The sequence below is a fragment of the Natator depressus genome, chromosome 15 (genome assembly GCF_965152275.1).
Source record: "Natator depressus isolate rNatDep1 chromosome 15, rNatDep2.hap1, whole genome shotgun sequence".
Classification (NCBI taxonomy): Eukaryota; Metazoa; Chordata; order Testudines; family Cheloniidae; genus Natator; species Natator depressus.
Window position 1 is genome coordinate 15,020,795 of NC_134248.1, and position 285,220 is coordinate 15,306,014.

The 285,220-nt window shown below is 41.8% G+C and overlaps 4 protein-coding genes and 1 long non-coding RNA gene across 11 annotated transcripts; 4 read left to right on the forward strand and 1 right to left on the reverse strand.

Moving 5' to 3' along the window:
- Positions 1–3,792: 3,792 nt before the first annotated feature.
- SDF2L1 (stromal cell derived factor 2 like 1) lies at positions 3,793–9,263 on the forward strand. The gene is made up of 3 exons (XM_074972357.1): positions 3,793–4,042; positions 5,592–5,788; positions 7,141–9,263. Exons 1-3 carry the CDS (start codon positions 3,883–3,885, stop codon positions 7,417–7,419), a joined length of 636 nt encoding a protein of 211 aa, XP_074828458.1. The 5' UTR covers positions 3,793–3,882; the 3' UTR covers positions 7,420–9,263.
- An 11,453-nt stretch (positions 9,264–20,716) lies between these two features.
- TOP3B (DNA topoisomerase III beta) lies at positions 20,717–134,531 on the forward strand. Of its 6 annotated transcripts, XM_074972549.1 has the most exons (20): positions 107,139–107,248; positions 108,340–108,466; positions 108,645–108,808; positions 109,643–109,774; positions 110,842–110,948; positions 120,608–120,682; positions 121,625–121,821; positions 122,307–122,463; positions 123,621–123,734; positions 125,173–125,263; positions 125,616–125,770; positions 126,035–126,140; positions 126,679–126,825; positions 127,559–127,732; positions 128,617–128,745; positions 129,227–129,376; positions 130,536–130,636; positions 131,234–131,435; positions 134,022–134,170; positions 134,339–134,531. In XM_074972549.1, the coding sequence occupies exons 3-20, from the start codon at positions 108,739–108,741 to the stop codon at positions 134,501–134,503; spliced, it is 2,421 nt and encodes an 806-aa protein (XP_074828650.1). In that variant the 5' UTR covers positions 107,139–107,248; positions 108,340–108,466; positions 108,645–108,738; the 3' UTR covers positions 134,504–134,531. The 6 variants fall into 6 exon arrangements, with proteins under 6 accessions (XP_074828648.1, XP_074828650.1, XP_074828646.1 ...); XM_074972545.1 differs by having other exon boundaries at positions 134,022–134,531; XM_074972547.1 differs by lacking the exons at positions 107,139–107,248; positions 108,340–108,466 and adding an exon at positions 20,717–21,055 and having other exon boundaries at positions 134,022–134,531.
- An 11,899-nt stretch (positions 134,532–146,430) lies between these two features.
- Positions 146,431–183,836, forward strand: PPM1F (protein phosphatase, Mg2+/Mn2+ dependent 1F). Its single transcript, XM_074972773.1, has 7 exons — positions 146,431–146,657; positions 167,313–167,443; positions 173,205–173,404; positions 174,372–174,560; positions 176,311–176,454; positions 178,062–178,155; positions 179,450–183,836. The coding sequence occupies exons 1-7, from the start codon at positions 146,482–146,484 to the stop codon at positions 179,845–179,847; spliced, it is 1,332 nt and encodes a 443-aa protein (XP_074828874.1). The 5' UTR covers positions 146,431–146,481; the 3' UTR covers positions 179,848–183,836.
- A 6,181-nt stretch (positions 183,837–190,017) lies between these two features.
- LOC141999456 (uncharacterized) lies at positions 190,018–191,567 on the reverse strand. The gene is made up of 3 exons (XR_012642016.1): positions 191,306–191,567; positions 190,506–190,712; positions 190,018–190,129 (listed from the first exon to the last, which is right to left on the reverse strand). It is a non-coding gene; the product is annotated as an uncharacterized LOC141999456 (long non-coding RNA).
- A 26,191-nt stretch (positions 191,568–217,758) lies between these two features.
- On the forward strand, positions 217,759–266,143 carry MAPK1 (mitogen-activated protein kinase 1). Of its 2 annotated transcripts, XM_074973234.1 has the most exons (9): positions 217,759–218,055; positions 244,531–244,713; positions 246,504–246,693; positions 250,915–251,031; positions 253,163–253,277; positions 254,244–254,375; positions 259,135–259,244; positions 260,744–260,871; positions 263,432–263,594. In XM_074973234.1, the coding sequence occupies exons 1-8, from the start codon at positions 217,913–217,915 to the stop codon at positions 260,858–260,860; spliced, it is 1,107 nt and encodes a 368-aa protein (XP_074829335.1). In that variant the 5' UTR covers positions 217,759–217,912; the 3' UTR covers positions 260,861–260,871; positions 263,432–263,594. The 2 variants fall into 2 exon arrangements, with proteins under 2 accessions (XP_074829335.1, XP_074829336.1); XM_074973235.1 differs by lacking the exon at positions 260,744–260,871 and having other exon boundaries at positions 217,772–218,055; positions 263,432–266,143.
- Positions 266,144–285,220: the final 19,077 nt, after the last annotated feature.

The window sequence follows — 285,220 nt, forward strand, 5'->3', positions numbered from 1 at the left end:
TGAATGTCTTGCCTCAGATTAGCAGCAATCTGAGGACTAGAACCCAAGAGTCCTATCACATTCTTCATACCCAAGCACTTGTATATGAAGTGTCACGAGTCCAGCTAAATCGGTAAAATTTGGTGTGTAGATCAAACCTGAGAGCTGCCTGCCATGTTAGCCTCATTGTTAATTAGTGCTTTTGTCATGCACACTAAACAGAAAGCTCAAAGCTTTGTTTCACAACGACCATTCAAATAGAAAGGGAAATCCTCTCATAAAATACAGTGCTTTGTGCCAGAATACTCCTCTCAAGATACACCCCTGTATCTCATGGGTCCCAGTCCTGCACTTCTAATCCATGACTGATTTCTACTGCAAAGTCAATTACGGCCTGATTTTCATGGGTGCTCAGTAGCCACAAGTACAGTGGAAAGGAAGTAGTGAGTGCTCAGTATCTCTAAAAATCAAGACTACAACCTTAAGTGTCGTTAAGTGACTAAGGGCCTAAGGCATTCTAGCTGTTTGCTAAATTCTGGTCTGGTCTGTTATACTGGTTCAGTTTCACTGAGTTTTTTGTTTCATGTGCATAAAGAGAAATTATAATGTTCCCCTCCAAGAAGCATATATCTCAATCCCAGCCCCATCATATCATTTCAGGGGACAGTTTACCTGCATCTCACAGCAGCCTACTAAAAACAACAACCGCTCCTAAAGCAATAATGTGGCTGTTAATTGCCATAGTTGTTTGGCACTAATGGGGTTCTTTGTTGGCAACCGTTCTAACCCAATTATGTTTCTAAAGTACAACTGAAAAGCATTGTAGGGAGCACCATGTAAACTGTACTAAATGCACTGGGAGTTAGTGACCTCCCAGAAAGACAAACAGGTGCCAGCTAAAGCCCCATATGATTGATTTTCCATGGCTAAAACAGCAACCACAGACATCTGTTTTGCCCTGTTTAAAAAACAGTAACAAAAGTGAGCTGTTGTCTTAGAAGAAGAGGAAAGCCTCTTAGGAGAAACAGAAATAAGGTATTCAAGTGTCAAACAATGCACCATATTCATTTGCATTCTTCTGGATCAGACACAAACACCAAGCAATAGAAAATGATTTTCTGATGAACAGAAATGGACATGGTGTGGGGAGTGGGGGTAAAGTTGTGGTTGAGGGAGATTTAGGACTGAAGCTTAATTTAATACAGGCAATTTGAACACACATGAACCAAAAGTCAGAGACACTTCTCTACATATGTAATAGGTTAATATCAACAAGTCAAATAACAAACCTTTGAGTGAGCAAATGAATGAGTTACATCATGTGGGGAGCAAAGGGCTTGACAGATTCAGCACTGGTGGAAAATTGAGTCAGCTGAGTATCTCATAAAGAAAAGGAGGACTTGTGACACCTTAGAGACTAACCAATTTATTTGAGCATAAGCTTTCCTGAGCTACAGCTCACTTCATCGGATGCATTCAGTGGAAAATACAGTGAGGAGATTTATATACACACAGAACATGAAAAAATGGGTGTTATCATACACACTGTAAGGAGAGTGATCACATTCATAAACCAGTTGGAGAACACTTCAGTCTCTCTGGTCACTTGATCTCTGACCTAAAAGTCGCAATATTACAACAAAAAGACTTCAAAAACAGACTCCAATGAGAGACTGCTGAATTGGAATTAATTTGCAAACTGGATACAATTAACTTAGGCTTGAATAGAGACTGGGAGTGGATGAGTCATTACACAAAGTAAAACTGTTTCCCCATGTTTATTCCTCCCCACCACCCCCCCACTGTTCCTCAGACGTTCTTGTTAACTGCTGGAAATGGCCCACCTTGATTATCACCACAAAAGGTTTTCTTTCCCCGCGGGAGCCCCCCCCCCACTCTCCTGCTGGTAATAGCTCATCTTAAGTGACCACTCTCCTTACAGTGTGTATGATAACACCCATTTTTTTCATGTTCTATGTGTATATAAATCTCCTCACTGTATTTTCCACTGAATGCATCTAATGAAGTGAGCTGTAGCTCACGAAAGCTTATGCTCAAATAAATTAGTTAGTCTCTAAGGTGCCACAAGTACTCCTTTTCTTTTTGCGAATACAGACTAACACGGCTGCTACTCTGAAACCTGAGTATCTCATGATGCTCTCACTAGCCCAAAGCGGTGATGTGCTGCCCAAACTATCCAGGTCAGGATAACTCCGAGCAGAGCTCCACTTCTGTGCTGTTTCACTCATCCAATTCCATTCCTACTTACCTCCTTGTGGCTTGGAGGGTTGGAGGCTTTTTGCTCAGTCCCAAGAAAATTATGTTGCCTTCATAGGAGCATTAAATTAGTAGCTTGGCATCCTCACACCATGCAACAATGAACATGGTATGTTGTACAGGCCCTGTATCCACTGTCAGATGAATACCTAAGAAAGCCCATATAATAGTTCCCTCAGTGTCACCTCTTGACCCAGGTGCTCCTGTAGATAAAGTGATGAGAAACTCATTCTTCTTCTTTCCAGAACCATGTAAGGAAAGAAAATTTGCTTCAGTCTGCAAAACTGCACTAGGAGTGAAAAAGGATCCATTCATTGTCTCAGTCACTTTCTATACACACTACCTTTCTGTTATAGTTTTTATAATTTAATAATTGCTTTATGTTACAATAACTTCATAGTAGCACTTGGGACAAAAATGTGACCTTTCTGCTCTGAAAGCACAGGCACACAATCACTTGAGCTGAATGAAAGTCATTATTAGCAGTTAGCAATATGTTGGCTATGCCACATGGTTGAGAAGCTGATTTTATCCAGTACAGGGGCAGTGGTACACACGCATACCAACCAATCCATTACAATATTTTGGCTTTTCTTTTCAGCCCTTTGTTAAATGTGGCATAGTGAACGACAAGAGCTATGTGTCAGAGAGGCTCACTGAACTTCTTGGAACCGTTATTTCCAGGATGCCATGTTATTTAATAACCCAGTTTCATTGCCAGGGCATTTGAGGGTCCCGTTTTCGCCTTATCATTTAGAGCTGGTCAAAAACTTTCCATTGACATTTTTGTAACTGAAACTTGGGGTTTCAACTAAACAAATATTTTAGCAGAACGTGCCTGCTCTCCTCAAAAAAATCTCTTTAGTTTTGTGTTGGGTTTTTTGTCTGAAAACTGAAAATTGTCCAGTTTGGGGGGAGAGGTTGTTTTATTTTTTGAAAGGTAGGGATTTTCAGTGGATAAAAAAAAGTCAGATCAACTCTACTCATGGTGTTGCATCACAGTATGCTGATGTTCCCATGAACGGGGAGTGATGCTGATGCGGTGTCACCGCCTCGCCTTGAGGCATGCTGATGCTTTGCGTGATGGGTGGGTGGGTGCCAGGGGAAGGTGGCAAGGCACAGGGGTAACACACTGATGTTTTGGGGTGTGTTGGCTGCATGGCACCGCAAGGGATGACAATTGGGCCTCTTGTTGCTGCCAATCCCTATAGCAGAGACTGTCCATGAGGTAACCCCACGTATCTAAGGTCCACCCCACCTGCGAGCTCCCACCTGCCCCCAGGCAGCCAGGCCCCACTGACTAATTCCCTTCGACTCCAACTTTTAGTTCCCCTCTGGGTCCGTAGCCTGCGAGGTGCCACGCCGCCTCTTCTGATTGGTCGTCTCGGCATCGTCCGTAGCCCAATAGGCTCCTCCTTCGTGGACGCTTTGCGCGGTCCGCAGGTGGCGGCCCAATGCGGAGGCGACGTTGGAAGAGAGGCGGGCGGGGATTGGCAGGCTGCAGTGCTGGCGTCGTATGATTGGCCAGGATGCGGAAGCGGGGTGCCGGTCGGTTGCGGAAGCGGGTTGGCTGGCTGGCTGGCTGTGTGGAGCCGCCGGGCGTCGGGGCCGCCGGGCTGACGAGAGATGCGGCGCCGCTGCCTCCTGCTGCTCCTGGCGCTGCTGTGCGAGCCGGGCCGCGGCAGCGAGCCCGGGCCGGGCGCTGTTACCTGCGGGTCGGTGCTGAAGCTGCTCAACACCCGCCACAACGTGCGGCTGCACTCGCATGAGGTCAAGTACGGATCGGGTGAGGAGCGGGGCCGGAGAGCGGGGGCGGCCTGAGGGGGAGGCGGGGGAGGGGTCCGGCGCGCCGGGCTGCGGAAGGGGGCGGAGGGTGGGTAGCGCGGGAGAACGCGGAGGCGGGGACTGCAGGAGGGCGATGGGGATGTCGGCGAGGTGTCCGGGGTGGGCTAAGGGCCAGAGCCCGGCCCTGGGACGGGGCGCGACCCAGCGGCCCGGAATCGGCTGCCCGGGGTGAGAGGGGAGCCCTGGCGGGGCCCTGCCCGCGGGGCTGACGCGCTGGCCCAGGCGCGCCCCGCAGCTGCTGAGGGGCGCGGGTGGAGCCCCGTGGGGAGGAGCTGGCCGAGGCGGCGGTGAGCGGGCGGGGGCGCGGGGCAGGAGATGTGGGGGAGGGAGGCTGGCGCCTGAAGAAGTCTGCTGCTAGGCCAGTGCTGCTCAGTGGGCTCGCATGAGAGCGAAGGAAGAGGGTGGAAGGAAGGGCCGCTTCCATGGTTAAATGCCTCTGGCACAAAGCCCGGGGGGGGGGGGGGGGAGAAAATGCAAAAGTCTCCTGTTAGTATCTCACGGGTTTCGGTTTTCACATGGAGAGGCACATCACCAGCTAATTCTCACATGCAGCACACTTACCACGGAGCGTTACTCTTTCCTTAGTAGCAGTAAGCAAATATCCAGGACTGAGCCACACAGAACAGTTAGGGGGCATCCACAAGGGGGTCTGGAGCCATAGGCAACAGAGACTTTAATTTAAAAATGCTTAATTTAATGAGCCGTGTTCTGTTTCTACATCTTCAGAACCTGATCTCCTAAGGCAGGGAGGGGTTCTCAACCTTTTTCTTTCTGAGGCCCCCTCAACATGCCATTTAAAAACTCCACGGCCCACCTGTGCCACTGGCTTTCTGCATATAAAAGCCAGGGTTGGGGTTAGGGGATATAAAGCAGAGCAATTGCCTGCGGCCTCATGCCATGCCCCCCTCCCACCCCCCCAAACAAAACAAAAAACAATATTGCTCCGGCTTTGGCTTCAGCCCCAGGTGGTGGGGCTTAGGGCCCAGGCTTCAACCCCATGCGGTGGGGCTTTGGCTTTCTACCCTGGTCCCCAGCAAGTCTAATGCTGGCCATGCTTGGCAGCCCCCCTGAAACCTCCTTGGGGGCCCAGACCCCTGATTGAGAACCACTGTTCTAAGGTGCAGAGTACCTGCAACTCCCATTGAAGTCAATAGGGGAGCTGTTAGGGCACAACACCTATGAAAATCCTGGCATCCCCTGGTAATATTTGTGTATTAGTGTCTCTTCTGCTTCTCAACAGTTCAGTATATATTTTTTTTTCTGGGTTTGCATCACAGGTGAGGATGTTGATCTAGAAGCTGTACTAGTGACAGGAGTGGTGTAAAAATAGGGTGAGGAGGGAAATTAGTCTTGTAACCCTCCTTTGCTGTTCCTCTCCAATTATTAGTCTGAATAGATTGATGCTCTTTAGTAGTAAAGTATTTTTGATTCCCTGAACTGGTGAAAGGTGGGTTAGGTCAACCACCATTTTTTAAATTATTTTCAAACAGGAAGTGGACAGCAATCGGTGACTGGAGTTGAAGCTTCAGATGATGCTAACAGTTACTGGCGGATTCGAGGGAAAAATGACGACACCTGCCAACGAGGAACACCAGTGAAGTGTGGGCAAGCAATACGACTTACCCATGTTAACACAGGAAAAAACTTACACACCCATCACTTCCCGTCACCGCTGTCCAATAATCAGGTAAGATGGTGGTGCCCTCAAAGCTTGTGCTTTATAAATTTCTCTTGTATATGGAAAAAGTGTCTAAAATGGTCTTCACCCTAATTTGGAGCAGTCATGGTCCAGGAGTTTGGATGCTAGCCAGGGACTCATGAGACCTACTCTGTCTCAGACTTTTTGCATGAGCTTGGGCAAGTCACTTGGCGGTATATCTACACATAGTTGGAAGGGTGCATCCCAGTGCAGGTAGACAGACACACACTTGTTCAGCTCAAGCTAGCAAATTTAAAAATAGCAATGTGGCTGCAGTGGCTTGGGCTACCTGCCTGAGTACGTATCCAGGGGTCAGGCAGAATTTTATTCAGGCAGCTAGCCCAAGCCACCACCTACGCCGCTCTTTAGCCATGCTACTAATTTTAGTGCACTAGCTTGAGTAGAGGTACCACGTGTCTGTCTAATCATGCTGGGAAGCACCCTCCCAACTGCTGTGTAGACATACCCTAAGTGTCTCTCTGTCCTCATTTTGCTCTCTGCCCACCCCATCAAAAGAACCCTTTGCTTCCACAGTCACACTTACACACTTCATCTTTGTATTTCTCTGAAGATCAACGTTTCCCCTTCTTAGTCCTCCCGGCTCCCTCCCTCATCATTTAGCCAAGTACTTCTGCAAAATTTGAAAATACTTTTTAAAGTAAATTTCTTATGTAGGTGTTGTGGGTTTCCATAAGTACTCACTGGAGTGTTCCTTCCTGAGAGGAAGCATCGTATGGTGGATAGGACATTAGATTGGGATACATGAGACCTGGGTTCTATTTCTGACTTGGTCGCAGACCTATTGTGCGACCTTGGCAAGTTACATGGTCTCCCACCATTTGTCTTGTCTGCTTAGCTTCTAAGCTCTTTGAGAAGGGTCTGTCTTTTTACTATGTGTTTGTACAGTGCCTCACACAATGGGGTCTCTAGGCACTACTGCGATATAAGTAGTAATAAAATAAATGACTGAGAGGAAATGTTTCAAAAGAATGACTTACCAGTAAATACCTGATTGATACCATACTATCTTGCTGAGAGGAAGGAAGGTGAGCCCTGTATCTGAGGAGTATTTTGTTCTTTAGTTTTCAAGGGTTTTTTTCCTCAAAAGGATTGTCCTCCCGTTTCCCTTGTTTTATTTTTGTTCATAATGCCTTTATTTTTGGCACTTCCCCTCTGGACTATAGAGGGGGCAAATTATCCCATCTGGGTTAGATCCATTGCCACAAAAGCAATACAACATCACTTTTTGTTTCCCACCTACCCTTGCCTTTACAATTCCCCCTACTGGCTGAGTGATTGGTGTCTTAAGTATCATTGGTGTTCCCTTATTTCTAATTCAGGAAGTAAGTGCCTTTGGTGATGATGGTGAAGGAGATGACTTGGATATATGGACCGTACAGTGCAGTGGGACACACTGGGAGCGGGAGGATGCAGTGCGTTTCAAGCACATAGGAACTGACGTATTCCTTTCAATAACGGGAGAACAATATGGCCACCCAATCAGAGGCCAACGGGAAGTTCATGGCATGACTTCTCCTAATCATCACAACTACTGGATGGCAATGGAAGGAGTTTTCATTAAACCCAGCATGGACCCTGCAAAACACGATGAGCTATGAATGGTTAAAGGACTTTAATGTATCTGTTAATCCAGGAGTAGGAGCTGCCAATCCTGGGTCTCTTGTAAATACTGTCTTATCTGTGTAACTGACTCTCTATACAACAGAAGGGCATTAGGATATTCTAGGAATGCAACACTTCTGTGGGGAACTGCAATTTCGTGGATCACATATTGAAACTTGTTTGGCAAAGTACTGTTTGAATTTTCTAATTCAATTGGTGGAAAAGGCTTGTGTTTCTATTAGTTTTCACTGTAATTCCCTTTGCTTATTACTTTCTTCCCTTCTACCCAGTCCAAAAGGAAGTGACAGATTTGAACTAAAGCATCTTTCTGATCAATCCCAGATATAATGCAAATTTATATTTTATGTTCCTTTTGCAGTTATAATTAAAATTTTGGAAACTCGTCTCTGCTGTTTAGTGAAAGAACATTACTAAATGACAAGATGGAATAGATGTAGAATGGGGAAAATATTTCTCAACCATGGCATCATGTAGAGGTAATGGAATCAACAATCCAATCTTCCAGAAAAAATTTGCAGTTCACTTGAAAATTGCTTCTAATGTTTGTAATGGGTTTCAATGTGTGCTGTATCTGCATTTAAAGACATCCCACTGGAAAATGTAAATATTGTGTATGTTGGGGTAAGGAGACAGTTAGTTATTTTTCACTCTGGATGTGTGGTGTTTTGTTCGGGTTTTTTTTTGTTTTTAAGAATTTGCATTTTTGGTAGTGGTACTGCTACTACTTAAGTGGGTAAGATTGTTCTGAGAACTGTTACAGAAAGTTACTATTTATAGAATTCTGTTCATTAAACAAATTTCTTTATATAGTCTGAAGGAGCAATTGCATTTGAACTTTAATTTTTTCATTTTATTTAGTTTTTGTACTCACACATCACTTTGAAAGATCACTAGAAGAAACCAGATGAATTAAGAATAGGGCTATGTGTTCATGATTGTTCAGATTCAGAAAAAAGAGCAAACCTCAGCTAATGTATTTTTGAGAAAGAGACACTAGGGAAATGTGGTCTAGATAAAATTACTATAAGGTGGGTGCACAACTGGTTGAATGACTGTACACAGAGTAGTTATCAATGATTTGCTATTAGACTGGGCGATGTATCTATTGGGATCCTGCAGGAGTCAGTCCTGGGTCTGGTACTACTGAATATTTTCACTGATAACTTGGATAATGGAGTGGTAAGTATACTTAGAAAATTTGTGGATGACACCAACCTGGAAGGGGTTGCAAGCACTTTGGAGGACAGGATTAGAATTCAAAACAACTTTGACAAAGAATTAGTCTGAAATCAAAAAGATGAAATTCAGTAAAGATAAAGTGCTAAATACTTCACAGCTACAAAATGGGGAATAACTGGCTAGGTGGTAGATCTGGAGGTTATAGTGGATCACAAATTGAAGATGAGTCAACAATGTGAAGTTACAAAAATGGCTCATATCATTCTCTGATTTATTAACAGGAGTGTTGTATGTAAGAGACAGGAGCTAATTCTCCTGCTCTACTGGGCACTGGTGAGGCTTCAGCTGAAGTACTGTGTCCAATTCGGGTGTCATACTTGAGGAAAGATTTGGACAAACTGGAGAGAGTCCAGAGGAGAGCAACAAAAATGATAAAAAGCTTTGAAAACTTGACCTACGAGGAAAGGTTTAAAAAACTGGGCACGTTTAGTCTTGAGAAAAGAAGACTGTGGGGGGCCTGATTACAGTCTTCAGGTATGTTGACTTATAAAGAGGACTGTGATCAACTGTTCTCCATGTCACTGAAGGTAGGACAAGTAGTAATGGGCTTAGTCTTCAGCAAGGGAGACTTAGGTTAGATATTAAGAAAAACTTCCTAATGGTAAGGGTAGTTAAGCTCTGAATAGGCTTCCAAGGAATGTGGAATCCCCATCACAGGAGGTTTTGTAAGAACAGGCTGGACCTGTCAGGGATGGCCTAGGTTTACTTGGCCCTGCCTCTTCAGGGGCTTGGACTCAATGACTTCTCACGGTCCCTTCAAGCTCTCATGTCTATGATTCTGAGTATTGGTCAGGAACTCTGTGACCTTGAAAAAGTCATTTAATTTCTCTGTGCCTCTTTCTCCCCACCTGTAAAAAGGGAATAACACTCACCTGTCATAGTGGGGTCTGAGGAAGGTTAAGTAATGTGTGTAAAGTATTTTTAAGATGCAAATTGCTATAGAAGTTACTTGCTCTATTTGCTTTATACAAAAATTGTCCTCATTTTGCTCAGCACAGCAGGTTGGGCAAAAGGTAACAAAATTAGGAGCACTTGTCTCCCTGAATAGACTGTTAGTTCAGTGACTCCAATTGTAATTAAACAATCAATTACTGAAGCAAGAAATTGGTTTGGGCTATTGCGTTTACTCCCTTTACTGCTACTGTCACAACTGTTACAAATGTGAAGCATGCAGGGGCTATACCACTACTTGGCTCAAACACAGCCCATTGCAATTAAATGTGGTGGCAAGTGCTTAATATCATGTGATCATTTATGCAGTTAAGCCTCACAGAGAGGTTTCAGTTTTTCCTTCAAGAGTTAGAGTTGTTTGCAATGAGCTAGTTTGCCAGTGCAAGAATTCTTCTGTTGCCAAGTCTTTTTGCAGCACTTACTTGTTTTTCCTACTTACAAAAAGAGGTGAGTGAGACTGTTCTCTGTTTCTGTAGAAATTTGCTGAACATTGCAATTCAGAAGTTGCAAGTACTTTAGTTGGAGACTGGGTGCACAGACTTTTTCACTGACTTTTTATTTGAGATGTAATCAGTTAACTAGTAGTCAAACATTTTAGCAAATGTACAAGAACTAGGGGCCAGCTGCCACTAAAGTTAATGAGTCTTTCCACTGAGTTCAGTAGGAATTGGACCAGGCTGAAGGATCAGTGTTTGTATTGTCCATTATACTACAGCTGAACTCATTTTACTAATACTTAATTTTAAAATGAAGATCAATAAATGGTAGACACAAATGTATAATTACGCAAATATTTCTTCTAAATGCTGCAATACGAGCTGCTTCTTTCCTTCCTTGTTCTATGAAAGACCATTCCCCTGAAGCCAGCATTATAAATAACTTCAAGAGGGGTGGCAGCATGTGCTAGATAGTTGGCATTGCACCTTCTTATCTGTACTATTGCCAGGAGCCAAGGACCTTCATGTACAAAGCTAGAGGCTTTGGTGAAGGGGGTGGGAGGTTAGACATTTGCACTCATTGTCCTGTGGAAGATTTTGAGTTTGCTGAAAAAGAGGGGCAGCGCATTGTGCCTGTGGACATGAGCAGGCTCGTTCGCCAGTGGATTGACCGACCAACTGTTCGTAACCCTGCAGTCTCTCTTTCGCAGGTAGGGCCTGGACATTTAGCACTCCTATTACCATAACGGAGTAGGAGCTTGCTGGACTTGGCCCTTTTTTCTTGCCCTTATGACTACTGGTACAATGAGTCAAGCTAGACTGGAAGCAGAGATGAAAGAGAGAAAACTGAGAGTAGGGCTATAAGTACTCAAGTACTTTTGTTTCTGTGTATGTAGGCATAAAAGCCTACCCAAGTACCCAGGGAGATCTACCCTACCACTCATTCCCTACAACATTTGAGTCTTTAGCACAGAGAGTCAATGTATGAAGTGCTTATCCCTCAGCAAGTTGATCTTTAATTTTGCAGTACAGCTTGACTTCCACAACAAGCGTATCCTTCCCTGTTCTTGAGATGGCTGTTTCTAGAGCCAAGAAGAACAGGAGATGCTTATTTTGGTTAGGAAGGACACAAGTCATTTTTGTCTTTCACATTAACAAAGATTTGAATTAGTTTTAAAACACTTCAGGCCCCAATCCAGCAAATTTGTGGTCAGTTTAATGAGGCTATTCAGAAGTGTAAAACTACTGACATGGGCAAGTGTCTGCAGGATTAGAGCCATATACAATAATGTTAGTTTGCTTTGGATGTTCAGAGAATCATTAACAATAGTGAGAAAACACCTGCTAGGTATACTAACCAGGAGACTGACTAGACAATCTATTTTTCTATGTTTATGGTTTCCATGTTTAAAACACCTTAAATACACAAATCATTTCCTTGATAGTGAAACTGGCATATCATGCAATTATTTATTTCCAGTTTGTGGGTTTAACAAAAATCTTTGTGACATTTTTGATAAACAATTGTTTTGTGTGTACGGCAGTCATTCTGCATTTGGATGAGACTCAAAAATCCATACTGCTAAGTACTATTTCTTATATGTAAGAGAAATTGATTTCCAGGTAAAAACCTAGTAAAGTAAAGGGTCTTTAGCCTCCTTTATATTCCATTATTTGTTTTTGAAGATAATACAAATTTAAACTGATTTCATATCTATTAAATCACAGATTTCTGCTGTTGTATTCTAAAGCCCTTCTCCATCATTCTTGTAGTATGCACACTTCTTTCTCTGATGTGATATTGACATTTTCTCAATGCTCCGTGTAGCAAGTTTAACGCTAATGAAGACATCCTCCACCCCTCGCCCCCCAAATGTCTTGACAAATTAAGAAATAAGACATCTGGAAACTTGAGATTAATTTATTTTCTGATTCTAAATGAATTGACGATGTAATTTAAATGCTTCAATAATCTTTTATCCAAACAGGAATATTTGTGTCACGATGGATTTATCCTTCATTTCTTCTCATACCTGCAGTCATACTGCTGAAGGCCTTGTAGATCAGTGGCTCTTAATCTTTCCAGATTACTGTACCCCTTTCAGAAGTCTGATTTCTCTTGAGTACCCCCCAAGTTTCACCTCACTTAAACTACTTGCTTACAAAATCAGACATAAAAATACAAAGGTGTCACAGCATTGAAAAAGTGCTTGCTTCCTCATTTTTACCATATAATTATAAAAGAAATCAACTGGAATATAAATATTGTACTTGCATTTCAGTGTATATTATATATAGAGAAGTATAAATAAGTCTCTGAAATTTTAATTTTGTACTGACTTTGCTAGTGCTTTTTATATAGCCATTGTAAAACTAGAAAAATAACTAGATGAGTTGATGTCCCCCTTGGAAGACCTCTGTGTACCACCAGGGGTACAGTCACTTTTGGTTGAGAACCACTGTTATAGATCGTCCTAGCTGTAAAATACAGCCAGGCTTGGATTGTCAAGGTCTAGCGTAGACCCAAATCAATTTAATAAATACCAGTTTCAAAAGCCTTGAATGCATATGGGAAATGAGGTGCTACGGTTGTAGAAACTGATGGCTTGTAACAGTGATGGCACATTTTCCTGTATGTGTGAAGCCCTCTGGAGATAGATGTTTACAGTATTATTCTTCAGTATCCCCAATGCCAAGTATTAAAAATCATGAGATTTTTAAAAAATAACTAAATTTGGGGCATTTTTTATTTATCTGTGGAGCCCTTAGCATTCACATTTTCCTCCACACCAGTGAAGGCTGGCAATTTATGGGGAGAATAGGCAGAGGGGGAGAGGGAGCTGAGATTCTCATGTACTTGCCTACTTCAGGAGCTGGGGCTTTATGAAACACGAGTGAAACTTGTGATGAAAATGGTAAGATTTGGGACACTATTTAGTTGGTCCCTGTTCTTTTCTTAGGGCACCAAACTGTTTTTTACAATATTTGTCACTGAAGGGAACTAATCTCTGCAGGTAAGCTTACATCATAAACTCAGCAACTGGGGCCTGTGACTTTAGTAGACTAACTTGTATAAATAACTGGGAAAGGTGGACAAAGAACCTTGAGAACAGCAGTGTTGAAATGGGTCGATTTCTCTTCCACAATGTCCAATTTTAATTCAAAATAGTGGACTGGAACAACTTTTGGAAAACAGAATTGGGGATAACTTTGTTAAATACTTAAGTGATATGAGGACTATTGGTTTATAAAATCTAATTACTGTAGTTTTAAATAACTACAGCCTGTACCATCAAAGTATCTGTTTTAATGCTGAATTAATTCCACACACTTGTAGTTCAGTCTGAAATGTATCCTGTATCAAATATTTGATGCCCTTGTTTTAATTTTTAGGGGTAAATGTGTATGGAAAATGCTATTTTCTTTCCCTTTCAACTTCACAGCTCTATTTAACTGATCAATATGTGTACATTTGCCACGTCAGGAGCTATAGAGGTCTCATCTGTAGTGACTGATATACTGAAAGGGGACCAATAAGGTCATGGTGGTTTCTTTAAAATGTCAGAAGAAACTATGAGTTCTTGCTTCTCTATTCTGAATGTCGGTGCAGAGGAATTATTCCTGAACCATCATGTTATTTCACCCATTACATTTGGGCATCTACTGAGTGAGCGAGCAAAGCACACTTTAAACTGTGCAATTTAAAAAAAGTTGACACAACCCTGTAATTGCGATGCTGACTTGACAGTACTTCTGACCCTGTTAGTCCTGTGGAAACCCCCTATTTGTCTTCTGCCTGCTCCTTTCCTTCAGCAATGGAATCAACAGCTGTAGCTACAGATGGACCAAGTTTGACAGCTGTCCTGCACAGAAGCCAAGCTGTAGAATATCTTTTCCAGCAGCAGCATCTTGTTGGGCGTCCGATTCCTTGGCTGGCACAGTTGCAGAGGGTTTTTCTGGTTGGGTTCCCTGCTGGCAGCTGGGAAATTAGCCACGAGCCTGTCAGGGGTTGAAGAATGCAGGGTTGCCTGATCATTTTTCCCTTCTGTATCTCACTTTCTATTTCTTACCTTTGAATTTATGTACTCTGTTCAAGCATAACTTCCTACTCTAATCTATCTCTGGGGCACTGTTCAAAAGTCTTTGTTCATAAAAAGTGATTCAATGTGCAAATTTTGCATCATAGTGCTCTTACGACCTGGAGCTATATAATAAGGTCCTCTCCTCAATTTTTACAATCTGTACTGTGGTAAAAATTTAGGATGAAATCATGCTGCTACAAGGAAATATCCACCTACCAGCCAGAAACTCATGAGGTTCTCTTTACGCAGCTTCTCTTGAATTTTCCCATAGAGAAGAAAGCAGAGATGGAGGGTGCCTGCCTGAGGAAGGAACAGACATGCCAATCTTGGGGCTGCTTTGGGGGCGCAGGGCAATTTGACCATCTCTAAAGTTGTATAGTATTTGCTGTGTGCATATCTCACAGGTACTCTTATGTAATTATGAAAGGCAGACTTTGGGTCTTAAAGTAACAGTTAAAAATCAATATAACAAATACATAGATCTGGGAAAATGAAAGTCTGATTAAACTAATACATAGCCCAAGCACGTTTTATTGCGCCTGTATCTGTAACAATCCTTTAGTGAGACCCTTCTAATTTATCGTTAATAACACCCTTTCCTCCTACAGGTAGGAGGAAATGCCTCCCCAGAGCTGCATCCACCATTTTGTAGCAACATACTAATTTAAATATATACTAAGCATAAAACTGTAAATGAACAAGAACAAATGGATATAAGAACGCCCATACTGGGTCAGACCAAAGGTCCATCTAGCCCAGTTATCCTGTCTTCCGACGGGCCAATACCAGGTGCCCCAGAGAGAATGAACAGAACAGGTAATCATCATGTAATCCATTCCCTGTTGCCCATTTCCTGCTTCTGGCAAACAGAGGCTAGGGACACCATCCCTGCCCATCCTGGCTAATAACCATTGATGGACCTATCCTCCATGAATTTACAGTAAAAGCTATTTTATCCGGTATGTTGGAGGAATGAGGGGGTGCCTGTAAGTGAAAAACGCCCGTTAACTAAGAGGGAGGAAGTTTGGGTGCGGGAGGGGCAGCAGGGAGGAGGTACAGAGTGCTGGATCAGGGGGCTGCTCACCTTGGATGGCTCCCGGCAAGCAGTGACCTGTGCCAGCTGCTCCTAGGCAGAGGCGCGGCTCTGTGCTCTGCCTCCACCTGCAGGTGCTGCCCCCACAGCTCCCATTGGCTGTGATTCCCAGCCAATGGGAGCTGTGGAGCTAGCGCTCGGGTGAACCCTAGTTCTTGTGTTATGAGAAGGAATAAATAACACTTCCTTATTTACTTTCTCCATACCAGTTATGATTTTATAGACCTCCATCGTATCGCCCGTTAGTCATCTCTTTTCCAACCTGAAAAGTCCCAGTCTTATTAATCTCTCCTCCTACAGAAGCCGTTCCATACCCCTCATCATTTTTGTTGCCCTTTTCTGAACCTTTTCCAATTCCAATATATCTTTTTTTAAGAGGGGGTGACCACATCCCAGTATTCAAGATGTGGGTGTACCATGGATTTATAGAGAGGCAAGATGATCTTTTCTGTCTTATTATCTATCCCTTTCTTAATGATTCCCAACATCCTGTTCACTTTTTTGACTGCTGCTGCACATTGAACTATCCACAATGACTCCAAGATTTCTTTCCTGAGTGGCAACAGCTAATTTAGACCCTACATTTTATATGTATAGCTGCGATTATGTTTTCCAAGGTGCAGTACTTTGCATTTATCAACGTTGAATTTCATCTGCCATTTTTGTTGCCCAGTCACCCAGTTTTGAGAGATCCTTTTGTAGCTCTTCACAGTCATCTTTGGACTTGACTATCTTGAGTAGTTTTGTATCATCTGAAAATTTTGCCACCTCACTGTTTACCCCTTTTTCCAGATCATTTATGAATATGTTGAATAGGACTGACTGGTCCCAGTACAGACCCTTGGGCCACACTACTATTTACCCCTCTCCATTTATTCCTACCCTTTGTATTTTATCTTTTAAGCAGTTACCAATCCATAAGAGAACCTTCCCTCTTATCCCGTGACAGCTTATAAACTGGCCATCAACAAATTTAGGCTTGAAATTAGATGAAGGTTTATAATAATCAAAGGAGTGAAGTTCTAAAGCAGCCTTCCACAGGGAGCATTGGAGGCAAAAAGCTAACTGGCTTCAAGACTGAGCTTGGTAAGATCTATGACTGCATGCTGCAAATATCTCCCATGGCTGATGATGGGACACTAGACTTACAGGTATGGGGCTAGGCTCTGGCCCCTGGAAGGGGCGGGGCCTTGGGCAGAAGGGATGGGGCTGGGGAAGGTTAGAGCCAGCCCCTGCCCACCCTGTACCAGCAAGTGCCTCCTTCCCCCTCCCCAGGGTAACAGCGGCAGCCGGGGACTCTGGCAGCGTTTTAAAGGGCCCAGGCGGTAGCAGCAGCTGTAGCCCTGGGCCCTTTAAATAGTCCCCAGAGCCCCGCCACCGCTTCCCCAGGGCTCCACAGCAGGGCTCTGGGGACGGGCTCCGGCTGCCACTACCGCCCCGGGCCCTTTAAATTGTCCCCAGAGCCTGCAGGAGCCCTGGGGAAGCGGCAGCGGGGCTCCGGGGACTATTTAAAGGGCCCAGGGCTCGGCCACTGCTACCGCCCCAGGCCCTTTAAATCGCTGTCCCAGTCCCGACGCCACTACCCCAGGGCTCCGGCAGCAGGGCTCTGGCAGCAATTTAAAGGGCCGGGGGCTGCAGCCGCTGCTGGGAGCCGCAGGCCCTTTAAATTGCGCCTGGGGAAGCCGATCCACCCGGTACGGCGCACTGGCTCTTGCCGATATGCCGTACCGGGGTGTACCGGCTTACTTTCACCTCTGGCTCTGAGTTAGGACAGACAATTCTTTCCCAGGTGTCTGGCTGATGGGTCTTGCCCACATGCTCAGAGTCTAACTGACTGACTGACCCCAAATATGGCAGGAATTGGCAGAGACCCTGGGGAGTTTTTCACCTTCCTCTGTAGCATGGGCCACCTCTGCAGGTTTAAACCAGTGCCAGTGGTGGATTCTTTGTAACTTCAAGTCTTTTTAAATCATTATTTGAGGACTTCAGTAATGTAGCCAGAGGTTAGGAGTCTTATTACAGGAGTGGGTGGCTGAGGTTCTGTGGCTTGCACTATGCAAGAGGTATGAGGAGATGATCATGATGATCCCTTCTGACCTTAGTCTATGAGTCTAACTGGCATGAGGAAATAATAGAGAAGGCAATGGCAAAGCAGAAGATGGAAAGGAAAATACTAATTAGACCTGCACTCTCCAGAGCTTTTTCTCCCCGAGAGCCTCCCATCTAAATGCTACTCAGGAAAACTTCCAGAATTTTGCTTGGAAAGTAGCATTTTGCATCTTCATACCAGGCTTGCTTACTGTTTATTCAAACTCCTGTTTTCGGAAGATTTCAGATCCTTCTAAACCTTTGGAAAAATTCATTCACATAAGACCTTGGCATGGCAGAATGCTATGGAAGTGTGGAGTGCCATCTGGCAGTTTGAGGCTAATGAAACACTCCCAATTTATCAGAAGCATATGCCAGTTTAAAGTTTGCTCAATGGCTGACATACAGTTTTGCTGTATTTAAATTAACATACAAGTGTCAGTTTTGTATGCCTTGGAGCAGAGTGTTAGCAGTGGAGGAGGGTCCTCAAGTCTGGAATCCTACCTAACACAGCCCAAGTTTGACCTTCAGGACACATGTAAGGCCAATACGTTTACCTAGCCTTCTCTTTCTGAAAGGGTTGATTGATTGATAAGTGTGCATTTGTCCAAAGGGGAGTTATGGTTTCTTTAAACTGCCTAGAGATTAATAAGTGCATCTTATAGATATTAAAATATTGTTGGAAGCTTAGGGATAAGGAATAATTGTCAACACAATACACTTCAGGCTCACCTTGAAATGGGTGCGCTGATCCCATTCATTCTGTGCCCATATTCTGTCCAGTAGCAAACATCTCCCTGCCCTCCCTCCAGTTCATTTCAGCTGGGCACGGGCTCACCCCCACCTCTCATCTTACACCCTGCCATGGTAAATGGAGATGAACAGGGATCCCCCTAGATTTGGTTCCTGGAATTGTGTGTTCCAGGACTGGCCGCAGAAGCTCTGTAGCGGAGCGCTCATCCTTTTGGAACTTCCTTTCTTGGGCAGCTCCCCCAGATCACAGCCTAAAATATGTTTGTTCGGTTTAGCGTCTGCTCCAATTTTGTTTGATTTGCTTCAATTCCTGGTAAATATGATGGATTAGACAGCGTTGGCAGCTGGTTTCTCTGCTGCTCATGGTGGGGGCCGTGCACTGTACCACTCTGTACCTCTTAACAATGGTTTTATCGCCAACGCTTGGACGCCCAGGCAGCTACTCTATTTACTTTGTAATAAGATGCATACCCCAAACCCCTGCCCTGCCCATCGCCGGTGGCTCCTCTCACAGTCGATCCTGCTGCCTTGGAGAGTGGGGGAGCCAGGACTGGACTGTAACACGCCTGTCCTAATACGTTCCCCTTGGTTTTTGCAAGGAGATGGAGGGGACCGAGCTTCAGACTAAGCCTGATCTACAACCCAACGGGTGCAACTGTCTATTTTATTTGCTTTAACCCGTGGCGGCAGATTTTTAGCAGGGGAAATACGCAGCACCCCAGAGTGCCGGAGTCAGGGACGTTGAGCAGTTTCTATCACGGCCACTAGCTAGCGCTGCTCTTCTTTCTGTCTTTCTTTCTGTTTGGAGCTGTTATTGTCACGCCTCTGAGCAATGAAAAGCTCGCTTGCTGTGTGCAGAACTTCATGGGAATGTTGCAGATTTGGCAACCCAGCAGCGTAGCCTGGATTGCCTACAAATGTATGCTCTTCGGGGGGAAACAAATAACCTCCACTTCCCTTGCCTTACACCTGCCAAGGCGATCAACTACTGTAATACCTCTAGCACGGCCGTGTCTTGCTTGTTAGGTGGGCTCTGCCAAGCCATCTACTACTCAGCTATTTAAAAGGAAAGTTTAAAACATGAGTGCAGCCTGTAAAGCGGTGCATTAGGCGTTTCTGTTTACTGTCTTTCCACAGGAGCCGTAAAACTCAATCAAAACTGGAGTCTATTTGCTTAAAGTAGACGTATTTGAAGCAATTACCCCTATATTAAAATGCAAACTGGTTTCTAATTTTATGGCCGGGGGGGGGGGATACACAAAGGGGTTACCAGAAATATGCTGGAAGGCCCATGCTCAATGAGAGAAGAAAGCGCCCTGATAATCTGGCAAATCGTTTGCATTGGGGATCCCACCGAAAACAAGAGCTGAAATCATCATCATGTCTCTAGCCAACGCCGGATACAGGACATCGATCCCCGGTAATACTCACATACATGCTCCTTTCCCCTAGCTGCAATTAGCCCGGCTGCCCAAGATCTTCCAGCCCCTGCAACAGAGCTCTCCGGCCATCCCCTAGGGCGGCCCCGCGCCATCCATCATGCACGTTCGCCTCCCCCTGCAACCTGGGTGCGAGACCGTCCATCTGTTACCCGGAAACCATCCGGCCCCTGCGCGAAATCCAGCTGCTGGTTCTGTTCCCGCGGCGCGGCGGCTCCCCGGGGCAGCCTTCATCTCCCGCCCCGCGCCTCGCAGACCCGCACGGTGGGGCGCGAAGGCGGCTGTGTTTCCTTCTCCTTGCGCCCCTTAGCGCAGGCGGAGCTCCCGGGGACGCTGTCCTCCAGCTGGGGAGCGTTGCTCCCTTCTTTGCAAACTCTCCAGGCCGCGGGGTGGCCTTCCTGGCTCTCTCAAGCCAGCCCTTTGGCCCGCTCTGCCCTTGATTTGGTGGGGAGGGGTTTGGGTTGCATAGGTCCCTTCTGCAATCGCCTCGGCATCAGGCGGCAGCAGCATGCAAATCTCCTCTGCTGGGGGCTCCTCCTCAGGCCGGTAGCGGCAGGATTGCTCCCACTCTCTGCCCTCGTCCACTGGAAGCTGCTGTAATCCTGGCCCCTACCCTGCCCAGCTCGGCTGCAGCCCCACTCCTCGGTCCGCTCCTCCCCGATCCTCTCTTCAGGCGCACGCCGGGCTGCTGCCAAATGACGTCTCTTTATTCAGCCTCCGCCTGCGGTCACGTCAAAACACCGGCATGGGGGTGGGGAGCAGCAGGGCCCCGATCCTCGTGTGTGGGCCCAGCCGCGAGACTCGCCTGCGATGGGCTTCTGTCCCTCCTTGCACCACGCGCAGTGGGTGTGAGCCGTTTCTGCCTCGGCAGCGATTACAGGCTCCAGCTGCTCTTCAGACATCAAAAGACACCCTCCCCCGCCTCTTCTCATAAGCCCCCAACACTGATCTGTAGGGAGACCGAGGGGTCTGCACTGTGCAGAGAAGACTCATCTCCGGGAGGCAGCCGCTGGAGGGTTTGGGGGCCGAGCAGCTCCAGCTTTGGGCAGGCTGGTTATCTATCCCGAGGAAACCCATCCTGGCTCTGAGTTCCTGGGAGACCCTGTACTGATCTTCCCTCTCTGCACCCAGCTGAGCCTCCCGCTGGTTTCCCGAAGGCTTTGGGAAGGCTGGCCACAGGGCTCACTGGGACTGGGAGATAGTGGAAAAGGAAATACAGGCCATGTCTACACAACAAAATTATGTGGACTGAAACCGTGGTGGCTGTAGTTATTAAATCGCCAGTGGCGCATGTCCTCACCAGGAGCACTTGTATCGATGATCTTGTCCTTGCAGGCACTGTGGGACATCTCCTGAAAGCCAGTAACAATGGATATTAGCCATGCAGTCTGTACACTGACTCTGCATCAACCTGATTATATTGACCCTGACTCTACACCGCTGGGGGAGGTGGTGTTCCCATATCGGCGTAGAGAGGCACTTATGTTCGAGAGAGACAAATTTAAGTGAAGACACTTCCTCGATGCAAGGTAGCTTACGTTGATATAAGGCTATTTATTATAGGTGGTAGTCAAGAGGTGTAAGTATTCTATATGGCATACATTGTGATCAGGGGCTTATCTGCAGGAGTCCTGTGGCCCACAAGTGATGGAGCATGTGTGAGTTACGCCTGGTGTTCCAAGCAACTATCGATGAAAACTTTGTACCACTCCGCTGTAGCTTGTAACACATAAATTAATTTATTATAAGGGCACAATATAAGACACTAATACCTGGTAGGTAACCGGCTTAAATAAAGCTTAATGTTTGAAGCTGAAATGCAAGAAACCTACAGGCTTATGCCTGAAAGATACCTCGCTTAGCCACTATTAGGCCTTGGGACTTAGATTAAGGTAGCTATACTATATACATAAGCTAGCACAAGTAAATTAATAAATCTGTTGAGTTTATATTTGTTTGTATGCTCATGTTTTGAAAAATAACTGCTGAGTTTGGAAGAAAATGTCTGAGAGATCAATAGACACCACAAGATGAGTGTTGGTAGCTGGGGTGAAATATTAGAGACTTGTAAGCTAACCACATGTTACTATGGTGATAAGATGGTGATGTCAATGTTAATAGATTTAAAAAAAATCTATCCAAGTGGCCTATCCGATGAAGAGTCCCTGATAATATCAGGGTGAGCCTCCTAATAATGGACATGAAGGGTTCAACCCTCATGCATTTTAATGAGCTTTGGTGGGCATATGTGTAACTTATTATAAATAGGGCTTGGCAGATGGCTGGAGGTCACCGCTTCCTGGAGGTCATCCTTTCCTGACCCTCAACAGGAGCCGGCCACCTGCACTCTTCTTCAGGATTCCATATGGAGATGTGAGTTCGAAAGAATTGGATATACTGGTGCTAGATGCTTTTTTTTTTTTCCCCTAACCATTGCAATTTATGTGACAGTTAGAGGAAAACACCAGTTAATGTGTGATAAGACTTTTCATAAAGATTGTTTCTTGCATACTCCAGGTCTCCAGCAATGATGCTAGAACACATGGTGGTGTTAGCCTTCATGCTTTAAATACTGGAGTAGCTATGGAGATCGGACTTTTCTCTGATACTAGAATTTAAGAGGGATAATCAATATTATTCAATACCATAACCAACAAAAGCCACACTACCTTGTATGTATTGTTCTTGTGATATATTTACATAGCCATAGGATAAAGCCACTTTGACCGCCTCGCCTGCTCACTAATCCATCCACTCTGGGGCTACTGATAACTCGGAGCAGTTTCAAACAACCATCATTTATTTGCACACTGTTTCCTCCCCTCCTTCAAATGTGGATTTTGTTCCCCAAACTTACGTACTCCCTCCTCAACCAGTGACCGCTTTAAAGCTATCCCACTGCCTACCATGCTGACCAGTATTGTCTCATTGTTTCCTTGGACTCCCTGATCTATTTGTCTGCATCCATCTGTTGTCTTTTATCTTATTCTTAAATTGCAAACTCCATGTGGTAGGGACAGTCGTCTTGCACTGTGTTTATACAATGGTTATACAAAGGGCCTCATTGAGTTTCTAGGCACTATGGTATTACAAATAAATAATAATAAAATATGATGTCTCATGACCATGCAAAAGGCTGGAAAGGGTGATGTGTTATCATTAATGTTATGGTAGCACCTAGAGCCCTAAGCCCCACTGTGCAGCAGCTAGCACGAACTTACAGCTAAAAGTTGGTCCCTGCACCAAAGAGCTTACAATCTATGTAAAAGATGAGATGTCATAGATTGTTACAGTGAACAGATTCAGGGACTGCAAGATAACAGACATTTGTACCATCAAGGAATGTACACCTGTCCCAGATCCACCCAATAGAGCTCACTCACTTCTGGTCCCAGAATGTCCTGATTTCAGAGTAGCAGCCGTGTTAGTCTGTATCCTAAAAAAGAACAGGAGTACTTGTGGCACCTTAGAGACTACCAAATTTATTTGAGCATAAGCTTTCGTGAGCTACAGCTCACTTCATCGGATGCATGCAGTGGAAAATACAGTGGGGAGATTTTATATACACAGAGAACATGAAACAATCGGTGTTACTATACACACTGTAACGAGAGTGATCAGGTAAGGTGAACTACTACCAGCAGGAGAGAAAAAAAACCTTTTGTAGTGATAATCAAGGTGGGCCATTTCCAGTAGTTGACAAGAACATGTGAGGAACAGTCGGGGGGGGGGGGGGGAGAATAAACATGGGGAAATAGTTTTACTTTGTTTAATAATACATCCACTCCCAGTATTTATTCAAGCCTAATGTAATGGTGTCCAGTTTGCAAATTAATTCCAATTCAGCAGTCTCTCATTGGAGTCTGTTTTTGAAGTTTTTTTGTTGAAGAATAGCGAGTTTTAGGTCTGTAATCGAGTGACCAGAGAGATTGAAGTGTTCTCCGACTGGTTTTTGAATGGTTATAATTCTTGATGTCTGATTTGTGTCCATTTATTCTTTTACGTAGAGACTGTCCAGTTTGGCCAATGTACATGGGAGAGGGGCATTGCTGGCACATGATGGCATAGATCACATTGGTAGATGTGCAGGTAAACGAGTCTCTGATAGTATGGCTGATGTGATTAGGCCCTATGATGGTGTCCCCTGAATGTCCTGAGTTAGATTGTGTAGAAAAGCTGTTTTAAAAAAACTTTTCTGTTGTTTGTTACTCCTCTATAGCCCTGTACAGTTGGCCTCGTGCTAATTAGTGCACCAGAGATCACTTGGGGAAGTACACAAGAAATAGTCCCAATTCCATTTTTTTAAACCTCTAAAACATTTGTAAAATAGTTCTTCCTGTAACGTGTCCTATACAGACTATATGCAGGTGTGATGTGGCACAAAGGCTTTATCAATGCTTGTTTTGGGATGATCCATGTAACTTATATGTGGCTTCACTTATGCATAATGTGCAAATCCCCAACTCCTGCAAATACTGCACAATCACATATTCCTTAAGCATGAGGGAATATAGTGTGTGTGTGTGGGGGGGGGGGAAAACTGGGGGGCGTTAGTGCAATATTATGATTGCCCCGCTAAAATAAAAATCGGGAACTGCAGTATCTACAGCATGCTTAACTCAGTGAAGTTGCACATACATAGCAATGTATCTTCCTGTCTGTCTTGCTAACGTGGTAACTTTTTACTATATTGCTCTTTGCTATCACATGTGTGCCACCAGTGGAATGGGGATGGAAAGGAAGCTATTGTTCACCTGGAGACAGTTTTCTGTAAAGTTGTGTTACAGCCATTAAAGGAGATGTGCTGCTGCCTAGTATCTTAGCTTTCATTAAAAAAAAAAAAAACGTTCTAAACTACTGGATAATGCAGGGAAAGACAGCAAAGGTCCTAAAATCCCAGGAGAGAAAGAGAGACGTAATATTTTAATGCTCGCTATTTTCTCTAGCGCCTGACGCAAAAGCATTGATTTGTGGCAGAATTTTTAATGTTAACAACTTGCTGAAACAGTCTCCCTGTACAAAAGGTCCCAGCAGCAACTTGACAGCAGTCTCTGTGCCCACTGGCTCTTTACTCAGGGAGAAGGTGTATTATAATATCACCAGGGAACATGGCTTCAGTAGGCTTAAAAAAAGAAAAATCTTAGCAGGTCTTACTGCGCATGCTCAGAAGTGATGTCTCAATGGCTTATAACTTTATTACCTGTCAGTGAAGAACCCTTAGATTATGAATTCGCAACCTGGGGGTCATTGTCCCTACAAAAAGGAGTCTGGGTGGGAGGGTCACCATCGCCCCGCCCTTCCCATATTGCTAAATGAGAAGGGAATCCAGATAGATGGGAAGGCGGCTCTTCCTATGGAAAAGGTGGTAAGTAGAGTCCCTGTATGGAAAAGGTTGAGAACCACTGCCTTCGATGCCAAGCTTGAAATTTCAAAGTTCAACTCTTATAGTTATTTATCCAGACTTTTATTTACAGAGGGGAAAGGAAGTGATCTGATTTTAAATGGGAAAATAGTATTCCCTGCCCCCATCCCCCAGACACTCATAGCTATAAAAACATCTAAGGATTCTTGCTCATACTGTAGAAAAAAGTCACCATATGGGCAAAAATCAAACACTGAAAATATCAGACCAAAAGGTGAACCACAAAGTTATTGGTGTGAAAACAGGGGCTTCTGACGGAAATTACGTTGCAACCTTAACTATATTGGTCACTATATTGCAAGTTTGTGTTGTGAGAGAGAATATCAGGACTGCCCTTGGGTACAGAGTTTCTGAAAGCTGTGCTGATTGAAACTGGCCAGGAAAAACCTCAAATATACACTGACTTCTCTGGAAGAAGAGAGTTTACACCAGTGGGTCTCAAACTTTTTTACTGGCGACCCCTTTCACATCGCAAGCCTCTGAGTGCTACCCCCCCTAAGAAGTTAAGCACACTGTTTAATATATTAAACACCATCATAAATGCTGGAGGCAAGCGAGGTTTGGGGTGGAGGTTGACAGCTCGTGACCCCCCATGTAATGACCTCGTGACCCCCTGAGGGGGGGGGTTTGAGAACCCCTGGTTTACACTGAGCTGTGTACCCCCCCTTCAACTGTGTTGTGCGGGGGACGACAGGGAAAGAGGCTATTGGACTAAAGGGGAAATTGGCACGTGAGGGGTATGAGTGTGGTTGAGGGTGACAGTGCATTGTGGGGGCAACATGGCAAGAAATGTGCAGGTAAAGGATCCTTGAGTCATCCTCAGCTTGTCCCTTCATGTCACTTGTGCCCCTTCTTATTCTGCGTCATCCTTCCTTCCAACACCCCTTGTGCAAATGCAGGACTATCCTATGCTCTATGCTTAGTCTGTGCTTAGATTCACACTAAAATTGAATTGGGATGTAAAATCCTGTACGAGCAGAAAGCAGCTGGTGCTGAAGATGATCCCTTCATAGGATAGAAAGCTGCATGAAGCAACCCTACTAAGGATATTGTTGAGTGTGGTACTGTGTTAAAAGGTGTTTCTGAAGAAACAATTGAAAAAAGCTCTTGCCATCTTCATGCAATTATTCCTTTCACCTTAATTCACACACAGGTTGTTCACCCTAGAATTTTCAGTACAAGGAAAGTGCCTGGTAGTGTTACATCAGACTTTTCCTTAGTCTAACATAGGAAGAAACCAAAGGAAAATGACTCATTGTTTCACTGGTAAATAAACAATTTAATATGACGGGCGAGGGAACTTTATATATGCCTTGAATGATCTAACATCCTTTAGGAAGGATGGTCATGTGGTTAAGTCACTGGAAGTCCTATTGAGAGAGTTGGCTTTGATTCCCAGCTCTGCCACAGATTCTTTGATTTACTCAAGATCACAAAATCTCCCTGTACTTCATGTTTCCCTCCCATCTGGAAAATGGGAATAATAATCTTTCCTTTATCTGTTTTGGCTGTGTAGCCTGTTACCTCTTTGGGGCAGCAACTGACTATTATTGAGTGTGCAGCGTCTAGCACAATGGGACCCCCGTCTCAGTTAGAGCCTATTGTCAAACACTTTTTTTTACTAATTGCTCAGGGTCTAGCAATAGCTGGGAAAGACAGCGGTGGGATCGCACACAGGGCTCTGGGGAGTGGGGGTACTGCTTTTGTCTCTGAACTGCTTGCTTTAGTTTTTTGTTTCTTACCTATAGCTGCTTATGAGAGCCTTTGAGGAAGCAGCAAATCCTTGACCCTAACAGTCGTGTTTAAGTTTCAGGCTCTATATGACCGTGTCTGGGAAACAATCTATCAGGAATTAACAAAAATAAAAATAAAAAGTGGTACAAAGGGAAATATGTGTTCAAACACTCTCAGGCTGTTTACATTAGTGTTTATTTCCTACCTGGGCAGCTACCCAGGTGATAGTGAGGGTGGACGCTCTAGTGTAGATCAGCTGCTGGCTTTTTGACCTTCATATCATCTAAGAGTGCTTAGAGCAGGTAGATATTGTGATTACAATGTTTGCAGCCACCCATGCGCAGTCTATACTAGAACTCCCGCTGGTGGGAGGAAATTGAGGGGTGCCTAATGTAGACAAGGCCACAGATGGGAGTTCCTGTATGGGAAGAAGCCTTTCTCATGGCTGGAGGAAGACTGGACAGTCAAACGATGCATATAGAGCCAGGAGAGGGTCATGTCTGCTTATAGGCAACCTGTCGGTTTCCGAAATTCCTAGGCCTCGCCTACACTAGAGAAACTGGGTGTGCTAAATACCATGTTGTCCCCTTGCATGCATGTAACACACCTTGTTTCCACACAGTGGTCACCCACCGTAGCAGTGGCCATCGTGTGTTCCAGTAGCACTCTTGGCTGCAAGGAAGGCTAGGTTCCATGGATTCTGCCTAGCATAGTGCTGAGACTCTTCAGTCTTGTGACACTGGCCCCTTGGATCTTTTCTGTGCGCTGCTTGTCACTCTGGTCCTCATCTCAGATAGCTATTTGGACACCTGGTCACACACCAAAGTCTGCACTTAATACTGGAGCTATCCTGTTGGTTCAATTAGCAACAGTTACATTGTCTAGCGTAGACACAGCCTTAAACTCTCCAGGGCGAAGACTGTCATTTCCAGAGAGTGGTGTGTGTTCAGCCCCTAGCACACGTGACCACTGATCCCTGACTGGGGTGTCAAGACTTTAAGGATTTAGAATCACTAGTTTTGTTTTTTTTCTCCTGACTCTAAACAGAGGATAAACCTACACATCTCAACATACAGTGTGATAAAGTGATCAAGAAAATACACACATGGATAATGAGTTTATTCGCAAGGCGTCAATCCTGGCCCTCATGCAGGTGATATTTTCTCCCCTCCCCCCCCCCCCCCCCCCGCCACTTACTCTAATGGGACCAGGACTCTAGGCCAGGTATTTTATTCATTGTCCTATACCCCACTACCATCCCCTCTACTGGGAGAGGAATCAAAGCAATCAGATTTTTGTTCCACGTGAGAGACTCACAATAGCACACTGATGTGTTTGTGGAAACCCCAAATGGCAGTGAAAGAGTCTCTGAACCTGATGCCCTCTCACAGCTATTTGTCCAGCACCCAGTGCTTTACTAGCAAGAGTTCCCGGACAGAATATCAGAGAAACCGTAGATTCTGTAATGGATAATTTTCTGAGTTATTTCTAGATTGCCGAGCATCAATAGATTTCAATTTTGTTTCTGCAGATCAAGAAAAGTTTATGTATTTGAGGGTTTCAGGCTAATTTTAGACAGAAGTCTGGGAAACAGAGGGCATGAAAATAGCCTGAGCAATATTAACTGGACAAAATGTTGTCTCCTGGTGGGTACCCCTTCTATTTTATATTGCACACTTGGGCTCATCAAAATAGCATTTCCTTAGCCTAGAAATTGGCTTTATCCAAAAATACCCACCTTTTGTGACACTGTTCCACCTCTTCTAACCTCCTCTCCTGCCTGTGGGAGGTAAGCTGTATCAAACACTAACAAGGGATAATCTCAGTGGAATTGGCAAATTGGAGGGGTCCGATTTGAAACACCTTTATCTCCATAAGAAACAGAATTTCCACCCCACCGCCCCTCTCCCTCCTGAATCCCTAGCGCTCACTGGAGGGAGTGTGGGGGAGTTCCTCCCAGACTGACTCCCTTGGATTCACACTCCTTCCCCCTCATCAGTTTCCCACTGGGTAGAGCTGTAGAAACAACAGTATGGACACAAAAATACTGTCAGTCTAGTTATCAAGAGAGGGGGTCCCTTCAATCAAGGGCCACTACCCTGAAGACTCTCAGAAATCAGCGCTTGAGTTTTACTAACAACCGTCAGGATCAGTGGCTGCTCTGATTCCTCATCCCTCACATAGTGGCAAAGATGAGACTCAAACACTAATGGCGCTTCAAAATGATCCCTTGGGCTCAAAGCCACTTCCTGCCAAAGGATCCCTTGCAGATTCATGATCTCTGGGTCATGTTCTGCTCACAGTCAGGTCAGGTGACTTTAGATTGGTGATACAAAAGCTCAAGATCACGTTAGAGGAAGTTTCTTGCACTCTTTTCCTAATATGCACGTTTGTGTAAATACCATTGCCTAGACCTCACACAGGCCCCCTCCTCCCCCCCGAAAGTGCATCTCTTCATTAAAGCTTCCCCCAAGAAAGCACCATCTTCCTGCCAAAGGGAGCAGGGAAGTGATTTCCATCCCCTGGCTGGAGACCTGCAGCCACCCCAGCAGTCCCTACCCTAAATAATCCTGCTACTGCATGGCAGGGTCTCATCATGGCCATGGGGTACCTAACCATCTGTAAGGAGATGCGCTTTGCCATGTGCCAATCATCGACCTGCCTTGGTGGATTAGGTGCTCAGCTGATCCTGACTTTAAGGATGGTCTCATAACTTGATCTAGGCATGAGTGAGAAACTGTTTAGGTTTCCCCCCTTTCAGCCCAAAATGTGACTCTCCCACGTCTTTCTTAAACATTCCCATTCACTAATGGCACGCAGGGGTGGTTTGGTTGGCTTCTGACAACAGGAGAAAAACTTGACTAGAGAGCCTGAAATAATGGCGACACCAGCCCTGTCAGTTTGTTTATTCCTAACTCTAAATACAAAGTATATTTGGGGCTTTGAAGGTGAGATTCTCTAAGTAAAAAATCTGCAGGGAATGTTGTTTTAGTTCAGCCTTGTCTAGTTAACCACTCTTATGTATAACTACAAAACACTTGTTGCACATAAAGGTGGCTTCCAGTTTAGTTTCTAGACCCAGCTGCTGAGGGATCCATTTCTTTTGGATCTAGAAACATTATTTTTCTGCCACTCTTAGCCCCTTCGATCAGTAAAAGCTCCAAAGGACAATCTCTTTTGTTAGATTCTTTTTCCCCCTAAAAGTTTGGGAGATGATTTAAAGGAAACCCCAAATTTTAAAAACCCCTCTGAGTTTTATCCCTATTGCTTGTGTAGAGGAGGAGAGAGGAACTGATCACCAGTATTTTAAAGTTGTTCTTAGCTCAATGAAAGTAATAAATACTAAAGGAACAAGAAACTATCAGCTTTTCTGTACTGTGATCTGTGATGGGTGGGCTTTTCTTATGAAGCAGAACTCCCCATTGATTTTAACTCAGAGCTCAGCATACAGACTGTTGGCAATCAGCCGATGAACATAGGAGAGAGGCTGAGGATTGTCATTTGTTTCAAGGTAAATTCTATTATTTGATAGAAGTTTTTAATTCAATATTGGTTTATTACAGCCTTACAAAATGGGCATGAGAACGGTCACTAGCGGTGATGTAGGCCAATTTACATCTTCTTGATCTAGTTAGGTCAAATGAGTCTAAAGAGAAAAATCTGATACTTTACTCATCTATTAAAAAAAATACTCGCCCCTCACCCCAAGGTAAGAGGGCAAGTAGGATTCTACTCATCTGGTTTGTAGTTTGAGGGCAGCGTGCTTGGTGCTCTGCAGAGCATGGATGAAAATGATGCCCCAAGGAACTTAAATTCTAAATTAGACAAATCTCTTGACACAACAAATGCCCAGCCCGTTCTGCTAGGGTTCCAAAGGGCAAATCCTTGTTCTGGGCAGCCTTCCCTGGCAGCCCATCATAGAAAGGAGCCTTTATTTAAAGGTGTGCTAGCTTTGAGATTTTACCTCCAGCTGGTCACCCACACAGATACTAGAGATGGGCACGATACAAGGATCTGGCAGATAGCGACAAGCCCTGAATGTGGAAGCTTTCCACACAAGGGAGGACCAGGAGCTGTATTCTCAGAGCACTTTCTGAATCAGGCTCCTGATGACCTGGGGTGGGTGGATTGTGGAGGGAGGGGGCTCAAATCTCAGAGCAGGGCAGTTTTGCTAACACATGCTGCTCCCTTGGGGGACTCGAGTGGAAGGATTAATGGAAGGGAAGTGTGGTGTTTTAAGGAGGGATGTGACTGAAGACAGAATGGAGGAGACTGAGGGTCGGGTTTCCAAGTGAAAGGGGCATAGGTGGGAGGGGTGGGGGCAAGATGCAAAGGGAAGAGGATGGCTTTTGTTAATATGAACAATGCTTATATATTTCCTCCATCTTGTTTTCTAGTAAATCACCAAATGTAACATACAGCTGGGATGGGCTCCAGCCCTTCTCATGCACTCATCTGCTTCATTAGCACTTCTTTTGTCACAAATTGCTAGCCCATATCCTGCCTTGGTTCCACGCTGGGTAAAATCCATGGGAGTTCTGCATGTGGATCAATGGCAGGATATGGCCCTGAAAGGCAGCAGACTAACCTTCCTGCTGGGAAGTAACAGTAAAAATGGCAGCCTTCATTGAGACCCACCAACGCCATTCTCAGTAAGAGACAGTTGACAACAGTGACGGGTATTCCTAGAAGGACATTCTTATTGTGAATGTTTGTTAGTAAATGGCCTGTGAGCTACCTAGGGGTATTAGACCTAATCACTGGAGTTTTCCTTTAAAGCCGGGGCTGGATTTATGTTGATCATTTTAAAACAAATCTAGTAGAAATATTTAGCAGAAGAATGTGTAAAACCCAAACCCAAAATGGTATTATGTAACCAACACACAGGACTTAAGCGACCTTTGTGTAAACTAACTGGAAAGCCTGCTGTTTGCTTTCCATGCCTCTGTTGTGTGGTGGTCAGCTGAAGGCAGTCACCCTGTTTGCTATTCTGATTACTAGCCTAAAAGGAAAGACCCATAGGCCCAAGTCATCCCACAACTTAAAAAAAGAATTAAATATGGCTCACCAGGCTAAAGGAGCCTCCTCAAGTCATGGTAAGGTGTGGGAGCCCCATGGCAGGCTGCCAAATAGTGCAAATTCCCCAGTGAACAAACATTAAAAAAAAAAAAAAATCAAGGATCCAGCATCACAAAATGTACTTTGTTCATTTATTTTGGCAAGGGCAGCACCGCCGTCATTATTTATGACACTTTGTCGTGGACCGTCAATGCGGCGCAGTGCTGTGCTGCAAAGGGGCAGACGTTTCAGTGTGAACCCCTTGGGAAAGGGGTAGGAGTGGGAGAGGTTCCCCTACCAGGAGCAGAGCTCGCGGTCAGGGTGGAAATGGCAGGCAGCTGTATCTCCGTGATCCAGAACAGTTTGTAAGAACCAACTTTTGACTCCGTTATCAATATTGATTTGCAATGGCCCTTAATTCGGAATGGGCCAGGGTGCTTGGAGCACATGTTTTTTCCATGACTATTTGTTAAGCCTTGACCAGACAGCGATTCCCCTTCTCAGCAATTCACCGCAGTGGAAGTAATTGCTCCTCTTTCTTCTTGCATTTGTCCTTTCCTGTTTCATTCACCGATTGAAAAATGGCCAAAGAGCAACCCCCACCAATTCACGTCCCCTTTTCCCTGATTGACTCAGCAGCTCCTGGGACCGAGAGAGGAAAGGGGCCTCCAGGTCACAACCTCTGCAATCTTCAAAGCCCCTGCCGCTTCCAGCAGCTGTCACAGCTCTCACTGACCATATCCCCAGGTCAGCAAAAAAATAAACACTGGGGCCCAGCAGGTCCCCTTCTCATGCAAACTGGCCATTCCCCTCCCCCATTCTGTGCATAGCTGACACTTGGGAGACCCCTCGATTCCACCCAGTTATGCAGAGCAAAATGCCCCAGCAAATCAAAGCACAGGGGGCTTCCTGGGCAGGCCGAGTGGGAAAGAGAAAAGCAGCTTCCTGTGCTATCCATGCCCACCCACATGCTGCTGCAGCCATTTTGTATGTGTGCAAAGCCTGAAGGTGAAGCTAGGGAGGGAGCTGACTTCTCCCTGGGAGAGAGACTGCAGGGAAGGATCCATCTTTAAGATCTGCCTGTGTGTGTGAGAGAGGAGAGCATCCCAAAGAAATAGGAAATGAAGCATGGACTGTAAAAGCGTTTTCATTAGGATTAGATTGCATCCCTCCTGCACAGCCAGCCTGCCTTCTGCGCTAATCTTCCGCTGCAAAAAGTCATGATGAAGCAGAAATCGTGCCAGAGAGAAGTGCAGGTTCAATAGGCCAGCGTGGAAATGTCCTTTAGTAAAGGAAATATCCTTTTCAGTCCCTCCTCCCTGCCCCCCAGACAAATCCATTTCACCAAAGTCACCCATAATCAAAGGGCTATTTCCTGGACTGCCCAGCCCCGCTCACACATGCAGCGAATGCTGTTCTGATCTAGTTCATTTGTATAGCCTCCTGCAACACCCCCCTTTCTCCCCTACCCACAAACACCCCATTAGTCTATTCCCCACTTCACACCTCTTCCCCCACCCACTCTTCACTATCTCTGCCTGCCCCAGTCCCACCCCCAATGACAACCTGAACTGCAACAACCAGAGGAGCCTTACTTTTTATTATTATTATTATTATTATTATTATTTTTTAAATCCACATAGTGCTGCTGAATATTGGTAAGTTTCTAGCAACCTGAAATAAAACCAACCAGGCATAAAAGACAGAAAAATAAATGAGTGAAATTACTTTATTTTGTTGGACCAGTGCATTAACCTCTCCCTCTCCTCCCCCTGTCGGGTAGAGGCATTTAGGAATCTGGATTTCTCTCAGAAGCCTGCGCTTCATCTCCCATTGATACCAACTGTGCTGAGGTGTCTTCTGTTCTGTTCACTATCCAGGCATGTCTGATTTCAGTGCCTGAGTGGCTCTGCTCAACTCGCCTCTTCCCCGCCAGAGCGAATGAGCAGAAACTGGTTCATAGTCCCCAGATCTCCACTGCTTTATGGCTGAAAACAAAGTTCCACAATGAAAGGCCTCCTTTTTAAGGTGGTGGAGGAGGTGCGAGCGACCTAATTCTTAGCCGAGGGGCCTCCTGCCCCAGCTCCCCATCCCTGCAGGCTGTCACTGGAAGAAGGCTGGTCCCTGGCAGACCGACGCCCTTTCATTATTGCACTGCTAGCTACGAGTTTGACAGTAGTGCAACAGGGAAAGAGTGGCAGCCTGCCTGGTGGTTCCCAGTGCAGGCCGGGGCTCAGGCTTGGAACGAGGAGTGGGGGGGATTCCTTCGTTTTTTTTGGTAATGACACAAGATGCTTTCCATGTCCCCCCCCCCCCAAAAAAAAAAACAGAAGGAGGGGGGTAAAGCAAGGGCAGCAAATGGAATCAGATGTGAAATTAGAGTGGCCCCTTTATAATGGGGATCTCCCACCCACTGAAAAACTCCCCCCTCCCAAACCCAGCCTGGCTTCCCCAGAGCTGTGTCATTGGATCCGAGCTGTTGTTGCAACCTTGCGGAGAAGGCTCAGCCCTGAGCTGCCGTTGTAAGGAGGGGCGCAGCGCTCCCAAGGCGGCTTCAGCCCTGCTGCTGGAGGGAATTGATTAGAAACTTCCCTGGCTGAGGGCTGCTCTGCAGTTTTCTAATCCGGTCTGAAGTCCCCTCCCTCTATGCCCTTTTCCTGGGCCTCAAAGGTCCCACAAGAGAGCGAGGGGACCACCTGAAAATACTGGTACAGGCCACCCACTCAGTCATTTCAGGCTTCTGTCAACCCCTCCTCCTTCAGCTGATAATTTACAAAGAGGAATAAGAGATTTAACACCCCTCTCTCCCACCACTTTCCCACATATCTTACCCTACAGCTCGCAGAAAGAGCCTTTCTTAATCAGATAACGGTTCAGAGCTATTGCCTGCGTGTTCTGAGGGCCCAGCCTTCAAACAACAATTAGACGGAGGGGCTGGGGCCATCTACGAGAACCACCCCATCAGCTATTTACACGTAGCGTAAACTAAATCACAGCTCCATAAACTGCTGCCTGTGTGTCCAGGCGCTACTGGATCAAACTTAATTTGCTAATCCGCGAAGTTAGATTTGTTTTGAAGGTTATTGGGATTATAGCTTCAACTGCTATATAAACTCCTGCTTCACAGAACTGTGCCGGTTTTCAGCCTAAGTGCAGGAATACAAAAAGCGCATGTTGCTAAGTATATCCTCCCATTCCTTGATTGGTGTTTACAGCATGATGTAAAATCTGCACCCTTCAAACATCTCCGGTCCCAGACTATTTTAAAATGTTAGCAATGTTGGGTTACTCCAGTTTCACACAAGTACAACTGTTCATGCTTGTAATACCAGGCTGTTTCAGTACCCCGCCTAATAACATCAAAAATATACCAATTACTCACAACTTGAGTCATCGCATTAGCATCTATGCACAATTATTTGTCACAGGAGCATTTATGTTCACAATAGCTTCTCTGCACAATCAATTGCCTAGCTAACAATGTTCATAATTTACATAAACTTTTGCCTTAACTTGACCAGCACGCTGCTTTCCTCTTTCCTGTGAAGAATACCCTCCAAAGAAAAGACCCTATAAGCAATATTGCACTACTACCCTGATCACAAAAGCAGAGGCAATATTGATAGGGTCTCTTCCTTAAGGTTAGGAAGCTGGATTGTGCTTCCTGCAGCAGGTGACTGGATCTCCATTACAGGTCTGCAAATGTGGAAGGGGTAAAAAAGTTAGAAAATAAAGCATCCCTACAAAATAGAGCATTCCTGTAAATAATTATTCACCTCTGAAAGGGGAATAAAAAAGGTGAGTGAGTGTAAGAAACACTTATTGAGTGCATGAGTGTTTTGGAAAATAGAATCTCGTTGGTCCCCCTCCCTCCATGACAAATATTTAATTCCAGCATGGATGTTACCCAGATTTGTATACTTTTTCCTGGAGAGGGGGCATAATCTTCCTAAATCCAGATTTCGCTCCTCTATCTAAAACACCAGATCAATTAGCCTACAGTAGAGGCTGGGAAGGTCTACTGTTTATTTTATTACTAGCTAGTTGTATTTTGAACCTATAGTAACATGCTTCAGGTCCTTGTAGAATTTCCTTTCTAGGGCTTTACTGCGTACACAGGCCAAGGTTTTAAAATATCTCTCCGCGTCCTGCATTGGAAACAACAGCATTAAACACACAACAAAGATTAGAAAGCAAAACAAGGTCTGTATAGGTGGCTCTGTAGCTCAGTCCTTAGAATAACATACACAAATTACAACCTAATATTCAAGCTGATGTTTCCCTGAGAACATTTCAGCATGTTTTGTGCGTAACTGAATGGACAGGAAGGTTCTGTAGACAGCGGTGGCTGTTCAACACATTGGTGTTCTCAACACGTTGTTTTGTTCTCAACACATTGGTGACCACATGAATAAATCTCATCAAAGAGCCAGGACACCTCTCCATCTTCTCCAAATTCAGAGCTGCTCCGCTAAATCAACCTGCTTTTCTCTAGCTGAGCTATTAAATAAACCTGCCCCATTATACTTGTTATCTCGTAACACTTGAGAATCTAGGGCGAATAGGAAGGAAATCTTATTCCCAGGCCATCCCAAACCAATTCACAAATTTGACACTTTAAGCTTCTCTTTCCTCAGCCTGCTTTCCAGGGGATTAAATAAGAGTGGAATGGAGAGACAATCCCCTAATTCATGGATTCCTGGCTAATTTATGCATTCCGCATTGATCTGGTCTTGGCCATTAGAGATCACTGGCGTTTGGCACTCTGGTGGGAGACAACCCTCTATCCTCTTTGATGATGGCTCACTAGCCAAAAGAAACTAAAAACCAAGGACACTACCCAAAAGTGGGACCAGGACAGAGGCTGCATTAATTTTTTTTTTTTTAAATGGACTGATAAGAAAAAACACATCCAATTTGCCCCTCACTTCCCACCCACCTCCTTTTCAGGTGTTTGTTGGAGGCAGATAGGAATCTTTTTTTCTTCTTTATTTATTTGTATTAACCTTTCCTTGCAGTAATTAAAAGGCCATGTTCACAGAAGGTTGTTGTAAACTGATCAGAATGGTTTTTGCCAAAGTTGAGTATTTTCTTTATCCTGGCAAATTATTTTCTGTTAATCCTGCTTTTCAACAATCTCCAAGAGCCAGATCTTTAGTTAGACTGATGAAGTTTTAAAAGATACAGCTATGCACAACCTTACCTTTTCCATCTATTCTAGTCCAATAATTCCAGTCTCTCTTTCATTCACATTTACCAATTTTTTCTCCTCCTTCAGCCTGGATGTTATTTCAAACAGAACTAAAACAACCCACATCCTTTTAACCTCTCTAATGGCCCAAACAACTGTTCCCACTGGTGAGTTTAAAGCTTAAAGTTACAGTTAACGCACTTCAGGTGACATTACTATTGCCTCAGCAATCGGGGGAGGAGAGAGGGGGGAAACACTGTTCAACAATCTCTATACATCTTTGATCTGTGACATTATTATAAAACCTGCAGCTGGCAGGAGAGAGCGAGGGACACAACTCTGAATTTCAATCATAGCTTAAAAGTCTAGGAAAATGCACATTTATGTCACTTTGTGTTTATGCTGCTGGATATGTAGCCTAGATGTGTCTCATGAATTTCCTTATGTTCAACACGCCAAGTAAACTCAAGGGTCGCTGGGATGGTGTGTTTGTGTAGGACCCCACATACACACCCCGTTTTACAGGAGAAAAAAATAAATGTTGAATCAACATCCAATAATAATCACACCATTTGCAAACAATATGCAAACCCTGTGTTGATCCTCTCCCCTTTGCAGGAATGCTTCCCTGGAATGTATATAGGGGTTATTTTAAAATAAGCGTTTAAACACGAGATTATGAAATGCATTCTATTTATACACCACAAGGCTGAGCGTCTCTGGATATGTTTAGAAAACTCTTTTGCCTTTAATCACATTTATAGAAGCTAAATAGAAATGTCACCAGGACTAGTATGGAAATAACGCTTTAAATGCTGCTCAAGAAAGGAACTGGGTTGAGGTTTTAACCTGCATGGCAGTGCTGGAATCATTGCAATATTTTTAATCCAGCCACCCATTCCTGATATTAACAGGCAGAATAGACTAAACTGACCCTATTATGGAGCTCAGGGCTAAATAAAGTACAGAACTGGCTCCCAGAGCTCAGAGGCCTCCTGCTTACTTATTAGATCATACCTTGGATGTTCTGGTTTAGTTTAGGAAGCTATTTCACTGTCCCTCTCTCCCCGCTTCCCTTACTGGGTTTTCTGTCTTCCTCTCTCCTTTCTTTCTGGTTAAGGTGCCACTCTGGAGGCAGATTTTTGTTGTCAAACCAGTTGCTACTTCACAAACAATGGCCAGGTAACAAACCACCAGCCGCCTAGTGCTGTTTATAGCTATTTCAATAGCTGGGGGAGCTAGATGTTTCAAAAAGCCATCTTGCAATACATATATATGCATGCATGAAATTCTACAGTATGTTTTTTCTGAAAAGGAATTGACAGTATTACCAAAGGTCAAGCCAAATGCTGTGGAAACAGCTGGATGCCGAGACATGATTTAGAGTTTTCCATTTAAAAAAAAAAATCATTGTTTTAAAACAGGGAAGTGTTGCTTTTTTAATTTTCTTTTTTTTTCTTTTTTAAAACCAAATTCTTAGCATTCCATTTGTGACTCCTTAAGCTTATCGAGCAAGTCAGTACAAATCCTTCCAGATAAAAAGGTGATTCTTGCCTCCATGCAAGAGTCAACCTGTCTAGGTGTGCAGGAGATTCCAGAACGTAAGAGTTTGTAAATCCTCTCTGAAAACACTAGCTTCCACAGTGGATTTCAACTGAGCTTGGGGGAATTCTGTCACCCACAGCCATTTATCAGTACATTCCCCTTCTCTTGAAGTCAGAGGGGATTACACTCCAGAATGCCCTGCTATTTGATTCTTGCTTAAAATATTTAGTTTGTGGGTTTCAATAACCCTTTTCTCAGCAGTAACATTTCCTCAGCTGGCAGAAGCCAGATCTGCGTCAGTGAGCTCCATTAAAAGGAATGACAGAGCTCCTTAAACAGCCTAGACTTTGTAACCCCACAATATGGCTTTTCTGCATGGTGTTTACCAGCGCTCTGCTGTCTGGTTGGAAAAAAAAAAAAAAAAAAAGTGGCACCATGGTACTAAATGCAGGAGCAAAATAGGGCTAAGTCCTATCACCTTCAAAATGCTGAGCCAGTAAATCTAGCAAAGCAAACAAAATGCCTTAAAAGTGCCCTGCTGCCTGATGAAACACGTGGAACTGGCTTTGGGGTAGCCAGGCCATTGTAAAATTCCACTACCCTGCTCACAAATCAGAGGGTGCATGCATCCCCTCCCCCACCATGGAAGGGGTCCTCTTGCAGCCTTCACTCCTCAGCGATCTGAGCAGCTCGCAAAATGCATTTGCCTTGATGGAGGGGCTGGCTCCCCCTGCACTGCCCCCACACATGACAGGAACTGTTTTCGCAGAAGAAACTGGGCCCTCTCTCCCTGCACGACTAGGTCCCTCCCCCAAACCACCCAAGTAAAAGCCAAAGAATGAGCGACCTTAACATGAATCTAGTACTAAATGCAATGACTCAAAAAGTCCCCCTGGAAAAAAAAAAATCCCTCTGAAAACTTAAACCATCTGATTTCACTTTCCGTTCCAATTGGTTGTGTAGCCAGGGCGCAGGTCTGGCCTCCTCCAGCACACTAATACCCTATGTAAGCTGCCTTCACAGAGGAGGGGTTCTTTTAACAAGTTTATGCAACAACAGGATGGAAGCTCTCCCAAAGCCCTCCCCCCACCCCCCAGCCCGACCTGATTCCCTGCATTCCACAAAATACCCCCTCCCCCTCCACTGCCCAACTGGAGACAAGCCCTGGAGTCTCCACACACACACATGCAAATGGTTTCCCTTACACAAATAGGGACTCCTGAAGGGGCCTTTGCTTCCGAATCCCCCTTTTTCTTTCCTCCAGTTTCTTTTCCCTCCTCCTCCCCTTTTACTGTTAAAATTCCTCAACCAGGCAGGGTTTAAAAAAACAACAACTAAACCCTGGAAGGGAGGGTGTGGAATGCATAATCTCTATCTCTAGACCAAAATCGGCAGGGAAACCCCTCCTTCCCAAAAAAGGCCCCCCAACCCCCTTTTGGGTTCTGCCTTGCAGCAAACGCGCCATGCATAGAATTAACTGTCTCACCTACAGCATGACTAGGTTTCCACTGCCTCGTTGAGGAAACAGGGCTGGAGTATAGCGTATCACTGAAAATTATTGCCCTGGGTATCTTTAAAAAAAACAACCACCAAATCCCCGCAGCAGCCTCAAGTAAGTTTCACACCCAAACCCAGATGCCCCCAGGAGGCACCTTCAGACACGTTTGCTATATTTTAGAACTTGTTCAATTCATAAACTTTAAACTCATTAAACAGGCAGGCTGGACAACAAGCAAGGCTGCCATGAGTGCGAGGCCATCTTACATCCTTGCACCCCAGCCCCCCAAGGACTTCCTCGAGGCTCGTTTTAATTTACTGCTGAGCTCCTCCCTGGGTCTGTGCCTCTACCCAGCATCGAGGGGCAATGGGATGACTTCCATTTCCCCCCCATGAAAGGGATCTCTTTTTATTATTACACCCAGGTCAATGAGCCGTTGTTACTCTTGTGCTCCCAGGTCTGTGATCTGGAGTATGGTCATGCCAACAAACAGAGCCTTTGCGGATTTCAGTCTCCCCAGGCTTTTGATGAATCAAGTATCGGGGGGGCGGGAGGGGGGGACGACCCGAAACTAACCAGGCCCTCCTGTTTCTTCACACACACAAATGGCAAACGTGCCACAATGCACAGAGATGCATTTAAAAAAAAAAATCCTAGGAGAAAGGGAGCCAAGGCGGCTCACGTTACCTCCTCTTCAGTATGATACCGCATCAGCTGCTTGATTTTCTTTTCAGTCACCATCACTTTGCCTTCTGGTTCAAACTGGAAGGCTTAGGCCCTCTTTCCCCTCCTTCCCCTCCTCTGGCTGTGGACGGGAAAGAGGCTTTCCTAACCCCCTCACACTAAATATCGGAACTGCAAGGTTTATTATTATTTTATTATTATTTATTATTAAAGAATTGGAGTGTGTTATTGTGGACCCTGCTTCCCCTGCTCCCTCTGAAATGGGATTCAACCCATAGGAAGTGGTACTCCATTTTCTGCCTCCCATGCCTCACTCACTAACACGCCCTGGGCTGGGTTTAGATACGCATTCCAATCCCAAATGCTCTTTTCCATAGATTTGGGTTCCAATATCACAGCTTTCCTTCTACTTCTTCTGTTCCCCTTCTCCCTGCCCCCAGGTAACAGCCCTGGGCCCCAGCAAAAACGTCCCCTCTCCTGCCCCTCCCCCCCTCCCCCAGCACTGCTTTCTCAGCAGCTGCAAGTGAAAATTCCACATCTGCCTCCAAAAATTCAAGTGACAGTCGACAACATACTGTTATTTAAAGATCAATTCTTAACACAATTTACTGTTACCAAGTCTGCCTCACCAATGCGTCTCCCCGATTCATTCCACTTTTGCTATTCAGGAATCCAGGCAGGATCATGCCTTTCGAACCCCTATTGTTATTTACATGCCTGGTTTTTTGTTTAATTTTTTAAAGGGAAATGGCTATGCCATTATTACTTGAATCTAAATAATAATTCCTCTAAAATCAAAGAAGTACAATGCAACCTGAAAAATACAGCAAGGAAGAAGCAAGAAATTAAATAGTCTGCAAATACATACAAAAGCCACTGAATTCCAGATACAACAATAACATTCTTAGCTTCTTATAACTCTGGTTTAAAACCAGAAGCAAAGAGAAGATCAAAACCCGAGGGGGATTTTTAGTAAAGGTGTTTGTTCTAAAGGAGGACAAGAGGGCTTTTAAATTTGAATAGGCCATCTTTTTATTGTACAACTTGGACACACAAACACACACGAGTGGCAGGAGAGGAAATCCATTTTGTACACTGAAGCAGTCACAAATGGGAATAAAACCAAGGAATTTCCATACAGACCAAGAAAAAAACTAAACTATATATATATATATATATATATATATATATATATATATATATATATATATATATATATATATATATATATATATATATATATATATATAGGTCAGGTTTTACACAATCTTGGCATCTTAAGGTCGCCTAAGCCTTAGGGAAAAAAAATTATAGTAGAGGGATAGTTGCATATTAAGACACATTAAATAACTACACGAAGTTCCACAAAGGGGACTGGGTGTGCAACAGTAACTGATCATAAGGATGTATTAAGACTGGAACCAAATGCTTTGACAATATTATTGCACTGCTTTATTTGTGCAGACAGTAGTGCAACATTGTCAGAGCCAGCGATTCCAGCAGCCACATTGTGCACAGCTGTCCCTGCATCCTTGTGTAAGGGACTGTTACATTAGATTGTTGACCACAATAAGGTTTTTATGTTAGCCCCAATAAAATTCTGCGTGGCTTAAAGTTTACTTGAGATCGTAATTAGACACGGTAAAAGAACAACAAAAAGTTAGTTAAAAACAAAAACAAACAGACCCCTGTTAAACATGGCTCCTTAATTCACTCATGTCTTTTGCTATATACCAGTATAACCATTCCCGGTACACTTTACAGATATTTATTTAAATAGGGGAAATAAAAGAATGAGCATAAAATTCAGTGTCCCCAGAAATATTTGTCTCCATAAAAGGCAAACTGCACAGTAAATTAATCTCATATACACAATTTAAAATAAATGTTCAATAGGTGCCATTTGTCCACAATTAATTTTAAAAGTTCTCCAGATTGTACTGTACTTTTCATGATGGTTGAACAATATAGACTATAAAACATGGGGTGTGTGTATATAATGGTATAAATACACATCTTTAATGTGTTATGGAAAACGTTACAGAATTCCTAAACATCAGTGTGATCAGACATATACAAAGTGTGTATTTGTGGGTGGGGGTGTTACAATCTCTCACACGTATATTTTCGTGTGTGCCACTATACAAAAAAAATCCCAATATAAACATCACAGAATCTCACATACAAAATAAGAGCATTAAATTCAGTCTTAGAAGGTTGGTGATCACCTTAAACATACAGGAAAAATTTAATACAAAGAAAAAAAAACCCTTAAAAATTGTTATAGAATTCCAACCTAGACACTACATAGGGTGAAAAATGAACAATGAGTCACTCACAATTCACAAGATACTGGTAAACAAAATAGGTAGTGTGATGCCTTGAAAGCTCACAGAAATGTTTGGAGTTTGTGTTGTAAACATGACATTTAAATCAGTATCTATCTTAAGAGATGTAAGAATTTACAGTCCACAATCTCTCCTTATTTAATAACAATTTCACATGCATAAAATCTTATTTCACACACGTGCATAAATATACTGGAGGAGGCATCTATTTTAAGGTTGTTTGCCCATTCTGAAGAGGGTGGGCTGTTAAAGGGGGTCATGTTTCTGCCAGCCAATGCCCTTTTAATATTGCACTGCTCATCATAATTGCCAGTAGTACAACAGAAAAAGGGCTCTGGACAACAGTATACTTCAGAGACTTTCCAATATAAATGATAAATCAGTAACTTCTCAAAGAGATTGCCTTCTGTGCATAATTTACTCTAAAACAGATATGTTACATTCAACAACAGGAATATCTTCAACAGCCACACTGATTCAACGTCATTCTTAATTAACTTCGTTAAATATCAAAATTTTACCTTGCATTGACTTCAGCAAAAGTTCCAGAATTTAACTCGGGGGTTTTTGTTTTGTTTTGTTTTTTTAATTTATAATAAAGGTACTGTATTACATTGTAGGAAGGGAAAGACCAGAGTTGTTTTTTTTCCCCTTACATTTCGGAGTCAACATATTACAAAAATATGTACAAGTTATATGAAGCTTTACATTAAAGACAAGATTTAGGAGAAATGAACAGCTTTAAGCATTTTTTAAATTACTAGCTGAAATGTTTGATACTTGTTAAATACACGTTTGATACTATTTCCAAGTATTACAATTAATTTATTTTTTAAATGCTAAATAAGGTTTTGCTGGTTTTAAACAAATGTTTTTACTAAATAAGCCTTATAATAACTGCCATCAAGAAGTGTGAGAACTTTGCAAAATCATCCACTTACATAATAAAACAAAAGTATTCAAACTTTTTCTTTTAAAAAACATATTGACATTAAGGAGAAACATAGCATTTAAACATTACAAATTAGACATTGTAAATAATTTTAGGTAACATTTAAAAAGCAACTTGTTGTTATTTAGGTTTAAATCTGTTTACCTTTTTGTTTCCTTAAACTACTTCAATTTAAAAAAAAACTGAAAAAGTAACTGCTAGTTAAATAAGGCAAAATTATAAAATAAAACTTTATAAAACTAAATACTTTAGTTTCAAACTTTAAACAATACCAAAAAATCTAACCAACTTTTCATACTGTAGTGAAGTAAGACTGTAGTGAAGTAAGCTGATTAAATTCATGGAGAGTTTCCTGAGTAAAAAGTGTTCTAAATTTGGTTGACTTTCTAAATCTACACGGCAGTTAGCAGAAATCCAACTGGATGTAAACTGCCAAAAGGCCATTTGAATCGGAATCTGTATTTTGTTGCTGAATTATTTTAATTTTGATTATTGCACAAAGTTTACTGGTTAGCCCGGCTCCCTGGACTAGTTTGGAGATGTTTAAAGGAAAAAAGGGAGGCAAGAAGAAAGAATGTGCTTGAACTTTAGGAAGGTTTTTAAATTCCACAGCCCTGGGTTTGTATTAGGGGACGAGGTTTCCTTACACAGCTCGAAGACCACACACTGGAGGGAAGCTGAGTGGAATTGGGGCAAAGTGCAAGAATGCCAAAGAAACACTTTGGGCTGCACACCCTGGTTTATTGCAAAAACTCTGGACTATTTAAGCAAAGCATTAGTTTTATGAGATTTAAATATTAAGCCAATATAAATACTGGCTGGAGATAGCATGTGACTTATTGCCTCGATTATTTTGTTTTTAAGGGGTGGAGGGAAGCGATGAATTTTCAACAGATGATGCTTCAGCAAAAATATTTTGTTTTCAAAGTTAAAAATCGGAATCGTTTCACTTTTCTCCAGGCTAGCCCAAAGCTTTACAGCACAATACAAGCTAGCACCACACAGAGAAAACCTCCCCTGAAACACAATACTCAGCGATTAACTGTGTCTGTGTGCAGAGAGGGGGAGGCGAGGGAACGGAGTCTACCCTGGCAAAAAGGATTTGATTCGTGGGACCACACTCAATTTCTCAGAAGTGTTTGCAGAGGTGAAATGTTGGGGGGGGGGGGGGCGGATTAGCTCACCACTCTCTAGTTATTTTTCAGACAAGCCTTCCCGAAAGCGTTTCTCACAAGACGTACCCAACCCTTACATTAAATAGATCGCTAGTCCCCGCCTCTCTTCCCCCTAAGTTTTAGTTGATAAAAGGAATCCAGTTTATGTTCTTCTCCTTCCAATCGGAAGTTTTATTTCTATTGCCTTGGCCTCTCTGTGGGCTGCTACTAAGTGTTTTAAACAGCTTCATAAACTTTAATCCTTTGTCTGTACTCCACCGTAACCCCCCCCCCCAAATAAACCATCAACAACAAGAAAGAACTTAACTTCTGAAATCTACACACACAAAGCAGGACCTCACCGAGAACATCTACTCCAAGCATTGCGCGCGCACGTACACACACACACACACACAAGTGTCCTGCCCATTTCCAATGGCCAGAGGGTGTGAAAATGCTCCTGCTCCGAGCGTTAGCACGCTCAGGATGCGAAGCCAGTCCCAGACCGGAGAAGGGATTAAGTCAGAAAACTGGTGGGGCCCAGAGGCCCGATTCCAGATCTCGAAGGAAAGAAGTGAGCATGGGAGGGGAGGAGAAAGAAGAAGGGAAAAGCAGGACTTTTCTTAAACCCCCCCACACCTCCTTCCTCTGCTCCTGCCCTCACCCTTCAGCCCGGATTCTCTTTACAACCATCCCGCCTAGGGAAGAACCGAATCCCTCGCGTTCAGCAGCTGGGAGTGGGAACCCCAGGCCTGCCCGGCTGCTCCCTAATGCATGGCCCACTTTTCTCTCCCGCTCCCATGGCAGGAGCTGAAGGAACATGTTCCTGGCCCTAGGAACGATATTCCGATCGCCCCCAATTTAACCTGATTTAAATCCCTTTGCACCCCCCCCGCACCTCCCCCTTTTAGCCCTGAGCTCCCGCCATTTCCGCCCAATCACCCGGATGCTACTCACTCACAGCCAGAGAGAGGGGGAGAGAGAGAGAGAACCCCAAATTCTATGAATGGTACCTGGCCAAGGGAGGGACAGATCCTCTCACCAAGAAGAAAAAAAGTTGTCAAAAGAAGAGCAAAAGAGGCAGCAAGAACTGTCCAGCTCTTCCCCCCCCCCCATCTCCTGGGGGCTTGGCTCCATGGTCCTGGGCAGAGCTGGCTGTATTTCAGCTTCAGTTTCTAATCAATAAAAATCTGGGAAAATCCTCCAGTACAAACCTCATGGCCTTCCAGCTCCAGCCTCCATCTTTGACTAGTTGACATTCAGCTCCTGCCTGACCAATTCCTCATTAGCATACCTCCCTCCCCATTGGCGCATCCCTGCGCTAGTCTTTGCCACCGCCTCTCCCATTGGCTCCCGGGGAGGATATTTAAAAATATTATCCCCTTTCCCATTGGCATTCGGGAGCTCACGTCACGGCATACTCTTTATTTTAACAATGAATGCACAAACACATTCTTCCATTCACAAATTTTTTTCGGTACTTTGCCCGCCTTTTCTCGAACTACATTTTCATTGATTTTTTTTTTCAACTGAGGGGGTCCTGGTTGTAAACAGATAAATCAAAGGTGAACAGAGGGGAAACCTGAACAAATAGTATTTTCCCTCTCTCTCTCTTTTGTTTGGTAGTGATGGTCTTGGGGAGACAAACTGATCCCCACTTGGCTCCTCTCTGAGAGGTGTGGTCAGTGTTTTCTGCTTTGCCCAAGACATTGTAACTAGTTTCCACATTTTTTGTTTTTAAATCTTGACCTCTTTCCTAGTAGCAGAAAACTAACCTGTACTTTTGATCAAACAAATCGCTAAACGATTATTATTATTTTATTAGTATTTATTGTATTATTATCACTTTTATTTTTAGCATTTTACTTATTTCTGGGGTTGGGGGAGAAACTTTGTATATGCCTCCGGTAAGACCCTTTCTCTCTCTCTCTCTCTCCCTGTATCAAACTAGTAAGTTACAAAGTCGATTGCCATGTTTTTTCACACTCTCACTGTATTGGATATACACTTAATATGGGACTGAACAAAACAAGGGATTTAATTGTTAGTGACTATTACACACACCAGGTCACTTCAGTACACTTTCATGACAACAAGAACTTTTGCTTTTGTAAACTATATATGATGCAACATATCTGAGAACAATTTATACCAAAGTTTGAGAGGGAGAAGGGAAGTCTTCTAATATTTTTCTTGCAAATCATGAAACACATGAATCATTTTAAAATGTATTAACAAAGAGGGTGAGATGTTTCTGACACAGTAAGTCTAACACAGAAATGTCTTGGTAATTTTAAAAGGTTACTGGAATATTATTAACTAACAAAAACCATGTTTGTTCAATTATTTTAGTCTTTTTAAAATAAATAGTGACCTTGTGCAAACAGTAATTCAACAATTCATTTCACTATATGTTTGTGCAATTAAAATATTTTGTTTCAGGCTGGAGGGAGACAATTTAACTGCAAAAGAATCTTTAGATATATCTTGAGGAACCAATGCATTTTTTTTTTTAAAAGTGGTCTTTAAAAGTTTATTCTTATTTGTTGAGACTTTATTAAATGATTGAGGGGTTCATTGTGTTTGCAAAAATTAGAGTTCTCCCTAGAATACTGAATAGTTTTATTCAAAAATCTTTTTTTTTTTCATTTGCTAACTGCCCTAACCCCAACCTCCACCCAAAATCTATCTTGTGTGTGTGAACTGGAAATCTATCAAAAACTGTGAATACTAACTAGGCTTTTCAAAACTAAACTTTAAGTGTATGTTTTCTTGAGCTGATTTTAAAAAAAAACTATGAAAAAAAGATATACCCACAAGTATTGACACTGTTATAAATGCTGGATTTTGATGAAACTGGGTGGGGACCATGCATGCTGGCACAATTTTTTCTAGTAGGGGTGCTGATGATGGAAACCATGGAAACTATGCATTTGGTGTTTGTTACTACTACTTCAAGCCAGGGGGTGCGGGAGCACCCCTAGCTCCAGCACCACTGGTGGGGACTTTTGAGCAGTGGATCTCTGGCAGTGTTTTTGGAGATGTGAGAGAGGGGCAGTGGGCTGTGAAATCACACATTCCTGTCCAATGGAGCTGAAATAATGGTATTGTTCTCTGGAAAAGAGGTTGCTTTTCTCTTCTCCATTCTCCCCCTGATCTGCAGGGACCTGATTGTGCAGTTAATCAGCAAAAAACCGTTTGATGTAAGGCAGGGCGTGAATTCAAAAGGGCCAGGGGGGATTCAAGAGGGATTCTTCTGTCTGTTAGAAAATGTTTTTCTGTCTTCAAAATGGTAGACATTTGAAAAGCTGCAATGGTTTCTCTTAGAGATCAGAGTTTGCACTAGGTACCAGCACTAATTATATCGCTTTTTTGTGGGGTTGGCACTTTACTGCTGGGAAAAAGTACATATCTTGCAGCAAAAGAAAGATGTGCTTCCTGGAGGAAAGGTGAGCCCCTATATACCGTCCAGATAATTGCTTTCTGAACACAGCTTAAACTTGGAACTCCCTAGAAGTTCTCCCTAGACTACACTGATAAATGTTTTCAATTGTACAAACCAGAGTGAAATAAAAATCATAATAAGCAGGTAAGAACAAGATTATTTTTCTAGATCTTTTTGTGACCTGTATCTCCATTATTACATTCCTCCCCAAACCCCGCCTCAAATCTATTAAACATAGACGCTTTCTGCCCCACATTCAGTCACCCACAAACCTTTCAACTTGTATTGCCTTGCAAGCTTTGTCTTGAATGCCAAGAATACTTGGTGTGTGTTGTTGTTTTTTTTTTTTCCTTTTAGCGTGGTGATTTCCCAAGCTTTTAAACAAAATGCTTTGTATCGATTTACTATATATATAGTGTACTTCATATACATAGTATAATGTCTTTCATATGTATTGTGTGTGTGTGTGTGTGTGTGTGTGTGTGTACACAGAGACACATACACATGTAAATCCACTGCCATACATTTAACTAATATATTAATATGGCTATACAGGAAATGACAGATCATGAAGAAAGGTAACTGCCTTGCAAGTTTACGTTAAAAATGTGTAACTTTACAGAAAATCTATAATGTGTTTATCAATTTAATTTTGACCAAATTGTAAATAAAGTTCATAAAAGTTTCCACAACCCCTTTCGCTTCCAGTCCTTGGTATTTAATTGCCTGCCAAAGCTATTACAACTGTGCTCTTCCCTGATCTGCTAAAAGGCCTGGGTTGAGGGGCTTTTGTTTGGTTTTGGGGTATTTTTTACACTCTAATGTTTTGTGCCTCCTCTTTGGACAGGGAGTCTGACTCAGGGAAGGTATTTTTTTGTTGTTTTTGTTTTTGTTTTAACAAGGAGGCTTTGAAAAGTTTAAAACTGGGGAAAAAATTTAAAATATATATTTTTGAACGTGGAGGGGAGGGGAGCAATGCTGATTTTTGCCTTCGGATCTTGGGGTGGTTTTTTTTCAGTGTAACTCTATCTGATATCACCGGGGGTGGAGTCTCTGGTGCGTTTGCTTAAACTATATCTGCCTCAGTTCAAGGCCTGGTGTGGTGAAAGGTTTTAAATCTGTGGCAGACAGGCATGACTATTTCCTAATGAGACCCCTGCTGCAACAAAGAGCTTTTTTAAATTTTAATCTACTTCTTAACACCATTATTTACCATTTTCTTACTAATATTCTCCCATCTGCAGTGTTAAAATAGCCCCACACTACCTGCACAGTCACACACTTCAGAGTTAGCATGAGTGTGAAAACACATATACAAAATCATATAAACTCTTCCTAATTAGACCTAGAACATACATGTGTTTTGTCAGTGTGTGTGTGTGTGTGTGTGTGTGTGAGAGAGAGAGAGAGACAGACACAGAGACAAAGAGAAAACTTGGAGGCAGCAATGATTTAACAAAGTTTCCAAAGTATTTACAGAGACTGTTATGAATTAACTTTACAATCCCTCCTGGTGGAAGATTAATATAAATTAGGAAGATTTAGATCTGATTTTGTGTTTTGCCTTTATTCCCAGCTCATGAGCTGCAAACACTCCTGTGAACGAAAATGTAAAATTAGATTCAAAAGGAATTGATAAAACTTAGTGGGGGACAGGAACAAATACATTCATAAAATGTTCACAGGGCAGCATTGAGTACTAATGTTTAAGCTCAAACAGATTTGAGGTTTGGTTTGCCTCAGCTTAAAAAAAAAAATTTGTCACTATTTCACATGGGCTTTGGAGAGTGAAACCAAAGCATTACTGGTATTCTCTAAACCCTTCACATTCCTCACTTTTAACACATTGACACAGGTTTTTCTGCACTAATGTGATCCTTCTTCAAGTCAACCCCTTATTTAAATATCAATTTGAATTATTCTCACTGTCAGTCTACCATTAAAATGTACAACTCTTCTATACCCCTATGTTTTTAACTAAGAAGTTTACAAAACGTGTTGTTTGAATGGTCAGCTGTGATGGGATAAAATAATTTAAAATCACACTGTGTCTGCATCATTGCAATACAAGATGCCTTTATTTTGATTTTTTTCAGTTCTAATATATATTTTGTTAAAAATGCAACTGGTTAAAGGGAGTTTTCAAACAGTAAAAAACAAAAGAACTATTCATGACCCCAAAAAAAAAAATGACTGAAATGTTACAGCAATTTAAAAGCTGTCAGAAACGATTTTTAAAAGTTTTAAATATGCCCCAGCTCACCCCCACACATATATGTTTATTTAGGTGGGGAAATTATTATAATATGGTAAAAAAGGAAAATTTTCTTAATAATATTCTCCCAGCTGTGGAATAAAAATAGAAAAACCAAGGAAATCTCTTGGTCTCTTTCCTCAAAATATAATAAAATAAAATAAAAACATTGTTAACTACAGACCATCTCAAATGTAAAAGATGGCCAAAAATCCCAGTCAGGTGTCCATAAATGTATCCAATCACTCGTTCAAAAATCTATTGCAGGTAACCAAATGCAATTCCCTTAAAGATCCAAATCTCTTCTGATCAGACCTCTATAAAGCAGGCTCTTGTGTTCGGGTTTGACAGTGTTTAGGGAAAGGAGGGGGCAGTGATGAATGAGAGAAACAGTTATTAAATGCAAGTTATGAATGAGGGAAGGGAGAGGAGGGAGGAATGAAGAATGTAGTAAAATGAGCAGAGGCAAAGCTAATACAAAAATCAGCCTAATTCCATATATTTTACATTCAAGTGACTTTTCCCCTTCCATGGAACTAATAGTTAAAAACATACATAGTACAATCGCTATTAAACATCCTCTCCACAGGAAAAGAGGTTACTGTGTTGGCTGGCTGGCTGGCTGGCTCACACCCCCCCCCCCCTTTTTTTTTTTTTTTTTTAGTAAATCAGAATGAGGAGGTTTTATAGTGAGTCTAATTCTCACTCCCTCCATTTCCTTCCTTTCTGCATTTTTTTTTTACCCTCCTCCCACCCTGCCCCTCCTTCTGCCTGCAGCCCTGGTATTGATTAACCACTTCACTGCTACAGATTTGTTGGCTCTTTCTGATTATCCTCGTTTAAAACCCAGCTTTAGGTTGTCTTCCTATGGCGGGGCAAAAACCGGAGAGCAGGCTGCACTTCGACCAACCATCAACGTGAGCCCGAGGGTTTGAAGGCTGGCTTTTCACTGCTGGCCAGCCCAGCTAGCCCTTTGGAAGTTAGTTTCACTTAATGGCATTTCATGAGACTGGCTGCAATGCACCGAGTGCACATCCGGAGTGTGTGTGTGTGTGTGTGTGGGGATGTGTAAAAATCGTAAACAAATAGCTATTTATTCCAAGAAATTCAGCCATTTGTGTGTTGGAGGGGAGGCGACTGTCCCTTGAAAGGGGAAAGGCCCTGAGCACTGAAATGGTTAACGGCCCCTGGATGCATTGATCAGTATTGATGGCTTTGGTAGGTTTAATGGATTTGTTGTTTGTGGGAGGTGGGGAGCCTTTGCCTTGCTTTGAATTCTAACCCCCTAGCTGGGAGTTTGCTCCTAATTGCATGCATAGCATTCCTTCGGAGTGGGTGGCATCACCTTTTACAGCTTCTCCCTTCCACAGGGAAGGCCTGTAAAAAAGCCCTTTCATGTGCCCGAAAATCAATGGCCAGAGCTCTGTACGGCTGTTATAAAAACCAAGCAAAATCTGTACTCCCCCCGCCCGCCACAAACAAACAAACACACACAATCTCTGGGCTGCTGTGTGTTGGTGTTTACCAAACACATGGTTAGTGCAACTTTGGACAGGGTTTGCAACAACACCTATCTTTACAGCTGCTGGGGTCATGTTGTCAATGGGATCAGGTTGGAAGCCAATGGTTGTATGTGTTTGATTTTGGTTGTGGTCAATAAAAATGTACCTGGTTTGGGCATCTCTTGTCAGAGAAGCTCTGGAATCATGAGGCCGTGCTTAAAAGGTTAAAAAGAAATTGCTGAGGGGGGGAGTTGCAGAATGCTGGGTGGAGTTACCCACACTTTCAAAAAAGCACAACAAAGTAAACAAATTCATTTCTCAGCTAGCTTCAAAGGTAAGCTAGCGAAGCTGCTGTGTAGGTTTGTGTCAAATAGCCAACTGTTTGCAAAGACGGGATAAACTTTTACCATGAAACTCTTAACAGGAGTTGTTGTTTTTTTAAATTCTTCTTCTAAATCTATTTATTTAAAAAAAGGGCTCAAATTGTATTCATCCAGTTTACCAGTGGACTTCATGTTAACTCTTTTCTCTCCTAGATCCTGATTTCTTTACTCTTGAGGGAAGTAGAAGTGATTGTTAAGCATTTAAAACCATGCAAAATAAATCAATGTGTTTCTGCCATCTACATTTCAATTCAATAACATCATTTTCATAGAGCTATTTCATGAGTATGGAATAACTCACCTGTAAGTAATTACAGCTGACTTGCTCTCTAGCAGAGACCAATACAAGTCCAGAAGGGGGATAAAGGTTAGCTCACAGAAATATTGCAGAAGTTTGGCATGGGGGCAAAAAAGTGAATTAGCTACATTCTCTCATTAAAATGCAAGCATTTCTCAGTGGTCACTTTGAGGAACAAATACTTTACAGCCATATGTTGAAGCTTCATCTCAATCTGAAATTTAAAAAAATCAAAGAAGTTCAGAAACTGTTTAATCAGCAACACTTCATGTCAATGTATCTAAAAACATCCCCAGGTTACTGCAATAATTGGTGGAGAAATCTAGTAGATTTCTCAAATTTCACATTGGCTTGAACAATAAAATAGTTTGATATTTACTGGTGTAATTGTACTTCTTGTCTAAATTCTGTGTTGTCAGTGAGTTACATTCGTTTGGAATTAGTTTAACAGTTTAACTGTATATCGAGATTAGGTTTATTATTTTTCTATTCTGAATGGGATAATTTAACTAGGTACTGAAAATAAAGAAGTTACTTTATATAATCATTTTTAAATGAATTTCTTTTATAGCTAACATTCACTATTTAAATTAAAAGAAAAAAATAGATTCTCTAATTTTGGTTGGTGTAATATTTAATTTTACATTGTTACTTTAATGTGTTCCAAAATGCTTACTTAAAGATTTTTATTTAAAACAGAAAAATCCTAACACTTCTGATTGATTGATTAATATTAATACAGAAGTTATTTTTAAGTTGCCCAGGCTACATAGTGGAAAGATTTCCAATATTTTGTGTTTAGAGAGTCTGCATTTTTTTTTTAAATAAACAACATTTTAAACACAAAGAACTTTTCTAAGGAAGTATATTTTAAGTAATTTTATTCTTTTGCTATTATAGATTTATAATTGTTTCACAAAGAAGATTTACAAATAAGCCCCCTACTTAAAATGACAAGGAGATATTTTTTCATACTGGTGTGAATTTGAACTTTAAACTGTTTCTGAAAAGGGTCATCTTGCCATGCCAAACAGTTAAAATGAACTTTCAGATGGCCAGGGAGAGAACACAATTGTGTTCTAAAAGATTCAAACACTTATTAGGAGTGTACAACAGCAACAAAATACACACTTCAAAGTGTTTCAGGATCTCATTCTTTGTTTTAGTATCAATGGGAAACATTCAGGTTATTTCATTAAATAAACACAATCCACAAAACTTGATCACAACAAAATGTGGGATTTAATTACTCCCTCCTTCCCCATGAACATTTTTCCTCTTGCAGTTTTTTAAAAATAATTGTTAAGACCTACAGCCCAGACAGTATGGAAAAGAAATGCTAGTTCAACCCTGGAATCCTGTGATCTTAACAAACAATTTCCTAAACTCAATTGTTTGTAAGTTTTAATATGCTTATCTCACTGACTTTTTTATACTCTGATCTGTTGGACATTCAAGAAAACTCACTGGAAAAAAATACCTCTTTATTCACATACCACAGTTGCAAAATAATATAATTCTGTTAGCCCTGACCAAAGGGGAAATATCAGCAGGGTATTGTGTGGTATGTACCTAAGGGACACACCTCACTTCTGAGTTAAGAATTTAATATCAAAATAAGTAAGTGTAAAGGTTTCCCCTTTCTTATTTTATCTATAAAATAACTTATGTGCCAAACACATAGTCTATCTTTATGTTTATTGTGTGTATACCTTTGCTATATAACGTCTGTGTCTAATACTATCAGAGTTTTGTTACTGTACTAAAAATTAAACCTCTTTCCCCTTTATCTATAACGCTGATTTTTTTAAAATCACTTGATGCAAATCAATTTTACATGCATAAAAATAGCTGATCTAACAAAACACACTATATAAACTTAAGGTTTGAACTGATTATTAAACAAATGGTTTAATACACAAGACTTGGGTACCCCCAGATTAATAATTCGTTGGGATAAAATGGGTGAGTGTGTTGCACTATATGCTTTTATTTCTACCATTTCATGGGTTGTAATTTCAAAAAAAAAAATTGCAAACAGCGGAAAGATGTGTTCACAATGTTACTTAAAATTACTTAACACAAATTTACTTAGCAGCAGCACAAAATTAAGTTCTAGGAATGAACTGAAAATTGGTTTCATTTGGTTTTATTTGTTAACCAATATGTCTTTGTTTTTAACCTGCAGCCTCAATAAATACTTTCTAGCTTAACTATAACCCCAGTATTGCTCATTTGTATCAATGATATTTTATTACAAGCAACATTTACTCAAAAGTTTGTTTCAGAATTAATTTCCCATCACCTTTAATACTTGTGTGGTTTATTCTTCTTAGAAATCTAAACAAATTGCTATCGATATTTTGTTTAATTAGTTAGTCTGAAGCTGGATGCTAATTGTTAAAGTCAACATTAGACCACCGGTGCAATTATATTTCAAATACTACTTTTTAGTCAATATCCAGTCTTCAGACTCCTCAGGTTAACAGAGGAGAGCATCTAAATTTCATTATAATCTACTATTCCTCACCATTTACAATGAACGATGCCAGACTACTTAAACAATCCGATGTTGGTTCAAGTGTAGAATAGAAGCAAATGTATTAACAAGCCCTGAGTAATAATTTTCTTATGTACAGAATTCCTTTGGTCAATTCCTCAGATACATAGTGCTTTTAACCACAGGGAAGTAGCATGTGCTAAAGGTCCAGAAGAGTTGAAATATTTCAAGCACTTTTAGACCTTTATCATGCTTGGGAAATATATGTATGTATTTCATGTGAATGAGAAATAAACAGCAATTACATGTTCGTATTACATGCACCTAAAAACAGCCATGTCCTGTTTGAAGGTACCAATCTGTAGTTAAAAATATTCATCTCAGACCTAGAGCTTCTTTATGTTAATTGAAACCTTTACCTGAAATACACACACACAAAACTAATTCTTCACCCAGAGCTCTAAACTATTAGGATTATGGCTTTAGCCAAACCCAAAGCAAATATACATACAGCTTACCATAAATGATCTCTTTGTAGGACAGTAATATTTTCTATAAGTGGAGATCGGATTAGATAGTAGTTTCAATCTGTTAAAATTGGTCCAATTACAATTCCCTTTCAAGATACTTTCAAAAAGATTATTTCTCAAAAATGTCATCTGTTTTACTAGATGAATTTAGTAACTACCATAACTAGTGTTGTGTTAGCTAACTGGAGAATAGCAAGAGTCTGGGTCTACTCCTAGTAATGGACTGAGTTTAGTCCATCATAAAATATCCAAATGTATCTTCCCAAGATGATCTTATAAGACCCTTTTTAAGCAAACACTATCTGGATAATTATAGAACAAATATTCTAATTTTGAAATAAAGGAAGATACTTTAAAGCCTTTTCAGAATATATTAACACACACTCCAAGAAATTGAGTGAACACTATCAGTTGACAAAGTTTTCTCTAGGAAGACAATAACGAATGTCAAGTGGAAATGAAGGCAATAAAGTGCAGTAGGTGACAGAACCACTAGAAGTTCCTTCTCAGAACTGATGGTAGGTGTTCAACAGATTTAGTTAATGAAGAAGTCCATTAAGCAGATAAGTATCTTCTGGTAAGTGATATGACCAACCAGACAGCTGTTTTTTGATAATACTAACTGGTAACTATATGTAGGGGGACAAAATCCTTAATTGTACACTGTCTTCCGAATATTTGAATGACTTAATCTTACTAATAAAAAGGACAACTTGCACTTCTTGTTAGAAGTCAATGGTTCAATCAATGTGCTTTTGACCTAAGCTTCAGAGGAAGAAATGATGAACAACAACAAAAATCTTAAATAAAATCAAACCAAATCAAGAATCCCAGACAGGAATTAAAAAAAAAATAATAATCAAGAATTGGAAGTGATGCTGGAAGCTTTGGAAGTTATTTTGCTATATCTGAGACTCTCTTACATATTTACATGTAAAGATTTAGGTGAAGGGATGGGACATTATATATATATATATATATATATATATATATATATATATATATATATATATACCATCTTGAAAGTCATTAAAACAAACTATTAGGATTTAATCTGAGTAGGCAGGTTAGAATCTGGTTTGAGTCAGGTACAACATAGTCTTTACCTACTGCTGTGAATTGGCTCTGAACACACCTTGTGTTAAAAGAAAAGGAGGACTTGTGGCACCTTAGAGACTACCCAATTTATTTGAGCACAAGCTTTCGTGAGCTACAGCTCACTTCATTGGATGCATCTTGTGTTAGTTTCACTACTCACTTTCCAATGTTACTGGTCTCTACTGAAATGCTGTTGTTTTTCACCCTAGTGAAACAGACTAGAAAATAGAATGTTAACTTTTCTCTGCTTGTTCACAGTCATTCATATTGGTCACAACCACACAGGGATATATGCTCCTTTAATGTTAGATTTAATTCAAATACAAGTGACAAGAGAGTAAAGTGTATCGGAAAACAAAACAAAACCCAAACCCCCAAATCCTCAGATTCAATGTGTGAATGGGAATGTGTTTTCACTAAGCTCATAATTATCTATCCTGCTCCAAATAGTGATCTGGACAACATGTCTCTCATATATAAATATAATATAAAAAATATAAAATGGCCAAGTCTAAATCACAGTAATAAGGAACATCATGCATTAAAACCACATTTTGAAACAACAGAGTCATATAAAGAGATTTTATGCCTTGGTCTCCTTTAAGTGAAATACATCAAAATTAAACAAATGCTCAAAACTTCAAAAGTGATTGTAAAAAAACAATGTGCATTTCAAACCCCACCACCTAAACAGCCATTATGTTTAAAGGAAATCTGTGATCTGCAACCAATTAGGAACAAAACGGTTGTAAAATGTTTAATTTGTGAGTAGCATTTTAAATTCAGTAACAGCTATAACAAAATGGGTAAGTAAATGACATTAATCACTCCTCATACTAAATTATCCCTATTTTGCTTCCAAGACAGGCATCAGACTGGGTGATGTTTCCTATTAGTTAAATACATCCATAGCCCTATGAAAGCCTAGGAGGTCATTTAACTAATGGGGATTCCAACATCTTTGTTGTTCTTTTATTTTGTGTAGTTTTTAAAGGTCATATAACTATTTGAAAGAGTCACCTCTTGGTTTTTCAGCAGAGGTAGTGAGCACTATTTTCCTGATAAGAGCTATTCCAGATAGGTAGGGCAATATTTCCCGCAGTGAAGACGAAATGTCAGGCTCATTTGAAATGATTTTAACAACTTCATGGCCTAAAGGAAAACTTTACACTCCAGGCTATAACAGCAAGATATATATTTTTTCTTTTTAAAGAAAATTAATTTTTGGGGGGGAGTGGGAGATATGTTGTGCTACCTGTGAAATAATAGAACACACATTGTTGCTTTCCATTGTACAGTTGTTTGTTTCAATGTATTGTAACTTATTTGGTTTGGACAAAACAATAATAAGTGTAACAAGTGGACTCAAGGGTAGAGTCCAAAAAGATGTCTATGGTCGTATTGTGATTCTTTGACCAGAGAGAGAGGGCCTGGTTCTCATTTGTACAATATCCCCTTTACCCCTCTCTGGGTGTGTAAAAGGACTATAATGTAAACAGGGATCAGACCCAGGACATTGTTTTGTGAAGGAAATGAAGCCATCTTTAAATCCCATTGCAATTCACAACCATCTCAGACTAGGTTCGGCTTCTGAAGATGAATTATTTCCTGCTTTTCTTTCCTGTAAATATCTTCCACCGCCAACCACCTTCTGCAGATAAAACTTCACCAATTAGTCATTTACAGACATGAACTCACAAGGCGAAAACCAGCCTTTGCAGCTCGAGTTCTCTTTGATGGTGGTGATGTTTACAAATGCTTTCTCTGCTGGGCTAGTAATGTGCACTTTGCCATTAACTTTCTGAAACTGTTCGACACACAAAATGTGCCTTTCGCTAGGGCAGAGGGTCAGAAAGATTGTTCCTTTTACTGCATGCAGGACTCTTATAAAATAAATAATGAGCGGGGGAGAATATACCTATTTCTTCAGCGTGCAGTAAGCTCTCTTGGAGTACAAAGTTATTTTATTGACTAAACAGGGCATTTGTATAAAAATCTGCCCTGTTGAGAATGCTATTGTCGTTCACGTGAAAGTAGTAGCTACAGGCAGATAGTAAGAGACAGGCCCTGCCCTGAAGAGCATGTGATCTAAATTTAAAACCTGTTTTCTCCACCAGCCTTCAGTACTTTGCCCCAATTTTCTCTACTGCCTATCCAAATGTGCACGTTCCCTCTTTCCTGAACAACAAGCCCTTGGTTCCTGATAACCCCATGAGAGAAAGAAAGGCAACTCTCTCTCTCTATTGCAATAATCAAATGTAATTTGATGGGAATATAGAATGCAAAAGGGGCAGATTCAGACTGCAGTCCAGAAGCAGATAAATGGATAATCTGAGTGGATGAAGTAAACTGGTCATTCTGAACTGCAGTGCCCAGCAGAGAGGGAGGAAAAGAATACTGGAGCCAACACAATCTGCATTTGTTCAGGAAAAAAGTACCAAGCTGGAAAAATTAGAGATCAGGCAGAGAAATACAATATTGTACAAAGAGCACGGACACTTCAGAAACAGAGTTGCTCATGTCCCTTCTTTTATTATTGCCAGTGTCCTTAACTAAACACCAAGATGGCCATTTGGAATCAGCCTGGCTTCACGTACAATTATATAAGGCAGAATAGAGCATAAGTTGTCTAGCTAGGCTCCTCCAGATCTCAAGACAAGACTTCAGCCTGGTTTGCCTCTTTCCTTTTCCTGAACTGTCACCAGTCTGCAATGGTTACTGCAGAGACCACTTTGAAGCTCAGGCCACGGGGTGTTTATCCCAACTCATCCATTTCTTACTTTATTGGCAACCAGGGTCCATACCGTGCATCAGCAGCACAGTGCAGGTTTCACTTGTCACGTGAGCCGTGTAGAATTTTAGAAACCAGAGATGAGAAAGACTTGCTGGTTTGCTGCTCCATTTCCTCGTCCGCAGAGAATCATCCTTTGCAGTGTATTTACTTACCAGAGCACCGCTGAGCTTTATATTAACTATCAAGGCTTGAGTTTCCATCCAAATATTCTAACAGCTAAGGTTGCAATTCAACAAGTGGAAGGTACTGGGAATAAATTCGATCAATTCTGCAACCTCACAGTGACAAAACTCTCTGTAAAGACTACTACGTACAGTGTAAGCCAAAAGGCATATAGGTAAATCGTGGGGCTAGGGCCAACATTAAAGAGGGTAAAAGGAGGAGATAAATGGGAAGAATGGTTGAAAACAGATTTAGCCAGACCAGTTTGAAAACCTTCAAGGAATTCAGTGGTGGGATAAGGGTCTGAATCACCCCTTAGGGAAGAAAAGGAAGGAATTCACAAGGCATTCTCCTGTCAGGGGGCATGGGGATGGTGGCCACGTGAAGGGGACCCTGGCTTGTCTCTTCCTATCTATGCAGAACTCATATGTCCATTGGAACCCAGGCCCCAGCCTCCTGGATAATGGGAGATCAGCATGGGTAAGCTTCTCTGAGCTGTCTTTTGTGGGAGCTAGTGTGGGAGCTGAGTCTGTGCTTACACACTGCCCTGCTTGGAGATGGGTAGGAACTGTGGCGTGGGAATTAATGCTGCTATGAGCACTATTAGCTCCCATGGATTTTCCACTGTAATGTTTGCTCATTTCCTAAGGTTGCTGCTGCCCAAAACAGCTGCCCTTTGGTTCTGCCCCTCACTCCCACCTTTCCTCACCCGCTGAGCTCGATTGTGTCATATCTTAATGTGGAGGAGCCTCTCCAGGCTCAGGGGCCGGGTGAGTGATACCACATGGGCTTCGCTGCTGCTTTTTGGCCAGGTTTGTGCGGTCCTTTCGCATGTTTCTGCCTTTCCACACCAGAAAAGGGCAGGGCGACACAGTTTACAGCCTGAGTCTGATGTGCATGCCTGTACGGGCACCAGCTCTGCACACCTGAGTCACACCAACAGTCCTGGTTAAACCCTGGGGACCTCTTGTGTGAGGAAGCGAGAGGATTTGCAGTTTGGGAATCCTTTTAAAAAATGCTTTCAAAGTATTTGACAGTGAGACCAAATAGAGTCTGAATGCTTAACGCGCTCCCCTATGCCATTGTCTCGGGAACCCACAATTCATGGCTTCCTGTTATACCTTCCCTCTTGTAACAGGAAAGACATCACTATAATATACACAGTATCTAGCCCCAGAGAGAACGGGTGGGGCTTTCAAAGGAGAACAGGCTACTAAGAGCAGCACAGTCCTGCAGTATCAGAGGCTAATGGGGCACGCATGAAGCTGTGGTTAAGTTCCCAGGGAAACGTGGCCTTAGAACTGTAACCATGGCCCACTGTGACACTGTAATTCCTCAGGGAAGAGGGAGGAATAGGCTCCAGGGGCACCTTTGGACTCGAATAGGGCACCATCAATCTTTTTAGTGATAGTTTTTCACGTCGCTTTTCCTGGCTTTCCATTGTTTCCACCACCCTCTTAGAAGTTAGAAAATAAAATCTTGGGTTGCAATCTAAGAGCCAGATTCTAGCCTCATTTACACTGGTGTTCATCCGTTCAGAGTAACTCCATTGGGCAGCCACTCTGGATTAGCGCTGACATGCGTTCCCCAACAGGAGAATTTGGTCCGAATTATAGATACTTGCTGCTGCTAGACAGCACCCAAGGGAGCCCACTAGCAAACTGATTTTTGAGCCCTCACCATACAAGCAACACAGGAATGGCCAGACCAGATCATCGGAGTGGCCAGTCTGCTCTGGTTGCTGTCTGAAACAGGATACCAATCTAATCCTAAAGACTAGAGATGGGGAGTTCATCTAATCCATCTCCAGCCCATGCTGTGTGTGGTGCCCCTTTATAGTAAGACACAGTGATTATTTTTATAAGTCTCTCAGCAGCAAAGCAGCAGATGAAAATGAAAGACATAGATTGTTTCACACTAGTTTACACTAGTTGTAAATTAGGTCAAATCTGGGACCTGAACAGATTGGCAGTAGCAGTTCACCACCAACTAAAACAAAACAAAAAGTGAAGCAATTCCCAGTTTATCATCTACTTACCAGTTTAGTACTCGTCTAGAAAGGATTTGCTTCAACAACATTTGTGAATTACTCCACACACCGTTTATTTTTCATGGTTTAGGAAGCCAAGGAGGACCAATGTTTTCCTGCATTTGAACAGGGAAGTAGCTGGTTAATTTCTAATTTGCCCATTTAATCACAGATTTATAGCTTGATCCCATTTGGACTCAATGGGAGTTTTGCTGATGACTTTAAATAGATATAGGCTTAAGCCATTAAATTGTGTTCGCTCCCTGGGACAAAATAAGAGGGCACATCTTTTCAAGAGATAGCCTCTAATCAAAGCCCAGATCTGAACTCTGGAGAACTTCCAGTTCCTCTCCAACCTCTGCAACTTCAGTCCACTTCAAGTCTCCGCTTTGGAGTAGGACAGGGATTTCAAATACTAAACATTGGCTTAGAAACCTAAGGGCCAACTTCTGCCTGTGGAGATAAGTGTATAGATCCCATTGACTTATATGAAAGCTCCATGTGCAGTCAGTGGAAGACTTTGGCCGGAAAGGCAGAAGCTGAAGTATCCCTTTCATTCTCCCAGCACAACCTGCATGTGATTGCACCAATGGTAGAGGGCTGGATTTCCCCTCAGAGAAGGACTTTCACAATGGAGCAAACTTGGAAACAAGCACATTTAGACCAGAAAGCTAGACCTGTCCTGTATTTTTCTATATTCCCGTTGCTGTTACTCCCATGCTTGTGTTTAATAAGGGACTAGCATCATGGCTCATCCTGGTAATTCTTTACACTTCAATAGCGCTTGACACTAGGTAAGACAGTCAATGTTGAAGCAACCCATTTCCCCTAGAGAACCTTCCTTAGTAACTGCCTCTTCCTACCCACCTCCCCACTACAGGGCTGCCTTCTTATAGGTGTTTTTTCCCAGCATGCCTTTCTGGACTGGGGAAGGTGTGGTCTTTTAAGTTTGGCAAAGCCAAGCTGCTGCAGCCTTACAGCGGCTATTTTGAAACTGGGTGCTGCTTGCTGGATTTACCTCCCTACCTGCTGGTGAGTACCTTTAGCTCATGTTCAGTTTCCCCTATTCCTGTTCCTGAGGAGATGGCCTTTCTCATAAGAAGCCCTCATCCAAGTTTCTGTGGGCACATAGCACTAATATAATAATACTTATTAGAATTAAAATAGCAGCTTTCAAAGCACTTTACAAAGGCAGGACTGTGTTATCCCCATTTTACAGATGGCAATCTTAAGGCACAGAGAGGTTAAGTTACCTGCGCTAGGTCGCCCAGAAAGTCAGTAACAGAGCCAGGAATAGAACACTTCAATGTCTACCCCCTTGGCCCTATTCCTTCTACTGACTGACTGTGCTGCAAACAGGCACAATCCTTCAAGTGTAGCAGCCTCATAGCACCCCTAATAGGAGCACTCGGTGATTTAATTCCCATTTTACAGATTGAGGAACTGATGCCCAACGAGACTGTTCGAGTTCACCCAGCATGTCTGTCGCAGAGTCAAGAACAGAACCCAGATTTTCTAACTGCCAGCCCTGTGCTTTTTTCATAAGAACATCCTTTTTCCTTCTTCTGCTTTGACCCTTCAGTGATTGATCCTGTATTTATTTATGTAATCACAGCCTCCTGCCATAGTAATTAGCATGTTGCCACAAATTCAGCTTTATGATGGCATTGTGCAACAGATAAAAGGAGAAACAGGGTTGTAGGAGAGCAACCGTATGCAAACACAAATTGCTTAACTAGCAAATAGCGTAAGGAAATGTAGCTGAAAGATAACAGAATTTTTGTTTTCCAATCCAATGTACTGGAGCCTCTTTTTTTGTCTGAAAGTTCTTCTCATCTCCTTCAGTTTCATGAGCAGAAAGGGACAATAACTGCTGCCTTTTTCCAAAGCATGAGCCAGACCCTGAAGTCCTACTTTACTATAAACTTTCATTGTTAACTGGGATTTTGTATGAATAAAGTCCCTAGGATTTTACAGTTGCTCAACACGGAATTCTAGGAATCACGTGGCAGCCCTTGTGCTATGTTATACCTCCAGTCTAGTGCATGAACATACTTACCTGAAGATTAAGTAGACCTTGCACTTACAAAAATGCGTACTCATCCTGAACGGAGACACAGACACAGGAACTCAAGCTATTTATTCGACTGTCCACCCTGGCAGGAGTTTTTCGGTTAAATATATAATTCCCCTTCTTTTTTCAAACAAGAGACCAGAGGGTGAAAGGGTTGAAGATTAAAATGTAAACAGCAAAATTTATTATAATTACAAGAGTGGTTCAAATTATTTCCTTAAACTGCAACATAATTTACCTCTAGTCAAGGTCTCTATTGGTGGTGAAAGAGGAAACTGCTTGACCTTGGAGTGACCTCTGACCCCAAGGGTCAGCACCCATGGAATGCACAGATGTCACGGTTCATAAGCAAGGACAGAAACTCTCAGGTTTCCCAGGCAGAGAGGCGCCAGATCTTGGATGGGGCCAACATGTGCACCTCCCTTTGAACCAGCCACTCATACCTGAAATAAAACTTAAAATAAGCACATTGGATCAGAGACAGTAAAAGCCCTGAATAGCTCTGGATGGGGGATCGTTCTAGGAGTGGACAGAAGTGGTGGACTATGAAAAGGAGAAATTGAAAATAAGTTCACTCAAAGTCCTAACATATGTGTTTCCCTGCCAGTTTTACTCAAGGAGTATTCTAAACAAATCAATGCAAAATCAAAATACATACAAAAGCGCAACTCTTTATTAGAATCAGTTGTTCAGAGAATATTTTACTGCAGCCAGCCCATGTCTTTTGTTGTTGTTGCAAAAACAAATGGCCACAATAGAAATTGTCATGTGAATATAAACAAATAATATGAGCAATGGAAAGACTGCGTTAAGTTAAGTTAACAAAAATTGAGCCAATGGAATGAATGATGCAGACTTCTCAAATTGTGATGGCGTTAATATTTGAACAAATCCTCACAGTAGCATATCATTTCTACTGCTCCAACATGGCTGTAATCTCTCCTGTGGCAGGTCGGATGCCATCTTTAATACTGCCTCTGTAAGAAAATAACTTGTACTGTCAACAGTTCTGTTTACATTTAGCAAAAAAAAGAACAATGTTCCAAAATCAGTGATGAAATAATTCAGAATATTGTTCTCACGAAAAGCAAATACATAAGGAAAGTAGGGCTTACGCTAAAACAAATTGCATAGGAAATGTTAATCCAAAGGGTAGAAAAATCAGACCAGTCGCAATATTCAAATAAGAAGCAGAATTTGGTGGGGGGACGGACGGACTCACCAGGTTAATTTTAACATTAAAATCATACATTATATATCAACATAAAATTTATATTAAAGGGAAATTGTGATTCTAATGGTTCCTTTCAACTATTTTCAGTCTACAAACCACAAGTTGTGCTAAGCATGATCAAAGTACTTCACAATTAGTTTGGTTTTAAATCACTATAATTGTCAGCATAGGTTGTAATCGGAGAAACATTGTTCTGAAGCAGCAGCAAACGGGCCCTGGTTGTAATCTTAGGGGAAATTAAAGAAAAATGCTGAACTGTGGTTGGTTAATAACAGTGTAGCATGGGGTCAGGGAAGCCAGGTTCATGTTAGGCATGTCAGCCATCAGGGAGAACATGACAAATCCATGAGATGGAGTCACCTCAGCCCCTTCCACTTTTTGAAAGAAAATCCTGCAGCCCATTTCAGCAATTTTCCCCCCACTCCCCCCAGATCATCTTTGTCTCCTCAGTGTGTCAGTTTCCCCATCTGTAAACTAGGGATAACAGTGGGTTTCACCTCAGAAGGTGTGTGGTAAGGCTTCATTCCTCAGTGTCATTAAGGTGCTGGGAGACACAGATATCAATGCTTAGTGTACTTCTGGAAGGTGCTCAGACATAGTCATGAGAGAAGAACCTGGTTAGAATAGAATGGAATAGAAGACGTGGATGGAAGATGATGCAGAAGTGCAGAGTATGCCTCTGATACATGTAAAAGGTTGTTAGTGGATTGTTCTTTGACTAACCTTGGCAGGGTATTATGGGGAAGTTGTGATGGGGCTTAGTAATATGTGTCTCAGAAGTTCCAGCTTCCAGTGACAACACCAACAATATAGCAGAACAGATTAGCTCAAATGTGGCAGTGTTTAATAATAAAGTGTCCTTCCTGCGTTAAAAAGAACTTTCCAGGACTACAGGAAATGAAGCTGGTCTTTGAAGGAACCATGATTTCTAGACACACAAAAGACAGAGGCTATCTGAGTCTGGACTCTGCTGTAGAGGAAAATGAAGGAAACCTCCCTAGGTGAAGCCATGTTCCTTTGCTCACTTGCACTGAAGGCTTAATTGACAATCCAAATGAAAAAGGACAATAATACTTTGCACATGTATCTCACCTTTCCTGGGCAGATCTCAAAGCACAACTCCTGGGAATGGGGCTAGGATGGGAAGAGGTGCAAAGTTTTCTACAGGAGCCTTTCAGAAGCTAACACCACTGTACCATGGTTGATCACAATAAGATTTCCACAAGACTTCCTGCACAAGGGGTGGGGAAAGGACAAGTGGTGTTTTGACAATATGAGAAGAGTCTCCAATCTTGACTTTTTTCTACAGGGATGCAGGAGATTAGGAGGCAATTTAGATGAGTCAGGAACCAGTTAAAAGATAAGTGAATTAAACTGACCAATCTGTTCCCTAGCACTACTGGCACTTTCCTTGGACTCAGCAAAAAAAGGAATTTAAAACATTTCTGAATGGTGGTCCCAAGGCTTCAAAAACTAGGGAAAAGGTTAGGAGCTGCAAAGAGGGAATATACTGGAAAAGAAGTGAAAAAAGGCAGAGCAGGCTATGCTCTGGTTTTGCAAAAATCTCATCAGTTATGTTTTGCAGAGCAAACCCCAAACTCGAGATGGGTTAATCCCAGAATCAGTGTATCTGAACCACTAGAGTTTAGGGGAGGAGCGGGGCGGGGGGGAGGTGGGGTTGGTTTGTTTGTTTGTTTATTAAAGAAGCTTTGGTTTTCTCCAGTCTCTGAAGAGGAATAGGAGATGTGATGGCTGGATGGTGGGCAACATGGAGTACAAGCACAGGAAAAAAAATCAGTGGGATATATTTTAGCCCTAAGGAGCAACACATAACCCAGCGGTTCATTTTTGGAAGGAAAATCATCTACCAAAGACGGGATGAACCCATCTGAGTTCACGGAATGTTGAGCAGAAAGGACCCCTGAGTCTGTTGCCTGAGATGGGGGCTAAATAACAAAGGAGAAGTAGGAACCTGCAAGAATGGTTATTTGTCTTGTGCTGTAGCAGAGGAATAGTGAGAACAGAAAGTCTTTCTGTGAGTCTCCGTTTGGAATGGAAAGGGCTGCTAGACAATTAGGGTAAGCTGGAAAATGAAAAAGCACTTTCACATCAAAAAAAACCCCCTGAAATATTGAAGTTGTTTAATTCTCAAACAGAACGATTTTGGTGGGGTTTATTCATTTTTTTCCACCAACATTTTTAGCAAAAACACTGTTGCAACGGTTATCAGCACGTGTTTGGCTTCCTGGGGGGGTGGGGGGGAGAACAAGCTTCTGGTAAATGAAAAATTCAGATAATGTGTTCAATAAAAATGTAGAGTAAAATGTTACACCTTCCCCTTCCCCCCCCCCCCCAAAAAAAAAAAAAAGAGATCGAGCAGAGAACACAATACTGTACAAAGAGCACGGACACCTCAGAAACAGAGTTGTTCATGTCCCTTCTTTTATTATTGCCAGGGTCCTAGGGGGTTATGCCACAGAAAAGGTTCTAAGTACAGTTTACAGAGGAGCTACATGAAGCTCAGTCTTCCAATATTCAAAAATGTGCAACACGCCTTGCTAGTGTGCATATAGGAGACATTGCGCGTGTGCAAGGTGTAATTGCTCTTGTGAATTTGGCTTCAAATGACTTGCCCCCCAGGCAGCTGGTACAAGTGCTGGAATATAACCCATGAGACCAGCGGGATGAGATTAACACATTAATAAAGGCGGGGAGAAGAGGATTCAGGCAAAAATACCAAAGAGAATAAAGCTTCCGTTATTCTTTCCTTTTGTTTGGTGACAGCTCTCTTTTCACGGACAGCTGAGGGAGATAGAAATATGGGGGTGGCGAAGAGAAGTGGGTGGGTCTTTGGTGTAAGTCTGGAGGGGAAGAAGCAGATGGAGGAGTCCTTTCTTTGTTGCTCTGTTTCAAGAGAGGAACATCCCAGTTCAGATGAGCAATCTGAGAGCAGTGAGCAAGGAGAGCAACATGGATGGGTTGCAATCCTGCCTTCACTCAACCGTGTGGGATCAGTTCGTCCATCAGCGAACTCTGGCCCTCCCTGATCCTAGTTATCCCTACCCTAACCCTCAAAACCATATTCCTGGCTTTTTTAGGGTTTGGTCCTACGTTTTGCTTGCTATTGGAATGGGCTAGAAGGGACGCAGGGGAAAAATTGTGGCACTGTTACAGCTGTGGGTAGAGATGGAGAGACACGGTGTAATTAGAGGCTTTTCATCCAGAGATTTAAAATGGTCGTGGATGCACCAGTTCTGATTCTGTTTTCTCAGAGGTGTAAATTCGGAGTAACTTAGCTGAAATCATTAGAGCTACACCAATTTTCCACAAGTGGACGTGAAAAGAGAATTGGGCCCGCAGTATGTCCATATATAAACAATGATATGGGTCTCATAGGGCTGAGAGCCTGTCATGTGATCAGCAAACCTTGGCAATGGGAGAATTGGGAGAAGGCATCTCATTAACTAACATCACTGCTAAGCATGACCTAGGCCTTGTGTTTAAAATCATGTCAGTTGGCTGTCATTAAGCCTAGAGCTACCATGGGGATGACCACAGCTTGTCCACACTGAGTGCTTACCATTATGTTAGCTACCATGCAATATGACAGCATCCGTTTTCCAAGAGGAGGAAATCTCCGGGCTCTGGGCAGGCAATGAAGCGCAGAATCCACAGGTTTCATGCAGAAATTCTCTGAAAACGTTGTCATGAATTGTGTCTCTCTCAGATGCCCCTGGGTTGCTCCAAGTGGATTTCAGCAGGCAGGGTTGGAATTGAAGAGGAGATGGTAGGAGTCAGCTGACTTTAGAGCAATTCATCTCCTCTCTGAAGTCTGCTTTAACCATCCCCACCTGTGATGACTTTTATCCACAGTTCATAAAGATACTCCTGAAGAGCCTTTGGAATGCACCAGACTGCACCAAATGGCAGGTACTTTCAAATCTCTTTCCCAGGGGATGGTGTCCCCTCCTTGACCCATCCAGGGAGTTTAATCCTCCCTCTGCCAAAATCACAGTTTGGATGCTGTCAGCAGGGGTCAGGGGAGAAGCTGGAGAAAGAGAGGGTGATGTTAGAGAGAAAGGATTGTCCAATGGTTAGAGCACTAGCCTGGGGCTTATAAGAAGAGGTTAATTTCCTGCCCCTCCATAGACTTCCTGTGTGACTTCGGGCATGTCACATTCTCTGGGCGCCTCAGTTCCACATCTGTACGGTGGAGATAATAGCACTGCCCTACCTCACAATGAAGGTTGGGAGGGTAAATACATGATTGTTAGGGGCTCAGAAACTATGGTAATGTGGTTCATATAAATACCTAAGATAGGCAGGTACTGTACGTTTGTCAGGCCAATATCTTAAGTCATGGTTTACCACGGGATGGCTTGAGTCAGGGTGACAGTCACCTTTGTATCCGTGGCAGTTCCAATATGAAAAACAAAACAAAAAAGTCCACTGCTGTGTATGGATTTATTTTGGAGCTGGGCATAAGTGGAATTGGGGTCTTGATGGATTTTTTGTATGAAGTTGAAGGAGAGATGCCAACTTGGTCAACATGCCATGTGGCTTATCGACAGCCACCCGCAAATACCCAAGCCAATGTCTTGTCAATAACCACGATGTCGCTAACTATTCTCAACACATTTGAACCAGCCGTTGCTACATCTCCGGTCGACTACAAGCGAAGACGAAAAGGAAAGATCTGAAAGGAGAGACATGGGAAAGGGTCTCAATTTAAGGCTTACCACAGACTGTATATGACATTCTTGTAACTAAACTGACAGTCTCCAGGTTTATAATAGCTAAACTCCTCAGTTTCCTTTATGTAAACATTTCACTCTAATGGAACATTATACTCAGGACTTTGCTTCTGCAGACATAGCCGTATATGAACTGCATAAAGATAGACCAATAGATAAATAGATATCTGGATTTAATAAACACTCACATTCTAACACTAATAGGCTGGTGAAGTCTCACAGAGAAAGACAGAGACTGCGGGGAAATGCAAAATACTGTCAAGAGTTTACAGATTGTAGGGGCCACAACTGGAATCACTCAGCATCAAAAGAATGAGGGGAGGGAGAAGACAGAGATGGAACAGTCTAATTCTACATTAATAATGCTTTCCAGTCTTGCTGTTATAGATGGTAAATGGGGCTAGTGAGCTCCTACATCGGTGATGTCTAGTCAAACAGCAGAATCCCCACTTACACTTCTGTAAAGTTTTATTTAGGATCCACAGAAGCAGATGACTTCAGGTAACATTTTCAAAAGCCTTAAACCATTTTCAAAAGTGACGTAGGCACTTGGGAGTCCAGACCACAGTGAAAGTCAGTGTGATTTAGGCTCCTGAGCAATCTAGGTGCTTTTGAAAATGTTACTGTTTGTCTTCTCTTAAAAGCATGAATGCTTGCACCAGAAGAGGGAGGCTTTCTTTTATATTTCCTTTAAAAAAAAAAAAAATTTCCCCACTAAAATACAGCTGCCTTACAAAACAAAAACAAACAAAAAAACCCATCCAACTTGCTAGCTATAGGTGGCCTGTGAACCAAAATTATGTAACAATGGCAGTGTCCTGTCAGAATGATGGCACATGACACCACTCATTCCCAAGCAGGTGGGATGAAAAACAAAAGCATTACAGGTCCAATGGGCCATTTACGGGAGAACAAACATTCAGGCTGAAATAATGCACATGACTTCAGAATTCAAGGAAGCCCTAAGCAAGCAGAAGAAGAAAAGATCCTTGAAAATAAGAGAGATGAGTCCAAACCAAAGCCCTGTGTCTGAACATAGGGGAAGTTTTTATCTTCAAATCCCATTTTTGCTGCATGGATCCATCTTTTAGATTAAACACACTTTTTAACCCACGTAAAACCAACCCAAATATGACCTCAACCCGACCCCTCTTTCCACTTTCCTTTAGAGTGGTTGGCATTTATTTTTCTTCCATTTATTTGGCTTTATACTGTGTCCTTGGTTAGTTGATTACCCTGACTGAACAAACTAAGGATGGGATTCTGGTTTCCACATCAGTAGTGGTTAACTGTGGCTGTGCACATTTAAATCCACATTTTCCCAAATGGCTTAATCTCTCGATTCACTCATCCTTCTACTATCACGTTGTTGAGATCTGCTCCATTTTGGGAAGCAGACCACCTCTAGCATCAAGCCAGATTGTGCAGGGATAATGCCGAGCTGCCAAGTCCCTTTTTAACTGGCTTTTTGTTCTAGGGTGGACTAGTGAACCCGTTTCTGTCCTCTGCAGAGGGCTGAAGTGCAGGGAGCCAAGCAGCCAGAAGAACAGTACACATGGCGCACCCCACACACAGGGACAGCGTACTCGCCCACCAGGGATCTTGGAAATCCTGCACGCATGAGTTGCGTTGCTGTCATTCTGTCAGGCCCGTTTACAAATCACAGCGCAGGGTTAATTCTGAAATCACTGCCCCCACCACCTATTCTTTGTCCTCTTATTTTTGCAGAAATGGATTTACAACGAAAGTATCCGAAAAGGAATAATTATCTATGTGAGCATCAGAAACACAATGCCCTCCGAATGGAGCTGGGGGCGGGGCAGGATCAGAAGAAAGGAATCCTTTCTATCTGATGTGATCAGAAAATACATATTTCAAGTCACAATTGTGAGGGGCTCTTTCCTACGTGCACCATGAGTTTGGCTTGTGTTTCTGATTGTGCTAAAAACCTACCTTTTGCAACCAACCCCCGCAAACAACCTGCCTTTTGATTGCATTTATTTTATATGATGTGATATTAACAGAGAAATTGACTATCAAAATCTCATCAAGATTCCATATAGAGTTTCAGCCTTTATTTATATTTCAAAAGGAGAGACAAAATCATTTATTGCCAGTGTGGCGCAGCCAGTTTTATGCTGTAGTGGACCTGAAGATAAAGCTTTTTCTATAGTCTCTGTCCATCCCTCAAGTGAATTGAATCCAGTCAAAGGTCACACTGGCCAGAGGCACTTTTATTGTCATGGTAACCATGACTTAATCAAACAATCCTGAGATTCCAGGTTTGTGGGAACAGGCAAAGATCTGAAGAGACTGGAATTAATCAATCAAAGGGGGCAGGGAAGAAAATCCTAAGATATATGACTTATCCTTCCAAATCTATTACTCTGTCCTTAAACACACAAGAATTATACCTTGGACAAAGCCTCTTTTCAGGCTGAATACCTCTGATTTTTGTTTTCTTGTTCTCTGCATCAAATTTCCTAACATACCTCTGTCCTACAGCAATCAAATCTCAGCCGAGATTTAACCAGCAAAAGAGAGAGCGGGAAATAGCAATTTAGGGAAGATGAAGCCTGTTTAACAATAAACTACTTAAAAACACCAAACAGACTTCCATTTGAAAATATATCCAAGCTCGTTGGTACCATCCCAGGGTAGAGCTACAGGCAGGAAATGAACCTGTGAAGACTGTTACCCTGCTATTTGGAGAGTTGTTTCTTCTTCCCATTTGCACCTCATGCTGGGTCTTGTTGGGACCCGAAAGCTATAACATTTGCTGTCATCTCGAACATTTTATCTATTCAGATATGGAGTCTGCTCTTGTGAATGACAGTCAGGAATGGCGCCAGGGTTTGACAACAACTTTGAGATGCCTATAAACACTGGTCCCAGCTAATCTGAAATGCAAGAAACTGTAGGTCCAAAGCTGTTCTTTTTAAGTGCATTTCATCTGCCTTTTATTTCCTTTCAGAAGCTGTTCATAGCTGTCACACCTCATGTATTTGCTTGTCTGGCTAGTGGATTGCATTTCATCTGGGTGGCAATGTTGGGCCTAGGGGAGTCCTACTCTCCCATGCCAAGTAACAAGGAGTCGTGCATTGTGTGGTACATTTCTTTAGGGACATGGCTGGCTGGAGGCTCTGCCCACATACAACTAAATCTGTGAACTACCACGAGCATTGGCTTCCAGTTAAATGAATCTGCTCTCTTGACCTTCCTGTGCCCAGAGACATTGGCATGTTAATTATAGTTGATAAAGAAGATGGTGAGCTGTAAAATGCAAAAATATCATACACAAGAGGAGGGAGATGGTAGGCAGCTTTGCTGATTGGTTAGTTACAGTAGTTTTTTACTGGTATAAGTGTGTGTGTATATCGTACATTACTCCAGTTTAATTCTTAGGAAAGAACCCAGCTAGAACCTTGGAATGACCGTATTGGAGGGCTCATTGAAGTTCTGTGCTACAGCGTGGGGATGAACACATTGTTCTGTAGTTTCATACTCCTGAGCTACACACCCTGTGATATACTGTCACAAAATCATTGACAAGACACTTTATTTCAGTAGTTACTCCGTAACAGAAGCTGGATGGCTTCATGGGATTAATGAGGTATAGAGCCATTCCCTTTTGTGCCCCTAGGTCAAATCTAGAGCAAGCACAGTGAGTCCTTATCTGGTGGCTATTCTGTTCTACGACAATTGCTATTAAACTTGTTAGTGTTAAGTGCATCCCGCACAGTAATGGTAATTACTTGCATACTCCAACTGTAAGGTATTAATGGCAATCGTATAAAAAGAACTAGAGGTCTTCACACAGTTCCTACTGGACAGGCATCCGTTCAACACAAGCCATCGTTACAACTGGCACCTTTGTCAGTGTTGTCAGTTCAGCACCTTTCACAAGCCCTTTAGAAACAAATGCAAAGAAGAGAACTGATAAAGACTAACGGTCTCCTTCTCCAGGGGTACTGAGCACCCACCTTTCCTGTCCATATTCATGGGATTAGCAGGCACTCAGCACCGCTGAGAAACAAGCCTCAAATCCTCTTTGCTTCTAATCTGTTGATCCCTGCAGCACAGGAATGAGGAAATTGGTGTTACAAGGTAGCCTGGGAGGGTTCTGCTGTAGGCAGACCTGTGCTGAAAGAAAACATCAGGTCCCAAAGGTGAGAGTCCCTTAGGCCTCCTACCCCTTTGCAAAAACACCCCCTGAATTAGCTTTAACACTTGAGTACCATGACTCCTGAATGCTGCCTTTTAAGGTTAAAGCATTTAAATGATAGGAAGAGCCAGGGGCAAAAAGAGGCCCATGTCAATTTGCTATGTTGAGGTCTATAGAAAGCCAGACTGGGGGGTCTTGGAGCTCTTTGTGTCTTCCTTTCCCTTGACATTCAGCATTTCAGAGGCTCTGAGGCCCCGGCTGTGCAATATTTTAGCATCTCTATTCTGGGTAATAAACTAGAAGTCTCCAAACAACTGAGGCAGTGGGGCATTTTCCATCCCAGAGACCATGAGCTACAGACCTTGCAGGAAAGAGGAAAATGGGTCAGAAAAGGCCACAAACATGTAGAGAAGAGAACTGTTTCTCTGCATGATGATTCCCCCTGCCCGCACAGAATGATGAATCCCTTTTCCATGAGCTTCTTGGGCCTGGGCCTGGGGTGCGATGGGCAAATTATGGGGGAGGGCCTGGATCTGGGAATCAGGAGCATGCCACCTGGATGACATGCTAGTTTCAGCGCCCTGAGGATTTCTGAGGGACAAGCCTTGCAAAGGTGCTGCCCCCTACTGTGGAGGAAGATTACAAATATGCGGTGGCAAGTGGTGATACCTCGCGTCTCAGATTTCCTTGACCTGTTTTAGTTTGGTTTTAGGCCCAGGGGACTGCACTGGTTTCACCGGTTGCTGATCTCCTTCTGGAGATGGATGAAGATCAAGTAGCCATGCTGAGTTTGTTAGAGCAAATGAGTTGCCTTTGATACTATTGACCACAAGGTGTTGACACAGCTGTGGACCCTGTCTGGGACAGCGAGAATTGTGCTTTAGCGGCTTTGTTCTTTTTTCTTTGAGAGGAACCCGGGGGCTTTGGGTGATTGCTCCTCTGTCCCTAGGACTCATTCACAGGGGATAACATGGAGTTATATTATCACCTCTCCTGTTCAGTTCATATGTGGGGCTGATGAGAGAGAGATTGTGATGGCCAGGAGCCGCAATGCCTGCAGAATGCTGATGACACTCAACTTTGTCTGTGTCATTATACCCAGACGGTGCCGGGGCTTGGGGCTTGGATGACAGCTATGCAGCTGAAACTCAACCCAGAAAAGACAGAGGTGATTCTGGTTGGTGAGGAAGAAGTAACCAGAAGAAACAGTGGAGATGCTACTGGCTCAGGGACAGTGCCCCCTTCCTATTCCTCAAGTTTGCAGCCTAAGGGATTTATTGAATCCCCGGCTGCCTCTGGATGTTCATATAGCAGCTGTGGCCAAGGATGCTTTTTTCCTACATTTGTTTGAACCTTCCTTTGTGGATGTGGGGACCTCAGCATAGTGATTCAGGGCTTTGTCACCTCCAGATAGGATCAGTGTAATATGCTCCACTTGGGGCTAGCCTGGAAGACCAAACTTCAGCCAGGCCCTGATTCAGGAAAGTCTCTTTATTCAGGAGAGCACTTGGGCACATGCTTAAAGTTCGGCATGTGCTCAGGGGCTGTCCTGAAGAGGGATGGACTTAAATACGTGCTTAAAAGTGCTTTCCTGAATCAGAGGTAGCAAAGCTACAGTGGCTGGTCTACACAGCAGTGGCTAGTGAACAGAACATGTTACATCTGTGCTCCGTAGACTGCACTGGTTGTCATTTCATTTCTGGGAGGTGCAAGGCAAAGTGGTGTTTTTGATGTATAAAGCCCTGTTTGGTTGGTTCCTGCTCATTTCCTCGCTCTTCGTGTTTTACCGCAGAAGCAGAGATTATATGGAATGCTCAATCTGAGGGTCCCTCCATTTGAGCATGTGAAGGCTGGGATCAGAGCATTCTTGGTAAAGGGTCCTTGACTCTGGAATTCGCTTCCTTCTTTGGTGTGACAGAGCCTGGGCTTGGTGACCTTCAGGGAACATTGCAAGGCTAACATATTTATCCAATGTCTTTCAGGGTGTGCATTGGGAGGGTAGGGGGGGAGGGGCTGTGTTGTTTTTGTGGGCAGGAATTCTGAGGTTTTTGTTTGTATGGTGGGGGACTTGTTTTGTCGGCACTGGTTAATAATGGTCTAGCTGCGGAATGATGTTTGTTAGATTTCATTGTTTAGTGTCATTGCATCAAAAGGCCTATTTTATAAGTGGCAAAAAGCAATTAAACAAACAACAGCATCATTTGCTCCCTCAGAGACTCCTCCACAATGTCTATGGTGCGGCCATTGGGGGTGGCATTGACTGGCTCCAGAGTGGGAGGAGGTGCCAAAAGACAATACAAAGAGGCAGGCCCTCCATACAGAAGCCTTGACATTTGCATTCTGGCTCCTTGGTGATTCTGGGGCTCTGTGTGGTTTGGGGGGGATGTTCCATAAAGGTGCAACTCCTCCCACTTTAAGGGGAACAAGAGCTCCAGATATCTGTGACTTCAGGGCTGAACCATTCTGACTTGTGTTTTCCATGTGGAATCCGATGTTTGAAAAGCCTGATGCTGGCTCTGGAATGAGCATAAAATCTACCTGGAGCTAGGTATTCATATGGCCAATCAATAAGAGAACCACTTCGGTATATGTTACATTCACAGCATACAAACAGAGAAATTGGATAAAAAACTAAAATACTCTTCTTGGAAGTATAGGTAACACAGATTTATTTCTTTAAGTCCAGAACCTTAATACACAAGAGCCAAAAACAGAGAGCAAGAAAGCAGGCTGCTCTCCAAAGCAGAGGCCCAACTTGCCCCACCTCACTCTAAACTGGCTCTTTGCAGATTAAGCAGCTCTTTGCTGCTAGATCCAGGTCGCATGCTTCTCTACAAGGCCCCCTAGCCTGCAAGCAGGAGCAGGAAACTCATTGACAATTTAAAGTGATAGCTTACAATGTTTATACAGTTTTCAATACACCATAGTATATTATACATCCTGGGGCATCTAAAGGATTAAAAACCAGTCAGTGCTTTTCCCTGTGAAACTTTTAAAAAGGGGCCACTCTGTTACTCATAGCCCACCTTCTCTTTGGATTTAGAAGCAGCTTAGTCCAGTGGTTAGCGCACTTGGCTTGAATTTAGGAGACCAAGGGTCTATCACTGACCTGCTGTGTGACCTGAGGCAATTCACTTCCCTCTCTCTGTCCCTGTTTCTTTTCTCTTTAGATTGTAAACTCTTTGGGAGCATGGACCGTCTCTTACTGTGTGTTTGTACAGCACCTGGCACAATGGGCCCCAGGCTTGGTTGAGGCCTCTAGGTGCTGCTGTCATACAATTAATCATGCTGGAGCACAATGACAGGTTAGCGTAGTCTGATGGAGATGGGAATATCCTGTGGAGCTCACCCTGCACTGTAATTCCAGGAGTACTAATTCAGTGTACTCTAGCCTGAGCCTTTCTGTGAGCTGCTGCCTTTTTAATGTGCTGTCTGGTATAATAGCAATACCATTAAGAGCAGAAATGTCCTGAGCAGGGAGCCAAGTGAGCCTTCAAAGAGGCTTCCATTGAGCTCTTTGGCTGGTTCACACAAGAAAGCACTCCCAGGTTTGCTGCAGCGATTAAAATTAATGGAGAACTGCAGTCATTTATCCTGCTTCATTATAAACAACAATATCTTCAGGTTGTCCCTCCGGTTCCACACTATGGAATGGGGCTGGAACTTTTGTGCACTAATGGAGACATAAACTAAGGTTCCATTCACTTTATATGAGAGAGAGAGAGGGGTTGAGGGCATGGAGGTTTAAAATCTTCACCCTAAGCCTTGCTCTCTGCCCACACAGGGTGACTTCTGTCATTGAATTTTCCTTTTCTCTTTACAGTAAATTGCCTTTAAAGTCTTTAAAAAAATGCAGTGAAAATGCAGGGAAGCCAAGAGACCAACAACAATCAACTTCCTGGTAAAGGTGGATCTCTAACTAAAGGCTAAACAAAATTTATGCTGGAAATTCTGAAGATGCTACACACTTACGGCTTCAGAAAAAGGGTTCCTTATTAGAACTGTCCCTTGATGACAGTCTTGTTTTTACCAAGGAGAGTTTTTGGGTGTTGAAAGGTTTAGCTTTTCAAAAAGTTTATAGGATCAGTAGAGTTGGCTTCCTTGTCACAATTATCCACGTGATCACACAGTCAGAACCCTGTTGATGTCACATGGTAGTGTTTCTGGTCCCTGATTGGATGACTGAAAATTTTTAAACAGGAGCACGATGAATGATGACTATCGAATAACACACTTTCCAGAACAAATTCCCAGATAAATCATCACTGGTGCCCAAATTCATATGGTAGGACTCATGAATGTTTTCGGGACTAACCCAGTGGTTGTTTAAATATTCACAAATGACTAAGAATGTGATTCCACCGGTAAAAGCAGATCAACCTTATTGCATTCACTCAAAAATATTCACCAGTCCCTTTCTTTACTACCTCAGACACACCTCAGAACGGCTGCATTGCCATGCTGAATTCTGTGAAAGAAAAAGCAAGCACTGAATCGAGTGTTTTGCATTGCACTTCTATTTTTAAACTTACCTGGCTGAAAATCAATAAGGCTTGTGTCTGTGAAGGGAGATGTCATCCAGAGAAGAGGACTAAAGGAAAAGGAAAGAAATTGTCAAAGCTGCCTAAGGGACTGGGCTGTTCAATTCCAACATAAACAATTAATATTTCCAAAATATTAAAATGCTTGATTTGAAAATATGAAAGTTAATGGTCAATGGATGTACAAATGGGTGTACAAATCTCCTAGGTGACTTTGAAAAGCCCACCTTCAGTGATCAGCAAGAGAAAAATAAAAACCAATCAAGCCAAACACCTTGGTCCTATTCTGCTACCCTTACACCATGTAGTAACTGACTCAAAAATTAATCTTAATGAGCATGTATGGCAGAATCTGACCCATATGGTTACATGTCTCTGACCTTGTGGTACTGAGGAGGACATGCTCATTTCCATGTACTATATCCCGGTAATCAGAATGCAGCTTTGAATTCCTTCCATTAAATAAACAATAGAGATGAGACCCAGGCACAAAATATAGATCTGGATCCAGGAACGCCTCAAAGTTCAAGGATGTCTAGAGGTTTGGTTCAGTACCGTCTCTCTCCAGCGCCTTAGCAATCAGTTATTTCACTTCTGTGAGAGTTTAATTCTGTACCATTAAGGTCCAGTGTGAGTTTTTTCCCCACTGGTTTCAACGGCAACAGGATCATACTCTGTCTGCACTCCTTTCTTCATCAATCTAATAATCTGATTCAACAATCCCAGAATCTGATGAACAGTACTGAGAACCATTTATTTTCCACACCAGCTTGTGCAAAATTTATCATTGCTTTTAATCATATTCTTCAAAGTCTCAGTGCATAGGGAAAATGTGCCATGAAGACGGGGAATGTTTTCTTTGAAAAAGTTAGTATCCAGAAGATGGGAGCACAGAATTTTTTGCACTGCAGCTTGAACTTTTCACAGAAGAATTAAATTGAGCCTTTTTAAGAATCTCTCTAGGTGATGGAAAGAGGAAGGTTGCAGCAGCTGACCTCCCTTAGCATTTGCATTTTGCATGCAAAGGTAGTATTAGAAAGCACCAGGTTTATTTCAACAAGAGGACAATGCCTGAGGACTGAATGCAAACCAGACCCTTGTCTACAAAAACACACCGTCTTGAATTTGCTTAGAGAATCAAAGTAATTCTACCTGCCTGTGTTTTTATTACAAAAAGCTCCCATTCCCATGAAACGAGAATTAAATTGCAGAATCAGAAGTGGAGAGCTCTATTCTGATCTCATTCACACTAATGCAAATCTGGAGTAACTCAGTTAAAGCTAATGAAATTACTCTGGTATAAAGTTTCAGAGTAGCAGCCATGTTAGTCTGTATCCGCAAAAAGAAAAGGAGGACTTGTGGCACCTTAGAGACTAACAAATTTATTTGAGCGTAAGCTTTCGTGAGCTACAGCTCACTTCATCGGATGCATCTTATATGAAAGTTAATGGTCAATGGATGTACAAATGGGTGTACAAATCTCCTAGGTTACTTTGAAAAGCCCACCTTCAGTGACCAGCAAGAGAAAAATAAAAACCAATCAAGCCAAACACCTTGGTCCTATTCTGCTACCCTTACACCGTGTAGTAACCGACTCAAAAATTAATCTTAATGAGCATGTATGGCAGAATCTGACCCATATGGTTACGTATGTCTCTGACCTTGTGGTACTGAGGAGGACATGCTCATTTCCATGTACTATATCCCAGTAATCAGAATGCAGCCTTGAATTCCTTCCATTAAATAAACAATAGAGATGAGACCCAGGCTCAAATAAACTTTAGTCTCTAAGGTGCCACAAGTACTCCTCTTCTTTTTTCCTGGTATAAAGTGTTAATTTACAGAGTAAATGAGTTCAGAATCAGACACCGCGGCATTAGGGAACCTCAAGACTGGAAGCCACATCAAGCTGCTTTTGAGGAAATCACACTTTTCAGATAAATATTGGTCAGCTGCAACCATTTTTCTCTCCATGATGTGTGTGCTCTCCCAATGGTTAGAGTAAAAATGCGGTGCAATGGATCAGGGAATATAGGTTTTCCCATAGTTGATTGCTTCAGCGTTAAAGCAGCATGATAATATTGGTGGTAGCCTTTAACATGAACTTTGTTCTATAACTTGCAGGCTTCAAAAACTAATGAGGAGCAAAACTGAAGGGAAAAAAAAATGTCTTCTGACAAGCTGGTGTTCAGCACCTTTTTAATGGATAACAGATTTCACCATCATCATGTATCACTTTGAATATATTATGACAAGCCATGCAGGCTAATAGAAAGAGTTGTCTACAAAGGCTAGTAATGGGTATATATTATTCAATGCATTTCTCCTAAATGTGCCGGAGGATTAATCAGTTACATGGGCATTCATATGATTTCCTACAAAGGGGCTACATGTATTATGGAGATATGTCCAGGATCCCCCACTGGTTACTGTGCTCTTCAGTACTTTGATATTCTTCTCTGTGTCTAGATAGCAAGCACTTTCTGATAGTTTACTACGTAACATGTAAAATACTCCATGAGCTTCTTTGACCTTACAAAGTGAAGTACCTAAATGCCAGATTTCCAAGTGCTCAGCACTTGCAATTTGGTCCCGATTTTCAAAAGAGCTCAGTTCCCATTTAGGCACCTAAATAACGAGCAGGTTGTCAAAAGTACTCTGCCCCCAACAATTCCCATTGTGACATTTTTGGCCAGACTTTCATCAGCTCTCAGCAGCCAATAGACACCAGCACACTGAAAGATTTTGGAAATCCAGCTACTTATTTTTGTGCCTGAATGGGAGCTGAGCTCTTTTGAAAGACTGGCCCTAAGTGGCATAGTGAGTCTGATGCACTTTCATTTCGACTATCCAGATCTAAATCATTTCAACCTACTTGCTCTTGGATGTCTGCCTTTTTCATTGGCATGGTTGGCTGTTTGAATTTGAGAGAGCCTGGAATGTCATCTGTAACACACCAAGTGGATCTCATGGTACATTGAGAGCAGGGTCATGAAAGAGTTGTAGATCTAAAACTGCCAAATGACAAGCCGTGAGCTATTAAAAGATGCATGCGCACACTCGCATGGAACAGTAAAACAAAGGTTTAGCCAACAGAACGAAATTAGATTGCTGAAACAATGACCACACGTGCCTCTTGGGTTGTTTCCCTAATCTTCTATTATTGAGCCTCCTTTTCCCATTAGGTTTATTCCTTCCGTATCTGTGAATATCAGATCGAGGACTGCATCCCCTCTGCTTGCTATATTTTTACCTTTTGAGTCCATCAATGGCATGCCACACGTTTTGAAGACATTTCTGAAGACTTGATGCTGACCTGCAAACTTCTCCCATCCAATCCATGGATTGCTGAAACTAGGAGCACTGACGCATTTGGGATTTTTTACTGTGTGTTCCACTTCTCCAAGCAATGATTTGTCCTTCTCAGCCTCTTGATTAGCTCTATAACACACTCAGACTAAAATGAGTTTGATTTTGTCTCTGCTACTTTTATCTGTAGTGTCTCATTGGCCTTGGTACCCTTGCAACGCCTCTTTAGTTCATTATTTGTATATGTATGTTTGACACATCAGCTGACAGCCCCCTCCTTTCTTCCGTTTCCCACCTCTTTTCTAAAACAGCAAAGCCATTTCTGTCGATACTCTAATACTGCAATTTCTTCCACTGCTACTAATAACATAATTGGATTATGAAGCACCTTCCTGAAGAGGCAATTTGTATAACGTAGTGGATACACATTAAAATAAGATAATACCCTCTTAAAATTCAGGAAGATGACAACAAACCAGGGAGTTGACCAGCCAGGTGTCCTTGTTGGGAGACCAAGAAGAACTGCACACGGTATTCGCAAGATGGTTTCAATAATCCCCTACGTGGTGTCAGAATAACTTCTGTTGGGTTTATAAACATTTCTCCTCATACATTCTAAAATGGTACGTGCTATCTTCTGCTTCGAAGCATTGGGCAGGTTTTGAAGCTTTAAGCTCCCGTTAGATCTTTGTCCTGTTCCAGGTAATGTAACTTCTGATTCTTGAGGGTATGATCCCTTCTCTTATTTAGCTATTTTTAATCCCTAAGGCCATTACCTAGTTTTGCTTTCTCTACATTCTACTGCACAAGTTGCTGCCTGCGAGTAATTCTGAAGTGTTATTGTCTTCCTTGTGCCTTTCACCGGAGGAACCCAATACGCTTCACAAACATCTCAGACTCTTATAAGCATTGTTTCTCCCGTCATGGAAATGCAGCCACCTCTGGGGCAGAATGCAGAAGCTACCTAACTGTGCACAGCTGCACTACTCAACAATGAGGCCAGGAAGTGAAGAATACCATATTCAACTGACACTGCAGTGTGGATTTCATTAAGTAAGCAGAATGAGCTCCCAATGTGGACTGAAATGGGGCTGAGACAGTGGGTTTAATGCCCCTACTCCTAAGGAAAAATGTCAGGGACTCTCTAATGGCCACAAGTGAGTTGGACCTCGATTGTGCATCTCCAAAGATGAATCTGCATTGACTAATTCCCTTTTCCCTGCACCCAAAACTTTTATCCTCAGCAGATTTTGTCACCTGGCTGCATGTTTCTTCTTCCTTTTAGGTCACTAATATACAGAGTAAATCAAACTTGTCCCATAACTCTCTTCCAGCAATCTCATTCCATTCTAACCTGCATCTACTGTACTAAGGGGCTTCATCACTTACCAATATAGGGTGACCAGATAGCTAGTATGAAACGTAAGGACAGCGAGGTGGCAAAATTTGCAGATGATACAAAATTACTAAAGATAGTTAAGACCCAAGCAGACTGCGAAGAGCTACAAAACAATCTCTCAAAACTGGGTGACTGGGCAACAAAATGGCAGATGAAATTTAATGTTGAAAAATGCAAAGTAATGCACATTTGAAAGCCTAATCCAACTATACATATAAAATGATGGGGTCTAAATTAGCTGTTACCACTCAAGAAAGAGATCTTGGAGTCATTGTGGATAGTTCTCTGAAAACATCCACTCAAAAAAGCGAACCGAATACTGGGAATTATTAAGAAAGGGATAGATAATAGGACAGCAAATATCATGTTGCCTCTAGATAAATCCATGGTACGCACACTTCTTGAATACTGTGTGCAGATGTGGTCGTCCCATGTCAAAAAAGATATATTGGAATTGGAAAAGGCAACAAAAATTATTAGGGGTATGGAATGGCTTCCGTATTCGGTAGGGTCACCAGACAACAAGTGTGAATAATCGGGACAGGAGGTGGGGAGAGGGGTAATAGAAGCCAATATAGGAAAAAGACCAAAAATCAGGACTGTCCCTAGAAAATCGGGACATCTGGTCACCCTAGTATGAGGAGAGATTAATAAGACTGGGACTTTTCAGCTTGGAAAAGAGACGGTTAAGGGGAGATATGATTAAGGTCTATAAAATCATGACTGGTGTAGCGAACGTAGTTAAGGAAACATTGTTTACTACTTCTCATAACACAAGAAGTAAGGGTCACCAAATGAAATTAATAGGCAGCAGGTTTAAAACAAATAAAAGGAAGTATTTCTTCACGCAACGCACAGTCAACCTGTGGAACTCCTTGCCAGAGGATGTTGTGAAGGCCAAGACCATAACAGGGTTAAAAAAAGAACTAGATAAATTCATGGAGGATAGGTCCATCAACGGCTATTAGCCAGGATGGGCACGAATGGTGTCCCTAGCCTCTGTTTGCCAGAATCTGGGAATGAGCGACAGGGGAATGATCACTTGATGATTACCTGTTCTGTTCATTCCCTCTGAGGCACCTGGCACTAGCCACTGTGGGAAGACAGGATACTGGGCTAGATGGACCTTTGGTCTGACCCAGTAGGGCCATTCTTATGTTCTTATGCTCTTATGGAAAGAGAACAATTTTAAAATATTACATTTTGGAAACATCCTGACAAATGGCAACCCAAAAAAGCCACCACATTTTGCACTAGGTTTTTTCTAGGAAATACACGGCACTAAATTAGGATTCTCTGGAACTGGGGAGAGGGCACAGAGAGCTCTGTCTCTACAATGCATCTCCCCAGGCACAGGTATAATCTGCCTTTCTGCACTGGGGAGTGGCAAGTGGGGTTTTCCAGCACTATCAGCATGTTGGCATGGCCTCACCCCACCCATTCACCAGGATGGTTACACTGAGGAGAGTTTTGTACATGTGAAACAAAAGATGCCTTTCCCCATATTTTCACTGGGTTTACAAAGACATTATGACTTTCAATATTACCTCCAGGCTCATTTTCTTCCCTGTGTATTTCTTCCCTCTACCCTGGCCAATTCTGACTCATAACTGAGTCCTTGATGTTATGGATATTTATTACTGGAGAAACTGATGAGACTGTAATACCTGTGTGAATGAATGCCAGGCAGATACAACAACTGATCTTAGTGCCTCCTCTTCTTGTTGGAGAAGAAATGTCTCCTCATTTTTTAAACACATTTGACTTCGCAGGAGCCCACAAAATATGAGCAGTTGTACCTCAGTGTCTCTTCATTGCTCCAACATAAACCGCTTGAAACTGTTTCTTAAATATATTGAATAACTGCAAAAAGATTAAGGCCCCCATCCAGCCAAGTACTTAGCCATGTGCATAACTTTAAACACACAAAGTAACCCCATTGACTTCATTCCCCAAGACTCTTGAGAAACATTTTCAGCTTTAATGGGAAATACGGCTGTAGACTTGCAGCACCGAGAGCAATTTTTACTTGTTTAAGTCACAGAACAGACGAGGCTGGAGAGTTAGAGGTGAACAATGGGAAAGCAAGAGAGACCACAAATGAGTTAGTGAAAACAGGACTGAAGTGAGAGCAGATGGAGTAAACCATGGTGAGTGTGAGCAGGGAAAAATATTACAAGACTGCAGGTCACATTGGGTGAAACCAAATAGCAAAAGGCACTGGGAAAATGCTGATAAGGGGAACTGTTTGAAACAAAAAATTAAATGTTTTCCCAAGGGATGTGTGGGCCATGGAACCACAAACAAATAAAAGGCCCTGATAGGAATAAAGACTAATGTGGATGAACAAGATGTGCAAAAAGGTGCTGGGTCCAAGGAAGAGGCATGTCTGAGAGCTGGAAAGGCTGCAGAAGCGAAGAAAGAATGTAAAGGCAGGACAAAGGCAGAGAACAGACAGGAGAAGGTAGATATTTAAACAAAGACGTTAAGAAATCATGAGAATCAAGGGGCTAGTGAAAATCACTCTGGCGTATCTTGGAGATAGTGCAGGGGAATAGTTTACTGTAGTAGTTCTTGCACTAAGACCGCTGGCCCACAGAAGGCTGACCTGTCATGCGGTGCTGCAGGTTTTCTTTGCTGCTAGCTGCTTCTGCAAGTGCCCAGGCTCTTCCTGGAAACCTATCAAAATAACTGGGGAAAAAAGAGGGAGAAGGAGTAAATCTAGCTGCTTTCCCCAGGAGTTCCTGCTACATAAGAGAACTGTTATGATTGAATGTAGTGAAGTAGAATGCTAGAAGGCAAATTTGGGGCAAGGACAAATTTTTTTCTTCTGTGTTTGTTCAGCGCCTAGCACCATGGGGGACTGGTCCATGATTGGGGCTCTGTCCATGATTGGGGCTCCTAGGTGCTACCACAATACAAATAATTAATAGCAATAATGGCCATCTCTTGTAATTCTATTATCTTTTTTACAAAAATCAAGTTCCTTTTTAAAATATACTGCAATTTCTTGTTGTTTAGTTTTTACTTTCCAGTGCTTACGATACCCAGAAGGGATGAAAATAATATTTCTTTTCCCACTGGTTTTATCCCTTTCTCACTGGCAGATACTGATTTCTTCTCATTTTCTTCTGGAGCATAAACCAACATGATTCTGCCTGGTTGATTTCCTTGTTGTTTATCCATAATAAAGTCAGCACACTTCCAGCACGTGGGTTTGTTCTACTGTAAGGATAAAGCTCCTCTGGGTAGGAGACAAAAGTTTTCTCCGGGGCTCGTCTGAAGCCTGTGGAACTAAGGACCTTCACGAATCTTATCACCACTAAACTACTTTCTGTTTATTCATGATCATATGCATTACAGTAGAACCTCAGAGTTATGGACACCAGAGTTACAAACTGACTAGTCAACCACACATCTCATCTGGAACCGGCAATGCACAATCAGGCAGCAGCAGAGACCAAAAACAAAGAAAAAAGCAAATACAGTACATTACTGTGTTTAACATAAACTACAAAAAACAAAAAGGGAAAGCAGCATTTTTCTTCTGTATAGTAAAGTTTCAAAGCTGTATTAAGTCAATGTTCAGCTGTAAACTTCTGAAAGAACAACCAGAACGTTTTGCTCAGCATTACGAACATTTCAGAGTTACGAACAACCTCCATTCCCCAGCTGTTCATAATTCCTAGGTTCTACTGTAGTCTATTCTATTGTAAGTAGGCTCCTACACCATCCTCATCACCATGGTATCTGAGCACCTCCTAGTTGTACGTTAAGCAAAGTGGCTAACATCTGGGGTTTGTTCTCTCTCCTCCTCCAGGGGGATAGTTGTGTGTGCAGGGTACTGTTTTGGGACGCTTCACCTGCAAGGCACGCTTCTTTGACCTTACCTTCTCTCACATAAACACAGCAGCACAGCCACTGAAAAACAAAACCCCATTAAAACAAACCCCTATGGGATCCCCTCTAGAAGGACTCCGTATTCTTGACAATATTTTTGGCTATAAGAAGAAATGCTGACCAGCCAGTGGAGTAGATAGAGGAAGGGTGCATGATGGACTCCACCTGTTTTATATGTGTAAAAAGGTAGGTGGCAGCATTCTGCACATGCGCGTTTGAAGTTTTACACATGCAACTGTTTCTCCTGTACAACTTCCATCAAGGGGAATGTTCATGCAGTGCCCTCCCTTAATTATTAAATTGTGGTAAAACGTAAGTGTTGTCTTTTTAAAGGATGCCTTCCCCACATAGACACAGATTCACATCATAAAAAGGAATGCAACCTTTCCGTGAACGCATTTCAGAAACCTTTTTTTGATCCCCCTTTTTTCTGTAAAATACACACACACACACACACACACACACACACACAGGATTTTTTTTTTTTTAATTTAAGCCTCTGCCATGGATTGGAATTTGTTTTTTCTTCTGCAGAGCAGAAACACTGTTATGACTGAAAAGCTGAAGGGCCCAATTAACCACTCCTGTGATGTTGTTTGTGAAGCAATTAGAAGAACTGACAAGAGTGTGATTAAAAACAAGAAGTTATCACTTTTTTTTTCTTAAAGCAGGAGGACAACTGCTTACAGACGAATACCCACCAAATCTACAATGGGAATAATTTCCTTACCAGCTATGTAATCTCCTCCACTTCATTACTAGCTGAATGTATATAGCCCTATAGTTTTTGCGCATGAATTAACACTTGTAGCTAATAGCAGTCAACTCACAAATGGACTATTACTTTTTATAGCCTTTTAGCGGAGTCAGCCTAATGGAGCAAAACTGTTAACAAATTAAGATACATTTGACAGGGCCTCAAGCAGGAATCATAACCCAAGAGTCACCATTTGAGACTCAAGCACATAGTTCTTTTCCTTTGAGTGGTGGCAAGTATTTAACCACAACACAAAAAGCCAGTCAAGACCACAGTTTTCTATTGCATACTGTCAAATTCTCAGGGCAAGGGACCTACCTCTTTCTATGTTTGAAAAGTGCCCGGCACATCTGGGGTGCTACCCAACACAAATAATAATAATAATTAATAAATCATTAATAACACAGCCATATTTGCAAAAAGAAAAGGAGTACTTGTGGCACCTCAGAGACTAACAAATTTATTTGAGCATAAGCTTTCGTGAGCTACAGCTCACTTCATCGGAAAGCCTTGAATAGTATTGTAACTCTATTAGGCATCCCATTGTCATATGGGTACCACAATCCTTCCAATCTATTCTGGCTGCTCTCTAAAACTACGCTGATTTACTGCCTATCTGAGCAGGAAATAAACTAGCAATTACATTAATTGGTCAAAAAGTTCAAAATTATGAGCTTTAAGTTATGAAGCTTTTAAGTTTTAAGTGATGAACTCCTACCCGCTTCAATGGGAGCCATGGATGCTCCTATGCAAATCTCTTTCTTTGGTAGCTCAGTACCAACCATGCTCACTATGGTTGCCTAGACCTGCTGCAGAAGTTGGGTGGATGTGAGGTCCAGAAATGTTTCATTCTGCTAAAGTGGAACTAATTCACCGTATTGCTGTTTGAATGGGGTTTCAGGGCCTCAGACTGCAACAAGGTCAGAATGACGTTAGTAAAGGCAGTGGTAAGTCTATGAGGCAAAAGGCAAATCTGCTGTGGTGTGCAATACCCAACCTAGTCCTTCAGGCACTCCTGCTGCCAGTCCAGCCAGTGCTCCATTTCTTAGGAATATCATGGAATAGGGGAAAGTCAATTTTTTTCATATCAAACCCCCTCTCTAAAAAAACCTTCCAGGATCTTTTATAACCCTTTCATTTTAGTGAAACTGTCAGTTTAGGGATCTCTCATCTGACACTGGTACCTTCTTTCTCCTCATCTTTCTTAAGCTCAGTGCTGCATTTGGTAACGAACAGTCATGATCTATGTCTCCAGCTGTCCAACACAGGCTGTATCTTACTGTTGTGACTTTGCTCCTTTCTGGCCAACTACTCTTTAGTTATGTTGACTGAACTCTTCTACCATAACACACTACTCCTTCACCCCACTGTCTATGCTATCACTCAGATTCAGTCCTTCACCTCCCTTTTTTGTGCCGCCACCTTTCTGCGTCCCATATTCATTAGCAATCTATGAAGTCCACGTTTATATAAGCTTCCCTGCTTTGTTTCTCCCCCCACCACCCCCCGCCACTTTCTGCCTCAAATCATCAACTCCCAGCTTTGCCATAACTTCATTCAGCTCAATACCAGGGATCCTAAAATGATATCTGACTAATATCTCATGATATCGTACACTACATCTCTGCTCTCATTACATTTTTCCCACAGATGCAAAATCTGTCTACATCAAGGGGCTCTTAAGAGGGCTTTAGTTATAATTCTAATGACACCACTATTCTGTTATGATTGTAACTATCCAGAGCCACCAGAACTCCTTGATCCCTCTTAGGCATCTGTTAAAATGTAATATGATACAAGGGCAGAACAACTTAGGCTCATTTAATCCCCTGCTTTACACCCTCTAGCAATATGTATTGGCCCATTAGAGTATCACACATCAAAAGCTCAATATATTTTTACACAATGGGAATAACGTCAAAAGAACACCATATAAAACCCATGCAGAAAAAGCACTACATATATACAAAAAGGAAAGCATGAAGCTAATATTAAATATACCACAACACTGTGAAAAGTAAGTTCTTGGCCAAGGAGTACAGCTAGAGAGACTACTGTGATGTACCACACCAAAGAGGTCTGTGGCAAGCAGACTATGCATTGAATCTCCTAGCAAGTAGTCTTTGGGCAGTATCTGGACTCCACTCCACCTCGGGCATTCCCAGAGAACTTTGCACTACCAATAAGCCTCTGCGGTTTATTGAGTCACCTCATGCCGTGGCTGATGTTCACTGATCCAATCCAATGTAAGGCTCTTACAAGAACGTCTTACATTCGACAGTGCACATAATAATCCAGCCAGCAGATACAAATGCATAAAGAATTAGCTGTTTCCAACACACAAAGCCAAATGGGTGTCTTGCTGCTCAGAATGTTTCAGTAAGTGAAGCATGAAACCAACTGTTCACTTTAGCTAAACTGTTCACTTAAGCTCGGATGATTAAACTTTCACCAGCAGCTGAAGTATCCTGCAGCCTTAACAGGGATAGGAACACATTAACATTTCACTGGCTTCACCTTTAATGAGCAATTTGCCCTATAGTCTTAAACCATTAACATTCTTGGGAACTGCAAAGGGTTCCAGTCTCGGAGTGGCTGGCAGATTTCAAATGTTTTCCAGTCTTAAAGAGCCCCCCCTCATTGCCCTTCCATGACAAAAAAATTTTAAAAAAAGGGAGGGGGAAAATAAAACCCCTCCAATTTTCCTAACATGACTGAACTTTCAAGGTATGGCTCAGATTTTGTGACTGGAGTTCACTTTTAATGAGATGAAAGATTGAGAGGAAGGATGGTCCAGGGGTTATGAGGCCGGCCAGGGTGTGTGTGTCAGGAAACCCAGGGTCAGTTCCCTGCACTGCAGTGGACTTCCTGTGTGTGACCCCAGGCAAACCACTTAGTTTCTGTGGCCCAGATCCTTGAAGGTGTTTAGATGCCTAACTTCCATTGATTTCAATACCCAAATAGCCTTGAGCATTTGGGGCTTAGTCTCTCCAGTGGCTCAGTTCCTTCTCCGTAAAATGGAAATAAAGGGACTTCCCTTCCTCACCACCTGGGTGTTGTGAAGGTAAGCACATTAACAATTATGAGGGGCTCAGATACTATAGTCATGGGGGCCAGGTAAACCTAAAATACTCAAAGGAAGAAAATGTACCTAGGGTCACAAGACTAGCCCCAGCATGCTCCTAAGAGCAGCCCGCATGTACTAGCTGAAAGATAGGAGCAATAATAGGAGCAATAATTTCACAAGTTGGCCATTACCTTTAAAAATTCTCCAGTGTGGCTTGTTAGGTCATTATTAGCCTGTGCTAATGTTTCACATAACGCTGCCCGCTCCCAGCTATATGGCTTATGTGATTTACATGGTATTTCATTTGTAAAGTTTTATTTACAGCTGGTTACATAAACGTATCCATTGTTGTCAGGCTGTGCTGATTGGCTGGTGGGCAGGACTACGCTGGCTTGGGCGGTTTGGTTAACGGGCAGAGGGAGGGGTTGGAATAGCACGGCATTGTGTTGACTCACTGCTGTGTGAGACATGAGCCAATCTTTAAAGTTTCCAGTGGTGCTTTCTCACCTGCAGTTTGTGGTTGCCATTTCTGTGTGTTTCCTGTGGTGTGGTGGTTTCTTCCTGTTGTACTTTGATACTTGTTATATCAGTGACCGTATTTCGCTCTACAAAGCCCTGTGTAGTTTGGGCCCTGACTTTATTAGCAACCACGGTCCCAATTCTGCGGTCACTCACACAGCTGACAAGCAGGACTCTAAGCAGGAGGAATTCTCACCCGGCTCTGCACACACTGGATATGGTCCAAACTTGACAGTGGGCTTGCCTTTAAGGTTAGCTCATATGACAACCACAAAACACAAACCTCAGCCTTAGGTGACTCCAGTGACGATTGCTTCACAGACTACACAGCAGTTAAAACACCAGCATCCATCTCTGCCCTAACTATATTAGCACTTCCACTGCTGTCATTGGTGGAGCTGCACCACTGGGAGAGAAACAGTGGGAGAATTTAAGATCAGTGCTGGAGCAGACAAAGCCTTATCTGCCAAGATTGTAGCTAACTGAAAACCCCTGAGCTAAGCTCAGAGTGACTTGGGATGTCTATCCTGTGATCAAGCCCCTGACAGAGTGGAAGAACCCTACATTTCTGTGCAAGGGCCTAGAATCTGTTACAAGCAATAACTCCACTGAAGTCAATAGGGTTGCATTAGTGTAAAACAAGAATATGGGAGGTCACCACCTTAAGAGGGGAGATTACCTGAGATGCACTTGCACACAGTTCTTAGACTTGAAAGGCTGCTGGGCTGCAGGAGGGTGGCCTTCTCCATTGGTGGCCTTCCTCTCTGGAATTCTCTTCCCGCATTGGTCAAGCTTGTGGACCTTCAGGGTTCACTGCAAGGCTGTCTATTCTCTCAGGGTTTTGTCCTAGATGGTATGTGGGGGTTTTTTGGGGCGGAGGAGGGGTTTATCTTGAAGAATTTCTTTCACTTGCCACATAGTCACTTCAGCTTCCTTTCAGTCTTAAATTGACCTATGTTTCAAGGAAATAAAAGACAATGGTACAATAAATTCAAGACAAAGCTTATTTGTATGGGACCATTAAACTGTTTTATTTGTAGTAGTGAAATACAGGGTAAAGTGCATCCTCAGGGCAGGACATGGGATTAGGTACCAACATGCCTGAAAATAAGGACTGGATAGGAGTGAAAGACATGGAGACTTCCAAAATGCCTGACAGTGTTGTTCTGGGCAGTGGGTAGGATACCTGTGGTTTGGGTTGCCTGCATCTTGGAGTGAGTGGGGTTCCGGGCTCTGTGGGGCAGAGCTGCTGTCGCCTGCTCAGGAATGGTTCATTTAAAAAAGTCCTGTTACTTTTCTCTATTTTTTTTCTTCTTCTCGAAAAAGGAGGCATGTTACGCACCAGCATGGATTTCATGTCACTTTATTTTTAGGATTTTTCTGTTTGTTGTTAGCGTGAGGGGGAGGGAAATTTATTGAAGGAGGAAAGAGAGAGGCTGCCTGTCTGAGAGCATGCAAAGACTCTGACACAGGCTCAGGTTCTTTCTGTCATCCATCTTGAACTAAATCTCTTACAGCGTGGCTAAGCCGTGGAATCTAATAACTATCTCCAGGTATCTGAAGAATATCAACTTCAAGGAGAAAGAGCAGTTCTGTAAGGTGGCCCAAGGAATTATAACTCTGAGGAATGAAATGAAATTTGGTAAAAGAAAATTAGGCTGGATATCAGGCACGCTCTTCTGATAGTGAGGACTATTACGTTGAGGAATAGACTCACAAGGGATAAAGTGGAATCCCACTATGTAATTTAAAACTTAATCAGTCACAACATTCATGAAAATTCAGCAGGTGGAGCTGGACGAGTCATTCATAACATTCAATTTATTAGGCTCTTTATTTGGCCTCTTTTTCTTGCAATTCTAGCACCCCTAGTTCCAGCACCTATGGCTTGGGCTGTAGGTCGGTCACAATTTATTACAAATATTTGGTACTCAAAATTCAAGCTGTTTGAATTAAACAATTCAGTCACATGTTACTGGGCTGATCTGGGAGCAAATTTTTCAACAGTGCCTAAGTGACTGAGGAGCCTCTGTCCCATTATACCCCTAAGTGCCGAAGTTGCTTTTTGAGTCTCCTTGAGCACTTTTAAAACACTTACCCAGGGCGAGTGTAACTCTTAGAATCAAGGTACTGGTGCAAAGACTCATGACTTGATTTGCAATTTTCATTCCTTGAATATTCTACAATATCCCCATAAAATATTTTAGCATACTGTCACCACTTAGTGAATAACAAATAATAACTAAACTGGTTTTTGCCGTGAACACTCTTGCCAGTGAATTCATTTGTTTGGATTTTTGCCAAAGGCAAACACAAGGAGAATGAACACAGGCTAATATTCAGAATTCAAATTATTTTCTTCAGTTTTTATCCATTTCTAAGTATCAGGAGTAACAGCACACTGATTGAGGCCCCAAATCGGCAGTCCATCCCTATTCAGCAAAGCACGCAAGCACATGCTTAACTCCCATTGACTGCAACGGGGCTTAAGAATGTACCTAAAGTTCAGCATGTTCTTAGTAGTGATGGACAAGATGAGGTGGTCTTCCATCTCTAACTTCTGTGATTTGGGGATTTATTTACCTATTTATTTATTTAATACATTTAAAACCAAGTTAGCATCACTTCTTCAAACTTCAGCAAGTTTAGCTGAGAAGCCATTTGAGTCCTGAGGAAAGTTCAGGTCACTTGTTTCATCCGATCTAGTTTGTGGGTCCCTAACTGTAACTGTACCCTGAATTTTTTGTTGGAAACCCTTCAGCATGAGCCAGCCGGGAAGAGCACTCTCTGAGCACAGTCAGTGTAGTATATATCCAGTGCATATTTGCATTAAAAGTTCTTAAGCAAGGTTGATTTTTGTGGAAAATGTATTTGGTGTTTGTGATTTACTGATCTTTAGAGATTGAAGGTGAGCACAAAGGGGCCACATGTAACAGGACAATAAATCTGGAATCTGCTAGATTTCATAAATGTGGCACGCAATGTTTCCCTTTCTGTAGTTGAGAAAATATTGATTTGATCCTTGTTAGGTGATGAATGCCCACAAATAAAGCCTTTTTTCTGGGATGATGATCGGGGGCAGATTAGAGCAGCTAGGTAAGAAATCAGTAAGTATTTATCAAAGGCCTCTAAGGCAGTGCAAACTATAGTGAGTTCAAAAGCAAGAAACTTTTAGTCTTCATACAACTGACAGGGTCATAACGTTTCAAGAATTCCAAGAATCCATGTGGCTGTTCCATTAAACACCCCTGATTAGTGAACGTGCTGATAAACTTCAAGAGTCAGAGGTCAACATTGTGAAGTCGAAGGTACCCCAGGTATCTGAAAGTGTCTTCAGAATTCGTACTTCTCTTGTTCAGTTAACCCTTCCTTCACTTTACAAACTGCTGCTGGAAATGCAAAAAAGAGAGAAAGAAACCATCTTTCAAATAATAGTTTCAACAGCATTCTGTGTAATTATGGAGGGCTCTTTTGAAAGCTATGCAAAAAATGACCTAAGATCATCATCTTGAAATTGACTTGGGTTGCTAATTGTTTTTGTATTTCAGACACATGCTAATGCAACAGTTTGAAGAACTAGTAAACGTGTTAAATACTGCATTTACCCTCCCAGCTCATCCAACCTCCTGATCACCCTCTCTATGTCCCTCCCCCACATACCCCATCACATACCTCAGATGATAAAATTATGGCAGCAGCCCATCCATTTAAATACCTTAACCTATCAAATTGCAAACTGAAATGGAATTTCAAAATACCTGACTGGGAGCAGTCACACAGCTCTGCCAACAAACAAAGCTCCCTGCTTTGTTAACAGTTTCACTGTAGTAGCTACTCTTGCTACGTGACTGTAATAAACAACAACCCACAAATGAGCTAAAAATGATTGGTAAGAACAGAGAATCACAGTTGCATGTAAGTGATATTTGCTCCTATACCATAGACACACTTATCAAAGGCTAGCAGATACCATGGCTTTCTTAGTGCAAGTGTTAAATTTTAACTATTCTCAGGCCATATCTGTATTAGGAAGTTTTTACAGGTAGTATTTGTGCCAACATACAGCTGCTGACACTGCAGTTTCACTCGCACTCATGCACGCTTGGCTGCCTTTCCTGCTGCAGCATGTGCTCACAGTGAGTTGTTGTACTGGCAAAAGACACATTGCGCTGTAGGTAGGCATCACAGTGCTCCCCGTGCCACCATTCCGTGAACTGCCTCTGGGACTTTTTGCAGTGCATTGTGGAATACCAGTGCTCCTCCCAGGGGATTATGGGAGTGCGGGGTGAAGCTCCCACAATTCCCTCTGTTCCAACCCCTAATCTTATCTTTCATGCCATTTTTTAAAAAATCCTACGGGTCCCTCTGGTCTGTCCCATAATTTACGGTTTTTCGCAACAATTTTCAGTCTCAGAACACACAACGCTTCAAACTACATTGTGTTTTTAGCCGCCTGGAGGGTAAAAAAAGGTCATCTCTTGCTCAGTTTAGGACCACAGCTTGGCTTACCAAGAAGTTTCTGTCAAAAACAATGTCAGAGAATGTGGGAAAACACAAATGGAGCAGGGAAAAGCCATCTCGGAGACAAGCAATGTACTGTAATGGCTATAATGATTTTGAAAAACACAGGGTCGCAGATAATTAGGAACCTAATTCTCCTTTGAAAGAATCTGTCAAGCTGCTTCCCTACCTCAAAATAATCGCTGATTGATGTTATTGCTGTGCTAACAAATTCATTGAAGATAATATCTATGTAGGTTGTAGTGCCCATGCTAACCAGATGAAGTTCAGTAATTACTGCCTTGCCTTGAAATAAGACCAAATGAAGATTTCCATTATTCTTCTAATGAAATAGTTATAACCGGGCCTGATTTTCAGAGGTGCTGAATGACTACAACTTCCAGTGAAGTCAAGCTGAGGTGCAGGTGCTCAGCACCTCTTAAAAACAGGCCAATGATTGTTTATGCCGGAAATATCCATGTGGCCAGGTACTTTGCAGGGCTACATCAGAGACTGAGTTCATTTTCTGAGAAAGTGAAAGAAATATTTGTCATGCAAATGTAATATAAAAGAGGAGGAAACAGGCCACGAGTAAAATTAATTTGTTCCAGTGTTCTGGTCACAGTTGGCTGGTTACTATGACAATATGTACTGTTTCTTTAAAACTCTACTGAGAAACCAGGTACAAGACGGGGCTGGTGAAGGTTTTAACACAAGCTTTTCAGTAAAAGAGAGAGTAAGATGGTGGGTCTGATCCTGGCACCCTGGGTAGTCATTTATACCTGTGCAAGGAGGATGGAAAATACCGAAACTCTTATCTGGTAGGATTTCACACCCACTTTGCACGGGTGTCAATGGCTATACATCCACACTGGGGCCAGTAATTTTGGGGATAATTTTTGTTTTTCCTTATTCTACAAAAGTTTTTTCTTCAGTGTTGGAAGAAAGTGACCTTTCTGTGATTTGACACCATTGCCACTTGGCACTTACAGTCCAACCTCTAACACCGTTTTTGGTGAGGTCCACAAATGGAACCACAATTCAGTTTACACCTAAAAAAGCACCTGGCAAAGAAGTAACATTTAAAGCATATGCACAGGCAAAAGAGAGAGGCTTGTTTCTTAGTTCATGGGGTCAAAAAAGTATCTGGCAATGGTAGAAATGGATTGGGCTACTATTAGCAAGAAGATCACTGCTCGCAACATGATGGGTGTTTCCCTGTTGTGACAGAAGCAGCTGCACAGACTTGAGCGGTTTGAGAACCATTGGAGTTGGATAAGAAAGCTACACTGTCAAAGCAGTAAAGAAGTAAATTGTTGTATACTAGTTATGCTGGGAATAGAAGGATGCTCTAAAGGTGGGGAGAGGAGTGGGTGGAGATGAATGTCTATTGTGAATTACAGCAAAGAAGTTTCATAATATTAGAAGCAAGTGGCTCAAAAGGAGAGACCACCTAAGTGAAACAGCAACTCCCTGACCACGTTGAGTCATAGGGTAAGGCCTGAGGAGCAGAGGAAGTAGAGGTATAACAGATGGGTGCCTTTGATCCAGGGAGAGTTTGGAAAACCAGGAGGTTAATAGTGAAATGAATTCTGAGAGAGTAATACTTTGCTAGATAGTAATGCAGCGTCCTTTCCTAATGATTTCTGAGCCCTTGATAAGCTATAGACAGCACCACTAAAATACAGCCAGCTCTCTGGTGGAGTGCCATGGCATAACAGTGCATGTGTGCACGCACATGGCTGGTGGTGGATTTTGACCAAAGAGGCAACCGAACACCTTACTCTTACGAAAAGTACCATGGAATATATAATGTCTGTGCAGAGCCAACGGGACCTCAGTTTTTAAGGTGTCATTCAAAACAGCCATTCAGCGTAAGCTATATAGATCTCACTGTTCCTTCCTAAGAAAGAGGAAAGGATGAGAAGATCCTGCTGGAATTTGATAATGTGGTTGTAAGCAGTCTAACAATTTCAAGTCTGATGCTTTGGCCACTAAGCCACCTCTTCCACCCGGATGGGATCCCAGCAGATGTGATAGAAGATGGGGGTGATATGGCTCTTGATGGAGTGGGGGAGCAGTTTAGCTGCAGTACGTTGGACACCTGAAACTTAGAGTTGGCTATAGGAAGACCATAGAGGAAGGGGTTTGCAATAATCAAGGGAAGAGCTAATAAAAGCATAGCTAAGGAGTATGGCAGAAGCAGGGTTTCTTTAAGGATGACGTCTGGCCATGTCCTGGAGTGAGAGGCAAGCTTAAAGCCAAGGGAGGAATGGGAGGCTAACATTGTATGCTGTTTTTTTTTATTTGTTAGAAGAAACACTGGACCAAATCCGCAACTGGCATATATTGGTATAGCTCCACTGAAGTCGCCAATTGACACCAGCTGAAAATCTAGTCTATTAATTCAATGCAGAAATTTTACATACAAGGTTTGTTCCAAAACAATCAAACGAACAAAAAATTGTTTCCCAAACCAGCTAAGATTGCTAAGTGACAGCCCAAAGTTATCTTACCCATAATTTACAGAATCCAAGCCTTTAAAAGCAAGGAAATGAATCATTAGGGTCATAATAAAACTTTTGCAAGCCACATAAGAAACAAACATATTTTCTTAAGTATAAAGAAGTATGTATTTCATCACACTACAATCTTAACTTTGACCGATGGATACTTTTAATGTACTGTTTTTGTCTTGAATTCAGTATCTACATTTTTTCTTTTCATGAATACTGTTAAATTGGAAATATCAGTTAATATATATAGCAATTAACAGCGGAAATATTTTTGTGACGTATTTATATTGACTATGTACAGTAGATGGAATTTACTATGAAATGTATAACACTGATTTATGGTGAAACTGTATGTGGACTTGCATTTGATGCTACTTACTATAAGATCACCATTCCTTATGCTTCTTGATTTCTCTCTCCAGCTGCTGTTGTTTACTCTGTAATTGTATTATTTACTGTAACTCCTTTGGAAATAGATTGTATGGAAGATGCTAAACAAAATTAAGTTGCACTGTATATTGTCCTATGAATGTCCAAACATCAAACAAAATGGAGACAACGTACTTATTCAGTTTTTCTTCCATACTTGTGGGCCTGTTTCTTCTTTACACTATAGCCCTTTTACATCTCTTTGGCAGCGTGTAAATGTAATTAATATAATGAGAATCAGGCCCTTATGTCTCCAAGTTCTTGCCTTCCTCATATTCTTTCCCATTAACTTTATTCTAGCACTTTTTTGTCCTCAAATAGTATTGCAGGCTACCACACGCGTATACAAGACTGGATGTATATAGGATTTGTAGCCTGGATGTCTTCTGGCATAGAAGCTTGTTTACCTGTTAACTTTTTTCTCTTCCCCTGGATAAAGGGCTAAAAATCTGAGAGAAAAGTACAAGCAAGATCAATCAGGTTGATTATCCTGTTTGGTTTGTTTTTTTCCAAGAGCAGCTAATAATATACTATCCCTGTCCTTGTCTGAGCATAATTGCTATTCAAAGGTTTTTATGTTTTGTAGAATGGAAGCTGATTATAATCTTTATCATACCTATGGCTCTCCAGCAAGATCCATTTCAGTGGATACTGTTTGTATCTATACAGTGGAATTCTGTCCGCTCACTCTGAAGGCACAAATACCATGCACATAGATTTCTTACTCTGAGTTCCAAGCACCTTTTTGTGGCTGCACAGTTCTTACATAGTTTTATAAAATTTTATGTTAACAATTTGACCTGCATTTTCCTCCTTTTAAATTTCTGAGGCTTCCTTCCAGATGTGTTTCTGCCTGCCTGACCCTGCTGTCAATATCTGTTAATTTCATGGCCATTTTGTGTGTGTGTGTTTGGAAACAAACAGGGAAAAGTAAATTTGAAGTCAAGAATGAGCCCAGTGCTTCTGACAAAGGGAACGTTATTAATCATCATCACCAACATCATGATCCTTCTATATCTTCTTCCAGCTGACAAAATCAATGTGCTTTACAAACATTAATTCTCAAAACATTCCTGTGAGGTAGAGGAGCAATAAGCCCCATCTTACAGATGAGAGCATTGGATGCACAAAGAGGTTGAGTGACCAAAGTTACACAGTGACTTGGTGGTACCAGAGGGACTAGAACACAGGAGTCCAGACTGCAGGTCCCGTTCTTTAACCACTAGATAAATCTGCCTCTTAGTAACTGTCAGAGAGATGAGACAGACATTTCACCTAGCAGGAGGACTTTAGTCTTTGAAATAATCAAGAATAGGAAGTTTGGTGTAGCTAGGAACTGAGCTGTAGCTCACGAAAGCTTACGCTCAAATAAATTTGTTAGTCTCTAAGGTGCCACAAGTCCTCCTTTTCTTTTTGAGATTATTTAGTTCAGTTTAAGCAGTTATCAAAAGGTCTAGCATCATAGATTAAATAATTAGGAGTAAGGCAGGTGAGTGTCTTATGCAATTCAGTGTAGGAAAAATAAGCTAAATATTTAAACTAGGAATGAAACGTCTTCCTCAGACAAGAAGGATGGGAAGGGGCTGCTTCCTTTTTTATAGCACTCCAATCAGACAGCTATAGAGTGGCATTTTTATGGCTTTCAGCTGCCCCAGACAGAGAGAGACTGGAGAGACAAGGACCAGTTGAAAGGATTGGGGTGGGGGTCAAGTTAGTATGGTCTAAAAATTGCACCTAGTACAAAGGTTACTGTTGGGGGCTGGGTAACTGAGATGAGGGCTGTAGTCCCAATCTAACATTCTGCTCCACTTTTCAAGAATATATCTGCTGTCTGGCTTTTAACTCTTGTGATGAGGAATGAACCCCCTTCCCTAATGGCCTGAACACTCCCCCGGAATGGTGATGGGCATCAGTATCAGAACAGAGATAGACAGATACTTTTCCTCCCATACCAAACTCATTCAACAGATGAACGGTCTAGTTCGTCCGACGTGGTAATAATTCTGTGATGCAGCACGAAGTAGCCCTTGTGAAAGGGCGAGGGTTCTGGATCTCCAGCCCTTTTCCCACTGCTGAGTCTGACTGTCTGTCACACATTTGGCAAAAGAGAGTTCTTCCTGTCATGGAGAGCGCATGGGCCGCAGTTCAGCTTTCCATGTGAGAGATGATACAACTGGGAAGGGAACAATGTGAATTTATAATGTCCTGGAGCCAGGCCCACTGTTACCGAGTGTCGCACTGAAGAAAGTAAGAACAATGCTGTAAAATGTGTGTCTCTGTGAAGTGTTAATCCCAGTTTGCTCACTCCTGCCATTGATCTAAGAGGAGTTTCCAAGATCCCCATTCCACGTTGTAACCAGCTGCCTGCCTGTCTCCTGCTACCAGCCAGAACCCAGAACCTGGCCAACAAATATGTTGCAGTGTCACTGCCCTCTAGTGGATGAATATGCTAGACCTACTCCAGTACAGCTAAATATCGGGAGCTCTGTGTGTAGTGCAGTGGTTTTCAACCTGTGGTCCGCCACCCCCTGCGGGTCCGCAGACTATGTCTAAGATTTCCAAAGGGGGTCATGCCGCCATTCAAAAATTTTTAGGGGTCTACAAATGGATGAAGTTTGAAACCCCCTGGTTTAGTGTATCACATAGATCAGTGGCTCTCAACCTTTCCAGATTACTGTACCCATTTCAGGAATCCAATTTGTCTTGTATACCCCCAAGTTACACCTCACTTAAAAACTCCTTGCTTACAAAATCAGACATAAAAATACAAGAGTGTCGCAGCATGCCATTACTGAAAAATTGCTTACTTTCTCATTTTTACCATATAATTATAAAATGAATCAATTGGAATATAAGTATTGTACTTACATTTCTGTATATAGTATTTAGAGCAGTACAAACAAGTCATTGTCTGTATGCAGTTTTAGTTTGTGCTGACTTTGCTAGTGCTTTTTATGTAGCCTATTGTAAAACTAGGCAAAATCTAGATCAGGGGATATACCCCCTGGAAGACCTCCGCGTACCCCCAGGGGTACACATACCGCTGGTTGAGAATCACTGGCCTAGATCTGGGGCCAGTCCAGCTTGCTGTGTGCTCTCTGGAGCACAGCAAGGCAATTTGCCCCAACCTGTGCAAAAGCTTTTGTGCTAGTTGTTTGTTGCCTGTGTTTCTATAGCACTGGTGCAATGATGCCGTTATCTTGGTGGGTGCCTCTAAGTGCTACTGGAATGCAAACTAAAAAATATTAATCATCCGCTCTCCTCCCCCAAGTACAAAGTGCCGCCCGCTTTCCTAGAAAGGGAACCTTAGTGGAGGCTCACCAGACACAGTCGGTGATCGACTACCATCGTTCAAGTTGCTGCCATCTCTCCCATTGCTATCCATGATGCACGGTAGCAAAGTCAGGCTTCACATCTTACTTATTCATTGGTTGATTTTGAAAGTGTCCCTCCTTGTAACGGTGTTTGAGATAATGTGTGCAAACCAGGAAAGGTAAATCAAACTGGGCCCAAATCCAGAGGGATCTGCATGCAAATAAACAGGGCTTAAAAATTAAACATCCTTCAAGAAAGAAAGATCAAGTGAAAATTTCGAGGCCAAGATGATCAAAGGTGGACTTTGAAGGTAGCCACTGATGGACTCCAGAAAATATCCTCAGGGGAGGTCTTAGATAAGGGCCCTGAACTGAGAAGCTGCTGTAGCCCAGTTCAGCTGGAAGCTGAGGACAGGGATCGAGGAATGCTTGTCAGCTCAAATTACTGGTTCAAGACAGCATTTCCTATTGACACAAAAGCAACTGCTATGAATACAAGAAACTAAAAAGGATGTGGGGGGGTTGTTTAACTTGTCATCTGGGTCTGCTCAGTGTTGTCACAGGAGGGTTGTGACACGGCGAGTAAGGCACTGAGGCCCTTATATGACAGAAGCCAGGTAATACCTAGATAGATAGAGGAGTTCAGTGACTTGCCTGGGCACAGTTGCCTAGTGCATTAGGCATTGGCTGTAGAATCAAAAGACCTTTATTCTAATCTTGGGTCTGACAATTTGCTATGTTAGTACAGTTAATGTTAGTACTTTTTACCACCATTTGCCTTGCACTCATAGACTTTAAGATCAGAAGGCACCATCATGATCATGTATTCTGACCTCCTGCACATATATGACTTAGATGCAGAGTCAATGTGTGTATCTTGTCAGTGTGCTTGAAATAAGACAGAATTGTGCTTGGATCATGACAAACTAACTAAGCTAGTACTACTCAAGCCTTTAATTGACCTGTCAGTGCTATTTATTTAAAACTTAGAACACTGTTCCCCAGATCCTAAGCTGCAGATGAGGAGCACTTAGCACATTTCAGGGGGTGTGGGTGCATATGGATTCCTCTAGTGCAAGTGCAACTTAGAGCAGCCCAAGGGCTGCCTAAGACTCCTACAGGGCATTCCAGTAGCTAAGATAAGCAAGTAGGGATGCCCTGGCTTACGCCCCTGCACCTCTATAGCAGAGTGACATTTGCCAACTATCCCCCTATGCTAGGGAAAATCCTCTGTACACTGTGTAAGGCAGTTTTAGCAGATCTTTGAGCAGGCAGACAAAGAGATGCTGTTCTTGAGTATATAGAATATGTATTTAGAGCATTAGTAAGTGTTCTTTAGTGCAAGGGGCCCAATTCTCAGGTCTAACTGAGCATAGTTTAGTGTAGTACCTGAGGAAAGGGGGAAAGGCAGCTGTATGCCATTTTTGTGGCTCCCTGAACCTGGTATTTTGTCCCCCTCTGCAAATTAGAGCAAACTCAAAGCTGGTCTAATTTGCACCCAGCTGCAAACAATCCAAAGGGGGATTGCCGAGAATCTCTGACACACCACACATGCTGGGATGGAAAGGGTTGGCATAGAGGTGGCTATGTCAGCTTTGTGCTAAGTTGGAATTCCTCCAGGGCTCATGCGGCCAGATAAGCCATCTGTACAATCCCTTGCACCATCAGAGTTGCACACACAAAGGGACCAGAGCAGGGCCAAGGATCAGGCCCAGGGTTTTTCAGCCACAAATTAGAGAGACACAACAGTACTTCCATAGTTAAGAAAGTGTCAATTTTTATGTTAAATTGGTCATTTAAAATGTTGTTTTTTACCACAGGAAATTGAAAATATGTATTTGACATATCTGAAGACCGTTTTAACTTGCATCCTGATTATTCCAGATGTTCTCCAGATGTCTGAGGGATAGACAGTTTGAAACAGCAGAATGTGTTGGCTTTAACAAGTCCCAACTTCAGAGCAGCCAAAGAACTAAGAACTTTTTGTTCATTTTGATTTTTCTTGTACAGGTAATTTCAATCACCAGTCAACAAAACTTACTTCCAATCAGTCAGATAAAGTGATTTGTTCCTATTTACTCTATTTCTACACAGAGAATGTGCATGGAGAGGTAAATTCTGTCCCAGCTGCTTCCCACTCTATTCTGTTTAGGTTTGTATGCTCCAGTCATCACTGCAGTATCTGAGTGCCTCCTCGCACAGAAGGCCCAATAAGCAGTGGAAATTATGTGGTTCCATTGTGCAGGGTTTGAGGTAGGGGCCTACTGGGCTCCTGCACAAAGGGTTTGCAAAACTTGCATATTTGAGGGCTATATTTTTCAGGAGTTTCCTCCACTCCAGCACACATGGGCACATCGGAGTTTAGAAGTTGATATGCAAATAAACTGATCCATTAACCAACACACCCAACCCCCTGTCAGAGCACAGCATCCTTCAAACTCAACAGCAGAAATGGAATGGCTCTGCTGCCCCTCTGTGGTGTGGGGAAAGTATTCCATTCTTACCTCCAACCCAGAAGAAATCTAACCCAACCAGTTCCAGGATCTGGCCCAGAATTTCCTGTCTTCTCCCTGCAGAGAGTACTGCAGTTGGAAAAGCACATTTCTAAGTCAGGCCTCATTTGTAAATAAATTGCAAGTGAACAATCAAAATCTGATTCATATTTTAATATTTATTCAATCCTTAGTGATCTTGCCAATAGCTTGACCTTCCGAGATAAAAGCCATTTCTATCTAATTCATTATGTGGGAGGAAATAAAGTGCTGTAGTTCTTAACACTCCATCTTTGTTCTTTTACATTCCAGAAGTCAGAGCAGTGAGAGAGGTCACCTAGTTTACTGTAAAATAGGACACTACATGATTCAAGTAATGAACTGGCTTGTACATGTCTACAACAGCCCTCTATTGGATTTAAACACAACTATTCAATTGCATATCATAAGGACTAATGTAAGGTATTTTCATTTCTTTTATTGTAGCAGAGGTTAATGTTTTGAGAAGCAACAGTAACTTCTGCTTTACAAAGTCTGCACTGTCCACTCCACATAGAGGTGCCTGAGAAACAGGTAGTGGCAGGAACTGCCCTGTGGAAGAGCCTCTAGAGAACAACTTAGTGGGCTGCTTTTATTGCCTTAGTATGGAGAAAATTACCAGCAAGGGAGTTAAGAATGAAATTCTCTTTCACCGTGTCCAATAACAGAGGCACGAGGAGGGCAGGGGGCAGCTATTGTTCATCCCTTTTCAACCTTTTCCCAACTTAAGCTCAGCCTGGACAATTTTCAGAAATGTCCCAACATTGCTCCCAATTCAGCTCCACTAGTGTCAGCAACATTGGGAGCCCTAGTGCCTGATTCTGTTGCCTTGAACCTTGTGTAGTTAGTGGGGGTGCAACACACACCTGCTTTTCCACTTGTGGTGGTGTAAACTGTGCAAGGAGCATGACAATGAAGAATCAGACCCCTGGTGTAGAGAGGGCTTCCATGGCTGCCCATGTCATAAGCGCTGTGTCCAAAAGATCTGCTTTGATCAATGTTAGACGACATGGGTCCTGATGCTCCATTGCCCTTCTGTAGTCATTTATTCCTGTGCAGTGAGTGCAAAACACTACCACATCAGAATAGTTGTGTTATTTACCCACATGCACTATTGCAAATGATTGCATAAGGTGCAGGCAGTTTTGACAATGCTCATGATTTTATTGTGACTCTCACAATATTTGGTGTTACTCTTAAAGCCCCAGCTCCCAGAGTCAGGTGATCTACTGAGACTTTCAACTTTTTTTTTTTAAAGGAGGTTTTTAGCCTTCATGGTTATGAACAAAAGCAGGAAAACATGAATCTTAAAGGCTCAAAAACCAGAATAAAAAGAACCCAACTGTATTAGTCTGGGTGTCTAAAATCTTGTAATTTTTCAGTGCTTAGGGTGGCAATACTGTGCACTGCCAGCGAGACTTGGACCTTCGGTGCTTCGAACGTAGGGTGGCCAGTTTTTGACCAGACACCCGAAGTGCGGTTACTGTGGGCAGGGGAGGTGCCGAGTCCTCACCCATGCCAGCCCCCACTCAGCCAAGGCCACCTCCTTCCTGCGTCAGGCGGCTGCACCTCCCAGCCCCGGCTCGGCAGGAGAGTCCCTCCTGACCCACGCAGGGAGGGTGGGACGGGGGGAAAGCAGAGAGCAATGGAGGGGGCGGGAAAGAGGAGCGACTGCGGGGGTCAGGGCAGGAGTGGGACCTGGGGGGAGAGGCAGGGCAGGGGTGGCTCCCAGCCAATGAGGGCCTGAGGGAGCGGCTGGTTCAAGCCCTGCTGCAGCCCTGACAAGGCCAGGCGGGGAGGGCCTGTGAGCATGGGCGGGGCCCCAGGAGCAGAGCGGAGCAAAGGGGGCACAGGGGGAGGGGGTTGCGCTCAGTGGAGGGGGGGAGGTGCATCTCCAGGAGAGGGGCAGGAGAGGCTGTCCCTGGGGGAGGGACCAATGGGGGGAGAGCATCTCCCTGAGGGCAGGCGGCGGAGCCAATGGGCGGAGAGCATCTCCGTGAAGGCGGGGCGGCGCGCGCTCTCTCTCTCTCTCCGTCTCGGAGCTGGGGGTGTCAGTGCCCCGCGGCTTCCGGCGCCGTGTGACCCGGCGGTGCATGCGGTGTCCATGGCGGCGTACGGCGGCTGTGGGGCCGGTGAGCGTGCCGCTATGGGGGGCGCCTTTTGGGTCAGGGGCTGGCGGGGCGACCCCGGTACCGCCCCGGCGGGACTCGGCCCGTCGAGCGCCGCTGCCGGGACCGGGGCACAGGGACCCTTCGCCTTGTCAGGGTGTCTCCGCGGGAGCGGCCGGGCGCTGCTGGGCCGAGCGGGTTGGGAGCGTACCCCGGGCGGGGGGCTGCCCCCTAGGGGCGGGCCGCGGCAGGGCCCCGCTCCTGCGGTGGGATCGGGCCGGGCCCAGCGCTCCCTGTGCGGCATCCCGGCGGCGGGATCGGGCCCGTGGCGCCCCCGGGGCCCCGGTGACCGCGGCCGTGAGCGCTGGTGTCACCACAGCGGTGCGATAGCAGCCTCCGCTGCCCTCGGGGACTGCGAGCCTCCCAGTCGCTTTACGATTAAGTGAAATCGGTTTCCTGTGGAATTGGCGTCGTGAAAATCCCGGCGTGGCTCAGGAGTTTCGGACGAGAGCAACCCAGAGCCGGGGGGGTCGGACTGTGGCTTAGATCAGGGGTTCTCAACCTTTTTCTTTCTGAGCCCCCCCTCCCCCCCCCCCCAACATGCTGTACAAACTCCACAGCCCACCTGTGCTACTGGCTTTCTGCATAGAAAAGTCAGGGCCTGCATTTGGGAGGAACAAGCAGTGCAATTGCCTGGGGCCCGATGCCACCGGGGGCCTGCACTAAGCAAAGTTGTTCAGGCCTTGGCTTCTGTCCTGGGTGGCAGGGGCCAGGACCCTGGGCTTCAGCCCCATGTAGCAGGGCTTCAGCTTTTTGCACCGGGCCCCAGTGAACCTAACACTGGTCCTGCTTGGTGGACCCCCGAAACCTGTTTGAGGCTTCCTGAAGGGGCCCTGGACCCCTGGTTGAGACCCACTGGTTTAGATAACATGGGAGAGGAGGATGGGGAATGAGAGAACTACTTAGTTTGTTTTGGACTTGAAAAAACAGTGTTTAAGAAAGCTAGTTCCCACTATGGATCATCCATCCTGGAGAGCTGTATTTGATGGGTGGAAAAAAAAAATCACAGAATTTTAAAGTAGGCTTCTGAAAATGGAAATATCTATTTTCTCCAGTCATGTAAAAGCGTCTGTAGCCCCCAAAGGAGTTCCTGGTTGGAAAACTATGGCAGCTTTCATCCTGGAGTGAATTCTTAGTCAAGCTATAAACCTCTGCATGTGAATAGAAATGCTGATACCACTGGTAAGTAACCAGAGGAGTACCTAAGGACAATCCTGGAGTAAAGGAATAGCTATTTGAAAATAATTAGGAACAGGAAAATGTGTATTGTTGGCACATTTCTGTATAGCATTTTTTCCACAAATGATTTCATTTAATTTAGAACTGTTGTGTTTTAGTTTGTTTGTTTGTTTGTTTTTAGATTGAAGGATAACACAGTGAGAACAAACTATAGTTTATGCTAGGCTAAAATCCCATGATTAAGGCCTGAAGCCCTTTGAATTCCTCAACTGAAAATGAAGACCGTGTTTATGGTTGCAGAGAAGCCTTCTCTGGCTCAGTCTATAGCCAAGATCCTCTCAAGAGGTAAGATGGAAAATGTGCTAATCTCTTCAGCCTTTTTTGTTTCTCTTTCTGACAAACAGTATATTTGTATTGTAGGGACTAAATCCATTAGAACATATAAGCGTATGGCTTTGCTTGGAAGTGAAGCAGTTTACTAATCGCTGCACGTTACAAAGACTACTAGACTTCAGGGAAGTTGGGAGCTAAAAAAAACCCTGGACCGCTAACTTGGATGCTGTTGGGCAGCTGTCACCTCCCAATGTTAATCTTGGCTGCCAGCTGCAGACAGCTGATCATGAGGAAGCAGCATGGTACTCAGAATTTAAAAGGTTGTTATAGAGCTCTTCTGCATCATTCCAGTTGCTCGTAACCTCAGACAACCATAAAATTGAAAAATAAAGTAGCAGCCTCTGTTACAGGAGTCTGCTTTTGTTATTTAATGTAGTATTTTTACTGTACATTGAGGCGTACTGTTGTTGAGAGATGCCAAATAAATAGCGGATCCTTTGCTCTGAGGTTTTTCTGCCTTAAAGGTATGAGCTGGTACAGTACAGATCATATATAGAGAGGAGTGTGTTCATTGTACTTATCTTGATCCCCAGGACAAGTTGAGCTTTCAGAAGGAATTTTTGAAAGAGGAGAGGAAGGAAGTTTGGGGTATGTTAAATAGAAGGGTGTTAATAAAGGCCCAAAGAGTGGGAGTTGGCAGGAGAGAAACTTGTTTAGAGAGTGGAAAAGGGTTTCAGGGAAATCTGAGTTGAGATACAGAGGGAAGAGTGAATTTCATGATGCAAGAAACAAGATTACTTTCAGTATTTTAGTGCCTGTTAATAATTATTATTTTTATTGTAACAGGAAACATGACCTCCCATAAAGGGCTGAATGGAGCATGCTCTGTACATGAGTACACTGGATCATTCATAGGGCAGAGTGTCCACTTCAAAATGACATCTGTGTGTGGTCATGTGATGACTCTGGATTTCATAGGTAGTGTCTATCTGTTGTCTGTTTGAATTTGAGCAGTTTTTGCACCAGTGTTGTTGTTGTTTTTTTAAATAGTTGCACAGTTAACTCTGACAGTAAAATCAGAGTAAGTGCTGCAGTGAAAATTGGATAAGAGAAGGGAGGGTAAAAGGAAGGATAGCCTTTGGGTTAAGACATGGGACTAGAGTCGGAAGCTCTAGGGTTCATGCGTGACACTGCAACAGACTGTGTGTGATCTAGGGCAAGTCACTTACCTTCTCTGTGCCTCCATTATTTTAATCTGTAAATGGGGAGATGAGAGGCTAAATTTGTTCAAGTTTGTAAAACACACTGAGATTCTTGAATGGAAGGTACTTTATAAACGTAATATTATTAAAAGGGCACTGTCTAATGTGTTATGGAATATTCAAGGCATTGTGTAGTGGCTTAAGTACATGACTGGAAACTAGGAACTCCTTGGTTTCTAATGTTCTCTCTGTCACTGACTCACTCTGTGACATTGGGATTGTCATTTGACAACTTTTTTCATCTGTAAAATGAAGATAATACTTAACTACCTCACAGGTGTTATGAGGATTAAATAGTTTGCACAGTGCTTTGAAGATGTACAGCACCATGTTAGTGCTAGAAATTACAATCAACAATGACTATGAGATATGGAAGATGAAACAAGCTAATGGGACCCAACTGACTATATAGGAGAAACAATGAAATTGTCTATGCATAAAGGACTGTTAAATGCTCAAAGTGAGTAAATTGCGGAAATAGAGAAAAATAGCCTTTTTTCTCCTCCCTCTAATCTTTCAGTTATAGCAATGTGTTACAAAACAAATTTCCCTTAGAAATGTGTTATTAGTTGATGTCCCTTTTAAAATATTACTGATCTTAATATAAATCAAAGTTAGAGGTCATTATGATACCTGGTGGAGGAGTATGAAGGACTGAACTTCCCTAAAGAATGCCATTTCTGAAGACAGCATGCTATGATACACTTTGAAGCCATGTGTTTGTACAATAAATGTTTCATTTAAGGTATTTAGAACACCCGAGACTACTCTTTCCCATTTCAGGAAAATATAACAATTGGGACAAAGTGGATCCAGCAGAACTTTTTAGCAAAGCCCCTACAGAAAAGAAAGAAGCTAACCCCAAATTGACTATGGTGAAATTTTTACAGGTACTCTTTATGAGATGTATTTTAAAGCTGTTTTTTTGTGGGGGGTGGAATTAAATGGTTAGTGTTCTCTCTGACTACAAGCATGACTAAATGTATGCATCTAGGAACAAAGAACATAGGCCTTACATCCACGATGTGAGGAGTCTCTCCTGGGAAACAGTGAATCTGAAAAAGATTTGAGGATCGCCGTGCATAATCAGCTCAACACGAGCTCCCATGTGATGCTGTGGCCTCAAGGGCAAATGCAATCCTTGCATACATAACCTCTCTACTCCTGCTTGAGATTCCCTTGTTATCTTGCTTCTTTATTTAGCCCTAGTGCAATTGCTGCTGGAATACTGTATCCAGTTGTGGTGTCCACAGTTAAAGAAGGATGTTGATAAATGGGAGAGGGTTCAGAGGAGAGCCACAAGCCTGATTAAGGGATTAGAAAACATGTCTTGTAGTGCTAGATTCAGGGAGCTCAATCTATTTAGTTTATCAATGAGAACGTTAAGGGGTGACTTGATTACAGTCTATAAGTACCTATATGGGGAACAAATATTTAATAATGGGCTCTTCAGTCTAGCAGATAAAGGTATAACATGATCCATTGGCTGGAAGTTGAACCTAGATAAATTCAGACTGGAAATAAGGTGTACATTTTTTAAAATTAATTAATTAAAAAATTAATTTTTTTAAAATTAATCATAGGAACAATTTACCAAACGACACGATGGATTCTCCATTGTGACAATTTTTAAATCAAGATTGGAAGTTTTTATAAAAGAGAGATACTGTAAGAAATAGTTTTGGGAAGTTTTATGGCCTGTGTTATACAGGAGGTCAGACTAGATCAGTGGTTTTCAAACTGCAGATCGCGACCCAGTAATGGGTCACAGAATGTAAGGCACTGGGTTATGGCGGCTCTGGTCAGCACTGCCGACCAGGCCATTAAAAGTCCTGTCGGTGATGCTGCCCGGCTAAGGCAGGCTAGTCCCTACCTGTTCTGACACTGCACTGTGCCCCAGAAGCAGCGAGCAACAGGTCTGGCTCCTAGGTAGCGGAGCCACAGGGCTCTGTGCGCTACCCCTGCCCCAAGCACTGGCTCCGCACTCCCATTAGCCGGGAGCTGCGGGGGCAGTGTCTGGGGGCGAGAGCTGTGCTGAGCTGCTTGTGCACCTCTGCCTAGGAACCAGACCTGCGTAACGAGGTCCGCAGTGCCAGGACAGTCAGGAAGCCTGCCTTAGCACCCCTGCTGCGCTGCTGATCAGGAGCCACCCAAGGTAAGCCAGCACCCCAATCCCACACTCCTGCCTCACCCCTGAGCCCCCCCAAACCCAGAACGCCCTCCTGCACCCCTAATCCACAGCCCAGAGCCCTGACCCGCTCCTGCACCCCAACCACCTGCCCCAACTCTGTTGGGTCGCAGGTATCAACAATTTTCTTCAGCTAGAAAAAAAAGTTTGAAAACCTCTGGACTAGATGGCCGCAGTGGTCCCTTCTTGCCCTGTAATCTATGAATCCAAGGCCACTGCTGCTAATTCCCATACACTTTTATTCCAGAGACTACCAGTCCCATCTTTCATGTTCCTCCTCATCCTCATTTCTAGAGGGCTATTTGCATAGTTTTCATCCTTTGGCAATGAAAGATGTTTTTCCCACCGCTAATTATCTTAACGTTTCGGGGGTTGAGGCTTGAACTGTAAATGTTTTGACTCAGGGTGCTCTTTTTTCTTTAATATTTTTGTTTTCTCCCCTTATTTATTAAACCGATTGAAATAGAAATGTGCTAATCCTTACACCCTAGAGTTATCGCTAAAGTCACAGTTTGTCCTCCATGTCAGCAAAGATTTAATAGCAGAGAGCTTATATGAGGTCTCGTATTACTAAATTTTTTTTTCCAAATCTTCTACAGAAGATTTACTAATGCGAAGAATAAAAAATTAAAACAGCATTTTGTGTTGCATTACCCTTGTTTTTCTGCTGTTCGCTGCCAGTTAATTAACAAAATTCCATATCTTTGTCTCCTGGCCATTAGTGTGAACTAGTGAGGTTCTACAATGCTTCATTTTAATAGTGGGAACTGAATCTGTCTACCCCCAACCATTTCCTTCTCCTTTTGGATTTTAGAAGGGTACCATGTCCTTTACAACACTGTAACATGTTCTCCAACTCTGTCCCCAGAAAGGCAGGTGGTTTCTCAAAGTCTGAAATATGTTACTACTTGAATTGTAGCCATCTGTAACGCTTTGGAGATCACCCAGACCAATAATGGTCTCTTTCACCCCCTGTGTTGTAAATTTGGATGTCTTAATGCTATGCTGTTATGGTTCAGCACTCTGACACCAGTAGCCAGCCTACAAGCATAATCCCACCCTGGCTTCCCCCAGCCTAATTACTTTGTGCAGGGTGACCTCAACAATCCCTTCTGATCCTGAGTACCCCCAAATGTCTTCTCGAGTTCTTCACTACCTGAAACTTGGACTTTTCCCTGCTGGTTTATCACCCAGAAGGTGTGAAACCTGCTCCCAATTCTCAGTTCACTTTGGCACATATCCTCCACACAATCTGCTTGAGGTAGAAATAAACAAAAAAATTATTTAATAGAAAAATCATAGATTCAAAGATGAAATAATAAGGAAAAGCAAATGCATACAAGTTACACAGAAAATAAACAATCTCCGGCTTAACCAATACTGTACAGAAGTGTAAAATTCCCTTTTCCTAATCCAAGTTACCTGTTTCCTCTGAACAGTTTCCCAGCATGCCCTCTGTCCATTGCTTCATAGACAGCACCTCGCTTAGATGTTTCCCTTCAGTTCCTGGATAGCCTTCACTTCAAATGCTTTGTAGTCTTTTTTTCCTTTTTCTCAGACGATGGTAATTCATGGTTATACAGGGGATGTGCGGGGGGTGTCTCAGACTGGGGGTTTCTTTTCAGTTTCAAGTTGTTTCAGGGTTTTCCCATTAACTTTAATGGTCTACTGTTGTCTCTTCCTGGCTGGACAATGCTAGGTGCTTGGAGCCTGCCCTGGGAGGTTCCCTCCCTGTGTGATTGCATCACCACACTGGTAGGAGGTGGTGCTGTAGTGCACTGTAGTTACAATTACAACTTTCTCCACAAGTTATGTATACAGGTTATGAATCTATGTATACATAGATCTCCTGGTGATCATCAAGTCTACAACATTACAAGCTTTCATAAAAGACCTTACTTGACATATTTTTATTCACAATAACATTGTATAGAACCAGTTGATTCAGTTGCTTATTCTTTGGGATTCAGACTCCCTGTCTTCCCCTTGGGGTGTCTAGACACCCTGACTGTCACACCATCTTCGCCACGTCCCATATCTTGGGAGTCGTGCCTTTCAGTGTGCTAGAATACCATCTGGGAAGAGATAGAGGAGTGTGCTCCCAACTCTGGGGCTATGGCTACACTGTAGGGCTTACAACAGCACAGCTGATGCAGATACATCGCTGTAGCGCTGCTAGTGCAGATGCTCTAAGCCAGGGGTCTCAAACACGCGGAGCTATTTCCTGCGGCCTGCCGTAGGCACCGACTCCCCCTCTGCTCCTCACCGCGCCGCCCAAGCACACCACGTCCCCGCTCCTCCGCCTACCTCCCAGCGCTTCCTGCCCCCAAACAGCTGTTTGGCGGTGCTTAGGACTTTCCAGGGGGGAGGAGGCGGAGAAGAGATGGGGCTGGGGATTTGGGGAAGGGGTTGGAATAGGGGCAGAGTTGGGGCAGGGACTTTGGGGAAGGGGTTGAAATGGGGGCGGGGAAGAGGTGGGGCAGGGCCTCATGGAAGGGATGGAGTAGGGGTGGGGCCTGAGGCAGAGGAGGGGGCTTTTGTAACTTTGTATGAAAAGATGTCAGTGATGCAGCACTCAGGCCAATGTACTAGTCCGCATGCGGCCCTCATGGTGATTTGAGTTTGAGATCCCTGTTCTAAGCCAATGGGAGAAAGCTCTCCGGTGGACTTAATTATTCCAGCCACTGCAAGCAGCAGTAGCTTTGTTGGCAGAAGAAGCTCTGCCACTGACAGCACTGTCCACACTGGTGCTTAGATTGGTGTAACTTAGGTCGCTAAGGGGGGTGGCTTATTCATGCCCTTAAGCAACATAACTTATACTGACATAAGCTGTAGCGTAGCCATAGCCAGGGTATGTCTACACTACAAAATTAGGTCGAATTTATAGAAGTCGAATTTTTAGAAAGCGATTTTATACAGTCGGTTGTGTGTGTCCCCACTTAAAACCATTAAGATCATTAAGTCGGCGGAGTGCGTCCACAGTACCGAGGCTAGCGTCGACTTCCGGAGCATTGCACTGTGGGTAGTTATCCCACAGTTCCCGCAGTCTCCGCCGCCCATTGGAATTCTGGGTTGAGATCCCAATACCTGATGGGGCAAAAAACATTGTCGCTTGTGGTTCTGGGTATATGTAGTCAGGCCCCCATTCCCTCCCTCCCTCCATGAAAGCAACGGCAGACAATCGTTTCGCGCCTTTTTTCATGGGTTACCCATGCAGATGCCATACCACGACAAGCATGGAGCCTGCCCAGCTCACCGTCGCCGTACGTCTCGTGGGTGCTGGCAGACGTGGGACTGCATTGCTACACAGCAGCAGCTCATTGCCTTGTGGCAGCAGACAGTGCAGTACGACTGGTAGCCGTCCTCATCGTCTCCTGGGTGCTCTGGACGGCCTTGGTCGGGGCACCGGGGCAGATGTGGGTGCTCCTGGCGGACCTCCAGTGAGGTCTGTAGGGGGCGCCTGCACATAAATGGGAGTGACTCAGGTCATTCTCTTCTTTAAGTTTTGTCTAATGGAGATTCAGTCCTGCCTGGAATATTGGCAGAGGGATAGCTCTCCCAGCCAGCAGCACCGTCTGCTGCCAGCCTACCCTTCCCTCCCTCCCTCCGTGAAAGCAACGGGCGACAATCGTTTCACGCCCTTTTCCGTGCGGGCGTCATATTGCTGTCAGCATCGTCATCCACCCGCCGCTTCCACTGCCACTCTGCTCTCCTGCTCACGCCATACCACGGCAAGCATGGAGCCCGCTCAGATCACCGCGGCACTTGTGACAGCTCTGAACACCACGTGCATTATCATGCAGTATATGCAGAACCAGAACCTGCAAAAGCAGGCGAGGAGGCGACTGCAGCATGGTGAGGAGAGTGGTGAGGACATGGACACAGACTTCTCTCAAAGTACAGGCCCCGGCAATTTGGCCATCCTGGTGCAATGGGGCAGGCTCATGCCGTGGAACGCCGATTCTGGGCCCGGGAAACAAGCACAGAGTGGTTGCACCACATAGTGTTGCAGGTCTGGGACAATTCCCAATGGCTGCAAAACTTTTGTATGCATAAGGGAACTTTCATGGAACTTTGTGACTTGCTTTCCCCTGCCCTGAAGCGCAAGAATACCAAGATGAGAACAGCCCTCACAGTTCACAAGCAAGTGGCGATAGCCCTCTGGAAGCTTGCAACGCCAGACAGCTACCAGTCAGTCAGGAATCAATTTGGAGTGGGCAACTCTACTGTGGAGGCTGCTGTGATGCAAGTAACCAACGCGATCATTAAGCTGCTGCTATCAAGGGTAGTGACTCTGGGAAATGTGCAGGTCATAGTGGATGGCTTTGCTGCAATGGGATTCCCTAACTGGTGGGGCGAAAGACGGAACGCATATCCCTATCTTGGGACCGGACCACCAAGGCAGCCAGTACATAAACCGAAAGGGGTACTTTTCAATGGTGCTGCAAGCACTGGTGGATCACAAGGGACGTTTCACCAACATCAACATGGGATGGCCAGGAAAGGTACATGACACTCGTATCTTTCAGAACTCTGATCTGTGGGAACGGCTGCAGCAAGGGACTTACTTTCCAGACCAGAAAATAACCGTTGGGGATGTTGAAATGCCTATAGTTATCCTTGGGGACCCTGCCTACCCCTTAATGCCATGGCTCATGAAGCCGTACACAGGCACCCTGGACAGTAGTCAGGAGCTGTTCAACTATAGGCTGAGCAAGTGCAGAATGGTGGTAGAATGTGCATTTGGATGTTTAAACGCGCGCTGGCGCAGTTTACTGACTTGGTTAGACCTCAGTGAAACCAATATTCCCATTGTTATTACTGCTTGCTGTGCACTCCACAATATCTGTGAGATACTTTCCTGTAAGCTAAGCACCCCCTCTTCCCGCGATTCGATCACTGCTTGCAGAGGCGATAAAGTCATTGTTGTTTCAAATTCATGCATTCTTTATTAATTCGTCACACAAATGGGGGATAACTGCCAAGGTAGCCTGGGAGGGGTGGGGGAGGAGGGGAGGACGGAAGGACAAGGCCACACTGCACTTCAAAACTTATTGAATGTCAGCTTTCTGTTGCTTGGGCAGTCCTGTGGGGTGGAGTGGTTGGGTGGTTGGAGGCCCCCCCCCCCCACTGCATTCTTGGGCGTCTGGGCGAGGAGGCTATGGAACTTGGGGAGGAGGGTGGTTGGTTACACAGGGGCTGCAGTGGCGGTCTGTGCTCCTGCTGCCTTTCCTGCACCTCAACGATATGCCGGAGAATATCAGTTTGATCGTCCAGTAGCCTCAACATTGCATCCTGCCGCCTCCTTCTCTCACTCATCCCTCCTATCCTCTCGCTCGTCCCTCTTGTCCTCGCATTCATTTTGTGCTTTCCTGGACTCTGACGTTGTCTCCCTCAACGCATTGTGCTGGGCTCTTCCAGCGTGGGAGGCCTGCATGAGCTCAGAGAACATTTCATCATGAGTGTGGTTTTTTTCGGCTTTTAATCTTTGATAGCCTCTGGGACGGAGATGATAGGGGGAGTGTTGAAACATTTGCAGCTGTGGGAGGGAAAAAGGGAGATTAGTCTTTTAAAAAGAGACACTTTAGAGAACAATGGGTAGACTCTTTCATGGTGAACCAAACTGTTAATATTACATAGCACGTGTGGTTTCTTTACAAGGTTGCATTTTGCCTCTTATATCGAGAGCCTGCTGGTTTGGTGTGAGAGGTCACACACACAGGGCCGGCAGGCAACAGAATTCGGCTTGCAGACAGACGTGGTAAGCCACAGTCTTTTGGCTTCTTTAACCTTCCTAACGTGTGGGAATGGTTTCAAACAGCAGCACGCTCATTTCACATACCAAGCACCCATTGGATTGGCCCTTTAAAATGGGTTGGCCATTGAAAAAGAGGGGCTGAGGTTTTTCGGGTTAACGTGCAGCACAAACCCAACTAACCCCCCCCCCACACACACACAGACACACACATACACAATTCTCTGGGATGATAGCTTCACCCCTCCCCTCACCACGTGGGTAACAACGGGGATGATTTCTGTTCAGCCACAGGCAAACAGCCCAGCAGGAACGGCCACCTCTGAATGTCCCCTTAGTAAAATTCCCCTATTTCAGCCAAGTGACCGTGAATGATATCACTCTCCTGAGCATAACACAGAGAGATAAAGAATGGATGTTCCTTGAATGCCAGCAAACACCGGGACCATACATTGCCATGCTTTGTTACGCAATGATTCCAGACTACATGCTGCTGGCCTGCCATGGTAAAATGTCCTACCATGGAGGACGGAATAAGGCTGCCCACCCCAGAAACCTTTTGCAAAGGTTTTGGGAGTACATCCAGGAGAGCTTCATTGAGATGTCTCTGGAGGATTTCCGCTCCATCCCCATACATGTTAACAGACTTTTCCAGTAGCTGTACTGGCCGCGAATGCATCCCAAGTCTTCAGGGCAAATTAATCATTAAACACGCTTGCTTTTAAACCGTGTATTATATTTACAAAGGTACACTCACCAGAGGTCCCTTCTCCACCTTCTAGGTCCAGGAGCCCGCCTTCAGTGAGTTGGGAGGTACTAGATCCAGGGTGAGAAACAGTTCCTGGCTGTCGGGGAAAACGGTTTCTCCGCTTGCTTGCTGTTCTTCAACCACCTCCTCTTCCTCTTCCTCGTAATCCGCATCCCTGTTGCGTGAGAGTCCATTGACGGAGTCCACGCACATGGTTTGGGTAGTTGTAGGGGCACCCCCTAGAATGGCATGCAGCTCATCATAGAAGTGGCATGTCTGGGGCTCTGACCTAGGGCAGCCATTTGCCTCTCTGGTTCTTTAGTAGGCTTGCCTGAGCTCCTTAAGTTTCACGCGGCACTGCTGCAGGTCCCTGTTATAGCCTCTGTCCTTCATGCCCTTGGAGATTTTTTTTCAAATATTTTGGCATTTCGTCTTTTGGAACGGAGTTCTGATAGCATGGATTCGTCTCCCCATACAGCGATCAGATCCAGTACCTCCCATTCGGTCCATGCTGGAGCTCTTTTGCGATTCTGGGACTGCATGGTCACCTGTGCTGATCAGCTCACCACGCTGGCCAAACAGGAAGTGAAATTCAAAAGTTTGTGGGGCTTTTCCTGTCTACCTGGCCAGTGTATCTGAGTTGAGAGTGCTGTCCAGAGCGGTCACAATGGAGAACTCTGGGATAGCTCCTGGAGGCCAAAACCATCGAATTGCATCCACACTAGCCCAAATTCGACCCAGTGAGGTCGATTTCAGCGCTAATCCACTCGTTGGGGAGGAGTACAGAAACCGGTTTTAAGAGCCCTTAAAGTCGGAAAAAATGGCTTCGTAGCGTGGACCGGTGCAGGGCTAAACCTATCTAACGCTGCTAAATCTAACTTATAGTGTAGACCAGGGCTCAGTTTTCCTCACTACAGGAAGCAGCTCTTTGTTAATCCACCAGGCCTTCTCTTTTATTGTTTGGTTAGTGCTAAATCCTTGCCCCACTGAATTCAATTTTGCCATTGCCTTTGGAATTTGACCCTTAATGTGTCACTTTTTACAATAGGCACAACAGGCACACAATTCATTCATTTCACAATTCACTTTATTTGTAGCGCACATAAGCCCTGGAAAGTGGGCTGTTTATTAAAACTAGTTATGTCCTTTATTTATCACTCCTCACAGATGCAGTCTCGAGAAGGCAGCTGTATTGCTGAATGTGCAGTGTGGGGGGTGGTTCCTTTTACAAAATAATACTTTTTGGAAATCCTATAATAACAATTTGCATTTCTGTCCTTCTGAGGATTGAGTGCATTTTCAAATGATGAATTAAGCTTTATGACTTCCTTGTGAGATAAGATAGTAGTATCCCAGTTTTAAAGATGTGGAAACAGGAAGGTTAAAGGACTAGCCCAAGGTTATACATGCTATCTGTGGCAGAGCCAGGAATAGAATCCAGATGCAATGAAGCTGTTGAGGTGTAGAGTCATTGAGAGATCCCAAATAAATAGTAGTTCTTTGCTCTGAGATTTTTCTAGTTTAAAGGCACAGTACAATCATACACCAGTGTGTGTTCATTATAACTATATTGATTCACAGAACAAGTTGGGGTTTTTCAGATGGATTTTTTGAAAAAGGGGAGGGAGGAAGGAAGGTGGAGAATATGGTCCCAGGTTTCTTGGCTCCCAGTTCCATGCTTTAGCCACTATACTCCTTCCCCTCTATTGTGGCCCTTCCCTCAAATAAAGTCCCTGTTTCATCACCAGTTTGGAATTTGAATTCACAAGTGTAGAAGATAAATATATTAACATTGAAAGAGTTAGGAGCAGAAGGAAGTTGCTTTTCAATTGTTGGAAAGCTTTAATTTCTTTTATAGGTGGAAGGAAGAGGCTGTGACTACATTGTTTTATGGTTGGATTGTGATAAGGAGGGGGAAAACATCTGTTTTGAGGTAAGATTTTCATTACTATTTTATTATAAAACCATAACATACGTAGGTTTTACTATACATTGTGTTACCAGGCATTTTACTCGTTTGTGGATATGTACTAAAGGCTACACAAATTAGACTAGTAGATTTTTTAAGGCATGGAATAACGTGGTGAAATACTCATGGATTTTCAACATCTAGGGCACTAATTGAAAATCATAAATCAGTCTTGTAGCTTTTGTTTATCTGTGGTGAAGGTCCTTCTACATCTCACAGCTGGAATAGTTGTTTTATTGTCTTTGTAAAAACTTGGCCACCACAGTGCTCTGTTAATTGGGAAGGTAGAAATTTTAGCTTGTAGAGGCCACATTAAAGTGCACGAGAGAGTTGGATTTGGTACACAATAGGTATAGAATTAAAATTAACAATTTTTCCACAAAAGGATATAATGTGTCGCTTTGTACAGCCTTACTTCTGTATCTATCCTGCAGCTCCGATTAACACTACATTAGTGGATTTTACTATGTTTTATTTAATAAAATTGTGTTCATCTGCAGCTTTATTTAGCCCTGTCATAATGACTGAATTGTCTTTGAGGCCTTAAAAGGTTGGTTCAGATTGAAGCTAGCAAACTTTTGCAGGGTGATACTGTGAACTCTGCCAAACAAAATCCCATGGGTACTTCTTTTTTGCACTTGTCTAGAAATAGTTCTTCACTTTCACTAGCTGCCGGTGTCTAGTAAATAGGTGCTTATGATGTGCTTATTCCTTAACGTGTTTCTAATGTATATATGAGCAATACTGCTCTTGCCAGCGTATTAATGGAAAAGCATGAAGTCTCATTGGTGGGAAGAAAGTGGTAAGATATTGGCTATTATTCTGTGTAATCTTTGTTATAGAGATGCACAGACACGAAAACTCTTGCCTCCTATGATTGTTAACACATGCTTCTATTTCCATTAGGTTCTTGATGCTGTTCTTCCTGTTATGAATAAACCTCGTGGCACTGAAAAGACAGTTTACAGAGCAAAGTTCAGTTCCATTACTGACACAGACATCTGCAATGCTATGAACTCCCTGGGAGAACCCAATCGAAATGAGGCTCTGTCAGTGGATGCCCGCCAGGAGCTGGATCTGAGAATTGGCTGCGCATTTACAAGGTAACAGAGAGGATTGTTCTTGTGCTGATCGTTGTTTACCTAGTTTATACATATAATATTTTTTTAATTAAAACCGTAACCCTAATTTTCTTTTTAATTTTAACTTTTTTGTGAAATTTGTTAATTCCGTTTTTATGAAAGAGAGCCACTGATTTGTCCATTGCAGTTCTGATATATATGTTCTCTAGCTAAGGAGTCTTCCTGAACCAGGCTCTAAAAATGTTGTATACCCTGACTTCTATCTCAATCTCCCTTCCCAGTCTCTTCAAGAGGTAGCAGGATCCTATGTGGAAGGATTATTTATTTATTTATTTATTACATTGACTATTAAAGATTTTGGTCACTCTTGAAAAAATATTCTAAGCTCTGTGTGTCGTTACATTGATATGTATCCATGTAAGTTTATGAAAATTTACCCTTTGAAGGGAATAAAATTTATTAACATGCAAAAAATTTTAAACAATTTTGTCAATATTTTCTCTTAGGTTTCAGACTAAATATTTTCAGGGGAAATACGGCAATTTAGACAGCTCACTCATCTCCTTTGGGCCATGTCAGACCCCGACACTTGGATTCTGTGTAGAAAGACATGATAAAATACAGTCTTTCAAACCTGAAACTTATTGGGTGCTGCAAGCCAAGGTAACTTTTTATGCCATTCATAGTTGTCTGTTTTGTTTGTATATGTGAAATTTAGTGCACATTTTATCAGTAAAATTCATTTTTATTTTTGTCTCTATGTATTAACTTATATATTTGTAACAGCTCTCTAGAATTCAGATTGCCTATAATTTACAGTCTAAAGAACTGATGGATTTTTATTCATTTTATATGCATGTGATCACTCTTCATAGAACAGATTCAAAGATGTCAGCTTTTAAATTAAAGTGATTATATGCACAGTTTATCAGCCTTCTTGAATCCTAGCAGTCTAAACTTAGATTCACCCAGAATGATTACTCAAAATGGGTTGCTTCAGGTAAGTAAGTCCCTGCACTGGTTTTCTTATAGTCAATACATGATTTAATTAGCCTGCCAAACACACAGTGCTGAGCCTGGGAGCTTTGAAGCAAGTGTAACACATGGTATACTAATTGCCAGGTGAGTCCTCTGAATACTTGGGTAGCGCACACCAGTTTCACTAGCCTTGCTGGTGCTGAAGCTCTGAGAGCTGACCAAAAAGTTGTGTTTGTGTGTACATTGACTTCTTTAAAAAGTAGCAGGATTATAAAAAGCTAATAATAGACTGCTATATCTTAAATGAAAAGATGAAAGCTAATGTGTCAGTTCTTGTTTCCAGTCCTGCATGATATGCTTCTCCTGAATGTCAACATCAAATGTTGATTTCTGTTCTCCGAGAGCCTAAGTTTATTAGCATCCTTACCAGGATGGTGCAGGTTGATACTTATTTTTATGATCAGGATTTTAAACCTGAATTGTATTAGTCATCTCTGTCTAAGATAATTACAAATGGAATAGTTATCTATATTTACAAACTATTTTGATTTATCTGCTGCCTATCCCATGTAATTTAAAACACCCACAATCACTAAAGAACTTTAAATCTGTTGTTCAATATTTCAGTTATTTGACTACTCTGCAAGAACGATGAAACTTATTAACCAGACCCTGAAACTCCAGCTAGGCCATCTACAACCCTGGCCCTAAGAATCCACATTTTTCTCAGAAGTCCATGCAAAAGGAGGCTTTAGACTGTGCCTGGAAGTTGTTAATGCTTGAGTGTGTCAGCTGTACTTAAATACAAAACGTTTAGATTTTTTATTTTTTTTTCCCTGTAGGTGAACCATGAAAAAGAAAGTTCTCTCACTTTGGAGTGGGATAGAGTCAGGGTGTTCGATCGGGAGATTGCTCAGATGTTCCTAAACATAACCAAGATGGCAAGAGAAGCAAAGGTAAGAACAGTAGTAAGTACGAGTAAAGCCATATATCATATGGCTTAAGTACTAAGTTTTATATATATAGATAGCTATATAGTACTTTTAATTCTGAAATGGAAAAGGTATTCAATAAAATGTCGTTTTTGTCTTGTTGTAGCTCCATTTAGTGTGCATGCAGAATGAAAGGTAGAAGAGTTATGATTGTGGGTCACGTCATTTTAATGTTACAGGCATGTAGTCGTCTTAGTGGAAGCCCCTGTCCAATGGCACCTAGCACAGTGGGGTCCTCATCCATGGACGGGACACCTAGGCGCTCGATAATACAAATAATAATGTTGACTTTGGGAGTTGGCATCACTCATGGTGGAAGGCGGCTTCCCTTAGAGAAGAAGTCTGTATTACTAAACCTACTGAGAAATACTGCTTTGTCCTTGCTGAATAGATTTCTTATTTCCCATGAGCTACTTTATAAATCGGAATTAAATTACTTATATGACAATATTCCTGTAGTGAAACGCTTGGTCGTGTGTAAGGTTAGGGCTTCTGTTTTGGGGGGTTTGTATTTAGCAATTTTTAAATTTTATATAGTTGTCCAAAAATTAGGGGTTTTCCTGGCTTTCTGTTTGTATATACTGTAAAGAGTAGTCTTTGTAAATCTTTCCTAGTATGCTTTAACAGAGTACTGTTTCAAACAGCACTATGTTAAAGCACCCGGGAACCTTTCACGTGCACCAGCAGAGCCTACACGAACCAATCAATGCATTTAAGAAATCACACCCCAGTAGTTCACATTATTGCGTAGACAAGCCCTTAGATACAAGTAATAATTTCTGGTATTTTTTGGAAAAATACCTGGAGGTTTTTGGTTGGGTTTTTTTTTTTTGGTTGAGTTTTTTTGGTATAGTGGGTTTTTATTGGTAAAACCTAAAACCAGAAGTCATACATACATAGTATGGTACGGTCTGTATAGCCAATTAACTGCCAATTCCATTCTATACAGTACTAGTTTGACAGTATATTTGGATTTATGTGCTTAAACCCAGCAAGGTTCCAAGAATGTGGATGAAGCCTTTAAAAATGTGGATTATAGTTAGAACTGATACTATACTTGGATTAAGGACTGAATCATCAGCTGATTGAAGTGACATGCAGCTGAGGGAGTGGGAGGTAAAGATGTCAGTAAGATACCTCTCTCCATCCCCTAACCTTGGGGCTAAACTGGCCTCTAGCACAAAGATACCTTAGGGCCAGGTTTTCAGCCTTTACTAAAACTTTCCCCAATCAAAGTTCCTTGAAATAAGAAATATTTTGGGACTTGGGGGACACAGAGCATAAAACAAAATAGATAATACAAACCTGTGTAGTGCTCTTAGACGAATTATGAAACTCATGCTAGTATCACGAATTAAACATGATCAGAACTTACTGGGGAAATGCTGTTCTGTTTTTTAAGGTGGAATCTGTGAGTAAGAAGGAGAAAGCAAAGCAAAGACCACTGGCGCTGAACACAGTAGAAATGTTACGAGTTGCCAGCGCTGCTTTGGGTATGTAGATAATGTGGAGATATAAACGTTTCAGTTTTAAAACTGTTCTCAAGAGAAAACGTGTTGGGTTCTGACTTGTCTCATGAAATAAAGGAAGCACATTTAGAACACATTGTTAGCAATGCAGGCAAGTGATTACTAGCTACAATGTAATATAAGATCATTGTGTTATAATTTTAGAGAATTTATCAGCAGTGAAGTGTAGGGTAAAGTAGCAGATTCTGGTCATGAAATGCTTTTGTAGAAAATACACACACCATAGTAGTGCATTTAAGACCTGTCATGGGGAAATGTTTGTTATGGCAGAGATTAATCTTCTGCATAGCTCTGATTATTTTTTTTTTTCTTCCAGGGATGGGTCCACAACATACTATGCAAATAGCAGAACGACTTTATACTCAGGGTTATATTAGCTACCCTCGAACAGAAACAACCCACTATCCAGAAAACTTTGACTTGAAAGAACCTTTGAGACAGCAGACTAATAACCCTTACTGGGCAGAAACAGTAAGTATATGAAACAAAATTTGAAATGCTTTACAAGTTCTTTCTTGGCCAGTGTTCTAGGGAAAACGGTATCAAGAAATCCATGCTCTCAAATAGCACAAGCATCTCTTAATGGTCTGTAGAGCTCAGTAGTCAGTATACAAATTTGTAACTGCATTTTCTGTGGTTTGTGATCTTATGGATTTGATCTGAAAAGCACATTAGTCTGTAGAGACTAGATGTGTTATCAACTTGTTTCTGCTTTCTCCTTTTCATTTTGTATAGGTAAAGGCATTGCTGTCAGAAGGTGTTAATCGTCCAAGGAAGGGCCATGATGCAGGAGACCATCCTCCAATTACTCCAATGAGAGCTGCAACAGAAGCAGAACTAGGTACACACAACTCTTACTATAAAAAAAACAGAGCTGTTTGCAAGAAGGTTGGGTACCTGAGGTCTTGGAGCTGGTTTGGAAACCCCAACTGGTATTTTCAGAAAAAACTGAGTCACTGACCCTTTTCTGGTATATAAACAAAAGAAAAAAGTAAAGTTAATGACTGCACCGGAACTCCTGAAAAGCTGAAATAGAAGTATGAGGAACAGTAGATTAATTTACAGAAAAATACATTATATTAATGTTGAAAATTGACTTAAACTCATAATGGCAAGCAAGTTCAGAGCTAAAGATGAAATACCATTCTTGTGCCTGTATATTACAGTACCTTTAAGATCAGTAGGCAATCAATGTACGCTGTAATACCAAAGCTCAACAGAGTGGATTTAAAAGAGAAAATAGGTGAACTTTTAGATTGTTTTACTTTAAGTGCCAGTTTTTCCTGTAAAGTTTTTATAGCAAACTTTTTTTAAACAAGTATTCTATAGTTCAACATAAGTTGGTTTTATGTGAGTAACAAGGTGTTGTATGTCTTCAGGTGGTGATGGATGGCGATTGTATGAATATATCACTAGACATTTCATTGCCACTCTCTGCGCTGATTGCAAATATCTCCAAACCACCATTTCTTTTATTATTGGCCCTGAACATTTTACCTGTGTAGGAAAGATGGTTATTTCACCAGGTAAGGAAAACATGGGAAAAACTGTTTGGTTAGTTACGACTTTCTTCTCCCTCTATCCCCAAATAAAAATTTGAAGAGAAATTAAAATAAAAGCAAGGGCTTTGAGAGCGGGGGAATTTAAAGCATTTTTTTGCAATATTAAAAAAACCACCATCAACTCTTGCTCTCATCCCCACACTTGGATTTCCCGGTGTGACCCATTTTAGGATTTCTGTTCCAGTTGTGCCCACAACATGCTAAGAAGTGCTGCCCCTGCATGCAGGGGGAGACTTGATCTGTTTCAGATTGTATGCTCTTCAGTCTTTTATTTATATTTGCTAAGGCAAACTCATTGTTGGTACTAAAAGGAAATAATTTAAGGCTTTGTGCTAATTTTGCCTAATCACACTTGGTATTTTAAAAAACCCTTCCTGCTCCTTTGAAGTTCGATCTCATGTCATTCTACTTCTAGCCAAGGAGGGCTGACTTTTGGGGCCTGCCAACAACATTCCAGAATCAGCACAGAGGGGTTGATGTTGGGTGGTGGAAGCAACTCCTTCTAGAGGTTCATTGTGTTATTTCCTTAATGATTCCGGCCTCATCTTAGTCTGGTATCCATGATCTTCTGTGTGGCAGTGCAAACTGCCATTAAGTCAGCTTCTCAGCCTTGACTTGTGTAGTACAGCTCCAGTTAGAATTAGAAAGAATTAGGAAGTTGTGGAACGGTTCAGTTTCCATTTATTTTTATTTACAGGGTTCACTGAGATTATGCCCTGGCAAAGCATCCCGTTAGAGGAGAGCCTCCCCAACTGCGAGAAGGGAGATGTTTTCCCAGTCAGTGAAGTAAAACTGCTGGAGAAACAAACCAATCCTCCTGATTACCTGACTGAAGCAGAACTCATCACTCTGATGGAGAAACATGGCATTGGTAGGAACATGTCTCCTTTACGTGATGTTGTAATACTCCTCCCAGAGGGCAAGGAATTGCTCTTCTGAAGTTGCTCTGTCAGAAATGGCCTACTAGTGTTCCTGTAAATATGTTCAATGATGGCTTATGTTTCCTCTCAAATCACAAAGTCCTTGGCATCTTTTAGGTGGCCTTCAAGAATTTGTCTGCACGTTTCTCCCTCCTTCTCTCCTATCCTCCTCTCATTTCATGTCTACTACTCTTTTATGCCCAAAGAGCACCAAACAATATTCCTTGCATAACCCCATCAGTGTTACTCCTCAATTAACCAGAGATTATATGTGCTCGCTCCATCCAGGGACTGACTTCCTGCCTTTACAGCATGCTTTGTACATGTTGGCTCTGGTATCTTAAGGTAGCATGTACATTTCAGCATTATAATATTTATTTTTTATCTAAACTGTTTCCTAAGTACAGTGAACTGCACACTGCTGAAAAGGCCTAGTTATCCCCCTTATTCTAGTGGAGTTTCATTCATTGTGTGTGTGTGTGTGTGTGTGTGTATGCCGACAACATAGAATGAGAGCTGTTGCCATAATAGCAGTCTCCCTGGAAGCAGCAGAAGAGTTAAAAGCAAAGTACGTGTTGCAGATTTCATGTAACTGAAAAGTCATTCCTGCAGATTTGAAAAGAACATACGAATTTTTAAGCAAAAAGGGAGGAAGTAGCTGAGAAATGGACAATGATGTGGAAAAGTGGGGAGAACTGGATGTTAGCCTTTGCCTAAGGCATGAGAAGAGAGTTAGTGTCTGACTTACAAACCAGGAAAGGGGAAGAGAGAATAGAATATTGAATGTAAAGTTGTAATTTGTGTTCAAGAAGGATGTTGTGTTTGTGTGTGACAGGAACTGATGCAAGTATCCCAGTTCACATTAACAATATCTGCCAGCGGAACTATGTCACAGTGGAGAGTGGTCGCAGATTAAAACCTACAAACCTTGGCATTGTTCTGGTTCATGGTTACTACAAAATAGGTCAGTTGCTGCTGTTTTATTTTCTGTCATTTTTCTTCTCATTTAACTATGTTCCTGGCCAACTCTGGACACCGCAGGATTTTAAGGATCATTCACTACCCCGAACTGCAGAGCTCATTCTTGTTGCAGAAGTATAGGATTTAGGCTGTGCGCAGTTTGTCCCCCCATCACATGTTGAGCTGCAGTGATGTCTGGAGACAGCCTCTTTTTCACCCCCCTGGGGAAGAGGAAAAGCACAGTGACTGCATCTCTAGGGACAGGAGGGTTTATAGAGAAGAAATCAGGTAGCAGACCTTAAAAAGCTACTGCAAACCCCTATCATTATCACTAAAAATTTGTCTTTTTTTCAGTTTGCTTTCTTTGCTCATTTGAGAGCTCTTTGTGGATGGTCAGTTTCACTGCCCCCCCTCCCACCGTGTTGTCTGCCAGTCTCCTTTCTTGTTTAATAGTTGCTTCCCCATTGTCTTTCTGACTTTGTTAGATGCCGAGCTGGTGCTTCCTACAATCCGCAGTGCAGTAGAGAAGCAACTCAACTTGATAGCTCAAGGGAAAGCAAACTATCAGCAGGTTCTGGAGCACACCCTTGATATCTTCAAAAGGAAGTTTCACTACTTTGTTGATTCTATTGCAGGTAAGGCTCCTTCACACCTGAAGTTCTCCAACTCTCTGGCTAATTGTTGGTAAGGAGTTGAGAGAATCCATAATTCCTCAGGAGACCTTTCAAGGGGCTAGGTACACAGAGAACTTGAATGAACAGCTGTTGACAGGGCAGTCATTCTGGAGTGCCTCTGAGTGTCAGGGTGCAGTGTCACCAAGTCCAAATGAACCCCTTCCAGGGTATTAGAGTCCAATAAACAAACAGTCTGTCTGCCCTTGCCTAAGGTCTTCAGCCCCAGCTCTGGGCCCTTTAAATTCAGCCCTTTATTCAGGCTCCCAAATAAGCTCCAGACCTTTCTTGGGATATATGCCACTTTACCTGTGGCTGGTTGGGAACCCAGGACCACCCACTGCTCTGGATTCCAACCCAAGGACCCTATAAACAACAGCCATGTACTTGTCAATTCTGTTAGTTGCTGCTTCTTTCCTGGGCCCTTTAGCTTCACCTTTTATCTCAGGATTAAGGTTCTAAGTCCCCTTTCTCCCTGCAAACCCAGCTTTGCAAAATGCATCCAGAAAATGAACTGTGGCTATTCCTTACATTCCTTTGGCTGGAGAGGAGTAACCTGCCTTGCCCCTCTGGTCCTACTCCTAGCCAGGAACTGAACTGCTAAGGTCAGACAGCTCCTTTTTATCTGGGCCAGCAGGGTCCTGATTGGCTGTTACTAGCCCTTCAAGCCTCCAAGGTCTCTGTGGTTTCCAAAATAGCCTCTTTGGAGAAGTCTCTGTAGACAAACTTGTTTCTTGGGGTGGGGTATAGTAGGACAGCAGGGCCCCCAGCTGGGAGCTGCTAAGACTTAATGCACCCCATCACAACAGCACACACAAAGTCACACTTGAAATCTGTAACCTGGATGCATGGTGGTGGGTATTAAGAAGCAAAACACTAAAACTGGCTGAAATATATTGTGTCTTATGCATACTTATTACAGCTCTTTTAGAAAACTTTTTTAGTACATATATTTGTTTTGCAAACAGAATGCACAGATATATCATGTTTGTCACTAAATATTTTGTCTGCTTCTGGCCCAGCAGACTCCTTTCTCAGACTTTTTGTGCAGAGAGATGGGTGACTTTCACCATGGAAAAGGTAGCAGTAGGGTTCCAACACCTATGCAATTTCTTTTCTGCAGGTATGGATGAATTGATGGAAGTGTCTTTTTCACCGTTAGCTGCCACAGGCAAACCTCTTTCTCGCTGTGGCAAATGCCATCGTTTTATGAAGTACATCCAGGTAAGGTAACCTAGAGATTGTGTTTGTACTTCAAAAGTTACTTTCTGAAGATCAATGGTTAAAAATATCTTTTGCCTTAATACATTTGGGTTCATCTGTATCTTGTCTCAGATGCCTCCCTGTAAAACATAAAAGAGCTTCTCAAAAGGCCCAAAGGGGGTTCTCCCCATGGAGCAGGCCAGGTGGCAATAACAGTTGCGTTACTGGAGGTTTTGAACCTTACAAAGTGGATCAGAGCTGTAGCTTATTTGCAGGTTTCAGAGTAGCAGCTGTGTTTGTCTGTATTCGCAAAAAGAAAAGGAGGACTAGTGGCACCTTAGAGACTAACCAATTTATTTGAGCATAAGCTTTCGTGAGCTACAGCTCACTTCATGGGGCGCGGGAAATGTGGCGTACAGAAGACCCCCTCCCCAGTGGCACTCTCGGGGGCCCAAGTCCTTCTGATCAAGGCACAGCCTGTGGACGGCGTGAGGCCAGTAATGGCCCCCGGAGCTGTAGCTCACGAAAGCTTATGCTCAAATAAATTGGTTAGCCTCTAAGGTGCCACTAGTACTCCTTTTCTTGTAGCTTATTTGGAGATTCTTATTCTATTTCCAGGCCAAGCCAAGCCGTCTGCACTGTTCTCACTGTGATGAAACATACAGCCTTCCCCAGAATGGCACCATCAAACTCTACAAAGAGCTGCGTTGCCCCCTGGATGACTTTGAGCTGGTGCTGTGGTCTTCCGGATCCAGAGGAAAGAGCTACCCACTATGTCCATACTGTTACAACCATCCACCCTTCAGGGACATGAAAAAAGGTAGAGCTTCCATTGAGATATAGAACGATCAACCACATTGTAACAATTTTAAAATCAATTATTTGTTTGGTCTTTTGTGGGGCATTTTTAGTAGATTCCCAGTCAGCGGTACAAACGTTAAAATGCTGTTCTGTTCAGCTAAATAACTTCAAAACCAAATCGTAAGAGTCTAGAACTGTTGCCTCCCAAAGGCTCCATATCAAAAATGCAGAGTTTAGAACTGAAAAAGTGCTTTTTCTAACCAAGTTCCTAAAAACAAGCTGGGGCCTTCTCTCTGCCCCTTCATCACCACTAACAAAGGTTCTGCAATTGGATCTTAGTTTAGTTAATGATGAATGAGGAATAGTAGAAACCAGTTTGTTCTTCCACAACTTTATTGGCTCTTCTGTGCTAAAAGGAATTCTTCAAAATTGTTCATCAGTGAGGTAAATGGCTATGACTTAAAGATACACAGGAACAGATCTGTTGAGTAGGAAGGTGCTATTTTTTTCAGTCACGTTTCTGGCTGTTCCTGAATTTAAGAATCTAACAGGATTTCCTTGATTAAAATCAATCCCTGCAGACAGGGATTTAACATCTGAACTAATCTTGAAACTTGCTGTGAATTTCCTTTAGGCTGAGAGAAGGTACTTGCTAGAGCTGGTAAAGCTGAGCTAAAGGCAGGGAAAATCAGGGATTAACTAATTTTAAAATTCTTTTTATTCACTAGCTTTTTAAAATTTGTTCATTATTAGCTCAACTCTAATGTTAAAAAAAAGTTATTTTTGACCATTTTACTTTGAAAAATTTCACCAAGTTCGTCTGCGTTGGCAAAATATTTGTCAAAGTTCCCCAAAATGAATAATTTATTTGAAAAATATCATATTTAGCAGTCTCATATTTGTCCAGTTATATTAAAAACAGAGCATTTTTCTAACACCCGTAATGTGGAGTGGGATGTTTTTTAATATGAAAACTCCTTTACTGTCGTTTGCAGGAATGTATTATTTTTCAGTTTATAAAGTGGGTACTCTGAGAATAGGATGGACAACTACAGCTGCTTTTATAAATCAAAATAAATTAGAAAGCAGCCTCTCTGCACATGCAGGGTATCCTTCATAACACTCAATGCAATGCATCTTATTGAGCATTCCAATTAGGATAACTTTCAAACTAATAGGCTAAGTTTCATTGATCTCATTGTGGCAGACGTGGAGCTGCTGTGTAACAATTTTATGAATTCTGTGTGTGACCTGATCAGTGAGATAATCACTGTGTAGTCATATTGGGTTACTGGGCCGTCCCATAGGAATGTATTGGTCTAGCTTAATAGGAGGCTATTGTAAAAGCAGGCAAGAAGGAAACAAAATGGCTGTAGATAAAAGATCCTCTGGAGAGGAAGGGAGTTGTCAATGAGCTGTCCCTGGAGAACACAGACTGACAGTTCTGGAGGATTGTTTGAAACAACTGGGGCCTTCCCTGGCTTCAAGGGAATGGTAAATTTAAGGGAAAGACAGGCATGTGTAGATTTGGTCAGCATCTTAAGATCTTTTTTCTTTGAAATGCTTTGGTTCTAAATAAACCATGCTTTTCTTTGAGAGGACCCTCTGGTCACTAGATGCCATTATTTATAGCTCCTGGAGGAAAGGGAACTGCAGGTACTGAATCTGAGTCAGCCTTGCAGAGGTAATCATGGTTGGTACACAAGAGACTGCAGCCCAGGGACAGGTCTGAGAGAGCGGGAATCGTGTGATTTTTTTTTTTTTTACCACAGGCAAAGTGGTGGCTCAAAGCCTGATACCTGAAAGAGGAGTGCACTCCAGGAGAGACAAGAAGGGGTCAGAGGTGTGTTTAGCCTGGGTACTGAGATGAGACTGACTTCTAGCTAAAACACCAGTTTTTTATTATCACAATTCTTGTTCGTATTAAGGTAGCACTTAGAGGCCTCAGTTGTGGATCAGGGCTCCATTGTGCTACGGTAATACAACACACTCACAATAAAAGGTGGTTCCCTGCTCCAAACCGCTTACAGTCTCCATATGAGACAACAGGTGGACATCATAAATCTGTTTTCAGTGGGACATGGAGAAATTTAGAATGAAAATACACTATTACTCTTCATTGTACAGTGATACTGAGAACTCTTCAGAGCAATCACGGCGGCAGTGCAGAGCAAGAGCTTTGCATGTCCTACTTCAGCTCCACCTTAGCTATGATTCACTGATACTGTAAGCTCCACTCTTGACTTCCATGGAGTAGTTCCACAGCAAACATCAGAATAGTAATGGGTTGATCGGAATCGGGTCTTACCTATTTAAGTCTTGGACCCAATTTTATATCATTGGGTGATTATTTTTTATTAAGCTGCAGGGGGAAGAGTGTCTTACTCCAGAACTAGTGAATTCTCCTTGTTTCCACAGCTAGACTTCTGGGCTGAGAAGACTGAGTTAAGCCTGAGACTCCATTCTTAACCCACTGTATTGTGTGTAGGGCTGTCAGGGTATATAGAGTACATTTAGCTCTGTTTAAATCCTACATCACATTTCCTGCAAAATGCAAAAATAGAACACAAAGTTTCTGATGATGTGGTTTTACTCTCTTCCCTAGGGATGGGCTGCAACGAGTGTACTCACCCAACATGCCAGCACTCGCTTAGCATGCTTGGAATCGGGCAGTGTGTGGAATGCGAGAACGGGGTTCTGGTGCTAGACCCAACGTCAGGTCCCAAGTGGAAGATGGCCTGCAACAAATGCAATGTGATTGTGCATTTCTTTGAGAATGCCCACAAGGTGCGAGTGTCGCCAGAGACCTGCGAGTCGTGTGATGCGGCCCTTGTGGATGTGGATTTTAATAAAGCTAAGTCTCCCCTCCCTGGTGACGAGACACAGCATTCAGGCTGTGTCTTCTGTGACCCTGTGTTCCAGGACCTGGTGGAGCTTAAGCACGCAGCCACGAGGCACCCTATGCACCGTGGAGGACAGGGGAAAAGGCAGGGTCGAGGAAGAGGAAAGGGCAGGAGACCTGGAGGGAGACCCAACCCGAAGAGACCCAAGGACAAAATGGCAGCTCTGGCTGCATACTTTGTATAATGCTCACACAACATCTATTAAAAATTAAAACTTGTATAAAATGTTGTTTTCTTCTCAGTGCATTTTAAAAACATCACTGATCATTTACATTTTGTCTTTTTTAGAAAAGTAAAACAGTTTGGATCTTTGTACAACCTTAATTGTTCTTCACACAAATGCAAATGCTAAAAAATGCCCCTAGGTGACCAGTCCTGACCAACTACATGCTTCTGAATTCTTTAAAATTTGAACTGGAGTTCATTTATCTGGGCACAGTGCATGGAGGGGAAGGAGGAAAATCCAGGAAACTTACCAATAAGAATTACCTGTACGTGGCAGAAAAAGAGACTTAAACTCTCCCTTTGTATCATTCTCTAGTAGCTTTTGTCAGAGCTACAAGAGCTGATTAAGATCATTGTCCCATTGTTGCAACCTTAAGATGAGGCTTTGAAAATGAGGATCATTTGTGTCTTTTAAGGATGGGTCTTTAAAAATGAGGAATGGTGATGGGCTGTTAAATTGTCAAATCATGACCTGCAATAGGAAGAAAGCAGCACTGATCACTGGTAAGAGGATTCTCGGCTCCAGCAATTCTGGACTGCAGAGCAGCTCATAGGCAGCCAGATAAAGCTGCTGTAAATTAGAGCAGTCCCTAAGAGCTGCACTGGCCTTCTGAGAGGCATAGTACAGAACCTGACCCTCATCATACATAATTTGCCATCATTGTTTCCTAGATTTTAGTTTCCTGTTGAGCTGATGATGAATAGGGTTTGTGCCATCTGTACCCCCCAAAGGCTTGCTTTAACAATGGTTAACTGAGTTCAAAAGCAGGGTGTCATCAGAATTTTATATGGAACACAGATGCAGAAGCCACAGGTGTCAGATAAATCTCTATGAATAAATGTTTATAAATATATTGGGTTTTTACCATAGCTCAAAATAGGCATTTGCTCTTGTATGTTTTAAAACTGAGAACTGCATTCCAGCATGAAATACGCACACAGCAGCTTGTTGCATGATTCGCTGGCAATAGAAGAATGACAAGCCGCAGCCAGTAGCACTGGAGAGCCGTGCTGTTTTTATTGGTCTTTATAATGCATTTTCTGAACCCTTGACCCCAAATAAGGGCTCTCCCGTCAGCATAATTATTCCACCTCCCTGAGCAGCAATAGCTATGTCAGCGGGAGAGCTTCTCCCACCAGCGTAGCATTGTCCACACCAGCGCTTAGGTTGGTGTAACTTACATCGCTCAGGGGGGTGGCTTTTTCACATGCCCGAGTGACTGAAGTTATATTGAAGTTAAGTGTCAGTGTGTATAAGCCCTAAGGCATGACGTCAGTCTAAAAAACCTGCCTCTTCCATAAATTGTTCTTTTTCTTCTATAAACACTAAATCTTAGTGGAATAAGAGCTTTAGAGCCTGAACATGGGATAGCTTCTTGTCAGGTCTTAAAGTTCAGTTTGCAGCAGTTTTTTCTCACCCCATAACAATTAAACTTTTATGTTTGTATCCATTGGGGAGCTCTCATTGACTCCATTCTAGTCTAATCCTCTGCTCTTCTGAGCTTCCTCCTGGAGCAGCATTCTAATGGGGCAGAATGAAAATGCTGATCCGCTTTAATAGATTCCACTGTCCATGTGCTAGCCTGGCAATTGGTGGTGATTTCGCGGTGATGTATGCTGTGATTGCCCCCAAAGTGTGAAACTCACATCCTCTTGGCAATCTGCCATTCCTCCTTGCTTTTGAACAAAGCCTGAGAGCCCTTCTGAAATTGCTTTTATTATAACTTCTGGCCACACATAAACAACCTTTCCCCTTCTGTCTATGCAGGGCGTCTTGGGGCCTGATCTTGCAAGGTGCTGTGCACTTTCCAGCAGCAGAGCGCCATCACTGCAACTGACATCACAGGAGTGGGCCTCTCGTTTGTAATTTTGAGGGTGGCTTTATTCAATTTTGCTTTTAAAATGTATTCATAGTTTGTTCAGACTCCCAAGTGCCTGTCTTTACAAATGCTCTTTCCTTTGAGCATATTGGCAGGGGTTGGTCCCTTATTGCTGCAGGATGGAAGTGGCCCAGCAGAGGGCAGCAAAAAATAACTAAAATGGCATGTTTGGTCCCAGGCTATGAGAGAGACAAGGTGGGTGAAGTAATACTTTTTATTGGACCAACTTCTGCTGGTGGAAGATACAAACTTGCAAACTGCACAAGCTCTTCTTCAGGTCTGGAGAAGGAAGCAGAGTGTCTGGTGGCATGGTTATCTTCGCTGTCCCTCGTCTGAGTGTGGTGAAGACTTGGCATGTCAAGCCATCGCTGGCAAGTGTCTCCCACAGAAGAGATGGCAAGAACAGGGAGGTGACTGGGAATTTTGAGTATGTATTTAAAACAGACTGGATGAAAGGCACATTCTGGGTTTTATTTTAAAAAGCACAAAAAGGGGAGAGAATTTTCAAATGGGTGAGGCCCTTGGAGATGCAGCTCTAACGTTCAGGTGAGCTTTGTATATCTCATGCTTGTGGATCTTCTTGTGAAAAGTCAGAACTGTCAAGTTACAGAGGAGCTATAGCTTATAAAATTGATCTCTTCTACCTTTGCATTACTTTCCTAGGGTAAACTCATTGTGAGGATAACTTGCGTCTATTATTTAAAACCTTTCTTTTAAAATGTGTTTTCACTCTCTTTTGGAAAAGGAGAGCGTGGTGGGAAAAAATGGCTGTGGCCAGCCATCAGTTGGCTCCTGTATGACGTGTAAGACAACAAAAAACGATGTGACTTATGGTTTTCAGCTGCAATTTTTGTCCCTGCCTGAGGAGGCACTTATGCACCCTACGGTCACAGCTGGAGTAACAATTAGGCTTCTTGGGAGCATGGGTGCTTTATAAGGTGGACGGGCAGTGAAGGAAAGAGGCTTAAGAGTAGTGAGAGTATCAGAATCTGGACTTCAAGGAAACAGGATAGGAGATGATTTTATCTGAAGGGAGAAGGGACGTGATCTCTGGATGGAAAGACAGATACAACGCAGAGGACAAAGATATAATTTAACAGGTGGTGGACGGGGTAATGTTAAGGCAAGCAGCAAGAGAGGACTAATTTATTCCGAGATTGGGCTCACTCATGTACATTGTTTTATATCTGGGTAATTCTTGCTCTTGAAAGAACATGTAATGTTTCTGGTGGAAGGTAGCTATAGTGTGCTCCATCCCCTACAGAGATTTAATTTGTTTGAAGTTGCCCACCTGATAGCCATCTTGGATGTAAATTCTATAACCTGAGAGGCTCTCTTCCAAAATGCTTTCAGGGTTTCAGGACTCATAAATGAAATGAAAAGCGAATAGACTATACCATGATTGAAACACATACAATATGTAGGAATAGAACTTGTTCTCACGACCTCTCACCCTCATACTTTTTCCAGAATAACTAGGGATGGGGCCAAACTGGGACCTATAATCTAAAATCTGTGCCTTCCCCTGCATTTTGGGGGGATTGAGAATGAAATCACCAGATTCAAACCTTAAAACATTGGGATTAGATCCAGACCTATGGAGAAGCCTGTTTTCCAAATCCCATTCAGCTGAGGCTCAAGATGACAGAAAATTGACAAGAACCCACTTTCACTTTCTTGGGCCCAAAGTGTGAGAAGAACATGACTATCTCTATGCAAGTACAAGGCTCTGCCCATGCAGGATCAGGGTCTTAGTTGCTAATGGCCTTTTCTCTTTTCAGTGTGTGTTTAAAAGCTGAGGGGGCAAGGTTAGAATGAACTTGGCCCTGCTGGCTAAAAAACATGGGAGTTGTCAGGATTCCCTCCCCACTCTGAACTCTAGGGTACAGATGTGGGGACCCGCATGAAAAACCCCCTAAGCTTATTTTTTACCAGCTTAGGTTAAAAACTTTCCCAAGGCACAAATTTCGCTTTGTCTTTGAACAGTATGCTGCCACCACCAAGTGATTTAGACAAAGAACAGGGAAAGGACCACTTAGAGTTCCTATTTCCCCAAAATATCCCCCCAAGCCCTTACACCCCCTTTCCTGGGGAGGCTTGAGAATAAACAAGATGAGCACAAACCAGCCTTGGATTTTTAAGAGCCAAAAACCCGCTCCAGATTTGAAAGTATCTTGTCCCCTCATTGTTCATTTTGGGTTAGGTGCCAGCCAGGTTACCTGAGCTGCTTAACTTTTTACAGGTAAAAGGACTTTGCTTCTGGTCAGGAGGGATTTTATAGCACTGTATACAGAAAGGTGGTTACCCTTCCCTTTATATATATGACCGGAGTAGAGAAGCCTTTAACACATGGCTAACTCAGGGCTTGATGCTGCGTTGTGTTGAGAAGAGCCCTAAACTCCCATTACCAGGAGCTTGGAGAGCTCAGCCCCTTGAAGAACTGAGCCCTGAACCATGTAATTTAAAGCCAGTGGTAAAGGTTATAATGATACGTGGCTCTTATGTAGCCCTTTATATTTTCAAATAACTTTACAAACTCCCTTATGAGTTACCCACATGTAACAGTGCACAGGGTTTTAACACAAAGACCCCCCCCCCATTTTGTTTCCAGAAATAGCTCTTGTTCCAAAATATTTGAATTTGTATGATTAGCTTTTGTGATGGGATGGGGAAGAAACAGGAACTTAAACTGTCTTGAATAGACATGTCTGGAACGAATGTTGGGGCGTGGGGGCGGGAAAAGACTCAGGGATTCAATGCATTGCAGCTACGTGCAGCAATACTGAAGTCATTGAGTTCTAGTTATTGCTGAACTTGCTTAATCTATAGTCAGCTAGAAATGCTACCCCAGCAGAGTTCCTTAATGGAGTCAATGGGCAGATAAACTGGTAACAATGGCCGACTCTTTTCTAAAGCTGGTCTAATTGGACTCAAGCCTCAATTTTTATGTTACACCAGCTGAGGATTTGGTCCATATTCTTGTCCTAAATGGTGTGGAGTTTAACAGCTGCCATGTTTCAACCCAGAGGTGACTGCATTTTAGTGGTGGATGAAGTGATTGCTATGTATATAATTATCAAGTTCCTTCTGGATGAGGATTGGTATATAAACAGAACAGTGAATTTGGTGGTCACTTTAGCAGGGTTTCTCAGTCATAGAATCCCTTCTAACTGTCTTTGAAACAATGGTTGTTAATGAGGCTGTGGGGAGACTCTCCCCATTGCAGAAAAATCATAGGGGGGAGGGGAGGACAAATTGTGAATTCTGGTAGGGTAACATAGTCCTGGAGAGCCAATATATTTCCCTTACGTGTTTGCTCACTTTTCCAGTTGGGACTTTGCAAAAGCCAATCAGTATAAATCAATGGAGCACAGACCGTATTTCCTATAGGATAGTCTTGCTTTGCTTTAGCTTCCTATGGTCCTGCTTTGGCTGAATTTTAAATGAAAATGATCAAGACTGTTTCTCCTGTTTTGTTGGAGGCTCCCCTAGATGGCCAGCTTCACACTTTGAGAATTGCTGGTGTAAGGAAACTCACCTTTCCGTGGCCTGGTTCTTGGGTATTGCACTCTACCCTGGCTTTCCAGCAGTCAGCTTCTTCTTCCTTCATCCTCCAAAATAGTAATTCTGTGTATAAATGGGTTACATCACTCCATTATTTTGGACTACATCACGAAGCTACTATAGTATTTGATTTATATAGTGGATTAATTAGTTATTGCACAGTTAGGAAGTGATAAGCATAGAATCTTTTTGAATCCCTCTTGTGCAAAGGTAGTATTTCCAACAGTTCTTGGGCTGAAATAATTGAATGAATTTGTCCTTGATGTCTATCAGAGCAAAATACTGGCCGTTGGATTTTAGTGATGTTTATTTTGGATTGGGAGGGGCTTGTGCTCTGGATACTGCACAACTTTCAAGGTGACTATGTCTAAGAGGTAGACAAGTATGGTGTTCTGACTTTTGAGCTAAGCTAGCAAACAGTGAAGCAGAAATGTCTGTGTTTAACCCACAGCTCTACAAGATAGAGGCCAAGAATCTGCAGGGAGTATTGATCCCTCTGTTAAATAGCACCCTAATACAGAGCAGCTTATATGAAAGGCACTAAGCCATGGCGAGTGTCGTCTAAAAGTGGAGTTGTTAAATGACAATCCAGGTTTCTCCTGCTGTAAATCAATAATTAGAACTCTCTGGACAGTTGGAACATTTGGCTTATGACAGCTTGTGATTCAGTGACTCAATATTCCTGGCACCCTGTTAGGTCAAACACGACACAGCACCATTCAGAACTTTATTTTGCATGCTGTGTGGTGTGCACTGGCTGTGCTATGCTCCTCTTGGAGCTATGCAATGCTCTTGCTCAAATTTTGCTTCTGCTTTTGTGCCTGTCACTTGAGGTTGTTTGTTTTTTGCTTTTAATGTAGAATTGTGGAAGGCAGTTTTGCAAGCGGGTGCTTGGCCCAACAAGAAAGTAAAACTGTTACTAGCAGGTTTCAGAGTAACAGCCGTGTTGGTCTGTATTCGCAAAAAGAAAAGGAGTACTAGTGGCACCTTAAAGACTAACCAATTTATCTGAGCATAAGCTTTCGTGAGCTACAGCTCACTTCAGCTCAAAGTGCCCACTGGAAACTGCTGTTGCCTATGGAGTCTGAAGATGGCTAAGGTGTGCATAGATGACAAGTTGCCTTTCCTGAGGTTGAGGAGGAGAGGAGAGACTATAACTAGGATTAAGGATTTTAAATTACGAAGAGGGAGTTTTAGGCAATTAGGTTTCATATCAGGGTAGACTTCCTGACAGAGCTGTTAGATTGTGCAATAGTCTCCAGAGGGAAGTGCTAAAAGGCCCATCTGTTGGGGCATTGAAAATTTAGACTAGAGAGAAAACTAGAAGACTAAAGAAATAGATTCAGTACCGCACTTGATAAAATAATAGATCTTTTCCATCTCTAGACTATATGGGTCAAATCAGAAGAATGGCATTGTAGCCTAGATGCATCTGGTACAACTCTTCTAGGTGGGTGCTTGTGATGGTTGCCAGGGTACCTAGGACCAAGTCACCTTCTTACCCTCGTCCCTAGCCTGAGGTGGACTTGCCCATGGTAGCTGGGTGTTGGCTCCCTAACTCCACCAACTTATTAGCCACTCAAGGGCACTCCTCTGGGCTATGCCAGTCCTGTCTTTGCCTTGCAAGTTAACAATAGGAGTACCTGAGTCCCTTTGAAGCATTTCCCTGTGATCCAGCTCCTGGTGTTGGCTATTCACAAAAATCCAAGGGTCCTCTGCCCCGAAAGGAGCTGTGTACCCTAGTTTACCAGTTTTCCATAAACCACCGCTCCTGTATAACACACAGTACTTGTGAGCACTTACAATAATACAAAAGTAGGTTTTTTAAAAGAATAAAGATTAAATTAGAAACAGAGTGATGGAAACAAATGGTTACAATACAAAATGAAATAATAAAATGCGAACTAGGGTCTACAGTTACAAATAGTAATCTTTTCTATCTAGTAAAGTAGGTTTTCCCCCAAAGTTCAGTATGGTGCAGGGCTGTCTGGCTTCATGGGAACCGGGATCCAACCTTTCATGGAAACACCCCCACTCTAATATCTCCTCAATGAATGAATCCAGAGTGCCTCTACCCACTCTGGGTTCTACTAGACAGTCTTTTGTTTTTATTCATAGACAGGGCCATCCCCTGTCTGTTACAATGTTCACTTTTTACCTCGAGCTGGTTTTGATTGTTGCTGTTCTCTTTGATGATTTTCCATTGACTGTCTTATGATGGGGCAATGGTAGACAATTGAGCCTTGCATTACATTGCTGGTTAACCAAGGAGGGGTGGCAACTCCCTCCTGCATAAATAGGCTATCACGAAGCAATGTTAAAAAATTATATAGTACACAGGTTAAGAGAAGAGTGTCTGTACATCTGGGTATAGTGCTTAGATTATCCACAAATACAAAGTTTGTTATTAAAGTCATAAGATACATGTAGTGCATAATCAGCAATAACCCAAATTTAGGTGTATAAATTTAAGAATACAGTTTAGATATTAGCATCCAAGTATTCAGGTACATCACTCATGAAAAGTTATACAGAGAGTTGGTTGTGGAAAGCAACTATAGCAATGAGTGAAGATTTGTCCCTCAGTAACCGAGAATTTAGGGTAGGTTGTCCATTTAGAAAATACAATCCATGAGGAAAGTATTTTAGTTACTTTCAAAATTGCGCTTCTCATCGGCACTCCAGTTCATCCCTTCTGGTATTGCTGAAGTCCAGTGATGTGTTCTATGTAGCTGTCCATCGACCACCTGATTGCATCCGACACCATGAGTTGCCACATCAGCCAAGCGTAGTGCTGACTTGATTCCAGGTTCTCTCAACGCTTGCTCATTACTGCGGTCCCATGTGGCCAGGGCTCTGACAATCAGCGCGTCTGAACCTGGTAACCGTTAGCTCTCAAGGTTTCCGCCAGAGGGGCATATTTCTCCACCTTTCGAACTCGAGTGTCGTGGAAGCCCAGGGTCCTGTTCTCGAAGGGCATTGTGACGTCCACTGTCATGATCATCTTCTGGTCCTTGTTTGTGATGATGATGTCCAGTCGCAGTTGGCTGTCGGTTCTGAGGATGGCAGAGTTCATGGCTACCTTCTATTACCTTCTGGTGATGCCTTTTAACTTTAAAACCATAAGGGCATAAACTTCAATATAGTTACATTATTCCTTAAATACTACCTGTATGCCCATCACGCCATGATTATGAACTCTGATAAGTTGCAAACTTTCAAAAGAGACTTTATATGTTTCCCTCTTTAGATCAATACTTTAAGCAACCTATCAGATGTAGTGAGTTTGGCAGGTCTGAGATGAGAGCTGTTTGCAAAGAACAGGGGCACCTTTGGAAAGGGGCCTTTGTGTCAGTGTTACATTGTTCTTTTGTAAGTTTTTTGTTTTGTTTTTTTCTGAAGGGGCCTAAAGGTATTATCAGTCTATTTCCTTTAGTCCTCTTTTAAGATCCCAACCTTGGACCTCAGAGGGATATTTCTGACTAGTTTAGAGAGAGATTATGACATTCCGTGGTACAATCCAGAGCAGTGAGGGGCTGCATCACCACCTGCCTCACGGCCTGGGTGCCTCACAAAACTTTGCTGCTGTAACTCCCAATGTGGGCGCCTCACAAACAGTAAAGTAGCATGCAGGTCACACCCTGAGTGTCTGTGTATAGCTGTAGCATGCCAGATTGCAATAGTGTGTCTGGAGTGAATACAGGGGTGCATTCGGTCACATAGATACTTCTCCATTTTTCTGTCAGAGGAGCTATTAGATGAGGATGAACTTCAAAGTAATGGTTGATGACAAGTCAACTGTATTAATTAATTAATTTAAAGCTGGTTCAGAAACAGGAGGGAAAAATCAAACTGTTGACACATGGCCAGAAAAGGTTAAACATCCTGCAAAATAAATAACCCTCAAAAGACATGTGGAGGGATAATGTTTGTGGTTTTGTATATTTACATATGTATGAGTAGGGTCGACAATGTAATCAACAGCCCCTGTCTATGCTGTATTCTGATAGTTTAGAGATCAAAAGAACATCCTAGCATTTAAATTTAATTGTAAACACGGGATATCTCGGTGTTCATCTCTTTTTGAAATATACTGTGAAAGGTGGAAGAACAAGCAAATTGCCTCATGTTAATTCTATAGCGAAGTACTAGTGATGGAGCGCCTTCAAAGTCATCCTAATTACCTTTTGTTCCCAGAGGACCTCCCAACTTGTCAAAGAGGACATGAAATTGTATAAAAGATCCTTGGGTTTCTGATTCTGATTCTGTCATCTCAGATCTGCTTGAGGCTTCGTACAGGGGAAGCTTAGCAAAAGGACTGAGATCCCAGTCCTAAGCTGGAACACCCTGCAATGACATTGGACTATAACCTAAAGACTATTTCTGAAATAACTCTTTGCAACTACAAAGCTCACCATCTCTGCTATGAATCTGAACCTCAATGAATTGAACTTGTCTGTATGTATATTGATCTTTTAACCATACTCTCTTTTGTTTTTTAATTTTTAGCTTAGTTAATAAGAATTGGCTGTAGTGTGTATTTGGGTAAGATCTGAAACATTCATTAACCTGGGAGGTGTAATGTGTCCAATCCTTTGGGATTGGTAAAACCTTTTCTTTTATATGATGAAATATAAAAGGAATCTTCATCATATTTGACATAGGTACCTGGATGGAGGCCTGAGGCTGGATCATTTTAAGGGAACTGTGTTGTTTGGACTTCTGAGTAACCAGTGAAGTAATTAAGAAGCTGTTTTATGCTGTCTTGGTAAGTCTACATATTGGAATATCCACCAGCTTTATGGGGATTGTCTGCCTCATTCTTTGCAGTTCACCCTAATTGAGTGACCACAGCTGTCCCCCACTGGGACCCCAGTCACACAAACCTTTTAAAAATAGTTTTACAAAAATAATTTCAAATGTTGAAAAAATTGATCACCTCAGTAGCTGATTTAAAAAAAACCCCACTACTGAATGATTAATTTTTCCTCTCTTTTTGTTCAAATTCTGATGTTTAAGTTGTTTGAAATTATTTATTATAGACTAGATCTGCTGCTGCCCCTTCTGTTGGACTATTTAATAGGATTTTGGAATAGGTTTAAAGTGTTCTACCTCCTAGTCACGCTGCCCTCATTAACATAGTAGGGGAGAGGATACAACTAAACCTGGAGACAGATGGCAGAAACATGGAAATACAGAGGATCACATGGTTCATTAATGGAATACATAGGATTGAGTTGCTTAAGCTCCAGTCTTGCGAAGACTTATGCACATGCTTACATTTATGTGGTGACTAGTTCCATTAAACTCCATGGAACTCATGCTTAAACAGCTGTGTAAGGCTGTCCAGCAGGGGTACCTTATTTCCTTGAAGATGTGGCAGATATCCATTTTGAAAAGAATCACTTGGGGGGGAAGGAACCTTCTATAGCTGAGAATGTGAGTGTTCGTAAGCTAATGTTTATCATTTCAGTGGGAATGGAAGCCAATGTTGGGATAGGAACATCAGGTCTTGAAAAATTTCCGAACACCTGGTGTGCCAATGACTAAGCCTAGGTGAAATATACCTATGTTGCCTCTATGCATCCCCCTGAGCCATACATGTCTTAACTCCCACTCCTAACCATTAGTCATTTCTGTCCCTGTAACCTGATGGATGTACCTGCCCATTACAGTGTGGTAGGGGTGAGGGCAAAGGGCTCTCTGCACCAGGCCCTGTGCTCGAGAGTTGGCTAGCCTGCTTTCCAGTGAAAAGTTTGATCCAGTCCTATGCTCTGTGCTGGAGGATCAGCGTTTTCCAGTGGAAAAGGGGCAGGCCGCCAGCCCCAGCAGCAGCCCGGGCCCAGACTGGCCATGAGGTGGTGTGAGGCATTTAAAAAAATCCTTTGCAATATTTTGTTTCTTTGATGGAAATATTGGGAAGGGGGGGGAAAAGGTTCTCGAGGTCAGCCTGCCCCCCCGCGCTCTCCCTGGTCCTTGGCCCCTGCTTAATTTGTAATGAGAGAGGTGCTGGGGCTCAAGCAATTTTTTACATTCATAGCTGGTGCAGCAAGCCCAGAGCCGGGTGTGTGTGGGGGGGGGGTGCTGTGAACAGCCCTGCCCAGAAGTGCCGGGGCTGATCCCTGGCAAGCCAGGCTGGCGCAGACTAAGCCCTGGCCTTGGCAGCGCTGCAGCGGGCCTGCTCCCTCTGTGTAAACGCCCCCCGCAGTGAAGCCAGAGCTCCCCTCCCACTTCGCGCCCATTCAGCTCGCGCTGCCCCTCCAACAGCTCCTGCCCTTCCCCCAGACACCAGTGACCCCCCCCGCCCCCGGCCGGGTGGCTTCTGGCCCCGCCCCCGGAGGCCCTGCCCCCTCCTCCGCCCGCCCCTTCCCTGTTGCCCTTAAAGCCGCCGTCACGGGCGGTTGGTGGCCTCGCTCCCCCCTCCCCCTCCGGCGGTGGCGCGTGGCGCGCCCCGCTCCAGGCAAGGCGCCCGCCGGGCCGTACCAACGCGGCTATGGCCTTGCCCGCGGAGGCGGCCCGGGGCGTCCTGGGCTCCCTCCTGCGGGACTTCCCGTCCCCGCTGGGCCCGGAGGATCCCCTGCCCTGGAGCGCGCAGGGCAGTGCCGCCCTCAGCAGGGCCGAGGCGCCGGGGGAGCTGGCCGAGTTGGCCAGGAGCTTCCTGGGCGGCAGGTGAGAGCGGGGGGCTGCCAGGGGCCTGTGCCTGTCAGCCGGGGCGGGGTGGGGCTGCCAGGGGCCTGTGCCTGTCAGCCGGGGCGGGCGGGGGGAGGGGAAGTGGGGCTGCAATGGGGCTGTGCCCGTCAGCTGTGGCAGGTGGGCGGGGGGGGGAGACAGTAGAGCTGGGGGGGGGGACTGTGCCTGTCAGCCGGTGCTGGGGGGGAAGACACTAGAGCTGGGGGGGGGCTGTGCCTGTCAGCTGGGGTTGGGGGGGGGAGACAGTAGAGCTGGGGGGACTGGTGGAGGGCTGTGCCTGTCAGCCAGGGCTGGGGGGTACAGTAGAGCTGGGGAGGCTGTGCCTGTTAGCTGGCGCTTGGAGGGCAGTAAAGCTGGGGGGAATGGGTGGTTGTGCCTGTCGGCTGGGAAGAACTGGAGGGGGCTGTGCCCATTAGCTGGGGCTGGGGCAGGGGGGACACAGTAGAGCTGGAGAGGGATGGGGAGGCTGTGCCTGCCAGCCAGGACGTGGTTGGGGGGACAAGGATGCCTGTGCCCATCAGCCGGGGATGAGAGGGGGCTGTGCCCACTGCACGGGAGGGGAAGGAAAGGAGGGTGTTGTGCCCACTGGAGTCAGGGGCTGTTAGTGGGGTTGGGGGTTTAAGTAATGTGGGTGTATGATTGGGTGGGTTGGCGCAGGAGAGCGAGGGGCTGTACCATGTCTCTTTTCTTATGCCCATGGGTTGGGGCACATGCTCTGTTTTCGGGAAGCACAGAGAAACTGGCTCTCTGCCCTATGCACTGCTGAAAGCTGAGCCATGTGTATTGCATGGACACTTCCAACTTTACATGGTAGGGTTGGGAGACCCTGTGTCCAGGGTGCCTGCGCAGGCTCGACAATGCCCCTTAAAGTCCTCTGGGGCATGAATCAGAAAGATAGTAACCCCATAGTAAGCAGTGAAACTGGTACAGGGTGACAAAGGTGTGCAGAGCTCCATTGGTGTAACTGCAGAGAGTGAAGCTCCATGCGTGGAAACGGAAGTAATGGCGAGTCTAGGATAGGAAAATGTTGCTATCACCTGTTGAGTTGCACTGGTGTTCACTTTAGGTTCACTTTAGGGAGCTTTAGGTGGACTGGCATGTGTGATTAGACTTGCTCTGAGCCAGGTTACATGACATAATACACCAGCATCCTATTTGCACTAGGATTCCTAGTGTTGCTAATGTCCGTGGAACTTAACAGATGTGCGGGATGGTAAGAAATCTTCAGAAAACATCTCTAACCTTGACAGGGTCCTTGCTATTGTTATTGTGCTATCTACTGCTTGAATTGGACTAAGTTTAAAGAGATGCTGTCTTGAAATCTAATTAGTATTAAAAAAACAAAACAAATGTAAACACCCCTGCCAACTTTTGTGATTTTTACAGTCTCATTTTCTTTTTAAAATGTTTTTCTTTTTCCTTTGTGACAGATGCACATAAATGGGGGAAACTAAAAGTCCCAATCCTCCAACTGGATTTAAGCGGGTGAGCCTGCGATTTCAGAGTGGGTCTCAGTGGGTGCTGTGTTCTACCCGTGTGTAGATCCACTTGCAGGATCAAGGCCTAAATGATTGACTCAGCATGGAACACAGCTCACTATGCACAAAGGGCTGTCAAATGCACAAAATAAACTGAAAAAACACAATTTTTCAGACTTACCCAAGCTGACTGCAGTTGAAGTATGATACTTCTAACTAGAATAGATACAAATATTTAGACAAAGTTGACATTGTCATTTTCAGCTTCCAAGATTGCAGTTCTTAACAGCTTGCCATTATAAACTTATGCTGCTTTGATGATCCTACATCACAATTTCAAGGGAAATATTTTTTTCACCTTGATTCTAATTGGTGGAGGCTCCTTCTCATAGACTCATAGATTTTTAAGGCTTGAAGGGCCTACCATGATCATACAGTCTGACCACCTGCACACTGCAGGAAACAGAACCTCACCCACTCACTCATGAAGGAGGCCCATTAACCTCTGGCTTTGTTGTTGCTTTATAATTTAATCAGTAAATGATGATTCTCTACCCAGCCAGAACAACCACATTATTTTATTGATGTAACCCTTTGACCTCTGATTCTCTTCCCTCCCATTGTCTGCCTGCCTGTTTGTTACATTCTGTCTCTGATAAGCACTTCAGAGTAGGGACCATATTTTATATGTTCTGCAAAGCACCTACCACAGTGTGTGCTTTATGGAAGGTAATAATTACAGGGGACTTGCAGAAGAATATTGTGGATTTATGTAGATCTTCACAGGTCTTCTAAATAAAAAGATGGCTTTATGCTGTCAAAGCAGCTAGGAATTAATGAAGTGAAGAATGAGAGAAAATTAAGATTGCTTCCATTTAGGTACACACACCTCCCTAACGTGTAAACTGTGTATCCAGTTTTCGGGTGGGTGTTTGGGGGTGGTGGGATGACATTGGGTAGGGTTTTCAAAAGCGTCCAGGTCATTTAGGAGTACCAGTCCTATTAACTTTCTTAGCAACTTTTGCTCCCAAGTCACCTAGGTGACTTTGAAATTCACACCTATTTGTTCAATGACATACCCAAGGCCCTAAAAGTAATCTGATTTGGGACTATCCTGGCCCCACTGTAGTGCTCTGACCTCTAGACCACATTTGTCTCTTTGACAAATGCAATGATTTTATTTTCAGCAGTTGAGTGCATAAAAAACATAGCCTTGAAAGGATGTAAGTTTTCTCTGCAAAAGTTAAACATTTTAACATAATCCTTTAACTGTTTTTTAAAAAATGCAACTACAATATATTCCTCTAATATCAGTGGCCTAAAAGCTGCAATTGTCAGGCTATTATGGCTGGTGTATTAGATTCATACTCTTGAGCTTTCCAACACCAAAAATGCAAATTAAGTCTCCGATTAAGGTCAGAAATGAAAAGTAGTGTAGTGATCTCAAGACAGTCCTCATTTATGAACTTGTAACTGAGCTGTCTTTGATCAGAGCACTGTTTAATGAAAGTGTTGTATTTTTAAGTTGGATCTGAAATACATGGTGTGTGGTGTGATTTCTAAACTGTTAGGAGATTAGAGTAGTTTTGGATGTGCACTTTATGGATCCCACCAATGCACGGTGGTGCATGTCTTGAACAAACACCCAGCCAACTAATCACCAAGTGAACCAAGATGATGTTCCTAAAAGGAATTCTATGCAGGAAAAAGGAGCTTTCTGTGTTTTGGTCACCTGAAAAAGAACTAACTTTTAGGAATTGGGGCTTCTGCTAGTTATAGCTGCAAATTCAGTACTGTTCTTGTGTGAATCAGTGAAAGTGGAGAGTCCATGCTGCTTTTGCAGTGCTTTCAACCTATCTGTCACTCATGCTGTTTACACAGAAAGGAGCTTTCCCTGTCAGTAGCAGAATTCTTCACATACCTGCCCTCCAGCCAGTTGTGATTACACAGCCTACGTCTGAGAGTTCCTTGAGTCCCACAACCTCATTCTAATATCCCCCCCCACCCCCAGGCTTATTTATTCCTGGTCTACTGCTAGAAAAAATACAGAATTATAACATTCAAAAAGCAGTCGGAGAACACTTCAGTCTCTTTGGTCACTCAGTTACAGACCTAAAAGTGGCAATTCTTCAACAAAAAAACTTCAAAAACAGACTCCAAAGAGAGACTGCTGAATTGGAATTAATTCGCAAACTGGATACAATTAACTTAGGCTTGAATAAAGACTGGGAGTGGATGGGTCATTACACAAAGTAAAACTATTTCCCCATTTTTATTTCCCCCCCCTCCCCCGCCCACCCAACCCTACTGTTCCTCTGACGTTCTTGTCAACTGCAGGAAATGGCCCACCTTGATTATCACTACAAAAGGTCTCTCCCCCCCCCCCCGCCTTGTTGGTAATAGCTCACCTTACCTGATCACTCTCGTTACAGTATGTATGGTAACACCCATTGTTTCATGTTCTCTGTGTATATAAATCTCCCCACTGTATTTTCCACTGAATGCATCCGATGAAGTGAGCTGTAGCTCATGAAAGCTTATGCTCAAATAAATTTGTTAGTCTCTAAGGTGCCACAAGTACTCCTTTTCTTTTTGCGGATACAGACTAACACGGCTGCTACTCCGAAACCAGAAAAATTCGGAGGGAGAGACAAGGCAGCTGTGTAACAAAGCAGAGTAGATAGAAATGGCATAGGGAGCCACAACACGCTTCTTCCTTGGGGAACACTCTGAAAAATCAGAAATAACTCTTTATTAAAGGACAGAGTCATTTCATTTTGTCCCCTGCCTTTCCGTAGAAGGCAAAAAAGTGAAGCTTGGAGTCTCATGCAGCATTGTTTAGGCACAATACAGATAAGTCTAAAATGCCAGATATTGGGGTCCCACTACAAAAAAAAGTTTTGCCATTCAGTTTGTGCTCTTGGAGTGGATGCAACTCTGGAACCAGAGGTGAAAAACATAACTCATTCCCAAAAGGGCTGCCATGTGGTGGAGGTGGTAGTCCAAATATTTGCATACAATGGCAGAGAAATGATTTTTGGGAAAGACAGAAGTTTGTGGACACAGGGCTCTATCAGAGGAAGATTCTGGCAGCGTGCAGCCTCATTTTTCGTAATCTAATCAAAGACCATAACTAAACTCTCTAGACTGATGGTTTCATACAGTCTCTCTCACTCCTCCTCCCCACCATATTGAGACTTTGCACAATAAATCATAATATAGTTTTAAAGGGTAAAGAATCACAATAAGATTTTCAAACTAAAAACCAGCAGAACAAATGGGGAAGACAAGGAAATGGCATGGGAGGAGATAGAAAGGGAAGGGCTCTAAAGGCCATAATTTAAAAAAGAGAAAAAGCTATTAGATGCATTAGGGTTTTTGTTTAAAAGTGGTGAAGGCTGTCTGTAGTCAAGGATGGGAGCAAGTTACGAACCTTAAGATCATCACAGCATAGATCCAGTCACTGGCTGCTGTAAGATGATTGTCAGTAGAGACGCTTATCAGGAATAGGCTCTAATAGAGCCAGACTGACCACTGTTAGACTTTAAGAAAACAGCAGGGTCAGTTTAAAGCTCTGTGGTCGTTCTTGTCTTCTAGTTTGAGCTAGAATTGTATGAGAAGGTTTTGTGTAGTGTCAAATTTTGGCACTACAATATCCAACTTCTGTGGTGAAGAAGGGTCTTCTAGGTGATCAGACTGCAGTTTGGAATGAAGCTCTGCATGTGATTATTTTAATAATCTCTGCTCTGTCAGTTACTTCATTTCCATCATAGCCAGCATTGGTGTGCAGGTCAACTCTCGATGAGTCTGAGGGCTTGTCTACGTGGTACTGGCAAAACACACCAGAAGGGTGTGATAGAATCATAGAATATCAGGGTTGGAAGGGACCTCAGGAGGTCATCTAGTCCAACCCCCTGCTCAAAGCAGGACCAATCCCCAGTCAAATCATCCCAGCCAGGGCTTTGTCAAGCCTGACCTTAAAAACTTCCAAGGAAGGAGAATCTACCACCTCCCTAGGTAACGCATTCCAGTGTTTCACCACCCTCCTAGTGAAAAAGTTTTTCCTAATATCCAACCTAAACCTCCCCCACTGCAACTTGAGACCATTACTCCTTGTCCTGTCCTCTTCTACCACTGAGAATAGTCTAGAACCATCCTCTCTGGAACCACCTCTCAGGTAGTTGAAAGCAGCTATCAAATCCCCCCTCATTCTTCTCTTCTGCAGACTAAACAATCCCAGTTCCCTCAGCCTCTCCTCATAAGTCATGTGTTCCAGACCCCTAATCATTTTTGTTGCCCTTTGCTGGACTCTCTCCAATTTATCCACATCCTTCTTGTAGTGTGGGGCCCAAACCTGGACACAGTACTCCAGATGAGGCCTCACCAATGTCGAATAGAGGGGAACGATCACGTCCCTCGATCTGCTCGCTATGCCCCTACTTATACATCCCAAAATGCCATTGGCCTTCTTGGCAACAAGGGCACACATCTGTAAAGTGTAATCTGTAAAGTGATCTGTAATCTGTACAGTGTGATCTGTGATCTGTAAAGTGCTCTAATGTTCTGCACTCTAACTGCCCTGTGTAGACTCTGCTAGTGCATTCTAAAATATCTAGATTGTATTAACATAGGAGTACATTAATACAAACTAGTTTCAGAGTAGCAGCCATGTTAGTCTGTATCTGCTAAAAAGAAAAGGAGTACTTGTGGCACCTTAGAGACTAACAAATTTATTTGAGCAAAGCTTTCATGAGCTACAGCTCACTTTGAGCTGTAGCTCACGAAAGCTTAAGCTCACATAAATTTGTTAGTCTCTAAGGTGCCACAAGTACTCCTTTTCTTAATACAAACTTGGTATCCTTTAGAGCGCACCAGCTGGATCTGCACACAGCAGTAGAGGACTTTACAGATCACACCTTTCTGGTGTGCTTTGGTGCACCACCTAGACAAGCCCAGAATTCATGGACTGGCAGCATCCTTGTTTCTTGAGATTGCGTCCAGTGTTGCTGTTTAGCAATCCAATGCAAGGAAAAACACTTGTTGCCTCTGGAGGGAGCCGTGTTCGGACATGCACCAGTAGGAGAAGGGTTTCTGTGGCACGGCTTTTGAGAGGAATGAGTGGAAAACTAAATGGGATTCTTCAGGTTCTGTAAGGGACTCAGGACCACCAGTTTTGCAATTTATGGTGAAGAAGCAGCTAGCTAGCTCAAGCCCAATCCAACTCTTGCTCTCAATACGCACTGTTGTCTTTATAGATGGCACTATGAATAATAACAGATTTCAGAGTAACAGCCGTGTTAGTCTGTATTCACAAAAAGAAAAGGAATATTTGTGGCACCTTAGAGACTAACCAATTTATTTGAGCTGTAGCTCACGAAAGCTTATGCTCAAATAAATTGGTTAGTCTCTAAGGTGCCACAAGTACTCCTTTTCTTTTTACTATGAATAATAGTTTTATATAGCTCTGTAGTTATACACATCAAATACTTTCCTTGTCTGAGAGATTGTGCAGTCTGAGGCATTGATCCTGTAAAGACTTGCATGTGGGTTTAACTTTATACACTGTGAGTAGTGTGATTTAAGTCAACAGGATTGTTTGCATTCTGCCAAGTTAAACACATTCCTAAGCATTTGCAGAATGAGGGCTTGTGAGAACTTAAATAATACTCTTATATTTTTTTGTAGAATTTTTATTTGAAAAATATTTCCAAGTAAAAGCCACCTGCCATGAAGACTTATAGAAAATGGGTCAATGCGTAAGGAATCCAGAAATGCTTTCCAGTAGCTTTAAAGGTTTTAATTAGTCTGAAACTTTTTTAATTTACACATACTAGAAAGTAAAGTGAAATGTGTCCCATCCTAGTATAGAAATGTTTCAGATTCCCTTTTCAAAGGAGCTGAAATTTATTAGAAGAAGGTGGCTCTTTGGTTACACACAATATAAAACACAAGCAGGCTTCCTGTTTGAAGAGATTCTACTACAATAATTGTTGTGAGACTCCTCCTAACTTCCTGTTTTGACTGTCTCCCCAACTGCCAATGCCTTTCTGACTGTTTTTTTGGTTTTGTTTGTTTGCCAGTACACATTCACCACCCTGTTGATGGTTTTCAATAAATGTCAAATATTTCTGTTCTCAATAAGTGTTTGTCCTCTCTCTTTTCCCTTCAGTTAATGTTACATTTCTTTTCCAGGCATTCTGGTTTCAGAAAAACACTTTTAAAAGGAAAATCTAAATTATTTAAATTTTGCTTCAAGATTAATTGTGACACCAGTTCCACTATTTCACAGTAACGCTCTGATCCAGCATTCCCGTTTTTCAAAGGGCGCGTTATGTGCTTTTTGTCTATTATTTCACCTTTTTCCCATTGCATCCCGATTTATCTTCCCTGACCGGGAGCCAAGTATTACTCAGAGATATGCATATTGTCTTCTGTGATTGTCTTCTTTTCCTTCTGAGAGGAAAAAATAGTGCTGCCATACATCTGGTACAGAGTACAGTTGCACTGGGGGAGAGAATAACTGGAAGTGCCTGGAATTATCTCAGAACTGGAAATAAGTCTTGGGGCAGGAAGGAAAATTATGCTTCTGACACTTGAAATCTTCAGTCCTTGTGCAATGTGAGCAAACTTTTCAAAAGCACCTAAGTTACACTGGGACTTAGGATAGGTGCTTTTGAAAATTTTACCCTATGTGTATAAATTGAAAGTCAATAAATAGGCTTCATTAGGCTTTTAAATACAAGATGGATCCTAGTCACTCTTGTGGTTTAGTCTTGATTAGCTTGTGATGTCTACAGATTCCTGGAATGTATTCCAGTGACATTATTTTTTAAACAAATTATATTTTAAATCCATAATAAAATCTGCTGCTCTAGGCCAGGCTGATGGAGCTGCCTATTAAAGTTGCCTGACATTTCCTGCTATAAGCAACTGACAACAGGGTCTTTCTTATAACTTTGCCAAATCTTAACCATTCGGGTTGAAGTTTTCCATGCTGGGTGTCTACCTCAGGATGGATGTTTTGGAAAACTTTAGCCAAAATGGTAAAGCAGTTTCCAAGAATGAGGCTAGGGAAAAATGTTTTCCCTATGTTAAGTCCAGAGACCTTTTTTTTGAAAAGCTGTAGCACCCCCCATTACTTGGTAGGAGGGACTTGCAATTGGGCAGGAGAGTGGTTTTTGTGTTTGGGCTTCTTGCTGTCCCCATGAAAATCTGCCCACATTTGGCCAAGTTATAAGCATGTGAAAAATTGCACGTGCTCTTTAGAGGTGACTTAGATTTTAGCAGTTAAATTCCCTAAAGAGCCAGTACACAGAACTCTAATGCACGGCAGAGCAGGACTTTTCCTGCAGTTGCAGCTCTGGGCTGCTGAGAGCCATATTGTGCCCCAGAACTGAGAGCAAAGATACTGTCTCTTTCTTGGGTTCTTAGGGCCAAACTGCACCCCCACCCCCCCAATGCTGGGCCCAGGTAATGTGGAGGAGGAAGCTACCTGATCTGAATGCAAAGAGGAGAAGAGTCACACCTATGCAGGGAGAGCAGATTGGGACAAGGAGCTTGAAGGGGAAGGGGGCTGTGAGCTGTGGGTGGGGGAGGGGAGGAATAACTGTGACTGTCTGGGAAAGGAAATGGACTTGGAATCAGGGAGAGAAATACGATCACAGTAGCTCTGGGAGCCAGTAGGAAAGGGAGGGCTGAGATGCACTGGCTGGGCAAAACGAGACTGGAGCTGAGAAGCATTTGGACAAGGGGAAGGAGGTGATAGATCTGATGAGGAGCCAAGGTGCAGAGAAGGAAGATTGTGATAAGGAGCTGGAAGGTTGAGAGGGGAACTTGGGATGCCTGGGCAAGGAGAGTGGGACAGGAATTCTGGACGAATGAGGCAAGGACTTGCTATGGTAAAAATAGTATGTTAAAAGAACATTATTCAGGTTGTAAGGCAAGCACTCAACAATTAGGAAATGTGAGAATTAAGGTTGTCAGTGTTTGCTTTTGTGTAATTATGTATATAAAGAGAAAATGATCTCTTGTCCCTATCCCTCCCCTGAATCCTCCTTAACGGCTCCTTCTCATACCTCCTTTTTTGGGTGATGCTGGTAACTTTTTTTTGACACAACCTCTGCTTTCAGTAGCACTGTGATCCAGTAGTTTCAGTATATGTGTGTGTGTGTGTGTGTGTGTGTGTGTGTGTATATATATATATATATATATACACACACACACACACACACACACACACACACACACACACACACACACACACACACACACACACTGCGACAAAGTTCCTGCTCTACCTTGGTGGGTCTTGCACTTATTGGCGGATTTGCTCACCTTGGAGCTTCATGGCAGCCCTCAGCTTGGCCATTTTTCTGAACCCACAGTCCAGGTCGACGACTCCTGTGTCTGACCAGGAGTTGGGAGGATTTGGGGGGAACCCGGGCCTGCCCTCTACTCCAGGTTCCAGCCCAGGGCCTGTGGAATGCAGTTGTCTAGAGTGCCTCCTGGAACAGCTGTGCAACAGCTACAACTCCCTGGGCTACTTCCCCATGGCCTCCTCCCAACACCTTCTTTATCCTCACTATAGGACCTTCCTCCTTGGTGTCTGATAATGCTTGTACACCTCAGTCCTCCAACAGTCCGTGTTCTCACTCTCAGCTCCTAGTGCCTCTTGCTCCCAGCTCCTCACACGCACACCACAAACTGAAGTGAGCTCCTTTTTAAAACCCAGGTGCCCTGATTAGCCTGCGTTAATTGATTCTAGCAGCTTCTTGATTGGCTGCAGGTGTTCTAATCAGCCTGTCTTAATTGTCTCCAGAAGGTTCCTGATTGTTCTGGAACCTTCCCTGTTACCTTACCCAGGGAAAAGGGACCTACTTAACCTGGGGCTAATATATCTGCCTTCTGTTACTCTCCTATAGCCATCTGTCCTGACCCTGTCACAACATATAGTACAGTAATGCAAAGTATTTAGCGACATTACAAATATCGTAATGGAATGTAGTGGGCGTACCAACATTGTTTTCACAGCAAGCCTTTAGAATAAGAGTGACTCATCCAGGAGTTACAGATTGTTGGTGATATCTCATGTGAAGCATGACTTTACAAACCATTCTTTCTGTATTTGGTGAGAACAGCTGTACTCTGTAGTAACATGATTGAAGGAAATCATGGGATTAACAGAAATGGCTGCCTCTTTTAGAAACCCCATTGTTCACACTAATCAATGGTATTGTTGGAATCAGAAGCATCTTTTTAGAGTCCTGCACACAAGATGAAAATGACATAAATGGTAATGTGATGTCATTTATTAACACAGCTTGCTAAAATAACCAGTGCATTTGCAGGTCTATACTACGGGGCTAAGTCGACCTAAGTTACATGAATAACGTAGCTGGAGTTGACGTACCTTAGGTCGACTTATTGCGGTGTCTACACCGTGCTGGGCTGAAGGGAGAAACTCTCCCATCAACTTACCTTGTGCTTCTCGTTCTGGTGGAGTACCGGTGACGATGGGAGAGTGTTTGCCAGTCAATCTAGCGGGTCTTCCCTAGACCCAAGCGTCGATGCCCCAGTAAGTGGAGACAAGCCCTAATAGTTGTTTGTGGCCAATGAAGCAGAATTTTGCCTTGGCTGCTTCCACTTCAGACTTGCAAAGTTAACTTTTTTTTATTGCAGATGATTCATCCATAATTCATATGTACTAAAATTCCTTTACCACCACAGCTGGGTTGGGATTAATACAGTTATAGTGAGTATATTCATATAAACCATTATTGTATTCCCTCTGTCATCTTTCAAACTGGTATCTTTGTCGTGATGGAAAAGTTCCACATCAGAACAGCTATGAGATTATCAGTTTTGCCAGAAGAAATGTTCAAAAGTCATTTAAGCCATGTTATGTTTTCCAGCTTTTCTCTGCAAACATGAGGACTAGAAACTTACTTCATTTTTTTAAATGGAAGTGGAGATCTCTGCTAATCGTATGCTTTCAGGGGATTTAAATATAACATCAAATATCATGAGACTCATGATCATGAGAGTTGGTAACACTGGATATTGCTTGGTTTGGAGCTCGTTTGGATTAAATCTGAACACGTGTTTGCATGATATCAGGAGATCAGCATCTAAATTGGAGACACTGTGCTGTTTTCTGTTGGGGACAAAAAAAAAATCTTAGGGTATTGGGATTGCCATCTTAGATCAGTGGCTTTATCATAGTCCAGCTTTCCCCCATTTCTCAGGAATAAGTTTAGCTGGTTTCTGCACCAGAGTTCTTTATGTACATTTGATGGCTGGCAGCAGATAGACTGAGCTGTGTAATATTTCCATTCTTGCCCCCACTCAGCTTTGGCCTGTGGAAGTTGAATAAGAATTTTGCCTCTGGTAATGCTGTGCTTGTGTTCATGTATTAAATAGAAATGCACAATAAATTATGAGTTGCATCCAGAGAAGAGCAGATTGCTAAAAAGGATCTCTGGTCTTGGCAGACACAATGTAATATAAATGCTGGTGCCATTGAGCCAAGTAAGTAGCTAAATTATATCAATTTTTCCATGTTTAGTTTGATTTCCTTTCTATTTTAAACACACAAAAATATAGACCATTTGTCCATCTCTTTAAATTTGGCATGTCTCAAGCTGTTGCTGTGCATGATGTGCTGACCACTTCTTCCCTAACTAGGAGCAGCTTTCCAGGCTAGCTGACGCCATGCTCAACAAGGCCTTTGGATATGGTCGTGGAAAACTGCAGAGTTCAGCTGCAGCTGTAATTTCTTGCCCCCTACCTAGACCCAAATGTTTGCCTGTGTCATCTTCTGAAACATGCTTAATGCTGAAGGAGTTGGTGGCAGGACAATACTATAGAACTTGATACTGACAAAATAATGCATAATTGAGCGCTCCGCACAGAGTAGCGCTCATCAATACAGGTAACTGGCTTCTGGCAAACTTGACCCATGGCAAGTAGAAAACAGAAAATAGACTAGACAGCTCACCTAAGAAGTGACCAATGCACTGTGAGATTCTGTGAACTGCCAGAAGTTGTGTAAAATAGATTGATTTATTTTGATCCTTGGAAAAACTAATTCAGTTTTCCACTTGTAGAATTTGCAGGCTCTGCTCCAGTAGTTTGTATGAAATTACTCTGCTTCTGTTGAAATCGTTGTTATCTTAATGTTATATTCCACTTCTGAACAGTGCCATTTAGTTCATAGCCATGGATGGGTGCCTGTCTTGGAGCAGGGCTTCTACTGCAGAGAAGTCTCTACATGCATCTGTCAGTTACAATTCTGAACATTCCCAAGGGGGAGGGGATGCTTCTAAGTTAAGAGAGCCAACCCCCATGTGACTCTTTAAAATGTTAATTGATACATAGCAATTCTGTGCCCCACACCACTTGCCTTAAGGCTTGGGCTTCACTTTATGGCTCACAGAGGGAAGGTTAATAACAGATGTTACTGGGTTGTTGTTTTTTTCCCCAGGGAGTTTTATAATCTCTCAACCCCTTACTGTGGTCAATAACCTGTCACCATCTAGGACTTGGAATCAGACTTCTTCAGTGAGAGCTGTATTCCCCTTGGAATTGACTCAGCAGAGAATGGATGAGGTGGGAAGGGCGGGGATTGTTTGTCCCCTCCTCCCCAACATGTTATGTGTGTGTGAGTTTTGTTGATCTTGCTCTTGGGAATGAAGAGGGAATGGTGGGCTATTCTTTAGTAGTATCTACTTTCTATAAGGCTGTTATCAAAATATAGATATTTCAGCCAGCAATAATAGAGATTCTGAAGATCAGACCCTGAAGTCTAGTCTTTGACAGTTTTGTCAGAAAAGAATCCTATGGTGATTGTTTTATTTTTCCAGCTGGATGAAAACCATTCTGAGAGAAGATGAAAATTCTATCTTTAAAATCCCTCATTCTCCTCCTTTCCCTGTGTGTTTTAAAGACCAGGAAAACATTGATCACAAAAGTCAACAAGTGGGCTGCTGAAATTGTGTAGTAATCATTTTCTGTCATCTAGGAACATTCAGCTGTTCTCTTTTTGACTGATGTTTGTATCTTGCCTAGTGCAATAGGGCTCCAACCTTAATTAGGGCATTTGGGTGTTACCACAATATAAATAGGTAATGACCATTAGATTCACTTGAATGAAAATGTTCTGGAGTTAATTACAAGGCAGGAGGGGGAGGAATATTTTATTAAAGACAGCTTTTGTTTCCTAGACGATTTCTGATCTGGAAATGCTGTCACTTTCCTTCCAAGCGGAGAATCCATCTACACTTTTTCAGACTGCCCCCGCCAATCTTCTGTTCTCTTAACAAAAACTTCTGTCTAATATGTTTAGACTTTTATACCATGCTCATCACAGCAGTATTAGTGTGACTCCATGTATTTGAACATCTAGAATAGCTCCATATGAGTTTCTTGGACTATGACAAGTGGCCAGCATACCATTCTCTGATATTTATGTCCATTAAATCAGTAGTTCTCAACCAGGGGTCTGGGGCCCTTAGGGGGTCTTGAGCAGGGCCAGCATTAGACTTGCTGGGGCCCAGGGCAGAAAGCTGAAGTCTCACTGCATGGGGCTGAAGCCCAGCCACCCAGGGTTGAAGCTGAGACCTGAGCAATGTAGCTTCATGGGGGCCCTGTGGCATGGGGCCACAGGCAATTGCCCTGCTTGCTACCACCTAACGCCACCCTGGCTCTGATAGGCAGAAAACCAGTTATTGCGGCACAGACGGGCTGTGGAGTTTTATAGCATGTTGGGGGGACCTCAGAAAGAAAAAGGTTGAGAACCCCTGCATTAAACTTCACAGGTACAATCGGGAGCCTCTTGTCTGTCTGGTCGTATAACAGAGATGATCTTCTGAAAGTATCACATGGGGCGATTGAGACAGGGAGGAAGAATCTAAACTAGATTTTTAAAAGAGCCAGGAGGACTTGGGGCTTTAGGTGTTGATCAGTCTTTGCAAGTCCTCATGCCACCACCTACCAAGTTATATAGAGCTTGTTTTTCCCTGCATAGCACACCAGAGAACAGCTGTTCAGGGTCTGCCATCTGTTGCACAATTCTCAGTTCTGAAGCAGCTGTAATCTGTGGGCACAGAGCACAACAGAAGGTCGGTATCGTGCTTTCAGAACCTTTCCGAAAGTGTCATAATTGGGGCAGTGACTCTGGAGAAGATAGTCTGCATACGATCAAGGATCCGCAATAATTATCTGTGGATATCCGCAGATTTGCAGGGCTCTACACTGGGGGCCATCCCCCCCCTGCCAGAGCCCAGTTGGGGACAGCCATGTGGGCAGCTGTGGGGAGCCTGTGCGGAGTCACAGACCCTCCACCTGCCCTCGGCTGGGCAGAGAGCCTGGAGGGCTGGGATACGGCTGGGGGATGCTCTCGGCTCCCCCCTCCCCTGCAGCTCCCCAGCTGGGCTCCATGCTGGTGAGGGCGAGGGGAGACATGTGGAGCTGCCCGGGGGGCTGCTTGGGCCCCCAACCCAGGGCAGGTGGAGGGTCTGTTGCGGGTCCCCACAGCTGCCCACCTGGCTCCTACCATGGCTGGGCTGCGGCTCTGAGCCGGCCGGAGCTGGTTTGGGGAGAGCCGCGCTGGCAGCTGTGGGGAGCTGCAGTGGACCCTCCACCCCCCCTGGGTGGGGGGCCCGAGCAGCCTGCTGCTTAGTGTCCCAGCCCCCTGCCCAGGGCAGGTGGAGGGACCCAGGCTCCACACAGCTGCCAGCGTGGCTCTCCTGGACCCAGCTCCAGCTGTGGGGCGGCTTGGAGTTGCAGCCCAGCCATGATAAGAGCTGTGGAGCCGCAGCAGATCCTCCAGCTGCCCTGGGTGGGGGGCCAAAGCAGCCACCTGCCCAGTGTCCCTGCTTCCCTGCCCCCCAGCCCCTCTGTCCAGGGTAGGTGGAGGGACCCAGGCTCCCCACAGCTGCCCGCGCGGCTCTTGCAGACCTGGCTGGGGGGGGGAGTGGCGCCAGCCATTTTAATAGCCGGGTGGGCAGCTGTGGGGAGCCGTGGCGGACCCTCCACCTGCCCTGGGCTTGGGGCCCGAGCAGCCCCCTGCCCAATGTCCATGCCCCCAAGACCCTCCGGCCAGCATTTTCTAGAAGACAAAACAAGACAGATACACATACAAGAGAGAAGAGAAAAGAACAGCAAAGATATAAAATGCAGCTTCTGTCTCTGGTGTTCTCTTGCAACTTCACTGCTGGAAAAACACTGGCACGCACATTTGTCTTATCAGCCACTCAGACTTGACACATTTGTACCAGCATTGGGCTGCTTGGGGCATTGCTGTTAGCTGCCTCTTTCGCAGGCTTACAGTGGTATTGCAAAATATGCAGGCTTGCCTGACTAAACCAGACACTAATTAGAAAGAAAGAAAAAGGAGAGAGAGAGAGGACACATTTGGGGACAAGGGAAGGAGACAGTCTCACATCCCAAGTTGTGTTCAGGATTTAGCCAGAGCCGGTGGATGAGGTGGTGTCATCTGGGTCCTTCTGTAGGGTCTGGTCTGGTCAGAATGTGTCTCAGGATTAGGATGAAGAAGGTCTGGGGTCCAGGAGATGGTGCGGGGTGGCAGTCTTGGTGGTGAAATGTGCTCCTTCTCCTTGTCTTGTCTTCCAGTCAGCCAGCATTGCAGTTTTCCCTTCTGCTAATTTTCATCCCCCAAAGTCTCTTTGCTTTTTAAAATTCCCAAAAGGGATGGGTGGAATAGCCAATCTCCTCATTATTTTGTCCACCAATAGGTCTAATTTCTGACATGCCAGTTTTGGTCAATTGATTTCCAGTGCTCTACTCCTCTTGTTTACCAGTCATACTACTCAAGAACAGTGTTAAGATTACCCGTAAAACCTTTTCAGTTTAAATTAATGGTCTTTCTATCTCCTTGCATCTTTTCTTAAACAATTTTATATAACAGGTCATTGTGACAACTTATGAACTGTCATTCACTTTTTACAGTTGAGCTTACAATTTAGGTAAATTGTAAACCGAGTTATCACAATAGTCCACCTCCTGTTAGACCTGCTGAATTAGTCATGGTTGTATCCAGGGATCTGTAGCCCAGGTTCTCCTGGTCTGAGTGTGTGTAAATTGCAAATTCCACCCTTAGCGGTAAAGGCCTGGGGCCTGGCCCTGTGGGGTGCACACAGAGAGAGCATCCCTGCAAAAAAAAACAGCAGGTGTAGCCTACCAAGGGACCGTGAACACAGGCACTGTTTCTGCTCCCAATTCCTCCTCTTCTAAATCAGCTCCTGTTCCTCCATACTATCTCTCTCCCATGAGAAGAGAGACTGATTGTAACTGTCCATTGCTCCCTTCCTCAGTTAACCAAATATATATAAATTTTTTGGTTAATCTTCTGCTTTGGAGCGGGTGGGGCTGGAGCCTGTTAATATCTAATTTGAATCTCAAACACCACTGCCATGCAGCTAACTTCATATGAGCTAAAGTAAAGAGGAGGCAAGGTAGATAGTCAGCTTCACCTTGATCGATTGGTTCGTGTTGTTGTAGCCAGTCCTTCAGCCACCCACTGGCTAGGCTGTCAGTGGCACTGGACACCTGATCAGCATAGTGCACCAAAGCCCAGAACAACCTTAGTGATCTATCAGCCTCCCAAATAGCCTGGATTACAGGCATGCGCCACTATGCCCGGTATGGTAGATAGTGCTGCTAGTAAAACCCTATAAAATGTAGCTCAGAACACCTAGGTTCGTTTCAGGTCTAAAAAGGACACTGCAAAGCTATTTTTTCCACATCTCACTTGGCAGTGTCCTGCTCTGCTTCCTGAAAATGCTAAGGAATCTTCAGTGAATTTCCTTTTGGGAGCTGAGTGGTAATTGGCAAGAATGGAAGGATGTGACATGATGGTTTGTAATTCTTTTCCTTTACTCGGAGGGCAGAATCTACCAAGAATGTTGCACGCTTCCTGTGATTAGAGGTCTCAGTGAGACTTGTGCATTACAGCATTTCCTGTGCTTTAAAGTTGGGTCTAGGGTCCAGCCCAACAAAAGCCTTGCCTGAAACCAAAGTATTGAATACTATTCTAATGTCAACTAGAAACCTGGTTTAGCTTTCAAATTCCATTCACAAGGCACCATAGGTAAGTCTAGAAAAGATCCTTAACTGTGGCTCTTAATGGCCATTAAAGTATACTGTGATTTCTCTTCTTGTTTCACCCATTTTCTTTCCTGCTGTTTTCCTCATAATATTTTCTGTTTCCATCTCTGGAGATAGAACTTATATTGACGCTTAATCATGGTACAAACACTTGCACCATTTCTAGGCTAAGATAAAAGGTGTGATGCTAGAATATCTTAGGTAACATGTTCTAACTAATACGTTTGAAATATCTAATGTAGACAAGCTGTCTGGCTGAATGAAAGCTCAGATGGGAGTATAGGCTTTAACTTGACCAGCCTAGCACAGGTTAATGTATATGCTACTTTGTCTAGACTAGACTTTTCGAACATGTTAGCACCTTTACATCATAGGCCTTGTCTACACTACCGCCTAAGTCGATATAAGTTATGTTGCTCAGAGGTGTGAACCCTCCCAGCCCACCCAGAGCAACATAACTTACATTGACTTAGCATGGTGTAGACACTGCTTGATGTCGGCGGGGGACACTCTCCTGGTCACATAGCTTCCACCTCTCGTTTACATGGAGTAAATTACATTGATGGGAGAGCGTTCTCCTGTCCATGTAATGTGTCTTCACTGGACATGCTAAATCGGTGCCGCTGCATGACTTCCTCATGCTATGCCTTGTTCTGCAATGCAGAGCTAGCTGTGCAGCTGACAGTTGCTGAAGCATTCTTGCACTCATGTTGTTTTGAATTCTCCTTCCTTCCTCCTTCCCCCCACAAAGATGCAGCAGCTCAAAAGGGGGAGAAGTAGAACATTTTCAGCTTAACACTTTCCTACTGCTGTTGCATTTCTACGTAGGTTGACTGCATTTCTCGTCTGCAAAGTGGTCTTGAAACTTCGAGTTGTCCATTTTGTCGGCGCAGTCATGCAAACATATTCCTAGTAAGCAGATGTGATTTGCTTTTGTCTGTTTAGATTGGATAGGAAAACAAAGACCTTTTCAGGCTTAACCATGCACTAAAAGAAATGGCAAAGTAGCTTCTGGTTTTGGCAAGAAAGCTTTGAAATGAAAGGAGGACTGCAAATATGCTTCTGTGTGTTTTTGGAGTACTGAAGTCACTCTCAAACTAAAGTAGGACATCGCTGCTACAGAACATTGCATAAAACAAGCTTCTATATTAGCAGCCAGCTGACCTGCATGAAGATTTGTTTGCAGTAGCAGGAGGCACACATGGCCATGAATACTTGACAAAGTCTGCTTTTCAGCAAGGATTTTTGAAATACAGTAAAAGCTGTTTTATCCGGCATGTTGGGTGAATGGGGGGTGCTGGTAAGTGAAAAATGCCAGCTATATAAGAGGAAGGAAGGTTGGGTGTGGGAGGGGGCCCAGGGTGCGGATCCAGGGGGTGCTCACTTCAGGCAGCTCCCCACAAGTGGCGACCTATCCTAACTGCTCCTAGGCAGAGACATGGCAGGCAGCGCTGCACACTGCCCCCGCCCCGAGCGCCAGCTCCGCTTCTCCCACTGGCCAGGAACCGCAGCCAATGGGAGCTGCGAGGGTGGCCCCTGCGGGCGGAGGCAGTGCACAGGTTGCTGCTTGTGGGGAGCCACCTGAGGTGAGCATCCCACAGATATGGGACCTCGCACCCCCCCCCCAAACCCCCCAACCCTTTGCTGGCCCCGTGCCAACCAGGCTATAAACTGGACTTTCAATGAAGATCAGAAGTGCTGGTTTATAGAGATTTCCGTTTGGTGAAGTGCTGGATGAAATCGCTTTTACTGTACATTTGAGCTCTTAGCACCACTAGGAACTATAAATGTTCTTTTAAGATTTGAAAACTGGGGTTTGAATGTTTATAGAGCATTTATTATGTTAAAGCCAGCTAATTTATGCAGGCCTTCCCAAACTCTTTCCAGGAAACCCCGCTCCCACCCAAACCTGTCCTTGACCTGTTCCAGATAGCTTACCATTTTACTTCTTTGGATGCAGTGTTAATATCCTGTCGATATCCAGAGACTCTCAGAGCCATGTTTGAAATCCTGTGTTCATGAACTTCTTCGTTCCCAGTAATGTTTTTATTTCACTGCCTCTCCTCCCAGCAGTGAATTCTTGATACCTGCTACACAGATATATTGCATATGAAATGATTATTTTGCAGTCACACAACTTTAAAGTTGGAACAGGCTTCCCTTGAATCTGCAAATTTATTATTTAAAGCCTTATCACAAGTCTCTTGTGTGTATCATATAAAACTCACTATGCATGTACTATATCTGTTTAAAGCCTAATCCCCAGTGGACACTCTTTTCAGTTCCATTCTGCACTGGTTTTGTGGAGCCTCCGCTCAGGAGAACCTGGGGACTGGAATGCTAGAGGCAAAACATTCCAACCTCTCTCTGACCTGTGCTGTGCTAAGATGTTACATTTTGCACAAAAATTCAGTCACCTTTCCCTTCACCTGTCCAAAGTGTATTGGAGCTCTGGATGCTATGTGTTTAGTGATGTGCACATACCATACACTGGGATTCTAATATGCTTTGTAATATCACAATGGATAATTATCCACATTTCAAGCAAGAAATCAGTAAAAACCCACCAAAAGAAATGAGTATTGGGGGTGGGAAGGTGAATAACTCCTATCATATCTGTTTAAAAATAAAGAAGACATGGCACACAGTGAGAGAAGCAGAGTGCCTGAGCTCAGTCCTAACAAGGCTCTGTAGGTAACAGTTCCCATCACAGAATGCAAGAGCACAAGATGCAGTCTGTGATTGAAAGAGTTAAAAATGAGGCAGCAGTTCGAAATCACACTTCATGCACCTCCTGCCCCTGCATTCTCAAGGGAACTGCTATCTTTGAATCTAAACTGAATTTAGAGACTTATAAAGGTCTTGGTATTACCAGTATTTGTAGTATACAAAAGTGTGACACTTGTTTTAATTATTGGTAGCTGCTGGGGCTTTCTAACTTTTTGAGCCATGAGGTTGCTGACTTCAGGAAGGCCACGGTTCAGTTTAAATTTAATACAATATATTTCTTTTTTTCTTTTCCTCGCATCAGGAATGCACCGCCTCTTCTTGCAGCATCTTTGATCCACGCTGCAATTGACAGAGTGCTACAGACTGATCTTTCTGTTTTTAAGAAGCAGACTGTGGAAGAGGAGAAAGAGGGAGACCAGAGGAAGTTCACCTGTAAGTATAATATCCCTCTGTGGATTTCCACAGGTTGTCTGCTGGAACACTTGTAATTTGAAATACTTCCTGGAATACCTGGTAGGATGTTTTGGCAAGCAAATAGGGAGCAGAGCGTTTATCACTCTTACAGAATGTGGGATGAAGGATGACTTTGTGGTCAAGGTGCAAGCATGGAGTCGAGACCTGGACCAAGACTTTCAAAACTGATTAGTGATTTGGGGTGTCCAATAAAGGGCCATGATTTTTCAGAAACTGCTAAGCTACCTACTTCCTGAAAATCAGTGTTGAGTCACATTGGAAGGAGTAACTGCACTCTAGCTCTTTTGTTGCTAAATGGAGAGACTTCTGTGAAGAGTTGATTGTCAGTCTTTCTTGAGGAGTTAACCGTTTGTAATTTTGAAGTACATTTGTTTCTTTACATGAGTAACCTTTTCAATGATTAGCTAATGGTAGTCCATTAATGTGCCTTTTCAGTCCACATTGGAATCAGTGGGGTCTCTACTACGCAGCTACATTAAACATCATAAATACAACCCATTTAAATCTTTGAGTATCTCTGCCCACATGCAGGGTCAAGATGACAGCACCTAGGGTCAGGCTTGAGCCTGCAAGTGTCAAAACCCCAGGCCCTTACATTTGGTGAAACAACTACCTGAAGGGGCGGGGGGTTCCAACGGGGATGGAGCTCAGCTGTTCTCAGTGGTGGCAGACAACAGAACAAGGAGCAATGGTCTCAAGTTGCAGTTTGGAAGATCTAGGCTGGATATTAGGAAACTCTATTTCACTAGGAGGGTGGTGAAGCACTGGAATGGGTTACCTAGGGAGGTGGTGGAATCTCCATCCTCAGAGGTTTTTAAGGCCTGGCTTGACAAAGCCCTGACTGGGATGATTTAGTTGAGGTTGGCCCTGCTTTGAGCAGGGGGTTGGACTAGATGACCTCCTGAGGTCTCTTCCAACCCTAATCTTCTATAAGATCATCAGTACTGTATGGACTACGTGATGATGAGTGGAGCACTGTTGGACCTTCTACCTGGTGCCTTCATTCCCTCACAACCAGCTGACGTTGGGTAGGGAACAGACAGTTGCGCACTGTTTGAGCACCGTGTAACAACCAGTTCCATCGCATTTATTCACTAGAATGTTTAACTTTAAGCCTTACCAAACCTCCGTTTACCATTTGATTTGGAGTTGGAGTGAGGGTCGGATGCTGCAGGAATCAGAAGCTAGAAATGGAAATAATCTCTTGGGTAATCTAGACCATCACAGACAATGAAACGTTATTTCCTGTTACACACGTTCTCCAATCTGTTTTTAAAAGCCCTGCAGGATGGGGCTTCCACTTCTTACCTTGCAAGACTAATCCACTGGCCGTTAGGTTTCATTGTCCAGAAATCTTTTCCAATATTCAGTTTAAATTTTCTTTCTTAATTTCATCCCATAACTATTGGCTGTATCCTTTACAGCACCCTAAATATTTTCTCTCCCTCCTTGATGTGTACAGCCTTCATGTGTTTGTAGACTGTTATCACGCCCCCTCTTTATATGCAAATAGCTGGTTTCAATCAAATTGGCCAAGGCCTAAATAGCGAGTGCTAGCTCTCCTCCTCCAGAGCATAGAAAAATTATGTGGTGGTAGACTTTAATAGAGAATGTGGGAAGGGAAGTGCAGGAAATATAAACAAAATTTGTTTTTAAACAGAGTCTTCTCAAGATATTTGGCAGCTCTTTAGTCCCACAGATTCAGGAAACATTTTTTCATTCATATGCCAATCCAGTTTGCTTTCTCAGAATTGAGCTGATAGTAAATTGGCTCCATCTCCTGGGACACTTGAAAACTGCAGGCCCTTATGGAAAGCTGAGCTACTTAGCATTGTGATGATCTCTCAAGAGCTGCAAGCATTTCTTTATGAAACTGGCTTGTTCATTCCCACAATACCCTAGATGACATTGTGGATGCCTCATAACCCTTTCATAAATTTTCAGTTTCATAGGCCTAGTGTCTGCCTTCCTTACTCACTTGAGTAATACCTTTCTCTGAGAGCAGTCCCACTGATTTAAATAGAACTGCTTTTAGAATACTCGATATGAGTAAGGATGGCAAAATAGCCCATGATGGACAAAGCACTAGTAATCATAAGTATTCACTCGCTGTATATAGATTGCTGCTGCTATCTGATTCATTGGATTTAATCCTTTGTATTCTGACTGTGCCAACAGAAGTTTGCCTAGAGGGAGACACGGTGGTGTAAACTTCCTATGCTTCCTGTTTTTTTGCGGGGAGGGGAGCAGAGTTGGCTGCTGCAGTTCCCAAAGTAGGTAGAACCAGTCGCTAAGAGATGGGACCAGCACTCTTCCCAGGCAGCGTCTGCCAGAGAGGTTCATATAGAGCCTGGCTGGAATTTAAACCTGCCTTCACTGGTTAGAATCCTCAGGGCAGTGTGGTCATGATACTGCTGATTACCACCATCCAGGATAATCTGCTTTCCAAAGCAACTGCCACACAGGGTTAAGGAGATGCAATTTGTGCCCTGGGTACTCAAGGTGAAAGTTTGGCTCAATATTTGTATCCCCTTGATTGGATTCTAGATGTGGATTTCTTTCTTTTGGGGGTAGGGTGTTTGGAGGTTAGAGTTCTGTAGCCAATGTGATTTCACCAGTGTAGTGCATGTCACTGTGTGGGAACCAGAGATCTATGTCAGTGTGGCCCTACGTAGTCTGGAAAAGCAAGCTTAAATGTTTTAAACAAGGATCATTCTTATGGCACTAAAATACATTCCAAAACCGGAAGGGCAAACCAACAAAACATACCTTTTTGAAGATGACCTTGCAAAAATTCCATTAGTCTGAGCAGTGTGGTGTAAGGTAGGAAATGGAGACACAAGTCCACTCAGTTTAGACTTAATCCGTTTTTGCCTTTTGTTTATAAATTTTTAGACAATCATTTATTTATAGTTTGACAGATAAGTAGGTAAGATGGAACAGCTGGGGGCCCGAATTACTGAGTTCCAGGGTTCTGGGTTGCTCTTAGCCACTTCATGGTGGTCTTCTCAGTGTGTGGTCCAGCATTCTCCTACTTGGTCCCTTGTTCGCTTGGTTTTTTTTGTTTTGTTTTTTTAATACCTTTCCACATGACCTATTCATTGCCTTTCTTCCAGTCAACATTGAGCATTGTATCTTCTGTAACCTGTGCAATACACATGTGCAAGCTTCAATTAACATAACTTCTGCTGTCTACACTATTTTTGTTATGTCTCCTTATCACCGTATTACTGTTTTTCCTCAACATAGGGATTTTTTTTAGCATTACATTTTATCTTCCTCTTGTATATACTCTCCAACACAATATGTTCCATGAACAAAAATGTATATCCTAAATTATTTATTAACATAACCTTTTCATTTAAGTAGAAAAGTTATGAAAAACTATCCTTAATGTCAGCATATTATCTTTTCCAAACATTGGTTTCCAGGTAACTTTTTACTCAAAATTTAGCTTGTAAATCATTAAAAAAAAAATGGTGTCAGCTTACCATGGCATGGAGTTCACAGACTGCTTAAAACTTACGTAAAGAATAAAAACAAGAATGGAAAAATATAAAGCAAAACCAGAACAAAAATCACAGAAAAGAGAAATGAGACCAGATACAAAGGGAAAGAGAAATAGGAGTTGTGGAAAGAATATGGACGGAAAGCAAAAAGGTTGCAAGCAACTATCCTAGAGTATGGGGGTGGGGAGGGGAATATAGCATTTGAAACCATCCAGCTATGCACATATCTGAACTATGTATGTGGCTTGTTTGTTTGTTTGTTTTATGGTTTCCCTTGCCCTACTTTTCAGTTGCTTATTAAACCCACTTGTCTTGCCTTAACTGTAGGGCAGGAGCCATCTTTCACTCTGTTTATACAGTACCTAGCACAATGGGGCCTCGCTCCTCACTGATTCCTATAAGTACTATTATAATACAAATAATAAATAACTTTGGTGATTTGCTAGGATATGTTTTAATCTTTTTAAAAAGAGAAATTTTTGTCTTGAGATGAGAGACTTGCCATTATAGACCAGAATACCATTGATCTTTCATGAAAATAGACTTCAAACTAATTTTAAAAACTTGGATTAGTGACACAATATCAGTATACTATTTAAATGCTTGGTTAAGGAAATCTGCCTCACAGGCATTATGCTGTGTAATGGTGTGCATATTTAGACTATATTTGATCTTCTCAATTTAAAAATAGCTGCATGTGTGGTGAGTGCACTTCTCAGAATTAAATATCTTGCCTATTTAAAATTTCTAAAAATAAGTAAATCAAAAGTGATTATATCACAGACTGACCACTTGCCAATATTTGGTGCATTAAACCAAAGCTCTTCATTCACCAGGTGCAAGAAAGTATCTGAAACTGGACATCCTGTGCTGTGGATGAGAGAACGTGCTTGAGAAACTGGAGTTAATGCTGAGACGTTCTTAGTGCTAGCAAGAGTTGCTATAGTATAGAAATTGAAAAGGTAGTTTACCCAGTAAAGAATTTCAGTGCTGTAAAGTAGAAAGATCTGTGATAGTTAATTGCTTTAGTTCTACTCACCCTTTAAGCAAGTTGATTTAGCATTGGGTGATAGTTTTTACTTGGACAGCAAACTTAAAATTGCAGCCTACTTGAGAGACCCTGCATTGCTAAGCTAGAAATGATCACAAATATCACAGTTTATTGCTCACCAGACTGAATGCTGGGATTAATGAAATTTGAGATGAGTCCAGGAAAGGATTTGAGTGTCTGGTTAGTACTTTTCCTTTTGCTCTCTATAGTGTTGTGATTCTGCTCTGTAATGGCAAAGCAGTAGTGTGGCAGAGATGGTCTTCTGTCCCTCATGCTTTTAACATTCGATAGTTCACTCTCTGTATGAAAATGATTGAAGAAGACAACAGTTTAAACATTTCTGCAGTCTGATAGTGCTGGGTTATTACCTAGCTGATCCATCACGTGATACATTCTGTGTATCCATTGTTTTCAGTGAATATAATTCAACTGCACTTAACCTAGATCTAACCCAGACTAATATTTGTGACCTGTGTCAAGACAACAAAAGCCCTGTGCAGTCTTTAGAGTTTTCTGATCTGCATCTAATTTTCTTTATAAACGGATACATTTCTGCCAGTATGCACAATACATTGCACTCACAATTCCCAGTACTGGATCATTTATGTCTAATCTACTAAACTGACTTTGGATCCTCATTGTGACCTTAAGCAGTCTATTGCCCTGGAGAACTGTCAGCCATTTGATAAGATGATGAACTTCAGAGGTAATAACTATTTAATAAACTGGTGACTGAAAGACCTGTTGTCCGTAATACTCTACTGTTGAGTCAGAACTTTTTGCCTGTGATTCTCAAGAGGGGTTTGACTCAGAAGTGTGTGGGCCAAGCATAATGATATATATTTGTTGCTCCTTTTTTCATAGTGTCCCAGTGGAGTGACTTTCGGAGGGAGTATTCTGTGTATCCATAGGCACTCATATGTCTAAAACCAGTGGATTAAAGGGAGGGACAGAACTCTGGCTCCAAGCCAGAGGCTAGTACAGGCAGAATATGTTGAGAGAATGCATTAGTCCTAGGGAAGAAAACTTGTAGGAAAAGACAAAAGACAAGTGAGGGGGTAAGTAGGAGAGAGGAGATTGGGTTTGAATATCATCATTTGTTTTCCTTCTCCTTTTCCCAAACATACAACTAAGTCACCTACTGTCTCTCTCCCATCAGTGCTGGATGGAGGCTCTTTGCAGCGCTGTTTCTTTAATAAGCTGCGAGACATCTGCTGTGAATGGCAGAAGCAACTGCCATCCCTGAAGTCACTGAAGTGCTTCCTGCTGATTTCCAGCCATGCCATCCGCAACGTCCGCCGGAAAATGGAGGACAGACATGTTTCTCTCCCAGAATTCAATCAGCTCTTTGGCTTGTCGGTAAGTCTCTGTGGCCAGGAGAGGTCAGTTCTAGCATTCATTCAAACACCCCTTGAAACACACTCATGTCCTAGTATCACAAAGTGAGCACTTTTGGGAGGTGCTACAAAGGATTTTCTGACAGCAGTCCTTTTATCAGGTCTGTACTGGAGCAGAGACCTACTGGATCTGTGTGTTTGGGTTAGCTATATAGCATTTTTTTGTGACATTGATATGCTCCCACCACAAGGGTGAGAGCGGGAAAATAACTCACTTTGGGGGCGCGGGGTGTTGCTATATTTTATGAGAGAATTGATGATGTAAAGGTGAAAAATAGCATTTTGGTTGAGGATTCAGGGATGCTTACTAAATATATAATGGAACCACACAACCTTCCAATCTGCCTTTTCAATTCCTATTCCTTTTCAAGAATCTGGTCAGTGATCAACAAGGAGCAAAGAAAAATAACACATACCCCTCATGCTTTGTGCGTATATAAAAAGATCTACACTTTCCACAGTATGCATCCAATGAAGTGAGCTGTAGCTCATGAAAGCTTATGCTCAAATAAATTGGTTAGTCTCTAAGGTGCCACAAGTACTCCTTTTCTTTTTGCGAATACAGACTAACACGGCTGTTACTCTGAAACATACCCCCATGAGATTCATATTCTATCTATTTTACACATTGGTAAACTGATGCAAATTACCTGAGGTTACACACAGTTAGTGGGAAAGCTCAGAGTAGAATACAGGTATCCTAATTCCTACTCTCCAAATCAGTTTGCTAGATCATGTCACCTTACTTTCCTTTCCCAGGGAAGATCATGGTGTTTGTGGCTCTCAGTGTATTTGCATAGTATTGTATCCGTGTACATGCTTGCACTCTCTCATACATATGTGTGCACATTCTTTCACTGAAATGCTTACATAAAATCTGGTAATTGACTTTTATTTCTGAACTCTTTGTATCTCCCTCCTGTCAAAAGGATGATGTTGATCGAGTATACTTTGCTGTATTTGATGGCCATGGTGGAGTGGATGCCGCCAATTATGCAGCGACTCATTTGCACGTAAATGTTGCATTACACAAGGAGATTCTTAAGAACCCAACTGAGGCCTTGAAAGGCTCTTTCCAGCAAACTGATGAAATGTTCCTTTTCAAAGCTGAAAGAGAGGTGAGTGCGTAGAGTAGGGTTGTCAACCCTCCAGGACTGTCCTGAAGTCTCCAGGAATTAAAGGTTAATCTTATATTTAATTAAAGATTGTCATGTGATGAAACCTCCAGGAATACATCCAATCAAAATTGGCAACCCTAACATAGAGCCAGATTCCATTATAGTTAAGCAGTTGGGAAATTGCTTGGGTGACAGTAAACAGGAATGGTGTTATGCAGAGAATTTTGTTCTCCTACAGTTAGACTTTGAATTCATTCTGATTCGTTTGCCAAGTATCCTAAGTGGAAAATATTTCACTGGTCACATTAAATTTTCCCTTCTCATCAGAACCAGTGCCTGCAAGTTCAGGGAGATGGAAACTTTGAAGTGAAGAGTTAGTGCTATTTCAGGATCCTCAATCTCAGGGAATATACAGGCAACAAAGAGTTGCTTCCTTGGAGAGAAGAAGAAGGGGAAAAAAAAAAAAAAAGACTAGCCCCAATTGTATCTGCATAATTTAATACAGGAAAGGCAAAGAAAATCTTTCTATTTATTTTCTTAAGGCTGGTTCCACTAGCACCATCACTGACCTTTCTCTTCCTCCTTTCCCCATATTTGGGAGAGTGAAGTTGGTGTATGGCAAGATAACTGGAGGATGAGAAATTTTAAAAATGAGTTAAACTAGGTTCTTGAGTTCAAAGTATTGTAAGGGAACTGAAGGTGGTAAAGGTCAAATGAAGGATACTCTTCCATCTTTATAGCAGCAGCATTGAAACTTGACCATTCAAAGTGTAACAAGGATGGCTTTTTATAATGGACTGTAATATAGCAGTGGAGAAATGCTTACCTTGAGAATATTTTTCACTGCCACTAGGAAGGCAGAGATAGGGTGGCTACATCTGTTTGTATGGGGAAGAAAAGTCACGTTCAGTACTGAAAGGTTCTTCCTGCTGAAGTTAAAATCAAACTGATTCCTCTGCTTTTCAGAAAAACCCAAGTAAACAAATGGTTCTGGGCCCTTTGAAGCTCATGCTGGAGTTAGTGAAGACAAGGGAAAGAGCATAACTATAGCAGTGTCAGACACTTGAAAGCTAGAATAGGGTTTCCTCTAAACCTGTGTTTTCTCTTATGTTTGTACCTTTTATTCAGTGGATTGCCAGTCACAAAGATCTAAATTACTGCATAGTTAACAAGCTTTAATTAACCCTAATTAAGGCTAAGTTTTTGTCATGGTTATTTTTAGTAAAAGTCACCGACAGGTCACGGGCAATAAACAAAAATTCAAGGAAGCTGTGACCTGTCGGTGACTTTTGCTGCTGCAGCTCCATGGTTTCCCCCGCCACCATGGTGGTTAGGAGCTATGGGGCCAGTTCCCCCTCTGCCCACGGCAGCTGAGCGCAGCAGGGTGACCATATTTCCCAAAGAGAAAATGGGACACCCAGCCTCTCTCCTGAGGCACCCCCCTCACCACCTAAGGCGGTCACCCATCACTGGAACCCTGACGAGGGCCCCCTCTAGGAGTCCGTCACATGTCAGTGGAACCTTGCAGGGGGCCACCTGTTGCTGGAACCCTGCCAAGACCCTGCTGGCTGCCAGCTCCAGAGTCCTGCAGCCCCTGGGGCTGAAGCAGAGACTGTCACGGAGGTCTCTGGAAGTCACGGATTCCGTGACTTCCATGACCTCCGTTACATAAATGTAGCCTTAACCCTAATTTACAATGTTATGATGTTAAACTGCAGTTTAACTTGCACTGCTCTGTTTTCCTTTGTAGAGGCTGCGGAGTGGTACAACAGGTGTATCTGCCTTAATTGTAGGGAACAGGTTACACATAGCCTGGGTTGGAGACTCCCAGGTAATGTTGGTGCAGCAGGGAAAAGCTGTGACCCTGATGGAACCTCACAAACCTGAAAGAGAAGTAAGCCTGTTTTCTTTGGCTCTCTCCTCTGATGGCTGTAATTAATTTACTTTTGGCTCACTGAATCTCTTTAAATGAAGATCTGGCCAACTACCAGCTGACATTGAACTGCTCTCTTTGTAGACAGATTATAAAAAAGGTCTCTAAGTAGCTTTGGAACTATTTGGAATCTCTAGAGTTCCTGGAGTCTGGCACATATGCCATATAACTAGAATGACAAACTGAGCTGATAGGTTTCAGAGTAGCAGCCGTGTTAGTCTGTATCCGCAAAAAGACCAGGAGTACTTGTGGTACCTTAGAGACTAACAAATCTATTAGAGCATAAGCTTTCGTGGGCTACAGCCCACTTCATCGGATGCATAGAATGGAACATCTAGTAAGAAGATATAAATACATACATACAGAGACGGTGGAAGTTGCCATACAAACTGTAAGAGGCTAATTAATTAAGATGAGCTGATGGTATTGGTGGCCAATCTCATCCTTGCAATGAATGAGGATACAGTCTGTTGGCAGTTTTTGATAAGTGGTCATGAATTACATCTATTAAATTTGAAGTCTCTAGCAGGACTAGATGGAGCCACTTTTCAGTGATTTCATCCCTTTTAAGTTGGACGGTTACGGAGCATAATTATGATGTGTCAGTCTTGCCTTTCTCCTGTCTAGGTGTGTGTTCTCAGTGCATGTTTTTCCAAAGGAAAAAAGGATTGTGCTGAAGAACAGATTTGATCTGTACTCTCAGTTGGGAATCCCCTTCGAAAAAATAAAAAGAACCTTGTGAATACTGTAGTACTATGGAACTTTGCATACAGGGCAACCATGAAAAATCTACAACTGCAAGCCTTTTATTAACAAAATTAACTGATTTTTTTTTTAAAGTTACCATTGAGTTAGTAAATTAATGTTTTAATTTCAGACCTGGCTTACATAATAGCATCATCCAAATGGCAATAATAGACTAGTATCATAACAGGCTTAATTAATCTTACATTTCTTTTTATTAAAATAGGTCAAATATAACTCAACTGACTTACGTACAAACTGAAAAGACAGTAGCAAGTTTTTAGAGGTGGCATTGCATGAACCTTCTCCTTTATAGTATGAATATTAAAGTTTTTGTAGGGCTTGAGGAGTATGGATTATATTAATAAAAATGAAATTTGCCTCTAAATACAGTTTTTATTTCTACATCTAAAAACCTTAACCTTACAATTATCCTTTTCTTCCTACTTCCATTCACAATCTTAAATATTTGCACAGTGATGGGGATATTGCCAGTTTGTTCCTATAGAAATGACTTAGATAGGGATTCTTCCCTTTAGTTTCATGAGCAAGCAATGATGCAGTCATAGGGAAGATGTCTTGTCTTGTTCATGTATATTCAACTTAACATTGCAATAAGACTGATTTTTCTTTTATTAAGCACATTTTTCTCTGAACACTATTGATTCCCATTTCTTTAATAATATAAAGCTGTTTGCATCCTACTATAAGTATACAAGTTGAAGGGATTTAAGATTTTTCTCTGCAACACTGGATAGTAGTGAATTTAGTAAGATATAGGATATGCTCTTAGTATAAAGAGTTGATGTGCTTCTTTCTTCTAGGATGAGAGAATGCGTATAGAAGCCCTAGGTGGCTGTGTGACCTACATGGACTGCTGGCGGGTCAATGGAACCCTTGCTGTTTCCAGGGCTATTGGTAAGTAACGCCATCTAAATTAGTCAAAATTGAATTATCCTTAAACACATAATCTAAAAAATCCTGGGGCTGAATAAGTAAACAACCATTTATTAATAAAGAGATTATAGTGTTTGCCCAGCTTGGGCCGAAGAGTAAATTGCTTCTATTATTGTAATTGCTTGAATAATGGAGTATTAAATTGCTTGGTCAGCACAACCCTTATCAGTTTTTGAAGGAAAAAATAAAATTAGTTCAATTCCTTCTTTGAAACACCTCTAATAACCTATCCTGTTGCAACTGAAAGCCCAACAAGCTTGCGGAGTATACTGTACATGACACTAGAGCAAATATTGGCTTCTGATCTGATAGATGTCTGAATATCTCCATATAAGGTAGGTGAGTTAATATCTTATTGGATCAACTTCTGTTAAATAAAGAGACAAGCTTTTGACCTTAGAGTTTATTTATCCATTTTAGTATCTACAAGTTGTTCTCTTCACTGTGTTTCAAAAGTCAAATTGTTGTGTCATCCTTCAAACTGCAAATAGCTAACATAAACATTGGCAGTGGACCATTTGCATTTAAATGATAATATTCCCAAATGCCGTGGAAAGAACTTTCTTGGATGCTTGCCACTTAAAGTAAAATTAGAAAAGACCCTAGGCAACAGCAGTTAATGAAGAATTGTAATGGCTGAACTGAAGCAAGTTATCATACATTTATACAGTATCTTTTTTTTTTTTTTTTAATTGAGAAGTGGTAAGCTTGTATCACTTGTGTTGAAATGAATGTGTACAGGTGGAACTGTTGAATTGAGTATTTGGGCACTATACTGCGTGCAAGGGGATGTTCTTATTCCTCTCATGTCATTATCGCTAATGAAAATAAGGTTCCTCCCTGGTGTTCCAAGGGTTTCACAAGATGCACACTTTCCCCTTGCGCCCCCCCCCCCCCAAAAAAAAACAAACAAACAAAACCCAAAGCATCCCAGCATTTCCTGAGGGAGGAAAATTTGATGTTTTCCTTGGTGAGCTCCTCATATCATTCTGCTCTAGAGGAGGGATATAATGAGCCATGGTACCATACCCAAAACACAGTAGATGCCCTTAAATCCATATGAATCACAGGGGATTGTTAGGAGTCGAAGGCCTTCTCCATTGGCTCTGTAGCCCCCATCCATCTCCTTCATGGGGCTCTGGGGTATGATCTGGCCCTAAAAGAAAGCATTGCAACGCTGGAGAATCATTGAAATGGTGGTTGAGGAGACAATGGTTCATATTAAAGCAATCAGATTTGTATCTTTTCTTGTTAGGTGATCTATATCAGAAGCCCTTTATCTCTGGAAATGCAGATGGCAATTCATTTGAGCTGACAGGTTCTGAAGATTACTTGCTCCTGGCCTGCGATGGATTCTTTGATGCCATCAGACCATATGACGTGGTGGATCTGGTCCTAGATCACTTAAAGCAAAACAAAGGAGATGGTCTCAAGGCAGCAGAGAGACTGGTGGCTGCAGCAAAGGAAAATGGATCCAGTGACAACATCACTGTCTTGGTGGTCTTCTTAAGGAACCCCCCAGACATCTTGGCAGACTGCTTGGGAGACCCTAAAAGCCTCAGTGCTGATGAGAGTGCAGAGGATTCACCCTTTAACTTTTTCAGCTCTGAGATGAACAATCAGAGCGACAGCCACACAACGATAAAATCTTAACTCTCATATGTTCCACTAAAGAAATTTTTCTTTCCATTAAAGAAGCTGCTAGGAGGATGGGTAAAACGTCAGGAATAAGGTGACCAAAATTCCACAAAGAAAATGTCAGAGCTCATCTTACTATATCCATTGTCCCCTCTTCCCCTGAAACAGCTGAGCAGGCTGGAAGACTTGTGCAGCTACTTCTTCCCTGGACATAGTTTTAAAGTGTTTGCCAGGTTGCCAGTTCATGTCCCTCTGTCCTGGAGGTGGTAAGGAATGTATAAGCTAATGGAGGAGAATACTTATTTGTATTATGCTTATTTGGGTTCTGCTTTAATTCAAAATAGTGCTTAAAAAGGAAAGCTAACATGCAGATAGTTTAATTGTAATGTTACCTATTTAGGGTGTGTGTGGGGGAGAGAAGCCATCATCAAATCGAAGCTTGTTACTGCATACTATCTCCATGAACAGGTTCAGTATTCTAGAGGATCAGGTGTCCAGGAACGAGATCTTGTGCTTTTCGTGTTATACCCTCAGAGACCTCTCAACTTCATCATTTCATACCAAAGACAACATTGTGAAAGACGGTGATATAATAGAAACCTCATCCTTTTAAAGAACCATTTGACTTTTCATAATTATGGGGAAAATACAACGGAACACTTAAGGAGGGAAACTAGGAAAATCCTAAACAGAAGAAGCAATCTGTAGTTAATTACTTTCTGGCATGGTCTGGTAATTAATTTAATTGACTGATATGGAAAGAATAACTTAAGAGTAAGGGTGAATTATTTCTGTGACACAAACACACTTTATTAGCTATTTGGTAACCTGAAAAGAGAGGACACTTGCTGACTGTGTTTGTAAGGGGTCCATAGAAATTGTGTGTTTATGCTCTGCCAGTTCAATAGGCCCTGTACTTGCCACATCGTTTTTTATGGTTTGCTATAAACAAAGTGAAGTATTTTATTTTTTTTCTTTTCATAAAGTTTTTGGGTATTTACTGAACGTTATGGTTGTGGGAACTTTTTTTGCAGTGTTACTGGATTTTTTTTTGTTTTTTTTATTTAAATAGGATTTTTAAAATGTACACTTTTGTTGTCTGGCTTTAAAAACTGGCCACCTTCAAGTGCCTTAAATGTTTCAGAAAAGGATGGGAAAGGTTAGTTTTCTATCAAATTCAGGTGACCATGTTCTAGTTCTGTTTTTAAAATTTAGTTTATTTCATTAATATAAATATTTTAATGCACTTACAGCTCTTTCATTTTTTTGTGAATGATTGAGCAGGAACTGTGTTCCAAGAACATTTTTGTTTTTCAGTGTTGCCAAACTCTGGTGTTTGTGAGACTCCTGATGTTTGGTGTTTGCTTAAAGGCCCCAGCTAGCTGGCCTCAGGTTATTTACCTGAGAATCTTCAATTTCATTTTAAAAAAAATTCTAACCCTCAGTTTTGTAGAGGGCAAACCCTATGTGCACCAATACCACTGTGCAGATTTTCAATAAAAAGAACTCCAAGTGTGTGTTTTTAAAAAAAAAAAAAAAAGTTGGGCCTGACTCACAATTGCTGGATGTTGACAATACTGCATTGATGATTCTATATATAGTTTGATACAGTAACTTTCTGAGGCGGTGAGAAGTTGAGATTATACTAGAGAACTATGTGACGTGTATATCATATGCATGGGTGCAAGCACGCAGTATGTGTGCATATATAATTGCATTGGTTAACAGATAGCAGACGCATGACAGTCACAATCAGTGCTGCTGGAGCCTCTAGTCTGATTCTGTCACTGTTCCCATCACCGGGAAACTTTCTGTATGAGCAGGATCTGAGAGCTATGTTGCCAATTTATTTTATAACTTTTGTATCTGAACAGGAAAAGCAGCCCATCAGGTGGTGAGAATGTAACATCACTTTTGACTTAGGCATACTGTTTTCATACAGCAGTCCTGTTGGTTAAAATGCCCTGAATATTTTAAATCGGAAATGTTTTAAGGGGAGTAAACGTCTATGGAAAATTGAGATTTGTCTTAGCTTGATCAGATAGCAGCCTTAAAATAATGAGGTGGGGTGAGGAGGCAGAGCAGCACTGATTGTGCTCGTGCTATGATAAGATATAAGCTAACATAAGATAATTCAATTATCCAAGTGATTTATTTGTCAGGTTACCCGCCAAAGATCGTACAATTCAACATAGTAACTCCATGAGTGGGGGGTGGGGGAATATTCCACCACCTAGTAACTCTGACAATGGCTCTGTTAATGTATTATGGAAAGGCGGTAACCTCTCCATAGTTAAGGTTGTAACCATTTTTCTATTATAAAGAGAAATTTTGCTACCCTTCTAAAATGCTTGGGTGAAGCTTTCTCTTACTGCAAGTGAGCTAGGTAAGGTGGAAGGTGAGAGGGAATTTTTTGTGCCAAATCTGGCTGTTCAAATTTGGAGACTTCCCTGATTATAAGAATAATTCAGTGAATCTTTGTCATATCCTACCTCTATAATGATGCAACCCAGAAACTTCAGCTTAGGTTTGTTTGCTGGGGTTTTGGTGACCTAGTGCATTTTGGCATCTTGAGGAGACAAGTCCCCATATTCAGAAATTGAGCATTCTATCTGTGTCTTATGGACTTCTCAGGTTCACTGTTACTTTTGTCAAAACCAGGATAGCTTTTGAGGTGGCGTAAGATTTGGAAGATTCATGAAGTTGCTGTTTTTGTTTCAGAACTCTGACAGCATTTCAAAGATATGGAGGGAAGCAGGCAGACTTTAAAAGCCAAGCCCTTTGTACCTACCTTTCTGTTATAATTGTCTGCCCGGTAATGCTGCCAAAATTAAACAAATCCACCTGAAACTTCTGACTGAGGCTCTTTGCCAGGTGAGAATATCTTAGCCAACTATCAAGTGGCTAAGACATGATATTTTTCAGATATGGGAGCTAAAATTAATATGCTTCAACTTAAAGCAGAAACCAATGAATGGCTTAGACTAGAAGAATCCATAGTTTGTGGGAAATACGGATACTTTGATTTGGAGTTATTTGCTGTGGATTTTTTTGAATCTTCATGGACTAATGGAGAATTTCTGGATGAAATCCTGGTCCTGCTGAAGCCGATGACAAAACTCTGATTGACTTCAGTGGGGCCAGAATGTCACCCTCTAAGCTTCACAGAGGCTCCTACAGGCTTTCAAAGGTCAGCAGCTCCTACAGATCTAAGCAGAACCAACCAGGCTAAAAAGTTAGCAGATTTTATGTACGTAGACAAGTATGTTATGACTGACACACTGTTGTCATCAAAGGTGCAACCTGTTGTACACAGTACTTACCTCTGAAACTACTTCTGCATCAATAGTTGTCCTTGATCAAGATTTGATAAATAAATTTTTATAAAAGAAAAACTTCAACCTGTAGCATTTAGTAAATATCAGGAATTTAAAAAGGAAGGTGGGGAGAGTGTCTCTTTGAGTGACATGCATAAAAAATATTGGAAACACAGGAAGCTTTAACCTATCCTTTGCTCTCTCTGTGTAAGTGGCACATTTTATCTTGATATAGGAGGCTTTGTATCTGTACGTATCCTAGTGCTGTATATGACACTTACATGATTGGTGGCATATGTACCCCTTATGGATCATGAGGAATGAGTTCCTTTGCTTATTCATCTACATTTAAAAAGTTCTACTTTTCCTGAGACCTGTCTATGGCCATGAAAAAGACACAGATCTTCATTCACTGTATAAGTCTTCTTTTTCTTTTTGATCCTGTGTATTATTGATTGATTACAATTATCATATAATTCTGGTTGTTCTCTGGGCAATGGGATAGGGAGTTAAGGTCATTTGATCTTAACTTTATTTCCATACATTCAAATGCTTGATCTTTTTACAAGTTTTCTCTTCAAAATTTCCTGGTTTTCTTTGCACTTACCATTCTCTTCATATTTGTTTCCCACCACCACCTCCTTAAATTATTGGTATGGCGCAGCTTAACCAAGGTTTGCTATTATCTGGGAATAGTCTCAAGTGTGTGAACGCTTTTAAAAATGCATATATTTTTATTTTGGGGGGGCGGGGGGGGGCAGGCTAAGTTGCCTTTATAGCTAACAGCAAGGACATGTCTTGGGTTCTCTTGTGGAGCTTAGCACATAAAACTGTTCATGATTCCAGACAATTTCTCAGTTTTAGACCCATAGGTTTGAGTTATAGGTAGGGCCCTGTGAATTCCTAGAGTGCAGAATTGTGCTTAAGAAAGTAAGCTTTTAAGTAAAACAAAATTAAAAACCCAGCCCTTAAGTTAATGCTTTTCTTTGAAACTCTGAATGCAAACCTTGACACTGGCTTCTTCCAGAGACAGCAGAAAGCCTGAAATGATCTGAGAAGTGTGACATTCCTTATTCATGTAACTGGGTTGGTAATGCTGAAACCTAATGATAGACCTTTAAATGTCAACATAAAATGATCAACTGCAAAATAGTTAAATGATTTAGCTAAAAGCTTTGATTATCCCACAACCCCAAACTACCCAGCTGTCAAAACCTGCAGCTTCACCCATGACAATGTCTAAGATGCAGTTGTACATCATTGATGTAAAAGAAATTGGCACGTTGAACATGTGGGAACAGCATCAAATTTAAACACAGGGAGTTACTCTCCCTGTTGTACTATTAATTTTCATATTTAAACTCCCTTTAAATGAAACTATTGCAGAATTCTTAGTCTGCCTCAACAAATGGCTGCAGAATCCCGGAATCTTTCTGTAGAATTTAAGTTCAGCTTACCAGGGACTAAACATGCTCTTGAAATAGAAATGGGTCTATCATCCATGAGTGTACTAGAAAACTAGTATAATCGTCTGATCAAGAGAAGTACTGGACATGACACACTTTAGATACTGGTAACAGAGTTCAAAGGGGCACCATCAAATTAAAAATCACATTTCTGCCTGAAATTTATTTGTTTACATTCTTGTGTTAAGGTTACTATAACCTGAGCAAGACGGGGGCAGGGGGAAGAATATAGTCTTTATTTTGTCAGTCTGTTTCTGCATATAAACAGCAATTTATATATAGTCAGTTTTACTGTTTCTTCTGTGTAGTCAGTCAGATTTCCCTGATTTTGGGGACTTTTACATAGCAATAGTAAAGGAGGGGAAAGTGATGTGAAACCACAAAAATTGGCTGAGGGACTCAGGGCAGATGTAGTACCTAAAACTACTTTTCATCTAAATAGATTTCAAGTTGGATTGTGTCCCTTTTTAAGAAGTAGCTTAGAGTAACCAAGCACTAAAATATAGTCTTTTAAAAACAATGCAACAGACACTTAAAAGCCTCATCTTCTGTTGGATGAAAACCTGCTTTTTTCATGATGCTTAGATATGGTACAAGTCTCCCTTGTGCTTGAACAGCTCAGTTCTAATCCTTTTTACTTTTATTCTTTAGTCCTTGAAAGAAATGTAAAATAAATTAATAAAACAAATGTTCTGGGTCTAACCTAAACAAAAGGACCAAAAATTCATAAATTCATTCATGATTGTAAACAAGGAGAGTTTTTCAAGGGAAAAGGACTCCTGTCACAGCCTGTTAATGTCTGTGTGACATGTTTTTTGTAGAACCTTTGAGAGCTAGAGAGAGATATAGAGACAGAGCAATTTTTAGAACAGTGCGGGAGGGGGAATTAAGTAAAATCTACCCTCTAACAGTGACAGAGGAATGAAAGAGAGCATGCAAGACAGGAACACGTTTAAGTGTTATTAGTGCCTATTTTAAAAAGGAAGTGGGCTGGAAAATAGAGCTACAAATGTCAGTTTCTTATGGAGAAATACCAAGTGCTGGAAGAAATTAAAAACACTTTTAAAATGGCAGAACTAGAGTGATCACCTTGTCTTATAATAGTGAGGAATGGGGTCAGAGTAAAGCATCCTAGGTGATTTCTGTGACCTTGCTCAGTATTGTTGTGTCCTTAGAGGTTCATGCTGATAAGTGGAATTCTAAACACATTGCATGCAAGGGAACTAGGCTGAGATATACAGTTCTGTGTACACAGGTTATTGGCTACCACACAGTTGCTGCTGTAAGTAAATGCCATGAAGTGTGTTAATGAATTGATATTGCGGGTTGGATCTGCTAGGATGAGTAATTGGCGTGGAGTTGTTTCAGCAGAGTTGGCAGTTGAATAGTGTTAATCATAGTGATGACTTTAATAGCATTTAATAGACACTTACTTGAATTCAGATCAGATGATATATTGCTTTAAAAAAAAAAAAAAAAAGCATTCCCAGGGCTATTAGCATTGTATGGTAAAAAGACACTAAAACTGCCAGAAGAAAGTTGTGGGGGTTTTTTTTCGTCCTCTGTTTGAGAAGTGCTTTCTTTCTGGGTTCTGGATATAGGTCTGCTGCGCTTTCCATTAGAAACCTGCGTTTTCACTTGATATTTTAGTAAAAGAATAGTTTTGAGCTGAAACGTAGCAGCCACCTCCCACAAATCCTAAAAGGAGCTTTCCAAAACAGAGATGCTATAAAAGACCACCAAGGAAATACAGGTGTTTTTTAAATATGTATTGGACAATAGGTCTTGGCTCCTAAGGTGTCACCAGAGAATTGCTTAAATCACATACAAGTCTATGAAGGGTATATATTGAAAGGTTGTTTCAGTTGAAACTTCCTAAGATTAAAAAAGCTATATTAAAAGAAAATTCAAGGTCTAACTTGACAGACAAAAGCTAGGAAAATTGGAGTCAATGTTGCTACTCCATTCTTAGCACTTAGATGCCACAGTGATGGGTGTTCTACAATTGCTGAAAGATTAATGGATCACTGTGCACAGTTTGAGGTTATGTATCGCCACGTGTTGTATTTGACTAAAAGCAAATGCTTCTGGGGATGTGTGGGGGAAAAATCAGCCTTAACGAATTTTTCTGATCCTTGTTAATCTAATACTTGAAGACTGCAGGTGGTTTTTATATATATAGATAGCTGTTAGTTAAATTTGGATTAAAACTTCCGTTCTTACTTACAGGTGCCTTTAGGCACTAGTGCAATATCCTAGCCACACTGTGCTAGGCAATATACTAGCACAGAATTAACAGCCTCTTTGCAGTTCTTCATAACTTTTGGACTAATTTCTTTTGGGTTGAAATTTCCCAGGCTTTATCTCGTCCAAAAATTAGTGTTTGGAAAATTAATGCAAAATCATCTAAACTGTCTGGAATAATTGATGGTTTTCCCCATGCATCTATTATGTATATATCTTTTCTAGTTTGGGTTGTGAACAGGAAGGGCGGTTGTGACCTCCCACCGCTTTCTTTCTGGTTTAGTGGAGGAGGTGGTTCCAAAAATGTCTGTTTTAACAAAGTCCTGGTCTGGAGAAGGGTGAAAACTACTGCGCTGAAGCACCCATTTGGTTTGCAGAATGCTACCATTGGAAGGTCTATGCTACAAAACCCAGAACCCCATTTCTACCAAAAGGGTTAGAACTTGTAGTATGGACAAGACTAGGTTAGTCCCATCCACACTATAAGCTCAAATTCTGGTTCAGTTTTAAAGTCCCTGTTTTCATGAGACCCTCTGAAAAGAGGAAAGCCATGTGAGCATCCTGAGTTGTTCTGCAGTTCTGGTTTTGTGTGGGTTTTCCAAGCTGTGCACATTCCTGCTGAGATTGTTTACTTTCCTGTGCACCAGCAACAAAAGACAGCTGTGTTGGCAGCATAGGAAATTTTGCAAAATGCAACGTTCCTCCAATAAAGGAGGACAAAATCAATAGAGAGAAAAAATGTTTTCAAGCTTCTTGGAATACAAACAATGGAATGCAAAAAATCCAAGCTAGAAGAAAGTTGGCAGTGCGCTGTCTGAATATATCTTAGTTAAGGAAACCACTGTTCTAAGCTAATGCATTTTGTCTGCTTTATTTTATTGACAAGCTTCCTACACCCAGGGGTTCGTGTCTTGTTGCTGATATGTACTTTTCAGCATGAAGAAACGAGACACCTATTTAACTTGCTGAGGACTGGGGATCTGTTTCTGCAGATTTCCCCTAGTTAAAACATGATTTACCAGAGCTTTCTGCTTTCACAAGTAATGAGCCATAGTGCACCAAATCTCAACAACACTTTAATATCACTAGTAGTGGCTTTTTTTTTTATGATAACTCATGCATTTGGCCAGCCTAGTGACACTGCTCTGTATTGTCATACTGACGACCCTAGTATCTCCTCCCCTGGTGGATTGATCTCCAAGGCCTAGCAAGATATGGGAAGTAATGCACTCAGCTCCTAGGGGTTTGTGTCATTCAGCAGTGACCTAGTTAAGGTGTGACTTTTGCCAGTTGTGAAGGGAGTATTATCCATTCCTTGGTCAAAAGGATGGTGTCCTTTAGGACTCAAGGATAAGGGAGACACAGCTAGAAAACAAGAGGAATCTTAAGGGCTTCTGAGAGGGATCCCCAATGCAATCCATTTCTGTAGTTGCCTCTGCATATTGTTCTTTTTGTCTAATGTGACTCTAGTTATTGCTAAGCTATTTATTAATTATGCTGTTTGCTCTAGGGTTTGAGCAGTATAGTATATAAAATGTCATTCTTATTTGCTAGAGATTCTCTGTGATGGGAGGAAATGTTATACTAGTATAAACAATGGGTTTCAGAGTAGCAGCCGTGTTAGTCTGTATTCGCAAAAAGAAAAGGAGGACTTGTTAGTCTCTGAGGTGCCAGAAGTACTCCTTTTAGTATAAACAATGCATCTATTTTTACCTTTAGTTCTAGAGATCTAAGTCTGCCTCTTATCCCCGCCTCATTTTTCCTTTTCTTCCCACTTCTCCCTTGCCGTTCCTTATCTAGAAAGGAAGAATGGTCTTCTTTTGGAACTAGCATCAAAGTTTGTGTGTAACTCTAGACAATAAACTCCATCTGAATTGGCTCAGTGCAGATGCCCTGTATAATTTTGTCCAGTTTGACTTAATTCCACTGTAAAAATACAGATCTGTGGTCCGATGCTGCAAATGAGCCTCTGGCATTGGGAACATAGGAAATGCCACACAGAGTACACAGGACTAGATGACCCACTGATTTGATGTAACTGACATTTTGCCAGTACCAGATGCTTCAGAGGAAGACCTTAATCTCCTGTTATGCCATAACCTGCCAATAGGGGATGCTTCATCTTAAATCCAGGCAGTTAGAGCTTCTTATGCCTGTAGCATGAGGGTTTATATTGCTTAACTTCTATCTTCGTCTGGGACACACCTTGCTATCACCCTGCCTGTAGAGGAATCACACTTGTTTCCAGCCATTTTACGCTGGTTTGAAAGGAGAATTATTTGCCTCTTCGGTTCTCCCTTTGCTCCCCACCCCAAGTGAACAAAAAAGAAAGACAATCTAATATGTATACTTCAAACTTCTCACCAAGACATTTCTCCAGTGTTAGGTACATAATATAATGTAAGCACAGTATCAGACATCTAGCAGCAATGTTAGACTTTTGTAACTACTTGTATTGATTAAAAATGCACATAATTACGATCAGTATTAAAATAGTTTTTGAGTACACAACTATTGCTTTATTCTGGCAACCTCCTCTTAGTATGTTGGCTAATGAACCTTGGGTGAAAACAAGAAGGACCGATTATTAGAAATATGGGATCTGTTAGTTGTGTCATTTAAACATAGTCCTCACTTATTTATTTTGACTGTTACTCTGCAGTTGCAGAGAGGCTGAGATACAGCAGGTTTTGTAAGCTGTGGCTTAAGCAGTTATCCAGTATTTTAAGACTTTTTCTTTCTTGTTTAGGCTGACTGGTTACTTGTGCATGAGCTGTAAACCTGTTATTAAACATGCTGTGCATATTGTATATTCACTTATGTGAATTGTTCTAACAGTGCTTGTGTGTGTTGTGTTATGATGCTACATTTCTTTATATATTTATGTGTATTGCATGTGGTTTAATTGTTTTTATATTGTCACTTTTGTATTCACATAGTGCCTGAAGTATCTATTTGCCTATTGCAAGGAATTTAAATTGTTTCAGAACAGTGATTGAGTAGCAAAGGGAGTAGGGGCAAGAGATTCCCTTACTGTAGGACGTGTTTTTGAAGTGTTAATAAATTGCAAGGATCCAAAGACTCTGTTATTCGTTTCTTCATTTTAATCACAGAAGTGCTTAAAAACACTTGGGCCATATGACTAACTTCCAAGATCATGTTTTTCCATTTCAGGCTGGCAAATACAGCTTCGTCTTGTCAGAATTTTTCAGTAGGCTTTCTACTGGAAAAGATTGCTGGAGCTCTGGAAGGAAAGAACCCTCGCAGTACCTAGAAGGAAAGAACAGGTTTGAAGGTGAAAATGGGAGGTGGAGGGGGAGAACGAAAACTTCCTTTAATGGGGGCATAGGATAGGAGCAGAAGTAAGGGGGAAATACTGAGATGAGATGGAGGGGCGCACAGCTGACTCCAGGCTGGGAAAAGGCATCCCAACAGTTGCTGCTGCTGTTCCTATGGCAGTGGAAGCTGGTGCCCTGTGGTCCTCAACCTCCCCTCAGCTACTTGTGCTTGTGCATGGATACACCCTGTCCTGTCCCCCACACCCCTTTAGCTGGTGCACGTGTTCCTGCCTCTTCCTGGGCCAAACATCTCTGCTGGAACTCGCAGTGGCTGGAAGCCTGGTCTGGACTGGACCAGGAAGTCTTACCTGCTCTCTGGCAACCAGCCTGATCTTGTGTCCTTTTGGATCCTTCTCTCATTTCCACATCCTTCTTCCCCCGCATCCTTATACATACAGGCATGGAAAGATAGCCAGGTCCCACTCTTTCTGCCCCCAAAATACCTTGCAGAGGTGAAACATGTATCTGCCCCCAATATTCCCATTGCGGGGTGATAGCCCCCTCAGTTCCACCACCTGTGAATGAAAGGACACTATTGTGAAGACCACCATAAAGTTGCCTTCAAAAATATAACAAGCAACCCTTTGACTCGAGAATAGTGGTTTTGAAAATCTCTTACAATGAACATGACTAATTAAAAAAAAATCCAATAATTTAATATGGTGCCTTTTTAAAATGTTTCATTACTGAGGGTACCCTAAAACCAAACAGTCAAACTTTGTCTTCAGATATATGCCATTCTATTCTAATTCATTGGCTCATTATGTGTTTCCTTTGCTTCTCTATACCCTGGACTTAGCAACACAAACTACACCCAGGATTGAGTTGGCCCAGTGACTAATGTTCTGCAGTGCCAGAGCAATGGGTAACTGTTTGAAAATGGCTGTCACTTTGTACAGCTTGGCGCATTCTAAAAGCAAAGTAATTGCTCTTCAGAAGTATTGTTGAGCTAGAAGTAAGACAGCCTTGGCGGGGGATGGCTTAGCGGTATCTAGAGGGATGGGGATACGTTGGCATTAACCCTTAGGAAACTGGCGAATACCCAGACCTAGATTGCCTAATTTCCTAAGGCAGAGATTCTCTAGTTTGTGATCCACTGAGCCTTTACCTGTGGTCTTAGAGAACTGACTGATCCTGCTTTTACAGGATCCAAGTAAATCCATAATCTAGAGCAGCGGCAGTTCGTTGACGGCTGCAGAAGGGATCGCTATTAGTAAAGAATCCATGTACAACTTGCATTCACTTTATATGTCCTGCGCATTCCCATTGCTCCCTGGCAATGGGTGTCCAAAGGGCCAATCTCCTCCCTCAGGACTTGAGTCCATTGCCACTGCAATCGGATACTGACTTCAAGGAGAGCAGGATTGCATCTTGGTACTGAAGTTCCATCCTGTCATTGTATTGGTCCTCCTCACTGGTACCTGGTTTCAGCTTTTCCAGAGTTTGTTGCTTTGCACCTGTGCAGAGTGAAACAGCAGCATCTGTTCTCAAGTCATCTACTAGAGTGCCCAAATTTCCCCATGAGCATCCCTTTCCATAGCTCCTCTTGGCCAAGTGTCTTCAGCTGACCTCTTCCCTCTGATACAGGGCAATGGCACAGCTAATCAGCTACAGCTGTGTACTGCTGGGGAACTCAAGCAAGAAGCAATGTTCAAAATAAAGTACTAGAGAATACAGTGGGTTTTGATCCAATATACATTAAGTAGGTGTAGCTGGATGTGGGTATCCCTGCTGACTAGCTCCAGCAAACCAAACAAAAGTTGACCAGGGTAATGGGCTAGTGGATAGTATTATACCTTGTCACATGTAAGATGTTTGTTTTCCTGCTTAGGGACGTTATACCGCAGCCAAGAGCCTGCCTCCCAGCCCAGTAGACAGACTTGAACTGCAGGGCTCAAGTTAGTGCACTAAAAATAGTGTGGATGTTGCAGCTTGAGCTGCAGCTAATGCTCTCAAGCCCACCCGACCAGCTCAAGTTCCATCCACACTAGTTTTCACGCACTAGCTCAAGCCCCACGAACGCAAGTCCATCTGTCCAGGCTGGGAGGCACTCTCCCAGCTGCAATGTAGGCATTCCCTTGAAGCAGTGGTTTTCAACCTTTTTTCATTTGCGGACCGCTACAAAATTTCAAATGGAGGTGCAGACTCCTTTGGAAGTCTTAGATAGAGGTCCACAGACCACAGGTTGAAAACCACTGTTCTAATAAGCCAGTGCGCTGAGCAGATGGGAGAGAGTTTAATTATCAATTAGAATGGGGAGAATGTTTTAAATGGGGCAGCAGCTATTTAAACATCAAATGAGAGAGAGCTCTTATAAATGTTTTGAATAAGTCTGGGAAAACATCAACGTGGTCATGTAATACAAGCATTTATGGTACATTTTTCCCCTTGAGGAGAGTCTTTCATTCGGAATAATCCAGAAAGAAATTATTCTAACTCCACTGTTTGTAATGGAGCAGATTAGCTACAATATTTGGGTATGAAGTTTGAGATTCTATTTTCCTGATCCTGAAATAGATTCTACTGTCATGTAAAGGGATGTACTTTCCAAATCACACTCTGGGCAGCATAGCAGATACCTCCAGGAAACTGTTACATAAGGTAACCTACACTCCTGTCACTTTCCAGTATTCAATATGATTTTTTTTTAAAGCAATAGGCAAAAGTTCTGAGTTTCTACTTCCCACTTAATGGAGTCAGATTTTTAATATCTGCCCTCTTTCTCTCTAGCAATCTTTTTAGTGGAGTAACAACACAAATGCTGGCTCAGAGTAAAATGCACTTATTTTCAAAGATTTCAAAACACTTTACAAGCATCAATGACTTAGGCTCCTGAATCCTGGCTATGAATGGCAAAACTCCCTTTCACTTCAATAGGGCTAGGATTTTACCTGGCGGGAGGGACTAAAGAAAAAATGCCAAGGAAATCATTTAATAGCAACGTTGACTGGGCTGATTAGGTGAAGTTTATTCTTAATGCCTGGTTTTCTTGACTTAATTACTTCTGTGTTCCTAACTGCAGCTGAAGAACAATCGTCATTAAAATCAAAAGGCTGACGGCAATGGAATAAATCAATAGTTTCCAGGGGCCTTGCAGAAGTCAATGGCAGCCATTTGTATCCTGAGGAACAAGGCCTCTGATATGCAGGAGAGACAGAGGCTGCAGGCATCTGTGCGTTCCTTTCCTTTAGGTTTATGAAGGGTCTGTTTATGTTTCCTGCCTCTAGAGGGCTCTCTGTTACCTTTTGGCAAAAGAGTTCTGAAAAAGGTTTTTGGTGGTGCCCGCTGGCACTATTAACAAAGAAACAGCCAATGTTGCATTCATGTTTTTTTGCCTTGTCTCTCGAAGCTTAAAATGTGAAATGTTTTCATAGTACATTAATACCTTCCTGCCTGTGTGGTTTATTATGCTAGGGATACTTGTGAGTGCAGTAAGCCTGCCACTGACATGATTTAAAAGAAAAAAGCATAGAAAGGCATGATCTAGTAGTTTGGACACTATCTTTAAATTAGGTTCTGTCATGCCTTAAAACCAAAAGGGCCATCCACTCCTGTTTCCCTCAGTGGCCAATACCAGTTGCTTCAGAGAAGTGGGCAAGAAACCCTACATTTCGAAGGGAGGGGATAACTTGTCCCAGGGAAAGTTTCTTCCTAATTCCCATTAATTAAAGGTTGGTTTAAGCCCTGAAGTACAAGGGTTATATCTCTCTGAAAATTCTTTTGTTGGTATTTTGTGCTTTCCCTGTAAACATGCATGTCCAGTGTTAATAGTAATATCTCATCTATTTTTGGGTCCTGCAGAGATACTGGTACCTGTGTGAGCAAGTGTTAGACTAGGCTCTTCTTTATTACGGAGGTGCTGGTTGCAGGTAAGGCTGAGCTTCATTTTGCAATTAAAGGGATTCAGTCTTTGTTTTGTATCAAAAATACAGCCTAGTGTCCCCCAAACTTACTCTTTGCGTGCAGAATATATTTTCTGAGCATTCATCATTAATTATTTTATGAAATGAAAAGTGGGTTCTTTAGGAAACTTAGCATCCTGTGTCAGTTTTTTTTTCTTTCCCCAAATACCTTACCAATGGAGTAACTGACACTTCAATATAATGAAAATTAGTTGAAATCTTGCACAGCACCTGCAGTTGAAGAAATTAGGTTTTAATTAAGCTAAATTAATGATTTTATCTAATCGTTTTGACGGTACAGGTTCTAGCCAGGCTCAGGTAACTTTTACATGGGGCCATTGTGACAGAGGAAATTCAACCAATCACCACCCTTTCTCTACAGGTATTTTGCAAGCAATTCTATGAGTTGTAATGACTCAGTGATATAAGGGAGACTGGACACTTGTCAAGAGTTTTTCATAGGTACATTAACAGGCCCAACTGTGTCTGCTTTTTAAAGGCTCACTGGCTGCATGCTAGCTCTGGCATCAGTGTTTGGAAAGATTCCCATGGCATTGCAGCTTCAGCTCTACTGCCCATTGGAACAGCGCTACGGGCAGAACTGAGGCAGCAGTGTTGGGAAAGCATTTGGCTCTCACTGCCTTCCTGCACATAGTGCCAGTCTTACTAACACAGCCCTCTAAACCAATAAGTCAACTGCAAATTTCAACTGCAAATTCACACCAAAGCAGCCATTGTAAGGTAGCATTCTCTTTAGGTTTCTTGTTTAGTGTTCAGGTGTGATATTTTTAAAAATTAAGGAAATTCCAAGACACCAAACTGTTAAAATGGAATTAAGGTTGAGGCGTAGTGGTCCACAGACTCTTACAAATGCTTTCATCATATAGTGTTGTTACAGGGAAGAGTTAAGGTACTTTGTGTGCCTTAATTCTGTATTTCTCTAATGTGTTTTTGATTTCTTGTAATGCTGGCTTTTGGGATAGTTACAGCATCCTTGTATTGGCTTTTATTGAAATTACTGATTATGTATTCCCAACCTTAACGCTGCCTTAACATCATTTTATTATTATTATTATTATTTATTATTGTTTTTATTTTATCTGGAAATAATAGAAAGGAAAGTGGCTATTAGATCAGAGGGTGCATCTGAAAAAGCAGCTAGCTTCTGGGGAGAGGGTAGCAGGGGGAGAGAAAGGGGGTTCAAGCAGTGTTGGAATCTTTATTTAAGTAGTCTAGGAAAAGGTTTAAAATAAATATTCAAAATATTAGTGAAAAGTTGTTCAGAAGTTCTGCCTGGTATTTTCTCCCGTGATCCCAAAAACTACTCTTTATACTGCAGCTGTGCTGCAGAAAATTGTTGTCGAACATCTTGTTTTTAATGAAATTTAAAATCAATGGGCTTTTCTCAGATAGCAGCAATAAGCCAAGCCAGGAGGCTCATTAGTAGGCTAGTGGTGAGTGTCCTACATGGCGGAGGGCCCTGTGTCTCTCAGCAACTTGCTAGGAGCACTGAAGCTAGGTCTGCCAAAGCACTCTAGTCCTCCTACTGGGAGACTACTCCACCAGCTAATAGGCTTCCTGACCATGAAACCTTTCTTGTTATTCCGCCTTAGTTTTGCTGTTCTTCATTTCTTCCCACTACAGTAGCCATAGCCCCTTGGAGCGCTCTGAACGCATATGCTTCATATTAGGGAGGGGAATCAAACTGCTTTTTTTTTTTTTACTCTGAGTTAAATACCTAGTAGTGACTCAATTTTCAGTGAATATTGAACAAGATTATTGGATGTCCTCTAGAGCTCCCAGAGCTGCTCTAGGGCAGTGAGATCTGGAGTGGGCTAGTTGTGTCCATCTACTAATAAATAAGACTGCTGGAGCTTGAAATCCATCAGTGATCCATGCAAGCGTCTGTGACAGGCACAAATGCCGGCAGCTAATGAAATGAAGCAGAGATTCCATGGGCTCACAGGGCCTGTGCAGATACACAAAGTCTTGGTTGAGATGTCCTGGGAGGACAGGGGCTGGGGGTGAGTAAGAGACCACTGGGGATGCTCCTTCTACTGAAATGGTTCTAGAATGGGGCAGCATAAAAACAGCTTGTGATGGTAATGGTTGCTATGAACTGTTAAACTCCCAGCAGCAACAGAGAGGGAGGTGCATGGGAAGTAGCCACAGTGTTTCACAAGGACCTGTTAGATCGCAACTGTGTTCCTGGCTGCAGACTATTGAAGGGGGGGGTTGGCCTTTGGGCTTTGCTTTCAGATGTTTTGCCTGATCTAATCTCAGTCTTCGACAGATACAAATACTTTAATAATGAGGTTCAACAAGGACAAGTGCAGAGTCCTGCACTTAGGACGGAAGAATCCCATGCACTGCTACGGACTAGGGACTGAATGGCTCGGCAGCAGTTCTGCAGAAAAGGACCTCGGGGTTGCAGTGGACGAGAAGCTGGATATGAGTTAACAGTGTGCCCTTGTTGCCAAGAAGGCCAATGGCATTTTGGGATGTATATGTAGGGGCATTGCCAGCAGATCGAGGGACGTGATCGTTCCCCTCTATTCGACATTGGTGAGGCCTCATCTGGAGTACTGTGTCCAGGTTTGGGCCCCACACTACAAGAAGGATGTGGATAAATTGGAAAGAGTCCAGCGGAGGGCAACAAAAATGATTAGGGGACTGGAACACATGACTTATGAGGAGAGGCTGAGGGAACTGGGATTGTTTAGTCTGCGGAAGAGAAGAATGAGGGGGGATTTGATAGCTGCTTTCAGTTACCTGAAAGGGGGTTCCAAAGAGGATGGATCTAGACTGTTCTCAGTGGTAGCAGATGACAGAACAAGGAGTAATGGTCTCAAGTTGCAGTGGGGGAGGTTTAGGTTGGATATTAGGAAAAACTTTTTCACTAGGAGGGTGGTGAAACACTGGAATGCGTTACCTAGGGAGGTGGTGGAATCTCCTTCCTTAGAAGTTTTTAAGGTCAGGCTTGACAAAGCCCTGGCTGGGATGATTTAGTTGGGGATTGGTCCTGCTTTGAGCAGGGGGTTGGACTAGATGACCTCCTGAGGTCCCTTCCAACCCTGATATTCTATGAAAGGCAGAAGTTTGGGGCAACTCAAAGAGTCGTCCCATCTCTACTTCAATTTGTAGGCTGTTGCAATCTCCTGACTCTCTCATTGCTCTGCTATGCTTGCTATACATATTAAGTCAACTTCTTCATTTTGCTAATATTTGTAAGTGTATTCAACCCACTTAAATTGCCCTGAAGCTTCAATTGGCTGCATATTTCACTTCCTGCACCTGACCCGCTGTGTAGTGTTGCTATATGCTTCTAAAGCTGCTGCAATGTTTTATCCAAGATGTACAGTAGCAGTAGTTAGAGAGGCTGTGTGGTCTAGTGGTAAACCAAGGAACTGGGAATCAGGACCCCTGGTTCTATCTCACTGGGTGATCCTGGCTAAAGCCCTTTGCCTATCTATCTAGGTTTCCCTGTGGTACCCTAGAATCCATTCAGAAGAACAGTATTCTTCTGCCTTTTGAAAGACACTGAATAAATGCCAAGTATTGCTTATTTCAGTGATATGGTTTGCCAATTTGTAATGCACTCCAAGGTGTGTATATTAAGGGTTACATAAATCAATAAATAACATAACATGTGAATAATAACTGCACAGACACCATGGTAATGAGTGCATATACAAATGTAGATAGCTAGATGCTATTTAATGACCAGTTCCTAATTGTACAGTATGTTTGCTTTGGTTTTTTTCTCAGTCTACATGAGCTGCTTGGAGCTCTATTATCAATACAAATTATTTACCACTCATTTGTATGCAATATGCTCCTGCTTTGAAAGTACTTTATAGATTTCAAGCTAAACTCATCCCTGCAACTCCACTTAAATCAACGTTTACATTTATGCAAGAGCTGTTGGTTCCCTTTATTTTAATGAGTTTGATGGGTTGTTTTTCTTTAGGGGAATGTGCTCTAGTGCAGCATTTCCCAAACATTATTGATACGTGTGTCACCTTCTTAAACGGACGTTTGAAGAACCATGTGCAAATTTCTCCTTTTTCTGCACATTTATTTTAGGCCACAATAGCTTAATTTACTACAAGTCTGTAAATACTTAATTTCATTGTGGAATGTATCTGATGGAGATCTGCCTGGGGGGAATTCGATGTGAAGGGAGTTAGGCTGGGGGAGTCAAAGTGGGAGGGGTAGAAGGCATGAGGTTTAGAGCTGGCTGGGAATTTTTCGGTGAAACTGAAAATGCTGATTTGTAGAAACTTACGTTTTCCAGGTTTTGACAAAACTTTCACTGGGAAGGTTTCTCAGGTTTAGGATAGAATTTCTAGTCAAAACGAGATAGACAAACACCTCAGAACAGCCTGGAGACAGGATGCTCACCTGGGATGCACAGACCAGGTACATAGTCCCTACTTGGCTTGATTCAGATGAGTGCCCTGCCCACCAGGCTATTGGCTATTCTAGGATGGGTTGATGGGTCTCTCTCTCTCTCTCTCTCTCTCTGATCTTTCATGACCATCTCTGAAAGGTCTCAGTTGTTTGTCCTGATGCAGAGTGGGATAATTCTTGAAATCATGAAAAGTTTCACAAAACAGGAAAACTCATTTTCCCACTCAGGTCTAACAAAGTTAGATTGGGAGCGGAGGGGGTGGGATTCTGGCTGAAGTGTGGGGAGGGCTTGGGGGGGAAGGGCAGAAAGGGTTCTGATGGGGTATGTGTAAAAACAGGGGGTGGGGGACAGAGAGCTTGCGGGAGGTTTGTTTGGAAGTGTGGGACTTCAACTCCAATTCACCCTTTTTTCTTTTTTCTCCTCAAGGCTTCATGTTCCTAGTTCCCTCTGAGCCAGGAAGCTGCGGCCCCTGACCGTTCTGGATTCTTTCCCTCGCGTCTCCTCCTGTCCCGGTCTCAGCATTCCTTCCTCTTGGTTAAGGGAGTCCACAGCCCTCCTGCACGGGGTTGTGAAATGATTCAAACAGGCTTCCCCAGCCCACCACTATTGAGGCTCCAACCCCATTCCATGGAGCCTCCCTTGGTCCTGAGACTCACATTTGCCCTCTGGATTCCAGGGCCCGCCAGCCACCCTCCTCGATGCTGGGCCATGATTCAGGAAGGCTTCCCCATCCCACCACTCTCCCTCCTGGTTCTGGTTCTCACCTTAGGGAGTCTCTCTCTCCTCACTGTTAGCCCTCTCCCTTTTAATCCTCCTAGAAGGCATCCAACAGCTGTATTTTTATCATGTTAAGGAGATAGCTCACTCCCTTGAATACCTTTTTCCTTCAAGAAGCCATGTCATGGAATGGGGTTGGGTAGCCACAGCCCCCACTACCCCTTAAAGGGGACAGAGAACCCTATTATAGCGCATCACTACCAACGAGCTCACATACCACTGTTTTTGGCAACTTATGCTCTAGTGTTTATAAACCCTTCTGCTCCTATTCACCCAGATCCTGCCCAACTCCTGTCCTTGTCTCTCTCCTTCCTCTCTTCTCTTGTTCTCCCCCACTGTACACCTGCTCTCCTCCCCCCAACTCCTATCCTCTTCCTTGTAACTGTCACCTTGCCACCCTGGGAAAAAAATATCCATTGATGAATGTGGCAAACTCACAGAAGAGTTCCGTGGCCTCCACCAAACTTTCTGTTTCTATAAAATCCCTCCAAAGATGGAGCCTTATCTACCTCGTTTTATGTTTTTCAGCACCGGGGTGGAAGAAGCCGCAGCAGGGGCAAATCAGCAAATGGGCCACGGAGCACTTTGAATGTGACCGGCGGTCTAACCACCCCCATTATATTGCAATATAAAAAGCAGATGCCAGACCTTCCACCTATGAATGTTGTGGCCCAGTGCATTCTGTGTCTGTGACCTTCTGTTTAGGTGGCACATGTGCATGCATAATAGTATTTACTCTTTGAGAAATGTTCTTCCAAGTAGCTCTCTGATTCAGCCACTCTTGGGATGGCTTTTACTAAGGCCTGGTCTACACACAAAACTTGGGTCAACCTAGCTACATCACGCAGGGCTGTGATAAAAATTTACACCCTGAGCACCATAGTTAGGTCGAACTATTCCCCAGGGTAGATGTGGCTAGGTCAAGAGAAGGATTCTTCCATTGATTTAGCTACCACCCATCGGAAGGCTGGCCTACTTGCATTGAGGGGAAAAAACCCTTTTTGTCACTGCTGGAAGCATCTACGCTACCGCAGCACAGCTGTAGTTAACCCAACTCACTACCTGCCTCTGGTCTACTTAAGATTTAAAATCAGAATGAGTGGCGCATAGGAAATTCGGGAGATAAAACCTCACCCAACATCTGGGAAAGCTTCACTTTTAATCATCACAAATAGCGAGATACGTTCAGATCGTTTATACAGGGGCTGGGGCTGGTTTCCATAACATGGTGTCTAGCCTGTGATGTATAAAGTCGTATGCTGTGTTGCACAAACCCTGTGGTGATGGGCACTCTTATAAGAACTGTAGAGTAGATACACACAACCCTATACACTACAGGTGGAGAGGTGATAGCTGTGTGATGAATTGCAAAGCCGTGTGATAAATAGTCAAAGATGCATAGGTCTATTTCACCTACCTTCTGTCCATGAGCTTCTCTCTCTATTTTAACATCCTCTTCAAGTAGCTGCCATTAGGGCCCCTTTTCAACAAGTGCAAGGGCCAGAGCAGTGTAAAGGGTCCTGAAAGCGTGTATCTGACTAGGGGGGAAATTTCCTGGTGCAGACACAGCCATAAAGCTGCCTTCTATGGACCACATTGCAAGATCTGGCATAAGGGGTGTGTCCACAGGATGCACCATTATGGAGATCCCTGGCAGGTCTGCAGGCTGATAGGGCAGCCTCCCTGGGGCTGTCCTAACTTGGACAAGCTGCTGGGATTGTCTTCTAAATTACAACAGGGGACGCCCCAGCCCCCCGAGCAGCCCAGGAGCAGGATGGCACAAAGGTGGCTTAAAGCCACCTTAGTTCCCCCTCCATTTGCCCTTGGTATGTAAAAATGTTGTCACTTTAAAGTCATTATATGCCCATTGGGTTAGAAATAGGAGCTTTTTCCCATGGGGAAGGAGGATTCCTAGCTTCTGAGGGGGACCCAGCACTTGCTTCTGTAACTGCAAGGATTTGGGACATTGAAGCATTTATGGGAGGATCCTTGATGCTCTGACATGGATGTGGAGCAGCCTTGAAGCAGCTGGGGCATTCTGGTTTGTCCTTTGTAACAAGTGCTCATGCTAACCATGTTGAAGCTGAACAAAAACCCTATTCGAGCAGAAACCAAAGTTGTTTTAATTAACATCTTACTTACACTAAGCCTTGGCCATCTGTTCCACCCCCTCAATGCGAATGCCACTGTCCCTGTTGATGACATAATTAAAAATGAAAATATATTTTGGTAGAATGCAGCAAAGGCATCTGTGGTGATTTTTCTTGTATTCCTGACCCATCCCTCCCCTTCAAAAAAAAAGAAAAAAAAATCCAGAGGGAAACTGCTTCAGCTTCCCTTCAACTCTGTAATGAAGCTGTTGTAGCAGTGTCACACTGAGCTTTCTTGGGCTGTCTAACTACTTTATTATATTCTATGTTGACACTGTTTTAAACCAGCCCACGACAAGTTTTTACTCTCGTCCAATTGCTGCCAGATTAGTTAATGTCTAAGCTTTATTTTTATTGTTGCAGTAACAAAAGGGAAAGGGAGGGAGGCATTTGAATCGTGCTTTGTTAGAACTACAGCTCCATGTGAAAGAACTTGAAACCTCTCCACTCTTAAACTAATCGGAAATCTGTTCGTAGCAGGAAGCTGCCCCCTCATCTCAAGGCTCTTTCAAGTTCCAAGAAGGGGTTAACTTGAATACAGAACAAGAAAGTTTAGTGAACAGAAGAGGAATGATATAATGACCGCTGAGATCAGCTGGGCTGCTCATGTTACAAACATGGGCCTAAGTTTTTCTGAGGCTGGGGGAGGAGGGGGGCAGCTTTCCTGTAACTGGGCTAGAGCAGTTACTCAGGTCTTTTACAGCAAATGAAGTCACCAGGGTGAGTCACATTCCCTTTTGCTCCTCTCTGCCAAGTTCTAAACACTGAGGGTTGGGGCGAACCCAAAAAGCAAAACCAACAGAAAGCAACAGAGCAGGAAAGTTGAACTGAGACAACCCTCCATCTAGATATTATCTGACATTTTAGGACTGATGGTGGGTAGAGATAAAAGGTCTATAAATATCCTGTTAGTGAATTTCACAACAATATCACCTGTCAACCCCTCAGCTGAACAAATAGGTTAACTTGTTCAAATAATACACTGCATAATTACAGATTACATTCTTGTGCCATATGGAATGAAGGACTGATCGCTGCAAAAGACGTTAACCTTTCCTGTTCAATTGAAAGATGCTCTAGCCTTGGGAAGGTAAATGGCACATGCAGCTGCTGTTGCTGAATCATTCGAGTCCCAAGACAGGACTGAGCAAAACACCAAGATGGTTAACTGATGCTAACCCGCTCAGCCAGCGGTATCTGTCAATGCTTTGGAAGCTCAGTCAGTGTTCAGCTCTATTTAATAAATTACCAGGGAGCTTTGCTCCAGGGCTCATAATGAAGTTCTGAGATTCTTATTCTTGTCAATTACCTGGTATCTTTATTTATTTTATTTTATTTATTTATTACAAATAGGAACATCAGTCCACAGAGTGTTTTTTAGAATGCTTGGAGGTCAGAGTGTCTCAGGAATGTTTTTTTTTGGTTTGTTTTTGCATCAGACTTTTTAGCACGTATCCTACCAACATTTTATAGATTTGATAGATTAAGGCCAGAAGGAGTTACCCAAGTGATCATCTAGTCTGACCTCCTGCATAACACAGGCCATAGAACTCCCCTCTCCCCCCAAATAATTCCTGATGTAGCTAGACCATATCTTTTAGGAAAAAATCCAATAGTGATTTAAAAAATGGCCCATGATAGAGAATCCTCCATGACCCTTGATCAATTCCAATGGTTAATTAACCTCACTGTTATAAAAAAAAATTACACCTTTTTATACAAAAAAAAAAAGGGTAACCACCTTTCTGTGTACAGTGCTATAAAATCCCTCCTGGCCAGAGGCAAAACCCTTTCACCTGTAAAGGGTTAAGAAGCTAAGGTAACCTAGCTGGCACCTGACCCAAAATGACCAATGAGAGGACAAGATACTTTTAAATCTGGAGTGGGGGGAACAAAGGGTCTGTCTTTCTGGGTGATGCTTTTGCCGGGAACAGATCAGAAATGCAAGCCGTCCAACTCCTGTTAAGTTAGTAAGTAATCTAGCTAGAAAATGCGTTAGATTTTCTTTTGTTTAATGGCTGGTAAAATAAACTGGTAAAATGGCTGGAGGGAATGTGTATTCCTGTTTTGTGTCTTTTTGTAACTTAAGGTTTTGCCTAGAGGGATTCTCTTTGTTTTGAATCTGATTACCCTGTAAGATATTTACCATCCTGATTTTACAGAGGTGATTCTTTTACCTTTTCTTTAATTAAAATTCTTCTTTTAAGAACCTGATTGATTTTTCATTGTTCTTAAGATCCAAGGGTTTGGGTCTGTGTTCACCTGTACCAATTGGTGAGGATTATTATCAAGCCTTCCCCAGGAAAGGGGGTGTAGGGCTTGGGGGATATTTTGGGGGAAGACGTCTCCAAGTGGGCTCTTTCCCTGTTCTTTGTTTAACATGGTTGGTGGTGGCAGCATACGGTTCAAGGACAAGGCAAAGTTTGTACCTTGGGGAAGTTTTTAACCTAAGCTGGTAAGAATAAGCTTAGGGGGTCTTTCATGCAGGTCCCCACATCTGTACCCTAGAGTTCAGAGTGGGGAAGGAACTTTGACAACCTTATTTCCAGTTTGAATTTTAGTTTCAACTTTCAGTCACTGGATCTTTGTGTCTTGTAGGACAATATCACACTTAACCATATTATCAGCAAGAGAAAAGCAAAGAATCACAGCTAGCAATGGATTCCACATGGCAGGTTTAAATATGTTATTTATATAATACTATAAATGTTCATGGTGCTTTAAAAACAAACAAAAGACAATATCCCTGTCTTTAAAAGCTTATGGTCAAAGGGCCAAATTCTGATCACTGTTACACGTATATCAAAAAATCCGTAGTCGCTCCACTCAGTGACTTTGGATTTGTACAGGTGTCAGTGATCAGAATCTGTCTTTAAGACATTGATGTGATGATGGATGGAAACAAGCATTGAAAGGCAGGGAAATAAGATACATGGGATTGTTTGGGTGAGTGCCTTCTTTTGCAGGTTATGTACAGTTTTGTTTGGTTGTGCTTTTTGGATACAAGTATTAAGAAGGTAAAACTAGTGTTTGTTTGTCTGCCTCAGTGCAGCAGTGTGTTTTTAAGGGAGAGATCTGAAGAAGCTAAAGCAGGGTGGGCTGGGTCAGGAAGCGTTTCCAGACATGGGTAACTGCATGGAATCAGGCATGACAAGGAAAGCAGGGAAAGGCAACAAAAGAGTGGTTGGTTGTGTGGCTTAGGCACCACTATGGGACTAAAGGCGTGGGGGAGAGAAGTAGGTTGGAGTAACCATTAAAGTATATGCATGGTAGATGAATTTTATTACTGCATTATGGCTAGATTGGAGAAGAGTGATGCAAGAGACAGAGAGATGTAGTTAGCAGTAGCCGAGATCATAGATGTAACCACCAGGGAGAGTATCAGGGATGTGTCCTCCCCCAACATTTTATTATTTGAGCGTAAGTGCAGATTTGGCACTTATTGCATTCCCACTCCTTGCCCTCCTCAACATTGTAGGTGGGTGCATCACTGATAGCAGAACCAGACAACAGCAGAACCAGACAATCAGCACCTGGACAGGGGGAGTTGGCAGTAGGAAGGGAGACTAATGGATGGGGTTTTGGAGACATTCCAGAAGGACTCTGTGTCAGTCCTCAGAGTGGAGAAGGGTTAAAAAATTACACTGGGGTTGTGGTCCAGTGAGACAGGGAGGATAGTAGTCTTGGCAACAGTAAGAGGAGGAAGGGAAGAAAGTGACTTCACGTGAACAGGCTGCTGCTAAGTGCACTTGAGTTGAACAGAGAAGCACTCTGTATGCAAGAATAATAGCCTGAGCTATCCAATCTAGCTATCTAATATTTTTATTATTATTAATCTATTACTGATTTTCATAAAGAAACAAACAATGAAAAGTACAAAAAGACAAATGACTTACAGCTGGTATATATTTCCAAATACTGCATGCTTTGTGATAGTGCCAATAGAATTATGCAATTTTACAACTTGCCAAAGTTACAAGACAATATTATGTAGACAGAACACGTTAGAGTGGCGGTAACTGATTTAAAATAGGAGAAGACCTATATGAATAGGGAGAGAAGGGAAGGAGAGTACTGGGGGTGGTGAGGGAATAAGAGGAGGGATTAGGTGGAATGAACTCTAGCATTCTTTGAGCCATCTCAGCACTTTTAGCCAAATGTATCTAGAACATGGTCCAAATTTCTTCAGATCCATTTAATTGCTTTCTCTGTTGATAAGCTATTCTTTCTTTGGCTGCTAATTCAGACAAGTCCAAATACCATGGCTCTATTCTGGGCATAAGCCTACTTTTTCATTTGTGTACAATCATGTGCTTGGTGATCATTGGTTCTTGGGGGCTGCAAAGTCTTTGTGATGGACTAAACCCAGTTGAGCAGGTAAACAAGCTAGGATAAAATTTTCAACTGAGATCTGGCTCCTTAAACTGAGCATGGTTTTAACTCTTGTACCCACCTCTTTCCACAGCTGCCTGACTGTTGGACAGCTTCACAGTATATGCATCAGGGTTCTTTTTGTTTCAGCACAAACAAATACCAGTAGATAAGGGCCTTATCTTGGACAGCTTTGATGGTGACCAATACATTTTGAATTGTATCAAACGGCCTGAGATCCATAGAAGTATTTTTAACATTCTGTAAAATGCTTTGCCATTGGGGTTCTTTTAAGGTCCCTGATAAATCTCCTTCCTGTACTTTCACAAAGAACTCCTCCTTGATATTCCCATGATGGATGCATTAGGAGTTAGTTTACGCCCATGAGGGGACTTCCCTAAACTTGAGATTTCATTTACAGGACAACTGCTGTATTTTTATTATCTGAGATAAGTTGCAGTAAAAGCTGTTCAGAGTCAGATGGGAATTTATTAGCATATTGGCATTTATCCAGCTGCACTTCATGAAAGTAATGGGAAATGGTGGTGGTACACTGCCCTTGTATAAAGTGTTTGATATGAAAATGGAGAACTTCGGAGATCTGTAAGAGGGCTGAGTGTACTCACTTTGCTCCTATTCATTTCTCATGGCACTCTTTCAGAGTCATCAATCCAAACAATTTGTAATTGATTAACTATTTGTATATGTTTACATCGTAGGGTCTAGTAGTTGCGGTACAGGCCTGAGCATCAGGCCATCTGCCTCCTGCTCTCCTACACTTACTATGTGATTTGGGACAAGACACTTGGAGGCGGGGTGTGTGTGTGTGTGTGTGTGTGTGTTTTCCTGTCTCTAAAATGGGGGTGATAACTCCTACCTGACAGGCGGTTTGTAATCTCCTCAAAGAAGGGCTGCCTTTATCGTAATAATAGAAAATACTTCTTGCTGCGCTAGTCCAAGGATTTCAAAGCTCTTTATGAATACTGAGTATGCTGCATGGCACCCCTGTAAGGCAACCACTGCATGTATTGATCAGGAAACTGATGCGCAGAGAGGCTACCTTGTTTGCACGAAGTTGCACAAGTCAGTGATAGAACTGAGACTAGAACTCCTGATTCCTGGTCTGTTGGTCTAAACACTCGACCATGATCCATCCCATGGAGGGAGGAGGAAGAAGGAGATGTAGTGTGTATGAATATATCTACATTACATATAGTGTAGTTATAGTTTCCATTTATCACACGGTCCTATCATCCTCTATGTACATCTGAAATAAAAAAAAAATACGAATGCAACCAGAGTAATTCTCCCACTGTTAGGTCTTCCAAAATCCAACAAGCCATATGTCTTTTTAATTAACTACAATGATGTTAACTAGATCCAAAAAACAAGAAAAATAAAGTACTAACTAAAATGAATGGAGCTGGCAGAATGGGTGGATCCTTATTGACAATATACATCCGCTCATTCCATTCTGGAATTCAGGCTCCAAACCATTCCAGCTGGCAAGATTTTTAATTCTAATACAGAGAATATTAGTCCTTTAAAGGAGCAATAATTATATCGAGTCAACCTCAGGTCTTAAACTTCCATCCACCACACTTACCAAACAAAAAGCCCCTGAACCCAGTTCAAACACTCCACTGAATGAAGTCTGGAGAAACAGATAAGTCTTGTAGGCTGCACTGAGGTCAACAAACCTACTTAGACGGGAAGCTCTTTGAGGCAGGGACCATTTTTTTTCATTGTATTTTATATTACCTAGCTCAATGCTAATTTCTTAGCTTCCTCTGTAATAGTTATGACTTGACCACAAGCACAGAGACCATCCTGCACCAGTTTCAAGATTTCAGCTTCATTTATTTCCCTGCCAAATATTTTTTATCTGCCACCAGGATAAGCTGCACTGTAAATTCAGTCTGTACTGCTGTAGAATTTGCACCCGTTTTTTACAAATCTACTGGTCTGGGCTAGTGTTAATTTAGCAAGACTAATTAACTGAGAAAACAAAGCTGTTGAGTGAGAGATCCACATAGCAAGTATGCATACTTCTGTATGTCTCTACATACTGTGTGTTTGATTCGCTCTTTGGACTGTTATGGATTGTTGTTTGAAACAAATCTTAATTAAATCTAAATGTTACTTGTGCCATTTCTAGATACTTTATCCTGTAATTATGCCGATTTAAATTCTCTGCACACAATTGTTGTATAAAACCCCACAAACATTAAATTAAAAAAACATTCACTTACTCAAAAGTCTTCCAACTCACATATAGAAACAAAGGCCTGGGCCAGAGGTTTAATTCTGCTCCCACTGAAATCAATGGGAGATTTGACATTGGTTTCAGGGGGAGTGGAATTGGCTCCCATTCAGTGCTTAATTTGTGCCAGGGCTGAGCCCCAGCACCACTAGGCTTGGCAGTTCATAGCCCCAGCACCTCTGGGCTCCTGGCCAGCAGCTGATTCTCTCTGGCTGCACAGCTCTGAAGGCAGCACCGCCCCCAGCAGCAGCGCAGAAGTAAGGGTGGCAATACACCATACCAGGCCACCCTTAGTAACTTCTGTGCCGCTGCCCTTCTGAGCTGGGTATCTGGCCAGAAGCCACTGCTCTCTGGCCACCCACCCAGTACTTAATGTTTTAATGCCTCTTTCGTTACAAATTAAGCACGGCTCCCATTCCATTCTTGTCTGTCTTGCACAAGTAATCCCTTTGACATGTGGCAGGAAAATCTCCTTTTGTTGATAAATACCATGGACACCACAGGCCATTTTGTGTTTGGATATTATTTTTCTTGTGCAGCATTTACTAACAAATGCTTGAAGCTTTTATAGTGTGATCAACGTTGTATCTCCTCACAATAGACAGGAAGCCTTATAATATACTTCATTACCAGTAGAGCACCACACGAATTCCAAAAGATAACAGCTCAAACTTTTTTTTCTTCAAAACTGTGTTATCACTTCCTCTAGGAAACCCATGTAACTTCTGCCAGGCTGCTCTCTGCTAAGCCTATGCAAAATTGCAAGTTGTTACTTTGAAAATGAACAGTGCATTATCAACTTTAGAGTGTAGAAACTGACATCTGTAATGCATGTAATATTTATATATAATGTGCTTATATACACTCTGAGGTATCAGCATAGTGGGTGTGGATTTAGTCCTGGTGCAAAGTGCTGGTTTGCCAGTAGAAGAGACTGATATTTTCTATTTATCCACAGAACTAGTGCAGCATGGAGAGCAGCAATATGCATCTCCCTGCAAGGACTTGCCAATGTCTTACGTTCAGAGCATACACACAAAGAAGTTAGATAAAAACATAAGTACTCATGTTGAAAGGTTGCAACATATCACAACTTTATTTCTTAGAATTCTGGTGCCAACAAGGAAACTGGTTGTGATGATGGTTTTTGTGATGTGGAAGCTTGTCTTCAAAGAACTGGTCTAAGCTCACCTACTCATTTCACATAGGTTACTAACCAGCTGTCAAGTGGCAGCTTTTGTCACTATATCACCATGAGCTGAATGTGAACCCCAATAACTTGTATGGGAAAAGCTGTGAATGCCATTACTGCAATATGTTAGAGAGGTAGCCGTGTAACTCTGTATCCACAAAAACAACGAGGAGTCCGGTCGCACCTTAAAGACTAACAGATTTATTTGGGCATAAGCTTTCGTGGGTTAAAAATCCCACTTCTGCAATATGTGCTTTCCTCATCCTGCTGTGTATATTCCTGAACAGGGAGTGCCTATCACTTTAGCCAGATATAACTGCAAGAGACAAGCACCATACACATCTCTGGCACTGTAGAGACAATAAAGTAACATTACTGATTTATGAGAGGCTCAGTTAATGGTGATAGCACCCTCTTTATCTTACTTGAAATCAAGTTCCAGTAAGTTATTTAAAAGTTTTAGCATTGAGACCCTGATCTTACAATTGGCTCCATGTAGATGGACTTGTGTGCACAGGCAAAGTGCTGCTGACTTCAAAGGGGCTTCACCCATACAGAGCCAGATGCAGGATTGGGGCCTTAGAGGTCCCAGTGACTGATGCCTTATGGTACACCATTAGTAACCATCCGGCAGCAGCCCTGAAGGAACCAGTCAGTAAATGGGAGCAGCAGCAACACAAGCAGTCCCCTCAACAAGCACTGAATATCCACCAAACCAGCAGCTTTCTAATGCAATCAGCTTCAGTAGTTATCTTCTCTCTTCCAGTATCATATTTGCTAATCTGTCATTGAGGCTAACAGCCTGGTCCTCCTCCTCCTCCCCCCTCCCCAACCACCACATCTCTGCTACTACCCTCTCTCACTCTCACCTGTCCCCCATTCAGCTTATCCCCACCAGGCTCAGCCTCTTCTCCCTCCACCCTCCTTTTTATTAACTCAGTCCCGCATTTCCCCCCTTTCAAGCCCAACAGCTACAAACAAGAAATATTTTTAAATGCAATGCACAGACAACCTGAAAAACCCAACGTTCGTGTTGCAATCCTTGCCCTGTACTCCCCCAACTTTGCTTGTGATCATCACTTGTCATGTCTACCTCTTGACTGACAACTGTCAGGGGATGGACTATGTCTTTTACTATATGTCTGTAACCCCCAGACCCTCAGTAGCATTGAGAAAATGAATAACAATAATTAAAAATACAAATCTAGAGCTTTTTCTCCTTTTTTGTATTGTATTGTTTGCCTAACAATGTTACAAGAAATAAACAGGGCGAGAGGTTGATTTTATACATTATATTATTTTAATGGAGGCTTTTTTCCTTTAAAATCTTGCTGCCTTCAAACGTATAACTCCAGTGCAGGAAAACTACACACACATACAAGATTCTTGGTTATATCAAGAGCCACTATGACATTTTACATACATATCGTTATGTTTTTTTTCTCTTTGGCCCTGTGTAATTATTTTTATCTGGCTGTTTCAATTCCTTTATCGGTTTCAGCTTGTTTACTGAATTTTCAGTCTCTAGATGAAGAAGGCTCATAAGGAGTCAGTTTGCAGAAGTTAGAAGATCTAGATAACATTAAAGACAAGCAAAACCTTCAACAATATTGAAATTACTCAGATAGTTATTGCAGCTGACTGAGACAGAGTGTGCTTTGAGGCTGGGAAATTTCCATTACTGAAGTACAGGACAATGCCTGAATGCTGTGGCTGCTACTGTTGTAAAATAAAAGCAGCTTAATTTTGTACAGATGGCAGCCAAATATCAGCATATTAATTACAAGGGTGAGACTTATGCAATAAGCTTTTAAGACTGCATTAAAATGGATCTTTTTAATATTTAAAATATAATTGTAAACCACTCACACAAAATTAGGAAATGTATCATTGACTTGCTAATGCAACCAAGCTCCCAAGCTGCAGTTTGATGGCTTATTTGTGAGCAGTGAGTCTGACAAAAATATGACTGTACAAGCTTGCTCCTAGAACAAGGAATAAAAGAATGATATACAGAATTCTATTAGGTAATTAAGACAAGGTTGCTATTGTCCATATAGTCCTATGATTGGTAATATTTTATGTTTTCCAACTTCTGTTTAGTCATTCAGTGAAAATAAAAAGAATCCAGAGTTTATATACGTTGTATTAACGTGCAGCTATGATTAATTTAAATATTTACCAAATTAGGTCCTGTTCCTGCCTTCCTTGTACAGCCTAACTTCCATTGAAGTCAATGGGCATTTTGGGTGGGCAAGGAAGACAAAAAAAAGATTTTTTTTTTTAAAAAAAAGGTATAATTAAATGCTGGGAAAACAGTAAATTAGATTTTTGTTTTCAGTTGGCTAGACTGAGTCAGGTTGTATATTGGTATTAACTGAATTACTGTATGAGAGGACAGGACGGCTATGGGGATTGGCTATATAGAGGACCTGAGTCTCATTTACACTAAGGCCACTTTACACTTGTCATATGGTGTAAAGTGACCTTAGTGTAAATGAAAGTCAGGCCCAGGGGTTTTCAGCTCTAGATTACCAGTTTAAATCAAGTCTAGTTTAGTAGTCTCTAGAAGTTGTTAGCATCTGATGCTCTTTAAGAGTATAAGGATAGTTCCCAGTGGACCAGTGTTCACATCTAATGTATTTAAGATTTAGATCACATTCATCACCATGGTATCTGAGTGCCTTACAAGTTAAAATATATCTTTTTAAAAGACTTCACATTTCTCTCCCTCCACACCCACACACAAATTTGGGGCTTTTTAAAATTACCAGGGGCAGGCTACGTTAAATATACGATATTTGCATTTCATTCTGAAGGTGTGGAGGTTCCTGGTCATTCTGAACTGCTCCAGCAAAAGTACCACACTCTTAGACAAGCTCTGTCCCATTGGCGCACGTGGAACTAAAACCTCCTTCCCAGTGATGGCAGGCTTAGGAGAGATGGCTATGGTTCTGAATGGGCACAGAGATTAAACTACCTTTCCACCTTTCCAGGCACGAGTGGGAAGATGCATGTTGCTGTTCAAGCTGCACCTGTTCTGTGGATAAGCAAACCATTTCAATCTCCAGGGCTCACAGGTACTTTCAATAGTACTGCACTTAACACAAAGTGAGCTGTTAAAATGGACGTGTCACACAGGACAAAGTTAAGGCTTTCCAGACCCAGCTTCTAGGATAAACCGATCCATGTGAGCTGCGAAATGGATATGGGGGAAAAGTTAGTCCAAACCGTAGCGTGTTTAACTTCACCATTATAATTATTAACCATTTCCCAGTGTCTTTTTAAAAAGATACAGCATCTTTGTATGGCTTTACTGTTCTTAATGGTGTTTTTGCAGCATATTATTGCATCTGTTCAGGGAGGTATTTTTCCTACTTCCAGGCACCAGTGGAGATTTTGCCATAAGTACCCCCCTTTAAGGCCTGAGCCCACAAAGATTTAGTCATGTATTTAACTTAAAGCACATGAATAGACTTCATGGGACTATCCATGTGCTTAAAGCACATATGTAAGCCTTTGCAGGGTCATGGCCTTCATGAAAGGAAAGACTCAGTATGAACTACTAGGTAATGAAAATAAATATATATGAAATGCTAATGATCCTATTTATATATATTGGCGTAGACATGCATTTGGACACGTGTTCAGGCTGAACATAGTTGCACCCTGTCAGGGGGGGTGGCTGACTTTCCACCACTTATTGGTCTGCCTTATTGGCATCATTTTTGATCTGACATATCCTAGGGAAGGGGGAAATATATTATATATACACTAGTTTTTAATCAAATTTTGCATTAAAACTGCTATTACTGGTTGGTTGTTAGATTTTTCCATAAGCATTTGTTTTACACTTGCTGATGACAGATTTATTTATGTATATATTCAGAACTGTAAGCATAATTTTGTTTTTTAAAGGTGTTAAGGGAACATTTTAAATCTTATTTTTATTTACTGAAACATTTATTCACATTTACAGATGTCTAAAATTTCTGAGAAAAATAATGCCGGGTTTCTGAAGTGGAAAAAATAGTGTGAAAAACAAAGAGTTTTAGATATGAGGAAAAAATAACTCATACAAAGCAATGTTAACTGTTCCACTTAAATACACATACAATAAACCATATGGCTGAATGAGTATTAAACACTGGCTTTTCATCATTAGATTATTCCAGTCACACACAACATTTCTCACTGTACTAAACTGACTGGAGGATTGTATTGCATCTGAAACCGGGACACCTGCTGTGCATTCTGGCATGGAAGGCGATCCATGGAAGTGCTGGGGTAGCAGAGTATGTACAGTTGCAACAGGGATATTCTTTTCCTCTTGACTGCTATTCAAACAGGGAGCTGAATGTTTTGCTTTAAGATGAGGAGGCCTGGCATGTTAGAATCCAAAGGTTCCACAGCAGTTGAGAGAGAGTGGCCACTGAGAATAACAGTTGGTCTGGGGGAGCTGATATGGGCTAGTCGGAATGAAAGTTGGTTTGGGGCAATTGGTGACAGGAGAAGGGTTGGACTTGGTATATGCAATGGCAAGACAATATAGGCAGTGGTGGGAGAGAGACAGAATTATCAAAGAAGTGCAGTGGCAGAAGCAGGGAGTCCCTTGAGGTGGAGAGGAGAGAGACAGCAATAGGCAGGGCAGGAATGCCAATAGGAAGCCAGGCAAAGTGGGTCAGAAGCGCTATTTTTCAAAGACTATATAACCAGCTGAGTCTCCGATAAAGATGAGACCCCAACTCGCCCATGTGCTGGCAAGCACTGGCTGAAGGGACACAGGGGCGGGGAGCGGGTCTGGGCATCAATTATTTGTTTTTAGTGTTTGTACGTAAAATAGGGAAGATGTATTCCGGAACTGAAGTCAGAAGGCCCATGTCCCCTGGAGGGACTGTTAATAATAGGACACCATGGTACATTGATGGAGTTGGCCTGGAAGCAACTCAGCCACATGGACAGAGCAGTGCACAGGGTTTAATAAAGTTCCATGTGTTCAGCTTACCCTGCATTCAGCTTCACTCTTTGCAAATGAAACATGGTGGCAGCACTGGAGCTGTGAGTTCTCTGAAGTGCCGCAGCTGGCTGCATGAGCCATGGAACTCGATCTGAAGTTCCCCGGAAACCTGGATTTTGCAGACACGCGGGTACCCCAGTGGTAGAGCTGGTGGATGGACCTGGCCATGCAGGAGGCTGATGACAGCAGTAAAGTAAAACTATTATCCTACCTTACTGGGGAACAATGCAGACAGATATGCACGACTCGGAAGTGTACCACTGCCTCGAGCCTCACAGCAGTCCTAGGAGTTATTGCTTCCCAAAGCAGAATGAAACTGTAACATGACACAGGCTTTTCCTAGAGACCAATCTGAAGGGGATGGGCTAGGCCCCTCTGCTATTGCCTTATGCACACTGGCTACAACATACAATTTTAGGGGAGTTGACAGGCTTCCTAATTTGGGGCAGAATAGTCTGCAGCATTGGGAACACAATCTGTAGGAGCGGCTGCTCCGAGAAGACGATCTCACGTTAGACAGATGCTTAGACATCTGTCACAAGACACCAGTCTCAAGAGAAAGGATGAAAGCTCTAGGAGGCACAACAGCCCCAGAAGGGCATGCAGTGAGACAGCAGCAAAGGAGAGCAGATAGCATGGGTTCCAGACCATGGTGAGATGCATTAAGTATGGAAGACAGCATGAGCAGGCAGAGGAGAAGTGCCCTGCACTAGCACAGCATTGTAAGGAATGTGGCAAGTTGAATCATTTTAGCAGTGCGTGCAAGAGCCGGGGAAAGTCTCAGAAAGTTTCAGTCAGACTTGTACAAGAGGGGGATGGGACGTCAGACAGCAGCGATGACATCATGATTCTCTCCTTAAGTCCGAGAGAATACTAGGTTCAGGCTGTTGGGACAGAAAAGCAACACGTGAAAATACCAACCTCCATGCATGCAACAATGTTAATAGGAAAATGCCCTGTGCAATCTCAACTGGATAGCAGGGCCTACTGTAATGTGATTCCTTGGGTTGAATTGGACTCAAAAACACCCATTACAAACAGCAGACACAATCTAAAAATGTAGAATGAGAGCATAATACAGCCCATAGGAAAATGTGACCTCATAGTAACTAGCCAAAAAATAACAGATAGTACCAACTGCAGTTTGTGGTGGTGGATAGTCTTAGGGTCTAAGGTGCTTACTGTATAAGGCATAGATCTGATTAGGGTACAGTGTCAGAATTTTATAGCTGCAGTGTAGGAAGCAAAAAGCAGAGTATATTTAAAAGCAATGCATATGGAAATCTTTTCAAAGGCTACAGGTGCCTCAAAGGAATGCTTCTCCTGAAAGTAGACCCCCCCCAAGGGGAACCTGTGTGCTTACCACAAAGGACAATTACAATGGGACTACATAATCAAATATGGAAGAGGCTCAAAAATCTGCAGAGTAGGGGTATTGTAGCACCTGTAGAGGCCAGTATAGCCTGCATAAGCAGCATGGTAGTGGTAAAGGCAAATTATGCATCTGCATAGACCCAAAGCCACTGAACCAGTCATTGAAAAGAAACCACTATCCACTGCCCACAATTGTTGACATCTTGCCAGAACTTTTCAGTCTGTGATGTGAGAAATGGGTTTTGCATAAAGAGTCCAGCATGCTAACATCCTTTGTAACACCATTTGGTCACTACAGATCGCTGAGTGTGCTGATGGGGATAAGCCCAGTACAAGAGGTGTTCAAGAGAAGATTCTCCCAAGTGAAGATGTGACAGAAAACTACAAGCTTTTCTACAGCAATGCAGGGACAAGAACAAAGAACTAAACCAAGAAAAAATGTAACTCAAATAACGTGAGGTGACATTAATTGGACCTCAGCTCACAGCAGAAGGACTGAGAGCAGATCCCAATAAGATTAAGGCTGCAAGAGACATGCTAACTCCAGTGCTTAGAGCGCTTCTTAAGAATGATAAATGTTCTGTCCACATCTGGCTTCAGAGCAGACCCCATAAGTCAGCTCACAAGGCAGGATGTTGGGTGGGACTGGACGGTTCCTCAAGAGCAAGCATTTGATACACTGAGACACATGAAGCACTTCCAGCCAGGAGAGACACTGACGCTCCAATGTGATGCATCAGAGAGAGGATTAGGTGTAGCTCTTTTTCAGAAGCAACCAGTTCCTTATGCCAGCAGAGTGCTGTCAGAAACTGAATAGAGGTATGCCCAAATAGAAAAAGAACAGCTGGCTGTGGTATTTGGAGTGGAGCAATTCCATCAGTACTCCTATGGTTATCCACTAATCGTGCACTCAGACCACAAACCCCTAGATACAATCATGACAAAGCCCCTTCTTAGTGCTCCAAAGAGGTGGCAGCGCATGCTGATGTGCCTCCAACACTACCAGGCAGAGATCGGACATTGTCCGGGAATGACGATTGGTGTTAGTTGACACCATGAGCAGGGCATATAGAGCCAGCATCGGGGGCTGGGGGAAGGGGATCAGGACACTGAATCCATGAACGTGCTGCACTATCTCTCGTTTCAACAGCGAAGCTGATGGGATCAAAGAGGCTCAAGAAAAGGACACCTAACTATAAGCAGTCAAGAGAACAATACTAGCAGGGTGGCCAGAAGACAAAAGCCAAGTATCACTAGGTGCAGAACCATATTTTCAAATTAAAGATGAGCTGATTATGCAGGTTGGAATCATATTTCGAAGACAGAGAGCTGTTGTTCCTACCTCCTTCCGTAAGGATGTCACGTAAAGACACATGCTTCACACCTGGGCCCTGACAGCTATCTCAGATAGGCTCAAGAGTCTTTACTGGCCAAGAATCGATACACAGCTCTGCTCCTTGACAGAAGGGTGGGACGTCTAGCGGTCAGGCAATAACCACCCGCCCAAGGAAATTCGGTTACTGCAAGAGCTCCCCACCCAACTAGGGGACACGGGCGGAGCAGACTTATCCACCTTCAGGGAAAAGCAGTAGGCGAGTACAGGGAATTACTATTCACATTGTGGGGCGGTCAATGCCCTAACCCTGCCTGATACAAGAAGCATGTCAGGGATTGGCCAACTGAAGGCCCCCTGTGTGAGAGGCACAGGCACCATCCCGGCCACTGTACTCACTGGCAGCGGACCCCAATTTGCCTCAGAAGAATTCAAGGCCCCAGTGTGCGGGGTCGCCCCGCTCTGGAGACGCAGCCCAGGGGCACTGACAAGGCGCGCGGCAGGTGGCGCCCCAGAGCAGCGCAGGCACCGGCCCATTGGCAGGCTGGCTTCCGTCACCGGACGCCGAATGGTGCTCTGCAGCAGCGCTTTCCCCGCTCAGCAGGCACGCAGGCCACGTGACCTACCCGGCCCCGCCCCTCTGTGGCGCTGCGGCTCTGAAGTTACCGCAGTCCCCTTAGCCCCGCCCCTCCTGTCCTTCTCGCGCCTGGTTTCCTCGCTCCTCCTCCTGCTGTGTGCGCGAGTCCTCCGCCCCCTCCTCCTCCCGTCTGTGCGCGCGCGCCCCCCTCAGCCTCTGTCTCCTCACAGCAGCGGCGAGCGGGCCTGGGAGCGGGCGGCAGCGGGTCCCTCTGGAGCGCAGCGGCCGCGCGGGCACCGGAGGCGACCACATCCCCCTTCCACAGCGGTTCCCGGCACGCAGAACATGGCGGCGGTACCGGGGGCTGGGGCTGCGGCCGGCTCGGCCAACGCCGGGGGTCCGGAGATGGTGCGGGGCCAGGTGTTCGATGTGGGGCCCCGCTACGTCAACCTCTCCTACATCGGGGAGGGGGCCTATGGCATGGTCTGGTGAGTACCGGCCGGGGAGCCGAGCCGAGCCGGGGTAGCGCCCTGCCCCGCCCGCCCGCCCGCCGAGCCTGGCCCGCAGCCTCTCCCGGGAACTAGGGAACAGCCCGCGGCCCCAGCCTCCTGGCCCTCCCGCAGGGGGCCGGGGCTTAAGCATCTCTGCATCCTGCTCCTCTTCCCTGCCCGCTGCTGCCTCGTACCCCCGCTTGCTTCCCCTGCCCTCTTCTCTGACTCCTAGCCCCAGTCGCTGCCCCTTCCTTCTCCAGTCCTGCTTCAAGGCTTAATTTTTTTTTTCCGTTTACTGTCTCTTAGGTTGGTTTAACTCTCTCCCCCCCCACCCCCTTCTTGGTGGTGTGTTTTTAAAATGGAAAAAGTAACCAAAATCATGACTATGACTGATTATAAGCACTAGGGCTCACCTTGTATGCCCCAAGACCACACTGGGTAAACAAAAAAAGAGACTCTGTGTGTAGGAATTATTACCCCCAAGTCTCTCTTCTTTGGTTGTGATTTGCCACCTCCAGTAATGGCAAGTCACTTTGTCTAGCCTAGTAAACCTCATAGATTGGTGACATTTTTCTTCGTTATAGTTGAAACTGTTTTGTATCAGAGACTTCCAGTGAAACACATTAAAACACAAACATGTATGCAAAGTGAATGTGTGCGCTCAACTATTTGATATCGTCTGTCTTAAAGGGGCTATAAGAATGATGCGAAATGCACAGATGTATTTGAGCAAGTTACGGTGTTTATCTCCTAGTAGTGTAGTGAGTTTGGGTTGAGCTGATGCATGTATGTGGGCGGTAGGATGGTCTAGTGGCTAGGATACAAGAGTATCTCTGCCGTGCTCTGTGACCTTGCTTAAATCATTTATCCCATTTGTGTCTGTCTTTCCATCTGTAAAGTGGATTAAAGAAATTTACCTCCTGAATTGATTTCAAGTCTGCAAATGAAACAGGATTAATAACTTTCCTTCAAACCCTATGCTGATTTTCCTTTGGAATGTACTTTGTCTTTCTATGACATTTCATTTTTAAAAGACCGGGTATGTTTTGAAATAAATTTGATTTATCACTTTTTTAGTTATATATTCAAAAAAATTTTTTTACAGCTATAACCTTTAATTCAGGGGTTGAATTATGCTGACTTTTGATGGCTCCATGAGAGGCAGTCACCTTGTATTCCAGAATTTAAGCTTTCATTTAGGCCTGGATTCTCCAAGGAGTTAATCGTATGCTTAAGTGCTTTTACTGGATTGTGACATTAGCCCTTTTAGTTGTGGTGATAACTTTCAAAATGTGATTTGAGGTCCTGTTTATATTTGTGTATATATATTTGTACCAGTGCAGCTACACTGGTGTAAATCACCAAGGTGGATGCACTGTACAGATTTTAATACGAGGCTTTTGTTAGTGCAGTTTACCTCAAAAACCAGAGTAAGCTTTACCAGTGCAAGCCTAGTTTTACACCTGTTCAGAACATCTACTTTGAGGGGTTTGGAGCAGTGTAGCTGCACAGGTACAAATACCTTGGTGTAGATAGACTCTGAATGTAAACCAACACATTGACGTTTGTCTGAGGTTGAAGATAGCCTCAAATAGTACTTCTAAGTACTTCTAAATGTATACTGCCCCATTTATCGAAGTGGGATGCTAACAATGGTGAAATTTAATTTAGCTTCAAACTTATCTATTTCACTGCTGATCAAAGGCTGCGAGAAATGTTACGAAGAGTACACAGTCTACTGGTAATAACATCCTATTTTGGCTTCACAGGTGAATGGGGTGTGGTTTGTGGGCAGGACTAGGGAGCATATCACTATTTTCCTCCCTCGACTGGATGTCTGGTTAGTGACTTGAGATAAAACCTTAAGTTTTCCATTTCACCTAAAACAATGTCTGTATAAGATAACCTTTTTATCTTAAAAACTCAACACATTAATACATTTTATATACAATTAATGACAAGTGTTTTTGGACTAAAATAAAAATGTTAGACCCTACTGTTCCAAATGCACTATGGTTTGTTGAGCTGTTGTATTCCCCCTATGGAGTTAAGAAGTTAAAGCATTCACTATATCAGGTATTAATTTCTTAATTGCTGTTGTTCAATACAGTCTCAAGTGTGAAGGGACATGAAACAAACATTATAAATTTGTATTGCATATTTAATAAGGAAAGTGTTGGATTGCATGTGTCCTAGTGAGATGTCATAGCAACTAATGTTTGTTAACATGTAGGAACACAAACTACTATGATTACATAAGATTACTTTCAAGCAACTGGAAGTATATTCGTGATGCAGATTGACACTTGATGTTTCATGCTTTGCCTTGCTTGCAAAGCTGTGTGTGCAATTCTTACACTATGGAGGCATTTTCATGGGGGTGAGGAGAAGATGTCGTCAGATTTTTTTTTGAAAGCTTCAGAAGTAGATTTTATAATTTTTTCAGTGAGATAAAATTAGTAAAGCTATGGTACTAAAGTCTTGCGACTCTAGACTAAGTTAATATATAACATTTGAGAGATCATATTTATCAGTATATAGTGCCATGGCTTCATAATGCAGAAATGTAAAAGACTGGAGAGTTTTGAAAACTACCTGGTGTGTTTTTCATAACCTCTCTTATTATATTTGTAAATTATCCAAGCTCTGAGTTCAATTAAACAAGCACGCTCTCATGGCCCACGTTAGTCTTTTAGCGAAATTAAATTGAAGCAACAACCACTTTAACCTTCCATGACAAGACAGCGATATTGTAAACAGAGGACTATGGCTTCACAGCTGGGTCAAGCAGAGAGAACTGAGTATGTTCAGGAGCGAAGCCTTAATCAATACAAAGCTGAAACAATAGTTAAGGAAAGAAAGGAAAATACTGGTCAAGTAAGCTGCTTGTATAAATGTTCTCACATTCAAATTTTCTCTAGTATGAAAAACTCTAGAGATAATAGTTAAATGCTTTCCTTTAACTCAGTCATCCATAGCCAGGTCAGGATTTAGAGTAAAAACAGAGTTATTAGAGCTGTATGTCAAGTAATATTTTATAGGTGTGCTTTTTCAATATTTTGGAGAGTAAAGGAGGATAAATTATATATTGATTTGAAGGGTAATATTAGAGGAAGCTGTGTCTTAACCTTATGCCCCTAAATTTAAACTCTGTAATTTTCAAAGGTTATATTTTTGCCAGCATAACACATTCTGTCTCAGTTGTCTCCAAGGGCTAGATTCCGTCCTTGTGCCTGTTTGATTCACGTTCAGATTGTGCTATCGGAGAACAGGACTGGAGCTTGACTGGCTCAGCCTAAGCATAGGGGAAATGTTTACCAAAGGATGGTTCTCCTCCCCAACAGTCAACCAGGGAAGTCAAGAGTGGAAGAAAGCTGAAAACTAGTCACCAGTTACAGCTCCCTGATTCTCTGCCCTGATCCTGGCACAGGTTAAAGGGGACTAGGGGCTGCCTCACTTTTGCCTGCTGGCTGTGGTCCCTAAGGGGCTGACTATAAGCTACTTGGAGATAACGAGAAACACTCCCACCGTTCCCACACTGTGGCCCCCTGGGGTTTTCTCTCCTTCTTCTGGGTATTCCTCCGTGCTGAAGGAATACTCGGCAGGAAAACTTGAAGGAGTTTTCTGTTCCCTTTGTGCCACCTACGTAGCACATAGGACAGAAGATGTATCCTAAACAATTGATTGTGGCCCCTGGACTGTTCTGAGATTACTTTGACCCTCTGGCTCAACAGAATGGACATCATCTGTCTACAGATACTGTCTTATGTCTAAAGCTATGTCTATACTACGGACCTTACAGTGGCACAGCTGTACCGCTGCAGCTGCGCTGTTGTAAGGTCTTCTGTGTAGCCACTCTGTGCCAGTGGGAGAGAGCTCTCCTGCCAGCGTAATTAAACCACCTCCAATGAACGGCGGTGGCTATGTCAGGTGGGAGACAAAAGCACAAAAGTGCTAGTGTAGACAGAGCCTAAGTTGACTTAAAGCTTCACACCATCCTAATAGGAAAAACATACTAGTATCTATCCATTTTCATCTTTTTAGAGAAAATACTTCTAATAGAAATCTTAAATCTGAAATCCTTTTATGAATCAACTTCTTCAAGAAAGAGGATGGATATTTTAAATGAAATGTATGACAGTTCTTCTCATAAAATTTCCCAGTGGGTCAATTCTAATGGGATTAATAGGAAACTTTTGTTCTAAACTGAGATTGTTGATAATCATTACTTCTCAACTAGAATATATGTTTTAAACATTTAACTTAATAATTGTTCCAACAGTTTATACGGTACTTAAACTATATGGTGTCAGCGACTCAAAGGTATGCATAGCAGTTGCAATCACAGCATGCTGTTCCCAAGCTTTTAGAACCAACAGATATGAGATCTGAACATTCTTTTAAATATTTATCCTTTATTCTCAATTACAAACATTTATATTTTAACTGACATAAAATATTTGTAGTTGTGGCAATACTTCATGCACACCGATGTTGGGGTAAATTTTGATGGGATGTAGAGGGCTTCCAAAAAACAAAACACAAAACCCTACACGCATTGCCACTAATCAGTCCTTTCCAAACATAAAAAAAAGAAGAATTTTAAACATTCAGTTAAACGATTATCTTGTCAGTTCCCATTGACAAAGTGGATAATGTGTAGTTCATATTCAAAAATTTAAAAAAGATACATTACAATGATCTGTCTTCACCAGTGTGTCTAAATGCTTGCAGGATCAGGGCCTGTGTGGGTAACAGTGAAACAGACTGTACATTTGACAATAATTTAAATAAGCTAGGAAAGATTTTCAGTAAAACTTTCATTTACAGTAAACTTAGGTAAAAAGAGTCAGACAGAAGTGTGACTTAAATTGACAGTGTCCCTTTACTAAAATTTAAAGGGACTATTAACTGGGATTGTTTTTTGTTTAAGATGAAGGGCATGTATGGCAACGAGGAAAAATGGACATAAAACAGTTCCATGTATGTTGAACTAATTAATGGTAACAATCATAAGAATGTACGATTACTTTACTCAAGGTTGTTTGAGAGTTACAGTCCTGAGAATTTATTATATAGAATTTTAGTTAATTGTTGCACTTTGGTAATTTGAACAACATATTCGTTGGCAATATTATCTTTGATTTTGGACCTTTTAGATATGAAACTGAAAAAAACAAATCAAACAAGAAAACTGAAGTGGGTACTCTGTTCTTACAGATCATTGCAAGAGCAGTAGAGTATAACATTTACAAGTATGTGCCATTCTAGAAATATGAGGGCAAATTCTGTTGTCCCTGGAGTTCCCACAGCCTGGTAGGGAAGCAGGCAAAGTTGCTACCAGAACTACTTTCCTCTGTCCCCTGTGTTGTAGCAGATGGACAGTGGGGAGCTGCTGAGGCAGGTGTAGCAGGGAAGGGACAGTAGCTATCTTTATTCACATCAGCGCACTCTGTCCACATCAGCGTTGCCCCCTAATGCTGCAGGAGAGGTGGTGGAAAGTAGCATCCCTTTCCACCTGTCCACAGTAAGAGAACAGGTCAAGCTCTTGAGTTTAAAAGTCAGGAGTGCAGCTCAGGGAATATGTTCTTGTTTCATAATCAAATATACATTTTCTTAATACACTTGCCCATGAGGGCCACAGGCTACCCTGCTGCTGTAGACCATTGTACCTTTTTTCAAGATGAGGAAGTGAAGCTTGTATAGAAAGAATTCATACCTCCTACTTATTTGAGTAGGAGTATAATTTTAATGTAAATTCGAAAATAGTGTCTTATCAACTTAGCACATAACGACACTTGTATACTGGTCCGCAGTCTCAGATTCTTCAACTGTGCTTTGTTGGAACTAGAATTCATTGATTATTTTCATAAAATTCTTTGTCACTACATCTTGCAGGTTGGCATTAAAGTTGGATGTTGCTGTCTTTAATTAGAAAATACTTGTTATTGAATATTGGCATTGAAAGGTGTCTTTATATCAAACAGATATTTGAATGGAGGGTATTTAAAATAACAAACATCTAAAAAGAGTATGCTAGTAAATAGTTATAGTTTTATTTATAGCAGCATTGTTCCTTCTAAGCTACCCAGTTAAAGAAAATGGAGAAACAAGGTTTTTGTTAGAGTATAAACTTTACTCACATCAACTCAAACTTGAACTATACCTGAAATGTAGTAGATGGCTGTTACAGTCCAAGGCAATTTCAACTTAGAATTTATATGAAAGCCACCAGTGAGTAGTACTATTCTATTGTTTTATTTGTCAAAAATGGAAGTTTATTATTTGTTTTATGGGAGTGACTAGAGGCCCCAATCAGTACTGGTGTTTCCTTGCTCTCAGTACTATATAACTACAGAGTGAAAAGTACACCCACTTCCAAAGAGGTTGCCATCTAAATAGACCAGATTCCACTCCCCCACCCTCACCCCATAGAGAGTAACTGATAGTCAAACAAAACCTAGGTAACAGATATGGAACTTGTTGGTTATATTTCACACGCCCTTTTCTTCTGAAGTTTATTTTGAATGAGAAATTGAGACTTTTACATTGGAAAGACCCAGGAAACATTTTTACCCTTCCACTGTGGCCCTTGTTGTTATTTGTTATCCCGTACCGTTATTACCTGTGTCTTCCTCTTATAGCTGGCAATGCACTAATTACCTTTGGCCAAGTGGGCCTTGTGTAGTGGGTTTTTTTGTTTTAATAATCAATGAGCTGCCTTATGGGTCAGCCAACAAAGAGCACTTTGCAAGATGTGGCTCACACACGCTTGCTCTCAGTTTCTGCCTTTTCTTAAGCAAAGACATGCCGTCATTTCTGTTTCTCCAGTATGACAGGAAGCCAAAGTTGTTGAATCAAATGCTTTTTGATTTCTTCAGTTCTTCTGGGATATTTATTTTCTGGTTATTTTAAAAATCAATTTCAGTGCAAGTTTTTTTTGTTAATAACTTACAATATTGACAAGTAACTTTCTCATTATATACTTGACTTTTTTTAAAATGTCATGGTCCAGTTTGCAGGCATTTTGGCTTTTTGCTTATCAAGTTATACAGCAGTTTTAACATATGTACTTAATGGATATTGGTGGTGGTGGTATAACTAAAACTGGAAGATGTTTGCTGGTGCAGGTTGTATTGCAAAGACAGAACCCCGACATGTATGTAGCTTTGTTAAAACCTAGCAGTTGTGTAGTTTGGGTATTAGTATTTGCTATTTCTGAAATACCATTATAGTTTCTGGTCACAGCTTGAGTTTTAGATTTAAAAAACCAAAATTTCCCAAAAGACTATGTAAGACATGCAACCTTGCATTCCCATATAATCTACAGTAAGCTTGGTGTTTGCGGGAAAACCTAGCCAGTAGGTCAAATGGGAGGAGAGTCCAGAAACTACACCTGCTGGAAAAATTAGGTGCGTGTATCTATCACCTGTGTTCTAAATGAGGTCAAGTTCAGGCTCAGGTGTATTTTTCCTGGACTGAATCCCAGGCTCAAGGGCTTTCTATTGAGAATTACCTGCCTCCAGATCTTGTTTGATAAAGGTGAAACTTACAACTAAAGTGGTGTAGTCAAAGTTAGTGTGGCTAGATATAGGAAAGGTTAAGGTATGTAGATGTTATTGTAGATGGTAATGTGCTATGTTAGCTGAAGCTTCTGAGTTATAGTCAAGATTATCCCTGGGTTCATTGCAGTATTCTGGCCTAGAGATAATGGGTGTGAAAGAATGTGTGAATACAACATCTGACAGTAGAGTATGTTTTGGGGGGTTTGGCTGATATTTAGTATGTTTTAGGCGTTGTCTACACCACAAAATTACTCCGATTTTACAGAAGTTGATTTTTGGGAACAGATTGTATAAAGTAGAGTGCATGCGTCCACACTAAGCACAGTAATTCGGCAGTGTGCATCCACAGTACAAGCGTCGACATTCCAAGCGGTGCACTGTGGGCAGCTTTCCCACAGTCCCCGCTGCCCATTGGAATTCTGGGCTGAGCTCCCAATGCCTGATGGGGCCAAAAATTTGTTGCGGGTGGTTATGGGTAAATGTTGTCAGTCAACCCTCCCTCCGTGAAAGCAACGGCAGACAATCATTTTGCGCCCTTTTCCCTGGATTGCCCGAGCAGATGCCATAGCACGGCAAGCATGGAGCCCGTTCAGCTCGCCGCAGCAGTTATGACCATTGTAAACACCTCGCGCATTATCGTGCAGTTTATGCAGAACCAGAACCTGAAAAACCAGGCAAGGAGGCGATGGCAGCGCGGTGACAAGAGTGATGAGGACATGGACACAGATTTCTCTAAAACCGCGGTCCCCGGCAATTTGGAGATCATGGTGTTACTGCGGCAGGCTCATGCCATGGAACGCCAATTCTGGGTCTGGGAAACAAGCACAGACTGGTGGGACCTCATCGTGTTGCAGGTTTTGGATGATTTCCAGTGGCTCCGAAACTTTCGCATGCGTAAGACCACTTTCATGGAAATTTGTGACGTGCTTTCCCCTGCCCTGAAGCGCAAGAATACCAAGATGAGAGCAGCCCTCACAGTTCACAAGCAAGTGGCGATAGCCCTCTGGAAACTTGCAATGCCAGACAGCTACTGGTCAGTCTGTGATCAATTTGGAGTGGGCAAATCTACTGTGGGGGTTGCTGTGATGCAAGTAGCCAACGCAATCATTGAGCTGCTGCTATCAAAGGTAGTGACTCTGGGAAATGTGCACGTCATAGTAGAGGGCTTTGCTGCAATGAGATTCCATAACTGTGGTGGGGCTATAGACGGAACGCATATCCCTATCTTGGGACTGGACCACCAGGGCAGCCAGTACATAAACCGCAAGGGGTACTTTTCAATGGTGCTGCAAGCACTGGTGGATCACAAGGGACATTTCACCAACATCAACGTGGGATGGCCGGGAAAGGTTCATGATGCGCGCATCTTCAGGAACTCTGGTCCGTTTAAACGGCTGCAGGAAGGGATTTACTTCCTAGACCAGAAAATAACTGTTGCGGATGTTGAAATGCCTATAGTTATCCTTGGGGGACCCAGCCTACCCCTTAATGCCCTGGCTCATGAAGCCGAACGCAGGCACCCTGGACAGCAGTAAGGAGCTGTTCAACTACAGGCTGAGCAAGTGCAGAATGGTGGTAGAATGTGCATTTGGACATTTAAAGGGTCACTAGCGCAGTTTACTGACTCGGTTAGACCTCAGCGAAACCAATATTCCCATTGTTATTGCTGCTTGCTGTGTGCTCCACAATCTCTGTGAGAGTAAGGGGGAGATGTTTATGGCGGGGTGGGAGGTTGAGGTAAATCACCTGGCCGCTGATTACACACAGCCAGACACCAGGGCGATTAGAAGAGTACAGGAGGGCGCGGTGCGCATCAGAGAAGCTTTGAAAACCAGTTGCAGGAATGGCAAGACTACGGCAAGGCTACGGTGTGTTTGTTTCTCCTTGATGGACACCCCTTCCCCCCCCCCCCCCCCCCCGGGTTCACTCTACTTTCCTGTAAGCTAAGCACCCTCCGTTCTCCCCCCCCCCCCCCCCGATCACCGCTTGCAGAGGCAATAAAGTCATTGTTGCTTCACGTTCATGCATTTTTTATTTATTAATCACACAGATAGGGAGATAACTGCCACGGTAGCCCGGGACGGGTGGTGGAGGAGGAGGGAAGCACTGGGTGGGGTGGTGGAGCAGGGAAGGACAAGGCCACACAGCACTTTCAAACTTATTGAATGCCAGTTTTCTGTTGCTTGGGCAATCCTCTGGGGTGGAGTTGCTGGATGGCCGGGGGGGGGGCCCCCCACATTCTTGGGCGTCTGGGCGTGGAGGCCATGGAACTTGGGGAGGAGGGCAGTTGGTTACACAGGGGCTATAGTGGAGGTCTGTGCTCCTGCTGCCTTTCCTGCAGCTCAACCATATGCTGGAGCATGAGAGTTTGATCCTCCAGCAGCCTGAGCATTGACTCTGCCTTCTTTCCGCAAGCTGACGCCACCTACCATCTTCAGCCCGCCACCTCTCCTTGCGGTCATATTGTGTTTTCCTGCACTCTGAAATTGTCTGCCTCCACGTATTTTGCTGTGCTCTGTCAGTGTGGGAGGACAGCATGAGGTCAGAGAACATTTCATCACGAGTACATTTTTTTCGCCTTCTAATCTTTGCTAGCCTCTGGGAAGGAGAAACATATGCAGCTGGTGGAGGGGAAAAAAAGGGAGAGTGGTAGTTAAAAAGACACATTTTATAGAACAATGGGTACGCTCTTTCACAGTAAACCTTGCTGTTAACATTACATAGCACATGTGCTTTCATTACAAGGTCGCATTTTGCCTCTTATTGAGGGTATGCCGGTTTGGCGTGAGAGATCACTCACGCAGGGCCGGGCAACAGAATTCGACTTGCAGGCAGCCATGGTAAGCCACAGTCTTTTGGCTTCTTTAACCTTCATAACCTGTGGGAATGGTTTCAAACAGCAGCGCCCTCATTTCCCATACAAAGTAGCCATTGGGTTGGCCATTAAAAATGGGTTGGCAATTTAAAAGGAGGGGCTGCAGTTTCCGGGTTCACGTGCAGCAGAAACCCAACTAACCCCCCCCAACACACACACAATTCTCTGGGATGATGGCTTCACCCTTCCCCCCCCCCCCCCCCCACATGGCTAACAGCAGGGAAGATTTCTGTTCAGCCACAGGCAAACAGCCCAGCAGGAACGGGCACCTCTGAATGTCCACTTACTAAAACCACCCTATTTCAACCAGGTGACCATGAATGATATCACTCTCCTGAGGATAACACAGAGAGATAAAGAATGGATGTTTTTTGAATGCCAGCGAACACCGGGACCATACGATGCAATGCTTTGTTCTGCAATAATTCCCGACTACGTGCTGCTGGCCTGGCGTGGTAAAGTGTCCTACCATGGAGGACGGAATAAGGCTGCCCTCCCCAGAAACCTTTTGCAAAGGCTTTGGGAGTACATCCAGGAGAACTTTATGGAGATGTCCCTGGAGGATTCAGTGCTAATTCCCTCGTCGGGGGTGGAGTAAAGAAATCGATTTTAAGAGCCCTTTAAGTCTCAAAAAAGGGCTTCGTTGTGTGGACAGGTGCAGGGTTAAATCGAAATAACGCTGCTAAATTCGACCTAAACTCATAGTGTAGACCAGCCCTTAGAGTACCTTCAGGAGAGCTTCATGGAGATGTCCCTGGAGGATTTCCGCTCGATCCCCAGACACATTAACAGACTTTTCCAGTAGCTGTACTGGCCACGAATGCATCCCAAGTCCTCAGGGCAAATTAATCATTAAAAAATGCTTGCTTTTAAAACATGTATTCTATTTAAAAAGGTACACTCACCAGAGGTCCCTTCTCCGGCTTGGTTGGGTTGGGAGGGTCTCTCAGTCAGGGTGATAAAAAGATCCTGGCTGTTGGGGAGAACGGTGTGCTGTGTGCTCTCCTCCAGCTCTTCCTTCTCCTTCTCATCTTCCCTTTCTACAAAATCCTCAGGCATGGTGGAGAGTACCCTAGAATTGCATGCAGCTCAGCGTCGAAGCGGCATGTCTGGGACTCTGTCCCGGAGCGTCTGTTCGATTCTTTGGTTTTCTGGTACGCTTGTCTGAGCTCTTTAAGTTTCACGCGGCACTGTGTTGCGTCCCTGCTTTAGCCTCTGTCCATCATGGCCTTGGAGGTTTTTTTTGAAATGTTTTGGCATTTTGTCTTTTGGAACGGAGTTCTGATAGCATGGATTCGTCTCCCCATACAGCGATGAGATCCAGTATCTCCCATTCGGTCCATGCTGGAGCTCTTTTGCAATTCTGAGACTGCATGGTCACCTGTGCTGATGAGCTTGCCTGACTAAACAGGAAATGAGATTCAAAAGTTCCCAGGGCTTTTTCTGTACACCTAGCCAGTGCATCTGAGTTCAGAGCGCTGTCCAGAGCGGTCACAATGGTGCACTGTGGGATAGCTCCCGGAAGCCAATACCATCGAATTGCATCCACACTAACTCTAATTCGAAATGGTGATGTTGTTTTCAGTGCTAATCCCCTCATCGGGGAGAAGTATAGAAATAGATTTTTAGAGCGCTCACACACTCCAACCATCAATTTTGTGAGCATTCATGGCCTGCCATACAATTTCCATACCCAGATGTGGCCCTCGGGCCAAAAAGTTTGCCCACTCCTGAGGTAGGGCCATATTTAAGAGAATAGTTGTGGACCTCAAGTTCTCAGAATTCTTCCTCTTCTGCTCAGCCTCACTTCAGTTAACCAAGGTGAGCATAAACCAACCATCTTTCATCCAGGTTTCTATCTCCGACATCCAAAGAGAAAGGGAACCACTTAGTGTGGTTGAGGTGAAAAGAAGATATAGCGCTGAGCTATCAGCATATTGATCCTCTTACATCTCTCAATCCCTAGTTATATATAAGCATTGAAGAAAGGAGGTTTCAAGATTGATTCTTGAGGTACATCATAACTTACAGCCTTCAGGCAGAAGGCCAGTTTTCCGCTCAGCAGTCGCTGGGATTTTTCTGTAAGGAATGAATGGAACAACTTTTAAAGCTGTTCTGTCTTTTGTCCCGTGGTCGTCAGTGTTCGTCATGTTCAACAATAAAGGCAGGCGTGGCATAATTTGTTTTTTGTTGGTTTTTTTGTTGTTTTTTGGAGGGTGTTCTTTTGTAATTTCAGTGGTTGATATCAATGTTTGTTTCTTTATATCAATTCAAATGTTTACAGTTGCAGGAAATTATGGGAAATCAGCTAATGACAGTAGACACCAAGATTCAAAAAATTTAAAACTTTATAACCATTAAAGCACACACTGGTAAATCACATGTCAAAATATACAAAGTATCCTTAATTCAAACTCTTTAAGTCCTCAAGCAGCATTTTTCTTACTTCGTCAATATGTAAATTTGTTATCGATGGAAATATTTTTTTCATCAGTTTGTTTCTGTACAGTGAAATCCTTCCAAGCCTAAATATAGGGTATGATTTTTTTTAGAAGTGTCTAAGTGACATAGGTGGGTAAGTCTCATTGTAAGTCAGCATGACTTGTGTTTCTGTATCAGTTAGGCCCTTTTGAAAATCCCATCCATAAAAAGCAGCTGAAAGATCTAGTAGTATGTGTAAAGAAGCCCGTTAATTGCCGCTAAAACTGATGCTGTTTCTCTGCTGTGGCCAGATCTAAAGTCTGTCTGGGATCCAAACGCTTGGAAGATTAAGATCTGTTGGATTTGGTCGGCCATCAGTTTCTCAGTGACCACTTCCAGAAAGAATAGGTCAGATCTTTGGTGATGATTGGCAAGAACACTAATAACAAAGAATAGTTCTTTGAGTACATGCCAAATGAAAGCATGTTTATTCACTGGAAACTTTATTATTGGGAGGGATAATTATGGCCTCCCTAGGGGAGATAAATTCAAACGTTCTTCACTGGCTTTCTCTGGCCTAACAGACTATAGCTCTAACTCGGATGTTTGGGTGGACTTTAGTGTCTCCACAGTTTCAAAATTGGATGATAGTAAGGGGTGGAAAGTGGTTTGTTTTTGTTTTTCTTTCCTTTGACATAGCTTCCCAGCTGGGGAGAGACTGTCCTTAAACAAATTGTTCTTGTTTCTGAGATATATTGAAAGCCCCTTGCTGTGAGAGAGTTTCAACTTGGACCTGGTGAAGACAACTGGAGTTAATCAGACTAATCCCATGGAATAGTTTCTCTTGTCAAGATTTTGTGGATGCAGTAATGGAGAAGCAAGACATCTTGTTCCTTGCGGCTCTGGCATAAGAATGTTCTGTTTCAGCTATTCATATTCCATGTTTGTACATCTGTCTACAACATTCCAGTGTCCTCTTATTTCTGTCTCAAGTTGCTGGTTAATAATGGTGGCCTGTGAGGCTTATGTGGAGAAAGGAGGCTCCTAAAGAATAAGAGCATGGGTGGTTTTGTGCAATAGATGATTGTAGTCCTCTACTATGCTGTTCATACTGATCCAGAGGCACTGTCATAAAACAGTTGCTGGGCTCTTCCTCAGAGCTTGCTGCACTTCAGTGGTAGATAAAATTATTTGTGTTTGTAGGTATAGCTTGTAATAGGACATTAATAGAATTTTCTTTTAGCAGATTTCAGATAGTCAAGTTTTAGAATTTTCCATGATAGCTTAAGATTATCTTCTTGTTCATTTGGAAACAAATAAAAAACGTATTCAAGTTTTTAGACTCAGTTGTTCAGTTGTACCAAAATCATATACAAATAATGTGTTTTTCTGGAATTTGTTAAATTCAGTCTACTTATTTTGATATTTTTCACAAAATATTGAAAAATACTTTGTTGCTGGTAAAGTAAATAGAATTGAGTTAGAATCTCTGTTGCATGGTAAAGTAATTCATCTGAGGTTTTTTTGTGGGTATATTTTAAGTACTGGCAACTTGCAATTAGATATGCAATGTACAATATGTAATTAGTTCATCTCCCAGTTTTCCCTTTTCTCTAAATTAGCAGCTGTCATTGCAGCACCTTGACTCCTGCTTAGTTGGAGGGCAAGTAGCTCCCTTTATGGCAGATAATGATGTAGTATCCTGAATTAAGTGCCATGAAGTAGATTGAGTACTGCAAATCAGCATGCCCAGTTTTCTCTGGAATTTAACAGCCCTGAATGTACCACATGACACAGTAAAACATTTCTTAAATATTGTATTTTGAATGTCTCTTCATATCTGCTGCTTTGAAACAGTGAAATATATAGTAAAAGGAAATAAGTTTTCTGCCAAAGATGAATGCTGAGAGATGCATTTTAAATACTATAGGCATTCTTGATTTTTGCAGGTGGAAGATTAGTGGCAGTTATTTCACAGCTAATTCAGTAATACACAGTTTTCTTTCCTGTCAGTGTAGATATGGCAGACTCATTCTTAGGCTGCATTCAGTGATGTCTAGCCTCTTACTCTGAGATAATGATAATGGGGTGAGGGGAAAGCCCAAGTACTCTCGTAAATTAAATTACTGAATGGAATTTTTTCATTATTCACAGAACACATATACTTGTGCTGTAATGTCATTTTGTATGGAATTGCTGTGAATATTTTTACACATAAATGTAAAAAGATTGTGTAATTATAGAATTAAGTTTTAAAAATTGCTATAGTAAGACTTTCTTGGATTTTAAATAGCACAATTCAGTTATGAGACCTAAATAAAATAGAATATACAAATTAATCTTGTCCCCTTTTTCTTTTGGACGCTCCAAAATGTGTGCGCTACCCCAAGGAGATGTTACAGTTGGGCTTGAAAATTTAGTAGACATATCAGCTGAAGAACTGTGCCTGTTAGCTGAAGGTAGATAGAAAAGATGATGGGGATTGTGCAAGAGGTGAAGAGCTCTACTACTCTAACCCTTTTTGTGTGTGGGCATCCTCCAAGTAACTCCAGTGCCTGCCCTTGATTCTGCTTGCAGCTTTTCCATGGGTATGGAATTATAGTTATGAAACTGACCAGTGACTTGATATCACTTTGCTCCAGTGCCTCTGCTGCTTTTCTTAGATCGGCCAAGTAGCAGAAATCTTTCCGCAGACTGAGGAAGTCAGCACTGCATTTCACATTTGGAAGGTTGTCTTTACAACTGTAATGGTGAGAAACTTAATTTCTTTTTTTCTTAATGGAAGCTTAATTTCTGCAGAAACTGATCGGCTTTCACTGAGGGATGAAATATAGTATTGTTATGTTTAACTTCATAACGGGGTCTTTAAAAAGAGGAAACCAGGCAAAAGGCCCTAAAATCAAATGTAAAGAAGTTGAAATCCTTAAGTTTGGCATAGGTACTACTCTAAGGAAGCAGTAATAGTGTCAGAAGGCATATAAACCTCTAAACAAAAAAGGCAATAAGTAAATCAGTATGGCTAAATAGAAAGGTTCAGGAGGTTAAAGCTAGGTATCCTTCAGAAAATGGAAAACCTAATGAAATCAGTTAAAAGGAGTATAAGCTACAGCAGACAAAAAGTAAGAAGGAATTTTAATAGCAAATAGCTAAAGGTATAGAAACAAATAAATTATTTATGTATGGGGCTGGAAGTTTGCATGAGAATTTGATGTGTCTCCTGGAGAAAGGAGATCAACTAAGAAAGAGACAAACGTTCTAGAGAAGCTAGCTGATTTCTTTGCATCAGTCTTCATAACAGAATGGTGAGGTGATATAACTCTTTTCTGGTAGCAGTGATAAGGCACATTCAGAGATCGAGATGTCAAAAAAAGGGAGTTTCTGGAACAAATGAACTGAAAGCAACGAGTCACCTGGTCCCAGACCCCCAATGTTAAGAAGGAATTTAAGAAGTAAATGCTTGAGCTACTAGTAAAAATGACTTCTCATTCAAATGAGCTGCTATCTCAGATGGTAGCCAGTATTGCACTTCTATTTTTAAAAAGTGCTAGGGGCAATCTGAGGAATTAGACCAGTAAGCTTTTTTCTGTAGTGGATAAATTGGTTAAAATAATAATCATAAATAGAATTCTAACAGCTAGAAGAGCCAGCTCTGATGGAGCCTAACAAACACAGCTTCTGTAAAGGAAAACCCTGCCTCCTGAATCTAGAATTCTTAGACTTTTTTGAACATGACAGTAAAATAGTGTATAAAAGACAACTTACTGACCCAATTTATATGGACTTTCAAAAGGGTTTTAATAAAATCCCTCACAAGAGGGTAAAGCAACTAAGTAGACATGGTGTGAAAGACAATATACAATAATGAATCAGAAACTGCCTAAAAGATGGAAAACAGAGTAAGGATAATTGGTCAATTCTATCATGAGAAAATGTCATCAGAAGGGTGTCAGAAGTTTCTACACTAGAACTGGTGTTTAATGATCTGGAAAAAGGGAAGACCAATGAAGTGGCAAAATTCGCAGATTATTTAGGTTAGTCCAGACTAGGAGAATATTGTGGAACTTCAGAAGGATCTAACAGAGCTAGGTGAATGGTCAACATAACGGCAGATGAAATTCAAAGTTGAGAAATTCAGAGTAATGCCCATTGTGGGGAAACTATTTGAACTGCTCACCTTAGTGGGTTCTGAATTATGTGCATCAACTCGGGGGGGTGGGGGGAGAGAAACAGGAATCATGCATCAGTAATCAATAAAATGAACAAAATGGTAGAATGTATAAGGAATGGGACGAAGAATAATACACCTGGACTAATGCATCAGTAATCAAATAAAATGAACAAAATGGATCAGTAATCAATAAAATGAACAAAATGGTAGAATGTATAAGGAATGGGACTAAGAATAAAATCACCTGGAATACTGTGTGCAGTTCTGGTCATCCTGTCTCAAAAAGGGTGCATCAGAAATTAAGGGGGTTTAGAGATGAACAACAAGAAGAATTAGGGGTATTGGGAAAACTCATGTGAAGAGAGTAAAATATTGGTACTGTTCTTGAGGAGACAAATAAGAGGGGACATGATAAAAGGATACAAAATAATGAATGATTTATCTGGGAACTTCTGTTTATTCTTTCTCCCAGTATAGGAACAGGTGGACATCAATGAAATTAGAAAGTGGTAAATTCAAAACTGATAAAAGGAAATACTGTTGCACATAATGCACAGTCAGACTGGAATTCCTTGCTTCAAGAAATCATTGAGGCAACAGTTTAGCGGGAATTTTTTTTAAAGGATTAGACATTTTTATAGATAACTAGCTATTCCTGTTGTAAGAGTAAATATTAAAAAGAGAGATTTGGAAGGGATATAAGTCCTCAAACTTTGGGGAGTAACCCAATCTCTAATTATTGGCAGTAACTCTCCCTGGGGGCAGATTATCACATTACTGCCTGCTGCAGAGTTTCTTCCTCTGAAGCAGCTGATACTGGTCACTGTTGGAGATAAGGTACTGGAATACATAGGCCACTGGTCTGATCCAGCATGGTAACTCCTATGCTCCACATTTGCAGGGAAAGCTTCACATTCACCACTGGCAAGTATCTTACAATAGGTGACAACTGGATGCCATAAGTGGATGAAAGAAATGGAGAGGAGGACAGGTGAGGGGCAAGGTAACGGTAAAACAACCATATCTTAGCACAGTGAACATTAGTTATGGCTTGTTACTTACCTACCTGTTGTCAGCTAGTACTGTTTTGTCCAGACAAATCCAGGGTAGAAGACACCTTTTCCGCAAAGGTGCCTAAGTTGTCTTTTTGGCAAAGACCCTGACTACTCTGGAGGAAGGGGAGGAATCTTCTACTGAGTCATATATTCCTTCTTCCTCTTAATTTTGTAGAACCATTGGATGCCTTATGGCAAAAGACTGCCCCAACTTTCAGATCTGAGCTCTCTGGGGAAAGCAGAGAGGCATGCCCAGAATTTGACAGTTGAGACCAACTACCCTAATGCCTCAAGAGGCAGGTCTCTTCCAACTCAGTCTGACTGTGACACCTGGTGCAGTTATGGGGGATGCCTGACAAACCCTGCTGGGGGAATAGTAAGCCCCACTACCTGCCTAAAATCACAGTAGTTTTGGAGCTTGGAAGAGGGGTGAGAAGGGCCTGGTCACTCTCTCTTAAACTCCAGGTCAGAATTCAGGAGGGTAACTGAGTCAGGGTTAACCAGGAGCTAAGTGTGAATACTTGTTTCTCCCCTCCCTCCCCAAATCAGAGGATACTCTGTTTTTGATCACTTTTCTCAGCTTCTGGTACTTCTTTATAGGATAGGCTGCCTGTCTGGGGAGGAGGACTTTTCTTTTGGGCATGTTTCTGACTTTTGAGGTTGAAAGTTGTATGGGACAAGCGGGGCCAGATTAGACTACCACAGAAGGGACCAGATCTGCTTTGCAGTTACTTTGAAGCTCTGTGTGCTACAGCTTTCCTTTGCTGCCATCATTGCAGCCGAAGTTCCTGTTTCACCCTGAAATAGCAGAAGATGGGTAGACTGCTGAATACCCAAAGACTAGCAATCTTCTGTGGGGTAGAGCTACCAGTGCAGTGAGAAACCTTGGCCCTGGTTGGGCACCGTGTAGGATAAGAGTTAAAATAAATCTTTGGCCCTTATCTTATTAAAATGTAAATACTTATTGTATTACTTCAAGTAGTGCATGGTAATTTGTATTTGTAGTAATGCAAAATTGCACAAAGACAAATGTTTGAATTAATAGATATGCTCAGGAGGGCCTATGGAATGTGCATTCATGTTTGTGCTGGCTCAGTATTGAAAACATTACTGCTGCAGGGCAGAAAATCTTACATACTTCATGATTGTGTGATTAAAAGCGAACTTTTTTTCTCCTCAAACACACTTTCATTTCGGAATGCATCCGATGAAGTGAGCTGTAGCTCACGAAAGCTTATGCTCAAATAAATTTGTTAGTCTCTAAGGTGCCACAAGTACTCCTTTTCTTTTTGTGAATACAGACTAACATGGCTGCTACTCTGAAAACTTTCATTTTAGAAATTCAAAAAGTATAATCACTTCTGTTAAAAAAAAAAGTATGGGGCTTGAACGTAGTCTGAATTTTAAGTACTCTCATGCTTCTAGTGTTTACTTCTCCAGCAAGAGCTAGTAAATATTCAGTATACGTTTTTCACTGGAATTAAAAAATCCAGTTTATATACTATTGGCTTTCAGTAACCTGTGTGGAGGATGGTGGAAGGAGGAGCTGCAATAATTACACACATCAATAGATGATTCAGGTATGCTGAATTATAATTTTTTTGATTTTGTATCCTCTGGAAGAAATGTAAAATTATGTGAGATGTATGTTCCTGTGGTTATGTAATATGTATATGTAATTGGACTAACTGGAGCCTCAAGCCTGAGATTTTTTTAGAAGCTAGTACTCTTCAATGGCTCTGTTTTCAGAGTTATTGATAAGCCTATTAGTATTTCCACGTGGTATGCCTAGATATCTGTTTCAAAGAGAGGAAGAAGCAGAACTGTATCAAATAACCAGTGCTCCAGTTCTAGAATATTTTTGTTTTTATACTTTCATATTTGCAATAAAAACATCAGCTTTGGTGGTGCTCTGTTGCTCTGGAGAAGTGAATGGTGCTAATACTAAATATACTATATTAAAAGTTTCTAGTTAATACTAGACTGCTAATGTTTTTATCTTTAGTCCGTTTTATTTTTGCTCTATAGTTACACAATTAATCCTGTTTCACAGGTGCTGAGCGCCTGTTGCTCTTCTTGAAGCTAATGAACTGAGAGTGCTTGGCACCTTTGAAAATTTATGCTCCAGATATATTTACTATGTAACTAAAACTGGAAGATGTTTGCTGGTGCAGGTTGTATTGCAAAGACAGAACCCCGACATGTATGTAGCTTTGTTAAAACCTAGCAGTTGTGTAGTTTGGGTATTAGTATTTGCTATTTCTGAAATACCATTATAGTTTCTGGTCACAGCTTGAGTTTTAGATTTAAAAAACCAAAATTTCCCAAAAGACTATGTAAGACATGCAACCTTGCATTCCCATATAATCTACAGTAAGCTTGGTGTTTGCGGGAAAACCTAGCCAGTAGGTCAAATGGGAGGAGAGTCCAGAAACTACACCTGCTGGAAAAATTAGGTGCGTGTATCTATCACCTGTGTTCTAAATGAGGTCAAGTTCAGGCTCAGGTGTATTTTTCCTGGACTGAATCCCAGGCTCAAGGGCTTTCTATTGAGAATTACCTGCCTCCAGATATATTTATGAAATAGTATTGAAAGTTTTTGCATTAATCTGGAAACAAATGTAAATATCTAAAGGTGAACTTTAAACTTGCTTCTCTAAATATGAATTTACTAACTTTTCTCTGCTGCTATCTGTTCGTCTCTTCCCTGTCCTTTCCCAACAGCTTTATATAAGGAATGGATAAAATGCAAACTTAAGTGAACACTGTGTGGCTGATGTCTATAAACTGAAGTCCATTTAAATGAGACAAGTTTATCTTAAATACAAACATTTTCAGACATTCCTTTCTTCTAAAGCAGACACTGATTCTATAAAGCAATGCTTATAAAAATGGTTTAAGTAATATAATCCTTCACATTGAAGTTTTATCTTCAAAGTTGATATGAACAGGTGGGAAATTAACATTAATTAACATTAGACATTTAGGGTTGTGGACAAAAAAGCACATTCAGTGATATGATGAAACTTTATTCAATTTTAGATAGAAAGTTTGCAAATACTCTTTCAGAAGTGTGAAATATTTTTTTCCATGACACTTTTGTCATCTTCCATTCATTACTCTCTGAGGAGGAAATATGTATACAGACAAATAATAAAAACTAGCTCCTTTTATAATAAATAAAATATTTTGAATAAGTGTAAAAGGCTGACAAATCTAAATTAAAAATTTTGAGTAACTTTTGTAGCAAATCCATGAAACAACTCTGTGTGGTACCATGGGTAGAATACAGTATTATTTTTTTTTCTTACAAGCAGAGTCTTAAGTTTAATCTTTTTACAGTGAAAGTTGGCCTAAATGTTAGTGTTGCAGAGATACCTAGGATTGAGTTAAATGAAGACTGAATCAAAAGGATAAATGTATTTGTAAAAGATCAATTTCCATTTTTCCCAAGAATGGCTTGACCCGCTGGAATTATTTTCAGTTTTCCTATCATAGTTATTAGCAGTGTCATTCTGTATTTCAGTGGGTTTCTTATCACTGGACATGCCCTTGGAGTCTTGTTGCCAAGGTAGCACTAGGCTACAGAAAAAACAGATCTTGCTCTAAACTCCCAATCAGCCGTTTATTTAGTTTTCTGTATAATTATTTAAATAAATGACAGGCTGATTGGGAGTTTAGAACAGTGTGTGTCACCTGTAGCTTTGTAGATAGTGTGTATATAACTTCTTAACTATCCGGGCTGCAAAACTCTCTGTGTGGGGTGAATATTCTTCCCACACCATCTTCCCTAAGGATCCAAGCTGGGCTGAAAGGCAAGGTGAGGTGAAGAAGAAGCTGGGGAAGGAGGACTGAGGGTGCTGACAGACTAGGCAGTTTATCTCTGGTTGTGGGAGGAAACAGCCTTCTGTATGGGTGAGACCACTGCCAGGAATTGGCTTCCTTCCCAGTGGCAGCTGCAACATGCTCTCACTTGTTCCAGTTCTGCTCCATAAGAAACACGTGAGGAGTAGAAATGGTGGGTGAACATGCTGCCACTGCTGGTGGTGGAAGGAGCTAAGTTTTAGTAGTAGGCCCATCCTACTTGAGCAGGAGTTGAATGAGGAATGGGGTACATGTCAGAGGCCCAGCTTAGTAGTGAGGATGCGTTCTGTCAGCCCCGCATGTGGAGCTGTGTATGCTTTTGCGCAGTACATTGTCAGAGGGGTGCCCTAAGGCTAGGCTTTTAAAAAAAAAAAGTTAAAGTAAAGGTTGTAAAAGGTGGAAAGTCTGTTTTTAAAAAATGGCATTATAAAACTACTTGGGTTATAAATATTACTTGTCTAACTGAAACTTGCTTCCTCAACTGAGATCAATATAGATTAGATATTTGCAAAATATTTAATACTCACCTTTTAAAAAAGATTCTAATATTAAGGAATGTAGTGTTAAATATATAAAGGTATTCAAATCCAACCAGAGCTGGAAATTGGAGTAACATTGTGTATAAAATTAGGAACATTGTTCAGTAGTTGCAAAATATCTGTATTTAAAATTACCATGCTACAGTTAAAGAGCACTCACAGCCATATGCTTGCATCAACTTGTAAAGCTGAACATTAACAGGAAAAAAAGGTTTGTTTATCTGTCATCTTTGAATGTGTTTAAAGAATTAATAAGTAGGTTCATTGAAACTATGAATAATACATACAAACTATTACAGGAAGGTTTGCACTACATGTAATGAAGATGAACTCTATTCCAGTTTACGAACAATGATAAACTATCTTAAGAACTCAAGGGTATAGACTAGTAGTTTCCACCTGAGAATCCCAAAAAAACTTTGAACACTTATTATTGCTCACAGAACCCTTGTGAGGATTGGTATGCTAAATATTGCCCCCATTTTGCAGGTAGGCATCCTAGTTTTTCCTGTGATGAAAGCTAGTGGTGGTCTACAAGTTCTCTTCTTCAGAAGGCAGTCACAGTAAATCTAGTCTGGAGAAAATGTAAACAGTTGATGATGGTGCTTTCTCACTGAAGAAGTGAGCTGCTGTGTGGAATTTTTTTGTCAATTTAATTAATACTTGTAGACTGTCATTTCTGAAGATAATGATCCTTATCCACTGAAACAGACAGCATGGGCATCATCAGCATAAGCTTCTTCACCAATTTGTGCCTAAGTAATGATCTGAGAGAGGAATGAGGTAGTTGTGGTAAGGGGTAGAGACCATCTTAAGAACTGAGGAGATGTTTCAGTCCTTGGCCTATTTTCTGAGACTCCCAACAAGAATTCCAACTATGGTAATTTTGTAATGTTTATGCTAGTCCACTGTGCAATGGACAGAGACCACCATCTTATTTCGCAGTAAGTATCCATTTCTACTTGAGCCAACCCAGGCTGTGTTTGAATCAGTTTAGAGGTGAAAGTCTCCAGGTGTTCAATCTAATGCCCCAAGATAGAGCTTTGTTTACTAGTATTAAGTTAATAACTTAAGTTGCAAGCTCTTTAAGGTAGGGACTCTGTCTTCTGTTGTATATGCTGACAAATAAGCTGTTGGTGAAAACATTAAGGGACTGGAAAATCCATGTACCTATTTCAACAATTTTAATATTAAAGTCCTTCATTGTCTTAGAATACATGTCTAGTAAAGAGGCTCTGGTATGTTCCTGTGTAAGTTCTGTGACTTTGTTTTGCAATAATCACTCAAAGGGGCCACATTTCTGTGTGAGAGACGTAGTATTAACTTGGCATTCAACAGATTCTCTGTGTAGCTACATTATTCACATTACTACCAATATGCTGCAGAGGCAAACGTGCACCCACTCATACAACTAGAGTAGTGTTATCACTCGGGTTGCCAATGTAAGAAAAAAATAAAAATAAAAAAATCCTGCTACACTGAATTGCACAGGGATGAAACAAAGTTTGAGACAATGTAACTGCTCACAAGTCAGTTTCCTTTATCACTAGCTTCCACTTCATTTGTGCTTTTGTGAGCTTACACAGGCTTTGTGGCAATAACAGAAATGAATAGTTAGTAATTACATTAGTGTGATGAGATCCTTTGATATGAAGGGAGAAAAATGACTATATGCAAGATGTACACTAAAGAGGAAACTGATTACATCTATACCACATATACCCTGCTTTTTCCACCCTGCCTTCATACAGTACATGGTAGTACTGTCTGAAAGGCAGAACTGTATTTTTACTTTTCTTTTTTTTTTTTTTAAATCTAATCTAAACTTCTTGCCCAACTTGCTAGGAAAATTTTCAAGAAATGTAAATGAAATTATTGAACTACAGCATATCAAAATTTGATATTTTGAATTGATAAAAATTAGTGATTCTGTGAAAGGAAAGAGGGAATTTCTGCTTTCTGGGAGAATAAATATCGTTATCCCATAAATAACTGACTTTGTGTTCATTTGAAAAAGCAAAAACATCAGTACTGTTTATTAAAGCTTGAGAATGAAACGTGTGTTTCATAAATAGAAAGTGTTATATATTTAAGCAACATCAGTTGCCTAATACTGGTCATGAAATATTCCTAAAACAATTTGCTTCCTCTTTCTCTGTCACATATCTGCCATCCATGAGCTGTGAAATAAGTGTAGGCTCTTTATTGTGAGAGAACAAATACAGAGGGGGAAGTAGGTGGTCTGTGTACAGTGATGAAATGAACCAGCCTAAGATTTCTTCTGTTCATTCCTAAATAGGCTCATTCAGTCTTCAAAATTTTTGGTTCAGTCTGATGTATTCACACAAGAGGGCTGAATTAAGGTTGTACTGGTAATGGTAACCTAAACTGAGTATCTTGTAAGTGCTTGATTTTTGCAAACATAATGTTCATTTCATGTAGTGTTTTATATGCAATAGTACTGTAGTGTCTGAAATGTGTTTCCCCCCCCCCCCCTCCAAGTAATCTCTCTTTGGGTAGGAGAGTGGTTCAAATAGCCAGCCATTTTCAGGAATTCCTTTTGAGGTCCTTTCTCCTGAGCATCTCCTCTATGTAGCTCTACTCTACCTGATCAAAAGATATTTAGGCCTCTCAGCAGAGTGGGCCAACTGATGAGAACCACAAGGAACTTTCTGATTGTTTATGAAAAATTTGTTGCGCCTATTGATTGGGTGGCCTAAATTTTAGCAGCTCTCTCTGATGTAACACAACTTGTTTAACCCCTCATTGTTTCAATTGGAATTAAAAACAAAACAAAAAACCCTACTGCGTAACCATTTCTGTTTGTCTTAGGGTTTTCAGAGGTTTTTACAAAATTAATTTTTGACCAAATTATGAGTTAACTGTCCCCCTTGATTACACATTTTCTTCACACAAAAATAACTGTAATAAGACACTTCTGGTTTTTGTCATTTTTTATAATAGGAGCATAGAAAGCATCCTGAAGTTCGTAAACGTATATCTTTTTGCAACGTAATATAAAACTGGGTTTTAGAAAATCATGGAAGTTTCATTGAGACTTCTTGTTTGCCATCTCAATACATAAAGCATAATTTGTAGACATTAGGCACTTTAAAAAGGAATACAGACAGTCTATATAGATACATCTCCGAATGAAGCTACATGCTCTCAAAAGCTCAGGCTGGTGTATTTACATCACATTACCTGTTTAGAAACATAGGTCACTGAACACATTACTGGGGTTCTCTGCTTCATGCTCTGGCTCTCTATTGAATGAAGTCCAAGAACTTTTTCCTCATACTCAGAGCCTTGTTTGGGATTATATCTTTCTGCGTGTGAAAACATCTTTCTCCTACAATCAAGACCTTCCATGACAGCTGCATTTCACTGGAACACTGAAAATTTTGATCAGTGAAAGAGGCTTGTGAGTGTGGGAGACTTTTTTTTTTTTTTTTTTACAGAAGTTGGACCTATGTTGTAAAACTCGTAACTGCTTCAAGAGAGAATTGCCATAGGCCTTTCCGTGTTCAGAACTAAATGCAAACCTCAACTCTTTGACAAATCTTTCTTTCAGTAAGATCTTTATGCTCACAAAATAAAATAACCCTAACCCTACTTTTCTTACAGGCTGATAAGAAAGAAAGATACTTCCTGGTGTTGATTATAATTTTAAATACATGGGAATAATTCAGATACTCTGTAAAAGCAGCAAGGACTCTTTGCCACTTTTACAGATCCAAACTAACACGGCTACCCCTCTGATATCAGATATTCTGGTGAGAGAACCCAGATTTATCTAACAGTTGCTGCAATACAACCAAGTATTTGTTGAAAAATTAAAATGCATGTCATATTGACCATCATACACTTCATGAATGTAAAAGGGATGTGCAGTCCCTAGATTCTGCAGAATTCTTATTCTTGCTTTGTGGACTAAGTGGATTTAATATTCTGTGCAATTTAATGTTGTGAATTTCTCTTCCAGTTCTGCCTATGATAACATCAACAAAGTTCGAGTAGCTATAAAGAAAATCAGCCCTTTTGAGCACCAGACGTATTGCCAGAGAACTCTGAGAGAGATCAAAATCCTCCTGCGCTTCAGACATGAGAATATTATTGGAATTAATGACATTATCAGAGCTCCAACTATTGAGCAAATGAAAGATGTGTATCCTTTAAAGGTGTAAGATGGTATAGATAATGATGGATTGCACTTTTTTCTCTTTGATAGTTCTGGTTCTCTGCTTTACATGTTGAGGCAGTTACACTTTATTTTTCATTCCTCCTTCATCATGCTATTAAATTGTGATAAGAATTTACCTGCTGTGCTCTGGTAAACTGAAAGGAAAGCTTTGTCACATTAGTAAAACTTGAGTTCTGTTTGCAATCTGTAATGACGTTATTACCAATATATATATCTCATCCTACAACCAATATAAAAATAGTTAAATACCTTCTGCAAGTTGACTTATTTATTCCAGTCTGTAGTGTTAGTGTGCCTCTGGCCAGGTTAGAGTATTTCAGAAAATGTCAAAATATCCAGCATTGCATTTTATATTTGATACTACACAGTAAGAAGTCTTCAAATAGTCTCTGGTTTCATTCCTAAGGGGAACACCAGCTTTTACATGAACAGGTCCAAAAATAGTGTTCCGATGGTTTTCCTCTAAATCCTAGATCAAGAGATTCTGGCATTGCCATCTGTCTTTAGTTTATCTAGCCACTTTATCTTAAAACTAGATTGAATGGTTCAACCCTTATTGATCCTAAAATAAAGCCTAGTACCTCTGGAACAGAAATGGCAAAGTAGCTGTATACTTTGTCGTGGGGAGAGTCCCCTGGGACCCCTGCCTTAAATGATCTAGACTGTTTCAAAGGTGAGCTGAAAAGATAAATCTGCAAAAATCCAGCTGTACTTGCTGTATATGAAAAATTCTGCATCTGTTCACAGGCAGTTAAATGTACCTGATATGTGCAACTGGATTTTGTTGTTTATACCCAGTTTGCCTCCCCTTGGAAAATTTGGCTTAATAATGTGTTTAGCATGAGGTGAAGCCAAAGTTGGAAGACTTACACATCAGTATAAAGTGTCTTCAGTTCTTCTCTAAGCAGTATAGAATGACAGTACTTTGAGTGCAGGTAGTGTTCCATCTGGGTCTGAGAATTCAAAGGGATATGTTGATTTAGGGAAAGAAAACTAACTATTGCTATTTGAGTTACCTTGACTGTTGTTTGTTGTAACACAAAGGCCAGTTTTTTGCACTGGGATTATGTGGTTCTGATCTACAAATCCAGGTATTTCTCTCTAAGAGGTACCTTAAGGGGGGATGAACTGGGAGCAGGTGAGATGCGATTCAGGTTGGGATGGAAGAATCTGCCTTGAAAATGCAGTACTAGGTGTAAAAGATGTGGTGTTTGATTTTGATCCAGCATGACAAATATACAATACAAGAGGGAACTTGGTTTCTGGACATGAGAAACCTAGGTCAGAAATTGGTATCTTCTAAGCTTTATTTCTTTGACATTTATTTAATACTGAATACAAACGTCTTTTTTTCCTCATAGTTTTATCACCTGTTAAACTAGAGTATTCACTTTTTGCCAGAGAGAAGAATCCTCTGAAGACACACAGTTTCTCATGTTCAGAGCCAAATAAAATAAACTTCTTATATGAAAGAGTTTTATTATGATTAGCTGACACATTATGTACCAGTTTCTTAATCCTGTAACAACAGAATCATTGAACAGATTGATCTGAACCAAATCTTAAAATCGAAAATCTCCAAATTGTTTTGTGATTGCTAAAGTGAAAATAAAGGAAACCGTGAGACAAAATTTGTGGCTTGGCAGTAATTTTAAATTCTGAAATTAAAAATGAGTAGTTCATATAGCACGTTACATGGATATCTAAAATGAGGTTATGGATTTGTTTGCTGCCTTACATCCAGTGGCTTACAGATACATTGTGCAAGATCTCATGGAAACAGATCTTTACAAGCTCTTAAAGACTCAACACCTCAGCAACGACCACATTTGTTATTTCCTTTACCAGATCCTGAGAGGGTTAAAATATATTCATTCAGCCAATGTGCTGCATCGTGACCTCAAACCCTCCAACTTGCTGCTTAACACCACTTGTGATCTCAAGGTTAGTTGGAACCTTCTTGCAAATTAGTCATTTTTCAGCCAAATTAAACTCCCTTGTACAATGACTTAATACAGTGGTTCTCATCCAGGGGTCTGAGGCCCCCTGGGGCACCGCGAGCAGGTTTCAGAGGGTCTGCCAACATGTTCAGCGCAAGACTCTTTAGGGCCCAGGACAGAAAGCTGAAGTCCTCCTGCGCAGGACTGCACCCTGGGGCTGAAGCAGAAGCCTCAGCAACTTAGCTTAGTGGTGCTCTCTGTGGTGTGGGGCCCCAGGCAGTTGCCCTGCTTGTTACTCCCTAATGCTGGCCCTGGCTTCTATATGCAGAAAAAAATTGTGACACAGCTGGGTTGTGGAGTTTTTATAGCATGTTGTGGGGGCCTCAGAAAGAAAAAGGTTGAGAACCCCTGACTTAATAAACTACCTGCTGTAGTCATGAAACTTTTGTTGTGAATAATGTGAGCTTTTCTTGATAACATTGCTAAACCAGCTTTTGTAAAAGACCAGTCTTTGTAAACTAGTACAAGACTTGGTTTTTGCATAATAGATTGTAACTTTCTCACCTGTGAATCGACTATCCTTTCCATAAACACATTCATTTTACTGTCAAGTAACCCCTATTAATTAGTGTAATCTTAAATGTGTCCTGTAATATATAGACAGAGATGCACTGATTTGTTTTTTCTCACCTCCCCTTAAAATTATCAAATGAAAACTGTGATAGCCACTTTCAAAGCATAGGATAATATAGAACCATAAGTAATGACTATATATTTAAGGCCAAAAAACTGTTGCCACCTTGAGGCAGATTTTTGACTCTCCCAGTAACTTCCTAAGGAACTCTTTTTTTTTTTTGGCACCTGAAACTCCTCATGAGTAGTCTGTGCCTAGAAAATAACTTCTCGGAAAGAGTTTAATTTAAAATGCCCTTTCCATCAAGAAGTATGGGAATATAGAAAAAATTAAGCCTCTATTTTGATGTTAAACTGTCGGTCTAATGTTACAATCTCTGCTCCACCTAATTAAGCTTTCTTTTGAAAATGTCTCTAGCTGTCTTATAAAGGCAGTCTTCAAATATAAGCCCAATAACTAGGCTTGTAACTTTGTCACAACTAGTTTTAGGAAGAATCATTCTGCCATTCAGCTGTGTACTTGCTCATCCCAAACACTGGTTACTGGAGTGCTTACCTTGAGTTCTTGCTTTTGTTAGCCGGTCCCTCCCAGTCCCATAATGCATGGGAGGCAAGTGATACTGGAATATTGGTCCTATGCCCGTGTCTTCTGACCCCCTGCTCTGGGGTTTCAGCAGCCCTTGGAGGCACCTTCTCCTTTAAGGAAGGAAACAGGCATTGGTAAAAATCTTCAGCCTCTTATAAGGTAGAGGTTGGCAGCAGTAGAAGAGTCCGTGTGTATGTGTATATCCTCAAGGGATAACAGGTGCCATTTTGACCCTAGAAAGAAAGTCACAGAAAAGAAAATCAAGAGGCATGAGCCAAGAGAAATACATGGAATGTGACTTTTGTGAGCACTAATCCTATTTATTCCCAGTGGTACTTGAGGCACTACAGGACTATTTAACTGTTATGTGCTTTCCAAACACCGAAGACAGTCCAGCTCCAAAGAGCATACTTCTGAACTAGAAGGGTGCTTTCATGTTTACAGTTACTATGAATATGGTTGAACAACAGGGCCGTGAAAGAAAACAACTATTTGGCAGCAGACTAGCAATGCATTACTAGATCCTAGCACAAGTGGCATGATCATGGGCATGACTGTTGGACAGTTTGACCCTTGGCCTATTTGTGTCTTTATATCTAAACATCTGTAAAATGATGGATTTAAATCATGGATAAAATGAAATAGAATAATTTTGCATTTTAAAAAATCAAACTTTTTTAGAGGAACAGTTCCCTCTAGGGTGGAGGGTATAAGGCATATAAGGTATCGCCTTTGGAGATAGCAGTGTTTGGATATTTTTGAATAGCGAAAGGAGGGAGAGACATCTTTAGTGGCTTCTCTCGGGAACTGGGGTTCTAGCAATGTGAAATGAAGCTTTTAGAGCAGTTACCATTTCTTCAGGTTATGCTGGCAAAGTAACTTCATTGAGCCCTTAAGTTCAATGGCATGAGTTAAACCATATTTAACTGCGGCTTTTTTCTCTTGGAGACAATCCTATTTATTTATTCTGTTTGCTCAAGCATCTTACCAAAGGCTCTCTAATCGATGAAAGTGAGACTTTCAATTGCTGCAACCATTCTTTTTTCCTATCAACTTTTTTACTTGAAAAACTCCTTTCTGTTTTTACTGCTGAGAACTTAGGGTCTGTATTGTGGTGCCACAATGCGTAATTTAATTTGTTTTTTGTAACTGACCATATATGATTCTCCTGACATACTTTACTATTTACTTCCAAATGTCACCAGCCTATTACAAACATTTGATATAATCCTAAAAGGAGAATTTTGTAGGTGATTACATTTAGAATTACATTTTAAAAAATCTAAATTGTCAAGAATCTGCCTCCATCAGAAAATGGAAAAGCAGAATAAAGGATAGAAGAAATACTCTTAGGATTATTGTTGACACTTTGCATCTGGTGAGGGAGATGTTTCTCCTTGATGAGGCCTCCTGAGTTTCTACATGATACTACATAATCTATTTTTGACTACAAGATATGAAGTAAGGAATTGCCATTTCCTTTTCTTGAATTCACAATTAAGTATACAGCATGATTATCCCTTTATAACAATTCTAGGGAAAAATCCCACTTCATTGTCTATATTTATCTTTATTTCATTATCCTACACGTTCTGTATCTTGGTAGTTTATCTGGGAGGAAATATTCTACCCATAGCCATAGGGTTTTCTGATGGAGAGAAAGTTCCTCTGTGATAAACTTCTTGTGTAGACTGTTCCATTTTGTAAACTGTTCTTCATGAAGGAGAAGTGAAAGCTTACTCATGTGGCTGAATCTCAAGTCACTCAATGAGCCAGCCGCTTGCCCAGTGAGATAATAGACATTAGCAGTTGGCCAGTTTCCCAGAGAACTGTCTGTCTCTAAATTTTCCATTTTCTTCCATATTCTCTTACAAAAACAAAGTGGCCCCTTCACTTTTTTTTCTTCTCCTCCCCTGCCTTGGAAAAGGGAAAAAGTCTGTAGCAAGCACCATCCTTTTCAAAATGTGCCTGGAATGACCTCCCCCATTCCTAAGGCTTGCCAGTCCCTCCATCAGCTAGAGCTCAACTTCCTACAGTGTCTTCACCAGAGGATAGACAAAAGCAATCTCCCGCTTTCTGCTGAATTTGCCAGTCTGGATAAGAATTGCTTCTCATTGTTGTGATCTAGGTGTGTCCAATACTTAATATGTCTTGAAAGAGGTACCAGGGCTCAAGCAATCTTTTTTTCCATCACTGATGTGGCAAGCCCAAAGGTGCCGGGGCTGTGAAATGCCAAGCCTAGAGGTACTGGAGCTTAGCCCTGGCACAAATTAAGCACTGGGTGTGTCTGCCCAAAGGGTTGATCATCTTTTTACAGCTTTTCTCTTCCTCAGCAGTTTACATTCTCCCCAGTCTACCGCTATCTCATGGCTCAGTAGTATCCCTCTGTTGCATTGACTGCATTGTGGTGGCAATAGTTTCTTAAAAGAGAAGTACTGAACTGTGCAGGGGAAGTAGTAGCAGTGTGCAGTAGATAGATCATAGAAAACCATTAATGAGCAGGAAGTGGTTTTGCTGATATCGAACTATTCTCTCTCTCCCAACCCAGCTACAAGATAAGAATAGGCCTGCACCTAAAATTCAGGAATTAATCAATTTCTGTTCTATTTATGGCTTTTCCACAGACTGGTTGTGTGACTTGAGCAAGAAATATTGAACATCTGTGCCTTGATTTCCTCATCTTCAAAATGGGGATACTTGCCTATCTCATACAAAAGTTATAAAGCTTAACTCAATTTTTATAAAGCACTTTGAAATCTTTTAATGACCGGGCAGCATGTGAATGCAAAATATTCATAATTTCTTTGTTTAGATTAGTTAAATTATGTTTTTAATCTATATATTTTTCTAGATATGGAGAAAACAAATTTACATGTTAAAATTACCCTATCATTGCATGGCTTACAGCTTTACAATGGCTTGAGGGAAGATAGTTTGGGTAGTAACCAAGGTGAATTATAACCTAAAATTTGTATTTCTAATACTGTTTTTTAAATTTAAAACCAGATTTGCGACTTTGGACTTGCTCGTGTCGCAGATCCAGATCATGATCACACAGGGTTCCTGACAGAATATGTAGCCACGCGTTGGTACAGAGCACCTGAAATTATGTTGAATTCTAAGGTAAGGACTGTAGATGGACCAACAAGAAAAGTATGCTACAAGATAGCCTAGATTTGTATTACAGTAGAGTTCCCTTTAAATCATATCGTTCATGTCATTGCTGGCTACTGAGCAACTTAAATAGTGGTTAAGATTTCTTCACCAAGAAGACTGCCAGAACCAATAGAAGATTTTAAATGTAAGGGGTTTGACTTGGTTGTTTGTGCAGGCTAGTAAACGCCTGCATGAATGTATACAGTACTGCTTTATATATGAAGTGCTTAAAGTCTATGTAGTTTAGTACACATTTTTTCTAGTTTTCCAAGAGGGGAGGTGGGAGTTTGTTAGAATTTTGGTATATCAGCAACAAGGCTGTAGGACTTCAGTTCCTTTTTGTTTTAAGTTCGAAAACCAAATATTTCAAATGATCACTTGCTCCTTTTATCCTTTTTACTGCTAGTCGAGGTTTCCCAGAATTGTATTAGCATGTGTCAGAGAGAACTTCAATTTAATAACAAGAGGATTACCAGATTCCAATTTAAATATGCGTATAGCACTTTTTCTTGGACATATTACATTCCTCATGGAATTTAATTGCTTAGCACATTAGTTACTTTACTCTATAGACAGAACCATGTTAAGTGTAACCAGGCTTTGATATGTTTGTCTGACAAGGTTACAGCTAACATGATTCAATATGTCTGTGCAGGAGGACTTTTCCTGGCACAACTATGTATCAACCATGGTGTACTGCCCACACCTCCTATGCTGCACAGCCATGTTTGTAACAGTGCAATCTGGGTGAGTCTGGGCTACCTCTTGTCCCATCTGCTTGTGCCAGAGGCACAGGGTTGTAGGTAGTCTTTCACATTTTTGTGGTGTCTTCCTAAGCAGACACCTGAGAGTTAGCTCTAACTAACCTGGTTAAGTCCTATATACACAGCAGAAGAAACATAACAAGCTTTCTAGAGCCTGGAAATCTGTCAAGATCACTAGCAAAGTAAACATGTGGTACACTTCCCTCGTGGCTCACAGCAGAAGTGAAGTAGCGATGTGTGAGTGGAACCTGTTCAGTGCCCTTCCCCCATGAGCTGAGGAGACCATGTCCCATATTACCTCTCCTGCACCAGTCCTAGCAGCCATCAAGGGCTGGTATTTCAAAACCCAAAATTCTCCAAGTGGCTCATAGAAGCAGGTAGTTCAACTGTAGCACAGCTTCAGAACAGCTGGACCCTTGCCGCTCACCATCCTGATATCAGCACCTCACAGGACACTTCAAGGCACAATAGCTGTCTGATTATCTGTTGCCATATCCTCCCAATTTCCTCTTGCCTCTCACGCCTCACCCTCCTAAAAGCCTGCTAATTGATTTTTAAATGGTGTAAGATATCTCACATGATTTCTTTACAAAATTCTGTATACCCAAAACATTTATACATGTTTGTATGTATATATGTAAATATACTATGGCGCTTATCCAGATATACGCTCTAAAGTAACCAGGTAAACTTATTTTTGTAACTTTTGTCTTTCCTTATTCTTTTTACCAACTCACATCCCAAAGGCTTGTTACTCTGAGTATTTTGTGGCCTAATACTTTGATTGTAGAAGCTTGGGGAAAGGACCGTGTGTGTGTGTGTATTTGAAGTATGCAACATGCTTCTGGGCACTATGGTTCTTACATTTCGATATGTAGTTGTGTAAGTTACTTACAATTTTGGTAAAATCAAACTTGGTACGATCTACTGATACAAGGTGTTCTATGACAGCTAAACATTATTAAAATCTATTATGTAGACAGGCCCTGAAATCAGTTTGAGAACTGTGAGTGTATTTTTGTGAATTCTCTGAATTGGCAACAGCTACAACTAAATTTAAAGAGAGAATCTCTTTGGATTAAGAAATATTGTGCATTTTTCTCCAAGTTAAAGCATTACTTGCACTCATATTTTTGACACACATCGCTTGATTATTCCTCGCTGCGCAAGAATAATTATATAACAGTATGATGTCTTAAGCATGACTCATCTAAATCACTAAATTACACTGGTGCCCTATCTTTCAAAACCACAGTACTTTAGCACATATAACCTGTTACTGTGTTAATTATACAATGAAATATCAAAAGGGCTTCTTTTCTCCTCCCCCTCAGGGTTATACCAAGTCTATTGATATCTGGTCTGTAGGATGTATTCTGGCAGAGATGCTCTCCAACAGACCCATCTTTCCAGGAAAACATTACCTTGATCAGCTGAACCATATCCTTGGTAAGCTTTTTATAAAAAGTAGTTTCTGTTTCCACAGTTGTCTCTTACCTCATTGGTGGGTCCCTACCAACAATACCAGGCTTGGCCATCCATTTATCCACCTTTCCAACAGCTGTCTCCATGCTTTCTTCCACTGTATTATATGTATAGAATACTCTTCCTGAAATGTTCTGCAAGACCACTACTCTCTCCATCTACATACTTCTGTTGTGATGCCTACTAGAAATGATCAACCTAGTTTGAAGGGCAGTTGAGGATAGCTAGATCTTACTTATATCGGAAAATACTTTTAACAGGTTTACAACCATAAAATTCTGCATGTTATAAGCCTATGTAAATGTGGGATATTTTTATTGTTACCCTTGTTCCCTCTCTCCCTTCCCTCCCATTATTTGTTATAATCACGTTGTGTATCTAGAGTAATGGGCCTCTAGCCTGATTGAATCCTCTCGATGCTATCACATATATAAATTAGTAATAATAATTATAAAGAAGGGTTCATACAGTATCGCTCTACTAGTGAACAGTCCAAGCCACTTGTTTAAGTCAAATAACTTTTCTGGAGAATGAAGAGATGATCTCTTCTTTATTGTATTGATGATGATACTAAATTGAATATTACAAAATAAAAAATGGGGTTAATTTTTAGTTGTTGAGAATCAAATGTAGCTCGTTTCATATTTGATAGTACCTATTTTTCTATAAGCTGATCAAAAATCAGTTCTCCATCACAGACTGATACAAGTCTAATATAAAAATATGTCTGTGGGTGATGATGAAACCTGGTCAGAATTGTTTGTGAAAGCTATTTATATCAAATTACTTCATCTATCACTTTTTTTTTTAAATAAATCTGAGCAGTAATATTAGAGTAAAAGCAGAAATCTTTTAGTCTTATCAAAAGCTTGTAATGTGGCTGTTTCAATGTACTTTCCATATGAATGAAATTCTTTTTGTATTTTTTAGGTATACTTGGATCTCCTTCTCAAGAAGACTTGAATTGTATTATCAATTTAAAGGCCAGAAACTACTTGCTTTCTCTGCCACACAAAAATAAGGTACCATGGAACAGGCTGTTTCCAAATGCAGACCCCAAAGGTATTTTATATTTTTGCTCCGTTACACTTGTCTTGATTTTTAAAGATGGAAAGCAGCACAAAAAGCAACCAATGGTGGGATTTTCAGAACTGCTTAGGGATTTGTACACCAGTTCTTAGTAAAGTTAATGAGAATTTGGCATCCAAATCTCTTAAACTGCTTTGAAAAAAATCTCATTTTAATGTTCTAGATAAGCATGACAAGTTTTTTTTATCGACTTTTACCTCCTTTTTAATCTTAAATTAGCAGCATCTATCCTGGCCCCTTTATTTACATCAGTCTGGGAAAAGGAAAAAGGAAATGGGGTCATAGTGAAGATACCAAAGAAAGGAACTCTGTGATTGTAATAACTGGCGTGGTATCACACTTGTATCTGTGCCAAGCAAAGTATTGTGTAAGATCATAGTCCAGCGTATATCAGAGGCAGTTGATAGCTTTCTCAGAAAAGAGCAAGCTGGTTTTCAGAAAGGGCGTGGATGCACAGACCAGATCTTCACTCTATGAGACATAATAGAACAGTGCTTAGAATGGCAATGGCAACTCTACATAAATTTCATAGACTTTGAAAAGGCTTTTGATAGCATTTACAGGACCAGCCTATGGTGCATTCTGCGGGCATATGGAATTGCTTTCCATATAATCAACATCATCAAAAGCTTCTATTTCAACTTTACATGCAGTGTTGATCACAGTGAGATCAGTTTTGAAGTCAAAACAGGAGTACGTCACAGGTGTGTCATGTCTGCCATCGACTGGGGAATGCAGTGTACAACAGAAGACATGCCAAGAGGCATTAAATGGACATGCTTCTCATCCCTTGAAGACCTGGATTTTGCAGATGATGTCACTCTCCTATCACCTACCCAACACCATATACAAGAAAAAACAACTCAACTCAACGCATTCAGCCAGCAAATTGGACTGAAAATCAACCACAATAAGACCAATATCATGACCTTTAATATTGCCTCACCATCACCACGGATAGAGGATTATGTTCTCACCAGTGTAGAAACATTCACGTACTTGGGCAGCACCATCAGCCAGGACGGTGGAACAAGCCAGGACATCCAGAACAAAACCAATAAAGCCAGGAACACCTTCAGGAAGTTAAATACAGTCTGGAAAGCATCAAAATACAACACCAAAACCAAACTCAAGGTTTATCAGAGCTGCGTACTTGCAATACTACTTTATAGTGCAGAATGCTGGGGAATGAGAAAGTATGACATGTCAAAACTGTCTTCATTCCATACAACCTGCCTCAGAAAAATCCTCTATCTTTTGGCCCAGAACAACCTCAAACCAAGATCAAGAGGATCTGAGCACCATCATTGCCAGGAGGCGTTGGAGATGGATCAGTCATGTGCTTCAGATGGAAACTGATTCCATCACCAGAGTAGCAATAAGATAGACACCTGAAGGCAAGCGAAATCGAGTCCACCCGAAAACAACATGGCGAAGAGCTGTGGAAGCCGAGCTGGAAAACCTGGGGCACAGCTGGGGAACCATTGAAAGATTTGCCAGAAACAGGCAGGAGTGGAGGAGCTTCAACGTTGCCCTAAACGCCAGAGGCGTAATAAGAACATGGTGATGATGATGATGATGACCTCTTTTTTAAACTCATTGGCTGTAGCAGTCCATATTTCCCAAAATTGGTTTCAATGAATTTGACTTCAGTATATAAAATTGAAATCCCAGTTTTCCATCACCAAGGAGTTAATATGCTAAAAATTGTTAGTTGTCTACGTGTTGGAATTGAATTTGAACCCAGAGACCCCAGTTCAAGAACTCACTGGAGGTCACAAATGAAAGGGATTTTGGTAATCTCATCTGGGTTCCTGTTGGATGTTTGTGTACATCACAAAATCATTGTACAGTTTGATAAGATTGGCAGATTTTGTCTGACCCAGAACTGCTTAGCTACCAAAGTGATAGGCATCTTAAAAATACCTTAAATATTGTTGTGTTTTGTGTTTCAAGATAGAGATACATTGTCAGAATGAAGTTTTCTTTTTCGAGTACTTACTCATGTCCATTCCATATTAGGTGTGTCTGCTTGCCACATGCACAGGTGCTGGAAGTTTTTCCCTCAGCATCCCTGAGTGTTTCTTCATTTGAAAAAACTGCATTGCTTCATTTTGACCTTTAGGATCCATCTTAAGAGCATCTGGAAAAAGGAATAGCTGCTTCGCTGCCAGTACACTCCTCTTCAGACTGGCCATCAGAGCAGCAGATTATGCAGTTTCCACTCCCAAATCTCAGTGAAAGAAAATGTAACAATGGGTGCTAAACTTGCACACGGGGGAGTCCATAGGAAGATACTCCTGTTCAAGAGTTGTGAAGCAGTCACAAGAACAATAGAATTAGAAACAGGATGGAGCTAGTGGCAGCAAGGCTCTATCATGATTTCAAGCGTACCTGACAACTTCAAGTAAACAGACAAGGAGAACAAGCCAGTTTCTAATGCAGGAAGCAGAAGAAACACTGTGTCCTAAAAGGCAGATTAAACGACAGAGCATATTAGTAGAGCAGATCAAGGGGACTGGGACTTGAATGAGACCTTACAAAGGATAATATCCATTCGAGAGGACCCCAAGATATACTCATTTTGCATCATCCCAAAACAGCAAACAAATAAATATTTACTTTAAATGAGGGAACACAGGCTCTGGCAGATCTGGGCTTAGCAACTGCTATCCAAGTCTCCACCAGTTTAAGAAGACTTAAAATGAAGAGAAGTTACACTTGTCTGACAATGACCAGGTAGGGTAGGTTCTGCTCCAAAAAAAAGTGTTTAATGGTAAATAACTTGATGGTCGTATTTACCACTGCTGAGAGCAGTTTGTCATCCAGACCCATTCTTCATAAGTTTAGCAGTCCAGCTACTTTAAAGGTAATGTTGAAAAGTCAAGGATTTTTGTTTAGACAGATAACTGACATGCTTCTAAAATTTGGAGGGCAAGGTAGGAAATAATCAATTGCATCCTTGTGGATATAGCTTAGATTCAGCATAAGTTCACAGAGTGCAGAATGAATCACCAAACCCTCCAGACCACAGATTCAAATTTCTATGGGACAGTGTCAGCAGACAGGAAACTGAGTTACCGTGGGTTACGATTAACAGCTCTGAATACAATAATCAGATGGTACAGGAAACGGCATTTTCCAGGCATCTGTGTAGGGCTAGTTTCCCAAAATGGAACACAGTGCAATAGCTAGTTGAGATTGTATCCATTTTAGAATTTAAGTCTGGGTTTACAAGTATGCGCCAATCCCCTATTTTAACTGTGAAGATGGAATCTAGCTCCCCTAACTTTTGCCAGAACGGTGTCTGAGTTAAATATTCTCAGTAGTGAATCAGGTATATTTCACAAGGACAATTATGCACACAGGAACTCTAGGAATGTTCTAGCCCAATATCCTAGTACAGCTCAGGAGGTTATGTTGGTCCAGTTAATCACATCCCCCCAAATTTTGGTAACCTGGATGTAGTATGGGCAATTGAACTTCAGTCTATCCAATTCACTCGGTGTAAAGGAAAGAAAGTAGCTAATGACACAGTGACCAGGTGAACTACAAAATATATGTATATGAGAGACATTCAATCAACAAGGAACTATCCTTCACTAGAGCTCAAAGCATGCTTCATAAGATTGCTGACATGCACTAATTATGGAAATAAGCAAAACTGCTACATGTTTCAATCCATATGTTTACCAAATATTAAGCTTGATTTATCTGACTCATTTGGTAAAGTCCTAAAATTAGTTTTGTAGAAAGACTACTTGATTCTTTCTCTCCCTATTGTTGAATCCTGCTAGTTACATCCCACATGTACATAATTGCCAGAGCAATTATGAAAAAAATTTGGTCATTACATGTACATTTTTTGTTGAACCAATGTTGGTCAATTCCTGGTTCACCCTCAAATCAGGAATCAGAACCATAGTCTTGAGAAGAGAACTGGTTAAGTGGAAAGCATGCTGGGCCTGTGTTACCAAAGGACTAGTATTTAGGTTATTAACCAGTTTTTATAGTGTCACCAGCTATTTAAGTTAATCTGAAATACAGTTGGTAGGAATTTCTAATGTTGCCTGCCATATAATTCAGTTCTAATTGCCTTAACATTCCTTCAGGGATAGGACCCACTTGCATACAGAATTCAGACATACTGTTTTACAGAAGAAATTTATAGTTAAAACCCAGGGGTTTTTATCCCTCTGTTTTGCATGTCCTCACAGTGGTTGTTCCACGTTCATTGGCTTTGCACTCCCTCTGAGTGGTACAGAATGTGCTAGGTTTGTAAAGTCCATAAAACCATTGATCTGTGCTTCTAAGACATTGGTGGGCAGAGAGGGGAAGACTTCAAGAATTCAGTGCTGAATAAAGTTGACTTCCTGAATCCCTAGAGACACATTCTTTATTCTAGTACTGGCCTGTGATGATATGAATATTGCAAACCTAATGCATTCTGAGACTTCTCAATGTGAACAGGAAGTCAGTGATCAGAGAATAGGAACTTGAGGATATGGAAAGGGTAATAAAATAAAAATATTGGCATTCCTGTTAACTACATTTGACTATTCTTCTGCTCCTGTTAAGGGTAAGCTGAAACATCTTCACACTACAATTAACATTTAAAACAAAGGGCAATATTTGTGTTACAATCACTGGCGTTTGGGATCTATTATTTTTAATATGATAGAACTTGCAGCATATGTTGACTTTTTGTTTAAAAAATTATTTCTCCTATTAGCACTTGATTTGTTGGATAAAATGTTGACCTTTAATCCTCACAAGAGAATTGAAGTGGAGCAAGCTTTGGCCCATCCATACCTGGAGCAGTATTATGATCCAAGTGATGAGGTAAAGGATTTTTTAGCATAAATACTGTAGATGATTGTACAAGAAATCAGAGAAGCCCTTTTAAGGATACAGTTTGTATAGTTGGATCTTGAAAAATTGCCAATAGTTAAATTATATAAATCAGTTCTATATTAAAAATTGTTATAATTGTGTGTGTACACTGTGTATATAAAAAAATCACAATGCTTATACCAGGAAATATTTGAATTGCAGTTTCCTTTGGGACTTTAGAACAAGCATATTTTGTTGTGGATAAATGGCGAGTAATGTAGAGTAAAATTTTACAGCGTGGGTACTTTAAATTGGGTATTTTTCTTTAGGGATCTTAGTATGGATTTAGTAGATTAGTTCTGGAAACCTAAATTTGAAAGCTTGTCAGAAATCTTTAAATACTACGTGAGTCTGGTCACACTTAGGCATGACTTTATTAGACAATGAAAAACACTGTCTGATAAATCAAACCCTAAACTTAAAATTATATTGGGCTTGTGTTAAAGTATAGTTACAGAAACAGAGCCTTAAATGACACTTAACTAAATCCCTTGCTATTTCATTGTTTAGGTGAGTACTTGCAAATTGAGTTTAAAGTTTACCCTTCAAGGTAGTGTCTGTATTTCTTTCTATCAAAACAAAACAAAATTAAAAGCAACAAAAGGACTGTTAGATTTTTGTTTTTCACTCATTTTACTCTCAATTGGATGGTGTCTTGGTAGTGAGCACATTCATAGTGTGTGTAGTATATTTGCAGATTTAATCTTGCTATAATGAAAGCAAATTTGCTTGTATTTAGAGAAATGTAGTATTACTAACTTTTCATTATGGAAGATCTACTTAACTTCAATCCTAATTTAGAACTTATATTTAATGCTTGGAAAAAGTTAGATTAACTTTTTTGCAATCTAATTTTTCTATGACTTTCCCACTTTCATTTATTTTAGCTTTTTTTCAGTTGTGTTGTCACATTCTCTAGATGTATTATGAAAAACATATTGGGTAGACAGTAGGAAAAAAGACCTAAGACCCCTACTATGAACTATTATCCCATAATGAACTACCATGCATCCAAGGGGTGGGAAACAAGGTAGCTGAGATTTGCCTTCGACTTTCCAGAAAAAACTCTACCTTGTCATAAGACCTTGCCAGTGAAATTTCAGAAAGATTAGCTTAGTTTTGGTGACGTAGGGGAGAGTGGAAGTCAAAATTAGGTTTATAATGGAAGGTTAAATGTCTCTCTGTAATTTGTCTTCAGGTAGCTACTCAGCTACAAGCTTTCACTTACTCAAATATTTCAATATGGTTTAAGTTTTGAATAGCTGTTCACTAAGAAATTATTTAAATCTTGGTAGAATCTGATATAAAAAATTAATTGAGTCAGTCTGTTGTGCTACCCACTTCAGACTAATTGCCGTCTTAACATTTTATTGACAATTTCTTGTTTTTTTTAAAAAAAATATTAATGTTTGTCTTTATTTCCTCTTTTTTTTTTTTTTTTTTTAAAGCCTGTAGCTGAAGCACCCTTCAAGTTTGACATGGAATTGGATGACTTGCCGAAGGAAAAACTGAAAGAACTAATTTTTGAGGAAACTGCTAGATTCCAGCCAGGATATCGATCTTAAATTGTGCATAGGTACATAAAGCCATAATCATAATGAACCATGTAAAAGAGATAAAGAGGAATGATAGAACTCCATGTAGTTATCATTAATGCAAAACTCGTAGCTTGTCATTTCATTACTATTGTAAAGCAACCCTTTAGCATCTAGTCATTGCTTTTAGAATACTGATTTGACCTCAGCCATACTGTTTTAAAGAAATGGGTTTAATTTTCTCTGCAATGTTAAAATGCCTACTGGGAATCCAAGCAATTTCTGACATGCTTTTTATTTAATTTGTAGATTACATTAGAAGAGTGACAGTAAAACTGAAATGGAGCTTGCTTGAACAAAAGCTATGGCAACACTGATATTCAAATGTTATTGAAAAGATCTCTTAAAACATATCAATGTAAACTTTAAAATATTTCAAAAATTTGTTCTAGATTGTTTCTATTTTAAAATAAACATTTAATGTTTCTATTGTAATATAATGTAAAGAGGAGACATTATTGACCTAAACACAACAAGACCGTTTTATTGATAGTCATCCCAGTTTGTTTAAAAATACCTCCAAAATATTTGAGTACGTTATTCAAAGACATCTAAAAGATTTTGTATTTTCATTTTGATTAAATGAAGACTGTATAAATCATTAAGATTAGTCCAAAGTACTTTTGTGCTGATTGCTATTCACTCTCTCCATTGATCGTTTTTAATAGCACATTAAACTTCCCCAAAACCACCCAAACTGAAATTTGCAGGAACAATCCACCTCATGTGTAACTTGTTTATAAAGTCTTGCCCACTCTCCTTTATCTACATCTTTCCTTGCTTGGACTTATTTTGTAATGGTCCTTTTTTTTTAAATAGTTTTACATTAATATACTTTAAACCTTTCTTTAGATACCCTGAAATTGGCAAGTCTCAATTTCCTGCAAAATTATTCAGATTTACTCAGAGAATCCTTGACTTAAATTTTTCTCTGATACTGATAATTTAAAGTACTTTTAAATAGGCCATTGAATGAAGATTTGGATTGTATCATGGAAGTGGAAATGAAACATAAACTTTTACCTCTGGATCAAACATGTGAATACAGCTCAAATTGTCTGTTCTGTGCTCCTGTGAGCGTATTGATTGATTAAAATTGAGTGTATTGATCTGAGTCCAGTTCAACAGCTGTCCACCACAACTGGCATCCTTGTTGGTAGCCTCAAAAAACAGTCCAAGGATTTATTGAGCCTGAGCACTATCCTTATCCATAGAGGGAGTCCCTGCTTGTCTGGGGCAGTGGCAATGAGAGAGGCATCTTTCCCTTACAGTTGTGTCTGTGCATCTGTTGCCAAGTGGTAAGGATGATTCAGAAAGACAAATCCAGTCCCATTGTTGTAATGTATGTGGTCTTGATGAGTCTAAATTTCTCTCTCAAGCCTACACTACTCCCTGAGATTCAAAATCTACTGTCTTGAGACTGGTCTCTGGCATTGACAGCCTATATAAAAGTAGCTGATATTCTTCAATTCACAAAAGAATGTACGTAGTTTGTTACTTGAAAAAATCTTCTTCCTGTGTAGTAGTCATTATCAACTTTTTTCTCTACTATACATGCTAGACTTCCTTGAGGAAGGTTTACCAAGGTGACTGTCCTGCAAATGTTAGGACATTCCACCAAGGCAATGGCTTGTTGAAAGAACTCGGCAGAACTATAGTTTCCCCATATTTGCCTTTTAACCAAGTACTGCAAGCTTGAATAGTTTTGCCTCCAGTTAGGTGATACATTTTAAGAACGTTGGTTCCTGTTGAACTCCCTCCCTGGGCTATTACCAGCAGGAGAGTGAGTTTGTTGGGGGGAGGGGCGGAGGGTGAGAAAACCTGGATTTGTGCTGGAAATGGCCCAACTTGATGATCACTTTAGATAAGCTATTACCAGCAGGAGAGTGGGGTGGGAGGAGGTATTGTTTCATGGTCTCTGTGTATATAATGTCTTCTGCAGTTTCCACAGTATGCATCCGATGAAGTGAGCTGTAGCTCACGAAAGCTCATGCTCAAATAAATTGGTTAGTCTCTAAGGTGCCACAAGTACTCCTTTTCTTTTTGCGAATACAGACTAACACGGCTGTTACTCTGAAACCTCCCTATTCTGTTTTTAGTACTGGTAGTAAGATTCCATCAGTTTGGATTGGTGGATCTGAGGGTACGGAAATATGATTCTCTTAATCTTTCATTATTTGTAAATATTTTTGCATCTCAGGTACAGCAATCTAGAACATCCTCCTGGTAGTTTATTATGTTTCCTGTGGGTAATAAATCAATTCATATTAGGAGTTCTGAAAATTTTCTCTCTTAGACAGTTTGTCTGAACCCCTGGAAAGCTTCTATAGAACAAGGGCAAAAGAGGGTGGGATTTGAAAATCTTACGAATATATTGGTACTGCTGCCTTTGACTTTTGTGATTAGCTGCAACTTGTCAGTCCGAATTCATGTGTGTGAGATACAGAAACACTGGTAATTTTTCTTATCTTTAAATTACAATTTCTTGTTCAGATCGCCTTCATTAAAACATGTTTTTTGTTTTGTTTTGTTTTGTTGTAGGACAAGGACTTAAAGGACTGGGCATGCTCAAACGTTGCTGTTCCTCTTCCCAGTTCTTGTATCCTTGGTCATGTCTTATGGCCTATCTCAGCTTATCCACTAACTCCTTTGAGCCATTCAGGAGGACAGTTACTGGTAGTTTTGGCTTTTTATGCTTTCAATTAATTCTTTAAGTCTGAAGAATTGTTATTGACAGTCCTATCCATAATGCCCATTGTTGACCTGTTGCAGTACTGTACGATAAGTGCACCCACTGCTGACCATACTTTAACTGCTTGCTTTCTGGTTTGAAAGATGCAGTAGTTCCTTTCACTCCTGTATCATTAACCAAGCAGATAACTCATTAACCCATAGAAGTTTGCACCATGAACTGTGTTTTTCTGATTTACTGAAGTCACTGGCATTTTTTAGGGAAAGCTACTATTCAGGGCACTTTAAGTCAGTGACATCCCAATTTTTTTGCACTTCACCTTTATACAGTAACCGTTTACTCACAATGGGAACTCATTCATATATACGCAATTACAGATTACAGCATAGGCCACATTTGCATTAATCTTGCTTATGCACTTATTTAGGTTTCTTATTCTGTACATAAATTCTGCACAGCATATTAGTGAATATCTAGGAATACAACTTAGTTAACAGAATTCATCTACCCATCTAGAACATTTTTTCCTATGTAGTGAAAAAAATCCTACATTTCCCCTGCCTTTTCTAAAAAGATCGTGGATACTTGTACCATTCTGGAGGTATAGTACTTCCAAAGTTCATGCTCTATGTAGTGTTTACGAGATTTATGCAAAAAGAATGAAAGTGGCAGCTCACTAATATATTTATTCACTGTGTGTTGAAAGATTAATAAAGAACACAATGGCATATTTACCTAATTATGAATGTTTTCCTTAGTAGAAGGCATCCATATGCATTAGTAAGCAGAGAAACCAAAATGTGCTGTTACTAAACTCAGTCTACTTACTATATATACCAATGTACTATATACACTTCAAATGAGGGTGATTAGTTTATATAACATTTGAATTTAATGAATAACATTCAGGGTTCTTGCTGAGAGAAACACTGCATCTTTAAATGAGAAAGTTTGAATTTACTTTTGCTACTACTGCACTTCACCATCTCAAGTTAATTTCTTGCAACCTACGTTATGATGATTTGTAATCAAGCCTCTGTGAGCTCGTGACGTGAAGTACTGTTCTCTTGTCAAGTACTATCAAACTTTTCTGATGCTGAGTTAGGACAGCCAAACAAAGCTAGCACTAAATCATGTTTAAAACTGTATACCTTTTAATGATATTTTCAAGTATTTGTTACTGAAATTGTATAATGTGGAGTTTCCTAGATGTTCTGTTCCAGTGCAGTGCCTCCTTTTCTTTCCCCACTGCTCTCTGTGGTGAGAAACTTGCCTTGTTTAAAATAATTACTGTGCCCTCGCATGACTGTTAAAGCTTTCTGTGCAAAGATGATTGTCTAAGTGCCACATGCCTATGATTGAAAAAAATCTATTGTTACCTCTGAATTGTGTTCAACTGAAATGCTATTCAACAAATAACTTAGGAAAACTAGTTCTATTTTTAGCTTTCCATTTCTCTGCTGTCTTTTCTCACTTTATTTTGGCAGCAGTGAAGAACGGATTGTATAAAGACTGCCTGCTAATATGAATAAAATGCACTTGTAATTCATGGAAATAAATTTAAATCTTACATCTTCATATTAATATTAAGAATTAGTTTTTGGTTTCCTTTTGGATAATGTGTTTGAATGGAAATCAGGTTCCGTTTGTTACTGTAGTATATAAGGATGCTTGCTGGTATATTATCCCAGGCTTCCTCATAGCACTTCTCTGTCTGCTTTTCAAGATAATTTAGAAAGCCTTTAACTTAGATTCTCAGTTTATAAGGGTGCTTACCAGATATAAAATTCTGAATTTTTATTTGTTGTAGGTGGTGGTAGTCTGCCAAAACTAATTTTTAATAAACAAGGATTCATCTTCAAAGGGCATTTTCTGTTAGAAAAATCCTGTGGTCCATGAATACAATATATAGTAGGAGCAGTATCAGAACACTGCGAAGTTGATCGTTGAATTGCTGGTATAGAGCCTATGCTAACAACTTTTCTACAATACTGCACTTGACTGTTGATACTAGTGTAAAAATCTCTTTTGACGTGTCTGCGCGTTATATCTTTACCAAAATACTTTCCTCACTCGGTTTCTAAAAGCTAAACTATATCTAGATTCTTGGACACTTGCATGATCATGGTCACTACAGGAGTTGATTTGGAAAAATATGGAAAGAAGACTGTTATTGAAACATTTAGTTTGTAACACCTCAACTTTAACTTATTAAGGAAGAGCTTTGGCAGCTTATTTCATGCACCCCTTTCTCATTTATCTTTTGACTATTTTCTTTTTAATATTAGATTTTTTTGTATTACAAATTTACCATCAAGTTGCATCCCTAAAAAAGAGAAGCCATAGGTTTGATTTACTAACATCTGGTGCTTTGGCTCTTTCTTCCTTAGCTATTACTGCTGAATCAGATTGGCATGAAACCACTAACTGCTTCATCAAAATGTCATTGGATGATGTTGAGTTGAACTCATTGTCTCAACTGCAGAAGCATGATTTTGTCAGGTTGGAGAATATTTTAAAAGAAGGTGCCTATAATAACACTGTTATGTGAATTATTTCATCATTTCATGCTTGATTTTTCTTGCCTATTCTGTGTATTTGTAGACTATATTTCTGGAAATTCCCATAGACTAGTAGAGAACCGAAAGGCATATTGTTATTGATGTGACACACATGATATGCCTATTAACAGTAAAGACATTTTTCGTATAAGGAATGTAAACGGAACTATCAAAAACATTCCAACCTTTATAGATAAAGAAATGCAAATACATAAACATGTAATTCAAGGAAATTCTGTTTTGGTGGCTCTGATGATAAACTTTTTGAGCTCTGCTTTCATGACTTTGGCATCAAAGTTCCTAATATCAATATTTTAGATAATATATAAAATTTGGAGTGTGCAATCCACAATACAGGGTGAACAGTGTAATGCACTATTTGCTTTCAGGAGTTGGGTATGATTACATGGCCAAATGAAACCATAGATGAGTTAAGCATGGTTATCCTTAGTGAATGAATGAGGGGAAACCCTGTTGTTGCTGCCACCGTAATGTGCTACAATATATTTATACCATGTCACAATCAATCTGCTGAATAACTATACCGTAGATATAAACTTTTATTAATATATTTGCTTATGTTAGTGTAGCTTGTGTAGACCGCTGATTATCAATAAACTTATTGATTTGATTTTACAGCCAGTGATATGGTATAAATATATGTCCTCGCAGACGCAGATACGCACATGATTTGGGTCCCTTGCATAGTACTTTTATATTTATACAACAGTGTCTTCGAGCAATCCCAAATTTTAGGGGAAATATTTTTGTAAATGCAGTGGCTTAAAAAAGGCACTGAACAATCCTTTTGCATAAGTTTTGAGCACATTGGTCTTTCAAATGGTTTAGTTGGTGGTGATTGAAATACATCACACTAAAATAATGACAAATTTACATTTAGTAAAATGAAGCTTACAGTGATACTTGTAGCATGTGCTGCGATCAAAACTATGTGATGCATTGGAAGAAATTTAAAAGTTGGAATATCTTTGTAAATCCAGAACAAATTTGTAAAGGTTCCAGGAGATTTACTTACTTTGTTGCCTTTTCTTGTGTTGTATCAGTGTAGAACACTCTTTAAAAAAAAAAAAAAAAAAAAAAAAAATACTCAAACTGCTTTGTATTTGTTTTGTACTGTTGGTGCCTTCTTAGTCATGTACCCCAAAAGTCCTGCATAGCTAACTTAGTTACAATGATACGTTAAAAGACACAACAAAGGAAAATTTTATAAAAATAATTTTCTGTATGTTCTTATTCATTATATTGTAACAATTAAACATTTATATTGTGACAGATTTGTGATTTGGTTAATCTGTATAGAACAATTGTAAGTAGCAAAGGTTTATATTTTGTCTTGATTCTTTTGATGTTGTAAACGTGCATAATTTTTTTTCAAAATCAGTTAACTGAATGTTCTGTTTGTTTCTGGCATCTGACTCTTGTAAAAACAAATGCAAAGAAAATCATTAAATTGCATCCCTGTATTACCAATGTAGCATAGTACTGTGCATATATAGAATGACTGGAATTTCACTTTTTAATACTAATTGTTACCTTTTTACAAACCACCAATACATGTTAACTTATTAGAATTTTATTATTTAAAAATTGACTTTATCAGTTTAACCCTTTAATTGATGACTGTAACCTACATTAATCAAATATTGCTTAAAAATATACAAGAAACTGATGTTTGGGTTTTTGGGGGCCCCCAATACAGAAGTACTATCTACCTGGTTGAAATGAGAACTTGTGACCATCCAAAAGTTGATAGGGTAAATTCCCCAGCAGTAGGCAGACCTTCATTTAATGCTTACAGCAATAGGGTTAAAAAGGCAACGGGGCTTTCAAGTAAATGTTGAATACATGGTGGTGCAAATAAATTCCAATGTATGAGGATTCTTTAGTCCTTTAGATACTTGATATTAATACATGATTTACACTTATATAAGAAAAGGAGTACTTGTGGCACCTTAGAGACTAACCAATTTATTTGAGCATGAGCTTTCGTGAGCTACAGCTCACTTCACATCGGATGAAGTGAGCTGTAGCTCATGAAAGCTCATGCTCAAATAAATTGGTTAGTCTCTAAGGTGCCACAAGTACTCCTTTTCTTTTTGCGAATACAGACTAACACGGCTGTTACTCTGAAACTTATATAAGAAACTCTGTTGAGGAATTCGTTGTTACATTCAACACCTAGCATTTTGGGGTGACAGTTATTCAAACTAGCTTTAGTTACAAGAAAAACAGATCCAGGTTACTTTTGCTTTCCACTCTTTGGCTTCCATGTAGAATTAGAGCCAGGCTTGTAATTCTGCTTGTGATCATGGACATGTTGCAAAGGAGTTGTAATTACATTCCAATTCCATTTTCCTTCAGATCTCTTATCTTTAGCCTGTTTTGGTTAACCTAATGCCTACGGCTTTATTTTTTAATCTTTCCTTGTTAATCATACGGTTTAACTTTATTAACATTAATATTTTTTAATGTTTTACCTGTGTAAAAGGGAGTTGAGTTGGGTCATGGTTTGAAATACATTGGTGAGGGCAGTGTGAACTTAGCTGCTTTAAATCGACATAATTCGGTAGTGCAGACCTGGCCTGCTGTACTGGCACAGTGTATTTTGTGATTACCTAGCAAAGGAATCTGCATGGAAGCTGCTCCTGGATCCCAGCTTTCACTTCTTGTTTTTTAGTTTGTTCAGATAACTTAGAAAACATGAGTATAAATATGCAGTTGTGCCTGACTGTCAGCAGAGAGCCTGAAACAAGACAATCTCCATAAGTAGTAGTTAGCTGAATTACCGTGCATGCTCCTTGTGCTGTTCCATGGAGCCAGACAGCAGGGGATCAGGGAGCGAAAGGTAAAGTCCCATTTGCAGTCAGGCAATGGGAAGAATTAGAAGTGTAGGCTGGTGAAATAGGCAGTATATTAATTAAATCAAATCTTAATTTATTGCTCTTTTCTGTATTAGCAAGATAATTAGATGAAAGACCCAAAGAATTATTTAAGATTCAGAGGTGCTCTATCTTTTCTGTAAATCTGATGTCCATAATCAGCACTTCAGATGGTTGAAATACCTAGAAGGGATTTCCTTCAGGACTGTTCAGCTTGCACAAGTTTTACTCATCAGGCATGCAGTAAGGGAGAGAACAAGCTCAGTTATCCTCTGAGGAAGCTTTATTGATTACCTTTTGATATCAGTAGGATCGGTGTCTTCAGTACAGTAGGATTCTGATCTGAAATCAAAGTATTTGAATTTGGTTATTTCCATTAAATCTCAAATCTTCTCTACAGTTGTCCTCTTCATTAAAAAGAGTATTTTGAAGTCTTTAGCCAATTTGACGGAGCATTCGTTATCCTGATCTATACATACAGAATTGGTCTTCATTATATGAAAAGGATTATAGACAAATCCTGATACACCCTAATGCACACAAACCCTTCAATGGGAAAGTTTGGTGCAAAGAGCCTCCCTGAGTTGCAAGCAGTTCAGATCCACAGTTCAATATTGGCATACTTATTGACCCAATAAGTTCAGGTAGGACACTTGGATCCAAAATCCATCTCTGTTCTGATAGAGAAACCAACTCAACAGATGAAGGTGATGTTTTGTAGGAATATTATGGAACCTTCTAACGTTTCTTGAGTTTGCAGCAGTCCTTGTATTCAGCACTCCTATTCACTGGGAGATTCCCCACTGCTGTTGGGAACTTTAGCCTCTGAGGAACTAGACTCTGAAAAAGCCTTCTGCTTCAAATGTTCCCCTTTCAAATCTTTGAGTAGCCTGTGTGTAATGGACAACTATGAAAATGGTAATAGCTGCTCATTTCCTAACCACCACCACCTCACTTTTCTCTGCATTTTCAAGACCCGTCTTCTCCCCCTTGTTTTTCCCCCTTCCGTGTGAGGTACTGGTATGACAAGTCAATTTACATGCAGTCCTTGTAGCTTTGCAAACAGTCCTTGCAGCTTCATATGTCAAGATGTGCAGAATTAGTTCGTGGTCACAAGAAGGTTGTATTTCCTTTTGGGGAAGCGTATTCTCCCCCACCCCAGATAAGGTGCCAGTAGCACCTAGCAATCATGATGACTGGTATTGCATGCATATCTTCATAGCTAGAACTGTGCTAATAAAAATTGATTAACATATTTATTGGAGAATTTTTACAGCTGCCACCTTACTTGCCAAAGGCAGGACTTTTAGATCATTCCAGAACAGGGTGAGCTTTCCCACTGGTATCCATCCAGAGCAAGAGCTTCACTACTGTCATGACAAAGGACAAATCTACTCATTAGGATTCGTGAACATTTCTCTTAATGGTAGAGCCAGATTGGGGGCTTATTTTGGAAGGGCAGTCCTGTTTCTATTCAGTTAAGCTCTCACCAGCAGTCCTCCAAAGGATTTCTACAATTTACCAATTTCTACAGCAGAGTTTGGTAGCGATAATTACACGGAAAAGAAAAGGTTACTTTGCAGTAACTAGTTCTGAGTTCTCTGCAGTGAGTTTTGTGAAGGCTCTCTGCAGAGCTACACTGACCTTTTTGTTCCATGCTCTTTCAGCATTTTAAGATTAAGGGTGAAAACCTGTCCCCACTCATTGTCTTCAGTGGGACTAGGATTTCACCCTAGACATCAAACAGACAAAGAGAAACTGAGGGCATTTGGGGCCACAGGCTATTATTGCTTCAGAATACTATGATATGCAGTTAGGACCCACAAGTGTATTGAATGATTCCAGGACTTGAGAGATGGCATGCAATTACTACAGTGGGGATCTGCAGAGATTTTGCATTGAGAACTCTAGCTAGATTGTTGGTAAGTAGTTTTCCTTTCTCCAAGTGCCAGAATAGCCTCTGCTCTAACACTTTTATAACCTCTGAATAGTGGTGAATTGTTTTCCACTACTACTGCATTAAAGACATTTTCATGGATTCCCTCTTCTGTTAAAGGGGGAATTTGTTATTTGATGGTTTGAGACTCATCTTGGTAAAGATAGTGGCTAAAGCTTTTACAAAATAGCTTTTCAGATTCCTCCTAGATCAAACAGTATGTCGCTGAAGAGCATAGTTAAAAACAGCATAATGTTCCTCTAGGTGTCACAAAGCTCTGAAATGGAGGCTTTGGGAAGCAAAGAATGCTTTGTGATCCATCAGTAATATGAAGAGACACAGCAGCATGCATGCTGAGTGACATTTGGGAACTTTCTTTGTTTGAAATTCTTAATGTGGTTAACATTCAAACTCTTATGCCCTACCATGCAAAAAGATATCATTGGCCCCAAGATCACTATTGTGTGTGTTTGTATGTATAAAAATACATTTTTTTTTAATATGTCTCTTCTACACCACTAGTCTGTTTTGATCACTCTTGAGAAATCACAATACTAGCATGGTCCAGACCATGCCATCACAGCTGCTTTAAATGGCGCTGTTGTAAAATTAATATTTTATTGTGTAGGTGAAAGAATGAATAGCCATAGAAACTTAAATAGCTTAAAGCTACTGCACTGAAAACGTGTCCCAGATAGAGGCAGCTTGATCTAGTGGACAGGTAGATCATAGGGATGGGAACATAGAATTTTGATTCTAGCTCTGCTCATAGAACTTGATGTGTAGGTTTGAGTAACTCACCTGCCCCTCTGTTCCTCATCTCTAAAATGGAAGTAAATACTACTAGTCCCGAGTATTACTGACAGTCGTTTCCACTGTACATCTGGTAAGATTGCCCTTTCTTTTGATGGTAGGTAGCTTTGGCTCTGTGTCAGGTGGCGGAGGGATTCTTTAGCATAGACATTTAATTGTACCTTATTTACTTGGTGGGGAATATGAGCTGCAGCTATCATTAATTTTATTAGAGCTAATGCTGGGCTTGTATTCAAGTCAGAGAGAAGACAGGTCAGTGCATTTCCTATCTAGCCACAATGTTTGATATATGACCTTTGATAACCATGCTTCTGTGGTAAAAAGGGAATATAAAAGCATGCAAAATATGTTAAAACTTGAATTTATGATCACTTAAAGAGTTGGCATATGCCTTTTTTGGTTCGTTGTGATGTATTAAGGCGTGAAAGATCCTTTTTTCCTACCTTTTAAAAAAAATATTAGAAAGTCAGACTCTGTCTAGGCTGGAGTATACTGACTTGAGAACTAGTGAAATAGACACACCACAAAAATGAGTTGAACAGTCAGGTGGTCACTGTTTTTAAAAAACTTTTTTTTTACCGACCCTTGTTTCGCTTCAGTGACTGACGCGTTTGGTAAAGGAAGTGTTGGTTAAAGCTCTAACTCATTTGCCTCTTCAGTTGAAGGTATTAAAACTAGCAAACATCTCTGAGACCTCTCGGATGTTCACCAGCAAAACAAAGGAAGGCCAAACTTGACGCTCCTAATGTTTCTAGGGTTTTTGAAGCAAAAACTTCAGCCTTTTTCTTAAAACATAAAAACCTTTCAGGCTTTCTTTAAATAAAGAAATAAAACAACTCATAAGCCAAACTTTTAAAAAATCCTTTGTAGGCCACTTTTTAAGCTTAAATATTTGGATGAGTTTTGCTAAATTCTGCTAGTATAAGTGGATAGCTTTCTGTTTTTACTTCAAGTAACTTGGCTATAAGTAGGTTGTTATGGAAAACATTATGAAGCTAAACATGAGGTCACAAGATGCTCCATATGGGGAAAGGGGAACTGTGACCAAATGTGGGGGAATAGAGTCAGGTCATAACTTTGAGTTCAGCTGCAAAAGTTTTTTTTTTTTCCTGTCATTGAAAAGAGTAGCTTGGTGAAGGTGGTATTTTAGGAGAACTGTATTAGACTATTTACAGTTGAATTGCTGACATGTTTCACTGCCACATTCCTTCAGGCATAATGTGGTGGTCTAGTGTTCCAAAGGTCTGCATGATTCAAGTGTGATAAACTTAATCACTGGTTTTCTCCTTGTGACAATAAGTGGTATGGTACCAAAAGCAAAAGCACAAAGATATTCTGCATGCAGTTAGTAGTGGAAATAATAATTACTGTGCAAATTCTGTTTTAAAAGTTGCCTTTCCATTGTTTTGTTGGTGTCACCAGTGCAGACTATGTTGGTTTGACAGTCTCTCCAGGCTATTACAGCTGTGGGAGAGTGTCCTCACTGTCATTTTTTTGTTTGGTTTTTAGGGAGCTACTACTCCCATTTAATAGTGTTTAACAGCACACAGTGGTGGCTTCTGGTGCTATCTTAAATTTGTTTCTCCTGGTATAACTGTCTTAAGGTAGCTACCAAACTTTATTAGTGGGTCTGTAGAGTTTCTCCACACCTGTACCTACCCATCTTTCCTCTGCAAGAAGGCCAGGCCCAGCATTGGTGGGCCTTGGATTTACTTTAAGAGGGGGGAATCTGCTCTTCTTTGGTTTGGGATTCCGCTTGCATTAAACATAGACTCCAAACCTATAGGTAGTGGGGCTATAAAAGGTCATGGGACATTGTAACAAGCTTGTAAACAATCTCAGTTGGACTGATACTGGAGGAAAATGCACAGGCAATATGGAGTGCTAGGAATTATTTCAAGTTCTGAGAGCCTAGAATTACCCAAAGGAATAATTTTATGTAGTAATTGTGAGTATTTATTTTGGTGATCAATGCCTGCACTTCTTTGTTTGAACCAATAAATAGCCCCTCATATAAAGAGCTTGAGCATCTGGTTTCCTGCGAATATGGAACATGACTCTCCGTCACAGGGGTGATGTTCTTTCAGCCAGGTAACTATTTGATTGTGTTTGTGACTTCTCTGTTGCTATATAATTCCACCCCTTTGTTTCCAGTTATTCCTGACTTGCTTCTGGCCATGTAGCAAGGCAGTCCTGTGTAATTTTCCTACATGATGGGTGGTTTTGTTTTCACTTTACGCCCTGCTCTAAAGGGAGAGAGAAAGAGATTGTATCTTCTCCCCACTTCCTACATCTTGTAATTCTGCCATTTGTATCAAAGGGTCAGTTCATGATCGTTTCTTTGCTATAGCAGCTTCTAGGGTGTGGAAATTGCTCCCCCTACACATCTGCCTCCGCACATCCTTCCTCACTATTTTTAAATGCATCTGAAAACTATTTTTGTAGAGAAATTTTTAGTTTTAACCAGTTAGCTTCCATAGAATCCACCGTGAGCCTGCCTACCTCCCTCTTTTCACCCCCACTTTTTTTTTCATATTTGCTGCTCATAGCATTTTAAATAGTGTAGTATTCCAAGTGCCTTGGAGTAGAGTTGTAAACCAAATTACCATATACATGGCCAAGTTATTGGTGATGTCAGTGAGACAATAAAGTCTGACACAAAGTACAGTGCTTTTTTGGGGACCCTGTTCATATCTGTCATTACTGGGACACTCCTAGCTCTCGCCACACTGTACCCTCTTGTTTGGGACGTGTACCTTGCTCTAAGAGATTTATATGAAGCATGAGGACTGTGCTCTTACAAAAAAAATCTTTCTATGACTGCTGCCTGTACAGCAGTCCAGTGCCAGTAATAGATTCCAGGCAGTCATCACACTGAAAACAATCACTTCTATAGCCAGTAATTTTGTAACGTAATTTGCTAGATGACGATGCAACACATCAAAACTAATGTCAAACTGGTCATCGATGTAGCAGTTGTACTTCTTTATTATTTATCTCCAGCTTTCTGTATAGAAAGAGAATATACTTCAACGTAGTTTATGGATGGAGGCTGCGGTTAGCAATCTGTTGCTGTGGTAGCATATTGTCCTTGGAACCTGGCAGCTGCAGCAGGGTATTGTTAGTTTTCTACACAGTTGAGGGATCAGGAGAAAAGAGAAAGGGGACGACCTGTGTAAAGAATTCAGAAAAATAAAACACTCCATTTTAGTTCAAATATAGCAGTGCTATTTTCCTTTTATCCTCTTCGGGGCTGCTATTGTGTACCCACAAGGGGACCCAGCCAGTGGAAGGTCTGGCTGCTGCTAGAGTTATGGTAGCAGGAAGAAAGGTGGGACCTGCAGAGAGGTGTCTACGGTCAAGATCACCTCTAACTCCAGAAAAAAACTGCATTAAGAACTAGCATAAGCCTAAAAAAGATTTTAAGCTCTTTGGGGCAGAGACTGGCTTCTGTATGTTTATAAGGCCTACTACAATAGCAGCCTTTCAGCACTACCACAGTACTAATAATTAATAATTCTAAGTTTCTGAGGGTGGTGCTTTGATGAGACAGGATTGCCTTGGGGAAGCTATGGAATATCTTAAATATGGTATTAGGCTAGGCTGAATTGTCTGTAGATTATCCACAGTGATGGAGGAAGGATAAACTGCATCCCACCCAAAGCTACCTGGACCTGGGATCTCCATGTGTGCATATATAGGGAGCACACTGACCCTCCGAACAGAAGCAGGTTCTCTTCACCATGAATTCATGAGACCCGGAGCGGAGGCTGTACTGTTCAAAATATGCAGTCCTTAAAACCTGACGTAGACACTTGCTAGTAGTGGCTTGACAGTCTTCACCTCTGTGCCCATGCAGCTACCTCCCATTGGTTTTTGTTTTGATGGGGAAAATTGCACCCTGTTTGACCAGAAGCAATCCCAATTAAAGTGGGTTTTTTCTTAAGTCTTGACCTACTACCCACAAATTCCCTTGGAGGCAGCCTCTCCTCCCGCTGTAGTTTTCAATTTAGGCTAGACTGGATAGAGGACTAGGCAACAGCAATGAAGTTTGTGGCACTTGTATAAATATTCATATCTGCAAATTGTCATACACTTCCTTGAAGAAAGATAGCAGCAATCAATTAACGAGTGGTGTCCATTTCAGCCTCTAAGGTGCCTTACTCAAAACATGCAAGTATTGCCTTGGCATTAGCTTCCTCCGAGGATGGATTCATGATGACATTTTTCTGTTAACTGAAATTTGGCATGTATGTAGTTTGTTTTTACTTAAACCCATGAATCACTCGAATAGCTAGTAATTTTCACAGTGAAAAGGAGCATGATTTGGTTTCGGTGAAAATACTTTGCACCTACTTGCTACCTCTACTTGCGCTCGAGAGAAATAGTGTTTAATTAAATAGATTTGCTCATGTTTGCCCCCTTTTAAGTTCCCCCCTTCAGCGTTCTGGGCACATGTGTCCTAAGAACAATAGATCTGTCAAATAAGCTAATAACAAATTATATTCCCCTCCAATAGCTTATCAGGTGTAATAAATATCTCACACCCCTTGAACCCACTTGTGTTCTCCATACCCCTTTCCTGTCTCAAAAGCCTGGGAAAATAAGTCTTGCAGTGTGCCTCTAAGGACAACAGTCTTGGTCTCTGTGTTGGACCAAGGAAGGAAGCAGGTTCCAAAATGGAAGAACCTTTCCTGAAAACATCCTGAGAGCCCATTGCAGCTATACCAAGGGCTTCTCAGCTTGTGTGTCTAAGATGATGATATCAACAGTAGTGTTGCTACATGAAGAGAGAAGCAGTCCTTCATCTTAGCAAGAAGATGATGAAGATCCTTGATTCCAGTTTGCTTTTCTACCTCCCACAGCTCTTCTTCAGAGGCCTGAAGCAAAAGGAGCTTGTATGGGAAATGGAGTTTCCTCAGAAACAGGGCAACTGAATGTCTCAGAAGGTTGGTAATAGGATCTATTCTAGACCCTTTTGCTTCTCTATCATCACTTCAAGTAAGCCTAGAGCTGTAGTGAGCAAAATTTGTTCCTACATGGTAGCTAGTCAGTGGTTGAGGTAGAGTGAATATGGTGGGTTCATTTTAGTTTGCATGGACAAATGACCATATATAAGTAGGCTAGGAAGGATTCAGTTTTTATGAGTGTCAGTAAACATTGATTTTGCCAGACACCCACAAACCAACGAAAAAATATTTCCATCGATAATAAAAATTTAGAGATAGGCAAAGTAAGAAAAATGCTGTTTGCTTAATAAAGGCTGTCATTAAATAATTGTCTAGCTTCCCCATAATATCCTGCAACTGTTAAAATGGGGAATAACACCCAAAATTTCATGCAACTGTGGAAAATGTACATTGATAAAAATAAAAAGTGCTTAAAAATAAACATTGATATCCATCAAAATCATTAAAAAAAATCCAGTTCTGCTAATCCTACATCAAAATCATCATTGCTCATTGGCAATCTGGTTAGCAATCTTGGCAGAGGGCCAGGGACTGAATGGGCAGGGAGACTGAATTTTTTTCTCCCTTTATGTTTTGATTCCGAACATATTTTCTTCCTTCCTCATTGGTTGTTTTCTCCCACCCTTCCTCACATTTTCTTTGCTGCAACTTCATTCTTGCAATCCTCCACCCATTCCATCTATCTTGTCATCCCTTCCAATTCTACGTTGCCCTTCTTTTTCCTGTGCCCATTGTTCTATTAACTCATTTCCCCTCTTTTCCCTTTCTGCATCTGATCTCCCACTGTGTAATTAAATATCTTCTTTTTAATGTGGAACTAACAACATGATAGTGGCCACCCATCATGCTGATCACTCTGATTGTGTTGCATCCTTCTCCCTTCTCTCTCACACCCCCTTTGTCTTTTGTCTGTGTATACTGTAAGTTTTTGGGGACAGACTCTATTTTATGGTATGTACAGTGTCTAGAGACAATGGGGCCCTGGTCCCAATGTGAGGCGTTTGGGTACTAGTGAAATACAAATAATATACTCCCATCTGTATAAGTAGTCCTTCCAGGAGTTGAGTACAATGGAGAAGCTGACACTCCCCCTGCTTATACTGTAGCTGCTCTGTGGCTAAGAGGATTTTTATTCTTCCAGGACTGTCCATCTACCACCTTTCACAAGCACTAAATTTCACATGCACTATAAAAAGAAACCAAGAAAATGTATGAAGACTGAGAGGTGCTTCATGTAGCACTTGCTGTTAGTTAATTTTGTCTGTAGACAATAGTTTTCATCAACAGATTCATGCAGCCCTCAAAGGGCAAAAGAACCCAGATTGGACCAGCTAAGCATATAATGAAGGCTTTTATTTAACTTCCCCCAAAAAATCTGAAAACACCTGTCAAAGGAAGGAAAATACTGTGTGTCCTATGGCTGTGATCAACAAATCTCTAGTGTATTCAATGATGTCAGAACTATTAGGAGAATTCATCTCAGTGTAGGTTGCAGTCTGTTACTATGCCATCTGCTGGTGAAAAGTTACAATTAATGCAATTTATTTAAACAGTAAAATGGCTGAATTAAGCTAATTAACAAAAATCACTTATATTTTTATTGCACCTTTCATGCAAATAGCTCCCAAAGGGTTCTGCAAAATGTTCTATAAACTAGAGCTCATCACTGAAATGCCACCACAACAATTTAGTGCAGGAAGTGAAGGATGCCATATTGAAACTTCAGGAGAAAGATTTGTTTACATGATTGTACTGAGTTTAGGAAGCAGACTGAGTGCACTTTGCACATATGAAGTAGGAGTAGCCAAGCTAGAAAGAAATAAGAATTATCCCAAACTTAAATCTTTGTTAGGTTTGGATTAGTTTCACTATGTGCCCCCTTTCCTTGCCCCAATCACCATTGCTGAGATCTTAAATAGGTTTTAGCAATTCCAACAGTCCCTGAGTACAGCACCCCACGCATTCTTCAAACCTTGCAAATTCACACAATGCAATCACATCTGGGGCTACTTTGTGGCAGAGCATGAGATTTGGCACATAGCCAAAAACTAACTGCAGAGCTAAGTGATCTTTTCACCTTATTCTTAAATGCATGTGAATCAAAGAGGCTAAACTCAGGCCTGGGGAGACTATTTGAACTAGGGAAAAGGAATTAAAAGTCTTGGGGCAGGGGTGAAGAGAGAGTTGGAGATGAGAGGGAAGAAAAATTACTGTATCTAACAGCAATGTGAAAGTTGGGGCAAATGTTTAAAGAACTCATAGAAAGTGAATAAAGATGCAGAGCTAACTTTGACTAGGGTGATCAGATGTCCCGATTTTATAGGGACAGTCCCAATATTTGGGGCTTTTTTTTAATATGGGCTCCTATTATCCCCCATCCCCTGTCCTGATTTTTCACACTTGATATCTGGTCACCCTAACTTTGAATCTGGGAATCTCCCACAGGCAAGTACATTGACAAAATGAGGAGGTGAAGAAAATATGATTAGAGGGGTGAGATAGCAGTTCTCGATATATAAATATTCTACCACCTACTGTATTTGTTTGGGAGAGAGCATGATTCAAGCTGGGGAATGGCAGTTAGGAGACCTGGGTTCTATTCCTGGCTCTACCCCTGACTAGTGGGTTGTTGAGCAAGTTCAGGGCATCAGCTTCCTCATCTGTAAAACAATGGGGATAACAATGACAACTCCTTGTGAAGTGATTTGAGATTCTTGGTTGGAAGCGGTATTTAAGTGTAAAGTATTACTGTGTTCTATACGTTCAGACATTTTTTCTTTAGCTTTAGCAATATTTAATCATATGACTACTTTCATTTTTAAAAACTGCAAAAACGTATATGCACAGTGGCTGTGTTATGCTCCAAATGTGGACCCACATATATGGGGAAATATGTATAGGCCTGCCTGAGCCAGGCTGTCATAGAATCCAGGATATGGGCTCTCTTGTGTGATTTCTGCAAATTTGCAATGACTTCTTCCTTTCCAGGATGAGATCATGTTTTGGTTTGTGGAGCCTTGGAATGGGACGGCTGGTGACAGTACTTCTCAGGGTGTGTCTGGGAGGGGGAGTTCTACAGCTGAAAGGGTAGCAATGCATGTTGGTGGTCTTTTTATTCTGTGAATCTTGATACTCTTCAGCATGATTTATATCTATTCTGTAACTTCCCAGAATTTTGTTTTTAGAGAAACAAATAAGCATTACCAAAATCAACCCTAGATCATTGTTCAGGTTTTGACAGTGTGTGACAATTTTCTTGATGTTAAAGTAGACGCCTTAGGCTCAATTCATTGGTGATATCAAGCCCCAGATTGGAACACTGGGGTTTTTGCAGGTTGGGATTAAGATACATTCACAGATCTGCCTTTGACTGGTTCCCTGCACTATGCTCATCTTAGCTTGTACAGCAATGGCCAGGGTGTGATGTGACTGAGGTAAAATTGATAGTAGTGTGTTGACGATTTGCACTAGGTTTGTCTTTTGCCAGTGTTGTCATCCCTTCATTACCAATAAAAATTCACGCCATTTTTTTAAAAGCAAGGATTTTTATTTATTTAATATTACTAAAGTCTATAGGGACTATAATAAGAATGTAAGGATCAGACCTAGTACTGAAAAGAGATTACAGATTCAGCCACAAGATGGAGCTAGAATAATGCTGTACACACCTTGTTAGAGGTGTGTTTCATTGATGAAACATTTTTACTACTGCACCTCTCTCTCTCTCTGGCATCCTCAAAAGGGATAGGGGTTTTGCGCTGATCACTAGTTTCTCCCCATTTATTAGGTCACATTCCCAAACCTACCTCAGACAAAGTATAGGCTAAAGCACGAAGGACAAAGAAATAGAGGAAATATCTTCTTACATTTGGAAATCCATTTTTCCTACAACTTCTGTATATAAATCTCACTATCCTACAAATGAAAACCTCTCAGATAATCAGATCACAAAGCTACTGTCCAGTGATGCTTCTTTCATAGCCTTCTATGTTTAGCTGGGTTTTGGGTTCTGCTCTGTTCACCAAGTTAAAAGTAGACTGAGTGGTCAAATTAGGAAGCAGAAGGGAAAGAGGAGGAGAGAAGAGAAAAAAGGGCTGATAATTAGGAAGGTTTGGTCAGCCTTAGAATCAGGTGGATCAGTATAAATGAGAGAGAACAGTAAAGAATCTGGTAGCAGTCTCAGAGGACAACAGTCAACAGAAATTATTGCCAGTGTAAAAGTCAAAGAGGACTATTTCAGGGCACTGGAACAGAGCAGAGTTGCTGTGGACCCTTCAGATGACAAAATGTAATTTACAAAACCTGCCATTTGTGGACTGCCTGAGGATCAAATCACATTTCTACCATTCAGTGTCTAGAGTGCTTGTGTGTTTGTTTTCCCATCTAGAAATTGGCTTAAGTCCTACTTAACTCAGAGTAATTGTACATAGATCTTATTTCTGTCTGTTCCTGCCAAAAGGAGGACAGGGAATGAGGAATTGGCAGAACATTCCACATACTAGCACCTTCTCTGGCCATGCCACACCAACGGGGAAAGTGATTATCATTACTATTATTATTTTTAACAAGATTAACACGAAAAATCCTAGCATAGACAGGGCACACTGTAGTTTTATCTTGATGTAACTGGTCAAAGTGAATCCATCAAGGTAAAATTACAATGTTTACCATCAATGGTAAAACTACCTTGTCTGCACTAGTGAATACATTGTAAAATCCTATGCTGTGTTAGCTATCTCTTTGTAAAAATACCCGTCATCTCTTTTTCCTAGTATAGAAGTTGTCTACAGCTATGCTAAGGAAACTCATGCATAAGCGAGCTGCATGAAGTAAATAAACTACCTTCCTGATAAGAAATCCACATGACCTGTTGGACATTCATGGCAGCTCGTCACTCATCGATTGGTTTAAAAAGCCAAAGCTGCTTTTGATGCCTACAGGTGGTGGATGAGCTTTTGACTGGTGTACTACACCAGGTGTAGGCATGTCTAGTAAGACATTTTTTGATGGCCAGCCAAATAGCTGCTGTTTTTTTTTCTTTTCCCCTTATCAAATTCTCATAGCAGTAGCCAGCATGAAAGTATTGGTGAATTTAGGAACAAACCAGTCACAGCTTGTACACTTTTTGCTGAGCTGGGAATGTATTCATTCTCTTTTTACATGTAATCTTACTGCATAACTGGTAACACTTTTAGGAAAAAGAATAGCTAAACAGGTTCTGTGAGGGTGGCTTTATCTTTCCAATACTGTTTATTCCTAATATTATTCAATTAGGAACAATGTAAACACACTTTATTTAAAATAAATACTGCCCGTGGGGTAGGTAGACTAAAGGAAAATAAATTTACTTAAACATTAGTGTCCTTCCAAATCTAACCTTTAATGTTTATGCAGCCAAAGAGGCCCTTGTGCATGTTTCATACATTACGTCAATAGAGACAGCATAACAATTCTTTTAAAAACTAGCGTGGCTTCTCTGACTTAAAAGATATGCTTGACCCAGGGGAGGCAACTCAGTCTCTCCAAGACTTCATTTTCATCTCCATTAACTTCTCCTTCACAACGCTCTCTCTTGTCTCTCCAATCCTTTAACTTTGGAGGTCTGTTTACTCAGACATAAAGGCAGGAAGATGAAAATATTCAACTCTTACAATATGAGTTTCACGTAAAATACTTCAATGCTTCCTCCTGGCCAGGACAGGATGCCGGGAAAGGTAACAAGTTTTTGTTCTAGGTTTTAAAATGACCAAGAAACACACCTTTTTCTGAGTTACTATTGAACAAAACTTGACTCCCCTGCCTTTAGCGTGTTGCTACGTATACCAGATATCTACCTGTGCACATATACTTGAGGCATGTTTATACAAGACACATGTCAACAGAAAATGAATACCAGTTTTATTCCATGTCTCTCAAACTGCAAGCCTAACTCTTTTAGCAAGCAATGGCAGGCTATAGCTGGAGAAAGAAGAGCAAGTCCCTATATAGTGTAATATTGATTATATAATGGGCATGTGTCTATTGTATATGCTGGGTTTTTTTCCTTTTCCTTTTGAACTAAAGTGCTTGGTTTCTGCTTTATGATTACTAAATACATTGTTAGTTTTAATACAGTGCATGCTGTAATCTGTTTATGTGCATTAAATATCATGGTCCTGCTATGGCCCAATTAGTGTGCACATGTTGTTGCTCTAGTTAATTGCATGTTGTCACTCAGTTATTTGCACACTATATTGAGGTCCAAATGCTCTTCTGTACAGTGAAATTACACTCTATAAGGGAATAATTGGAAAACTGGTGAGATTTTGTCCATTCTTGTCACGGTGAAGGGAGTTCTGATCCTTGCAGTGTCAGGGTTAGCTTATCATAGGGTTACAGAAAAAAATCTCCTTCCTCATTCTGAAGTTACACAGCCACTCCCAGGGCTTCAAAGCAACACTGCAGCTGGGAACAACATCCTCAAGTTCTGCATGAAGTCAGCTACTCCTCCAGGTGAGAGAGCACACAAACCTTGCAAGGGAAATTCCCTGAACTGCAAGACTTGGGCTCTAGCTCACACACACAGAAGATCAGGGTTGGAAGGGAACTCAGGAGATCATCTAGTCCAACCCCCTGCTCAAAGCAGGACCAATCCCCAATTTTTGCCCCAGATCCCTAAATGGCCCACTCAAGGATTGAACTCACAACCCTGCATTTAGTAGGCCAATGCTTAAACCACTGAGCTATCCCTCACCCCTCTGACAGATTAACCAAATCTGCACCTTTTAGTTAGGTTTCAGAGTAGCAGCCTTGTTAGTCTGTATTTGATGAAGTGAGCTGTAGCTCACGAAAGCTTATGCTCAAGTAAATTGGTTAGTCTCTAAGGTGCCACTAGTACACCTTTTAGTTAGTCCACCTCCTTTCTTTATGAGAGAGGACCTCCATTTTAAACACAAATTTGCTCCAATTCCAATGTTGTACTAACCCACATTCACAATTAAAATATTTACTTCCAAATTCTGAATTCTGAAATTAAGACCACAGAAAATGTGTTAAAAATGCTTAGCACTTACATGATGCTGTCCATGTTTAATATGCTTTAAAAAAAAACCCTAACTAATCTTCACAACAAACATGTATTTGGTAGATAAATATTTTTATTCTCATTTTATGGAGGGGGAAATCCAGGCAGAGAATGTGAGTGATTTGCTCAAGGATAGTCAGGATTAGGACTGGGAGTCAGGAACTCCAGAGTTCTATGTTCAGACTAGATCTCGTTCTAAATCTATAAAGCCAATTAAGATTGAAAAGCTTGTCAACTCTTAATTATTGCTTTGACAACTATTTTTGTTCCTGTATCTTATTTGCTAGCATTCTGAAGTGTATTAGAACTTTTTAACTTTTGGCCTTTACCTTTATTATGACTTAACATTTTTATCCTAGCTTTTTGTCTTCTATGAAAGTGAATCCTAGAGTACACATGGGTTTTAATCATACAAGGTTATGGGATACATATGACACAAGCGAAGTCCTGTCATAACTTCTCTTCTAGGAAAACAATTGCTGATAGCTTTCTTTCGTTAAGTAATGTCTGAATTATTCCTGTGTCCCTTGAAAGAATGTCTGGCATGCCAATGTCAACCAACAGGGAGGGCAGACAAATGATCAGCTGCAGGGCTTCCCACTTCTGCTCAGCCAGCCAGCCAGCCAGCTGCTTGTGGCTTCTGCACCTGTCCCGGGTTCTGAGGACAATTAGATCTTTATGGATCCATTTATCTCATTCTTTCCAAAGATCAGATATTAAGAGGCAAGTACCCACACCTTGCAGATGAACTCAAGGAACTAAGGCTGTCACCTGTCCTAATGATAGTACCCCCTCATTAATGTATTTAGATCAAAAAGACACAGGGAGGCAATTATTGCAGATATAAAGGGTTTGTTTTTGTTTTTTTGGTTTTTTTTACAGAAAGGCAACTACAGTATGTATCACAGTTCAGGGTAACTGCACCTAGATTCCTCCTCTGTGATTCTTCAAGGGCAATCTTGATTCTTGGATCTTCAGCCATTACTGTTTTAGGCAGAGACCACTGTCTGACTCCCTCTTCACCAGGGGCCTTCCTTGCCTACACTGTGATATCCTCAGAAAGCCAGACCACTTAAAAGGCAAGCACCTGCGCTTTGCTTTCTCTCCAGAGACTATGAATAGCATAAATATCCCATAGTTAAAAGTTAGCACCTCGTTCTTAATAAGCAAGCACATTTATTCTTAAGGTGAAAGCATTATAGAGAAAACATATTAAAAACATTTAAAGAACCTGCGTGCATGTTAAAAATCTTACTAGAAGTCACTCCACCTCCAACCATGAGCTCTGGTAGATGTCAGTCCTTCAAAACCCACAAATGGATTTTTACCAAGTTCACAACTATCTCATATTTAGAATCAGAACAACCATGAATAGTTTAGTCTTTCCTTTATACA

Bases quoted from the DNA above. Each gene is read 5' to 3' on its own strand.
- SDF2L1 (XM_074972357.1), top strand. From the start codon at position 3,883: ATGCGGCGCCGCTGCCTCCTGCTGCTCCTGGCGCTGCTGTGCGAGCCG. The intron at 4,043-5,591 runs GTGAGGAGCGGG...ATTTTCAAACAG, and splicing joins TGAGGTCAAGTACGGATCGG to GAAGTGGACAGCAATCGGTG. The intron at 5,789-7,140 runs GTAAGATGGTGG...TTTCTAATTCAG, and splicing joins CACCGCTGTCCAATAATCAG to GAAGTAAGTGCCTTTGGTGA.
- TOP3B (XM_074972547.1), top strand. From the start codon at position 108,739: ATGAAGACCGTGTTTATGGTTGCAGAGAAGCCTTCTCTGGCTCAGTCT. The intron at 121,822-122,306 runs GTAACAGAGAGG...ATTTTCTCTTAG, and splicing joins ATTGGCTGCGCATTTACAAG to GTTTCAGACTAAATATTTTC. The intron at 125,771-126,034 runs GTAAGTATATGA...CATTTTGTATAG, and splicing joins ACCCTTACTGGGCAGAAACA to GTAAAGGCATTGCTGTCAGA.
- PPM1F (XM_074972773.1), top strand. From the start codon at position 146,482: ATGGCCTTGCCCGCGGAGGCGGCCCGGGGCGTCCTGGGCTCCCTCCTG. The intron at 146,658-167,312 runs GTGAGAGCGGGG...TCCTCGCATCAG, and splicing joins AGGAGCTTCCTGGGCGGCAG to GAATGCACCGCCTCTTCTTG. The intron at 167,444-173,204 runs GTAAGTATAATA...CTCTCCCATCAG, and splicing joins AGACCAGAGGAAGTTCACCT to TGCTGGATGGAGGCTCTTTG.
- MAPK1 (XM_074973235.1), top strand. From the start codon at position 217,913: ATGGCGGCGGTACCGGGGGCTGGGGCTGCGGCCGGCTCGGCCAACGCC. The intron at 251,032-253,162 runs GTAAGGACTGTA...CCTCCCCCTCAG, and splicing joins AAATTATGTTGAATTCTAAG to GGTTATACCAAGTCTATTGA. The intron at 254,376-259,134 runs GTATTTTATATT...TTCTCCTATTAG, and splicing joins TCCAAATGCAGACCCCAAAG to CACTTGATTTGTTGGATAAA.